This window comes from Lithobates pipiens, unplaced genomic scaffold, assembly GCF_037356315.1.
Source record: "Lithobates pipiens isolate NorthernLeopardFrog02 unplaced genomic scaffold, aLitPip1_a1.2 Scaffold_10, whole genome shotgun sequence".
Classification (NCBI taxonomy): Eukaryota; Metazoa; Chordata; class Amphibia; order Anura; family Ranidae; genus Lithobates; species Lithobates pipiens.
In genome coordinates this window covers 230,950,546-231,238,903 of record NW_027507686.1, presented here as the reverse complement: position 1 = coordinate 231,238,903, position 288,358 = coordinate 230,950,546, and the positions used below count along the sequence as shown (strand labels likewise).

General features: G+C 42.6%; 3 protein-coding genes and 1 long non-coding RNA gene across 4 annotated transcripts in view; 2 read left to right on the top strand and 2 right to left on the bottom strand.

The window, feature by feature from the left end:
* APIP (APAF1 interacting protein) overlaps positions 1 to 28,431 on the top strand; it is a 39,633-nt gene extending 11,202 nt beyond the window's left edge. Inside the window, exons 4-7 of the mRNA XM_077462885.1 lie at positions 15,879 to 15,996; positions 19,893 to 20,028; positions 24,814 to 24,981; positions 28,114 to 28,431. Coding sequence (XP_077319011.1) covers positions 15,879 to 15,996; positions 19,893 to 20,028; positions 24,814 to 24,981; positions 28,114 to 28,213 — 522 coding nt within the window. The 3' untranslated portion in view covers positions 28,214 to 28,431. The remainder of the gene's footprint in view (positions 1 to 15,878; positions 15,997 to 19,892; positions 20,029 to 24,813; positions 24,982 to 28,113) is intronic.
* Positions 28,432 to 29,544: 1,113 nt separating this feature from the next.
* On the bottom strand, positions 29,545 to 40,211 carry LOC143926463 (uncharacterized). Its single transcript, XM_077450240.1, has 3 exons — positions 39,672 to 40,211; positions 33,621 to 34,973; positions 29,545 to 29,565 (listed from the first exon to the last, which is right to left on the bottom strand). Exons 2-3 carry the CDS (start codon positions 34,767 to 34,769, stop codon positions 29,545 to 29,547), a joined length of 1,170 nt encoding a protein of 389 aa, XP_077306366.1. The 5' UTR covers positions 34,770 to 34,973; positions 39,672 to 40,211.
* Positions 40,212 to 168,264: 128,053 nt separating this feature from the next.
* Positions 168,265 to 270,781, bottom strand: EHF (ETS homologous factor). Its single transcript, XM_077462866.1, has 10 exons — positions 270,604 to 270,781; positions 240,923 to 241,063; positions 202,191 to 202,296; positions 195,159 to 195,395; positions 189,301 to 189,360; positions 187,321 to 187,380; positions 182,307 to 182,372; positions 180,516 to 180,587; positions 173,798 to 173,993; positions 168,265 to 171,164 (listed from the first exon to the last, which is right to left on the bottom strand). The coding sequence occupies exons 3-10, from the start codon at positions 202,291 to 202,293 to the stop codon at positions 171,065 to 171,067; spliced, it is 894 nt and encodes a 297-aa protein (XP_077318992.1). The 5' UTR covers positions 202,294 to 202,296; positions 240,923 to 241,063; positions 270,604 to 270,781; the 3' UTR covers positions 168,265 to 171,064.
* LOC143941000 (uncharacterized) lies at positions 270,698 to 277,345 on the top strand. Its single transcript, XR_013263966.1, has 2 exons — positions 270,698 to 270,891; positions 275,728 to 277,345. It is a non-coding gene; the product is annotated as an uncharacterized LOC143941000 (long non-coding RNA).
* Positions 277,346 to 288,358: the final 11,013 nt, after the last annotated feature.

Below are 288,358 nucleotides of genomic sequence, written 5' to 3'. Positions count from 1 at the left end.
AAAACCTTCTAGGTTATGGTTCGAATGTTATATTGTGATTTATTGGTTTATTTGGTCTATATTAGTCCTGCCCTGAGCCGATAATGTATAGTTATGAGTTTAGACTGGGGGAGTTTTAAAAGTTCGTTAAAAAACAATTCAAATCCAGCTCTACATTCATTCCCTGGGGTTGGAGGGTGTCTAAATTGTATATCCATTTGGTTTCATTTCTGGATATTTTGATGGTTTTGTCCTCACCTCTCCAGTGGGCCTTTACTTTGTCAATACCATAAAATGTCATCTGTCCTGGGTCACGATTATGGTAATCCCTAAAATGTCTGGAGACACTGTGATTGGGGTACCCTTTTTTGATATTCCTAATATGTTCACCAATTCTAGTTTGGAGTTCTCTCGTGGTGCGTCCTACATATTGTCTAGAGCAGGGGCACTCTATAATGTAGGTGACATAAGTGCTTTTGCATGTAATGAGCTCATTTATTCTATATTCTTTTTTATTTGAAGCTGACTGAAAAGTGGTTCTTTTCTTTTCAGTTTTTTTACTATTTCTACACGGGAGGCATTTACCGCACCTGAAAAAACCTTTCAGATTGCCCCCTACTTTAATTTGTTTCGGGGGATCAATGGTGTTTTTAACAAGTTTGTTCCTCAATGTAGGTGCCCTTCTGTAAATGAATCGCGGTTTTTTTGGGAGGATATCTTTGAGTGTGTGATCTGCTTTCAAGATAGGCCAATGTTTCTTGATGATGGATTCCACCTCTTTATGTTGCCTATTGTATCCCGTGAGGAAAGCAACTGATGAGTTGTTAATTCTATCTTGTTTTTTATCTTCCAATAATTTGTTCCGTTCCATTTGTTTTATTTCGTTTTTGAGTTTGCGCAGGCCCCTTTCATCATATCCCTTATTTTTGAACCTTTCTATTATTATTTCCGCTTGTTGTTCGTAGTCAGTGCTTCTGCTGCAGTTTCTGTAAAGTCGCATCAGTTGGCCTTTCGGTATGTTCCCCAACCATTTAGCATGATGACAACTATTTGTGGGAATGTAACCGTTACGGTCGGTGGGTTTGAAGAAAGTGCGTGTGCCCAGTTTGTTTCCTTCCTTGTATATTTGTAGATCTAAGTAATTTACACTATTGCTGTTGTAATTACCAGTAAATTTTATGTTGTAAATATTATGGTTGATCTCGTTGAAAAATTCTTGTAGTTGTTCTGCTGTGCCACCCCATATTATCACGATATCATCTATATACCGTCGGTACATTTTGAGGTTCTCCCTATGTACACCATATATTTGCTCTTCCTCCCATCTATTGAGAAATAAATTCGCTACACTGGGGGCATATTTGGCCCCCATGGCTACGCCTTTGATCTGATTGTAGTATGTTCCCTTATACCAAAAATAATTGTGGTGCATTGCCATTTTAAGACCTTCCGTTAGATATTGTATTTGCTCTTGTTTTAGGTCAGACATCTGTTGCAATGCCCACTCGACGCTACTGAGCCCATCATCCTGTCTTATATTGGTGTATAACGATTCCACATCAATCGTAACCAATAGGTCTTTCTCTTGAATTGTCAGATTTTTCAGTTCTCCAATCAGTTGTTTGCTGTCACGTAAATAAGACTTTCCTTTGATTACCAACGGTTGCAGGAAGCCATCAATATAGGCCCCTAATCTGGAGAACAAGGAATCGATCCCACTCACAATTGGTCGCCCAGGTGGGTTGTTTTGATTCTTGTGTATTTTAGGGACGTGGTATATAATTGGAGTTTTAGGTGCCTTCTGTATTAGATATCTGGATTCCTTTTTGTTTAAAATGCCGAGGGTTTTTCCTTTTTCTACAAATTTTTTAAGTTTCCTTTCGTATTCGGCTTTGGGATTTTTCTTCAGTTTCTTATAGGTGTTAGGGATGTTAAGTAAATTCTCCATTTCCCTCTCGTAGTCCTGTTTGTTTAAAATTACCAGGCCCCCCCCTTTGTCCGCTGGTCTGATTACTATGCCTTTCTGTTTTTCTATCCGCTTAATGGTGTTCCATATGTTTTTTCCTTTAGTTCTTTTTACTTCCAAGTTCTTCAAATCGTTCTCCACCATCTTTCTGAAAACTTTTATATTCTCATCCTGCGTTACCTTAGGGTTGAATGTGGAGTTGTTCCTTAATTGGGAATGTTTGTATGGACCGTTGTCTTTGTCCCTAGTATTTGGCTTTGTTGGACCAAAGAACTTGGTGATATTAAGTTTCCTCACAAATTTTTGGAGATCTATGTAAGTTTCAAATTTATCCAGACCTTTATCAGGTGCAAATTTCAACCCCATGTTTAAAACTCTGAGTTCCTCTTCTGTGAACACGACTTGGCTGAGATTGTAAATGCCATCTCCTATTGTTCTCTTCTTCTTTTTCTGGAGGCCTCCTCTCTTCCCCCTTGTACGTTTTCTGTTTGCCAGTCTGATGGCCTGTGTGGTTCCGCCCTTCTCTGTTGCCAAGGGCGTTCGTGTTCTCCATGGTTTCTCCTTGGGTTGTCTTGTCTGGTCCATCTCGGGTTCCAACCTCCCTTTCTGTAATGGCTTCTTTGCTGGTTTCTTCCCGGGTATCGAAAAGGTCCTCCTTCTCTCCATGGGTTGTGATAAGTGTCCGGTATTCTGGGTGGTCTGCGCTCCTGCCCCCTGTGAAAAAAATCTCTATTGTATCCCCTATTCCTATAAGGGGTGTATTGGGGGTATTCCCTCAGGGGTGAATACCTATTGGGACCTATTTTTACATACACTGTATTAATTTTATATTAATTTTACTAATTGTTTTTATGTACAGTGGTTAACCTCTTTTTATGAGTATATTGAAAGATACCAATTGTATTCATGCATAATTGCTGATATTCCCTTTATAAGTATACTGGAATAGTTATGTAGGTTGCGGTGCTACATTATTATATCTCACCATGCCCGGAGTCCGCAATTACAAACATGTAGGCAAAAGTTTAATTGTGACCGTTACACAATAGAAGACGGCACACCCTGGATTGACAATAAGCAAAGAGTCTTCCCACGTTTATACTGTCACAAGAGACCATACAATATAGACGCACAGCGGCTCGGATAGGGCATTCCCACAATTAAAATGGCGCTAATACATCGCGCAAGCGCAGAAGAGCACTGCACCCTACATAAACGTGAAGGTGCACCAATATGGCCGCTCCAGATGACGTCGCTCTGACGAAACGCGTAGGGCGTGGCCTAGAACGTGCACCTTACACTGCTATTCAAGCAGTAACGCCGGCGGAACATATTTCACAGCGATCTATCTTTTTTGGAATTTGTGAGTAAAACTGATTTTAATAAACATTGTACGTTTACACAACAATATTGCACCATGGCTGTACTTCTGTTTCCCTGCATGTACAAACGCTAAACGGACCATTCACGGAAGGAAGAGTGTAAAATATCCCCACAGCACAGCGGTGGCAGAGCCTTGAGAGAGCTGCACAGTGGCTCATACTGTGACTGCTTGGCTAACCCATTGGGGGTTTAATGTCTGGTGAGCGCATATATACATTTCTTCTCTAACACAGAGTGGCGCACCGGAGAGGAATTTAACCCTTGTTTTCACCAGTCACCTTGCTTCACCTTCCTATCTGATAAAAGTCTTATGCGTTTTTTCAGCAACTAGATGATGCGACTTTGAATAAATATTTTCAGTTGGACATTATAATATATTTTGGATTGGACATTATATGATCTTTTTGATGTTTTCACTTGGTAGTTTCACAATGCCTTTTTGATTATCACTTTTTAGAGTATAAGTATTGGCTCATTTATGTGAGCAAAAGCACTTTTTACCAAAGCACTTACATTTTTAGTTGTGATAGATTAGTTGTATTTTTCATCATATTATTTACCACACTTGTGCATAGTTATTATTATTTTTTACCACACTTGTGCATAGTTGTTATGTAAGATAACGGATACACATTCCCATTCACATATATTTTTAATATCACATATACAGTGTATTGGTGAAATTCCCACATTGGGCTTCATTTTATATAAAATTGCATTGATTACTATAAAAATGTCATTGGCAGTGAAGGGGTTAACCACCAGGGGGCAGTGAAGGGATTAAGTGTGTCCTATTCTTTGTTCTAACTGAAGGGGGGGAAGGGGACTGTGTAGGGGACATGACAGATCACTGTTCATACTCTGTATGAACAAACAATCTGTCTGTCTGCCTCAGAGAATCGGAAACTGTGTGTTTAAACACACAGATCCGGTTCTCCGTGTGCCCCCGAGCGATCGTGGGAGCCCGACGGTGATCGCGACCGCCAGGCACTCGCATCGGCTACGTGAGCAGGGGGCGCGCGTGCGCCCCCTAGTGGTCGTCTATGGTAACGACGTACCATGACAGCGGTTTGCGCAGCCGAGCCATGTTGCCGCAGTATAACTGCAACGGCTAGTCAGCATGCGGTTAAATACACTATATTGCCAAAAGTATTGGGACACCTGCTTTTAAATGAACTTTAATGGCATCCCAGGCTCATCCATGTCTTTATGGACCTTTCTTTGTGCACTGGTGCGCAGTCATGTTGGAACAGGAAGGGACCATCCCCAAACTGTTCCCACAAATTTGAGAGCATGAAATTGTCCAAAATGTCTTGGTATGCTGACGCCTTAAAGTGTTTTCTTTTTTCATAGAACCTGTTGGTTGAATAAAAAAACTGACTAATACATTAGTCAGTTTTTTCGTTCAACCAGCCTTGGCTGCAAATACCTGCTGTGACTCAGGCACGGCGGTGAAGAGTTATCGGGGTGCGGTAAGGCGTCATCAAAGCATTGGTCACCCCTAAATTCTGCATTCAGTCATGCCCCCCGAAATTCTGTCTTTACGCCAATAGAGACTTCACATTATACTGGCTGGCTCTGTGTGCCCCTTACCGGGGACTGCTAAGTAACAGTCTTCAAATTGGTTCCTTGATGAAAGCCTTCTTATCTCACATACGCACTTAAGGGGCAATTGAGGGACTTTAAATGGACCTTAAATAATTAAACCTAAGAGCCCTGCTTTAAAACCGGAACCTTCTAATGGCTTTAGTAGGGAAGATGTACTTCCTCCCATTTTGTTAACACTTTGTTACTATATGCTCATGTTTCTTGCCCCTTATGCCCCATACACACGGTCAGAAATTCCAACGGAAAAAGTCCGATCGGATTATGTTGTTGGAAAATCCGATCCTGTGTGGGCTCTATCGGAAATTCCGTCGGAAAAAGTTTGAGAGCTAGATCTATTTTCCGACAACAAAATCCAATCAGACTTTTTCCAATCGTGTGTAGAGAATTCCGATGCACAAAGTGCCATACATGCTCAGAAAAAATTTGGAGATGAAAGCTATTGGCCTCTACATAGTCCCGTCGTACGTTTTGTACGTCACCTTGTTCCGAACGATTGGATTTTCCGACAACTTTGTGCGACCGTGTGTATGCAACAACAGTTTCGGACAAAATCCGTCAGAAAAATTCAGACGGATTTTGTGATCGGAATGTCCGACCGTGTGTACAAGGGCATTAAGTTAAAGTTAAGTTAAAGCAAAACTTTACTGCCACCCCAATCCCCTTCACCCGCCCCTCTACCATGCCTTCAGCTTCCAAAGTAAAATACATGTTCTGATGCACTGCCCAGTCTCTGCCAGGTATTTGGGTCCTGACAGAGACTGGTAGCGCATCTGCGGGCGCATTGGGAGATTTTCTGCACATTCTCACAAATGCTGGCACTTCCGTTTTTTTAACCACTTCCATACCGCGTAAATTCCAGCACTTCTCTCCTACATGTAAAAATCATAATTCTTTTGGCTAGAAAATTACTAAGAACCCCCAAACATTTATAGAGGAAGGCATAAAACTTGGTTGCGCCAAGTTCATTAGAGCTCACTGGCTCTGGTTGCCCTTAGCCAGGGAACCCCAGGGGGTAGAACTCTGGGTAGGACCCAAAGGTTTAAGATTTAACAAAAGCACAACACCAATAGTCATAGAGTAGAGGTGTCCAACCTGTGACCCCAGAAAGTTTATCATATGGCTTGGGCCTGTCTGGGGGGACGCCAGGGATGCCATGCAAGCATAGCAGCCGCGGTGGCTGACACAGACAAGCCCGACCTACGCAGGTCTGTAGGGATGCACAGGGTGCTGTGTAAGCATATAATTATATATTGGTGCTATATAAATCCTGTAAAATAATAACAATTGACAAGCCAGGCAAATGCATGTCTGGAGGGATGCCGGGGCTGCCATGTTTACAGCAGGGGTGCCAGGTAAGAAAATGCTGCATGCCCGGATCTAGGGGGATGCTGGGGTGGGCTGCTTCCCCCCCCCCAATCAAAGCCCTCCTGCACACAACCCCCCCCCTTACCCCCCCCCCCCCCCCATACAGCACATACATAGGCTGCATTCACACTGGCGATTAGTGCCGGTGTGAATTATAGCAGCAGTTTCTCCTGCGGCTCTTAGCGGGTAGGTATGGCGTCTGGCCCCGTTCACTATAATAACAGTTCGCCAGCGCCCGGACATATTCACAGCACTTTGCACAGTCAGCGATTACCTGCAATGATCACTGCTGGAAGCACTTTGTCTCTGTGCACAGCCGCGAATCAGTGCGGCCGCCGGTGACCTGTCATCATAGTGAACGGGGGCCAGAGGCCATACCTACCCGCTGAGAGCCGCAGGAGGAGCTGCTCATCCGCTATCCTTATTGTTGTTTATCAAAAACCGTGTCAAAGATCACACTACAGTAAAACCTTGGATTGCAAGCATAATTTGTTCCGGAAACGTGCTTGTAATACAAAGCACTTGTATATCAAAGCAAATTTCCCCGTAAGAAATAATGGAAACTCAGATAATTCGTTACACAACCATTTATTCATAAGTCCTTCAGTTTATAGTCCATATAAAATATTATAGCAATGTGACCAGATTATGGAACCATAAAATGTCCATCCACACATGTAAGCCTCCACAAGGGGATTAGAAGCAAAATCCATCAGGAGCTCCAGAGTATAAAAGAGAAGAGAGGCGCCTCTAAGTGAAGCAATATGGTTACATTTAATGAAGGTACAACATTTAGCAACTCACATGGTTGATGATTAACCACTTCCAATTCTGACATTTCTCTCCTACATGTGAAAATCATAATTATTTTGTTAGAAAATTTTTTTTTTTTATAGCAGACACCCTAGGGAAAAAAATGGCGGTCGTTGCAACTTTTTATCTCGCACGGTATTTGCGCAACAATTTTTCAAACGCTTTTTGGAAAAAAACCTGTTTCATGAATTAAAAAAAATAACAAAATCGTAAAGTTAGCCCAATTTTGTTGTATAATGCGATAGATGATGTTACGCTGATAAAATAGATACCCAACTTGTCATGCTTTAAATTTGCGCACACTCGTGGAATGGCGCCAAACTTCGGTACTTAAAAATCGAAGGCGACACTTTAACAATTTTTACAGGTTACCAATCTATAGTTACAGAGGAGGTCTAGTGAACGCGGCAATACCTCACATGTGTGGTTTGAACGCCGTTTACATATGTGGGCAGGACTTACATGTGCGTTCACTTCTGAGCGTGAGCTACCAGGGACACAGGGGCGTTTTACTTTTTTTTTTTTTTTAACGCTTTCTTTTACATATTTTTTTTTTTTTATTCCTATTACAAGGAATGTAAAGATCCCTTGTAATAGGAATGGTGTGTGACAGGTCCTCTTTATGGAGAGATGTGGGGTCAACAAGACCTCACATCTCTCCTCCAGGCTGGAAAGCATGAGATCAAAAACAAAAATCCACAATCTCATGCTTACCAGTTATGATCACGGCTTTGTTTACAACCGCGGCCCAAACATGACTTCATAACATCGCACTCGGGCCTCCGGCGGTCATAGAGATGACTGGTGACCATCTGGTCACCGGAAATCTCTATGGTCGTCATCCGGCGGCGGCCGATTGTTTCTCCGGGTCCACGATGGCACAGGTAAGCCCGAAGAAGCACCAGATGGCGGCAGGAGGGGGGGAGGGGTATCCCCCTCCCCTCGCCTGTAAGAATGATCAAGCGGCAGAACTGCCACTGAAAACGAGGATATCCGAATGATGCCTGTAGCTGCAGGCATCATTCAGATATTCCCACTGAAAGTCAAAAAAGTCAAAGACGTCATATGATGTCCTTGGGCTGGAAGTGGTTAAAAGAGACACATCTAAGTAAGCAGGCATCCATGGTAAATCTGTCCACATAGACCGTCCTCCGCACCACCGGCTCTCACGGCTGTCAGTCTGCAATCGTGGCCAGGAAGACTACCCTGCAGTAGAGCGATCTGAAAGAGAGGTTGGAAGCGCTCGTGTAGCGCAGTGCGGAATGGTTGACATCGATGGCGGTGCGGACGACGGTCTATGTGGACAGCTTTACCCCGGATGCCTGCATACTTGGATGTGCTGGTTTTAATCATCAACCATGTGAGTTGATAAATGTCGTATCTCGATTAAATGTAATCATATTGCTACACTTAGAGGAGCCTCTCTTCTCTTTTATACCCCACTGTGACATGACGCTACTTGTATATCAAGACATCGCTTGTATATCAAGTCAAAATTTATTTAAAAATTTTGCTTGTCTTGCAAAACGCTCTGAAACCAATTTGCTCTCAAACCAAGGTATTTACCCTATATTTATGTTGCCCTCTTTTATTTATAATAAAAATACAAAAAAAATAAATAAAAAAATGAATTTTTTTTTACTCAGATAGGTGCATTGGGGGTTATTTACTAAAGGCAAATCCACTTTGCACTACAAGTGAACACATATTTGGCAAAACCCAAACTACCAGCAGCAACATTTCATTTTGCTTTGATTATTCCAAACTGAGAACAGTAATAAAACAGTAATGTGTTTCAGGGTCTTAACCACTTCCCGCCCAAGGTACGTCCGGAGACGTCCTTGACTTTGTGCGGGATATCTGAATGATGGGTGCAGCTACAGACATCATTCAGATATCGGCTTTTTCAGCCAGCGATTCCCTACACCAGGGATATGCAATTAGTGGACCTCCAGCTGTTGCAAAACTACAAGTCCCATCATGCCTCTGCCTCTGGGTGTCATGCTTGTGGCTGTCAGTCTTGCTATGCCTCATGGGACTTGTAGTCCTGCAACAGCTGGAGGTCCGCTAATTGCATATCCCTGCCCTACACCATAAGAATGATCATAGCGGCTGTTCCACCGCATTACCGTTCTTACGGGTGGCGAGATGGGACGCCTCCGCCTCCTTCCAGTGCTTCTACCGACACACCACTTCCATCGGTGAGTCGGAGACAGGATCCGCCAGCCCCGGATATAGAGATTTCCAGTGGATCAGATGGTCGCCGGAGTCTCTATGATTGTTCGGAGGCCGGGCGCAATGTTATGATGTCACGCCCGGCCTCTGCATTCAAACGAATGGTGCCGCCTCGGCTGGGAAGCCAAGATCGTTTATTTTAATGTTTTTTATTTCAGGCTTCCCAGCCTAGAGGTAAGATGTGGGGGTCTTATTGACCCCATATCGCACTATAAAGAGGACCAATCGTGCCATATTCCTATTACAAGGGATGTTTACATTCCTTGTAATAGGAATAAAAGTGATCAAATTTTTTTTTTTTTTTTAAAGTGTTAAACTAAAAATATAAAAGTCAAATTAACAATAAAAATAAAATAAAATTTAAAGCGCCCCTGTACCTGTTAGCTCGCACGCAGAAGCGAACACATTCGCAAGTCCCGCCCACATATGAAAACGGTGTTCAAACCACACGTGAAGTATCACTGCAAACATTTGAGTGAGAGCAATAATTCTAGCCCTAGACCTCCTCTGTAACTCAAAACATGTAACCAGTAAAAAAATTTTTAAAGCGTCACCTATGGGGATTTTTAAGTAGCGAAGTTTGGCGCCATTCCACGATCGTGTGCAATTTTGAAGCGTGACATGTTGGGTATCTATTTACTTGGCGTAACTTCATCTTTCAGATTATGAAAAAAAATTGGGCTAATTTTAATGTTTTTTTTGTTTTTGTTTTTTTAAAGCATGTTTTTTTTCCAAAAAAAAGTGTTCGAAAAATTCGCAAATCCCGTGCGTGATAAAAAGTTGCAACGACCGCCATTGTGTCTGGGTCTTTGCCAAAAAAATATATATATATAATGTTTGGGGGTTCTATGTAATTTTCTAGCAAAAATAATTATGAATGTAGGAGAGAAATGTCAGAATTGGCCTGGGTGGGAAGTGGTTAAAGTGCTTGTAAAGCCAGAATTTTTTTTTTTTTTTTTTTTTTTTTTTATCTTAATGCATTCAATGGAGGTCTCCAAACTTTTTAAACAATGGGCCAGTTTTTTTTAATCGAAAAGCAAACTTTATTGAGAAAAAAAAAGGAAAGAAACAGAAGATAACATACATAGCAGGCATACATGCGATACATCAAATAATGTGGGCCAATCTGGCCAAGGCAAACAATGGGCCTGTTTACTGTTCTTCAGACTTTAAGGGGGCCGGATGTCGGTGTCAGTGGGAGGAATAGTTTCCCATCATTGGTGTCAGTGGGATGGAATAGTACCCCATCATAGGTGTCAGTGGGATGGAATAGTACCCCATCATAGGTGTCAGTAGGAGGAATAGTACCCCATCATAGGTGTCAGTGGGATGGAATAGTACCCCATCATAGGTGTCAGTAGGAGGAATAGTACCCCATCATAGGTGTCAGTAGGAGGAATAGTACTCCATCATAGGTGTCAGTTGGAGGAATAGTACTCCATCATAGGTGTCAGTTGGAGGAATAGTACCCCATCATAGGTGTCAGTAGGAGGAATAGTACCCCATCATAGGTGTCAGTAGGAAGAATAGTACCCCATTATTGGTGTCAGTAGGTAGAATTGTGCCCCATAGCTGGTGTCAGTGGAAGGAATAGTGAGTGTCCCAAGGACTGGATAAAGGAAAGCAAAGGGCCACAGTTTGGAGGCCACTGCTTTAAGATAAACAAACCTTCTGTATGTAGCAGGCCCCTAATACTTACCTGAGCCCCATTTCGATCCAGCAATGTCCACGAGTGATTCGGCTGTCCAGGACTCTCCCTCCTGATTGGCTGAGACACGGCAGCGGTGCCATTGGCCACTGCTACTGTGAATCAAAGAAAGTTAGCCAATCAGGAGAGAGCATGGACACATGAAGCTGCGTCTTGGTTCGGGTGCCCCCATAGCAAAATACTTGTTGTGCGGGCACTCAACAGGAGGGAGGAGCCAGGAGCTGCCAACCAGGGACCCGAGAAGCGGAGGATCGTGGCTGCTCTGTGCAAATCCACTGTACAGGGCATGTAAGTATAACAGGTTTGTTATTTTTAACGAAAAAAAAATTGAGACTTTAGTATCACTTTAAGCACTCCCTATTCATCAGGGCTACAACACACAGACAAGAACACACACTGTGTTTTAATGTCTCAATTCATAAAGAGGCTGGGCATCTTTTATTGTATATTAATGAGGACAGACTTGGGACAGACTCAATCTGACATTGCAGGCAGCATAACACCTCCTCCTGAGAAACATCTACAAGGTAAGCAATATTTTGAAAAATCTTTTTTAGGCATAATGAGTGAAGAACAAACATATAGTGGGAGTTTTCTTTAATTTGACTGCAAAAGTGGCTATACGTTTGCCAAACGCCTCACGCTGATATACGCCGGCAGAAGGGCTCGTACAGGCAGAATCGCATACCTAAATGTTTCCCTTTAAGAGGTGGCCAGCAGGCGCACGTGCAGTAAGCTCCGTGAGTCGGGTCGCGGGTCCCGCAGACTCGATCGCCACGGGGATACCCGAGATCACCGCGCCTAGTGACAGTGTCACTGATCTCTGCTCTGTGTCATCGAAGCAGAGATCAGTGATGTGTCATACACAGCCCCCCCCCCCACAGTTAGAAACGCCCCAGGACACACTTAACCTCTACACTGCCACCTAGTGGTTAACCCCTTCACTGCCAGTGTCATTTACACAGGAATCAGTGCATTTGTATAGCACTGATTGCTGTATAAATGACAATGATCCCAAAAAAATTTCAAAAATGTCCGATGTGTCCGCCATAATGTCGAAGTCATGATAAAAATCGCTGATCGCCACCATTTAAAAAAAAAATAATTATTAATAAAAATGCCATAAAACTATCCCCTATTTTGTAAACGCTATAACTTTTGTACAAACCAATCAATACTTGCTTACTGTGATTTTTTTTTTTTTTACCACAAATATGTAGAAGAGTACATATCGGCCTAAACTGAGGAAAAAAAATCTTTTTTTTTAAATATAGATTTGTCGCTCTTTTTTTGTTTATAGCGCAAAAAAAAACAAAAACGCAGAGGCGATCAAATACCACCAAAAGAAAGCTCTATTTGTGGGAAAAAAAGGACATCAATTTTGTTTGGGAGCCACGTCGCACGACCGCGCAATTGTCAGTTAAAGCGGCGCAATCCCGAATCGCAAAAATTGCTGTGGTTAGGAAGGGGGTAAAGTCTTCCGGGGCTAAAGTGGTTAAAGGGTACACATCGGCTGAAAATCAGCAAGAACCGATTGTGTACAACTGTCTGTTCTACAGAAGCTGGCCTTACAACTGGCTTCTGTCAAAAGGGCATGCCGGAAAACCAGCATCCGATCAGCGCTGGTAGCCAATGGCTGCGAACGCTGATCAGTGTGGCTGGGGGGGGCTAGTCCCAGTCACAGGACCCTTATCAGAATTTAAAGGCACAGCGGGGGAGATCGCCACACTTATATCACCTATATTAGTACGCCCATCTCCTTTAACCCGCTGGGTTGAACAAAATAAAAAAAAATTCCAGTTTGGACCCCGCATTTGTCCAAGGGGGTTTTATTACCAGGGGGAGTAGTCATTGGCAGCCCAGATTTTATTTTATTTTTTTTTTATTTTTTTTATGTTTTGCTTGTTTTTGTTTTGTTTTATGCTTTTGTCTTGGCCAAATTCCAATAGAAATTATGCTAATTACCTTTTTTATTTTTTACTTTTTTTTTTTTTTTTTTTTATTTAACTGAACTCCAGCTAGATATAAAAAAAACCTCTGTTAATTACGGCCAGCAAAAGACCGATGAAAGCTTTTCATCGGAAAATGCGACCGTGTGTATGCTCCATCGGAGTTTAGCTGGCCGAATTCCCGCCCGCAAAAAATTTGAGAGCATGTTCTCAATTTTCCAGACGGAAAAACTTTCTATCGGAAATTCCGATCATGTGTATGCAATTCCGACTCGCAAAAACTCACGCATGCTCAGATTCTACGAGACGGAATCTATTGGCTACTGGCTATTGAACTTCCTTTTTCTAGTCCTGTCGTACGTGTTGTACGTCACCGCGTTCTAAACGATCAGCATTTTTTTAAAATGTTTTGCTTGTTTTTGTTTTGTTCACCTGCTTTAAACTATTAAAATCCTGAATTAGCATCCCTCCTCATTTGCATATGATGTCATTGGCGTGATACCCAGAGGATACATCAAACAAGAGGCAGGATAAAATTAGTTTGTGGTTAGCAGTTCCATTTAAAAATGTTAATTCCCAGTGACAGGTCGTGTTTAATAACGGCCTCCAGCAGTCATGTCCTATAGGAACATCCTCTCCTACTATTGTCAATGTCACAGGACGGACCCGGCGTCATCTATACTCAGTGCAAGAAACGGGCGAAAAATCCGCGGAAAGAAAATGGCATAAGGACAGCGTCTTCTATCCCCAACAATGCGGAGGGATAAATTACGGCGTGAATATTTTATAAGTAAACAGTGTTTGTCCGAGATGTGGACTGGGAGGAAGACATAAGGGGCTATATATCACTGCAGCATGTACAATGTATTATTGATGGGGTACAGAGGATGTGCCGCTTTTGTCTTGGCCAGATTCCAACAGAAATTATGCTAATTACCTTTTTTTTTTTTTTTTTTATATTTAACTGAACTCCAGCTAGACATTAAAAAAAAAGAAACCTCCGTTAATGCAGCTCTGTATCTCTAATGCCCCATACACACGATCGGAATTTCGGCCAGCAAAAGACCGATGAGAGCTTTTCATCTGAAAATGCGACCATTTGTACGCTTCATCAGAATTTAGCTGGCCAAATTCCCGCCAGCAAAAAATGTGAGAGCATGTTCTCAATTTTCCCAACGGAAAAACTTTCTATCGGAAATGCCGATCGTGTGTATGCAATTCCGAAGCTATTGGCTACTGGCTATTGCACTTCCTTTTTCTAGTCCCGTCATACGTGTTGTACGTCACCGCGTTATAAACGATCGGAATTTGGTGTGACCGTGTGCAGGCAAGACAGCTTGAGCGGAATTCCGTTGAGAAAACCATCAGAGCTTTTTCCGACCATAATTCCAATCGTGTGTACGCGGCATTAAAGTGTCACTAAACTCTGGTTTATAAAAAAAAGAATTCTATTCAACTCTATTTTTAAAGAGGAGCTGCCGTCTGCTCACATAATTAGTAATAAAAACATCTTTGCCATTCTGAAGCTTCCCTCCAACCACTGCATATTATTTTCTATATACTGTGATTCTGTACTTGCCGAATATCCTGCAGAAATCTCCCTCCACTGAGTCTGGCTGCAACCATTTTAACTGTGGGCAGCTGAAGCGGCTGCCTGTTAACTTCCTGGATTTACACAGATACACAGAGGCACACCTCCGGCTCTGCAGCTCTCATTGGCCCTCTTATGACTCACCCCTCTCCCTTCCTGGCAAACTCTCACGAGAGTGAGAGAGAGAGCTGCGCATGATGTCATGAGCCTAGGACCGTCCCACGTACATTTACTGTGGCAGGGCGGCCCTTAAGCACAAAATCACGTACCTGTACGTGATTCACGTGCACGGCTCTGGGGCGTGCGCGTGCCAGCGGGGCCACGTTCCCGCTGTGATTGGATGCAACGGTAGCCAATCAGCGGGTCCCGCAGCCACGATGGCTGCCGGCCACTCGCGAACGTTCGCTGGAGAGACAGAAGGACTAGGCAGATCGTCCTTCTGTCAGACAGGAAGAGAGACATCTGCGATTCCTGCTAATCATGAACACAGATGTCTCTTTTCCTTGAGTGTATCCACCCCCCATCCCTGACACCAACAATGGCACACTGTTCCTGCCACTGACACCAACTATGGGCATAATTCCTTCCACTGACACCAACAATGGCACACTATTCCTTCCACTGACACCAACAATGGGTCATAATTAATGACACCAACAATGGCACACTATTCCTGCCACTGACACCAACAATGGCACACTATTCCTGCCACTGACACCAACAAAGGGTCATAATTCCTGACACCAACAATGGCACACTATTCCTTCCACTGACACCAACTATAGGGCATAATTCCTGACACTGACAATAAAAACAGAGTACAGTTCCTCTCACTGATACCAACTATTTCTCCCCCTAATAACAAAGATCAGGCATTGTTTATTCCTACTGGGCACAGTCTGGCCCTCCTAATGTCTGAAGGCCAGGAAGCTGGCCCTTTCTTTAGAAAGTTTGGAGACCCCTGCTCTAAAGTAATAGAGGGGAAATCTTCCAATGGGGACACTAGTTCTGTTGACTTGGGGGGGCCCAAGGGATTCCCTTAATTTGTAGGTATTTCTTCTCACTTCCTGTTTGGCCATGTGACAGGAAGTGAAGGGAAATCCCTGAAATGGGACACAGATGATGAGAAAAAACTGACAGGGGTTATAACCCTCCCTTACTATCCAAAATGAAAAAAAAAAAAAGTTTTCCCTTTAGTTCTACTTTAGGATAAATGTAGAAGTATAGACAATTAATAATATTTCACAATAATGTTCAATCTGTGTTTGTTCTGTCCTGCAGCCGGATGATCTGTTTGTCTGTGATATCGATGAGAGAGACATCAGCTGCCCTCCACCATACAAGAATCTGAAGAAGAGTCAATGCACGCCGCTGTTCATGAACGCTTACACCTTGAGAGGTATGTGTCCTAGGAGAGCCAAAACAAAGGAACTTCCTGTCTGGGGGTCACACATTTTAAAAAGGACAAATCCATTTATACAGAAGATTTACCTTTTAACCCTTTCTCGCCCAATCCTGACATATTTCCTCTACTGCAGGGGTCAGCAACCATTAAATCTACTGGTAGATCGCGGACAGGTGACTGGTAGATCGTGGTCTGGGTTTGCTGATCCGCCATCCCAGAGCACTAAACAGAGAGCAATGCAGACTTGCTTGTAAAGTTGGAGCTGTAGTAGGGAGCAAGAGCCGCAAAAGACGATGCCTCCTCTGTAATACTCGTGTTTCGTCAGATTTGGTGACCCGTCAGAATGTGTAACGGACGTGACATTCCGTTGCCACCATCTTGCTACACCCCACACTCCTCCATAGTAAGGCTACACTGAGAAGGGGGCGAGTGGGCATCTTTTTACGCTCACCGGAGTTTTGCATTTCACGCGTTTTTTAACCACTTAAGGACCGCCTCACGCCGATGTACGTTGGCAGAATGGCACGGCGGGGCACAAGCACATACCTGTATGTTGCTTTTTAAGTGCCCAGCCATGGGTCGGGAGCGCGCAGCCGACCCGGTCCTGTGCTCGGTGACCGTGGCCGCGGGACCAGTGGACCCGATCGCCGCTGGTGTTCCGCGATCAGGTCAGAGCTGAAGAACGATTAGAGGTCTGTGTAAACAAACCTCTCCCTGTGCTTCCCTGTGTGGCTGTCACCGATCGTCTGTTCCCTTTTATAGGGAAGGACGATCAGTGATGTCACATGCCAGGCCAGGCCCCCCTACAATAAAAAAAAACACATAACATCATACATAACACCTACACTGCCCCCTAGTGGTTAACTCCTTCACTGCCAGTGTCATTTACACAGGAATCAGTGCATTTAACCGGTTCCTGAACCAGCGCACGCCGATGTACCTCAGGAGAATGGCACGGGCAGGCATATTGGCGTACAGGTACGTCCAATCTTTAATGCCGCCTGCCATGGCGAGCGCGCCGCCGGCAGCGCGCTCGCGTGCTGGTCGGGACCCGCGGACTCGATTGCCGCGGGCATACCCGCGATCGTCTCACGGGACGGCTGAACGAGGAAATGCCCCCTTCACTGCCTTACTCCTCCACAGTAAGGATACAGTAAGAAGGGGAAAGCGGACATCTTGTTACACCCACCGGAGTTTTGCATTTTACACGTATTTTTAACAGTAAACTGAGGTTATATAGTGAAATACAGGATTTAGAACTCCGTGTGAATGTTTACATGTTGAATTTTAAAAGCAGCGAACTTCTGTCAGATTAGCAAACATGTGAAATGAGCAGGGTTGCCACTGCTTTTAAAATTCAACATCTAAACAGTAAGACGGAGTTCTAAGTACTGTATTTTCCTATATAAACTCAGTTTACTGTTAAAAAAATGTGTAAAATGCTAAACTCCGGTGGGTGTAACAAGATGTCCACTTTCCCCCTTCACGGTGTATTCTTACTGTGGAGGAGTGCTGGGTGTAGCAAGATGGCAGAGACCGAACATCACTTCCGTTACAAATTCTGGCGAGTAGCCGAATCTGACGAAACGCCGGCTCCTGTCACATGCGGAGTGATACCAACTGCACTCCACCTCTTATGTTGGCTGGAGATCCCCAGAGTGGTGTCAGCATCAGGAAAGAAGATCTTGAGGTCAGTGTGAAGCAATACACTGGGCATAATAGTATAGGGCTGCTTTCACACTGATGTGCTGCGGTTTACCCACACCGCGGGTTTTAGTGCCGTGTACCTGCAGCTTTTCTGCGGGTTTGCTGCACTTAGCCATAGACTTCAATTGTATCCTGCAGGTTTGCTGCACTTTCTGAATGCAGGAGTTTTGGTGCGCTTTCAGAAAGTGCATCACACCTGCAGGATATAATAGAAGTCTATGGCAAAGCGCAGCTAACCCAGTGGGTGTATCACCTGCCATGCATGACCCATTCAAGTGGCATTGTGTTGCTTTCTCATCGCTTGCTTTAACTCCTTGGACCCCGCAGAAGCATGCAGTTGTGCTGCGCTTGCAGAGTGGCTCAATTTACTTAAACGGGTCACAATTGGCAGGCCGTAGCACCCACCAAAAGCAACGGAGGTTTAACCACTTCAGTCCCAGAAGGATTTACCCCCTTCCTGACCAAGCCCTTTTTTGCGATACGGCACTGTGTTGCTCTTAGTTGTGCGACGTCGTACCCAAACAAAATTTGACGTCCCTTTTTCCCACAAATAGAGCTTTCTTTTGGCAGTATTTGATCACCTCTGCGGCTTTTATTTCTTGCGCTATAAACCAAAAAAAGAGCGTCAATTTTGGAAAAAAAAAAGCAATATTTTTTACTTTTTGCTATAATAAATACCCCAAAAAATATATAAAAAAAAACAAATTTCTGCCACAGTTTAGGCCAATATGTATTCTTCTACATATTTTTGGTAAACAAAAAAACCTCAATAAGCGTATATTGGTTTGCGCAAAAGTTATAGAGCCTACAAAATAGGGGATAGATTTATGGCATTTTTATAAAAAAAAATTTTTATTAGTAATGGCGGCGAGCTGTGATTTTTTTTTTTATCGTGACTGCGACATTATGGCGGACACATCGGACACTTTTGACACTATTTTGGGGCCATTGTCATTTATATAGCGATCAGTGCTCTAAAAATGCACTGATTACTGTGTAAATGACACTGGCAGGGAAGGGGTTAAACACTAGGGGGAGATGAAGGGGTTAAGTGTGTCATAGGGAGTGATTCTAACTGTGGGGGGGATGGGCTACCCCTCACATGACAGCGATCACTGCTCCCGATGACAGGGAGCAGTAGATCCCTGTCATGTTGCTAGGCAGAACAGGGAGATGCCTTGTTTACAAAGGCATCTCCCCGTTCTCCCACTCTGTGACACGATCGTGGGCCCCTGGTGGACATCAAGTTCGCGGTACCTGCGGTCATGGATCACGCGGCGGGCGTGCACGCCCACAATGCCTCATCTTAAAGGGACACGTACTTGTATGCCTTTTTTTGCCCACCCGTGCCATTCTGCCAACGTATATTGGCGTGCGGTGGTCGGAAAGGGGTTAAGTGAATAGAGCTTTTCAGAAATCACTTTTCGCATTAAAACAGGCAGTGAGGAGGTGACATATCCCCCCCACTACCCTCTAAACAGTGCAGACTGCTTTTCTTGGGGGCAGCAAGGGCTGCTGCCAGTTTGTATGAGCCCTTAAAGATTTCTTACTTTTTAAGGTGATCTTTTTGTGCATGTTTAAAAAATGTTTTAAAAAAAAAATTAAAAATTAAAAAAGAACACATTATAAAGATTAGTTCTTGGCAGAGTTTTCTTTCTGTAGTTCCTCTATGAATTTTATAAAGGAAACCAGCAGGTGGAGCTGTTGTTCTTTTCTTCTAACTTTTGCCTAGGACAAGCTTATAATAGTTTCTTGCTATACATAGGGGTTGCTTTACTAAAATCGGAGAGTTAAAAATCTGGTGCAGCTGTGCATGGGAGCCAATCGGCTTCTAACTTTAAACTTGAGTACTTGAAAAGTATCAATACTTGTACTCGGTCTTAAAAAAGTGATAATGGTGCAACCTTACCAAAGAATGATACTTAGAAAGTGGATGTCTACTGACCCCCCTTCGCATTAAAGAAGAAAAAAATGTTTGGGGGGTTCTAAGTAATTTTCTAGAAAAAAATACAGATTGTAACTTGTAAACAATGGGAGTATTTGGTTTGAGTTTAAAGTCACAGATGTCAATTTTTTATTATTTTTTTGTCATCACTGGCAGGCGTTGTTTTCTCTGATTCTCTGATTTGTACTACACCTTCTGCTTCCATTTTAATCATGACATGAACGTTTTTTATTTCCAGGAGCCGGAGCCGTGATTCACACTCACTCCAAGTCCGCTGTTCTGGCCACACTGCTGTTTCCGGGGAAGGAATTCCGGATCACACACCAAGAGATGATTAAAGGAATAAAGAAAGGCAGCTCTGGAGACTATTACAGGTGAAGCCCTGATGGTGATAGACTTGGCATATTATATGCAGGATGTGGAAACTGTAAAAAGTTCTGACCAAATTAATGGGGTGGGCAACTACATGGCAAATGAAGTTCAATGTAGAAAAATGTAAAATAATGCATTTGGGTGTCAAAAATATGAATACAATCTATACACTGGGGGGAGAACCTCTGGGGGGGATCTAGGATGGAAAAGGACCTGGAGGTCCTAGTAGATGATCAGCAATGGCATACAATGCCAAGCTGCTGCTAACAAAGCAAACAGAATATTGGCATTAAAAATTGGATCAACTCCAGAGATAAAAGGATAATTCTCCCGCTCTACAAGACTCTGGTCCCGCCGCACCTGGAGTATGCTGTCCAGTTCTGGGCACCAGTCCTCAGGAAGGATGTACTGTAAATGGAGTGAGTTCAAAGAAGGGAAACAAAGTTAATAAAGGGTCTGGAGGATATTAGTTATGAGCAAAGGTTGTGAGCTCTGAACGTATTCTCTCTGTAGAAGAGACACTTGAGAGGGGATATGATTTAATTTTACAAATCCCATACTGGTGACCCCACAATAGGGATAAAACTTCTTTGCGGAAGGGAGTTTAATAAGACTCGTGGCCACTCATTAAAATGAGAAGAAAAGAGGTTTAAGCTTAATCTATGTAGAGGGTTCTTTACTGTAAGAGTGGCAAGGATGTGGAATTCCCTTCCACAGGCGGTGGTCTCAGTGGGGGTCATCGATAGTTTCAAGAAACTATTAGATAAGCACCTGAACGACCGCAACATACAGGGATATACAATGTAATGCTGACATATAATCACACACATAGGCTGGACTTGATGGATTTGTGTCTTTTTTTCAAACTCACCTACTATGTAACTATGTAATATTTATCAATCAATACGATGAAAGTTATGACTCTCTTTGCTACATTTTATGTGCCAAACTTTTTTCATAGGTATCTTTTTTCTGTAGAAATAGTTGGATTGATGCTCCGCCTGACTTCCTGTGCTCATTTTTAAATGGAACCTGTCAGCAACTAAAACTAACTAACCTTTCATCATAAGTGAAACCTTGATACCTTCTGGTTCATTTGTTTGTCTTCATACAGCTTATTGGGTAAACTGTGGCCCTGTAGCATGGAAGTCTTAGTTTTGGCAGAGTTTCCCTTTGCCACACACTCCTATTGGTCCTTCAATGTGCTGTGCAACCAAGGGAGAAGCCAGGTCGGTGTTCTATTGAGAAATGCCACCCCATTGATTAAATGCCTCTGATTGGTTACTGCACATGCGTATACCCATGTCACTCCAGCTGATATGTTGATCAGCTGACGTGATGTCAACACGCATGCGCGTTGCATCTGCGCATGCGCAGATCGTCAGAGGCATTATTCGAGGCAGTAAGCGCCGAGGGGGAATGTAATTGTCAGATTCTTCCTCGCTATTGCGGGGAGGGTTGTGGGTGTGTTTTAACTTGCCCTTAGACAGAGCCAAAACACCCTGTTTATCACACTGAACCCGCTGTGCAACAGACAGAAAACACAACATTAAAGAGGAGTTTCCATAAAAAAAAAAAAAAATTTTTTTTAATTCAGCAGCTACAAATACTGCAGCTGGTGACAGGTCCCAGATGACTGACAGGAGGGAGGGGGCAGAGCTGAGTCCTTCCTGCGCCAAGGGGAAGTGATGTCACCAGCCCAGGCACTGAAGGAGACAGAATACGAGGGACCCCCTAGCAACAGCCATTTAGAGGTGAGTTAAAAAAAAATCCAAATGTTTTTTTTTTTGTTTGTTTTTTTTTAGGAATTTTAATGATTTTTTTTATTTTTTTTGTGTACAACACCACTTTAAATACAGACAAAACCCACCCTGCAACAGCGAGGCAGAATCTGACAAGTACGTTCTCCCTCCTCTGTTTGCATAGCGTTGGATAATGCCTCCAACGATGTGCGCACGCGCTGTATTTACGCCACGCCAGCTGATCAATATATCAGCTGAAGTGACATTTGTTACTGCGCATGTGCAGACTCATCAGAGGCATTTTTTGACAGGGGGCATTTATCGGTAGAGCACCGGCCCGGAGGTTGCACATCACATTGAAGGACCAATAGGAGTGTGGCACCGATGTGTGGCTGCAGAGATCGGGGCAATGTCTCTCTGCCTGTGATTAGCCTGTGATTAGCGCAGCACTGCGCCGACTTCCTGGCGGGCTCTGCACGGGTTCCATGCGAACACGCCTAAGCTCATCCCTAGTTTGGGGTCTCATGAAGGTACATGAATGCTTGTTTAAAGTAGAACTGTGACCGGGCTATACATTTTCAGATATTTACATATTTTGCAATTATTAATTAGCTTGATAACAACAAGTCCTCACTGACCTCTGTAGCTACAGGAAGTGTGGGATCATTTATCTTCAAGGTTTAGCATAGAAACACTTTCATTTTAGCAGCTCCTCTGCTCTTCTCTGCCAGCAGTGACTTAAAGAGGTTCTAAACCCAATAAAAAATAAAAATAAAAAATCCTGTAAGACAAAGGCATAATGAGCTAGTATGCATGGCATACTTGCTCATTATGAAATACTTACCGTAGCACAAAGCCCCGCAGCAGCGCCCGCACACTGCTGAGACAACTGACATCGATGACATCATCAGTCACGGCACCGAGCTCTAAAGAAACATCACGGACGGCCGTTCCGTCAGAATGCATGTGACGATAACGTAATCGGCAGCGTATATAGTAAATATCTCCTAGACGGTACAAGTTTAGGAGATATTTACAGTACCCAGTGCTGGGGCAAGGTCATCTAGAGCCCAGGGTGACCATGCCAAATTGCACCCCCCTCCCCCCATATTTATGAGCATTATGTGTAAGCAAAAAAAACCTCCCCTTCCAAAAAAAAAATTATACTAATAAGCATGCTCAATTCCTAAGGAAGAATTCCCCCTCCTCTCAGTACAAATCCACCCCCCTCCAGAAATTGCACCTCTGAGCACAAATCTCTGCCCCCTATTACCCCAGCTCAAATTCTCTCTACCCATATGGCTCTAGCAAAAAATCCTCCCCCCCCCTACAAAAAAGTCCCCCCTCCTAGCACATATCCCCTAACCCTCAAATTACCCATCTAAGCACAAATCCTCTCCCCCACTCCAAATCCCCCCTTCCAGCACAAAGTCCCCTCCCCATTCTGGCACAAATTCCCCCCAGCACAGATACCCCCAACCATAAATCTTCTTCCCCTATCCTCCCTCCCAACACAAATCCCCCCCCCAAATCATTCCTAACACACCTCCCCATATTTGCCCTCCTAGGACATTTCTTACCCGCTTCCTCCCCCCCAAATTCCACTTCTCAACACAAATCCTCTCCCCCATCTCTTTGTGGTGCCCCCCACTTCACATGATACCACAGTGCCCAGGGCAACCGTCCCTCCTGCCCACCCCTTGTCCCGGCCCTGACAGTACCTACAGGTAAGCCTTATTATAGGCTTATCTGTAGGTACAATTAAAAAAGAAGACTTTACTTCCTCCTTAACAGCTCAGATCATGCTGTTCCTTCTACTAGCAGTAACTCCGTAGCTCACAACATCTTGCGCTCCTCTCACGGCAACGACTCAGTAGTACAGATCATCCTGCTCCTCCTTCATTCAGTGCCTCTCTTGTGAAAGAGATTACTCCATAGTACCTGCAGTTACAGAGGTCAATGAGGTCTTGTTTTAAATATTTGTAGTTATTATAAATTATTATTATAGGTACTTATATAGCGCTGTCAATTTACGCATCACTTTACATATTTATTGCACATTCACATCAGTCCCTAACTCACATTCATGCATACACATACTAGGGCCAATTTAGACAGGAGCCAATTAATCTACCTGCATGTCTTTGGAGTGTTGGAGGAAACCGGAGTACCTGGAGGAAACCCACACAGGCACAGGGAGAACATGCAAACTCTGTGCAGGTAGTGTTGTGGTTGGGGTTCAAACAAATTACTTTAGTGCTGCCAGGCAGAAGCGCTAACAACTTAGCCACTGTGCTGCCCCAAAATTCATAACGATACGTTAAAATGATTGTAAATGCAATTAAAGAAAAAACAAAAAAAAGGACAAATATGTTATACTTACCTGCTCTGTGCAATGCTTCTACACAGAGCAGTCTAAATACTCCTTTTCTGGGGTCCCGCACCAGTGCTCCTCGCAAACCCCCCCCCCACTGAGTGCCCATCATAACAATCTACTTGCTATGGGGGCACTTTCAAGCTAGACACACACAGAATGGCTCAGCCCTGCCCCTCTCTCTCCTTACCAGCTGTGACAATGGCTCCCCCTGCTGTCTCTAAGCCTATGAGGAGGGAGAAAGCTGAGAGAGCTGCTGCTCTCATGCACATTGCTGGATAGAGCCCAGGTTTGGGTAAGTATAATGGGGGGGGGGGGGGAGCTGCACAGAAAAGGTGTTTTTTTTTTTTTTTTTTTTTTTACCCTAATGCAGCAAATGCATTAAGGTAAAAAAAAAAGACTTCAGCTTTTACAACCACTTTAACATTTAAATGTCCAGGTCAAAATGGCTATAGTTTGACTTTAAATCTGTCAGTAACTAAGAGTACCTAAAATATCCTCTGAACTATATCTGATTTTCCAAGATTTCTCACTATTTCTTGTTGGGGCAGGAAGTAAGCTGGCTCACAGACAGCAGTAAGAACCCAACACAGATTCTCTCCTATCCCCAGTCCATTGAAAATCATGTTTGCTGAAGTTGCGCTCTAAAGAAATGTCACTCTTTCCTGTAGGTACGATGACCTCCTGGTGGTCCCCATCGTGGAGAACACACCGGAAGAGAAAGACCTTAAAGACCGGATGGCAAGAGCCATGACAGAATACCCGGATTCCTGCGCCGTGCTGGTGCGCCGCCATGGAGTCTACGTCTGGGGGGACACCTGGGAGAAAGCTAAGACTATGTACGTGTTTATATGAAACCATTTCACTGTGACAAGAGGAGTGACAATGTTCCTGTATTCTTAGTTATCCTAGACCAGTGATGGTGAACCTTGGCACCCCAGAGGTTTTAGAACTACATTTCCCATGATGCTCAATTACACTACAGTGTAGTTGAGCATCATGGGAAATGTAGTTCCAAAATATCTGGGGTGCCAAGGTTCGCCATCACTGTCCTAGGATAACCTGAGCGTGGCAAGGCTAGTTGTGGAAGACTGTAATAAAGTTTAAAGTGAATCTAAATCTTAAAATGGAACAAAATTCTAAGAGCGAAGATTTGCTATCTTATAGGAAACATCTAGAGATAGTTAATTGTGCCTAAGCAGCACCCAGAGAAATTCTTGAAACGTAGTAGTACACGTCTGGTATGTAATGTTCTTGGACTCTCCTGTAACTTACAGCCTCCCATGTATCTGCAGTGTGAGAGCCTCAAAAGCAATGCTGCCTCTGACTGCTAGTTTGAGAAATTTGGTGAAGTCATTGCTGTGTTGCTTACTGTACTCCTTGCCGAAGGCTTATGACATGGGGAAGCAAAGCCCTGCTTTTACCAAGATGGTCACCTCCACACAGAGAGACAGTGCAGAACAATGCACGGAAGTCAGTAATAGGGAAAGATCAGCAGCAGGAAGACCGCAGGCAATACTGGTGACCAGTTCTCAGCTCTCTGCCTGCCTTATTTTAGACACCGATTGCAGAGTTCAGTTCTTCTTTAATTAATAAAAAATATTTTGATGTTTCCATACAATCACTACGTTAGGCCAACTATTTTCAGATATCTAATCTTTTTTTTTTTTTTTAATCTCCAGTGTAAGCAACTGTACCCCCACTACAGTGCTGCAAAGAGGTGCTGATGTCACTATGTCAGTAATGCTCTCTGCATCATTGAGGACTTGCCCAGTATAGCAGATGATGTGTAATTTTAATACCCTGAGAAAATCTAAGTAACTAGCAAAAGCAAAAAAAAAATATACATGCTTGAGGGCTTTCGGGGGGTGGGCGGTGCTGGAGGAAACCAGGTGAGGAGTACAAAGACAAGTGTGTCTTGCAGTCAAGCATGGTGGTGGGAGTGTCATGGTCTGGGGCTGCATGAGTTCTGCCGGCACTGGGGAGCTACAGTTCATTGAGGGAACCATGAATGCCAACATGTACTGTGACATACTGAAGCAGAGCATGATCCCCTCCCTTCGGAGACTGGGCCGCAGGGCAATATTCCAACATAATAACCCCAAAAACACCTCCAAGATGACCACTGCCTTGCTAAAGAAGCTGAGGGTAAAGGTGATGGACTGGCCAAGCATGTCTCCAGACCTAAACCCTATTGAGCATCCGTGGGGCATCCTCATACGGTAGGTGGAAGAGCACAAAGTCTCTAACATCCACCAGCTCTGTGATGTCATCATGGAGGAGGGAAAGAGGACTCCAGTGGCAACCTGTGAAGATCTGGTGAACTCTATGCCCAAGAGGGTTAAGGCAGTGCTGGAAAATAATGGTGGCCACACAAAATATTGACACTTTGGGCCCAATTTGGACATTTTCACTTAGGGGTGTACTCCTTTTTCTTGCCACCGGTTTAGACATTAATGGCTGTGTGTTGAGTTATTTTGAGGGGACAGAAAATTGATACTGTTATACAATCTGTACACTCACTACTTTACATTGTAGCAAAGTGTCATTTCTTCAGTGTTGTCACATGAAAAGATGTAAATATTTTATTCTAAAAATGTGAGGGGTGTACTCACTTTTGTGAGATATTGTTTATAATGTTTACAAAAAATACTTATTAAAACTTGTAAACAAAAATTTCCAGAAAGGGCCTGGTCAGCAAGACTCAAGTAAGCAGATACCAAATAGATCTGTACTGTGATTTACTTATTGGAACAGTTTCAGGAGGGTAAGTTAGTTGGTCAGTGTAATGCCCCCTAGATTAGTGTTCATTGTAGTGCCCCTTATATTGGCGGTCAGTGTAGTGCCCCTTACATTGGCGGTCAGTGTAGTGCCCCTTACATTGGTGGTCAGTGTAGTGCCCCTTACATTGGTGATCAGTGCAATGCCCCCTACATTAGTGTTCATTGTCGTGCCCCTTACATTGGTGATCAGTGTAATGCCCCCTACATTAGTGTTCATTGTCGTGCCCCTTACATTGGCAGCCAGTGTAGTGCCCCTTACATTGGCAGCCAGTGTAGTGCCCCTTACATTGGCAGCCAGTGTAGTGCCCCTTACATTGGCAGCCAGTGTAGTGCCCCTTACATTGGCAGCCAGTGTAGTGCCCCTTACATTGGCAGCCAGTGTAGTGCCCCTTACATTGGCAGCCAGTGTAGTGCCCCTTACCATGGCAGCCAGTGTAGTGCCCCTTACATTGGCAGTCAGTGTAGTGCCCCTTACATTGGTGATCAGTGTAGTGTCCCCTACATTAGTGTTCATTGGTGGTCAGTGTAGTGCCCCTTACATTGGTGGTCAGTGTAGTGCGCCTTACATTGGTGGTCAGTGTAGTGCCCCTTACAGTGGTGGTCAGTGTAGTGCCCCTTACATTGTGATCAGTGCAGTGCCCCTTACATTGTGATCAGTGCAATGCCCCCTACATTAGTGTTCATTGTCCTGCCCCTTACATTGGTGGTCAGCGTACTGCCCTTTACAGTGGTGGTCAGTATAGTGCCCCTTACATTGCTGGTCAGTGTAGTGCCCCTTGCATTGCTGGTCTGTGTAGTGCCCCTTACATTGCTGGTCAGTGAAATGCTCCTTAACATAGCTGCTCAGTAAAAAAGGGATGTCTTATATTAGTTGTCATTGGGAGACAGGCACCTTACGTAGAGGAGAAGTGAGAGAGCACCCCTATTACAATGGTGGGATGGATGACCTTCGCTAAAATAATCATGGATGCCAGTGATTATTTATCTGAGAGGTAGAAGTTGCTCATTGCTCAAGGAACCCCTTGCAAAGTCAGGCGGAACCCTAGGTATCCATAGAACCCTAGTTGAGGCTTCCTTATGCCGTTTTACTTTCCATAGCCCATTCAAGTATCATGTCTCTGTATGAGAACTCTGCCCTAGTGCCTCCTGCAGGCCGGTGTCCTAATACCTGCGCTGTGTCCATTCCAGGTGCGAGTGCTACGATTACCTCTTCGACATCGCTGTGCAGATGAAACAACTCGGACTGGATCCGGCAGCTCTCCCTGCAGAAGAAAAAGGAATTGTTTAAATCGATCTTCACATTATCTACAGCACAATAAACAACCGAACTTTGTCCGCACAGGACGCCAATCCTCATTCTGTAAAGTGATCGTCCTCTTTGGCTGTGATGTCACCACCAATTTTTTTATTCTGATGTTTTAATCATAGTATGAAGTGCCAGTCATACCTAGTGTTGTGTTCAAAAATCAGAGCAGGTGAACTTTTAATAAACATTAGAGACGGTAAGTGTGTGTGTGTGTGTGTAAATGATTATATATGGAAGCACACACAGATCCATAGCTCCGCTCAGAACCGACCCCCCTTGTACATGGAAAACCCAAATACTGGCCGCAGCAGTCCATCTCCACTGACAACATAAAAGAATATCAGCCGCGTTCCACTTTGCTTTTCTTGCAGTATTTTTTTGACTGAATACAGCGATATCTCCACCCAATTACCAGCCTTCGTTAACGCGTTTCTCCACTCCTGGCTTTCACACAAGCCAGGGGAGTGGTGAAACGCGTCAAGGAAGGCTGGTGTTTGGGTGGAGATATCATTTGTATGCAGTCAGTTTATTTATTATTAAAACGCACTGCAAGAAAAGCCAAGTGGAGTGCGACTGATACTCTTTTATGTTCTCAAAGATTTATAAATGTTACAATGTCCTTTAGTACAATTTGCTATCACTTGGATTAATCCGCTCATGCACATGGGACTTTTTTTTTTCCTGTACACCTTTGCTCCAGGGGAGGAAAGCATGGCTTAAAAAAACATGCCTAAAGATGCTTTTTGCGTGCGCGTTCACAAGTTTGGTATTAATGCATTCAATTGGCCAGAATATTAATTTGTTCTGGCCATTAGAATACATTAAAGCGAAGTTCCAACTGTATACAATTATTTTTTTTTTAAAGATTTAATATCTTTGGATTAGAACTCATGTTTTTATGATCTATCGCCGCTCGATTGCCGATTTGCAATCAAAAGATCTCTTTTATTATTGTCTCCTGGTATTTTCCATTTTGCTTGTAGGCATGTGAAGCCCACAAGCACTATCTTCCGGGATACGGTGCTGCTGAGCGACCAGCATGCACCGCCTGTTCTCACACATGCGCAGTGTGTTTGGCTTGCAGCGCCGTCAACTTCTGACATTTCCATCACAACGGACGGGGTCATCGGAAGTGCCCACCTCTGTTGTGATGGCAACCATCGTCATCGCGTCACTTCCGGTTTGGGAAAATATCGCGATCACAAGCGGCTGCCGTCCACACTGACTCCTGGGAATTATGACACAAAACTCCCAGGAGACAGTGCGCCGCCGGATATGACAGACATATATACGCGGGTAGCAGAACCTGGAAACTAAATGGAAAACAGCAGTATCTGGGTAAGGAGACAAAAAAAACTATTTACAATGCTTCATCTATTTGGTATAAGCCCTTGTACACACGATCGGACCGTGTTGTCAGATAATCCGACCGTGTGTGAGCTCCATCGGACTTTATCCGTCGGAATGTCCGACCAACAAAGTTTGAGAGCTGGATATAAAAATTTTCCGACAACATGATCCGATCGGACTTTGTCCGAGCGTTTGTAGAGAATTCCGATTGGACAAAGTGCCACGCATGCTCAGATCAAAGTACGAGAGCAAAGCTATTGGCTACTAGCCTGAACGTTGTCCCGTCGGAACAAACGAACGTCATCATGTTCCGAATAATCGGATTTTCCGACAACTTTGTTCAACCGTGTGTATGCAACACCAGTTTCGGACAAAATCCGTCGGAAAAAATTCTGACGGATTTTGTGGTCGGAATTTCCGACTGTGTGTACAAGGGCTTATAATCATTTAAAGAAAAAGTTCTAAAAGTGGTTGGAACTCCGCTTTAATATGCCTAAACGCATCTAGTGTTAATGTGTATTTAGATGCATTTGACTCTTCCTTCACCTAAATGCCCGTCTTCTGAACACGCAAGAGGTGGTTTTTTTTTTCTGCTTCTAAGCGCTCCTACCTCTGCCTGTAAATGGCTATATGTGCATGGACACGGAGGGTAACACTGAGGGGTGTTTAGAGGCAGAAAAAAATTCAACCACCCGTAAAAGCGGCATTTCTGACATTCTGTGTGCACAAGACCCTAATATGCAGCCCAGTCTCCCCATTTTTCAGAAGTTCTGTGGACAGAGATCTGCTATTACAGTGGGGGGGGGGGGGGGGGGTGGGGTTTGACTCCCTGCTGATTTTGTATGTTTGCCCACTGACAAAAAAATGATTAATTAATAGTAGGTTTATTTTAACAGTGAGAGACAGAATAACAACAAAAAAAACAAAACACACTTCAAAAAAGGTATAAATTGATTTGCATTTTAATGAGTGAAACATGACTTGGTGGCAAAACCCTTGTTTGTCAGACAGAGGTCAGACGTTTCTTGTAGTTGGCCACCAGGTTTACACACATCTCAGGATTTTGTCCCACTCCTCTTTGCAGATCCTCTCCAAGTCATTAAGGTTTCGAGGCTGACGTTTGGTAACTCGAACCTTCAGCTTCCTCCACATATTTTCTATAGGATTAAGGTCTGGAGACTGGTTAGGTCACTCCAGGACCTTAATCTGCTTCTTCTTGAGCCACTCCTTGACTGATGCCTTGGCCGTGAATTTTGGGTTATTGTCATGCCATCCACGACCTATTTTTAATGCCTTGGCTGGTGGAAGGAGGTTCTCACCCAAGATTTGACAGTACATGACCCCGTCCATTGTCCCTTTTAATGAAGTGACATTGTTCTATCCTCTTAGCAGAAAAACACCCTCAAAGCATAATGTTTCCACCTCCATGTTTTACGGTGGGGATGGTGTTTTTGGGTCATAGGCAGCATTCCTCCTCCAAACACGGTGTGGTGCGTTGATGACAAAGAGCTAGATTTTGGTCTCATCACCCAGTTCTCCTCTGAATCATGCAGATGTTCATTAGCAAACTTCAGACGGGCCCATTCATGTGCTTTCTTGAGTAGGGGGACCTTGCAGGTGCTGCAGGATTACAGTCCTTCACAGCGTAGTGTGTTACCAATTGTTTTCTTGGTGACTATGGTCCCAGCTGCCTTGAGATCATTGATAAGATTCTCCCGTGTAGTTCTGGGCTGATCCCTCACCATTCTCATGACCACTGAAACTTCACAAGGTGAGATCTTGCATGGAGCCTCAGATTGAGGGAGAATGACAGTTATTTTGTGTTTTTTTGCATTTGCGAATAATGGCACCAACTGTTGTCACCCTCCCACCAAGGTGCTTGCCGATGGTCTTGTAGCCCATTCCAGCCTTGTGTAGGTCTGCAATCTTGTCCCTGACGTCCTTGAACAGCTCTCTGGTCTCGGTCATGGTGGAGAGATTGGAATCTGATTGATTGGTTCTGTGGACAGGTGTCTTTAATACAGGTAATAAGCTGAGAGTAGGAGCACTCTTTTTAAGAGAGTGCTCCTACTCTCAGCTAGTTACTTGTATAGAAGACTCCTGGGAGTCAGAAATCTTGCTGATTGATAGGGGATCAAATACTTATTTCACTCATTAAAATGCAAATCAATTTATAACTTTTTTTAAATGCATGTTTCTTGATATTTTTGTTAGTCTGTCTCTCACTGATAAAATAAACCGACCATTAAAAGTATAGATTGATCATTTCTTCAGGGGGCAAACCTACAAAACCAGCAGGGGATCAAATACTTTTTTCTTCACTGTACAGATTTAATTTATAGTGCCATCTAGTGGGAAAATATTTAGATTGCGGCAAAACCGTAAAAAAATACACGGGGAATGAGAAATGTACTAAAACTGGGGCAGACAGAATCTGGAGCAATTGGCTTCTAATTTCAGCTAAAGCTAAGCTTTGAAAATGAAAGCTAAAAGCTGATTGGTTGCCATGCACAGCTGCACCAGTCTTTTCAGTAAATTCCCACCACAGTCTCTTTTTACCCAGACGTTGACAAATTATAACTGCAACAACCAGCCGTTGGTGATCGTACCTTCTCACAATAATGTAATTCTTCCAATTCCACCTCTTACTTTTTCTTTAAAGAGGAGTTCCAGGTATGGATATATTTTACATAGTTACCTTGTTCCAGCTTGGACCATGTATATACCATACCTGGCAGATGCCTTTTGGAAGCTGGAAATCACTGAAGTAGACAACGCTACCAGTGGCGTAACTAGAACCTTCAGGGCCCCGATGCAAGAAACCATGAAGGGCCCCCCTGAACCCCAGCCAGGGCCCTTCCCTCCGAGTCTGGTGGTGGAATTCCAGGGCGTGGTCACAGGTATGACCTTTGTAAACCCTGTAGTTCCACCACTGGTATCAGTAGTTTTTATTTTATTTATTTTTTTACATTTTTTGGGTGCCCCGTTGGGGGACTGTCCCTAGGCAGGATAGGGTCCTCGTCCCCAGAAGAGATGAGGTCCTTTTCTCCAGGGCAGATGAAGTTACTGCCCCCAGGTGAGAAGGGGTCCCTGTTCCCAGGGGAGGTGGGGGTCCCTGTCCCCACGTGAGAAGGGGTCCCTGTCCCCAGGGGGAGATGGAGGGGGTATGTAATAGTGTGTAGGTGATGGGGTCCTTTCACTCACCATGACCAAGCTGTAGGCGGTGCACTCATCCATGTTGGCCTGGGCTCCATCCAGTGTGCTGGACGGTGTTAGGTGTGACCTCAACAAGTCACCTATTTGTCAGGTTATGTTACCGTTTCCCAATTGTTAGTTAGAGTTCTTATCTGAGCAAAGAGACACAGAAGTATTCAGTATTTCTGCTCAGAAGTCCGTCGTTAACTCTAACTGTCTCTGACTGACTGTGGCTCTGAGGCTTGTTTATTACATCTTTTATAGACAGAAAAGGGCAAACATCAGCAAATGTAAAAAAAACAACATTTTCAAAGTAAAGACAATTCTCCGGGTGTTATCAGCTGATAAGACAATCTTCTGGGCGTAGACTGCTTTTTAGGGCTGATGCGGCCTCTTCTTGATGAGTACGTGACAATAGATGACGAATCCTTATTTTACAGAGAGAAATACAAGTAATTAGTAAGACATAAGGTCAACCATTTTGTTTAGACACCCCTTAATCCTTACATTTCCCCCTTTGACATCACCCCTCCCTCTTGCCCTGGGTCCACCTGAACAAGTTCTAGTCGGCCTATATCCAGAGTACTCTCCCTGACCGCGAGTTGTCAGAGGGGTATACACCCATCCCCCTGGACAGTACCAACATCTAAAATTCAGGAAGAGTGGCTTTTCTGACAGATGGGTGATGTCAAGAAACGAAATCTACCTATCTTCACAAAAGTTCCATCTTTTCCGCATCATTTACCTTGGCTTTCTTGCAAAAGCACATAAACAACTTAAAGCATGCATAAAAGAAAAATACGAATAAGAGCACCACTATAATCGTCATTGCTGCCTTCTTAACCCAAGAGAATAACCCTGAGAAACTAAAAGTTCCACCAAACGGATCCCAGTCGCGACCAATATTTCGGGCCTTCTCTTGTAAATTCTTTACTTCCGTACGGTGTTGTGCAATGATGTCATAATAGTCAGGTACCTCAATGCTGGTGTTATGTATCCAAGTACAGCACTCATAGTCCTCAGTAGTTTCACAGAGTCCTGTCAGTGCTGCACTCATACTTTCAATTGCTAATTCATGTAATTCTAATTGTTGTCTGATGGCTCTGGTCTCCAGATTTAACTTAGTAATGTCATCAGAGTTTTTCTCCAAAACATCATTAATAATTCCTGTATAGTTATTTAGTCTTTTCATTAAGTCTATACCCCATCCTGTCCAGGACGGGAACCAAACCCATGCCATGTCCTTCTTCAGGAATATTTCTCTTTTACTACGATACCTGAGGGGATATCTAGGATGCATGCTAGCTTCTAATAGGTGATCACCTCGTTCATCACCTACTACTCCCATTACTGGTACTAAACTTGCGAGGTAGCACCATCCCTGAGCTCTTCTAGGTATCCAAGTATAACATTTATCCTCACAACAGATGTATATATTATTTCCCAGTGCTACTGATCTTGAACTGATATCATTTCTATAACGAGAGGTGTATCCATAGAGGGATAAGTTGGATACTAACCACCTAACATTATTATCCACAATGTTAGTGAGGAAGTCAGATAATGTCTGGTGTGTGCTGGAATTACTGGGATAGAAGCTTCCATTTAATACGACAATGGACAAATTAAACTTGCTGTCTTGGCATTCTCCATTTCCTCCCGTTGTGTTCCCTAAGCTGAAACACCAATCAGGGAAAAAGGCGAGACCATTTGACTTAAACATTACTGTCTCATTGGTATTTGTTCTAATTATGTTAATGCTACTGTTAGCAAGATCAGTATAGTTTATAGGAACTGCCATCAGTGGTATACTTGCTGTGCTGGGGTGTAATTTGCTACAAATCCAACATTTCTCATATCCTGACTTCTGGGCATAAGCATATTTAAACTTCTGTAATAACATTTTTTTAGAAAATCCTTCATCCTTGTGTATTTTATTCTGTGAGGTAACCAAACTATTAGCCAGGATTACTGAAACAATAAAAAGATACATGTTGTCATTTGCCAACTGGCTCCTTTTTACAATGAGAAGCGTGGATCCAGGTAGGTTTCCCTTCCAATTTCACTGAGGTTGCTGTAATCAATAGCACCTGGAAAGGACCTTCAAACCTTGGTTCCAGTGTCTTTCTGGTATGTTTCTTTACATACACATAGTCTCCTGGTTGTAGATCGTGTGTACCTGTGACAGAATTAGGGTCTGGAAGAGAAGAATACACACTCTTGTGGATTTTAGTCAGACGCTGTTGCAACTGTATTACATACGTAGTTAAACTATCACATTGTAATTGCATACTTTGAGGAAAATATAAACCTAATCTAGGTGCACTTCCAAACAGTATTTCATATGGGGATAACCCTGTTTTTCCTGTTGGGGTGTACCTAATAGAGAACAAAGCTAAGGGTAGGCACTCAGGCCATGGTTTGTTCAACTCCTGCATAGCTTTTTGTATTTTCAGCTTGATTGTACCATTTACTCTTTCTACTGATCCTGAACTCTGTGGGTGGTAAGGAGTATGAAAACTTTGTTGAACCCCTAACATTGCCATCACATTTTGCATTATTTCTCCCGTGAAATGTGTCCCCCTATCTGATTCTATTGTTTCTGGGAGACCAAACCTAGGTATCAGCTCAGTAATCAGTTTCTTGGCGGTGGCTTTTGCCGTAGCTGATTTCACAGGATAACTTTCGGACCAGCCTGAAAAATAGGCAGATGCACACGAGAACAAATTCAAAGGGGCCGCTCTTAGGCATTTGTATGTAGTCAATCTGCAGTCTCTGAAAGGGATATTGGGCCCGGACCTGATGTTTACGTGGGGTTTTCACTCTCTGTCCTGGGTTATTAATCAGACAGATTTGGCATGCAGCACAGTAGTTCCTTGCAGTACTACTGAATCCAGGGGCTAGCCATCCTTGGCTTACAATCCTATACATAGAATTGGAGCTGACATGAGTGGGTAAGTGGACAGCCGCTGCCATTGCGGGGTATAGAGAAGCGGGTAGACATATTTTGTCTCCTTCTCTCCATACATTGTCAAGGCCTGGTGCAGCTCCCTCCTTAACCCAACGGTCCTTCTCAATAGCCCCTGCTTGTTCCTGTAGTTCCATTAGCTGCTGCCATGTGGTTTCGGGCATACTCACCTGTACCGTAGCTAAGGTCTCAGGGCTTACTTCCCCTAGAGCTGCCTTCTTTGCAGTTAAATCTGCAAATGCGTTTCCTTTTGCCTCAGTTGTTTTTGCGCTCGTGTGTGCCGCTATCTTCATGATGGCTACTCTTATAACCTTTTGAAGATTGTTCAGGACTCTTTTGATTCCTTCACCATGTTTAACAGGTGTGCCTGCTGCTGTAAGGTAACCTCTAGCTTTCCATATGTGGCCATAATCATGTGCCACACCGTAGGCGTATGCGGAATCAGTGTAAATGTTCCCTTCTTGTCCCTCCAAGTGTTCTAGGGCTTTCTCTAGAGCGGTTAGTTCCGCTTCTTGTGCCGACATGTGTGCTGGTAGTGACTTTGCCTCAATTACCTGTGTGTCCGTTACCACAGCATAACCTGTGTGATATTTACCTTTGTCATCGGCAAATCTACTACCATCTATGTACAGTGTGTGTTCTGCATTTGCAATGGGTATGTCTGTGACATGTGGGAACCCCGTGGTTTCTTGTTCCATAAGTTGAAAACAATCGTGTTCATCAGATGTTATGTCATGAAATGAAAGTGTGTCAGAATCCTGAGTATCTTGTGCTGTATCTACACCATTATCATCATTACTCCCCCCTGTCAAATCTGTCTGTAATGGTAAAAGCTGTGCTAAGTTAAAAGAAGTGCATCGCTGAAAGGTAACATTGGGGGGTCGGAGCAAAGTGCATTGCAGACGCAGCTGCCTCGCCATTGATATGTGTTTTGGTTGGACCTGTGATAAGATGGCGTGTATGTCATGTGTGGTATGTACCACTACAGGATTGTCTAAGACAATTTCTGAGGATTTGTCAATGATAATTGACACTGCTGCAACTGCTCGTACACAGGACGGTGATCCTCTAGAGACAGGATCGAGAGCCGCCGAGAAGTATGCTACCGGCCTTTGTTTGATGTGTTGTTGTGTCAACACCCCTGTTGCGTGTCCCGTGATTTCAGCAATGTACAAATGAAATGTTTTGGTATAATCAGGGATCCCGATCGCAGGTGCCGAAATTAGTAACCTTTTTAAGGTGCTAAAAGATTCATGACCTGCTTCTGTGAGTACATAGGGTACTATTTTCAAGCAATCATATAATGGCTGCATCAGAGAACTGGCATGTGGTATCCATTGTCTACAATATGATACCATTCCCAGAAACATACGAAGTTGCTTAAAGTTGCGTGGGATATTCATTTGTCTTATGGCCTGGACTCGGTCTTCAGTGAGATGTCGAGTACCCTGGGATATACAGTGGCCCAAAAAGACAACCTTTTTCTGGCATACCTGTAACTTAGTTCTATTCACCTTGCACCCTTTTTCAGCCAGGAATTGTAACAATGATAGAGTGGCTTTTAAACAAGTATCGTTATCCGGACAACATAACAATAGGTCATCTACATATTGCAACAATACACAAGTGTCAGGCGGTTGCCATTCCCCCTATTTTTACTTTTTAAGGTTTAGTCAGTGGGGCATCAGTCAGGAGTCCGTCATAACCACTTATGGGTATGGTGTCACGGGACGTCATGTGTGGAGGGACTACTGAATCAGACAACAGACTGCGTGACGCTCCTGTGTCAACCAAACAAGGAATATGTTTACCTTCCACCTTCATCAACATGTGGAGCATTTTGTTCTCTGATTCAGCTAGGACTGGGGCAAGTCATGCGGTCGGATCGTCCCTATCATTGGTACGCCTCTGTCTGTAGTCCCTCGTGTCTCTGTCCGTGTTTCCTTCCTGTTCGTCTTTTATCCTTTTCCTACAGTCTCTTTTTATATGTCCCACCTTGTTGCAGTAATAACAGGTAAGAGGTTTACGGGAGGAATTCCCTCCTTCATTGACCCGGGCAACAGTGTTAACTCCCGGTGTCCTTCTGGGTTTAGTTTCTGCTAAATCAGCCTCTATGCCTTGTGCTTTCTGCAACAATGTTCCTCTGTCCCGTATGGCTCTCCATTCGGGAGTACATGCCTTCAGTTTGTCACCTATTTGGGGTACTAGTCCTTCCATAAACTGTCGATTGAAAGCCCTAATGGTGACGGGTAAGGCTAAATCTAGACCTTCGTCAGCCATCATGCTTTCCATGTTGAGGTAAAATTCTGTAACAGTCTGACCTGGGGCCTGTTTTATGGGCGCTGTCGAACCCCTTTCCTGCTGTTTCCCTTGGCAAAATTCTCGTAACTGAGCAATAAACAGGGGTCTAGAGTCTATATGACGAGGGTGTACTCCTGGTGGATCTGCCGCTGGATCCCCTTGTGGTCTATGTGGAGCAATTTCATTCATAAATTGATTAAACATCGTTAGTGTCATTTTATGTCTACACAAATCTTCCCCATCTTGCCAAGTTGCTTCATGTGTGTCTAGTAATTGTGTCACGAATCTACAGAATGCGGCAGGTTTTGCTACGGGATCAGGAGCATTCTGTATTAATGCCATAAGAGTGTCAGCCGACCAAGGTGTCCATGTCCTCAGAACGACTTGTTGGGTCACTGTAGGTGGCTGTCCTGCTTGACCCGCATTTGGATTATTTACTTGTATTACCCTAGTCCGACTATGGACTGGAGCTAGGGGCTCTGGTCTTTGAGCGCCGCAATGTACACATTCCTGTGCCCAGTCTGTGTTCTGGGTACCGCATACTCGGCATACCCATCCTCTTCCTCTTAAGGAAGGATAAAGTTTTGGTCTTTCATTACCTGGTGTGGTAGTGTTATAAGGAGGTGGAGTATCTCCCGTATTTACCCTATCGCCGGGAGCAGAAGGAAGACTTTTGCGTCGGACCTTCATATCCCATCCACCCTTTTCCTGACAATACTCCCATCCCTCCTCTTCAGCCCTGTTGGAAACCTTAATTAAACATTGTATTTGTGATACCCATCTGTTCTGCAATATCTCTCCCTGTCTGTCTTTCTTTATTTCTTCCCAACCTTCTACACTTAATCCATTTTCTCCATCCATTCCAAATTTCTTGAGAATCCTATTTGTGCCCTGTGCCTTATCCTTCCCATACAACATTGTAATTATGTCTTTAACAGCATAACATTTCTGAGATTCCTCCTGGGGTTTACCATGTGTCTGGCCCATTTTGACAGTCCTACCTAGGTGGCGTTTGGATCACTTACTAAGTGTCTCGTTGCCTTCTCCTCCTAGGGTGCCAAAATACTAAAAAACCTCTCCTATATGAGATCGAATTACTTTATATGCTAGCCAACTGACAAATATTATGACCAGACTGACAGCTACAACATATACAAGCATTCCCTTTTGGTGGCCAAACACATATGACTAGATCTCCGGGACTTTGTGGAGACCTTTATTCCCGTCCCATTACCATGGAATCTCTCAGCATTCGTTTCTTATTCCTGCTTTATTGAGGCAGTCAGGACTTATACTTTCAACCCGTTTTTAGGCTCATGAATCAAAAAGCGTATATCAAACTTAAGTGTCGGACCCCCAAAGTACTCTTACGAGTTAAGGGCGCATTCCGTTACCCATTGGGATGATATATGTTTCAATTCACACCATACAAACAGGGCTTATCTCATTCACAACAGACAGATGACAAGTAGACAGACAAGAAACAACGGTAACATAAGCCAAAATATTAAGTTCAAGACCCGCATACTACAGAGGTTGGTGTTTACCTGAAGAACAATTCAGACAGATCAGGTGGGCACAAATCTAAGAAGCACAGAGTTTATAAGAAAATAAAGCTTTTCTTACCTGCGCAGGATTTGTCTGTGGTTCTTTGATGTGCCCAGCCTCTTTGTTCCGTCCTTATGTTCGTTCGCCTCTTGTAGTTTCTTCAGCGAGTCCGTGTTCGCGGCGCCAGAAATGTTAGGTGTGACCTCAACAAGTCACCTATTTGTCAGGTTATGTTACCGTTTCCCAATTGTTAGTTAGAGTTCTTATCTGAGCAAAGAGACACAGAAGTATTCAGTATTTCTGCTCAGAAGTCCGTCGTTAACTCTAACTGTCTCTGACTGACTGTGGCTCTGAGGCTTGTTTATTACATCTTTTATAGACAGAAAAGGGCAAACATCAGCAAATGTAAAAAAAACAACATTTTCAAAGTAAAGACAATTCTCCGGGTGTTATCAGCTGATAAGACAATCTTCTGGGCGTAGACTGCTTTTTAGGGCTGATGCGGCCTCTTCTTGATGAGTACGTGACAATAGATGACGAATCCTTATTTTACAGAGAGAAATACAAGTAATTAGTAAGACATAAGGTCAACCATTTTGTTTAGACACCCCTTAATCCTTACAACGGGCAATCAGCATATCTCCCAGAAAGACCTTTCATCATCTGTGTATGACGGGGGAGGAGGGGGGCTGGCATATACAGTGGTGTGAAAAAGTGTTTGCCCCCTTCCTCATTTCCTGTTCCTTTGCATGTTTGTCACACTTAAGTGTTTCGGAACATCATACCAATTTAAACAATAGTCAAGGACAACACAAGTAAACACAAAATGCAATTTGTAAATGAAGGTGTTTATTATTAAAGGTGAAAAAAAATCCAAACCATCATGGCCCTGTGTGAAAAAGTGATTGCCCCCTAAACCTAATAACTGGTTGGGCCACCCTTAGCAGCAACAACTGCAACCAAGCGTTTGCGATAACGTGCAATGAGGCTTTTACAGCGTCCTGGAGGAATTTTGGCCACTCATCTTTGCAGAATTGTCCTAATTCAGTTACATTAGAGGGTTTTCGAGCATGAACGGCCTTTTTAAGGTCATACCACAACATCTCAATAGGATTCAGGTCAGGACTTTGGCTAGGCCACTCCAAAGTCTTCATTTTGTTTTTCTTCAGCCATTCGGTGGTGGACTTGCTGGTGTGTTTAGGATCATTGTCCTGCTGCAGAACCCAAGTTCGTTTCAGCTTGAGTACACGAACAGATGGTCGGACATTCTCCTTCAGGATCTCTTGGTAGACAGCAGAATTCATAGTTCCTTTTATCACGGCAAGTCTTCCAGGTCCTGAAGCAGCAAAACAGCCCCAGACCATCACACTACCACCACCATATTTTACTGTTGGTATAATGTTCTTTTTATGAAATGCAGTGTTCCTTCTACGCCAGATATACTTGGACACACACCTTCCAAAGAGTTCCACTTTTGTCTCATCGGTCCACAGAATGTTGTCCCAAAAGTCTTGGGGATCATCAAGATGTGTTGTGGAGAAATTGAGACGAGCTTTGATGTTCTTTTTGCTCAGCAGTGGTTTTCTCCTTGGAACTCTGCCATGCAGGCCATTTTTGCCCAGTCTTTTCCTGATGGTGGAGGCATGAACGCTGACCTTAACTGAGGCAAGTGAGGCCTGCAGTTCCTTGGACGTTGTTGTGGGGTCTTTTGTGACCTCTTGGATGAGTCGTCGCTGCGCTCTTGGGGTAATTTTGGGCGGCCGGCCACTCCTGGGAAGGTTCACCACTGTTCCATGTCTTCGCCATTTGTGGATAATGGCTCTCACTGTGGTTCGCTGGATTAGTAAAGCTTTGGAAATGGCTTTATAACCCTTTCCAGACTGATAGATCTCAATTACTTTCTTTCTCAATTGTTCCTGAATTTCTTTGGGTCTCGGCATGATGTGTAGCTTTTAAGGATCTTCTGGTGGACCTTACTGTGTCAAGCAGCTCCTATTTAAGTGATGCCTTGATTGTGAACAGGTGTGGCAATAACATTATACCAACATTAAAATATGGTGGTGGTAGTGTGATGGTCTGGGGCTGTTTTGCTGCTTCAGGACCTTGAAGACTTGCCGTGATAAAAGGAACTATGAATTCTGCTGTCTACCAAGAGATCCTGAAGGAGAATGTCCGACCATCTGTTTGTGTACTCAAGCTGAAACGAACTTGGGTTCTGCAGCAGGACAATGATCCTAAACACACCAGCAAGTCCACCACCGAATGGCTGAAGAAAAACAAAATGAAGACTTTGGAGTGGCCTAGCCAAAGTCCTGACCTGAATCCTATTGAGATGTTGTGGTATGACCTTAAAAAGGCCGTTCATGCTCGAAAACCCTCTAATGTAACTGAATTAGGACAATTCTGCAAAGATGAGTGGGCCAAAATTCCTCCAGGACGCTGTAAAAGCCTCATTGCACGTTATCGCAAACGCTTGGTTGCAGTTGTTGCTGCTAAGGGTGGCCCAACCAGTTATTAGGTTTAGGGGGCAATCACTTTTTCACACAGGGCCATGATGGTTTGGATTTTTTTTCACCTTTAATAATGAACACCTTCATTTACAAATTGCATTTTGTGTTTACTTGTGTTGTCCTTGACTATTGTTTAAATTGGTTTGATGTTCCGAAACACTTAAGTGTGACAAACATGCAAAGGAACAGGAAATGAGGAAGGGGGCAAACACTTTTTCACACCACTGTAAGCCTGCAATGTCCCCCGGGGGGCTCTCATAGGGCTGCACTGCATCTGTGTGCTTAAAGTTTGTTTACCCGGGAGAAGTATGCAGTGCAGTGTGGGCCGGACTCGGGGGGGGGGGGCAGGACTCTGGCTGGGGAGAACAGACATCGGACTGAGCGGCAATGCATGGAGCAGGAGAGGGGTATTCTGAGGAGCCGGCCGAGGACACAGGTCATGCGGGGAATGCACAACTAAAGAGCAGCCAGTGCGATAGTCGAGCATGGAGCTCTGCTAGTCACCCTCCACCTCCAGCCATCCGTGTGCATGGTGCACTGGTACCCCTAGCTGCCTATGCTGCTGCCGGCCATATGTAGAGGGGGCTGCATGGGCCCCCCGTATCACAGGGCCCAGTTGCGGTCGCGACTGCTGCACCCACTATAGTTACGCCCCTGAACGCTACCCCAGTGATCTCAACTTGCTTCTGGGTTCAGTGCCAAGTGTCTGCCCTGCTACATTATACACACAGGCGGTCAGCCACTGAGCATCGGTGCCATTCTCTGAATGAATGCAAAGCATTCTCTTAATGGACAAGGTGGAGAACATGGCATCGCTACCCTGCCTTTCCACCTTGTCCAATCAAAGAATGCTTTGCATTCATTCAGAAATGCAAAAGATTCTCTGAATGGCGCCGCTGCCAAACAGCCAACCTCCTGTGTTCAGAATGTAGGAGGACAGCTGCCGGCCACGGAACTTTAAAGCAACTGGAGATCACCTGAGTAGTAGCGTCTACTACAGTGATTTCCAGCATCTGGGTCATTGGCCAGGTATGGTATATACCAGGGATATGCAATTAGCGGATCTCCAGCTGTTGCAAAACTACAAGTCCCATCATGCCTCTGCCACTGGGTGTCATGCTTGTGGCTGTCAGAGTCTTGCTATGCCTCATGGGACTTGTAGTTCTGCAACAGCTGGAGGTCCGCTAGTTGCATATCCCTGGTATATACCAGTGTTTCTCAACTCCAGTCCTCAAGGCACCCCAACAGGTCATGTTTTCAGGATTTCCCTCAGGTGAAATGGCTGTGGTAATTACTAAGGCAGTGTATAGAAAAAAAAAAGGCAAAATACTCAGAGGCCTATAGTCAGCTTTCTAGTAAATAAATACTTTTACAAAAATATATTGTTTATTTAAATTGATAAAAAAAATTTTTTTGTATCACATTAAATAAAGAACAATATAAAAAAAAAAACTGGAGAAAGGGAAATACATAAACAACAAAAGGACAACAACAAGAGCTCCGGTGTACAACAATTTTTTCATAATAAATGTCCAATATGACAATAACAGTATGCAATACACAACAGTGGATTGCCATTAGAGATAACCCCAACGCGTTTCAATCTTAATGTATTCGATCTTCTTTGGGGGGGATGTGAACATCTTAGGTGGAAACAAAGTGTTTATGGCCAGAGCAAGAATACAAAATAAAAAGCAACATCACGCCAGAATATTCTCACAGGACATTCCCAAATGGACAACATATTGGAAAACCGCAGGATAGATCTTTATGGCAAAAACAGCTCCCACATGTGGATAACATTATGCTGAGAAACTGTGAACACCACCATCTCTGTGATGAATATATAATTTGACCACTGCCTTAATCCGTTGGATAGACTGATATACTATACTTGAGACCCATCTATGGTTAAACAAGATAGAACTGAATTCCCTGCCTGTTCCTTGGATGACTGACCCCTGTGAGAATATCCTGGTGTGATGTTGTTTTCCTTTTTGTATTCTTGCTCTGGCCATAAACACTTTTTTTTTCCACCTAAGATGTTCACATTCCCCCCTGAAGAAGAGCAAATACATTAGGATTGAAACGCGTTGGAGTTATCTCTAACGGCAATCCACTGTTGTGTACTGCATACTGTTATTGTCATATTGGACATCCATTATGAAAAAAATGTTGTACACCAGAGCTCTTGTTCTTTTTTGTTTATGTATTTCCCATTCTCCAGTTTTTTTTTTTTTATATTGTTCTTTAAGTAATGTGATACAAAACAACTATTTTTATCAATTTAAATAAACAATATATTTTACAAACACAAGTATTTATTTACTGGCAAGTTGCGTATAGGCCCCTGGGAGTATTTTGCCTTTTTTCTATATATGTTATGGGGCTAGAAGCAACCAGGAGTGGTGGGTCCCAATTTTTGTTCATTACTAAGGCAGTGAAACTAATCAAATCACCTGTGCAAATGAATGGAAATCCTGAAAACATGACCTGTTGGGGCGCCTTGAAGACTGCAGTTGAGAAACACTGCTTATATACTGGACAAAGTTACATTGGTCCAAGCTGCTAGTACAATGCTTCTGGACTCTGCTTCCTGCATCTGCTACACTCTCTGCTCTGCATTTTAGCTGGACCAAGGAGCCAAACATAAAAAAGTTGGGTAACATTTTGTCAATATTTCATAGAGCTGTGATGACATAAAGGCCTGGATCTTTTTGTTTAACCATTCGCCTTCCCCTGCCATGTTGTGGCTTGTTACCATTGTATTGCACGCATTGTTTTCAGACTTTATGCCATTCTGTTTTAGTGTTAGATTTGGGTTTGATCCAGTGGCACCTATCTGTTATCCATTATACCATAGTCCGGGGGGGGGGGGGGGGTAGCAACCTGTGGACTGCAATCTACCAGTCGACCATGGCCAGGTGACTGGTAGATCGTGCCTTGGGTTGCCGACCTGCTGTCCTAGAGCATCCATCATGGTGCAGGGCGAAACAGAGGAACTCTTTGTAGAGATGCAGTTTGTGAAGGAGGCAAGTGGCTTTGGAGGCATCAGCCAGCCGCATAAGCCAATGCCTAGGCTATAGTGCCAGCTGCAGTAACAGGCTGAATGATACCAACAGCACTCTTCTTTCTCTGGTAGCAGGATTCACAGCAGGTAGCAGCAGCTTCAGGTCAGTGGCACAATAGCATATATTAGGCTGCTTTTACGCTGGTGCAGCGCAGTGTACCTGTGGCTTTTCTGCGGCGCTGGCTGCACTTCGCTATAGATTTCTGTTATATCCTGCAGGTTTGGTGAGTTAAGGGCGACTGCTGCAAGGAGAACGCCTTAACCCCACGTTGGGTGCCAAATGTAGCAAGGTCCCAGGCCTCCTTTGGTTTAATGAAAACCTCCAGGGCCAGAGATAGCAGACATCCTTCTGTATATGGTGGGTTGTGAGGCATGGTGGGTGCAAAGCAATTACATTCATTGGGCCGGCAGACACTTCTTGAATGCAAAAGAGATTTCATTTCTCTTAACAGAATTTTGGGAAAGAGGGTTGGGGTCAGGCCACCCATAGGTCGTTGCAAGATTAATTGGCAGACTCAGAGACTTCAATAGGAGGACAGCCATGCAGGGAAAGGCCTCCAGCAAAACACTACACTATCTGCATGTGTAGGAATGCTGTCCCTTATGGTAACAGTTTTGTAACAGTTTTTAACACAAAGTGTAACAGTTCCTTCCCTTCCACTACAATCACTCCTTATAGTTCCTTAACCCACTGAGCTCCCAGTTTCTCACTAGACTTTCACTGCCACTGAATCCCTTGAGCTCCTCCAATCTTCATGGTAGTATCTTCCTTAAGCGTCACGCTGGTTTCTCCGCTGGGTCCCTAGCTTGGCACTCAAGATACTTCTCAAGCTTCACCCCACTGGCCTGCTCTGTCCCTGGCTTGACAAACAAGGCTTCTCTGCAAGAGTCACCTGCACTGGCTGGGTCCCTGGCTTGATATCCACTGAGGTTTCCAGATTCTTCACCGTCCCCAGGTGGTGAGAATACTGCTCTGGTACTTGCTTCAGCTACTCACTGTGGTCCCTGGTAATAAGGTGGCTGGTCCCTTAGTGGCGTCAGCTTTCCCTCTACCTCCAACCACGACAAGATCTCCTGCCGGCAGAATGTCCCTTCTGGTTGGACTCCAAGCCGCAATCCCAACCTTACGCTGCTCTCTCAGACAGCCTAGCAGCCAGATGTGGCCAAGATAGGCTCAAACTCCGGCCTAGCAGCCCGGGCAATATAACCACTTCTCGCGGGGAGGAAGAACTGGGAGATGCTAAAGTAAACAAGCATCTCCCTGTTCTGCCTAGCAACAGTGACACTGATCTCTTCTCCATGTGATTGGAGCAGAGATCAGTGATGTGTAAAACATAGCCACGCCCCCGACAGTTAGCAACACACCCCTAGGACACACCTAACCCCTACACTGACACCTAGTGGTTAATCCCTGCACTGCCAGTGTCATTTACACAGGAATCAGTGCATTTGTATATCACTGATTGCTGTATAAATGACAATGGTCCCAAAAATGTGTCAAAAATGTCCGATGTGTCTGCCATAATGTCGCAGTCACAATAAAAATCGCTGATCGCGCAATTACTACTAAAAAAAAAAAGAGATCACAGCGCCTAGTGACAGTGTCACTGATCTCTGCTCCGTGTCATCGGAGCAGAGATCAGTGACGTGTCAGGCACAGCCACGCCCCCCCCCCAGTTAGAAACGCCCCAGGACACACTTAACCTCTACACTGCCACCTAGTGGTTAACCCCTTCACTGCCAGTGTCATTTACACAGGAATCAGTGCATTTGTATAGCACTGATTGCTGTATAAATGACAATGGTCACAAAAATGTCCGATGTGTCCGCCATAATGTCGAAGTCACGATAAAAATTGCTGATCACCACCATTTAAAAAAAATAATAATTATTAATAAAAATGCCATAAAACTATCCCCTATTTTGTAAACTCTATAACTTTTGCGCAAACCAATTAATAATCGCTTATGGAGATTTTTGTTACCAAAAATATGTAGAAGAATACGTATCGACCTAAACTGCATTTTTTTCAAAATTGTCGCTCTTTTTTGTTTATAGCCCAGAAAAAATAAACACAGGGGTGATCAAATACCACCAAAAGAAAGCTCTATTTGTGGGGAAAGAAGGACGCCAATTTTGTCCTGGAGCCAAGTCGCACGACCGCACAATTGTCAGTTAAAGCAACGCAGTGCCGAATCGCAAAAAGAGGTCTGGTCTTCGGCCAGCAAAATGGTCCGGGGCTTATGTGGTTAACACACGTCGACCCAGACAGCCGTCCAGGTGGCACAGAACATCGATCACTTGACTTCACCCAGATACAGTGCCTTGCGAAAGTATTTCGGCCCCCTTGAACTTTTCAACCCTTTGCCACATTTCAGGCTTCAAACATAAAGATATAAAATTTTAATTTTTTGTGAAGAATCACCAACAAGTGGGACACAATTGTGAAGTGGAACGAAATCTATTGGATTTTTGAAACTTTTTTAACTAATAAAAAAAATGAAAAGTGGGGCGTGCAAAAACTTTGTAGAGCCACCTTTTGCTGCGATTACAGCTGCAAGTCGCTTGGGGTATGTCTCTATCAGTTTTGCACATCGAGAGACTGAAATTCTTGCCCATTCTTCCTTGCAAAACAGCTCAAGCTCAGTGAGGTTGGATGGAGAGCGTTTGTGAACAGCAGTTTTCAGCTCTTTCCACTGATTCTTGATTGGATTCAGGTCTGAACTTTGACTTGGCCATTCTAACACCTGGATACATTTATTTGTGAACCATTCCTTTGTAGATTTTGCTGTATGTTTGGGATCATTGTCATGTTGGAAGATAAATCTCCATCCCAGTTTTAGGTCTTTTGCAGACTCCAACAGTTTTTCATGCAGAATGGTCCTGTATTTGGCTGCATCCATCTTCCCCTCAATTTTAACCATCTTCCCTGTCCCTGCTGAAGAAAAGCAGGCCCAAACCACGATGCTGCCACCACCATGTTTGACAGTGGGGATGGTGTGTTGAGGGTGATGAGCTGTGTTGCTTTTACGTCAAACATATCGTTTTGCATTGTGGGCAAAAAGTTTGATTTTGGTTTCATCTGACCAGAGCACCTTCTTCCACATGTTTGGTGTGTCTCCCAGGTGGCTTGTGGCAAACTTTAGACGAGACTTTTTATGGATATCTTTGAGAAATGGCTTTCTTCTTGCCACTCTTCCATAAAGGCCAGATTTGTGCAGTGTACGACTGATTGTTGTCCTATGGCAGTGATGGCGAACCTTGGCACCAAAGATGTTTTGGAACTACATTTCCCATGATGCTCATGCACTCTGCAGTGTAGCTGAGCATCATGGGAAATGTAGTTCCAAAACATCTGGGGTGCCAAGGTTCTCCATCACTGTCCTATGGACAGACTCTCCCACCTCAGCTGTAGTTCTCTGCAGTTCATCCAGAGTGATCATGGGCCTCTTGGCTGCATCTCTGATCAGTCTTCTCCTTATCTGAGCTGAAAGTTTAGAGGGACGGCCAGGTCTTGGTAGATTTGCAGTGGTCTGATACTCCTTCCATTTCAAAATTATCACGTGCACAGTGCTCCTTGGGATGTTTAAAGCTTGGGAAATCTTTTTGTATCCAAATCCGGCTTTAAACTTCTCCACAACAGTATTACGGACCTGCCTGGTGTGTTCCTTGGTCTTCATGATGCTCTCTGCGCTTTCAACAGAACCCTGAGACTATCACAGAGCAGGTGCATTTATACAGAGACTTAATTACACACAGGTGGATTCTATTTATCACCATCATTCATTTAGGACAACATTGGATCATTCAGAGATCCTCGCTGAACTTCTGGAGTGAGTTTGCTGCACTGAAAGTAAAGGGGCCGAATAATTTTGCACGCACCACTTTTCAGTTTTTTATTTGCTAAAAAAGTTTAAAATATCCAATAGATTTCGTTCCACTTCACAATTGTGTCCCACTTGTTGGTGATTCTTCACAAAAAATTACAATTTTATATCTTTATGTTTGAAGCCTGAAATGTGGCAAAAGGTTGAAAAGTTCAAGGGGGCCGAATACTTTCGCAAGGCACTGTATATAGGTTCTCCCAGCAAGGAGATCCAAGAAAACCCCTAGCCATTGGCTGAGATGCCCCATATACCCATAATCTGACTTTGCATTGCCCTTCTCGTATCCAATGCCACCAAGTACCCGGCCACCTAGCAGCAGAAGAGAAAAGTATAGCAATGCCATACTTAGGGAGAAATCAATTGATCCCTAAGGATTAGCCAAGGTAATTAATCCTGGCAGGTAAATTAAGGAGCAACCCTGCCTAACTCCAGGGTGCTACATCAGCACATAGAAGCTACGCTTCGTTTCTAAAGCTGCCCAGCAGTCCTAAAGCCTGGGGGATCATTGGTATGCAAATTTCGACATTTGCTTCTTCAGAAGATGTGTTGGCAGATAAAGCTCATCTATACTCCTACCTGAACATTCCCAACCCCCACACTCCCAACCAACACACACACACACACATTCATTTTTTTAAAATTCTCCGCATACACACCTTAATCCCAGGTGGCTTCTGGCTGGGCCATTGACATTATGGGTCCTTTATCCTATGGCCTGGTGTGCAATCCTTACAGGACTCATGTTATAATGCTTGGGTGACCTTCTGTGCTGTAATACAGTGAGTCCAGGACAGTGTAATTGGAGACAAGGACTTTCTGCAGGGGGGTCAGCACTGGATTGAAGATGAATATTGCTTTTTTTTTTTAACGCTAGTCAAATAATTGTTTTATTTTTTATTTTTTATTACTTGCGTACATATGTATGCATTCATGTGTAAATGTAAATGGCTGAAAAAAAATAAATGGAAAAATAATTTTACAAATGGCTTTTACGCATCTATGTGTGTAAACACAAGCACTTTACTGACCAGCCAGCAAGATTCTGCGTAAACCCATCAGTCATTTTTTTATGCCTGTCTGCAAGGACCCTAAAGCCGCATACACACGATCGGAATTCCTAGCCAGAAAAAGACAGATGAGAGCTTTTCATTGGAAAATGCGACCGTGTGTATGCTCCATCGGAATTTAGCTGTCCGAATTTCCGCCAGCCAAAAATTGATAGCATGTTCTCAATTTTCCCGACGGAAAAACTTTCTATCGGTAATTCCGGTCGTGTGTATGCAATTCCGACATGCCAAAAATTAAAAATTATTAATTCCGGAAGAGGTCCGGAAGTGATGTTGCATACACACGGTCAGACTAAGTTGTCGGAAAATCCGATTGTACTTAACGTGATGACGTTATTTCGTTACGACGGGACTACTAGTAGCCAATAGCTTTGGTCTAGGAATTTGATCTGAGCATGCGTGGCACTTTGTCCGTCGGAGTAGGCTACACATGATCGGAGTATGTCTGATCGGAGCATTTTGTCGGAAAATTTTACCGGCAAGTTGGAAAAGTTGGTCCGTCGGATATTTCGACGGAAACAGTCCGATGCAGACCACACACAGTCGGAATATCCGACAAAACGGTCCGATAGGACACATTCCATCTGAATCTCCGACCGTGTGTACAAGGGCTTATTGTTTCAAATATGATGTGAGTATTTTTAACCCCTTTACTTCAATAAAGTCCCCCTATGATTTTACACTATGTGGAGGTCTTCTTTGTTTCATATCCACGATGATAACCCATTTCACCATATCTACTGAGATGTACCTGGAGTTTATGAGATTCAATTAGATGTTCCTGTATGTGGATACACTATACTAGGTGTAGTTGACTCCAAGAGTCCCTCATCTCTGGTAAGAGTCCATCTTATATTGGTGGTGGATCACGTGGTGGAATTGGATCACTAATGTTTTTATGAACGGAACTATCATCACGATTGCACCAAAATAATTTTTTTGGACTATTTTGAAATATTCTATATATTTTTGGCTCTTTTTATCTCTTTTAGCGCTGCATACTTTATGTTTTATGTTATACTTACCTGCTCTGAGTAGTGGTTTTGAACACAGGAGCCCTGATCCTCCTCTTTTCTGGTCCCTCTTTGGTGCTCCTGGCCCCTCCCTCCTGTTCAGTGCCCCCACAGCAAACAGCTTTCTATGGGGGCACCCGAGCCACAGCTCCCTGTGTTTAGACACAGAGCTGCGGCCCAACCCTGCCCCCTTTCTCTCCTCATTGGCTTATGGAGTTTGACAGCAGCGTGAGCCAATGGAGCTGCGCTGCCGTCTCAGCCAATGAGGAGGGAGAGTCCCAAGCAGCCAAAACACTCCTGCAACATTGCTGGATCGAGATGGGCTCAGCTAAGTATTAGGGGAGCTGCTGCACACAGAAGGCTTTTTATCTTAATGTATAGAATGCATTAAGATATAAAACCTTCTGCCTTTAAAGCCACTTCAGCCCCAGAAGATTTGGCTGCTGAATGGCCAGGCCATTTTTGCGATTCGGCGCTGCATTGCTTTAACTGACAATTGCGCGGTCGTGCGGCGCTGCACCAAAGCAATTTTTTTCCCACAAATAGAGCTTTCTTTTGGTGGTATTTGATCAGCTCTGCGGTTTTTATTGTATTTATTTATAGTAATAATTTTGAAAAACAACAATAATTTCTATTTTTTGCTATAAATATCCCCTTTAAAAAAAAAAAAAAGGACATTATTTCTCAGTTTAGGAAGCTATGTATTGTTCTACATATTTTTGGTAAATCATAATAATAAGCGTATATTGATTGGTTTATAGCGTCTACAAAATAGGGGATAGAGTTATAGCATTTTTATTGTTATTTTTTTTTTTTTACTAGTAATGGCGGCAATATCTGCGATTTTTATCGGGACTGTGACATTATGCTATAAAAATGCACTGATTCCCGGCAGGGAAGGGGTTAACGCTACTAGACTAGGGTTCAACTGTGTTCCCTATGTGTGTTTCTAACTGAAGGGGGAGGGGACTGACCTAGAGGAAATGACAGATCGTGGTTCCTAGCTATCAGGAACACACGATCTGTCACTCCTCACAGAGCAGAACAGGAATTTCTGTGTTTACTATGCTTATGCAATTCGTTTCGTAACGAATCGAAATTCGGTCGAATTTTGCATCTTTCGGACATTCGGATGCATCCGAATGTCCGAATTAAAAAATAACGAATAACAACGAATACAAAAGAAATATAACGAATTAATTTGAATGAATTCAAATGAATTCGGTAATTCTTTAAAGATCTAATGAAACAAAAGGTCAGCTCAAAGTAAATCTTATAGTCCAATCAGCTAATTAATTTTGTGCCGGAGGATGGATTACTGGCAAAGTGCATTCCTGAGAACTGAGTTAGAAGGGTGTTGTATTGTATTTGAGCCGAGGAGAAGAGACGTTGTCATTGTGTGTGTTAAAAGATTCAATAAACAAACGACTTTCCAAACTACGAATCATTATCACGAATGTCTATACATACATAAATAGCGAATTTCAACGAATACGAACGAATGAATTAGACACTCTACAAATAATAACGAATTATCCGAAAACGTATTAACGTAACATAACGAATATAACAGAACGAAATGACATATTTTACGAATGACAACGAACCGAAACTAAACGAAATTTTCCATTGTGCGCAAGTCTAGTGTTTACACACAGGGCCGCTGATAGGGCAGTACAGCCAGCCCTCCTGTAGGGGGCCCGAGCTCTGTCACTTCAAAAGAGGGGCCCGGGAACCTGCAAGAGCAGGAGAGCTAGCCGAACTGCCTTCTGACATTTGTGGATCTCAAAACGCATGTCTTCTCATTGCATTTGGGGTGACATTAACAATTATTGTGCACCACAAGTTCTATGCGCATGTGCACCGCATTTCCAAAATGCACTGCAAATTGCCCATTACTTGTGCACTTGTCACACATGCAGGTAACCTCCAACGTGAATGTGGCCTAATGTCTCATATACACTGCAAGTTTACTTTTGCTAAACCCCACAGGCTGAACGAAAAAAAAACCCCTGACACCTCAGGTCAGAGCCTCTGTACTAACAATATAATGTTAGTACAGTGATCTCCCCTGCTATTCTATTGTGTTCTGACAAGGGGACGCCCCACCAGAACACTCAGGTCAGGGAGATGGTCAGCAGCCCTTTTTTGATCAAGCCCCTTCGACATAAGCCAGCTGTCATACCGGGCTGTATACATGCCATGGTTGCAATGCTTTACTTCAGAGCTGAGGCATTTGTACTACAGGCGCCAGAATTTGACAGGCAGCACCACCTGTCAAACTTCCCATTGAGTTCAATGGGGCTGCTCTGCACCTTGAAGCCAAATACTTGTCTTACAGCTGCAATGCGGTCTCGCAATGTAAAAATGTAAAATAAAAAAAATAAAAACAACAGGTGTCATGAGGCAGCAGTAGCAAGGCTCTTATTTCTGCAATGGCTGCAAAGCATACCATTGTGACCATGGCATTTTAGCAATTTGATTTCCCGGGGGCCCTGTCAGGTAGGTTGTAGGGGGCCCCGTGATTTCTAACAGCGGCCCTGTTTACACACACCCACACGTCCCTGTTCTGCCTCTCGTGCTCAGGATCGCTCGTGGCCGGTGGTCATCGCGACCGTCGGCCACAAGCATCGGCACCCCCGCAGTGCAGCGGGCGCGTGCACGCACCAGCTATAATGGTTTGTGGGATTGTGCCAACCTGCCGCAGTATAATGACAGCAGTTCATTGAACAAGCTGAATTTAGAAGCTGATTGGCTACCATGCACAGCTGCGCCAGATTCTGAGAGCTTGGGTTTTAGTAAATCTCCCCCAGTGGCTTCATGCATATGGACGCATTGGCCTGTACAGTGTAAGCATGCTGCCCTTTTTTTCCCCCCGGGATGTCCTAGTGCAGAGTACAGCTGCCCAAAGACTTGAAGGGGTGAAGGCGGCTTTATGCAGCTAAGCGCTGCTTCTTCTGTAACCTGCATTTTAAAGAGGAAGTAAACCCTGATGGGTTTACTTCCTCTTTCATTCCCTGCAAAGGCAAAGCATAATGGACTACTATGCATCGCATAGTAGCCCATCATGTGTCACTTACCTGACACAGGAGCCAGCAAAGTCGCCGCTGTCCCCTGTAGTCCGCCGCATCCATCTTGCTGGTGGCGTCTCGCAGCTCCGCCGCTGTCATTCGGCGAAGCCGCAATGACATCACTCCCGCGCATGCGCACGGGAGTCGACACGCGCGGCAGCTCCATTCTTGGAAATGCCGCGCTCAGTGCGCCTGCGCGCCGCTGTCTACGGCGCATGCGCCGTAGACAGCGGTGCCCGTTTTCGGGCAAATATCTCCTAAACCATATAGGTTTAGGAGATATTGCTTGGACCTACAGGTAAGCCTTAATCTAGGCTTACCTGTAGGTCAAAGTGGTTTGTAAGGGTTTACAACCACTTTAAGACATTATATCTGTGCATATGTGCCAAATAGCCTCCCCCTATTCATGTCTATGGGCAAATATACAGTATGCAACACCAGGCACAAAAATACACAACGTGTTTATACTGTATGAGTGGATGCATGAAACCTTGAACCCATGCTGTGTTAAAGAAACATCCTTACCTTTTAATTTATAGAGTACTTTATGTGTCTGATTTGTCTTTATGTACCATATCTTGCCCTTCTTCATCAAGGCTGAGGCTTGGTGGTTTCTGCTTTGGTAGGCTAGCATAAGACGCAAGTTTGTTTGAGCGCCATCTCTCCACCCCTACGGCCAGCTCGCTGGACGAGATTGGGGCACAGTTCCCAAGCTGAACCATAACTTGCACACCAGCCAAGGATTTGCATAGAATAATTGTAGCTGGCCCCAGAGAGGCAGGAAACAAGAACCTCCAACATTGACTTTTGTAGAATGGCATGATTTATAGAACCACATACTTCCTGAATCTCGAGTCCCTCCGAGGCATGTCACACATTCACCGCTGCAGGGATCGAAGGGTAAATGTCAGCGGATGGGTAGTGCAGCTACGTTTTAAAGGAAACCTGTCATGTGAAAAGCGGGGGCTGTCATTACTGACTCCCTATCTGTCTTGCTGTCATGCCGACTCACTGGCTTAAACACTTTCTGTATCACGATCCTGGAACAAGTATGCAGATCAAGGAAGTCTAATTCCGCGTAAACACGATCGGAATGTCCAACAGAAAAAGTCAAACGGAAGCTTTTCATTGTATATTCTGATTGTGTGTATGCCTCATCTGACTTTTTTTTTTTTCAAAAATTCTGACAGACCTAGAAATAGAACATGTTTTAAATATTTCCAACGGAACCAATTCCTATTAAAAACCAAAAACTAGCTATATGCTACTGGCTATTGAACTTCCTTTTTCTAGTCCCGTTGTACGTGTTGTACGTCACCGCATTATTGACAATCGGACTTTGGTGTGACCGTGTGTACACAAGTCACTTTCATCGGAATTCCGTTACGACTCTGTCGGAAAAACCTTCAGAGTTTATTCCGACAGAAAAACCGGTCGCGTGTACAGGGCATAAAAATCTCAGAAGGTCTTATTTGAATGCTGGACCTGATTTGGCAACTTAAAGAAATGAGCTTGTATATTACCACTTAAAGCAGAAGTAAACCCATCCATAAAACTGTTTCATTTTCAGCCATTGGTTGTGCTCTCAACCAAATTGTCAAACCATCCAATAGCTGGTGTCATAACTGATCACATGGCAGTTGTAGATTAAACAGAGGCAAAGATGGCAGCTTCCTTGGCTGAAACTGATAATGGGGTTTACTTACACTTTAAGCCCCGGACCATTTGGCTGGCCAAAGACCAGACCATTTTTTGCGATTCGGCACTGCGTCGCTTTAACTGACAATTGCGCGTCGTGCGACGTGGCTTCCAAACAAAATTGACATCCTTTTAACCCCACAAATAGAGCTTTCTTTTGGTGCCATTTAATCACCTCTGCGGTTTTTATTTTTTGCGCTATAAACAAAAAATTGCAACAATTTTGAAAAAATTGCATTATTTTTTACTTTTTGCTATAATAAATATCCCCAAAAAATATATAAAAAATATTTTTTTCCCTCAGTTAAGGGCGATTCGTATTCTTCTACATATTTTTGGTTAAAACAAATCACAATAAGCATTTATTGATTGGTTTGCGCAAAAGTTATAGCGTCTACAAAATAGGGGATAGATTTATGGCATTTTTATTAATATTTTTGTTTTTACTAGTAGCAGCGATTAAAAATGCACTGATTACTGTGTAAATATGACTGGCAGTGAAAATATTATTTTATTATAGTATTTTATTATGAAGGGGGGAGTTGTCGCCACAGAGTGTGACCTCTTTGAAATGACTTTTAGCAGGTTGGGATGTCTGTATCAGTAATGCCGCATACACACGAGCAGCCTTTCCGGCAGACTAGGCCCAACTGTCTTCCCGACGGACTTTCGGCGGAGTTGCGACGGACCTTCCAAATGAACGGACTTGCCCACACACAAACGGACTAAGTACGTTCGAAAGTCCTACAACAGTTGGATGAGAAGGCGGGGATTTGTTACAATGGACGGCCAACGAACAATTAAGACTGCAGCTGCATGACACAGCGGGAGACACCCACTGCTTGTGATTACTCCAGGCTGAGTGGCAGTGCAGACTCATGCCGCACTCGTGGGTGTCCGTGAGCCTGCCCTCAAATGTGGGAGTATCCCACGAGTCGCGGGAGACTTGAGATGTCTGCTGATATTAACCCTGTATGACTTATGCCGCGTACACACGAACTAACAATCCGGTGGAAAAGTCCGGCGGACTTGAGTCTGCCGGACAATCCGCCCATGTGTAGGCTCCAGCGGACTTTTTTTACCCAAAAGTCCGGCGGACTTAGAGTAGTAGTTTTTCACCAAAATTTGCCCGCCGGACTCGCAGTTATTAGAGGGCCACTAATAGATGGCACTGATAGGCAGCACTGATGGGCACCGATGGGCAGCACTGATATTCAGCACTGATGGGCACTGACAGGCAGCACTGAAGGGCACTGACAGGTGGCACTGATTGGCAGTGAAAGACAGCACTGATGGACACTAATAGATGGCACTGATGGGCACTAATAGATGACACTGATATGCAGCACTGATAATAAGGGGCTGATGGGCACTGACAGGCATTACCGATAGACACTGATTGGCACTTTGATGGGCCCTGATTGGCACTTTGGTGGACACTGACTGGACACTGATTTGCAGCTGTAGTGATGAGGTCTGCCCTTATAATCAATGCTCTGATTATCAGCACAGACGCCCCCCCCCGACAGGAGAGCTGCCGCCGATCGGCTCTCCTTGTCAGCGCGAACGAAGGAAAGACATTTACCGGCACTTCCTGGTTCACGCTGTGATGAGCTGTGACTGGTCACGTGGTAAAAAGCCTACGTCATAGGCTTTTTCCACAATCGGAGTTGCGTTGTGTCAGCAACACCACCGATTGCTGCACTGCATGCCTCCCGTGGGCGTGCGATCGTGGCTTATCCTGCCGGACGTCACATAACATTCAGTCAGGATAACGCAATCACCGCCTGGTCATCATTCTGCTATAGGCCAGACGGGAAGGGGTTAAAGATCTTTCTATTAAGGTTATAAAGTTACTGAGCATTGGCGCACATTGCCATCATTTCAAAGTGATAGAAGTTGCCCATGGAATCCTATGTATAAATGAAGCAATTATTTTTAGGTATGTTGTGTGAATGAGAACACATAGCAAACATAGTGGGGGTTTCTAAAATTTTACCGCAAACATGAAAATGCACTTTAAAGTGCTATCCCTGCACCGCTCTCTTCTCCGACAACTTCCTGTCCTCAATACCCGGGCCTGGGTCAGTGTCCTGACAATGCTGGCATCTCTACAAGTAGCTGCCATCGATTTGATTTATCTTAAAGCCCAACTTGGGGCAAAAAAATTTAATAAAAACGTTTTCCCATGCAGTGGGGCACTGCACAGGTCAACTGCTTGTTTTGTAAAGAGGTTAGTAGAAAGTCTACACTTACCTGATCCCTCATGCCACCGGAAAACAGCACTCCCCCATGGTCCAGCAATGGACTATTCCTGATGAATGTAGCCTACTCTTGGCTTAATGACCACAGGAACAGTCCACAACTGAAGACCGCTGGAGCATGGGGGTGCCGAATCTTGTGCTGGAAGGATCAGAGGATTAGATAAGTGTATTCCCCTTCACCTCTCCCCTAGACAAAAAACAAGCAAATAACCCATGAAGTGTGGGCACAGTCCTACTGCATGGGAAAACTTTTTTTTATCCTGGGGATGGGCTTTAAAATCAATTACACCATTGCCCCAATCAAAAGAACTCAACACTCCAGGTGTGACTTCTGCTACCCCCCGGCTTGCCTCCATGGTAAATTGTCAAAATAAGAAACAGCTGCACCTCAGGTGGCCTCCAAGTAAAGGTTATTAGAATATGAAAATATCCAAAATGACACCAGAGCACACCAGCAGTGGTCAAGGTAGACGCGTTTCACGCAACAGAATAGTGCTTAATCATGAACAAGCACATTTCTGTTGTGTGAAACGCGTCTACCTTGACCGCTGCTGGTGTCCTCTGGTGTCATTTTGGATATTTTCATATTCCAATAAACTTTACTTGGAGCCCACATGAGGTGCAGTCGTTTCTTATTGTGCCACCATTGCCCCAATACACTCTCCCCAGGTTCACAAAGAAAGATCAGTGGTGACACAATCCAAATTTTGCTTTGGGGCCCATGATTTGGAGTTACACCTTTGCTGTGTATTTGTGATATGCTGAGAGAACAAACACTAAAAGAAACAATACCGTGTGACTGAAGCTCTTAAGCCTCGTACAAACGATCGGATTTTCCGACGGGAAATGTTGGATGACAGTCTGTTGACGGAAATTCCATCTGACAATTTTTGTCTGATTTTCCACAGACAAATGTTGGTTGGCAGGTTTTTAAATTTTCTGCAGACAAATGTCTGTTGTCGGATTTTCCGATCGTGTGTACACAAGTCCGTCGGATATAAGTCCAAAGTACAAACACGCATGTTCCGAAGCAAGGACGGGCCAGAAGCGGTCGGTCTTGTAAACTAGCGTTCGTAATGGAGACTTAACATTCGTGACTTTGGAAATTATGAAATCTCGAAATGCAGTGCACATTCTCTTCTTCTTTAATGGGATAATAATGAAGCTGCTTTGCTGGTGATACTGATGGAGTTATTGCAAACAAATTTTCAAAGGCTTTTTTTTTCTAGTGATATCAAGAATAATATTATCATGGTTTTTTTTGTTTTTTGTTTTTACTTGGGCAAGTTGTAAATGTAAACATTAACAAGGAAAAAGGGAAATTGGGGAGAAAAATAAAAAAAATTATAAAAGAACCTTCACATAAAAGACCTCAAAAAATGTGGGTTCAGTTGGACTTTTTAGGCATAAAAAAAGTTGTAAACACAACCAGTATATTCAAAAAGAATTATTTCTATTTATTAAAACAGAAGTAAAAACAAAAAGTATAAAAAATTCAGTTTTTCTTTTTACAAAAAAAAGAAAGATATTTTCTCCTTATAACTACACATTTAAGACCTAGTTGATATCCTATCAAAAGTAATAAAATCCATTTCAAATTTCCAAAGAGGAAAACAGAAAAACAAAGTACATATCTATATAAATATAGAATCAAGGATATCAACCATACAGTCAACAATTACATATATTTTTGGTGCTCTACATGTTTCGCGTCTGTAATGACGCTTCTTCAGGAGCTGATGACAGTGTTATTCCTTCACAACGTGTGTCCCAGATGAAGAGACCACCATTTCCGAAGGAGAGTAGGGAAGTTGGTACGATTATTTATACACCCATTTCTCCACAAAGGAGAAAAAGGAAGGGAAAAAAAGGAAGGGGAACGGGAAAGAGAGAATAATTGTTGAACAATTAAATATAAATATGGATTTTAAAGCTTGGTGGTGATCACTTTAAAGGTGTATTTAGCCCGTGAGGCTTCCGACACTCAATTTTTAATGGGTGTTTTTGAAACGTAAGTGACCAGAGGTAAGATCGGTGATGGGTACTTTTAGTATCCCATGAGCTTAAGGTGCAATACAACGGACCAAATTCCCACTGGGTAAAGGGGGAAGGCAGAGGGGGAATCAAATAGACAAACCATTCGATCCATTCACCCCTATCATGTTGATTTTTGTAAAAAGATGGCCGCCATTATGTGGCATCTATAATGGCGGCCATCTTTTTACAAAAATCAACATGATAGGGGTGAATGGATCGAATGGTTTGTCTTAAATTGATTCCCCCTCTGCCTTCCCCCTTTACCCAGTGGGAATTTGGTCCGTTGTATTGCACCTTAAGCTCAGGGGATACTAAAAGTACCCATCACCGATCTTACCTCTGGTCACTTACGTTTCAAAAACACCCATTAAAAATTGAGTGTCAGAAGCCTCACGGGCTAAATACACCTTTAAAGTGATCACCACCAAGCTTTAAAATCCATATTTATATTTAATTGTTCAACAATTATTCTCTCTTTCCCGTTCCCCTTCCTTTTTTTCCCTTCCTTTTTCTCCTTTGTGGAGAAATGGGTGTATAAATAATCGTACCAACTTCCCTACTCTCCTTCGGAAATGGTGGTCTCTTCATCTGGGACACACGTTGTGAAGGAATAACACTGTCATCAGCTCCTGAAGAAGCGTCATTACAGACGCGAAACATGTAGAGCACCAAAAATATATGTAATTGTTGACTGTATGGTTGATATCCTTGATTCTATATTTATATAGATATGTACTTTGTTTTTCTGTTTTCCTCTTTGGAAATTTGAAATGGATTTTATTACTTTTGATAGGATATCAACTAGGTCTTAAATGTATAGTTATAAGGAGAAAATATCTTTCTTTTTTTTGTAAAAAGAAAAACTGAATTTTTTATACTTTTTGTTTTTACTTCTGTTTTAATAAATAGAAATAATTCTTTTTGAATATACTGGTTGTGTTTACAACTTTTTTTCTTTTTTTTTTTTTTTTTTTTTTTTTTTTTTTTTCTTTTTATTGCTACTTCAGCGAATTATTCATGAGGTCCAATCAGATTAACGTTCATATACGTTATCCTCATCTCCACATCATTGTAGCATTTATTTTCTAATTGAAATCCCGAACAAAGATTTCCCGTTTCTTTTTTTTTTTTTTTTTTTTTTTTTTTCCCAAATACAAAAAGCTACTTTTATCCAGAAGGAAAAGTATACCAGCAGAACGAAGCAAAAAAAAAAAAAAAAAAGAAAACATTATATAATTCGACCCTACCCAATTCTCCCCTTCTTCACTCCCTTACACCCCACCCCCCCCCCTCTCCCCCCGCCAACCCTCTCCTACCACCTATGCGTAGAAGTTCCAACCTTCTCAGAATCTAATATGCTCAGCGTAGCTCCATGATTTTTTAAATTTTTTCCACTCATGCCATATCTCTACTCCTGTCTGTCCCCTATCCTCCTGGTTTTCCCTTCGCCTAGTCATCCGGTAAGTCTCTTCCACAGTATCAATCCATTCCCATGTTGCTGGGCTTTCCTCATTTTGCCAATTCTTTGGTATCAGTCTCTTGGCTGCATTTAAAAGATGTGGTACCAAAGAATTCTGATATTTTTTCATTTCCTCCCTCGTACCATGAAATAGAACCACCCATGGATCCTCGGGGATTGAGATATTTGTAATTTCTCTTATATGGTGTAATATTCTTTTCCAATATTCCTTTATTTTAGGGCACTTCCACCACAGGTGGGCCATTGTTCCTACTTCCCCACATCCTCTCCAACAATCCCCGGATTTACTTGGATCAATTTTATGCATTTTGTCTGGGGTAGCGTACAGGCCCGGATTGGCCATAGGGCAAACCGGGCACTTGCCCGGTGGGCCGCGGCTGCCGGGGCTGCCAGGCTGCAAGTCCTTGCGGGGCTTGAGCTGGCGCCGTTAATCCATCCTCTCCTCGGCCGCCCGGCTGCTTAGCCATCGGCGCCGGGGGAGGAGCTAAATGTCACTCCTTCGGCCTCTCCTCGGCCGCCCGGCTGCTTAGCCATCGGCGCCGGGGGAGGAGCTAAATGTCACTCCTTCGGCCTCTCCTCGGCCGCCCGGCTGCTTAGCCATCGGCGCCGGGGGAGGAGCTAAATGTCACTCCTTCGGCCTCTCCTCAGCCGCCCGGCTGCTTAGCCATCGGCGCCGGGGGGAGGAGCTAAATGTCACTCCTTCGGCCTCGGCCGCCTGGCTGCTTAGCCATCGGCGCCGGGGGGAGGAGCTACATGTCACTCCTTCGGCCTCTGCTCGGCTGCGCGGCCGCCTGTATAGGTCAGCCGTCGGTGCCGGGAGGAGGAGCCAGAGCGACACCTTGGAGACAAGACACCGGTGAAAATGTGAGTTCAGACCCCCCCCCCCAAACTGCACAGGAGGAGCGGTGGGGGCGGCTGCCTCTGCCTCCCCCCATGCTCTCTGCCTCCCCCCATGCTCTCTGCCTCCCCCCATGCTCTCTGCCTCCCCCCATGCTCTCTGCCTCCCCCCATGCTCTCCGCCATCCCCCATGCTCTCCGCCACCCCCCCATGCTCTCCGCCGCCCCCATGCTCTCTGCCACCTCCCCCATGTTCTCTGCCGCCCCCATGCTCTCTGCCACCTCCCCCATGTTCTCTGCCGCCCCATGCTCTCCACCACCTCCCCATGCTCTCCACGGCACCCATACTCTCTGCCATCCCCCCATATTCTCCACCCCCCACAATCTCCACCTTCGCCCATGCTCTCCGCCACCCCCCATGCTCTCCGCCACCTCCCCCTGTGCTCTCCAACCCCCCATGCTCTTTCCTGGTCCCACATCACCCCCTCCCCCTCTCAGGGGATCTGTCAGGGAGGACAGTGGGGAAGGGGCCGGTTAACATGTCATGGGCTGCTCAATGCAAAATGCCCGGGCCTATTTTTTGTCCCAGTCCGGGCCTGGTAGCGTACCATCTAGAAATAAGTTTATAATTCATTTCTGCTGTTCTGCTATCGACTGCAGATTTATGTATAAGTTTAAAAATTTTCCTCTTAGTGCTATTATCACATAGTGTTCCCATATCCATTTCCCATTTCTGCATATAGGGTAGACTCTCCAGCTCCCCTTCCTCGGCCAGGAGCCCATACAGCTTAGAGATCGTTCCCCTGGAGTCTTCTGCTAAGCAAAGCTTCTCCAGGGGTGACCACTCCTCTTCCGTTTTTAATGGCTGTGGTAGGCTTCTGGCAAAGTGAGCCAGCTGGAGATATCTCCACTCGTCTATTTTACCTAAATCCCCTTTGTGTTTCATCTCGTGTAATGTCAAAATCTTTCCTCCTTTTATAATATCCCGCACCTGTGCCTTTTCTTTCAACCAATTTCCGCTATTTATTTTTAACCCTGGCGGGAAATATTCGTTTTCTTTTAATTCCAAAAGTGGCGAATTGTATTGCTTATTTAAATGCTTATAAACCCTATCCCAAACCCTAAGTGTGTTCTGTGTCAATATACTAGTGCCTATATCCAATGTCCTGTGTCTAGGTGGGTTCCAAACTATTTTATTTAACTGTGTTTTACTCAGCCCATTCTCTATGTTAACCCATCTTTTTTCCTTATTATTAACTTTTACCCACTCTATTAGTCTCGACAATACGATAGCATTGTAATACTGTTGTATATCTGGTACCGCAAGTCCCCCTTTAAGTTTACTTCGCTTCAGGATATCGAAGGAGACTCTAGGTTTTTTTTTATTCCATATGAATCCCCCTAACAGGGTCTTAATCTTCGAAAAATAGAACTTCGGTATCTCTATGGGGATCATTTGGAATTTATAAAGGATCTTGGGAACAATGAACATCTTTAGACTAGTAATACGTCCCAACCAGGTCAAGGGTCTATTAACCAATCTATTGCACTCTTTTTTAATTTCATCTAGTAATGGGACAAAATTTAATTTAAATAAATTCTCTAATGGAATTGTAAGTTTTATTCCCAAGTAATTTATTGCCTTCCGCCAGGGAAGACAGAATTTTTTTTGAAGCCCCCTTTTTTCCAGTTCGCCCGTATTGATATTAAGTACCTCCGATTTGGCTATATTAATTTTAAAATTTGAAAGTTGGCCATAATGTGCTATAGCTTCCATTAATTTAGGCATCGTATTACTTGGCTCCCTAATATAAAATAACACATCGTCAGCAAACGCAGCCAATTTATGCTCTTCTTGTCCTATTAAGATTCCTTTGATCCGTGGATCCTTGCGAATCGAGGCAAGAAGAGGTTCTAGGGATAGCACAAACAGCAGGGGTGATAGAGGACACCCCTGCCTTGTGCCATTTTTCATCTCAAAAGGTAAAGAAAGCGTACCGTTGATCTTAATCCTAGAGATTGGGTGATAGTAGAGCGTCTTAATCCTTTGGATCATTTTGGGTCCCACACCCATTGTCTCCAGGGTTCTAAACATGAACCCCCAGTCTACCCTGTCGAAGGCCTTCTGGGCATCTATCGACAGGAGTAGACTCGGGGCCCCTCCCCCCTCACCCTGGGACATAAGGAGCAATGTTCTCACTCCGTTATCCCTCCCCTCCCTTCCAGATACAAAACCCACTTGGTCGGGATGGACTAATGACTTCATTAAAATCTTCATTCTACTGGCCAAAATTTTTGCAAACAACTTTGTATCGGCATTCAATAACGAAATAGGCCTGAAATTAGAGCACAAAGTCTCTTTCTTCCCTTCCTTCCGTATAACCGTTATAGAAGCAGTCCTCGCTTCTTCACTCAGTTCGTACTCAACCCCTAGATTATTCAAATAATTACATAGATGGGGAATTAATAATTTCTTAAATTTCTTGAAATAGAATACAGAAAACCCATCTGGTCCCGGACTTTTACCAGATGCTGAGTCCATCAGAGCCTTATTTAATTCCTCCTCTGAAATAGGTTTCTCTAAGCTTTCCATTTCTATTTCTGAAATTTTTGTCAATCGGGCTCTTTCTAGATATTCCTCTATTTTTAGTTCCTTTTCTTCTACCTTGAGTCCTATAGGCTGGTCAACTGCATATAACTTCTCGTAATACCCCCTAAATATTTCCGCGATCTCGCTTGTTCCGTAAACCATATCTCCTTTACTTGACTGAATTTTCCCTATGTAGTTTCTGGATTTAACCCTCTGTAATCTTCTTGCTAAATATTTAGTAGGTTTGTTATCCCCATAGTACCTATCCCTAGCTAATTGATTGAACGTTTTTTGAGTTTCCTGTTCCATCAAGGTTCTTAATTCATCCCGTTTAATTACTAGTTTTTGAAAAATTTCCTTATCCTGATTCGGGTGTTTTTTATGTTGCTGCTCTATTCTAAATATTTCTTCTATCAATGTTTTAATTTTTTCTGATCTCTCTTTTTTTCTTCTAGCTCCCATTGATATCAGGATCCCCCTAATATAGGCTTTGTGGGCCTCCCATAGATTCTGGCTTGAAATATGTCCGGTATTATTGATCGAAAAATATTGTACTAATTCTTTACTGATCCTCTCCTCTCCCTCTGCATCCTGAATCAAACCTTCATTTAGCCTCCAGGTGAAGGGCTTACGCTCTCCTCCCCTTAATTGCAGCTTCATCCTAACGGGAGCATGGTCGGAGAGTGAGACCACCCCAATCGAGGTCTCAACCACCATTTCCAGAATTCTATGGTCTACAAGGATATAATCGATCCGGGAATACGTCCCGTGCACAGGGGAGTAGAACGTGAAATCTTTCTCATTTGGGTGCTGTACTCTCCAAACGTCTACTAATTGACAATTATGAAGTTTTTGTTTTATTCTTTTTAATTGCGCCTTACTAGTCCCCTGTGCACTGGACGTACTATCCAGTCCCGGATCGACACAAAAATTCAGATCCCCCATCAGGATTACTGGTCCTCTCCCAAAATCTCTTAGTTTCCCCAGGAGGCCCTCTAGATATTTTATAGGGTCCCGATTAGGGGCATAGATATTAATCAGTGTACATTCCGTATCTCTTAATTTACCTCTCAAGATTAGGTACCTTCCCTCCGGGTCAACCATTCTATCTTCTAAATTAAACTGTATCTTCTTTGAAAAACCAATAGCTACTCCCCTCCCTCTACTTGTTATCGCATCACCGTAGTACCACATAGGAAACTCCTTTGAATATAGCTTAATATTAGCCTTATGGGAAAAATGGGTTTCCTGTAAAAAAATTACCTCTGCTTTATAAAACCTCAATTCCTTCAATATCTTATGCCTCTTACTAGGCGAATTTAACCCTTTGACGTTATATGACATAAAATTTATGGCTTGCGTTATTGAGACTCTAGATTATCTAATGTGAATATCTTTCTTACTTCCTCTACCATAGGTTTTCCTTCCCTCCCCTCGCCCTGTCTCTCCCTTCCCCTACCCCCCAACCCTCCCCCTCCCTCCCCCCCCATCCCCCCCCTCCACCAACCCCTCCCCCCACCCCCTCCCACTCTATCCCCCCACCCCCCCTCCCCCGGCCTAAATCTGGCCCTTGGCTCACCGAGTGATCCGGTAATCCCGACCCTCGATAAGCCCTGTAGATTCTAAGGTACAGAGCAGTTTTCGGCCTCCCCATCCCCTCCTCCCCCCCAAGGCATTTCCAAGGGGGGGGAGGGGGGGTGGTCAGACCAGCCCCCCACTGCCACACAGATACTTAGACAAACTTTCACGTACTTCTCTCTCTTCCTCCCAGCCACCCCCCCTCTCCCCCCAACACCCCCGGATCCCCTTCTATCCAGCCCGGCAAAGCCGGTGCCTGAATATCCAGACTCTCGCAGAAATCCAGCAACTCGTCTGGGAAACGCAACCTTGCTGTCTTGCCATCTTTAAATCCTATAAGACAAGCCGGAAACCCCCAACTATAACGTATGTTCTGCATTTTCATCAGCTCCAGGAGGGGTTTCAATAGCCGCCTTCTAGTCAAAGTCTCTGCGGCTAAGTCAGGGAAAATTTGTAGATCTGCCCCTGCATAGTTCAAGATCTCTCTCCCCTTTAATTTTGACCATATCTCGTCTTTATCTTCACAGAATCTGAATCTAACAATAATGTCCCGAGGCTTATTTGATCCTCCGTCCCTTAATCTACCTACACGATGGACCCTTTCAATTTTGGGGAATCCATCCTCTCCTCTGCTCAGGAGTGGATTAAATACATTTTTGATAATCTCTCTCAGGTCTTCTTGCTTGCTTTCAGGAACTGCACGTATTCTTAAATTTTGTCTGCGATTTCTATTTTCTTGATCCTCTAATTGATACAAAATTTTCCTCTGATTCTGATTAATTAATTTAATATGGTCTTTTACTCTTTCTATTTCTAGGGCTTGCTTTTCCATATTAGACTCCACTTCTTCCACTCTGTTTAATAGGTGGCCCAAATCTCCTCGCAATAAAGCGATTTCTGATTTTATTGCGACTTCAAGATTAGATAGCATTTCTCTCAGGACTTGCTGAGTTAGAGGCAAGTCTACTCCCTGATGCTCACCATCTCTACTCAACTCCATTTCGCTTTCGGTTGTGAGGTCATCCCTTGAGTGTTCCCTACTTTTCTCCTGTTTTTTATCTTGACCCTTCTTTTTTCCTGTATTCGGGGGTTTTTCTTCCGCCCCCTCCCCCTTTGGGCTTCCCCCTTGGGTCAAATATTGCTTAATTGTGCTGTCAGTTGTATTTTTTGGGGTTTTAAGGCCCCCTCTCCGCCCATTCTGTTTGGAGGATTTATTCATTTTTTTTTTTTTTTTTTGCACAAGGATTGAAAGTATTTTTTTTTTTTTTTTTAAATTATCTCTCAATACGTGGGTACTTGGATGTACTCCTATTCCATCCCAAAAAAAAAAAAAAAGGGACCCACACCACGTTGTGCCCTCCTTAGATAAAACTTTCCACCATCTCCTGTACTCCTAGGTTTTAAAGGGGGGTCTTTTAGGACAGCACAATTAGGGTATAGGACTCCACAACACCTATTTAAACAAACATACAGGGTAGTTTGCTTTTTAGTCCGGGCCAATAAGACCAGAAGAGCACACAGAGAGAAACACACACCAGCGGAGCCCCCTAGCCAGTTTTTACCTCCTCATGTCCAGATCATCAGGTATTAAAGGAAAAGGGAAAACATTGAATTAAATATCCCCCTCTGCCGCCATGTCTTATTCTTTTGGGGTCAAGAGAAGAGTTTGCACTCCATATATTTAGTATAGTCCCCTACTGTGTTGCCCAACCAAGCCGGGATTTCATTTAAAGCCTCAGGTGGGGTGTCATTTCCATTGCCGCTTTCCACAGATCTGCTCTTGGATTTTGCATAATCACACAGCTCTTTTGGAATGCTCATTCACTCCCCTGATCCGGCAACTCTAGCAATGGCAACTCGAACACTTTTAAAACCTTCAGCACAACTGCGAAATCAAAACAACAAGATCACAAATTCATTATTGCTTATCTGCTCCACGTTGCCATTGGTTTCAATCCTCTCCTTCGTTTATGGTTGCGGTGGTTGAGAGCCCTTCTCCGCGCTATGTGCTAGCGGTGAGCCGAACGGCGAGGGGGAGAGGGAGGGAAGGCAGCGGGGACGCGGAGAGCCCGGATTGTATCTTCGCCCTGCCTGTTCCCCATGTGGCATCTAGCGGGGGGGGGGGCGGTCTCCGGAGCGGTGGCGTCTAAGATGAAACCGGGATGGATGTTTCCTCCAGCTGGGGCCTCTCACTACTCCAGCTGTCCCCCGCACAGCACGCCGTCTTCTCGCTCCGGCCGGCCTCTCACTGCTTCCTCCCCCAGAACCTGCGTCCTACGTCATGACGCACCGCCTGTGTGGGTTGGGCCTCTTCCCTGGATTGGATATGTGTTTACAACTTTTTTTATGCCTAAAAAGTCCAACTGAACCCACATTTTTTGAGGTCTTTTATGTGAAGGTTCTTTTATAATTTTTTTTTTTTTTCTCCCCAATTTCCCTTTTTCCTTGTTAATGTTTACATTTACAAAGTGATAACTAGGACGTGGCATTCTGTTCATTAGTGTATCCACAGACACCACCCTGTGACAGATACACACTTTTCTCATTTAAATATACTTGGGCAAGTTACCACAGCACCGTTATCCTGTAGTTTTTAAGATCAAAGATACAACTATGTTGTTGTGCCTTGTCAATATTACGTTGTATTTTTTAAATGTAACTGCCTACTCCCCAACTGTCATTTGAAGTAAAACACATAGACAAGTATTAGTCTACACAATTTATTTTTATTGTACATTGAAAAAAGGAAACAAATAAAATTAGACATGCTATCTGCCAATAGAACTTAACCGAAAAGTGCATTCTATGCATCCAAAAATATAGAGACTATAACTGATCAAATTATTATTCAACCAAAAAAATTATGTCAAAGCAATAACTCCGAGGCCAATAATAAAATACACATTATCTCCTCCAATTCCCCAACATGTCTGGTTGACGAACGGCCGTTCAGAAACCAACTGAAAAGCACGAAATAAAAAGCCGAAATGAAAAGCGCAAAAAAAAATTGCGAATCATCACTCACCAAACTTCTACTAACATGAAAGTAGCAGAAGGAGAGGAAATGTTATTGGCCAATATGTCTCTCATCCCAAAACCTAATAAAGATCACACACTACCACAAAACTACTTATAAACAACGAACTGAAGATTTTCAGCAGACTCCTGGCCAATAGACTTTCCTCAATCATCCCCACACTTATCTCCCCTTTTCAATCTGGCTTTATCCCGGGAAGACAAATTACTGATAACATCAGACTAGTCACTAACATTATACAGGATGCAAACTTACGCTCTAAACCCCTTTTAATGCTGTGCCTGGATATTAATAAGGCATTTGACAGTGTCTCCTGGAAATTTTTAGATCTAATCCTTCTGAGATATGGCTTCGATGGAGCATTTGTGTATGCTTTTCATGCACTTTATCACAACCCCTCCACGAGAATTAGAATTCCAGGTTGCAATTCAGATTTTTTCAAAATTAGTAGAGGAACACGGCAGGGATGTCCCCTTTCCCCACTATTATTCGCACTAGCGATTGAACCATTAGCTACATCTATCCTTCTTCATGACGGCATTAAGGGCTACTCCGCAACACATAATACGTATAAATTAAGCATGTATGCAGACGATATGTTAATCTTCCTCTCTCAACCTCATGAAGCATTACCCAACCTATTACAAACACTTAATATTTTCCCATCTCTATCAGGCTTAACAGTAAACGTTTCTAAATCGTTGGGTATGCCGATAAATATACCAACCTCGAACCTGGAATCCCTACGTACCTCTTTCAATTTTTCCTATTCTTTAGATTCTCTCCCCTACCTAGGTATTCACCTTACCCCTACTTTTCTGGATTTAGGGACTAAAAATTACATTCCATTGATACATAAGCTGAGAGCCACATTGAAAATGTGGAAATCATATAAAATTTCATTCCTGGGCAGGATAACAGCAATTAAAATGACACTACTCCCCAAAATTCTATATTTATTTAGAGCGCTCCCTGTCAGACTTAATAAACCATTGATTACGAAGTTTCAATCCAATATTAATAAATTTATTTGGTCAGACTCTCACCCGCGCCTTTCAAAATTAATTCTATATAGATCCCAAAAACAGGGAGGACTGGGCCTCCCTGATTTCTGGTTATATTACCTGTCAGCCAAATTAACTCAAATCGCCACATGGCACATCCCAAACCCAAGGGTCGCTTTAGAAAAAATTCCATTTTACCATTCGCCCTTTCAAGTTTACTTTGGGGAAACAAAATTCCCAACCCAGAAATTGACTCTTTGAATCAAATTGTCTCTCAGTCTTACCAATCGTGGAAATTGTATAACCAAAAATTTTATCTTATCTCCAAAACCTCACCACACGCCTCCTTTATAGGAGACCCAAAACTCCCCCACTACCTTCAAGACCCTGCAGATCTTACTTGGTGGATTAATAATAACCTTACATTTCTTTATTGTTTCATTGAAGGCTCAAATTTCATTTCTTTCTCTTCCCTCAAGGCAAAACATCAAGTCCCAGAAACAGAATTTAACAATTATCTTAAGATTAAACAATTTTTTATTAAACATTATCAAACCACGCATACTCAAGCTCCATCCTTCTATGAAAACCTCTGCCTTAAATCACCTAGAAAACGTGGCTTTATCTCGGAAGTATACTTTAGCCTATCTAACACTACAAGCATAAACAAACTCCCATACATGATTAAATGGGAACAAGAATCAAAATCATCTCCCCTTCATGCTTTAGAGAATGCCACTCTATAGGATCTTTTTCACATATTTTCTGGGCCTGTGATAAGATCACCTATATCTGGAGGCAACTAGAAAAGTTTGCTTCCAAAATATCAGATAAAAATATAGTTTTATCATTACACAACTGCCTCCTCTTCTCCCCCATTATAGATCTCCCCACTCATAATATGAGATTAATCCATACTATATGTGTAGCAGTCCACTGGTTACCGTAATTGCATATCACTGGAAATCATCTACAGTCCCACTAAGACATCTTAAGACAAGGATTCTAAACATTAACTTAATGGAGAAAATATTTTATTCTGTTCAAAACACTATGCATATATACAATAAAAAATGGGATCCCTGGTTTGAACATAGCAATGAGTTTTTCAACCCTGAATAATGTCCACATTCATATCTAGTCTTTAAAACTTTAGTTGCTTACATATATAAAGTAAGTGTTACCCCCCAAAAAAAGAATTAAAAACATAAATAAATACCCAAAAATATGACAGAATTCACCCTTTTTTCCTTTTTTTTACTGTCAATGAAGGTTATTTATACCACATATGTTTGTTATATGCTCAAATGTATATTGAACTCTCTGTGATTTGTTTTATACTACCGTACTATATATTTTGTACCACCTTTTGTACCAAATAAAAAAGTTTGTAAACAAAAAAGAAAGTAGCAGAAGGAGCCCAAAGGGTGGTGCTAAAGAGCTGAAAAACCATGTAGTACGTCACTACGTTCGTGATTATTGGCCAACAATTGTGTGACCGTGTGTATGCAAGACAAGTTTGGGCCAACGCCCTTCAGACAAAAGTCCACGGTTTTGTTGGCAGAAAATCCGATTGTGTGTACGAGGCTTTAGGATAAAATGTCACAAGCATCTATACAATTTTGAAATTGGTTTCAGCCCACGTTCACATTGGAGCAATTTTTTGCTATGCAATTTGACAGATCAAATCGTATGACAAGTCACAACCGATTGCCGATGCTCAGTCAAAATAGCCAATTCATCAAGATCTCCAATCACATCACTTCCGGTTACTGTAAAGCATCTATAATTGGACGAGTTGCTGTTTTGACACAACACTGGCAACCGTATACACTCCAATACACGATATTATGAGCGGACATTGTTGTCCACCCGATACTAACGAACAACATGGCCGCCTCCGAGGCGGCGACAACGTTTTCCTCCTTAGTTGCTGTTCTGTCAAAACAGCAAAGTCTTCGTGACCCGGAGTGTACACATTTCCTGGTGTAGTGTCAAAACAGCAATTCATCGAAATCTCCAATTACTGATTGCTCAACCAGAAGTGACATGATTGGAGATCTCGATGAATTGCCTATTTTGACAGCACACCGGCAATAGCCATGTTCAAATCGATGCGATACCTACTTTTGGTGATTTTGAGTGTGACATGAAAAAACATCTGTGCATGAAGCCGTTGTCTTTCAAAGATGCACCCGAAGTGGCACTGACCTGCGGCTTTGAAATCGTGCGATTTCAGGTGAAGTTGCATGATTTCAAAGCCACAGTCAATGTGAATGGGGCTCAATTGCATAAATATTTTGAAGCTTATATGAGATTGTGAACAATTTGGGTTTAGATCCTAAACTTTAAAGCGGGGTTCCACCCTAAAGTGGAACTTACTCTCATCGGAACCCTCCCCCCCTCTGGTTTCACATTTGGCACCTTTCAGGGTGGAGGGGGGTGCAGATACCTGTCCAAGACAGGTATTTGCACCCACTTCCGGGCATAGACTCCCACGGGAGTCTATGCCTCTTCCTGTCCCAGCGCGCTGTCTGCTGGGACCCACACGGTCCCAAAGCCAGCACAGACCATTCCCATTGCGCTGCGCAACTCGCGCATGCGCAGTAGGGAACCGGGAAGTGAAGCCGCAACGCTTCACTTCCTGATTCCCCTCGTCGAAAATGGCAGCAGCCGAGAGCCGAGTGATCGATCGGCCTCGGCTGCCGACATCGCTGGATCCTGGGACAGGTGAGTGTCCATTTATTAAAAGTCAGCAGCTACACTATTTATAGCTGCTGGCTTTTAATATTTTTTTTCCAGTGGACTCCCTCTTTAAGTTATGGAAGGCTGGTATACAGTATATGATGGTGCAACACGCCAAAAATTTTCATAGGTGTCTAAAACAACCTGATTATTACCACCTGTGAATCTCCTCCTGCCAAACCCTTGTTTGGAGTAAAACAGGATATTGTGAGCAATAATATTGAGTAAAGCTCTATGAATCATACAAGGAAAAGGGTAAAAAAATGGGCATTTATTTTGCCAACTATGCCATTGTCTACTACTATCTGTACCTGAGTTTTTTTGTTTTTTGTTTTAAATGCAAAAGTCTACCACATGTCAGTGTAAACACACTTACTATTCAAATAAAGCCTCGCCCTAACCTTTGCCACTCAAGTTAAGATGAATCGTATAATTGTATGCAAATTCCTAAAAGGAAACCGTCACAAAGCAAAAAAAAAAAAAATCTGTCTGAGATGCCACTGATGGAAGTTATCATACTCTGACAACACACAATGAAGGTTTTATTTTGATGAGGCACAAGCTCGTCTTCCTCAGGACCTGGTCCAGAGGAAGACGAGCTTGTGCCTGGTCGAAACGTTGAAATAAAACCGCCAATGTGCGGTCACCTTTTCAAGACCCGTGAGTGCCGCTCTCTTTTTTTGGTTATATGCACTGCAGGCTTTGCTGTGCACCCAGGTCCATTTATTTTATCTCTAATATGTGCGCAGTGGCAACCACTGGCTATTATAAGTATATATTATAGTATAGTAAATGTATAGACAAGAAAAATGAAATATGATGCCTTTATTGAAAAAAACGTTGTCCATACACCAACAGGCACAGGTACAGATGATAACTGACGTGTTTCGCACCGTTAGTGGCGCTTAAAGTGGTTGTAAACCGTTACAAACCACTTTGACTTACAGGTAAGCCTAGATTAAGGCTTACCTGTAGGTCCAAGAAATATCTCCTAAACCTATACGGTTTAGGAGATATTTGCCAAAAGACGGCACCTCTGTCTACGGTGCATGCGCCATAGACAGCGGCGCACAGGCGAACTGAGCGCGCCGCTGTTAACGGCGATATGCCGCGAGTGGCGGCTCCCGTGCGCGGGAGTGACGTCATTGTGGCTCTGTCGAATGACAGCGCCGGAGCAGCGAGACCCACCAAGAAGATGGAGGCTCCGTACACAAGGGGACAGCGGTGACTTCGCTGGCTCCTGTGTCAGGTAAGTGACACATAATGGACTACTATGCGATGCACAGTAGCCCATTATGCTTTACCTTTGCAGGGAATCAAAGAGGAAGTAAACCCATCAGAGTTTACTTCCTCTTTAATGAGCTCCTATATTTAAAGCAGAACTTCAGTCATTTTTTAATATTTCCATCTATTAAATCTTCTGCCCTTGTTGTTTTAACTTTGGATAATAAAACATCTTTTTTTTCTGCCAGTAAATACCATATACAGCTCACTCCCACTTCCTGTTTCTTGTCTGGTCATTAGCCTAGGCCAGTGATGGCAAACCTTGGCATCCCAGATGTTTTGGAACTACATTTCCCATGATGCTCCACTACACTGCAGTGTGCCAGAGCATGAAGGGAAATGTAGTTCTAACACATCTGAGGTGCCAAGGTTCACCATAACTGGCCTAGGCTTATGATATTGTGCACAGCTCTTTCTCTCATTCTTGTGAAAGTTTGCCAGGAAGGGAGGGGGGAGGAGTCATAAGAGGGTCAATGAGAGCTGCAGAGCTGGAGGTGTGCCTATGTGTAAATCTAGGAAGTGAACAGACATCAGCTTCAGCCCACTTCCTTTTTCTTGTCTGGTAAAAAGCCTAGGCTTAGGACATCATGCACAGCTCTCTCTTTCTCGTGAGAGTTTGCCAGGAAAGGAAGGGGAAGGAGTCATAAGAGGGCCAATGAGAGCGGCAGAGCTGGAGGTGTGCCTCTGTAAATCTAGGAAGTGAACAGACATTAGCTTCAGCCCACTTCCTGTTTCTTGCCTGGTAAAAAGCCCAGGCTTAGGACATCATGCACAGCTCTCTCTTTCTCGTGAGAGTTTGCCAGGAAGGGAGGGGGATGTGAGTCATAAGAGTGCCAATGAGAGCTGCAGCGCTGGAGGTGTGCCTCTGTGTAAATCCAGGAAGTGAACAGGCAGCAGCTTCAGTTAAAATGGCTGCCGCCAGACTCAGTGGAGGGAGATTTCTGCAGCATATTTGGCAAGTACAGAATCACAGTATATAGAAAATAATATGCAAAGTGGTTGGAAGGAAGCTTCAGAATGGCATAGATGTTTTTATTAAAAATTATGTGAGCCGATTGCCTGTTCCTCTTTAAGTCACTTTTGCTGTTGTATTTAAAAAAAAATGACTTCCTAATTAATTTGAAGATGATACGACTATATTAATATTTCTTCTTCTTTTTTTTTGTCGGCTAGGGTTGTGCCATTTGTGGACAGGTGAACTTCACCTTGAAGCAGCAGGGGGCAGTGCTGAACCACTTTGCAGGTTTTGGCTCTTGTGTGGACGTCTTCCCCGAGTTCCAGGAACGCTAAGCTCCAGGATCCGGCATTCACAAACAGCAGCTTTGTGTTTTATAATGATCCCAAGCTGTGCGATTTATCTGTGATGCTCACTCTTATTTTTCACCTCTTCCATCTAGCAAATATGTACTCTAGGATTTGCATAAATAGGACTGTTGTAAGTACGGGAAATTAAATTTTACACAGCCGCTGCTCATTAATTCTGCAAGTAAACACAGAGCCGGGAAAAAGCAAGGCTAAGGACCACTAAATATACAGGATGCCATTAAAAAAAAGAGCCATTAATAACATTAAAATGATTGAGCTACAAACAAAATAACGCTCTACTGTGTATCAGTTCACGAATGTCTGCCAAATGTCCAGAATACTATTATGAATTCAGTTTGAGGGCGACCATTGTGAATAATTATCCCCGGGGTCCCGGTATAGAGGACTTACACTCAGAAATTCTACTATGCTGGTCAAAAGGCTGCGTATCGAATGTATTACCTGCAATACATCCCCATAGGACCGCCTGCGTCCAAAGAAATGCAACGTCTCAGAACTGTCACCCACACTACACAATGGAGAGAAGAGTGAAGGGGAGGAGAGTGAAGGGGATATTAAAGAAGTGTAATGAAAAGAAACAAAAGGAGAGGAGAGGGGAGGAGAGGAGAGTGGGGGGATATTAAAGAAGTGGATAAAAGGAAACAAGAGGAGAGGAGAGGAGAGGAGAGGAGAGTGGATTGGAGGGGATATTAAAGAACTGGATGAAAATAAACAAAAGGAGAGGAGAGGAGAGGGGGTGAGGAAAGGGATATTAGGGAAGTGTATTGAAAAGAAATTACGGGAGAGGAGATGGGATGATAGGAAAGGGATATTAGGGAAGTGCAATGAAAAGAAACAAGAGGAAAGAAGAGTGGAGGGGATATTAAAGAAGTAGATGAAAAGAAAAAAAAGAAGAGAGGTGAAGGGGTGAGAGGAAACGGATAATAGGGAAGTGTAATGAAAAGAAATGATAGGAGAGTGGAGGGGATATTAAAGAAGCGGATGAAACGAAACAAAAGGAGAGGAGAGAAGAGGAAAGGAGAGGAGAGGGGATGAGAGGAAAGGGATATTAGGGAAGTGTAATAAAAAGAAATTACAGGAGAGGAGAGGGGGTGAGAGGAAAGGGATATTAGGGAATTCTAATGAAAAGAAACAAAAGGAAAGGAGGGTAGAGGGATACTGAAGAAGTGAAATGAAAAGATACAAAATAAAAGAAGAAGAAAGCAGAGGAGAGGAGAGGAGAGGAAAGGGATATGGAAAAGGTGTAATGAAAAGAAACAAAATAGGAGGAGAAGAGAAGAGAATCAAGAGAAATTAAAGAAGAGTAATGAAGAGAAACAAAAGGATAGGAGAGGAGAGGAGATGAGATGAATACTGAAGAAGTGAGATTAAAAGAAACAAAATAAAAGGAGGGGAAAGCAGAGCAGAAGGATATTAAAGAAGTGTAATGAAAAGAAAAGGAGATGAACGCAGAGAAGAGGAACGGAAAAGAGAGGAGATGAGTGGAGAGAAGAGAAGAGGGAATGAGAGGAAAGGGATATTAGGGAAGCATAATAAAAAGAAATGAGAGGAGAGGGGGTGAGAGGAGAGGCAAGGAGAGTGGAGGGGATATTAAAGAAGTGGATGAAAAGAAACAAAAGAAGAGGAGAGAAGAGGAGAGGAGAGGGGATGAGTGGAAAGGGATATTAGGGAAGTGTAATATACAAAATAAAACGAGAGGAAAGCAGAGGAGAGGAGAGGAAAGGGATATTGAAGAGGTTTAATGAAAAGAAACAAAATAAAGGAGAGGAGAAGAGAGGAGAGTAGAGGGATATTGAAGTGTAATGAATAGAAACAAGAGGAGAGGAGATGAATACTGAAGAAGTGTGATGAAAAGAAACAAAAGACAAGAAGATAAACGCACAGAAGAAGAATGGAAAAGAGAGCAGGTGAGTGTAGAGGAGAGGAGAAGAGACGCGGGGATGAGATGAAAGGGATATTAGGGAAGTGTAATAAAAAGAAACAAAAAAAAGGAGATGAAGGCAGAGAAGAGGAATGGAAAAGAGAGGAGATGAGTGGAGAGGAGAAGAAAAGAGGGGATGAGAGGAAAGGATTATTAGGGAAATGTAATAAAAAGAAACAAAAAGAGAGGTGAGGAGAGGGTTACTTAAGAAGTGCAATGAAAAGATACAAAATAAAAGGAGAGGAGAGGAGAGGAGAGGAGAGGAAAGGGATATTGAAGAGGTGTAATGAAAAGAAACAAAATAAAGGAGAGGAGAAGAGTGTAGAGGGATATTAAAGAAGTGTAATGAAAAGAAACAAAAGAAAAGGAGATGAATGCAGAGAAGAGGAATGGAAAAGAGAGGAGATGAGAGGAGAGGAGAAGAGAAGAGGAGATGAGAGGAAAAGGATATTAGGCAAGTGTAATAAAAAGAAACAAAAGGAGAAGAAAGGGGATAACAGGAAATGGATATTATAGAAATGTAATTAAAATAAATGAGAGGAGAAAAGAGGGGATGAGAGGAAAGGGATATTAGGGAAGTGTAATAAAAAGAAACAAAAGAAAAGGAGAGAAGAGGAATGGAAAAGAGAGGAGAGAAGAAAAGAGGGGATGAGAGGGGAAGGGATATTAGGGAAGTGTAATAAAAAGAAACAAAGGAAAGGAGAAGAGAGGGATACTGAAGAAGTGCAATGAAAAGAAACAACATAAAAGGAGATAAAAGTAGAGGAGAGAGATATTGAAGAAATGTAATGAAAAGAAACAAGAGTAGAGGAGAGGAGAGGAGAGGGATATTGAAGAAGAGTAATGAAGAGAAACAAAAGGAGAGATGAAGAGGAGAGGAAAGGAGATGAATACTGAAGAAGTGCCATGAAAATAAACAAAATAAAAGGAGGAGGAAGCAGAGAAGAAGGATATTGAAGAAGTGTAATGAAAAGAAACAGAAGAAAATGAGATGAACGGAGAGAAGAGGAATGGAAAAGAGAGGAGATGAGTGGAGAGGAGAGAAGAGAAGAGAAGAGGGGATGAGAGTAAAGGGATATTAGGGAAGTGTAATAAAAAGAAACAAAGGCGAAAGAGAGGAGAGGGATACTCAAGAAGCTCAATGAAAAGAAACAAAATAAAAGGAGAGGAAAGAGAGGAGAGGAGAGGAAAGGGATATTGAAGAAATATAATGAAAAAAGACAAAAGGAAAGAAGAGGAGAGATATATTGGGGAAGTGTGGTAAAAAGAAACAAAAGGAATGGAGAAGAGAGGGATACTAAAGAAGTGCAATGAAAAATAAATAAAAGTAGAGGAAAGCAGAGGAGAGCGATATTGAAGAAGTGTAATGAAAAAGAGACAAAAAGGAAAGGAGAGGAGAGGAAAGGAAGAAGAAGGAATGCGATGTAAAGAAAGAGGGATATTGAAGAAGCGTTAAGAAAAGAAAAAAAAAAGGAGAGGAGAGGGATACTAAAGAAGTGTAATGAAAAGAGAAAAAAAGGAAAGGAGAGGAAAGAAGAGGAGAGGAGGAAGAATGGATATAAAGGAAGGAGAAAGGGAAAGATGTAAGGAAATTAATATTGACTTAAAAGGAAAAGAAGGAAAGGGGAAAAAAAGAAAGGACAAGAATATTGGGGAGGAGAAAGGAAAGGGATGGAAAATAACAAGAAATGGGACACAAATGTGCAGATATATAATAATACTTTAGATACGTGTTTACTAAATTGTATGTGTGTATTTTCTTCTAGTGCTCATTCTTTGATCCAGCCCTCTCCCAATTCCTCTGCATCCCTATTGGCCTCCCCATCGGCCCTTACAATTGTCCATCACATTAATGGACCAGGAGAGGTTCGTTCGGTAGAAGGAGGAATGACTGGACTTGTCTCCTTTTAGAGGAAACCTCAGAATTTCTCACATTCTGTAACATCAATAGGTGACCTCTGCTTATGCCATTTTCATTATATGCTCATTATGAATTGATCAGCCACATGAATATTTCACTTTAAATTGTCACTACATTCTATAATTTTCACACTTGAATAACATTTGTTTAAGTTTGTCACGCTCCGGATACCATGTGACAAAAATAAGTACATTCATTTAATTACAATCCAATTGTAGTTAAATGAGTTCCCTTCATATTTCCGTGATGTTATTTCATACACAGCAAATAAATATAAGGAGAAATCCACATTCTGAACAATGGAAGAGTTTCTATGTAATTGTTCTCAGGTGAGTTGAAGGGAAACATTACAGAATAATGAAGGATATTTGTAACATGCACGAATATTGTCTCTGAGGCCGGGTTCACACTGGTACGTCACGACTGTTATCCTACTTTGCCCTCCAACATGGATCCTACATCGATCCTACATCAATCCTACATCGATCCTACATCGATCCTACATCGATCCTACATCGATCCTATATTGATCCTACACAGATCCTACACCGATCCTACATCGGTCCTATATCGATCCTACACCGATCCTACATCGATCCTATATCGATCCTACACAGATCCTACACCGATCCCAAATCGATCCTTTATCAATCCTACACCGATCCTACACCGATACTACATCGATCCTACACCGAACCTACATCGATCCTATATCAATCCTACATTGATCCCACATTGGTCCTACTTCCATCAGCCTTGAATGAACAGGATAAGATTTTGCTCCAACTCAGTTTAGGACGATATGTATTCTTCTACATATTTTTGGTAAACAAAAAAAACAAAAAAAATCGCAATAAGTGTATATTGATTGATTTTCGCAGAAGTTATCGTGTCTACAAAATAGGGGATAGATTTATGGGATTTTTTTTTTTTTACTAGTAATGGTGGTGATTTGCGATTTTTATCTGGACTGCGACATTGACGGTAGACAGATCGGACACTTTTGACACTATTTTGGGACCACTGACATTTATACAGCGATTAGAGCTAAAAATAGCCACTGATTACTGTATAAGTGTAATTGCAAGGGAAGGGGTTAACACTAGGGGGCGATCAAGGGCTTAAAGGGGCGTTTCCGGGCAAGGTTTTTTTTTTAAAATCAGCTGCTACAAACACTGTAGCTGCTGACTTTTAATAAGGACACTTACCTGTGCAGCGAGCCCGCAATGTCGGCCGCCCCAAGGCCGATCCGTCCATCGGATCGGCTGCTAGCGCCTCTATCTTAAGGAAGGGAAACAGGCAGTGGAGCCTTGCGGCTTCACTGCTCGTTTCCTACTGTGCATGCGCGAGTCGTGCGGAGCTTTGTGGATGGCCTGGTTGTTTTCTGGGACACACACATGTCCCAGAAGGCAATGGGGTCGTTCACTGAAGAGGAGGAAGCACCGCGGAATAGGAAGGGGCAGATTAGGAAGATGTCAACAGCGGTTTCAGGTAAGTTAAAAGTTTTTTATTTTTTATTTTTTAAGAATTTTAATGCATTTTTTTTGGGTGGCACTCCACTTTAAGTGTGTTCCCTCAATGTGTTTTTAACTGTGGGGAGATGGGACTGACTGGGGGAGGAGACTGATCACTGTTCCTAAGTACTAGGAACAGACGATCTGTCTGTACTCCCCTGACCGAACGGAGATCTGTCTGTTTAGATTGACAGATCTCCGTTCTGTCCTTCTCAGGAGCGATCGCGTGTAGCTGACGGCCATCACGGCTGCCGAACATGCGCATTGGTTTCTATGTCACGCGGCAGGCGCTGGCTCGCCTTCGGCGGCGCACACGCACCCCCTATACTCTTTAAAGCACCCACTGTACAGCTACGGTGATACGCACAGGACTGCCATACTGCTGCCTTCAAACGACGGCAGTCAGTCGGCAAGTGGTTAATATTTAAATTATATTTTTTCATTTTCAGTTGTTTCCTTTGTTATTTTTTTTCAGTATCGCATAAACAAAATGTGCTCCTTTAAAAAAAAAAATATATATATTTTTTGCAAGCATTTCCAATACTTTAAAAGTGAATAAATTGCGGCGCTAACCACAAGAAACAATTATAAATAAATACTTATCTAAAAAATATAAAGTGCAACAAGTGTGAATAGCCTTACAAAGTGCAATATGTGCGATACAAAAGATGCAAATAAAATAATTACTGCAATATTAAATGTGCTTACATAACATATTCATGCCAAAAAATATAAAAAATCCAAGGACATTATTAAGAAAAATGTGCAAAAAAATTTTCAAAATCAAAAAATTATTGATAAATAATTAATGCTCATTAATTCCAGTTCATGCAAATGCTTCGTGAACAAAAAACAAAGTCCATGCACAAAGGTGACTTCCAAAGTGTGTGCTAATCCAGTGACTCAATTCAGTGCCAAGCCAGTGCACCACCTGTTTCCCCCAGCCTCTCACCTCAAATACTTGGTATAGAAGCACAATTTACAAGCCAAAGCTAATCCATCCACATTCGTCCAGCGGCTAGTATCCACCTGTATCTTTCTTTCCCAAGTTCTTCACCTCTCACTCGTTAAGGTGTACGATACATATAGTATGGAACAAAAGGACAGGGGGGCTCTCATGTGTAGTATAAAGATATGACGTTTTAATAACGAAAAGTAGCAACTTACATTTAAGTAGAAATCAACAAGTAGATGTATTACAATCCGAACTTCCGGTCTCAGCCGCGACCGGAAGTGACAAGTGCAACACCACAGCTCCTTCCCTGACGCGTTGCGTCACGATCACATGACTTTTTCAAAGGGTAATGGGAGTGTGGTGTGTACAGAGCTATTTATCCGATCGGCGCCGTCGCCATGGTAACCACGGCGGCACCGTCGCAAGCAAATAACGAATACACATCTCAATACTGACAGATCCTAGTAGTGTCTTTCTCTAAAAATTGTAAAAAACATATTCGACATTGCAACAGAATATATATATAAATACCCTGGACACTCTAGATTAATAAATATTACATTTAAAAAGTAAAAAATTACATCTAGTGGTAAACATATAAATCGTATCCTCTCACATATACTATTAAATGGAGAGCGACATCTAGTGATAAAATCACAATTTTCACTTTCTATATAGTTCTACATGGACACCATTCAAATCTATATAGACAATTAGATATAAATTGCTAAAAACAATATATAAAAAAATTTAAAAAATCTATAATAATTCTCCTTTAATATATATTCAAATAAAATGTAATTAATAAAAATCCTATCAAAAAAGGTGTAACTCGGAAGCAATACCCCATTTTTCCTCACTATTACTATCATCACTTTAATGGGTGTCTCCTTGCATATATTATAGGAAAAAATACCCAGAGCTAGAATGTGAATAAAGCCATACAGTACCATCTACAAATATTAAAACCGAAAAAATAATAATTAATAATAAAAAGAGAGGTGTGTAGAAAATGAATAAATACTACAATGAACTAAAATCGGAGGAAGAAATAATTTTTTAAAAATTCGAAATAAAACAATTGAGATCAAACTCAACATTGTGGCCTAAAGGAGTCAACGTACGGAGTTCGTGTATCCAGCGGGATTCAGCCTGACTAATTTTGATCACCTTATTGTCGCCCCTCCAATGTGGTTTATACTTCTGAATGCCACATATGATTAGTGATGAGGGGTCTTTTTTGTGGAACTTAGCATAATGTCTAGACAAGCTATGTTTGTCGAAACCTTTTTTAATGTTCTGGACGTGTTCTCAGAGTCTTTTCCATAGCTGTCTCTTTGTCCTTCCCACATATTGAATGCGACATGGGCATTCCAAAACATAGATTACCCCTTCACTATAACAGGTGATTAAGTCGTCTATCTTATATTCTTTTTGTGTTACTGTAGATATGAATGATTTCTTTTTTTGTTTTTCATTTACATGTCTACATGCGTAACACCTTTTGCATGGATAAAAACCTTTTCCTTCAAAGAAAGAAAAAGGCTTTTTGGGGGGATCAAGGACATTTTTAGCCAAATTGTCCCTCAACGTAGGAGATCTCCTATATACAAACTTGGGCATTGTATAGGAGATCTCCTACGTTGAGGGACAATTTGGCTAAAAATGTCCTTGATCCCCCCAAAAAGCCTTTTTCTTTCTTTGAAGGAAAAGGTTTTTATCCATGCAAAAGGTGTTACGCATGTAGACATGTAAATGAAAAACAAAAAAAGAAATCATTCATATCTACAGTAACACAAAAAGAATATAAGATAGACAACTTAATCACCTGTTATAGTGAAGGGGTAATCTATGTTTTGGAATGCCCATGTCGCATTCAATATGTGGGAAGGACAAAGAGACAGCTATGGAAAAGACTCTGAGAACACGTCCAGAACATTAAAAAAGGTTTCGACAAACATAGCTTGTCTAGACATTATGCTAAGTTCCACAAAAAAGACCCCTCATCACTAATCATATGTGGCATTCAGAAGTATAAACCACATTGGAGGGGCGACAATAAGGTGATCAAAATTAGTCAGGCTGAATCCCGCTGGATACACGAACTCCGTACGTTGACTCCTTTAGGCCACAATGTTGAGTTTGATCTCAATTGTTTTATTTCGAATTTTTTTAAAATTATTTCTTCCTCCGATTTTAGTTCATTGTAGTATTTATTCATTTTCTACACACCTCTCTTTTTATTATTAATTATTATTTTTTCGGTTTTAATATTTGTAGATGGTACTGTATGGCTTTATTCACATTCTAGCTCTGGGTATTTTTTCCTATAATATATGCAAGGAGACACCCATTAAAGTGATGATAGTAATAGTGAGGAAAAATGGGGTATTGCTTCCGAGTTACACCTTTTTTGATAGGATTTTTATTAATTACATTTTATTTGAATATATATTAAAGGAGAATTATTATAGATTTTTAAAAAAATTTTATATATTGTTTTTAGCAATTTATATCTAATTGTCTATATAGATTTGAATGGTGTCCATGTAGAACTATATAGAAAGTGAAAATTGTGATTTTATCACTAGATGTCGCTCTCCATTTAATAGTATATGTGAGAGGATACGATTTATATGTTTACCACTAGATGTAATTTTTTACTTTTTAAATGTAATATTTATTAATCTAGAGTGTCCAGGGTATTTATATATATATATTCTGTTGCAATGTCGAATATGTTTTTTACAATTTTTAGAGAAAGACACTACTAGGATCTGTCAGTATTGAGATGTGTATTCGTTATTTGCTTGCGACGGCGCCGCCGTGGTTACCATGGCGACGGCGCCGATCGGATAAATAGCTCTGTACACACCACACTCCCATTACCCTTTGAAAAAGTCATGTGATCGTGACGCAACGCGTCAGGGAAGGAGCTGTGGTGTTGCACTTGTCACTTCCGGTCGCGGCCGAGACCGGAAGTTCGGATTGTAATACATCTACTTGTTGATTTCTACTTAAATGTAAGTTGCTACTTTTCGTTATTAAAACGTCATATCTTTATACTACACATGAGAGCCCCCCTGTCCTTTTGTTCCATACTATATGTATCGCACACCTTAACGAGTGAGAGGTGAAGAACTTGGGAAAGAAAGATACAGGTGGATACTAGCCGCTGGACGAATGTGGATGGATTAGCTTTGGCTTGTAAATTGTGCTTCTATACCAAGTATTTGAGGTGAGAGGCTGGGGGAAACAGGTGGTGCACTGGCTTGGCACTGAATTGAGTCACTGGATTAGCACACACTTTGGAAGTCACCTTTGTGCATGGACTTTGTTTTTTGTTCACGAAGCATTTGCATGAACTGGAATTAATGAGCATTAATTATTTATCAATAATTTTTTGATTTTGAAAATTTTTTTGCACATTTTTCTTAATAATGTCCTTGGATTTTTTATATTTTTTGGCATGAATATGTTATGTAAGCACATTTAATATTGCAGTAATTATTTTATTTGCATCTTTTGTATCGCACATATTGCACTTTGTGAGGTGATTCACACTTGTTGCACTTTATATTTTTTAGATAAGTATTTATTTATAATTGTTTCTTGTGGTTAGCGCCGCAATTTATTCACTTTTACTGTATCACTATTAGTGCTGAGATCACTATTTTTGCAGGCTGCTTCCACACACTCATATTATTTCATTTTTTACCTTACACATTGATTAGCAAGGTGAAGCGCACTAGTACCCTTTATTTATATATTTCCAATACTTTGTACCAGAAGAAAATGCTTTTAGTGTAATTTTAACCAGGAAAAAAAATTATGGAATAAAATATATACTTTTTATTTTCAGTAGCACAACGTATTTTAAAACTAGCTCTGCCTAAAATAGTAGAAAAAAAAGACACATTTGTTTGGTTTTACATATTTTGCCTATAGATTACATAGAAAATAAAATAATTTTTTACAAGCATTGAAATAATAAAACCCTAGTTTGCCACATGTCAAATGAAACCCAAGTTTGTCCTTCAAAAACAATGGATGAATTACTTTGCTATTTTAATTAAGTATTATTGTTGAATAAACAGGATCATGTCAGAAATATAAAAATTGTTTAAATCACTAAGGACTTAAACACTTTGCCCTCCAACATCGATCCTACATCAGTCCTACATCCATCCTACATCGGTCCTACATCCATCCTACATCGGTCCTACATCCATCCTACATCCATCCTACATCCATCCTACATCGGTCCTACATCCATCCTACATTTATCTTACATCGGTCCCACATCGGTTTTATATATATATCTCCTTGCATTGCAACTCTGCATTAGTCAGTGGTAAATGTGGTATATACTATATACAATCACCCGACACTAGTTTGTTTCCACAATCCATGACTTAACTTCACAGTTCACACAAATACGTTTTAAATTCAAACTGTAGCACTGACGTAAGTCATTTTTTTTTCCACAGTAGCGTGACAATCCATCCACCTCCGGTCTAACGAATCACTCTCACATTATGGCATGGACCCCTGTGCAAACAGGTGGTCATGCAAGCAGGTATCAAAAGGGTTAACACGGGCCATAAACTTCTCTCACGTCTCCTTAGATCTCAGCAAGGACGCCAGGTCATGGGTAGAAAGAAAAGATCTAAGTGATCACCGCTTAAGTATAAGATTTAATTTTTGTGTTCAAACACAAACTACTCACATAAAGATAATAAAAACACAGCATGTAAAGCCGACAATCGTGTTAGTTCCGTAGGGCAGCAGCGGGTGACGTCATGCGTAGCTCCTCCCCTGTACGCATTACGTTCAATCAGAACTTCGACGTCACCAGAATCCTCCCCCCTTCCCTTTGTTAGCAGACGGAGGCACTTGGGGAAGGAGTCCGGTGACGTCGGTGTCCGTGACGTCACCGGATCTCCGACGGAACTCCCTGAAGAGAGGTGAGAACCAATCAAAAGAATTTTGATCGATCAAAAAAATGTATCAATTAATCGAGGAATTGATCTTTAATTTCCACAGCCCTACAGTATATATAAAATAATATGCAAAGTGGTTGGAGGGAAGCTTCAGAATGGCAAAGATGTTTTTATTACAAATGATGTGAGCAGACTGCAGTTCCTCTTTAACATGAACTGTTTTAGTAAACAGTTAAAATCATGGATTTAGTTCCACTTTAAGTTTGCACTGTGCATTATGTATATCATAATCAAATTGCAAGGTTTTTGTTTTGTTTTTCTTTTTTTTTATGGTAAAATGCTGCTTTCACTTTCTTCATTGTTTATTTTTCAGCCACTTCCTGTCTAAATGCACGGGCTTTGGCTCAGCTCATATGAAAACGGAGAATCATGCATGTACACATAGATTTAGAAAGTGCAAAATCTGGTGCAACTGTGCATAGAAGCCAATCAGCTTCCAGGTTTTATTGTCAAAGCTTAATTAACCACTACAGATCCGCGCTATTGCCAAATGACGGCATTAGCGCGGACCTACATTTCCGGGACTACGTCTATTGACGTCGTCCCGGATACGAGCGGCCTGCGCGCCCCCTGAGGGGCGCGCGCGGCGCGCTCTGTGATCGGCGAGTCCGTGAGACTCGCCTGATCACCGATCCGTGCAAGGGGTCGATCCCGACCCCTTATCACGTGATCAGCTGTCAGCCAATGACAGCTGATCATGTGATAGAACGGAGCCGGTAATCGGCTATTATTCCTCCTCGCGCTGACAGCGCGAGGAGAAAAAAAAAAGCCGATCACCGGCGGCCGTGATCGGGACATCAGTCCCGATCACGGCCATCAATACAAGGGACCACCTGCCACCTGCCAGTACCCACCTGCCTCCCGCAGTGCCATCCTGAAGTAAAATAAAACGCAAAAGTAAGTGCCCCCCGTCAGTGCCCCCCGTCAGTGCCCATAGTGCCCACAGTGCCACCCACAGTGCCACCCACAGTGCCACCCCACAGTGCCACCCACAGTGCCACCCACAGTGCCACCCAATCTGCCTCAAAGGTGCTGCACCCCAGTGCCGCCCATCAGTGCCCAGCAGTGCCGCCCATCAGTGCCCAGCAGTGCCGCCCATCAGTGCCCAGCAGTGCCACCTATCAGAGCCACCTATCAGTGCCACCTATCAGTGCCCATCAGTCCCATCTATCTGTGGTACCTATCAGTGCCCATCCGTGCCACCCATCCGTGCCACCCATCTGTGCCACCCATCCGTGCCATCTTATGTGCCCATCTTTGCCCATCAGTGCCGCCTTATCTGTGCCCATCGGTGCCGCCTTATCTGTGCCTATTAGTGCCGCCTTAACTATGCCTATCAGTGCCCACCAGTGCAGCCCATCAGTGCCCACCAATGCAGCCCATCAGTGCCCACCAATGCAGCCCATCAGTGCCCACCAATGCAGCCATCAGTGCCGCCTAATCAGCGCACTTCAATGAAGGAGAAAAATGACCCGTTTGCAAAATTTTATAACAAACTATTAAAACATGATTTTTTTTTTTTTTGCATCTTTTTTTGTTTGTTTAGCAAAAAATAAAACTCCGAGCTGTAACTAAATACCACCAAAAGAAAGCTCTATTTGTGGGAAAAAAATGATAAAAATTTCATTTGGGTACAGTGTTGTTTGCCCGCGCAATTGTCATTCAAAGTGCATCAGCGCTGAAAGCTGAAAATTGGTCTGGGACTGAGGGGGGTTTAAGTGCCCAGTAAGCAAGTGGTTAAACAAGGTGAAGTTAGAAGCCGATTGGCTACCATGTACTGTACACTGCACCAGATTTTACACACTGCAGTTTTAGTAAATCAATCCCATAGTGTCAGCATAGCTCCCAACTGTCCCTGATTTGGAGCAAAGTCCCTCTTTCCCCCTCATTTGTCCCTCATTTGTCCCTAATTTTGGTCTGATCTATATATTGTATATAAAATGCACTTTTTATGTTTCAAAATGTGTTTCCCAGCGCTAAACCTCTCCTCAAATTTCTAAATTTCTGCATTTGTACGTTTTAAAAGCCAATATAAAGGAATAGTAGTGGTAAAAAAAAGTCCCTGTAGATTTAATTAACCTTTTTTTGGGTTAATTCTCCTTTAAGGGGTGTGGCAGGGGGGGAGTGTCCTATGCCTACATACATTTGTTAGTAGGTGTCCCTCATTCCCATCTCAAAATGTTGGGAGGTATGTGTCAGCACAGCCGCTTGTAGTCTCCTCTAGAGGGTGTCCAAACTGTGGCCCAGGGGCCAGATGCGGCCCTTTGCTTGCTTTTATGTGGCCCTTGGGGCACTGTTTCATCCACTGATACCCTAATTTTAGCGCTGCTTTACCGTAATTTTAGCGGCGTTATTCGGCTGTAGTAGTTTTACCCCCCTGCTAGCGGCCAAGAAAGGGTTAAAATCATCGCAAAGCGATGCTGCAGCAGCGATTTGCCGGTGGTATAGCCACAGTGCCCCATTGACTTCAATGGGCAGGAGCGGTGAAGGAGCGGTGTATACTCCGCTCCAAAGATGCTGCTTGCAGGACTTTTTTTAGCGTCCTGCCAGCGCACCGCTCCAGTGTGAAAGCCCTCGGGGCTTTGACATTGGAGACACAGCAGCGGCTCTTTCAGGGCGCTTTGCAGGCGCTATTTTTAGCTCTGTAGCACCCCAGTGTGAAAGGGGTAACAAAGAAAGCTGAAGATTTAAAAAATGGAATACAACTTTTATAGTAAAAATGTTGAAACTTATATCTAACTTATATGTAATTTTTTCTGTTTAAGTTTAGTTCCACTTCGCAGTTCTTTCATACTGGTTATGACTTTCCAAATATAGTCAAACACGTCTTTATTTTTTATTTTTTTTTATTTTAATATGATTTTAATAGAATGTCTGCTTGTGGGATATATTCATTCTATAATTTATGTTTGTATCTAAATAAAATAAAATAATACATCGTGTAAATAAAATAATTTTATTCTACAAAAGAAATGCACATTAAAAACATAACGCACATGTTACAGCCCAATTATCAAAAATTTCTAGTTTGTTCAACTGCCTACTTTTCTACCAGACCTCAAAAAAATGTAATTAAAATGTCACAGCCATTTGATTTGCCAGAGATTTTATTAGAATAGCATAACGATAAGATTATCTGATGAGAAGGATTCAAAAATGACATGTTCTTTATAAATTATAGGCCCTGTAGAATGCACTGAAATGATATGCATTGTAAAAAAAATCCTGGCTGAAGTGTGTGTGTGTGTATATATATATATATATATATATATATATATATATATATATATATATATATATATATTTTTTTTTTTTTTTAATAGATATATATATTTTTTAATAGATTTTATATATATATATATATATATATATAGATATGGATTTTATATATATATATATATATATATATATATATATATATATATATATATATATATATATATATATATATATGTTAAAATAAATAAATATAAATAAATATATATATATATATATATATATATATATATATATATATAGACACATTAAAAAAAAAAAAAAAATATATATATATATATATACAGTGCCTTGCGAAAGTATTCGGCCCCCTTGAACTTTTCAACCTTTTGCCACATTTCAGGCTTCAAACATAAAGATATAACATTTTAATTTTTTGTGAAGAATCACCAACAAGTGGGACACAATTATGAAGTGGAACGAAATCTATTGGATATTTTAAACTTTTTTAGCAAATAAAAAACTGAAAAGTGGTGCGTGCAAAATTATTCGGCCCCTTTACTTTCAGTGCAGCAAACTCACTCCAGAAGTTTAGTGAGGATCTCTGAATGATCCAATGTTGTCCTAAATGACTGATGGTGATAAATAGAATCCACCTGTGTGTAATTAAGTCTCTGTATAAATGCACCTGCTCTGTGATAGTCTCAGGGTTCTGTTGAAAGTGCAGAGAGCATCATGAAGACCAAGGAACACACCAGGCAGGTCCGTAATACTGTTGTGGAGAAGTTTAAAGCTGGATTTGGATACAAAAAGATTTCCCAAGCTTTAAACATCCCAAGGAGCACTGTGCAAGCGATCATTTTGAAATGGAAGGAGTATCAGATCACTGCAAATCTACCAAGACCTGGCCGTCCCTCTAAACTTACAGCTCAGACAAGGAGAAGACTGATCAGAGATGCAGCCAAGAGGCCCATGATCACTCTGGATGAACTGCAGAGAACTACAGCTGAGGTGGGAGAGTCTGTCCATAGGACAACAATCAGTCGTACACTGCACAAATCTGGCCTTTATGGAAGAGTGGCAAGAAGAAAGCCATTTCTCAAAGATATCCATAAAAAGTCTCGTCTAAAGTTTGCCACAAGCCACCTGGGAGACACACCAAACATGTGGAAGAAGGTGCTCTGGTCAGATGAAACCAAAATCAAACTTTTTGCCCACAATGCAAAACTATATGTTTGGCATAAAAGCAACACAGCTCATCACCCTCAACACACCATCCCCACTGTCAAACATGGTGGTGGCAGCATCATGGTTTGGGCCTGCTTTTCTTCAGCAGGGACAGGGAAGATGGTTCAAATTGAGGGGAAGATGGATGCAGCCAAATACAGGACCATTCTGGATGAAAACCTGTTGGAGTCTGCAAAAGACCTGAAACTGGGACGGAGATTTATCTTCCAACGAGACAATGATCCCAAACATACAGCAAAATCTACAAAGGAATGGTTCACAAATAAATGTATCCAGGTGTTAGAATGGCCAAGTCAAAGTCCAGACCTGAATCCAATCGAGAATCTGTGGAAAGAGCTGAAAACTGCTGTTCACAAACGCTCTCCATTCAACCTCACTGAGCTTGAGCTGTTTTGCAAGGAAGAATGGGCAAGAATTTCAGTCTCTCGATGTGCAAAACTGATAGAGACATACCCCAAGAGACTTGCAGCTGTAATCGCAGCAAAAGGTGGCTCTACAAAGTATTAACGCAAGGGGGCCGAATAATTTTGCACGCCCCACTTTTCATTTTTTTATTAGTTAAAAAAGTTTCAAAAATCCAATAGATTTCGTTCCACTTCACAATCGTGTCCCACTTGTTGGTGATTCTTCACAAAAAATAAAAATTTTATATCTTTATGTTTGAAGCCTGAAATGTGGCAAAAGGTTGAAAAGTTCAAGGGGGCCGAATACTTTCGCAAGGCACTGTATATATATATATATATATATATATATATATATATATATATATATATATATATACATCTCACAGTTTGTAAAGCCATCCATCACAATGAAGGACCAATAAAGATGTACAGGAGGCAGGCAGCCTAGAGCTTGTCTTTCAAAGTAAAGATTTACATAATTGAGTGATGCATTTGACTTGCAACTGGTGAGGTTTTGTATTTTCATAGACTTATGGGAATGCGAAACCCCTTTAGGCAAACAACAGCTATCGGCACAAACCCTAACGCAATGTGTGCTATGTATGTGATGTGAGCACTTTGGCATGTCTGATTTTCACATATGTTTGCACTTCAGTAGGTTTACCGACCGGAACAATGGGTGTAGATTAAATCTTGCAACAATGTTGTCAAAGAAAAATATTCCCATTCGTTTTGAAACCTTGCTCCATACTTTTAATCCTTGGGAGTTGTTTTATTAAACTTGGAGAGTGTAAAATCTGGTGCAGCCGTGTATGGCAACCAATCAGCTTCTAACTTCAGATTGTTCAATTAACCACTTCAGCCCGGGAAGGATTTGCCCCCTTCCTGAGCAGAGCACGTTTTGCGATACGGCACTGTGTCACTTTACTTGACAATTGTGCGGTCGTGTGATGCTGTACTCAAACAAAATTGACGTCTTTTTTTCCCACAAATAGAGCTTTATTTTGGTGGTATTTGATCACCTCTGCAGTTTTTATTTTTTTGCGCTATAAACAAAAAAAGAGTGTACATTTTGTAAAAAAAAACAATATTTTTTACTTTTTGCTATAATAAATATCCCCCAAAAATATCAAAAAAAAAAAATTTTTTTCCTCAGTTTAGGCCGATACGTATTCTTCTATATATTTTTGCCACAATAAGCATATATTGATTGGCTTGCGCAAAATTTATAGCGTCTACAAAATAGGGGATAGTTTTATGGCATTTTTATTATAATTTTTTTTTTTTTACTAGTAATGGCAGCGATCTGTGATTTTTATCGTGGCTACGACATAATGGCGGACACTTCGGACACTTTTGACACTATTTTGGGACCATTGACATTTATACAGTGATCAGTGCTATAAAAATGCACTGATTACTGTGTAAATCAGTGGTCATCAACCCTGTCCTCAGGGCCCAATAACAGGCCAGGTTTGCAAGATAACTGAAATACATCACAGGTGATATCATTTGCTGCTCAGTGATTGCCGTATTCTAGTCTGCATCTCTCCAAGGTAATACATAAAACCTGGCCTGTTGGTGGGCCCTGAGGACAGGGTTGATAACCACTGGTGTAAATGACACTGGCAGTGAAGAGGTTAACCACTAGGGGGCGATGAAGGGGTTAAAGGGGTTGTAAAGCTTCATTTTTTATTTTCTAAATAGGTTCCTTTAAGCTAGTGCATTGTTGGTTCACTTACCCTTTCCTTTGATTTCCCTTCTAAATGTTTTTTTTCTTTGTCTGGATTTCTCACTTTCTGTTTCTCAGTAAACTTCACACCATCATCCGAGCGGTGTTTAGTTAGCCAGAACAGCTTACTGAACAGATTACTGAGGAGGAACAGGAAGTGAGAAATCCAGACAAAGAAAAAAAACATTTAGAAGGTTAATCGAAGGAAAAGGTGAGTGAACCAACAATGCACTAGCTTAAAGAGGAAGTAAACCCCGATGGGTTTACTTCCTCTTTTTTTCCCTGCAAAGGTAAAGCATAATGGACTACTATGCATCGCATAGTAGCTCATTATGTGTCACTTACCTGACACAGGAGCCAGCGAAGTCGCCGCTGTCCCCTGTAGTCCGCCGCATCCATCTTGCTGGTGGCGTCTCGCAGCTCCGACGAATGACAGCGGCGAAGCCGCGATGACGTCACTCCCGCGCATGCGCACGGGAGTCGCGTCTCGCAGCTCCGCCGCTGCCATTCGGCGAAGCCGCGATGACGCCACTCCCGCGCATGCGCACGGGAGTCGACAAATTAGGCAGATCCATTCTTGGACTTACCGCATTTGTGCGCCTGCGCGCCGCTGTCTACGGCGCATGCGCCGTAGACAGCGGTGCCCATTTTCGGGCAAATATCTCCTAAACCATATAGGTTTAGGAGATATTGCTTGGACCTACAGGTAAGCCTTAATCTAGGCTTACCTGTAGGTCAAAGTGGTTTGAAAGGGTTTACTTCCTCTTTAAAGGAACCTATTTAGAAAATAAAAAACAAACCTTTACAACTTCTTTAAGTGTGTCCTAGGGAGTGATTCTAACTGTCGCTGTCATGTCACAAGGCAGAATGGAGAAATGCCTTGTTTACATAGACATCTCCCTGTTTTACCTCTCCATGACACAATCAGTGGACATCAAGTCCGCAGAGCGGCGGGTGCTCCATAAAGGGGACGTTTTGCCCACCCGTGCCATTCTGCCGACGTATATCATCGTGCAGCGGTAGAGCTGCACCAGATTTTGCTCTGTTCAGTTTTAGTAAATTAACCCCTACATTTCTGACTAGCGCTCTCTAAATGTTACGCATTATCCATAAATTCCTCACTCCTGCAAATTCATAACTCCCAACTGTCCCTGATTTCGAGGGACTGTCCCTGATTTGGAGCAATGTCCCTCTGTCCCTCTTTCCCCCTCATTTGTCCCTCATTTTGGTCTGATCTATATAACTGTATATAAAATGCACTTTTTATTTTTCAAAAAGTGTTTCCCAGCGCTAAAACTTTCATCCAGAATCTAAAATGCTGCATTTCAAGAGCCAATATAAAGTAATAGTAGTGTTAAAAAAAAGCATGTGTGGGTTTAAAGAGGAAGTGAACCCTAATGGGTTCACTTCCTTTTTGTTTCCCTGCAAAGGTAAAGCATAATTGGCTACTATGCATCGCTGTCTACGTAGACATCTGTGCCCTGTTTTTGTAAAATACCTCCTTAACCGTTTAGGTTAAGGAGATATTTCTTGCACCTACAGGTAAGCCTTAAAGTGGTTGTAAACCCTTACAACACACTTTGACCTACAGGTAAGCCTAGATTAAGGCTTACCTGTAGGTCCAAGAAATATCTCCTAAACCTACACGGTTTAGGAGATATTTGCTGAAAGACAGGCACCACTGTCTATGGCGCATGCGCCGTAGACAGCGGCGCGCAAGCACACTGAGCGCGCCGCGGTCAACGGCGATATGCCGCAAGCGGCGCCTCCCGTGCGCATGCGCGGGAGTGACGTCATCGCGGCTTCCCCGAATGACAGCGGCGGAGCAGCGAGACGCACCGAGAAGATGGATGCGCCCGACTACAGGTGACAGCGGTGACTTCGCTGGCTCCTGTGTCAGGTAAGTGACACATAATGGACTACTATGCGATGCATAGTAGTCCATTATGCTTTACCTTTGCAGGGAATGAAAGAGGAAGTAAACTCATCAGGGTTTACTTCCTCTTTAATCTAGGCTTACCTGTAGGTTAAAGTGGCCCCAGAGGGTTTACAACCACTTTAACCAATCTTTTTTTTTAGGTTAATTCTCCTTTAAGGGGGTGTGGCAGGTGGCGTGTCCTATGTCTACAGGCTTTTGCTAGTAGGCGTCCCTCATTCCTATCTCAAAAAGTTGGGGGCGGTATGCAAATTAGATGGGGTTATAGATGGGAGTGCTGCTTCCTGCTCATGCAGAGTCAAAGTGTGCCACTTATATATCATTCATTTAAACCTGTTGGCTTCTGTTATGGCTTCTTCATGTTTGATTTGGAATTACAAAAATGCTTTTTTTAGGGTGCTTTGCATTCAACATAGATCTTCAGGCGAAATAAATAATTAATTCTCAAAGTGAGACTATACTGTCCTATACTAGGAAAAATGAGATGTGTTTTAGAGGAAGCACGGCAACTCAGCACTTCTGAGGTCTCCTGCTATTCAGATCCACAGGCAGTATGCTTAAAGTGGTTGTAAACCCTTACAGACCACTTTGACCTACAGGTAAGCCTAGATTTAGGCTTACCTGTAGGTCCAAGAAATATCTCCTAAACCTACACGTTTTAGGAGATATTTGCAAATGACAGGCACCGCTGTCTACGGCGCATGTGCCGTAGACAGCGGCGCACAGGTGCACTAAGCATGCCGTTAGAGGCGACTCCCATGCTCATGCGCGGGGGTGATGTCATCGTGGCTCTGGTCAGTCGCAGTGCCGGAGCCTCGATACTCGGAAATCACTCCGGGTATCATAGCTGCGTCGGAAGAGGACAACAAGGGTCGCTTTGGGAGCTTCCATCTCAGGTAAGTTGTTCATAATGACCTAGTATGCTATGCATACTAGCTCATTATGCCTTTGCCTTGCAGGGTCTATTTTTATTTTTATCAAGGCTTTACTTCCTCTTTAAAGGCCCAAACACACGATCGGACTTTCCAACCGGAAATGTTTGATGTCAAGCTGTTGGCAGTAAGTCCGACCGTGTGTACGCTCCATCGGACAATTGTTGTCGGACTTTCCACCAACAAATGTTGGCTAGGATGTTCTCAAATTTTCCACAGACAAATGTGTGTTGTCGGACTTTCGATTGTGTGTACACAAGTCCATCGGACAAAAGTCCAAAGTACAAACACGCATGCTCGAAAGCCAAAGCGGTCGGTCTTGTAAACTTGCGTTCATAATGGAGAATTAATATTCATGACGCTGAAAATTATGAAATCTCGAAATGCAGCGCACATTCTCTTCTTCTTTAATGGGATAATAATGAATCTGCTTTGCTGGTGAAAGCGATGGAGTTATTGCAAATTTTCAAAGGCTTTTTTTCTAGTGATATCAAGAATAATATTATTATGGTTTTTTATTTATGTTTTTTTTTTTTTTTATTTGGGCAAGTTACCACAGCACCATTATCCCAGAGTTTTTAAGATCAAAGATACAACTATGTTGGTGTCCCTTGTCAATTTTACATTGTATTTTTTAAAATGTAACTGCCTACTCCCAAACTGTCATTTAAAGTAAAACACATAGCCAAGTATTATTCTCCATAATGTTTTTATTGTGTATTAAAAAAAGAAAACAAATAAAATTAGACATGCTATCTGCCAATAGAACCTAACCAAAATGTGCATTCTATGCATCCAAAAATATAGAAAATATACCAAATCAAATCATTATTCAACCAAAAAAATGATATCAAAGCAATAACTCCAAGGCCAATAATAAATAACACGTTATCTCCTCCGATTCCGCAACATGGCTGGTTAATGAACGGCAGCTCAGAAACCAAATGAAAAGCACGAAATGAAAAATGCGAAAAGAAAACCGCAAATCAACACAAACTCAAAATTAACCTTTTTAATGTAAGCTTCCACTTGTCTTTGAATAAATCTTTGATTGTTCAACACTCACCAAACTTCTAACAACACGAAATTAGCAGAAGGAGCCCAAAGGGTGGCGCTAAAGAGCTGAAAAACCATGGAGTACGTCTAGTACGCCACTACGGTCGTAATTTTTGGGCAACAATTGTGTGTACGCAAGACAAGTTTGGGCCAACGCCCTTCAGACAAAATTCCACGGATTTGTTGGCCAACAATCCGATCGTGTGTATGAGGCATTAGGTCCTTGTATAACAGGCCTCACTAAATGGTGGATAGCAGCCCAGACCCAGACCAAGTGACAGTCCCATCTGGAAGGCCATCGTTGCACCACTCAGCAGCCTGGGTTTATCTCTCTTAGCTTTTTTGCTCAGCCCCCTGTCAATTCCTCTGCCAAGTCTTGCCTTTGCCACCGCCATCATCCTCACAGCAAGGCAGAGGATGGGAGGCACAGCTAATGTGAACAGGTGGTGAGATCTACCCAACTTTTTGTTTTTAGTACTCAATCACTCATTGTTTAGATTGGCCAGTTTCTGCCCTCGGTCAAGACCAGCTCCTTCCATTCTCTGTCCTGTTGTCTACAGCCACCTGGGTCACTTTTACATTACAACCATGAGCCGGATGAACAAAACAAATACAAGCTCATGGCTGCTAGCTTGTTTTAAAGGAGAAGCTTGTTTAGCTGTACTTCACCTTTTGTGTAGCAAAGTCTTTAACCTCTTCCAGCCTAATGAGGACCTTAAAGGCCAAGGACAGCTGGCATCCTTCCATATATAGTGGGGCTGTGAGGCATAGTGGGTGAAAAGATGGTGAAAGTCATTGGGCGCCAGACACTTCATGGATGCAAAAGAGGTTTTATTTCTTTTAACAGTCCTTTCCCTTATATTTTGAAGGGAAAGAGGGTTAGGGTCAGGACACCCTTAAAGCGGGGTTCCACCCTAAAGTGGAACCTCCGCTGATCGGAACCCTCCCCCCCTCCGGTGTCACAATTGGCACCTTTCAGGGGGGAGGGGGGTGGAGATACCAGTCAAAGACAGGTATTTACACCCACTTCCGGGCATAGACTCCCGTGGGAGTCTACGCCATTTCCTGTCCTGCCGCGCTGTCTGCTGGGACACACACGGGTCTCAGAGACAGCGCAGACAATTCCTATTGCGCTGCGCGACTCGCGCATGCGCAGTAGGGAACCGGGAAGTGAAGCCGATTCGCTTCACTTCCTGATTCCCTCACCTAGAATGGTGGCGGCAGCAGCCGAGAGCCGAGCGATTGATCGGCCTCGGCTGCCGGCATCGCTGGAACCCGGGACAGGTGAGTGTCCATTTATTAAAAGTCAGCAGCTGTAGTATTTATAGCTGCTGGCTTTTAATATTTTTTTTGTAGGTGGAATCCCTCTTTAAGTAGTTGCACTTTCAATTAGGAGGCTCTGAAACTTCAATAGGAAGACAGCCGTACAGAGAAAGGCCCCAGAGATAGGAGCTGGCAATTAGCCGACAGCTGAGCGGCCAGCTCAGCCCAGCCCTGACAGTTATACATAAACCGCTATACATATTTTTCAAAAAGTGGTAATATTTTACTGGAGGGCTTGGTGTCTTTTGAAAGACACTACGAGGTTCTTGCTAAATGTTGACCTACATTAGACAATACATGATAATTAAGCAGCATTGAGCAGCCTCGCCCCGCAACAGGTGAAAATTATTTTCATCCAATAGAAACTTGGCTGGGATTAGGACTTGGCGTGTAATACGTTTGGCACTGACATACAAGGATTCAGATACTCAACAATTCTCCTTGTTTGTTATTCTTGGCATGGGGAATGCTTTGCTCATTTGTCCCTATCAACTTTTAGGGAGAACAAAAATATAAGAAAACATTTAATAACGATCAGACTAATACTAAGATATCAAACTTATCAGCGCAATTTCCCAAATATATATATAACTGTAAGTAAATGAAATGTCCAATAATGATACATTCTAGATGATTCAGCAAATAAAGTGGAGCGATCGCGGGTGCCCTGCGGATATCACATCCGCCGAGCACGCACATCGCCCCCTGTCGTTGCTCGTGCCCCCTAGAGCTCTTAACCTCCCTAGCGGTGATCCCGAAGGCTGGGATTTCAGTACGACGAGCGGTAACCCCGAGACAGACTCGGGATCACATTGCTGGATACAGGGAGAAGTTACTTACCTTGTCCCCTGGATCCAGCGATGTCCTCCTTGCTGTGTGATCGAGCTGTCCTCCGCTCCATTCACACAGTGCCCGAGTGCCACCGAGCTCCGTTCCCTGCGACGTTACGGCGCACGGGAGCGGAGATCGGCGCCAAATTCAAAAAAGTAAAAACACACACAGTACTGTCATCTTACAGATTACAGTACTATATAAAAAAAATTACACACCTCCTTTGTCCCTAGTGGTCTGTGCAGTGCCCTGCATGCACTTTTATATTATAAATACAGTTTTTTCTGCCTGGAATTTGGAGATTGTCCATAGCAACCAAAACGTGTCCCTTTATGTCAAAAGTGATTTTAGACCAGCTAGAAAACAGCGATAATAAATTAGAATCACTTGCAGAATTGAGCGATAGAGATTTGTGGGGAAATTCATCATCAAACACTAAATCTAATGACAGCGACAATTCTGCAAATTAGCAAATTTCAGTGTTTTTGGATTTGATTACATTATTGAATAATTTTTATTATTATTTATCATCATTATTTATTATATTATAAACTTTATCATACCCGGGATGTCTGCTAGACTCTGGTTTGAACAGATTTAAGAGAGTTATTCCTAAGAATTGCAGGCCTACAATATAAAACGCCAAATTTCCATGCAAAATAATTGTACCGCTTTCAGCACCTAAAACCAGAACTAATCATACCGCCAGGGAGGTTAAAGCAGCCGACGTACAGCTACGGTGATTCGCCCAGGTGAGCCAACCTGCCGCACCTTAACTAGTTAAAATAGAACTGAAAGGTAACACATTTGTGTATAGTAATAAAAAAACATTATAAATACTTTTTTCCAACCTTTTTTTTATAAGTGATCACATTACCTCTGTTCTTAGCTGTATAAGAGTTGGGAGGAGGAGGAACAACAGGACACTGAGCTTCCCAGTGAAAGGCTGTTTGGGGGGGGGGGGGGGTGCCAGGACAAGTCTGATCATTGGTGGAGTAGCAGGCTGAGTTACCAGAACAGCTAGAGAGATTACCACACTGCGCTCTCCTGTTTATTGTGGTCAGTTTTTAATAGGAAAGGGACAGAAACACCAGGGATTTTTCACACAAAGGAAGCAATAAAAAGGGAACAGGACGCTTTTTCATACAAGAACATGGTACAGCAGCCACATATCCGGAATATGAAATGTTGGGGTAGCAAAAACTTTAACTGAACAGGCTGAAGTTAGAAATTGATTGGTTTCTATGCAGAGCTGCACCAGATTTTGCACCCTCCAGTTTTAGTAAATCAACCCCCATTGTGTTTCCTTTATGGTGCGCATGCCAAGCATGCAAAATTCTGTGTTCAGTAAGCAGCAGGGCAGCCGCTCAGCACAGGACCTGGGAGCTACTGGAGATCACTGGAGTGCCTAGTAAGTGGGTCCCAGCTTTTAGAGGACCCCACAGCTATGACACATTCATAAATACATTGGTCCAAGCTGGACCTAAGGCCCCATTCACACTGGGGCGGTGCGGGCGTCGGCGGTAAAGCACCGCTATTTTTAGTGGCGCTCTACCGTCGTTTTGCGGTTTATAGCCGCACCATTGATTTTAATGGGTAGTAGCGGTTTAGGAGCGGTAAATACACCGCTCCTTCACTGCTCCAAAGATGCAGCTAGCAGGACTTTTTTCACCGTCCTGCCAGCGCACCGCTCCAGTGTGAAAGCCCTCCGGCGGTGAAAGGGGCCATTTTTTTCAGGCGCTACACAGGTGCTATTTTTAGCACTGTAGCACCTGAAAGCCGACCAAGTGTGAAAGGGGCCTAAGGAACTATGTAGAAATTGCCATACCTGATTTCTTCAATGATTTAAATAAATACCCAACTAAAGCGGGAGTCCGCCGGGAGTTCCGCCGTTTTTTTTTTTTAAAAGCCAGCAGCTACAAATACTGCAGCTGCTGACTTTTAAAATAGTGACACTTACCCACCCAGCGCGCCCGCGATGTCAGCACCCGAAGCCGATCTCTCGATCGTCTCTCGGGTGCTGCCGCCGCCATCTTGGGTATGGGAATCAGGAAGTGGAGCCTTTCGGCTTCATTTCCCGGTTCCCTACTGCGCAAGCGCGAGTCGCGCTGCGCAATAAGGATGGTCCCCGCTGTCTCTGGGATCCATGTGTTTCCCAGCAGGCAGCGGGGGACTTTCGGAAAGGGGGCGTAGATTCTGCGGAAAGGGGCGTACCTTCTGCAGAATCTACGCCGGAAGTGGGTGCAGATACCTGTACTGTACAGGTACCTGCACCCCCCTCCCCCCTGAAAGGTGGCAATTGTGACGCCGGAGGGGGGGAGGGTTCCAATGAGTGGAAGGTCCACTTTAGGGTGGACCTCCGCTTAAGTTCATTGGTGGATTATTATCTTCCTGGAATTGGTCTTTCTACCCAGTCATCCAGCTGTCATTTGCCCTGCTGTGGGTCATGATGTGCTAAATCTGATTACAGACACCATGTAACATTTAATAAAAAATATCAGACACTTTCTGTTCAGTATTTCCTGAAAAGTTTATCTTTATCACTAGAAAGCCATTATTATCTCTAACCTGTTAAATGTCATCTTGTTTTTATTACATTTCAAAAACGATGTGACATTTTGATAACTGTCCTAAAATCCAACAAATGTGCACAAGTGACTTTATTTTTCAGTGCGCTGTTTCCTTGTTTGTTGTGTTATGCTGTACTATTCAAGCGAGAAAAGAACTGAAAATGGGTCAAATAACGGTGAAGTGGTCCAATCCCTATATACTTATCAAAAAATTTTTTTTTTTAAATTCAGGAGCGGCCTGTCCATTAGGGGGCCCGGGGGCCCCCCTCTCTCCAGGCTTGCCCCTATATGCAATGGATAGATTCATGCATAGCATGAATCTATCGACGGCCGCCGCAGCCTCCCCCTTTTCATAGGTCCGGCCCCTTTCAGGACACCGGGCGCCTCAATTACAGCGGCCAGGTTTTTTTTTTAAAGCACCTGATTAGAGCCAGAGGCTCCAATAGGCTTCAAAATAGGGTGAGCTTGGGTCACAGAGGATGCATCCGGAGCCCATCTAGGTGTATTGTAACAGTAAATGAAGTATATTCGCTGTTGCAACACTGATCCTCCTCCCAGCCAATCAGGAAGGTCTGATACCTGTCACCCGATTGGCTGAAAGGACAGGCGTTCCTATTGGAAGCCTAGGAGGAGCGGAGGAGACGCACAGCGGAAGCGAGGAGGAGAAGACCCGATGTCCGATGCCTGGATGCCCGGTCCCCAGTGCTGTTTCTCGGATGCCTGATCCCCGCTGCTGCTCCTTGATGGCCGGCCTATGCCCGCCGCCTAGATGGGGTAAGTGCCGGTAGACCGACTGGTCCACAGCGGGTAGGTGGGGGTTTTAAGTTGCCATGGGGGAGGTACCATATAGTTGCCACTTTTACCATATAGTTTTCATTATCTTGCTGCTAGTAGGCTTTTAAAGACGGACAATGGAGTGTTTTCAGTGTTTAGGTCACACGTAATACATTTTTGTTGAAGGTTTAATTTTCTCAGTAAACCATACAAAACTAAAATTTCACAGTGGACCATAGACAAGGGTCGAGATCACCAATAAATCACCAATAGGAAAGGAAAGAAAGAAAATAAAGAAAAGGAAGAAAGGAACAAAGAAAGAAAGAAATAGAGAGGGGTGAAGAAAGAAAGAAAGAAATAGATAGAGAGGGGGAAAGAAAGAAGGAAATAAAGAAAGAAAGAAAGAGAAGGGGAAAGAAAGAAAGAAAGAAAGAAAGAAAGAAAGAAAGAAAGAAAGAAAGAAATTGAGAGGGGAAAGAAAGAAAGAAAGAGAGAGAGAGAGAGAGAAATAGAGAGGGGTGAAAAAAAAGAAAGAAATAGAGAGGGGTGAAGGGAGAAAGAAAGAAAGAAAAAGGAAGAAAAAAAGAAAGAAATAGAGAGGGGTGAAAAAAGAAAGAAAGAGAAAAATAGAGAGAAAGAAAGAAAAAAATAGATAGAGAGGGGGAAAGAAAGAAAGAAAGAAAGAAAGAAAGAGAAATAGAGAAGGGGAAAGAAAGAAAAGAGAAATAGAGAAGGGGAAAGAAAGAAAGAAAGAAAAAGAAAGAAAGAAAGAGAAAGAAAGAAAGAAATAGAGAGGGGAAAGAAAGAAAGAAAGAGAGAGAGAAATAGAGAGGGGTGAAAAAAAGAAAAAGAAAGAATTAGATAGAGAGGGGTGAAGGAAGAAAGAAAGAAAGAAAGAAAGAAAGAGAGAGAAAGAAAGAAAGAAAGAAAGAGAAAAAATAGATAGCGAGGGGGACAGAAATAAAGAAAGAAAGAGAAATAGAGAGGGGTGAAAAAACTAAGAAAGAAAGACGGTAGATAGAGAGGGGTGAAGAAAGAAAGAAAGAAATAGAGAGGGGGAAAGAAAGAAAGAAAGAGAGAGAGAGATATAAATAGAGAGGGGTGAAAAAAAGAAAGAAATAGATAGAGAGGGGTAAAGGAAGAAAGAAAGAGAGAAAAAAGAAAGAAAGAACTAGAGAAAGAAAGAGAGAGAGATAAATAGAGAGGGGTGAAAAAAAGAAAGAAAGAGAAAGAAATGGATAGAGAGGGGTGAAGGAAGAAAGAAAGAAAGAAAGAAAGAAAAAAAGAAAGAAAGAAAGAAAAATAGATAGAAAGGGGTGAAAAAAGAAAGAAAGAAATAGGGTAGATAGAGAGGGGTGAAGAAGGAAAGAGAGAGAGAGATAAATAGAGAGGGGTGAAAAAAAGAAAGAAATAAAGAGGGGTGAAAAAAATGAAAGAAATAGAGAGGGGTGAAGGAAGAAAGAAAGAAAAACTGCCTGAGTGTTAGCGGTAAATCGCCGCTAGTTTGTGGGCTTTTAATCCCAAAGAAGGGGTTAACAAGGGGTTAAAAGTGTCCAAAAACCACCGCTACTGAAGCGCTTTGCAGGGGCTTTGGCAGCACTGCCCATTGATTTCAATTGATTTCAATTGGCAAAGATGCTTCTTGCAGGACTTTTTTTTCTGTCCCACAAGTGCACCGCCCAAGTGTGAGAGCACACAGGCTTTCACACTGGGGAGGCGCTATACAGGCGCTATTTTTAGCGCTAAAACACCTGAAAAGCGTCTTCAGTGGGAAAGAGGTTTTAAAGTAATGCAGTGCTGTATCGCAAAAAATGGCCTGGTCATGAAGGGGGTAAATCCTCCAGAGCTGAAGTGGTTACATTCCACCAAAACAAAGCTCTATTTAATAAAAATGATATGAAATCCAATAGGATACAGAGTTACATAACTGATTGTAAGAAAAGCATCACAGCACTGAAATCCAATCTAAGTCCAGGCAATGGGAGAATATTACAGACTGGCACTCAAGGGGTTAAACGCTATATGGGCAAAATTTTGAATTTTTATCACCAGAATAATATCACACGATCAGTCATTTCAGTTGGGATCCAGCAGATCTGAGCATGACTGTTACAAGAATCGTGACTGTAGAATTAGGGCAAATGGGAAGAGATTTGCGGAACTTTTGGGCAGATTTTGCCCCTTTCTTCGGACAAAATTAGGAGATGAAGACAAAGATAGTAAGTATTAGAATAATGAGATATAAAGCAAGGCACTGTAAGACAAAATAACATTTATCACCCAAATACATACAGTTGTGCTCAAAAGGGATGAAGCTAATGCCTCGTACACACGATCAGATTTTCTGATGGGAATTGTGTGATGACAGGCTGTTGGCAAAAAATCTGACTGTTTGTACGCTCCATCAGACAATTGTTAGCCAACTTTCCGTGGACAAATTTTGGATGGCAGGTATATAAATTTTCGGTGGACAAATGTCTGTGGTCGGATTTTCCGAGTGTGTATACACACACCTGTCGGACAAAAGTCCAAAGTATAAACACACATGCTCGGAGGCAAGGACGATCCAGAAGCGGTCGGTATTGTAAACTAGCATTCACAATGGGTGGGGGGGGGGGGTCAGCCTGTCAGTGCTCAGACCATACGCCGTACACTGCATCACATTGGTCTGCATGGCTGACCTACATGGCTGTCGTCCCAGAAGGAAGCCTCTTCTAAAAATGATGCACAAGAAAAGCCCATAAACAGTTTGCTGAAGACAAGCAGACTAAGGACATGGATTACTGGAACCATGTCCTGTGGTCTGATGAGACCAAGATAAACTTATTTGGTTCAGATGGTGTCAAGGGTGTGTGGTGGCAACCAGGTGAAGAGAACAAAGACAAGTGTGTCTTGTCTACAGTCAAGCATGATGGTGGGAGTGTCATGGTCTGGGACTGCATGAGTGCTGCTGGCACTGGGGAGCTATTGATCATTGAGGGAACCATGAATGCCAACATGTACTGTGACATACTGAAGCATAGCATGATCCCTTCCCTTTGCAGACTGGGCCCCAGGGCAGTATTCCAACATGATAACAACCCCAAACACACCTCTAAGATGACAACTGCCTTGCTAAAGAAGCTGAGGGTAATGATGATGGACTGGTAAAGCATGTCTCCAGACCTAAAACCTATTGAGCATCTGTGGGGCATCCTTAAACGGAAGGTGGAGGAGCGCAAGGTCTCTAACATCCACCAGCTCCGTGATGTCATCATGGAGGAGTGGAAGAGGACTCCAGTGGCAAACTGTGAAGCTCTGGTGAACTCCGTGCCCAAGAGGGTTAAGGCAGAGCTGGAAAATAATGGTGGTCACACAAGATATTGACACTTTAGGCCCAATTTGGACATTTTCACTTAGGGGTGTACTCACTTGTTGTTGTCAGCAGTTTAGACATTAATGGCTGTGTGTTGAGTTATTTTGAGGGGACAGCAAATTGTCACTGTTATACAAGCTGTATATCCAAGTGTCATTTCTTCAGTGTTGTCACATGAAAAGATTTAATAAAATATTTACAAAAATGTGAGGAGTGTACTTACTTTTGTGAGATACTGTAGATCACGAAAGACGCATAGCGAAGCAGAGCAAGAAAGTCCCAAGAAATTCTTTAGGTATGTAATTAGTAAAAAAGGGAGGACAGACCATATTGGTCCCATAAAGAATGAGGAAGGACATCTGGTTACAAAGGATGGGGAGATGGTGAAGGTATTGAATTTATTCTTCTCCTCAGTCTTCACGAGGCAAGCGGAAGCTTCAGTAACCAAAACTGCAATGTTTATCCTCATGGCACGTCACAGAAAGCAGCCTCATAGCTAGCAGAGGACAGAATTATGCCATGTACACACGATCGCACATTCCGACAACAAAATCCATGTTTTTTTCTGACGGATGTTGGCTCAAACTTGTCTTGCATACACATGGTCACACAAATCTTGTTGGAAATTCCGATCGCCAAGAACGCGGTGACATACGACGAGCCGAGATAAATGAAGTTCAATAGCCAGTGCAGCTCTTCTGCTTGATTCCGAGCATGCGTGGAACTTTGTGCATCTGAATTGTGTACACACAATCAGAATTTCCAACAATGGATTTTGTTGTCAGAAAATTTGAGATCCAGATCTCAAATTTTGTTTGTCAGAAATTCCAACAGAAAATGTCCGATGGAGCCTACACACAGTCGGAATTTCCGACAAAAAAGCTCACATCGAACACTTGTTGTCGGAAAATCCTATTGTGTGTACAGGGCATTAGCATTAGACTTGGGAAACTTAAAATTAATAAATCACTGGGACCAGATGGCTTACACCTGAGGGTACTTAGTGAACTAGAGACTAGCCTAGCTCTGAGTAAGTGGGTGCGCCCCCGAAATGCATTAGCTGTACCCCGTGTTCGGTACATGTCCATGCACTGTATATATGGCCTTTTGTCAGTTGCATTTTGTGAGTACCCACTTTTTTACAAAAATATTTTATTATTAAATTATCTCTGGTAATGTACAAGGTGTGCGCGACTTTCATTTTTGTTTTTCTTGTAGTATTCAAACTCTAATCAAGAAGTGGAAAATGAGGGGTTCTGTTGAAACCAAACCACGGTCAGGTAGACCAACTAAAATTTCAGCCACAACTGCCAGGAAAATTGTTCAGGATGCAAAGAAAAGCACACAAATAACTTTAGGTGGAATACAGGACTCTCTGAAGACGTGGTGTGGCTGTTTCAAGATGCACAATAAGGAAGCACTTGAAGAAAGATGGGCTGCATGGTCGAGTTGCCAGAAAAAAGCCATTACTATGCAAATGCAACAAAGTATCCCGCTTGTGTGACGGACTGGGGTTTATATGGTCACAAAACAGACACCCCAAAGCAAAGTACATATTAATTTTTTTTTATATTTCTAAACATCTCCCTTCTATTCTATTAATAACCAGTAGATGGCAGAGAAGGTACACAAACAGAGTCTATATAAGGCCACACACCATGTGACTGGAAATTAAACTACTTCCAGCCATAAAGTCAGTGGTCATATCTCATGCTGTTTGTGTGATTCTTTGCAGGTATGTACTCTAAATTGTTCCTAATCTGTATTAACCTGTGATAGAAAGATTCCTAAACATCTTGAGCAGATGCAGAAAAAGTCTCAGCAGATTTTATGCTATAGTTTTGCTGTAATTAGAAGTTTAGAACAGCATGTGTCAGAAACAAGTGAAAAGTGCATAAGAACATGAAAATACTGCATTAGTCAGAACAAATGTCTATGATAAACGCTAAACCTTTCTAAATAGGTATATTTAAACCTGATTTATTGGAAATTGCATAGATTTATAGAAGCACATGTTTTCTGTTATTTAATATAGAAAAAAAACCTATTGTATGTAAAGCTTATGTATTGCATCATACAGACATGCAATGTGCACCATCTAGTGGTTAAAAAAGAGTACCACCATGATAATATTTGTATTAAAGCAATACATTGCTAGTATGATTATTGCACACTTAAAGTGTACCAGAGAGATAAAGATAATTATCTATAACACTGAATAACAGGGATATATATGTTATTAAATTTAGTAATGTTCATTGTTATAACTACGTTTTAAAATACTTTAGTTAAAATCGGTATTATATATATTGTTAATGTTTATAAACATGTGACTATAAAAATGTTAAAGATGTATTGTTATGTAAAAATTAAACTACTTCCAGCCATAAAGTCAGTGGTCATATCTCATGCTGTTTGTGTGATTCTTTGCAGTCCACGCCAAGCTGATCACCTTATCTCATCGCGTCTACAATCATCGGCTCTCTTAATTCACATTTTGAGGCCGGTAACATTTTGGGGGCTCGTCCGGGATTCGTTGGGTTACCAGTGAGAGGGAAGCGCGAGACAAGCGTGAGCCTGCTACTGAGCTACAAGGAGAGTCGTGAGAGTCGTCTGCCTCGTGAGTGCAAGTCTTTAGATTGCAACAGAGATGGCGTCTCCTCGTCGTGCGCTGATGTGGGATATCCGGAAACAAATTCATCTGCTTAATGAAGAACAGCTGCATAGCCTTGCTATTACGCTGGGAGATGAAAGAGACGTGGACGTTCCATCAGTGACTGGTACCAATGAAATGGAACTTGTTGAATTTATTGAAGACTACTTGAGAAGTGATCAGCTGGAAAAGTTGGAAGATCAAGGTATGTCTTACCTACTCATCATCCAAGACAAGATCAATGAACTAAAACTTAACAAGGAAAGTACACCAACTGTGGACATTGCAACCGCTGCAAAAAAAATAAGTAGTGGGACTGCAAGGACTGAACAGGTATCGGAGGTGGTGAGATTAACTGATGTTGTTGCTTTATTGCCACGTAGAGAATTTAAAATGCATGGTGGTGTAATTTCAGATCATGGTTCGGACATGAGTTACAGTAGCGTGTGCAGACAAATTGACGAGGGTCTATCAGAAAAATTCCCTGAATCTGAAATTATACGCACAGTGTTGAGAATAATCAAACCTGGTAATTTTAAAGATATGTTGACTGACAAAGATGATCTTACTGTTGCTGAATTGAAAAGGTTTTTGAAGTCACATATAAGAGAACGAAGTGGTAATGAGTTATTTCAGGACCTTAGCAATGCTACCCAGCAAGAAAGAGAAACAGCACAACAATTTGTTTACAGGCTAGTGGGGTTAAAACAAAAAGTTCTGTCTACATCACAACATGATAGGCGAGAGCTTAGCTATGACAAAAAACTGGTGCAAGGCATATTCCTTCATACACTGTATCAGGGACTAAATGAGAAAAATTCTAATGTTAGACGAGATATCAAGCCTTACGTGTCTGATTTGACAGTAACGGATGACTTTATCATAGAGCAAGTCACCAGATCAGTTGATGAGGAAACAGAAAGGCAGAGACGCTTAAACAGTGCACCTAAACATAAACCTCTTACTGTTCATTCATCCCAGACACCAGGGAATAGTGAAAAAGACACCTTGCAACAGAGAGTTGAGGGAGATGTTAGAGCAAATCACACTGCATTAATGGAACTAACAACACAGGTCTCTGCTCTCACAAAGAACCTGGAAAAGATGATGAAGCTAACTCCTATTGTTGGAAACCAAATGACTAAGCCACTAACCAATGTTCAAGTTCCAGATACAACTCACTGCAAGCCCAGGTGTGATGATTGCATTAAACGAGAGAGTCAGAACTGCTACCATTGTTTCTACTGTGGTTGGACAGGACACAGAGCGGTTGATTGCTTGAAGAAAAGAAGGCAGTCGGGAAACGACAGACGGTCACTGGGAAAGGGACAACCAGTGACCACCTCAAATGATCTGTCCCATGCTAAGGTAAACAGGGTATTCACCCACCGGTCAACTAGAACACTCCCAAAAGAGAATGGATTCTCCAAACAACACGTAGCACAATTAATTGGAGGAAAATGCCTACTGTCATGTCGGATGAATGGTGTACCGGTTGACATGTTGATGGATACAGGAGCTCAGGTCAGCATTGTCGGGAAGGCATGGTTAGAAAAGTTTCTACCCAGCGTCTCCATTAGGCACATACAAGATTTACTTTGTGATGACAACTTATCCATTGCAGCTGCAAATGGTTCTCTCATTCCATTCATCGGATGGATTGAAGTCTGCCTGGAATTCAAAAGTAGTGGACATGGAAACTCAGCCATTTATGTGCCAATGCTGGTGAGTGACTGCTGTAATGACAATCCAATTCTTGGGTTTAATGTTATCGAAGAATTGATCAGAGAAAACCGTGACCGACCAAACAGCACCCAAAACCTGACTATCTTGCTGAGTGAAGCTATGAAAGTAAGACAGAGTGTAGCGAATAACATTGTCAATGCTGTCAGTCAAGCAACTGACCCAGGAGAAAAACTTCGTGTTATTGGGTTTGGCTCCAGATCATTGACTCCAGCAGAGCGCAATTACCATCTTCACTCTGGTAAACTTGAGTTTTTAGCTCTGAAGTGGGCAGTCTGTGACAAATTCAGAGATTACTTGTACTACGCTCCAACATTCACCGTTTACACAGACAACAACCCATTGACATATGTATTGAGTACTGCCAGACTGAATGCTGTGGGTCATCGCTGGGTTGGCGAGTTGGCCGATTTCCACTTCAATATCAAGTACAGGCCAGGTAAACAGAATGCAGACGCAGATACACTGTCACGATTTCCGGTGGAACTCACGAAGAATCTGAGTGAGTACACAGAGCTTGTACCATCTGAGGTTGTGTCAGCTATGTGGCAAGGGAGCAAAGCTGTTGACGAAGAAGAGGCATTATGGGTGGCTTCATTGACTCTTCACTCAGAAAGTGATGTGGCCGAAGAATTGCTGAAAGGACAGACAATCTGCCCAATGACTCAGGAGAATATCAGAGCATTACAACAAGACGATACAAACATTAGAGAAGTGGTCTGGCTTAAGGAGAACGACTGGATTCCAAACCACAAAGAAAAGGAGAGTATGACCAGCAAAACAAGACGTTTGATACATGAATGGAATAAACTCAGAGTCGATGAAGGAATCCTCTACCGACACTCTGGAACCCGAAAACAGCTAGTTCTACCAGAAAAGTTAAAACCATTGGTCTTAAGAAATCTTCATGATGACATGGGTCACATTGGTACTGAGAAGGTAACCCACCTAGCACGTGAACGATTTTACTGGCCATTTATGCAAAAAGACATTGAGGAATATGTGCTGAAGAAGTGCAGCTGCATCAAACAAAAGCATCCAAATATCACCGAAAGAGCACCTATGGGTTCGATTACTACCAGTTCACCTTTGGAGTTAGTATCCATTGATTATCTTCACTTGAAGAAAAGCAAAGGAGGATATGAGTATATACTTGTAATAGTTGACCATTTCACACGCTTTGCACAAGCGTATCCAACTAAGAACAAATCTGGAAAAATGGCGGCAGAAAAGATCTTTCAAGATTTCATACCACGTTTTGGCTATCCAGAGAAACTCCACCATGACCAAGGAAGAGAATTTGAAAACAACTTATTTCAGACATTGCAACGATTGGCAGGGATTTCTCATTCAAGAACTACTCCATACCATCCACAGGGTAACCCAGTGGAGAGACTGAACCGTACTTTGTTACAGATGCTTCGCACCTTAGAGGAAGAGAAAAAGTCAGATTGGAAAGAACATCTTCCACATATGGTTCATGCATATAATTGCACCAGGCATGAAGCCACAGGATACTCGCCATTCTTTCTATTGTATGGAAGATCTCCTCGTTTGCCAATTGACCTAATGCTCAACCTAAATTTGGAAAAGGAATCGGAAAGTCAACCAATATTTACTCAGAAATGGGCATCTAGAATGCAAGAAGCTTACAAAATCGCATCCGAGAATAGCAAAAAATCATCTGCTAAAGGGAAGAAGTACTATGACAAACAGATAAAAGGAGCACCTCTTCAACCGGGTGATCGGGTCTTAGTACGAAATCTCTCTGAAAGAGGAGGACCTGGTAAACTTTGTTCATACTGGGAAGAATCAGTACACAAAGTGGTAGAGAGAATCAAAGATGGGCCTGTGTACAAAATTCAGCCTGAAAGTGGTAAAAAGACTATTCGAGTACTGCACAGAAATCTTTTACTACCAGTAAATGACCTACCAATTGAAGGACACATTCCAAGAGTACCGATGAAACAAATACAATCAAGTAACAGAAAGGATACCAGAATGGATGTGGACCAGGAGGAGGAATGTTCATATGAAGAAAGATGGTATTATCCTTATATACCAGAGACTACAGAAAGTCATGATTGTGTTGTGTCTCAACCAAACTCTCAAAACGTACAGAAAATCCCATTAAGAGTTTCTGCTGAAGAGTTCTATCCTACAACTACCACACCCAATCTTGAACAAGAACAAAATGATGGAACAGTAGTTGGCGACCAAATCTGGGCTACAGATATGGTGGGACTAGACACTGCAGAATTACCCTCATTAAGTCAAGACTTACCTGTGAACCAAGATATGCAAATGGCAAATGATGTTGATGGAGAAGACTCAACTCCTGTCAGAAGATCTACCAGACAAGCTAAGCCTAAAGAGATCTTTACGTATGACACACTAGGTCAGCCAAGATACATACCAAGTCAGATTCACACCATGCAAACTCCTACAATGCTAGCTACTCCTAGGACATGCCAGGTAGTTAACGTAGCTCCTTGGTGGCAACAAGTACCTATTTGGGTTACTTAAATCACTAAATAGTGTTCAGATACCAATTGAGTTTAATGTCGGGAGCCATTAACTGAAGGAGGGGAGAGTGTGACGGACTGGGGTTTATATGGTCACAAAACAGACACCCCAAAGCAAAGTACATATTCATTTTTTTTTATATTTCTAAACATCTCCCTTCTATTCTATTAATAACCAGTAGATGGCAGAGAAGGTACACAAACAGAGTCTATATAAGGCCACACACCATGTGACTGGAAATTAAACTACTTCCAGCCATAAAGTCAGTGGTCATATCTCATGCTGTTTGTGTGATTCTTTGCAGGTATGTACTCTAAATTGTTCCTAATCTGTATTAACCTGTGATAGAAAGATTCCTAAACATCTTGAGCAGATGCAGAAAAAGTCTCAGCAGATTTTATGCTATAGTTTTGCTGTAATTAGAAGTTTAGAACAGCATGTGTCAGAAACAAGTGAAAAGTGCATAAGAACATGAAAATACTGCATTAGTCAGAACAAATGTCTATGATAAACACTAAACCTTTCTAAATAGGTATATTTAAACCTGATTTATTGGAAATTGCATAGATTTATAGAAGCACATGTTTTCTGTTATTTAATATAGAAAAAAAACCTATTGTATGTAAAGCTTATGTATTGCATCATACAGACATGCAATGTGCACCATCTAGTGGTTAAAAAAGAGTACCACCATGATAATATTTGTATTAAAGCAATACATTGCTAGTATGATTATTGCACACTTAAAGTGTACCAGAGAGATAAAGATAATTATCTATAACACTGAATAACAGGGATATATATGTTATTAAATTTAGTAATGTTCATTGTTATAACTACGTTTTAAAATACTTTAGTTAAAATCGGTATTATATATATTGTTAATGTTTATAAACATGTGACTATAAAAATGTTAAAGATGTATTGTTATGTAAAAATTAAACTACTTCCAGCCATAAAGTCAGTGGTCATATCTCATGCTGTTTGTGTGATTCTTTGCAGTCCACGCCAAGCTGATCACCTTATCTCATCGCGTCTACAATCATCGGCTCTCTTAATTCACATTTTGAGGCCGGTAACATTTACAATATGCCAAACAGCACAGAGACAAGCCTCAAACCTTCTATGATGAGACCAATATTTAGCTTTTTCGCCACAACTATAAATGCTACATTTGGAGAGGAGTCAACAAGGCCTATAATGAAAGGTACAAATGTGGATCACTGATGTTTTGGGGATGTGTGAGCTACAAAGGCACAGGAAATTTGGTCAAAATTGTTGGCAAGATGAATGCAGTATGTTATCAAAAAATACTGGAGGAACATTTGCATGTATCAGCCAGGAAGCTGCCCAAGGGACGTACTTGGACATTCCAACATGACAATGATACAAAACACAAAGCCAAGGCTCTATTTGTGGGGAACAAAAAGGACATGAATTTTATTTGGGTACAGTGTCGCACGACCGAGCAATTGTCAGTTAAAATAACGCAGTGCCATATCGCAAAAAATAGCCTGGTCGTGAAGGGGGGTAAACCTTCCGGAACTTAAGTGGTTAAAGTGGTTTTGTACAGAAAATTGCAAGTTCGTCTTATTCAAATGGCTTTGGAACATAGATGCAGTTATGACCATTGAAATAAAATAATATGCAGTATGTACCTTTTATTTTTAATGTTTATGCCGACTTCTGGGCTCTCCTCCCGTGGGAGTAGGCGTGTTTATCGGCTTCGCAATGGTCCCTGAGAACTTTTTTAGCTATTTCCCAGGAATCCATGGGGGACACAGTCAAGCCGAAATTGCCATTTTGAAAGTGGGCAGGCAGCTCTATCAGCCATTACCACTATAGCACAGGAGACAAAAGGAAGGAAAACAAAGAGGACACTCAATGAGCATGTGCGAGATGGAGCAGTGGATGCTGGGAGCTCAGTGTCATCGCATCCAGGAAGTAAATGCCTGTGGGCTTCAAACGCCCACAGTGAAAATGGAAACCGCCGGACTGCTTTTTTAAAAGTTTTCCTTAGCAATGAAATCGTCACGCCGGGGGTTAAAAAGACGCCGATTGTGGCTGCAAAGACCCGGTAGGAATCGCCCAACAGTGACACAGGTAAAAAAAAAAAAAAAACGGCAGTGGAATCCCGCTTTAAGTAACGTAGACAGGTGGGTGTTCAATCAGGGTAGCTCTGTTGCAACACAGGCGTTTAATAGACTGTGCAAAAATTTAGCATGGATCAACTAGTCCCTAGAGGAGATAGAAATTGGGAGCCTAGTCCCCAGACAGGCTACCATAAAAATGGGGGGCAATTGGACTATCACGGTACAATACAAATAATATAACAAATAAATATATAAAAATTATAGAAGATTTTATTGCCAAAAAAGTCCCTAGAGGAAATAACCAACTTGGGGTAACTTTCCAGACAGTCTTCCCAGCCATCTCTGTTGAGGGATGGAATATCCGCCTTCCAGAGATCCCGCAAACCCTCAACTTTGGGGAAATCTGTACAAAGGAGAGCTGCATATAAAGCAGAGAACGGCTTACTCAGGTCGTCCTCGGTCAGCAACTCTTCAATAGGATCAGCTTGGAGGACCAGAGTATGTGGAAACTGGGACATGGCAGCAAGGCATAATTGGAAGCACCTACATAATATTCAGCCTGACAGTCAGAATGTTTGGGAGAGTTGAGGAAAGGGTAACAAAGAGCCCATCGGCATAATATCCCCCAAAGTTTTAACACATTTAATGCCATTTAATTATATCTGTTATATACAGTATGAATACCGCAAAGCAGAAATGTGATAATAGGCAAGTTGTCCCAATACGGTTTTTCGGCTATAGTCATTAGCTATGAGTAATGACCAAAAAAATGAAACCACAGTTAGAGCTGCAAGATATCTTCTCAGGATTTCTGGTCCTATTATCCATTTCCTCTTAGGATTTCTAGTCTTCTTATCCAGGATGGGCTAAGATGTGTAGACGTAAAGGAAATGTCTAAGTAGATTTATTGATATTCTAGATCAAGAGATGTCAGTTCAGATGGTTTGGGCACAATATAAGATTAAAAGCCTTGGAGAATTCTCCAGAGGCTGTACCAGGGGCACCCAAGTGGCAGTAGGCCTCCATGGCAGGGCGGAATTTAGCCAGTGGCATATTATTAGTTCAAAACTGGCCTAAGAGCACCTTGGAATGCCATAAAACAAGCTTCCACACATGGCTAGCCAAAAAGAAGTCTAGATGCTCAAAAATCTGAAGATAAATGAGTGGAGGAATAAAATTTTATAAAATGCCTTATAGGAAATGATGAGTTCACTCCATAAACCTTTTTTACTCTCCAAAGTAAGGGGAAAATTACCTCTAAGCCCTTGTACACACGGTCGGAGATTCCGACGGAATGTGTCCTATCGGACCGTTTTGTCGGATATTCCGACTGTGTGTGGTCTCCATTGGACTGTTTCTGTCGGAAAATATTCGACGGACCAACTTTTTCAACTTGCCAGCAAAATTTTCTGACAAAATGCTCCGATCGGACATACTCCGATCATGTGTAACCTGCTCCGATGAACAAAGTGCCACGCATGCTCAGATTAAATTCCTAGACCAAAGCTATTGGCTACTAGCCTGAACGTAGTCCCGTCGTAACGAAATAACGTCATCACGTTATGTACAATCGGATTTTCCGACAACTTAGTCCGACCGTGTGTATGCAACATTACTTCCGGACCTCTTCCGGAATTAATCAGTCGAGAATTACTCAGACCGATTTGGTTGTCTCCGACCGTGTGTACAAGGGCTCAGAAAGTTATCCCTGTTGATTATTTCCCCTCACACTTACAGTTCTGAAGATAAGCATGAAAATGTTTTTTCTTTATTTATTTTTTCGTCCCAATGACAATAGTCACCAGAACAGCAATAAAAAGCCTGCCAGATGTGAAGAGAGCAATAAATGCTTGCCAAAGGTGATATCCCCCTTATCCAACTAAGAAAAGATGTTCTGGCACTTTAAAAATACTGTATACAATTATAATAATTCCCCACATTAACAAACAGAGAAATGGCAATAAGAAATTCATTGGAAGTCATAATTTTCTTGAATGTAAAGTCCTTCAGCAAACACACACAGGGTCATTAACTTTGGATTAACTGGAAGGATTAGCAGCCAGAAAAACATTTACTCACACAATGCATAAAAAACGGGGAGGGATAATTCACCCGGATCAAAAGTAACCACAAAGATTAAATGATTGTAACTCAATTGCAGTTTACGTTTAATTGAGACAGATTTCAGGTACTTATACTAGTTAAAAAAATAGAACATTTAAATTAATGTATAAAAGCAACTGCAAATAAAAAGTATGCATATAAACACACACATCAACATATAGCTACGGTATATAGCACGGATGTGCCTGTTGAACATCACCAATTTTTTGAGGCTTTTTAACACCTTTTTCTTCATGGGTTTGCTGGATCTGATGTAGCGCCCCTCCCCTGCCCTTGTATGCAATAACAGATCATTATTATAGTGGTCATCTAGTGCAGGTTGGGGGAAGAGCAGAGATGGATCTATTTCCAAATACGAATGCTGGGGTCACATATGGCATCACGGCACTTTCCCTTTAAGCACAATGCACTGGATTGCATTGAGCTGCTATGGAGCCCTTTTCCTGAACATCCTATTGATGGATTGCAAGCTGAGGAGCAGATCGGTTCAGTTCCTGGGCTTAGTCCTGGACAGCAACCATTAGAGACAGCTGGTAGTTCCAGCATTAAGGCCTGTTGCTGCCACTGGGACTCCATGTTTGGCACACTGTGCTGCAGATTTTAATGAATGTCTGGAGCACATCCCCCCCCCCCCCCCCATACACCCAACATTAAGGTCTGTTGCTGCCACTGGGATTCCATGTGCGGCATACTGTGCTCCAGATATTAATGTCTGGAGCACAGCATGCTTTATGAGTATATGCAGGCATCATCAAGTTCCAGTGGGGTACTGTATTAAGGTATGGAGAGTACACCCAATGCACCCCAATTCACATACACCCATGCCAGTGGTGGGTGGTCTTAATGATGCAGACTGCGACAATGAAACTGAGTGATGGGCACTGTGGTGATGGCCCAATGGGGGGGGGGGGGGCAGATCAAGGGTACCCTTTACACACAGTATGATCTCAGTCTTTTGGGGTTTTGGAGAGGAGGGATAGGGAAATCACTATCTCCACCTCATCCAATCACAGAAGGTGTTGCATTCATTGAAAAAAAACAAAGCGTTCTATGAATGGTGCCAATGCTGTGCAAGCAACCCCCTGGGGTCAGTATGTGGATGGAAAGCTTCTTGCATAGCACCCAGAAGATCACAGACATTATTGTAGTGGCACAGACTACTATAGTGATTGTCAGCTTCCCTAGTGATCCATCAGGTATGATATATGCATGCCTACGTTGTGCCAAGCTGGACCAGTGTAAGTATGCAATTAAGATCATAAAGGTCCACTTTAAAGTTTCACATACAGTAGGTGATGCTTGGCCAGCAGCAGGGCAGTTTTAATAGGGATAATAGGTCTAACTGATGTAAGCCTAACTTTATTTTATCTGTGAGGATAGAGGAGTGCAGTGAATTTGAATGATATAATTTGGGGAGGTTTAGATCCATCAGGTATAAGATATTCATATTTACATTGTGCCAAACTGGATCTGTGTAAGTATGCAGTTAGGATTATACCTGAAGGCCAGCTTTAAAATCCCATTTACAGTAAGTGATACGATAGAGAAAGACTGTACAAATCTCTGTATGCATTACCCTCCTCATCAAAACATGGTAGAGTACCTTTATAAAAAATATATTAATTGTGTTAAATGATGTTATGGTAAAAGTTAAAGCATTTGTTACCCCAACACTTCATATTCTTGATATGTGCCTGCTGTACCATGTACTTGTATGAGAAAATATCCTGTTTAATTTATATTGCTTCCTTTATGTGAAATCCCTGGTGATCCTGCCAGTCCCTCTACTTTCCTATTAAAAACTGACCACACTAGGCAGGAGAGCACACGGTAGTCAGTCCTCTAGCTATGCTGGGAACTCTCCTCCAATGATCAGACTTGACCCGACACGCCCCCGTTCCAAAGCCATTCACTGGAAAGCTCAGTGTGCTTGCTGCTTCTCCTCTCCCAGCTCTTATGCAGCTGAAAGCAGAGGTCATGTGATCATTTTTAAAAAAAGGGAATAAGGGTATTTATATTGTTTTTTTTTTATATCTATACGAAAATGTTTTGTCTTTCATTTTTATTTTAAACAGAATGGGCTTTTTTACAAAGTGATCGTTACAATCACTTTGAGCAAAGATGTACTCCAAAGAGGTACAGCACAGTTTACCTTTAACTTGTACTATGACATACCCCAGGTGGCAGCTCGTGCAATCTTCCTGCTGCCTCTCTTGGCTCACGTACACAGCTGTCACACTATTATTGTCATTCTTTGGGTTATGTGCTTGTGCAATGTGTGGCCTGGATCTGTGCCATGGCAAGTTGGCTGCTTATAGCTTAGGAACACAGCGTACTGTACACAATCATATATAGGTAAACACAGGGAATGTACATGGGAGCCACCTCTGCAAGGACCAAAGACGTCTTGGGAGATATGTTGATTATAATGTCATATTGTAACTCGTTCATGTCCTGCCAGCATATGTGGCAACCATACCCCACCGAAGGATGGTTCCCTTTGCTGTAACCTTCTTCAAGGTTAAACATGGTGTGCATTTAGGATAACATTCTGCTCACCACTGTTGTAAAGAGTAGTTATTTGAGGAGCTCTGGTCTACCTGTTCTTCATCATATTCCCCTTAGCTCTGAAAGCCCAGTTCCCAGGCTGTTGCCCCCACCACCCCCTTCCCTCCTGCTCCCACAATGCATGAGTTAAATGCTCGTTTGTACACAGGAGAAGGAAAAAAATCCAAATACTTTGTTCCTTGTTATCCCAGTAGCTGGCTTCTCCTCCACTGTCCAATGCTTCCAGAATGTGGACAAGTCAGCCTCCCGTACAATGCAGAACTGCTGGTCCTGCATTGAGCCCAATGACAACTGACCACTTAGCGAAGTGAAGCGCTTAGGGTGACCAGTCACACAGATAGGAGAAAGCCCGCTGGAGTGAGGAATAAGGTATGTATTTGCTCCTATTTCTTCCCCCCTAGACCAGGGGTCTCCAAACTTTCTAAGCAAAGGGCAAGTTTACTGTCCTTCAAACTGTAGGGGGCTGCAGGGTACCTAGTGGAAATAGAAAATGTCCTGGCATCCGAGACAGTAGAGGGCGCACGGGCGCCCCCCCCCCCCCCCATCCATGCATCCAGCACCCTGATCTACATACAGGAATGTTTTTTAAAGCACATGATTAGAGCCAGAGGCTCTAATAGGCTTCAAAAAAGGATTAGCTCAGGGTGCAGAGTTGTGTGACGATTGCAAATGAATATTCACTATTTTCACACTAAATCTCCTCCCCCCCAATCAGGAAGCAGGTCTGAGACCCATTTCCTGATTAACCAAAACGTCAGGCAATCCTATTGGATGCCTAGGAGGAGGAGAGAGGACATGCATGGTGGAAGCCGTAGAGGAGAGGACACCGGCGCCGTTTCTCCCAGCCCACCGCCAGCCACCCATCGTGCTGAGGACACTGGAGTCACTGCCCGCAATACACTGCCCACCACCCGCTACCTAGATGGGATAAATTCCAGACTGACCAGCAGATGGGGGGGGTTATTTGCCGCCCCCCCAAAGAAAAACCCACCAGCCACCACTGATCAGAGGGAGTAAACAATGCCCCATAATTGGTATTAGGGGAAGTAATAGTGGCCCATCGTTATTATCAATGGGAGAAAGAAGGGCTCCATAATTGGTGTTATTGGGAAGAATAGTGCCCCATTGTCAGTATCAATGGCATGAATTATGCCCCACTGTTGCTGATAGTGGGGAGAATAATGTCCCAAGGGCTAGATAAAAGCAAGCAAGGGGCCGCATTCAGCCCCCGGGCCAAAGTTTGGAGACCACTGCACTAGCCAAACAAGCATTTCGTCCATGCGAATGCTGGATGGATCCCACTGCCTGGGTACAGTAACAGTACCCTGGAGTTGGGCTTTAGAATAATACCTGCTGTTCCTGCCATAAAGGTCCTTGTTTACCAAGGATTCAAATTCTGCAAATCCTAATTGAAGTCTTTAAGGGTTAAATACTGTAAAAAAAAACATGGGGAGTTGGGCATTGCTATGGGGGTCATGCAAAAAAGGTCTTCTTTCTTTAAATAACATACTTGGCGGAAGCCTTAAAGCAAATATTTGGCTGTATAAGTGTTTTTTTCTTTTCTTTTCCAACTAGAAAAGCTTACATCACATACAATAGCAGCATCTAATCATATTCATTGCAATTTGAGAAATGGCTTTTTTTTCAGGTAGTGTAAGCAGTGACCCATGATTTTTCATCCAGCACTAATATATTTATTTATTTATTTCAGGTACTTATATAGTGCCGTCAATTTACGCAACGCTTTATATATACATTATACATTCCCATCAGTCCCTACCATCAAGGAGCTTACAACCTAAGATCCCTAATGCCCCTAAAACACGATTGGACATTGATCAGACATTCCGACAACAAAATCCATGGATTTTTTTCCAATGGATGTTGGCTCAAACTTGTCTTGCATACACGCGGTCACACAAAGTTGGTTGGAAATTGCAAACGTCAAGAACGCGGTGAAGTACAACACATATGACAAGCTGAGAAAAATGAAGTTCAAGCATGCATGGAACTTTGTGTGTCGGAATTGTGTACACACGATCGGAATTTCCGACAACGGATTCTGTTGTCGTTAAATTTGAGATCCAGATCTCAAATTTTGTGTAACGGAAATTCCGATGGAAAATGTCTGATTAAGCCTACACACAGTTGGAATTTCCAACAAAAACAAAAAACTTCCATTGAACATTTTCCGTCGGACAATCCAACCGTGTATGGGGCATAACCCAAATTCAAACACATACTAGGACCAATTTAGACAGGATCCAATTAACCTTCCAGCATGTCTTTAGGGTGTAGGAGGAAACACAGACACAGGGAGAACATGCAAACTCCAGGCAGATGGTGTTGTGGTTGGGATTTGAACTAACGAACATTTTATCTACTAGGTGAAAGTGCTAACCACTACATCACTGTGCTGCCCATAGACCTGCTTTTAGGCTCGATTCACATCTATGCATATTGCTTTTGAGCGTTTTTGCAGTGCTTTTTGCGCGTTTTTTTTATTTTTTTATTTTTTATTTTTTTACACTGTGGTTACTTAGCAAACAGATATATACAGTGAAAAAAAATGAAAAAATAAAAACGCAAAATGCAAATCGCGGCAAAATCGTGGCAAAAACGCAGTAAAAACGCGGTACTTGCGTTTTTGATGCAGGTCCATTGACTTCTATTACATGCAAAATGCTGCATTTTGCATGAAAAAAGTCCCCGACCCTTTCCAAAAACGCAGAGGCACAAAAATGCTTTGATGTGAAAGTGTCTAGTGGTTAATTGTGGCTTTAATTGCAAAACTGTCCTGCAGCTGGCCAGTTCCTGTCAAGCTTAAGAGACTGCAGCTACAGCAGTGTAAAATTAGCCAGGAGCAGGACGTTTTTTAATGAGGGGGAAATGGCCAAAATATACTAGAGACAAAGAGTACAGACAGGTGCTTTACAACATGACCTAAGAGATCGCAGGTGACACAGCAGTGTAAAAATGGCCAGCAGAGGGGAAACTGTAATGATCAAGGCTAGGCCCAAATTTACAAGAGACAAAGAGCATGGGCTGAGGCTTTACTACAAGAATTAAGATACTGCAGAAGATACAGCAGTATAAAATTGCCCGGCATCAGGGTAGTTTTAATCAGGGATAATAGGCCCAACTGGTATATACCTAACTTTTATTTTATCTATGGGGATAAGGGGTGCAAGGAATGTGAGTGATCTAATGTGAGGAGGTTTAATTGCACACTGTTCTTAGATTTAGGAGTTTTTTTCAAACAATGTGCATTGCTCTGTGAACAAAAGGCAACTCTTAAGCCCCATACACACTATTAGATTTTATGCAGATTTTTGGATCGTTTGTGCGGTGCTTTCGACAGCCAATTTCACTTTTTCGTCAGACAAAAGCTGGATGTGCGGGCTATAAAATTTTTCTGGGATGTGAATTCAACGTCTGATTTTCAGATGGTCAGCAAAGAAATCGTCACACAAAAGTCCAAACACGCATGCTTAGAATCGAGGAACGACCAGGAAGAGTTTGGTTTTGTAAACGGCTATAATCTAGAATTAACATTCGTGACGTGGCGATAGATAAAATGTCGAAAAGTAGCGCACATTCTCTTCTTCAATTGGATAATAATGAAGCCTCTTTGCTGGTGATACCGATGTAGTTATGCCAAACGTATTTTTAAAAGGCATTTGTTTTGTAGTGATATAAATAATATTAATATTATGGTTGTTTGATTTTTTTGGGGAAGTTACCACAACACCATTATCCCAGAGTTTTTAAGATGAAAGATACAACTATGTTGGTGTCCCTTGTTAATTTTCCATTGTGCTGTTTTTAATGTAACTGCCTACTCCCAAACTGTCATTTGAAGAAAAACACATAGCCAAGTATTATTCTACACAATGTTTTTATTGTGCATAAAAAAAACCAACAGAAATTAAATTAGAGATGCTATCTGCCACCCAAATAAAAAAAAGTTACAAAAAAAACGTGAATCAACGCTCACCAAACTTTTTACTAACATAGCACCCAACTGTCCCTGATTTGGAGCAATGTCCCTCTGTCCCTCTTTCCTCCTCATTTGTCCCTCATTTTGGTCTGATTTATATAGTTGTATATAAAATGCACTTTTTATCTTTCAAAAAGTGTTTCCCAGTGCTAAACCTTTCACGTAAATTCTAAATTGCTGCATTTGTAAATGTTAAAAGTCAATATAAAGGAATAGTAATGGCCTCACCAGTAACCCTAATACAGTGAGTGGCTGGGAAGGGGTTAAAGAAGTTGTAAACCTCCAAAAAAAAAAAAAACCTTTCCCCGGAGTTACTTCCGGGGTTCGGGGGGGGCACCGGCGCTGTGATTGGCCGGAGCTGCGATGATGTCACTCCCGGTATGCACGTGGGTGCCACTGGTCATGGCACAGGTCCTGAAAAAACGGCATGGTGCAAGTTTAGGAGATATTTACAGTACCTACAGGTAAGCCCTACTATAGGCTAATGCCCCATACACACTATCAGATTTTCTGCTGATTATTGTTTTCAGATTTACCAAAACCATGTAGTGTAAGGGCCTGCCTGATTGCATACACATTGAAACTCCTAATGTTTGACCTCATATTATATGGTTTTGGTAAATCTGAAGAAAAAACTCAGAAGAAAAACTGTTAGCCCTTGTACACACGGTCGGACATTCTGACAACAAAATTTCTCGGATTTTGTCCAAAACTGGTGTTGCATACACACGGTCGGACAAAGTTGTCGGAAAATCCGATCGTTCAGAACGTGATGACGTTATTTAGTTACGACGGGACTACGTTCAGGCTAGTAGCCAATAGCTTTGGTCTAGGAATTTGATCTGAGCATGCGTGGCACTTTGTCCGATCGGAATTCTCTACAAACGATCGGACAAAGTCCGATCGGATCATGTTGTCGGAAAATTTTTATATCCAGCTCTCAAACTTTGTTGGTCGGACATTCCGACGGAAAAAGTCAGATGAAGCCCACACACAGTCAGATTATCCGACAACACGGTCCAATCGGACATTTTCCGTCAGAATGTCCGACCGTGTGTACAAAGGCTTAGTGTGTATGGGGCTTCACTTGTAGATACAATTAAAGAGGAAGACTTTACTTCTTCTTTAACATCTTGGGTAATCAAGGGGTGCCTAACAATGTGTAATGTGTGCTGATTTTTCAAAAGATCTCTTTGTTTCTTCTCCCTGCTTTGCACGTATACGCCCTAAACCCGGAAACAGGCAACAACATACCATTACGCCGCTTTAGTGGTACGGGCTGCCCGACCACATACATTGTGGGCAGGCGTGTCGTAAGTGGTTAAAGACCCCAATAATAAGAACAAGAAGCAGGCAGCAAAGGAGTTAATTGCCCAAAGCCCTTTCTTAACTCACCCCAAACCCAATATCTCCCTATGCAGTGTGTCAGCCCTATGCCTCTCTTTTATAGTGAGGTAATCATCACAGACTGTGGAAAATTCACACCTGACTTCATGCAACTTGGATTTTGTGCCTCTCCACTCTCCCCCCAGACTCCGGGACCTTGATTTCCAAATGAAATGCTAAATTGTCCACAGTCAGTGATAATTTGGGGAGCCACTTCATCTGCTGGTGTTGGTCCACTGTGTTTTATTAAGTCCAAAGTCAGCGCAGCCCTCTACCAGGAAATTCTAGAGCACCTCATGCTTCCCTCTGTAGACCAGCTTTATGGAGATGCTAAATTTCATTTTCCAGCAGGAGTTGGCACCTGCCCACACTGCCAGAAGTACCAATACCTGGCTTAATAATCATGGGATCACTGTGCTTGATTGACCAGAAAACTCTCCTGACCTAAATCCCATAGAGAATCTGTGGAGGATTGTCAAAAGGAAGATGAGAGACACCAGACCCAACAATGCAGACAAGCTGAAGGCCACTATCAAAGCACCCTGAGCCTCCATAACACCTCAGCAGTGCCACAGGCTGATCTTCTCCATGCCACGCCACATTGATGCCGTAATTCATGCAAACGGAGCCCCGACCAATTATTGAGTGCATACTATACTGTACATGGACATACAGTTCTGTTATCCAACATTTCTGAGTTAAAAAATCATTTATTTTCTTGGTCTTATGTAATATTCAAATTTTCTGAGAATCTGAATTTCGGGTTTTCACTAGCTATAAGCCATAATCATCAAAATTAAAAGAAAGAAATGCTTGAAATATATCACTCTGTGGGGGTTATTTACAAAAGGCAAATCTACTTTGCACTGCAAGTGCACTTGGAAGTGCAGTCGCTCTAAATCTAAGGGGTAGATCTGAAATGAGGGGAAGCTCTGCTGATTTTATCATCCAATCATGTGCAAGCTAAAATGCTGTTTTTTATTTTCCTTGCATGTCCCCCTTGGATCTACAGCGACTGCACTTCCAAGTGCACTTTCCGTGCAAAGTGGATTTTCCTTTAGTAAATAAACCTCTGTGTGTAATTCATCTATATAAAATATATGAGTTTCACTTTTTGAATGGAATTACTGAAATAAATTAACTTTTTGATGATATTCTAATTTTATCAGATGCTCCTGTATACTGTAGAAGGGTTTACAACCACTTTAAAGCGGAACTTCAGTCATTTTTTCATCTTTCCATTTATTAAATCTTCTGCCCTTGTTGTTATCTGGTAAAAAGCCTAGGTTTATGACATCATGCACAGATATCATCCTCAATCTCATGCAGGGCTCAAGTCCTGCGGGAACGCATGGGAACGGAGTTCCTGTACTTTTTCCACAACAGGAACTCAGTTCCCATTAGCAGCCGTGTCCTACAAGACTTTGAAGTATGTGAGCTGTGTGGCAGGTGCTACACCAACATCCGCTGACACAGCTCGCAATAGTAAGTGCCGCACACCTGACCATTCAGGCATTGCCAGTAGGGGGCCCCATGACAGCTTCTGCTTCAATCTACCTGTCAATCACAGCTAGCTGACGGGTAGATCAGGCCTAGGTGTAGCTGAGGGGTAGATCAGCTATTTTGCTCACAGGGCATGCCAGGAGGGATGTTTATGTGGAAATATGTGAAGGGTTGGAATAGCAGTGAGTGTGTGTTGGAGCCCTGCAGAGTTTGCAGCCCCCCCAAGCTAACATACATCTCCTAAGCAGGAACACATCACTATCTCCCCAAACATTCTGTCCAGATAATGCGCAGTTCATTTATGACCTTTCCGTATAACCCTGTGTTATCCAAACTCTGTTCAATGAAAAGTGTAAACTCACCACATAAACACTCTATATACAAAATAACATTCCCCAATAAAGATCAGAACATTTTTTGCAAGTGTATCCTTTATGTGATGAAGAATAATAAAAAACAATATATAAAAAAAAAAGATCAGAACATGGTGTTCACATTTGCATTGAAGCACAATTGAATGAATGCTGATTATTCAGAAAATTACCGTATTTATGTTTATTGAGGATTAGTTTTATTTTTATGTACTAACAGTTAAGCTTCATACACACAATACGAAAATTGGATGAAAAATATCACTTTTGAAGTGTTCGTGCATATGAGCGTATCATTTTTTATTTTTTTTGGTGGGGGAGTGGATCTTGACCCCTGCTCTCATGAGAGTTTGCCAGGAAGGGGGGGGGAGTCATAAGAGGGCCAACGAGAGCTGCAGAGCTGGAGGTGTGCCTCTGTGTAAATCCAGGAAGTGAACAGTTAAAATGGCTGCAGCCAGACTCAGTGGAGGGAGATTTCTGTAGCATATTTGGCAAGTACAGAATCACAGTATATATAAATAATATGCAAAGTGGTTGGAGGGAAGCTTCAGAATGGCAAAGATATTTTTATTATAAATTATGTGAGAAGACTGCAGTTCCTCTTTAAGACATTTTGATAGTCGCATAACTCTACCCAGGAGCCAGCCCACTGCTTGCTAAGGGGGAAGGTGGGATGTTCTCAGGAAGGTATGTACAGCACCCTGCTGGGCCCTCCCTCCAGCCATGATCTGCCTTCATTGCATAGAGAAGCACAAAAACCCGGTGATGATGTCATTGGTATGTAATGAAAACGGAAAGCATAGCTCCCAACTGTCCCTGGTTTTGAGGGACTGTCCCTGATTTGGAGCAATGTCCCTCTGTCCCTCTTTCCTCCTCGTTTGTCCCTCATTTTGGTCTGATCTATATAGTTTTTTTGTATACTTTTTATCTTTCAAAAAGTGTTTCCCAGAGCCAAACCTTTCCTCAAATTTCTAAATTTCTGCATTTGTGAATTTTAAAAGCCAATATAAAGGAATAGTAGTGTTAAAAAAAAAAAAAGCACTGGGTTTAACTATTTTTTTTTTTTTGCATAATTCCCCTTTAAGGGGCGTGGCAGGGGGTGTGTCCTTTCCCACATACTTTTGCTAATAGATGTCCCCAGGGCTTTTTTTCAGTGGGAACGCGGGGGAACGCAGTTCCGGCACCTCCACCATGAAATGTATGTAATGGCAAGGAGTGCTGGGTTGTGCTACATTGATGCTGGCTGCTGATGGATCTATTGTTGCTGGAGGGGATCTATTTCTGCAGAAAGGTTGATTGCTGCTGGGGAGGTCTATTGTTGCTGGTGGGGGTCTATTGCAGCTGAGGTGGATCTTATGTTGCTGGGGGGTCAGTTGCCGCTGGGAGGGATCTACTGTCCAGGGAGGGGTCTATTATAGCTGGCTGCTAGAGGGTCTATTGTTGCTGGGTGGTATTTTGTTTTAGGTGGTCCATTTTTTGCAGGGGGGGTCTATTGTTGCTGGTGGCTCTATTGTTGTTGGCTGCGGGAGGGTCTATTTTACTGCTTTTCTTGTTATAAATAACAAATTCTATACAAATTACTTAGTACCACAAATGTTACTTGGTTCTGTATTCTCTTAAAGGGGCAGTGCTGGGAGGTGGGTAGGGGGTGGAACCAAGGACTGGTGCTCAGAGGTAGGTATGGGCAAAGGCATTGGGTAACTCCTAAAAGGGGGAGTTCCTGCACTTATTCTCTGAGAAAAAAAGCCCTGGATGTCCCTTGTCCCCATCTCAAAATGTTGGGAGGTAAAAAAAATAAAAAAAGTTTTATTCATAAACTGATAAGGGGAAAAGGAGGCACCATGGCAAGCAACATTTAAATGTATTAAAGTGTAACTCCACTTTTGTTGTGTAAAAAACATTCCCCTCTGGGTGATCTATGTACATTGCAAGGATTATAAAAACCATTATTGCAGATTCCTACCTTTTGTTATTCTGAAGAAATTCATGTGTGTTTGTCTGTGCCTCTTGGCTGAGTGAGTCTAATGGGAGTGGTTTCATAATTATCAATCAGCTGTGGCAGCTGCACAGCATTAATGAGGAAAGCTGCAGGGTCTGCATCCCTTTAGACGCGTTCCTATTGGAAATATCTTACCAAAAATGACATATTTGTTGCAGGGGATGCCTGAAGTCTGACTTGTATCTTATGCAGACTTCTGGGAAAATCAGTGAGCCAATCACACAAGCAGGAAATGAGGTTTCTGGGGAGTGGTCAGCACACACTCCATGTAGCCATATTGCTTTGCATTTATAGAAAATGACAGCGGCTGCAGATTGAAAAGGAAAGTTCATTTTCAATAACATTCAATTACAATATGACTTGTATTGCAATCGTACACGCTATATTATTTTTTCTTTATTTGCTATATTTTTTTTTTTTCCCACGAAAGTGGAGTTACCCTTTAACCTTCAGCTTTAAAAACCAAGTGTAAGGGAGCAAAACAGGTAACAGATTCTATAAACAGAGGAGATGATTTCACTGTTTAATTTCAAAGCTGGCATCACATTTTAAAAAATCGAGAATCGTTCTGCCAATAACAGACCGGCATATTTATTTAATTACATGACTGCCATCTGCCAGTGTTTAAAGTGGGGTTAGCCTTCCAATAAGCGAGGTGAACAACAGGCCTTTGTCCTGAAGCCTCCGTGACAAATTCAAGAATAATTCTCCCCACCAGATCGATAGTAAGCCGAGACTAATTGTGCCTGACGTCTGAGCCCCATTGTGTGCGATGTGATGTTTATTTTTCATTTTTTTATATGTTTTTTTTTTTTCCATTTATTACAGGCTGTCACATCAAATGGTTTAATGAATTTATATATATTTTTTAACCTCTTTCAGCCCAACTTCCCTATAAAAAACGCCCAAGGGGTGGAACGGATCAGCAATCATATGACCATTGACCAATGTGATTGGCTGCCACAGTGGTCACATGTTTAGGAGCCGGTCCCGTCATCTTTGACAGCTCAGTCTCTGTGCTGAATGTGTGCAGTGAGCTCGCTCTCAGCACAGAAACATCTGCAGCCAGCAACACATATGTGTGGTGTATGGGTGTAAAGCCCACTGTTTCGTCACCGTATATATGGGTTATCCAGGGGGCAACAGGTTAAAGTGCAGCATAATGCCGCGTACACACAACTGATTTTCACTTCGGAATAAACTCCAAAGGTTTTTCAGACGGAGTTCTGACAGAGTTCCGCTGAAACTGCCTTGCGTACACACGATCACACGAAAGTCCGATCGTTAGGAACGCGGTGACGTACAACACGTACGACGGGACTAGAAAAAGGAAGTTTAATAGCCAGTAGCAAATAGCTTCCATCTCGTACTTGCTTCAGAGCATGCATAGTTTTTGGTCGGTCGGAACAGCATACAGACGAGCGGTTTCCCCGATAGGAATTGGTTCCATCGGAAATATTTAGAACATGTTCTATTTCTAGGTCTGTCAGAATTTTCGTTATAAAAAAAGTCCGATGGGGCATACACACATGATCGGAATATCCGATGAATAGATTCCATCTGACTTTTTCTGTCGGACATTCCGCTCGTGTGTACGCAGCATAAGTGTATCACTTCCGGGTATTTATTGGCTCTCACAGAGATCACAGTGCTCCCCCCTGACAATGCCTTCATCTGCTTTTATTTCTATAAGGACGGAGCCATCTTTGTTCAGGCATCCTCCAGGGTCACCATCTTTTTTCCTGGACTGAGATGGCAGCTCAGAGATAACACCATCATATCATTTCGGGGCCTGGCTGTGTTCACAAATGTCTAAAACAGACCAGCCTCTGCATCTACCTTGTGACTTTCTAAAAAGTTAAAGTGGTAGCAGGGGCGGACTGACCATTCGGCCACTCGGCACTGCCCGGGGGCCCCAGGCCACTAGGGGGCCCCATCAGGGTTGCCAGCCTCAGTAAAACCAGGGACAGTATATAAAAATCTGTGTTTTTTTTACATCTGTCTCTGAAATGTCCCTTACCAACATCCTTTTGGTCTAAAAATCCTGAGATTATAGCTGCCCCACCTCTCCAGTACCTTCTCAGCCAATAGAAACATGTCTGTGTATACTGTGTGTACATGTATGTGTATACTGTGTGATTGTATACTGTGTGTGTGTATACTGTGTGGCCCCATAATCTCTGATTGCCTGGGGGCCCCATAATCTCCTATTGCCCGGGGGGGGGGCCCCATGAGTTGTCAGTCTGCCCCTGAGTGGTAGTAAACTCTGTGCTACCACTTGTACCTCCAATTAAACTTATAATAAATCTTATTTGAGAGGTTCTGTGCTTATCTTCCCAACTTGCACAGTTATTCGGAGTGCATGCAACCGATTACATAATCTGTGCATGCGCTCTGAAGGTCCAGCTTACAGTGCCGGACCTTCAGAGCCCGTGCCGGAAACGGCGCCCGTGCCGGAAACGGCGGCTCCCACATGCAGGACTAATGTCATCATGCCCCCCGGCAAACAATCATGTAGCCGGAGGGCACAAACCCAGAAGGAAGACCGGGGAAGATGCTAGCCGTATCAACAGTGACATTGCGGCATGGATGGGCTTCATTCTCATAATGTGCTAGTATACGATGTACAAGGGGTCACAAAGTAGGTTGAAGTCACAAGGGGCGGGCTCTCCGGGTGATGTCATCAGATGGTCATGCCCCTGGCTATATAAGAGATGTCAGACAGCGGGGGACATCACAACAGAGAAAGACAGCCTCAGGACAAGAGCTGCCTTTTTTGTTTTTAGCAGGTAACCAGCTGCGAGGACGAAGACAGCGGCGCGGGAGAAGACAAGAAGAGGACGGCACCAGGAGAAGACGGCTCTGGGAGAAGATGGCTCGAGGAGAAGACAGCTCGGAGCTATTTTTAGCTTCTTTGTCCCTGCAGAAGAAAAGCATCTTCACAACATGATGCTGCCCCCACCATGTTTCACAGTGGGGATGGTGTGTTCAGGGTGATGTGCGGTGTTAGTTTTACGTCACACATAGCGTTTTGTTTTTAGGCCAAAAAGTTAAATTTTGGTCTCATCTGATCAGAGCACCTTCTTCCACATGTTGGCTGTGTCCCCCACATGTCTTCTCACAAACTGCAAACAGGGCTTTTTATGACTTTCTTTCAACAATGTTTTTCTTCTTGACACTCCTCTATAAGGCCAGATTTGTGGAGAGCACCACTAAAAGTTGTCCTGTGGACAGATTCTCCCACCTGAGCTGTGGATCTCTGCAGTTCCTCCAGAGTTACCATGGACCTATTGGCTGCTTCTCTGATTAATGCTCTCCTTGCCCGGCCTGTCAGTTTAGGTGGACGGCCATGTCTTGGTAGATTTGCAGTTGTGCTATACTCTTTCCATTTTCAGATGATGGATTGAACAGAGCTCCGTGAAATGTTCAAAGCTTGGGATATTTTTATAACCTATCCCTGCTTTAAACTTCACAACTTTATCCCTGACCTGATCTGGTGTGTTCCTTGGCCTTCATGATGCTGTTTGTTCACTAAGGTTCACTAACAAACCTCTGAGGGCTTCACGGAATGGCTGTATTTATACTGAGATTAAATACACAGGTGACTTCTTAAGGCAATTGGTTCCACTAGATCAGGGGTGCCCAACCAGTGGCCTGGGGGCCACATGTGGCCCACTTAGCCCTCTGATGTGGCCTGCGACCTCCTGCTCTGGGATGGTGGGTTGGCAAGCCCAGATTGTGGGTTGCCAACCCGCCATCCCAGAGCATCAGTGTTGTGAATAAATCCACTGGTAGAGCTTCTGTTAAAAAAAAAAAAAAGCCACTGGTAGAGGAAGTAAGCGGCTGCAGAGCCACATAAGCCGATACTTCCTGTATGGCACCAACTCCTATCACAGGTGGAGTGACACCAAATGCGATCTGCCTGGGACAACAGCCGGCGATACCTGAATGGAAAACTGTTATTAAGACCCCTTTCACACTGGGGCATTTTCCATGCGTTTTTCAGGCGCTTTAGTGTTAAAAAAAAGCGCCTGTAAAGCGCTTGAAAGAAGCCTCATCTGCAATCCCAATGTGAAAGCCCAAGTGCTTTAACCACTTCCCACCCGGCCAATGCATATATACGGCCGGGTGGGAGCCGTCTACTTCTGATAGGACGTTCAGGAACGTCCTTCAGAAGTAGCGGGATCGCGTGCGCGCGTGCCCGCGCAGCGGCGCGATCCCGATGTGCTCGTGTCACCCGGACACGGCACATCTCAGATCAGCAGGAGGGCTCTGTGATTGGCCCTCCTGATCACATGACGGCCGTATCCAATCACGGCCGTCATGTGATGTAAACAAACAGCCGGTTGCTAGGCAATCGGCTCTCCTCTCCTCACACGGAAGTCATCGCTGAGGAGAGGGGAGCTGATCGCTGCAGCCGGCTGATGATCAGTGAGTATGAGCTGTTTTTTACAGCTTTTTACTCACTGATCATCAGTCTAATGCCAACACACAACACAGTGTAAACACAGTCCCCACTAATGTCCTCAAAACACAAATGTCCCCAAAATATACATGTCCCCAAATAATAAAAACACATGTCCCTAATAATAAAAACATGTCCCCCACATATGTCCCACTAAAATCACATGTCCCAATGATTATCTGCACACATATGTACGTGATCACCTGCACACATATGTACATGATCATTTGCGTACATATGTCCGTGATCACACAAACCAATTATTATACACTTAACGGAATTTTTTTTACCAAAAACATGTAGCAGAATACATTTTGGCTTAAATTTATGACAAAATTTGATTTTATTGGATTTCTTTTCAAATAGAAAAAAGAAAATATTGTTTTTTTTCCAAATTTCCGCTTTTTTTGCGCTTATATCACAAAAAATTAAAAACGGAGTCGTGAATAAATAACACCAAATAAAGCTCTATTTGTGCGAACAAAATGATAACAATTTCATTTGGGTACAGTGTAGCATGACCGCGCAATTGTCACTGAAAGCGCTAGAGCGATGAAAGTTGAAAATTGGGCTGGGAAGGAAGGGGGCGAAAGTGCCCTGTATTGTAGTGGTTAAGAACCCTTTCACAATGCCAACACGGGAAAAAGGCTCATAAAGCGCTGCTTAAACTAGCGGCGCTTTACCAGCATTTTTCGAGTGCTAGTGGGGCGTTTTTAACCCCTGCTAGTGGCCAAATAAAGGGTTAAAAGCGCCCACAAAGCGCCGCTGCCAAAAACGCCTTTCAGGCATTTTGCAGGCGTTTTGCAGTCGCTTCCCATTGATTTCAATGAGAAGGGGGCGCTTTAGGAGTGTTGTATTCACCGCTCCAAACGTGCTGCAAAGAAGCTGTTTGCAGGACTTTTTTTGACACCCTGCCAGCGTAGCGCCTCAGTGTGAAAGCACTCAGGCTTTTACATTGGGATTGTAGTTGCGGCTTCTTTCAGTCGCTTGACAGGCGCTTTTTTTAAAGCTAAAGCGCCTGAAAAATGCCCCAGTGTGAAAGGGATCTCAATGTGAAAGCACTCAGGCTTTCACATTGGGATTGCAGATGAGACTTCTTTTAGCGCTTTACAGGCACTTTTTTTATGCTAAAGCGCCTGAAAAACACCCCAGTGTGAAAGGGGTCTAAAGGTAAGTTTATTACTTAAATTACGGTGTATATATGGGCATATCTGTTCTGCAGTGGTTACTGGGCTGCTTTCAAACTGATCCGTAGGTGCAGCGCAGACCACCTGTGGGTTATCTACACTTTGCCATAGACTTCTGTTATTACCTGCAAGTTTAGTGCACTTTCTGAAAGTGCACCACACCTGCAGGATATAATAGAAGTCTATGGCAAAGTACAGCTAACCTGCAGGAAAGCCACAGGTGAACTTGTCTGCACCCTCTGTGTGGGTAAACCACAGCGCATCCGTGTGAAAACAGCCTTAGGCCCCATTGACACTATCGGTCTGACCCTCCAGTCACCTCTATCGAGCTGCAGATGTAAACAGACTTCTGGCTGTTTACACCCTACTTACCTCCAATCCAATGTGTCCCCTTCTATCTAGGCAGATGGGATCCAAGGGCCCATAGAGTAGAGTGGGTTTTATCCGTGTCGGCTCTACATATGCACAGTGGACATGGAGCACAAGTCAGAGCATAGAGCAGTGATGGCGAACCTCGGCACTCCAGATTTTTTGAAACTACCATTCCCATGATGCTCAACTACACTGCAGAGTGCATGAGCATCATGGGAAATGTAGTTCCAAAACATCTGGAGTGTCAAGGTTCGCCATCACTGGCATAGAGTCACTTAAATGAAGACTCCACTTTAAGTGTCCGTTCACACAGGGGCAACACGACTTGTAGGCGACTTGAGTGAGCCAACTTGGACACGACTTGAGTTTAGATCACAGCGCGACTTGGGACGACTTCAACACGACTTGTGATGACTTCAACCTGACTTGGGACGACTTACAAGTCGCCCCAGGCCAGGCGACTTTTGCCGTGGCCAATCAGAGAATGAGCTCTGAAGGGGGAACTCCACGCCAAATTTCTGAAAAAAATTTGGCGTGGGTTCCCCCTCCGAGAGCATACCAGGCCCTTAGGTCTGGCATGGATTCCAAGGGGAACCCCCTACGCCGAAAAAACGGCGTGGGGGTCCCCCCCGATCCACACCAGACCCTTATCCGAGAGGCCGGAGAGAGCGTCATGTCAACATCTCCTGGAGAAGAAGAAGAAGAAGAAGAAGAACGGAAGGCGGCGACGGCGGCGACAGCGGCGACAGAAGACCGGGCCACCGCCTGTAAAAGAGCTATAAGAAGGCGCGGTGGCCCGGCAGAAGAACCGAAGAGGGGGACAAGACCCCCGAAGTCGGGAGAAGAGGCCGGCGGCGGGGAGGAAGAAAGCCGGACTCCTCCGCTAGCAAAAGAGCTACAAGAAGATAGCGGAGGAGTCCGGCGAGAAGACCCCCGAAGACGGAAGACCCCCGGAGCTGTGCAATAAAATATTTTATCTCGTGTGTTGTGTTTTTTTTTGGGTACTTTTATTTTACAGGTGAATTGGTAGGGGTACATTGTACCCCATACTCATTCACATAGGGTGGGGGGCCGGTATCCGGGGGCCCCCTTATTAAAGGGGGCTCCCGGATTCCGATAAGCCCCCCGCCCGCAGACCCCGACAACCAACGGCCAGGGTTGTCGGGAAGAGGCCCTTGTCCTCATCAACATGGGGACAAGGTGCTTTGGGGTGGGGGGGCCGCGCGGCCCCCCTTCCCCAAAGCACCCCCCATGTTGAGGGCACGCGGCCTGGTACGGCTCAGGAGGGGGGGGCGCGCTCGCTCGCCCCCTTTCCTGGCCGGCCGGGTAGCGTGCTCGGACAAGGGTCTGTTGTGGACTTTGGGGGGACCCCCACGCCGATTTTTTTCGGCGTTGGGGTTCCCCTTTAAGTCCATACCAGGCGGCGGGGCCCGCGAAGTCTCCTTCGCGGGCCCCGCCTACCTGGAGACGCGCTCGAAATGAGCGGACTTTTCTCCGGGCGGGAACAGTTCGCTCATTTCGAAAGTACAGCGGACTGGCCCACACACGGACGGACTGTCCGCTCAAACCAAGTTTCAGCGGACAGTTTTACGGAAATTCCGTAAGACTTTGTTCGTCAGACAGTCCGCTGAAACTGTCCGCTGAAGCCCACACACGAGCGGACTGTCCGCTGAAACACTGTTCAGCGGACAAAGTTGGGCGAACAGTCCGCCCGTGTGTACGCGGCCTAAGTGTATTGGGTGGGTTTGGCTTCCAGTGAGGTAACATCTGGAGATGAACCAAAAAATATGTGGTCAGGATGTCACCAGAGGTGACCCCGCAGTGTTATTTGAGGCTATTTCCTATAACAATGAGTGTGGAAATCTGACCTCATGTTCACTTTCCTTATGTGAACTCAGGAGGTATTTATGGGCTTGCAGTGTAATCCTTAAGAAAACATTACACTTTAATATTGGCAGCCAGGCGGGACAAACCTGCCCACTTTCTTATTATCATGATATTCGGGGGGCATTTGAGAAGGTATTATTAAAGCTGAAGGGGATATTCTCACCCACTTCCTGTCTCTGTGGAAGAAGTAAGAAAAGGGGGGGAGAGAGAGGAAGAAGGAAGGAAAGAAGAAGGAAGGAAGAAGGAAGGATGGACGCTGACTAACCCTTAGTGCCCGTGTTTTGCGTGCCAAACTGACCCATCCTCCTGCAGGCCAAATCCAGTCATGTTTTGTTTTGGATAGATCAGGTAAGGGTTAGAGCCCCTAATAGGCATTATATTACCAGGACAGGAGGTAAGGAGAATTCTCTCCAATGGGGACACAAATGAAAAACAAATAAAACATTTTTAGTAGAATAGGGTAAGAAATGGGGGGAGCGATGATCACAAGGATAAACAGCAATACAATTGTCAGAGAATCCTCTTCTTCCCTGTTCTACTAAAAAAATTTAATTTGTTTTCCATTTGTATTTCCATTGGAGAGAATTCCCCTCACTTCCTGTCCTGGCAATTAAATGCCTGTCAGGGGCTCTAACCCTTACCTGCTCTATCCAAAACAAAAACATCACTGGATTTGGGCAGCGGGATGTCCTCCCAAGTCCCCGCCCCCTTCACGCCCTTGGGGAGTGCATCAGGCACGCTCTGTCCTCCGTGTCCATTGCCTCACAGTGGCCCTTTACCATGTGATCAGCGGTGTCCATTTACAGCTCATCACATGTAAACAAATGCTGGATATCAGAATTTCCTTCCCTCTGTGCTGTCATTCTGTTATAGGGAACATTTACCCTGATCATCAGGGTACTGATGATCAGTGCAGCCCCATCAGTGCCAATTAGTGCAGCATATCAGTGTCCATCAGTGCAGCATATCAGTGCCCCTTAGAGCCTTCTATCAGTGCCCATCAGTGCAGCATATCAGTGTCCATCAGTGCAGCATATCAGTGTCCATCAGTGCAGCATATCAGTGCCCCTTAGAGCTGTCTATCAGTGTCCATCAGTGCAGCATATCAGTGTCCATCAGTGCAGCATATCAGTGCCCCTTAGAGCCATCTATTAGTGCCCATCAGTGCAGCATATCAGTGCCCCTTAGAGCCATCTATCAGTGCCCATCAGTGCAGCTTCATTAGTGTTTCCTCATCAGTGTGCATCAGTGCAACATATCAGTGTCCATCAGTGCAGCATATCAGTGCCGCCTTATCAGTGCAGCCTCATTAGTGCCTCTTCATCGGTGGCTATCAGAACACATTATCAGTGCCCATCAGTGCCACCTCATCAGTGCAGCCACATCAGTGCTCATCAGTGCAGCCTCATCAGTGCACATCAGTGCAGCCTCATTAGTGCACATCAGTGAAGAAGAAAAATTACTTATTTGAAAATTTTTACAACAGAAACAAAGAAAAAGTTTTTTTTTTTTTTCAAAATGTTCTGTCTTTTTTAATTTGTTTAGCAAAAAATAAAAACCCAGTGGTGATTAACCTCTTGCCGACCTGCTCCCGCAGTTGTACTGCTGCAGAATGGCATGGCTGGGCAAAATGATGTAATGTAACGTTGTTTCGCCCTGTGGCCACTAGGGGCGCACACACGCCACCAGCTCGCCCACGGAGCCAATTCGAGTGCTCGCGGTCGTGATCACCGCCTGGCTCCAGCGATCGCTTGGGGCACACGAAGAACTGGGATCTGTGTGGGTAAACATACAGTTTCCAGTTCTCTGAGGGGAGAAGTGACAGATGTACGGAGTATGAACAGCGATCTGTCACCTTCCCTACACAGTCACCTCCCCCCTCCAGTTAGAACACACACTAGGGAACACAATTAACCCGTTGATCACCCCCTGGTGTTAACCCCTTCCCTGCCAGTGACATTTTTACAGTATTTAATGCATTTTTATAGTACTGATCGCTGTAAAAATGCCAATGGTCCCAAAAATGTGTCAAAATTGTCTGACGTTTCCCCCATAATGTCGCAGTCCCGATAAAAATTGCAGATCGCCGCCATTACTAGTAAAAAAAAAATAATAATAATAAAAATGTCATAAAACAATCTCCTATTTTGTAGACACTATAACTTTTGCGCATACCAATCAATAATCGCTTATTGTGATTTTTTTTTTTTACCAAAAATATGTAGAAGAATATGTATCGGCATAAACTGAGGAAAAAAATATATTTTTTTATATATTTTTGGGGGATATTTATTATAGCAAAAAAGTAAAAAATAATGCGTTTTTTTTTTAATTTACGCATTTTTTTGTTTATAGCGCAAAAAATAAAAATGGCAAAGGTGACCAAATACCACCAAAAGAAAGCTCTATTTGTGGAGAAAAAAAGGAGGTCAATTTTGTTTGGGTACAACTTCACACAAGCTGCGCAATTGTCAGTTAAAGCTACGCAGCGCCGAATTGCAAAAAGTGCTCTGGTCAGGAAGGGGGTAAAATCTTCCGGGGCTGAAGCGGTTAAATACCACCAAAAGAAATCTCTACCTGGCAAAAAAATAAAAAATGACAACAATTTAATTTGGGTACAGTAGTGTATGACGGCGCAATTGTCATTCAGGCTGGGTTCACACTTATGTGAATTGGATGTGGGTTTCCCAGCATCCAATTCTCATAGCAGGAGATCGTGTCCGGCTCTCTCTGGAGACGGTTCACACATCTCTGCAGCCAAAAAAAAAAAATAATATATATATATATATATATATATATATATATATATATATATATAATTTTTTTTTATTATTCTTGGAATTTATAGGCACATTACTGTAGTTAACAATTTTGTTTTTTTGCCTGCAGGATCAGCAGATCATTAAGGGGATAGCACTGCACGAGATTTATTTTTTATCACATAGGGGACCAAAAATGCCCTATGTGATGCTATTTTTGTTTGACAGGTTCTTTCTAAGGAGACATCAGGGTTTTAAAAAAAAAATATATATATAATTGCGCTACCATAATAATGTAAAAAGTCTAGCAGCCACCAACAACAATGATGAATTGTGAAAACATAAAAAACAAAAATTGCAACGCAAACTTTTTTTTTAGACCCCTGATGTTTCAACTGTCCTCCATTGAAGCTAATGGACACAGATTGTGCTACATTAAAGCGGAATTCCACCCAAAAGTGGGACTTCCGCTCATCTGATTCCTGCCCCCCTCCGGTGCCACAATTGGCACCTTTCGGGGGGGAGGGGGGTGTAGATACCTGTATAATGCAGGTATCTGCACCCACTTCCGGGAATAGACTCCCTTGGGAGTCATGCCCCCTACCCGCACTCCCCGCTGTCTCCTGGGAAACACACAGGTCCCAGGAGATAGCAGGGACCACTTACGACGCGCAGCACGACTCACGCATGCGCAGTAGGGAACCGGGAAGTGAAGCCGCAACGCTTCACTTCCTGATTCCCTCACCAAGAATGGCAGCGGCAGCAGCAGAGAGCTGAGCGATTGCTCGGCTTCGGCTGCCGACATCGCTGGACTCCAGGAAAGGTAAGTGTCCATTTATTAAATGTCAGCAGCTGCAGTATTTGTAGCTGCTCGCTTTTAATACATTTTTTTTAGGTGGACTCCCTCTTTAACTTCTTCCCTGGCCGCTGTAACAGCAGGAACATGAAGGGACGTTCTACACGATAGCAGAGCCTCAGGAAACATGCTGGACAAGAAGGGGAAAGACGATTGTACCCAGGGTGTGTGGAAGCACATCTTTTGCGCCTCTTTGCAGTAAAAACCTGCCAGGGGTTCTATGCCTTCAATACTCTATCCATAAAGGACTTGGTTATACATACACGGTAGGTTCATTAGGTTCACCTCCCGGTATCTCTCACTCCTTATTCCTGCATTTACCTATGGCAGGTGATGACGCAGGCAGGGCTGCTTGCGGTTTCTGAATGTCATGCCAGTTTATCCGATCCAAGTCATGATTAGGCACAGGAGGATTGAGTCATTGTAGTTTCAGCTTGCCAATAAAACCTGATTGTGTCATTTGTTTTGCCTTCTGGGTTGTCAGTTATTCCTAAGAAGAAGATGATATTGACCAATTAATTCCACACTATTAGACATTCATAAAAAATGACAATGCAGAATGACACCTCTCTGACACATCCAATATGACCTGGCAGAGCGGTAAATATATTGGCATTACAAATATTTCTTATGTTGCGTTATTGTGTCCTTACAGGATCTTGGAGTTTCCTTACATTGCAAATATGATAGTGAGACACTCAATCCGAAGGTCAAAAACTATAACTGGCGAGTACTGCGTCACCTTTAGCGATCTCGTTTCAGTAAAGTGGTTGTAAACCCTAAAAGAAAAAAAAAGAAGAAAAACCTGCAAGACAAAGGCATAATGAATTAGCAATTATGTATTACTTACCTGAGATCGAAGCCCCCACAGAAGTCCTCGTTCATTGCTTCGGGCGGCCAGCATCACTCCCGGAGTTACTTCCGAGTATTGCGGCTCTGGCAGTGTGATTGGCCGGAGCTGCGATGACCACACTCCTGCGGTAAGGCACAGTCTAACTGAAGCAACGCCACCTACGTACCATTGCTTCAGTTTGCTTAGTGCGCATGTGCTGATAACATGCAAATACAGGGGATATCTCCTAAACTATGCAGGTTTAGGAGATATCGAGTGTAGCTACAGGTAAGCCTAATTATAGGCTTACCTGTAGCAAAAAGTGGTTGTAAAGGATTTACAACCACTTTAAAGTAACATTTAAAAAAAGATCCAAGTATGTATTCTTAACGCATTAAAGTCCCTTCTATTGCTCTCAGCTTCTCCCGAATCTCCAAATTCCTTCTTTTCTTCTTTTTTTTTTGCTGCTGTGATGTCACTTCCTGTTGGAGGGTAGCTACATTCATTCTCCATGGTCCCCACTCTATGTATGAATGTAGTCACTCTCCATTGCTTTGCTTAAGATGGACTATGGACTATTGGATTTGTAGCATATATATATAGCTGCCAACTGCAGGGCAGCCATCAGAAATTGTGGGGCCCCTTAGACAGCTTTAGGCCTGGGCCCCCCACCCAGGCCTGACTGCCAACATTCCCCAGGACCTGCCCACTGGCCGTCCCACCGAATCCGCCCACTAGCCATCCCATCAAGTCCTTCCATGCATGCACCTTTTATTTTAACACTTACAACATCATATATGTAAATGAACAGTATATTATAAGTCATCAGTGCTTTCATATTTATATTTTGCCCAAAAGAGACATCTCAAAACCAGCAGCTGTACGCTTGCACCCCCCCTAACAGCTGTACACTCTCAGCCCCCTAACACCTGTAGGCTCTCAGCCCCCCTAACACCTGTACGCTCTCAGCCCCCCTAACACCTATACGCTCGCATCTCCCTAACACCTATACACTCTCAGCCTCCCTAACACCTGTACGTTCTCAGCCCCCTAACATCTGTACGTTCTCAGCCCCCCTAACACCTGTACGTTCTCAGCCCCCCTAACACCTGTACTCTCTCAGCCCCCCTAACACCTGCATGCTCTCAGCCCCCCAACACCTGTATGCTCTCAGCCCCCCTAACATCTGTGCCCTCTCAGCCCCCCTCACATCTGTACCCTCTCAGCCCCCCTCACATCTGTACCCTCTCAACCCCCGCACATCTGTACCCTCTCAACCCCCCTCACATCTGTACGCTCAAAGCCGCCCTCAGACACGTACACAGGCACACACATATGTACACAGACACACACACATACACATGAACACAGGCACACACACATGAACACACACGTACACATGCACTGGCACACACAGATATGTACACAGACACACACATGTACACATGCACATAGGCACACACACACACATATGTACACAGACACACACATGCACACATGCACATAGGCACACACACATATGTACACAGACACACATGTATACATGCACATAGGCACACACACATATGCACACAGGCACACACATGTACACCACCCCACCCTCGTTCCTCTTCAGTTGTACATTAGTCCTTACTTCGAAGGTGCTGTTCCCCGTCCCAGCTCTTGTGCAAAACACACTAGGAGTGCACATGCTGGAATTGACCAGAGGTGGCAGCAAAGAGCCCGATGTCAGTGACACAGCAGCAGCTGCTGACTCGCACACATTCTGAAAGCCAGCGCAGCCACAGAGCTTTCATACATCTCTCCCTGCCTTCTCTCAACCGGGCCCTTCTAGACTCTGGGGCCCCTTACAAGAGTGTGGGCTGTATCCCCCTGATGGCGGCCCTGCCCAACTGTCCCTGATTTCGAGGGACTGTCCCTGATTCGGAGCAATGTCCCTCTGTCCCTCTTTCCTCCTCATTTGTCCCTCATTTTGGTCTGATCTATATAGTTGTATATAAAATGCACTACTTATCTTTCAAAAAGTGTTTCTAGTGGTAAACCTTTCATCTGCAAAGGTAAAGCATACTGGGCTACTATGCATCGCATAGTAGCCCATTATGTGTCACTTACCTGACACAGGAGCCAGCGAAGTCACCGCTGTCCCTTGTAGTCTGGAGCATCCATCTTCTTCCGGGTTTTCGCTGCTCCGGCCACTCACAGCGCCGGAGCAGCAATGACGTCACTCCCGTGCATGCACTCAGCGATAGTGTGCCTGCGTGGCGCTGTCTACGGCGCATGCGCCGTAGACATTTGTCACTGTCTTTTAGTAAATATTTCCTAAACCGTGTAGGTTTAGGAGATATTTCTTGGACCTACAGGTAAGCCTTAATCTAGGCTTACCTGTAGGTCAAAGTGGTTTGTAAGGGTTTACAACCACTTTAAGAGTGTACATTAGAAATCAGTTAAAGATCCCCCCCCCCCTCACTTTGAAGGTAAGTGGAGAAATGACCACACATCAGTGGTTAGTGGAGAAGGGCCTCTCTTACAGTAGAGCTCAGTAGAGAAATGCCCACATATTGGTGGTTAGTGGAGAAGGGCCCCCCCTTACATTGGTGGTCAGCTGAGAAAAACTGTTTAGATTTGGGGTCATTGGAACAAGATACCCTCTACATTGGGGAACAGTTGAAGAATGTCCTTTAGTGGTCAGTAGAAAAATGTCCACAAATCAATGGTTACTGGAGAAGGAACTTCATTACATTGGTGGTCACACTGATCAGTAGAGAAAGGCCTTTTACATTTAGGATTGTTGAAACAAGATACCTTCTACATTGTTGGACAGTTTAAGGATATCCTTTACATTATAGATCAGTGGAGAAGCCCCCCGCACCCCCTTACATTGTTGGTCAGTGAAAAATTGCCCACACATCAATGGTTACTGGAGAAGGACCTCCTTTACATTGGTGGCCACCAGAGAAGAACGTCTTACATTTGGGGTCATTGGGACAAGATACTGTCTACATTGGTGGACAGTTGAAAAATGTCCTTTACATTTTAGATCAGTGGAGAACCCTCTCACCCCTACACGAACACCCAACACTGATAGCCAGTGTAAAAATTCCACCAACATCAATGGTGGAGAAGGGCCTTACTTATATCGATGGTCAGAAAAGCCTCTTACATTTATAGTATGTATGACAAGGGCCCAGTTGGAGGAAGAATGTCCTTTACAACAGTAAATAGTAAAAAAACCTCTGGAGGAACCAAAAGGTTCCATGGAACCCTGGCCAAGAACAGCTGGCCTAGAGCATACTCAAGATTGTTGGGCTTCCTTGGCAGAAATAAATTAAGTTTGAAGACAATTAGAAGGTTTTATTTAAAATTGGTTTGTTACTGCTAAAAGGAGTGATCAGAATATTGGTGTTTAAGGAGGAATGGGTTCCCTCCAGGCATAGCTGACCTTAATGTATCCACTGTTGTATGTGCTCTAACTTTGAAACTCTCAAATATAAAGCCCCGTACACACAATCAGAAATCCCCGCCAGCAAAAGTCCAATGAGAGCTTTTGGTCGGATATTCAGACCGCGTGTATGCTCCATCGGACTTTTGCTGGCGGAATTTCCGCCAGCAAAAGACTGAGAGCAGGTTTTATATTTTTCTGACTGAAAAAGTTCCGATCGGAAATTCCAATCATCTGTAGCTATTCCGACGCGCAAAATTCCTATGCATGCTCGGAAACAATTCAACGCATGCTAGGAAGCATTGAACTTCATTTTCTCGGCTCGTTGTAGTGTTGTACGTCACCGCATTCTTACCGGTCGAAAGTTCAGAGAACTTTTGTGTGACCGTGTGTATGCAAGCCAAGCTTCAGCGGAATTCCGTCGGAAAAACCATCCAAGATTTTTCAGACGGAAATACCGCTCGTGTGTACGAGGCATAAGTGTTAGGACCGCACTTTACAGAGGAGCCTTGGTGAGGAAGTGCAGCTTCCAAATATTTTCACAAATGTGTGCAACTAAAATCTGTTTTTACAGTTTTAATTTGTTAGACAATGTAATTCGTTGTTTTTTTTTTTTTTTTTTTTTTTTTTTTTTAGGCTAGCTGGTAGGTGTGCTGGGAAATTTGGTGTGTTTTTTTTTTTTTTTAACCATGAGCCTAAAAATATGAAATAGAAAAATTGTTACATTTTACCTATAGTGGAGTATTCTTTTTTTTTTATTCCATAACAGACATTGGGGTTGATTTACTAAAACTGGAGAGTACAAAATCCGCAGCAGCTCTGCATAGAAACCAATCAGCTTTCAGTTTTTTTTTTTTTTTTTTGTCAAAGCTTAATTGAACAATCTGAAGTTAAAAGCTGATTGGCTACTATGCACAGCTGCACCGGATTTTGTACTCTCCAGTTTTGGTAAATCAACCCCATTATTTCTAGTATTGCTTGGTGTCACCTTATGCCCAGTCTATAAATAGGTGCAGGTTTTGAAGACTCTGTGTAAATTGGCAGCTGGTCATCAATGAACGGCTGGCAGCCGTGTGTGCCAGGGTGTTATTGGTTCTTACTCACTCAGCCAGTCCAGCAGGTTCCAATGAATGCCTTGTAAAATGGTCACCTATGTTTATCTAGGCTTAATTGGAAGACAAATTTAAATACAGACAGTATTGACTGATGTATTAGGTGTGTTCTGCAGAGTGGAACGAACACGCACTGTTGTGGCCAAATTTAAGTATTTGGCTGTCTTTGTGGCCCTCCACTGTCAACTGCTAGCCTGCAGTTGCTGGACAGTGTACAAAAACAAGGCAGCTCATGGAATAGGTCATGTGGCCCTCTATCAATTGGCCCTTGGGCTTTATTTATATTGAATGTAAAGCCTGCAATCATGGTGGGTGGGCTCATATCATAAAGTCCCTGGGACCCCTTAATAGATCACTATGCATGTGGGTACAAATATACATAATATCCTAAAAAAAAGACACCAACACAAATCAATTTGTATTTATGTTTTTTAAAAACGTATGTTTCCCAGTTCTCCTGGGCTTAGAGGAAGTGGGTTGGATGATGCCGGCTATCAGACTCAAGACATTTAAGAAATGTGCCATAGGGACATATAAAATAAAAGGGTGAATATTTCAGCAAAAACATGATTCATTTTATTTTTTAATGGGCTGTTCATTTTATATCTTATTTTTTGCTAACGTTCTTCTTTAACCATGAACTAAATTAATACTCAACCTGCTCTAACACTGCCCCCTAAAGCATATCTAAAAACAAAATTTTTGTTTTTGAGTAGAGCGGAGAGGTATTAGAACCCCTGTCAGCTGTCTGTTTCCCTGTTAGGGAGTTTCATCCTCTCTATTTGTCCTGTATATTGTTATCATCAAACGTGAAAGAAAATCCAGAATTTTGGTTTGTCCCTAGAACAGGAATAGAGGAGAAATCTTTCAATGGGGACACTAGTTCTGGTGACAACCAGGGATTCACTTGCTTTGGAGGAATTTCCTTTCACTTCCTGTTTTGGATACGGACAGGAAGTGAAAGGAAATCTCTGCAATGGGGGACACAGATGGCAAAACAAACAAAAAAACACACACAGGTGTTCCCTATTAAAAAGGAAAAACATTTTGCCTTTAGTTCTCCTATACCTAACCCAGTCCAGAATGTTTGTGCTTACCTTATGGGTACTGACACTCAAAGTTAGCAATTTGGCCCCAAAGGATTGCAAGGCCGCCAGGAACAGAGCTTCCTCTTCTACCTCGTATGAATGATCAGATTTTCCGATGGGAAATGTGTGTTGACAGACTGTTGGCGGAAAATCCGACCCGTGTATGCTCCATTGGACAATTGTTGTCGGATTTTCCGCGGACAAATGTTGGATAGCAGGTTTTAAAATTTTCCGCGGACAAATGTCTGATTTTCCGAGCGTGTGTACACAAGTCCGTCAGAGAAAAGTCCAAAGTACAAACAAGCATGCTCGGAAGCAAGGACGAGCTAGAAGCGGTCGGTCTTGTAAACTAGCGTTTGTAATGGAGAATTTACATTCATGGCGTGTCAAATTATGAAATATCGAAATGCAGCGCACATTCTCTTCTTCTTTAATGGGATAATAATGAAGCTGCTTTGCTGGTGATACTGATGGAGTTATTGCAAATTAAATTTCAAAGGCTTTTTTTTTTCTAGTGATATCAAGAATAATATATATATATATTTTTTTTTTTTGGCCAAGTTACAACAGCACCATTATCCCGTAGTTTTTAAGATCAAAGATACAACTATGTTGGAGTCCCTTGTCAATTTTACCTGATATTTTTTTTTATGTAACTGTCTACTCCTAAACTGTAATTTGAAGTAAAACACATAGCCAAGTATTATTCTACACAATTTTTTATTGTGCATTAAAAAAAGAAAACAAATAAAATTAGACATGCTATCTGCCAATAGAACTTAATCAAAAAGTGCATTCTATGCATCCAAAAATATAGAAAGTATACCAAATCAAATCATTATTTAACCAAAAAAATATTGCCAAAGCAATAACTCCAACGCCAATAATAAATAACACGTTATCTCTTCTGATTCCGCAACATGGCTGGTTGACAAACGGCCGCTCAGAAATGAACTGAAAAGTGCGAAATGAAAAGCGCGAATCAACACTCACCAACACTCACTTCTAATAACACGAAATTAGCAGAAGGAGCCCAAAGGGGGGCGTAAAGAGCTGAAAAAACACATTGTACATCACTACGTTCCTGATTGTTGGCCAATCAAGTTTGGGCGAACGCCCTTCGCCCTTCGGACAAAAGTCCAAGGTTTTGTTGGCCAACAATCCGATCGTGTGTACGAGGCTTAACTGTTGGAATTCCATATCTTGACTTTCTGAAATGACTACCTACTGAACGGATGTACCCCGACTTTATCTCAATTCACTGGGTTCTACTTTGTCTAACGTTCACAAAAAACATTTTTCAAAAACATATCATGTGTTGGGGCAAAAGACACTCTTTATATTTTAATACGTTTCCTTGGCGGAGAGAAGCATGTTTACCAGCTGTTGCTGATTTACAATAAGACTCTTGGCCATTTTGAAGAGCGATGAGTTGACTGTACACAATCCTCAATAAATATTTGTCTCTGTCTCTCTGTGTATTTGCCAGGTGTGGGCCTCGGGTTGGCATTTCACAATATAAATAAACAGATTTAAAAATACCGGTACAGAATCTGCCATTTAACCCTTGGGCTTTCAGCATCAAAGTGTTGGGGTATGATCAAAAGAACCACTTATAGGACCATAAAGTAGCTACATTGTATATATATATATATATAAGTAGCTACATTGTAATATATATATATATATATATATATATATATATATATATATATACATACACACACACACATATATATATATATATATATATATATATATATATATATATATATATATATATATATATATATATATATATATATTACAATGTAGCTACTTTATGATCCTATTTATTTATTTCACTAATTCAATTCAATAAGTGAAACTCATATAATTTATATAGATGTGTTACACACAGAGTGATATGTTTTAAGCATTTCTTTCTTTTAATTTAGATGATTATGGCTTACAGCTACTGAAAACCCAGAATTGAGTATCTCAGAAAATTATAATATTACATAAGACCAATAAAAAAAAAAAAGGATATTTAATACAGAAATGTTGGCTTACAGAAAAGTATGTCCATGTAAAGTATAGTATGCAATCAATACTTGGTCGGCGCCCCTTTTGCATGAATTACGGCATCAATGCGGCGTGGCATGGAGGCGATCAGTCTGTGGCACTGCTGAGATGTTATGGAAGCTCAGGTTGCTTTGATAGTGGCCTTCAGCTCATCCGCATTGTTGGGTCTGGTGTCTCTTATCTTCCTCTTGACAATACCCCATAGATTCTCAGGGTGGTTCCACCCAATGCGCGTCTGCGAACGCCACTATTGGTTCCACCATTTATGAAAATCCATCCATCAGGACGGACGTCTCTGAGATAGGGATACTGATGGTTCCAGGCAATACACATGATGCACGTGACGTCATCGGCTGGTGGCGTTCGCACATGTACATTGCGTGGAACCACCGGTATTCCCTATCTCGGAGACGTCCACCCTGATGGATAGACTTTCAGAAATGGTGGAGGCGGGTTTGTTTCGCATATGTATTCTGCTACATATTTTTGGTAAAAAAAAAATCGCAATAAGCGTATATTGATTGGTTTTCACAAAAGTTGCGTCTACAAAATAGGGGATAGATTTATGGCATTATTATTATTTTTTTTTACTAGTAATGGTGGCGATCAGTGATTTTAAATGGGACTGCAACATTGTGGCAGATAGATCAGACACATAACTGACATTTTTGACACTTTTTTGGGGAACCAGTGACATTATCTCAGTAATCAGTGCTAAATATATGCACTGTTGTACTAATAACACTGGCAGGGAAGGGGTTAATATCAGGGCCGATCAAGGGGTTAAATGTGTTCCCTCACTGTGTTTTCTAACTGTATGGGGGGTGAACTGCCTGGGGAAACACACAGATCCAACCCCCTGCATAGCAGAAAGACAGGATCTGTGTGATCTCCCCTGTCAGAACAGATATCTGCCTTGTTTACACAGGCAGATCCCTGTCCTGTCATTGCTGGGAATGATTGTGGGTGTCCGGCAGACATTGGATCTGCCAGACGAGCTCCCCCCCCCCCTGCTGGCCAATAGCAAGTTCCCAAGCCGACGTACACCTACATCGATTTGCGCGATCGTGCCACCATGCCGCAGTATAATGATGGCAGCGGCTGATCGTCAAGCAGTTAATGCAAAGCGATTGAACATTTTCAGTCCTGGCCGATCAACTTAGTTTGATGGAATCTGATCTAAGTCAAGTCTAAATCAGGGAAGGTTAAGTCATGCTCATTCGATTTTTTGCTGATTCGTTTGGATCGAAACATACATCAATTGGCAGGGGCGGACTGACCATTGGGGCACTCGGGCACTGCCCAAGGGCCCCATGCCACTAAGGGGCCCCATCAGGGTTGCCAGCCTCAATAAAACCAGGGACAGTATGTAAAAATCTGTAAAAAAAATCCCAAGATTATAGCTGCCCTGACCTATCCAGTACCTTTTCATTGTGTTATGTATATTCTGTGTATACTTTGTGTGTATATTGTGTGCGTGTATACTGTATGTTTGTGTATGTGCATACTGTGTGGCCCCATAATCTATTGTCTGGGGGCCCCATAATCTCCTATTGCCTGGGAGCCCCCCATAATCTCCTATTTCTTGGGAGCCCCCCATAATCTCCTATTGCCTGTGAGCCCCCCATAATCTCCTATTTCTTGGGAGCCCCCCATAATCTCCTATTGCCCAGGGGCCCCATAATCTTTTCCTTTTGCCCGGGGGCCCCATAATATCCTATTGCCCAGGGGCCCCATGAGTTGTCAGTCCGCCCTTGATGATTGGATAAAAAAATTGAGAGTATTGTGCGTTTTATGTCCCTGACCGCATAGGGCCCTAAACATGAGTACCATTAGATAGAGCATTCAGCTCCATCCACTATTTTACCCTCACATAGGCTATGGCAGGCTGGAGCAGAACTTGTGTCTCCCCGGAGTGCCTCCCGTCTGCAAGGGGGACTTAAGGCCAAGTTTGCAGCAGAAGGACACAATTATCCTACAAACCCTTCTACTCTTATTGTTCCTTCGGTCACATTTTCAGATTTCGGTCTTCCCCATTCGGGATGTTCAGTTTCCAGAGATGACAGGTGTGATCAGAGACTGCAGGGAATGTCTCCATCAGATAACTGTGTGATAAAGGCAATAAAGTGACTAAGTGCTATGAAAATAATGAACTGAACTTTAACCATCCCGAGTCCACAGCAGTAAACACTTCCTGTTCTGGCAATTGAAATTGGGCTCACTGACAACAAAGCCATTGTCTGATTTATTGACAATAAAGTAAATCTAAACCCAATTACTACAATCTCATATAAACTCATATTAACTATGTTGATATTAATGTAAAAGTTGTTCTCCAGCTTTTGTAATCTGCAGCCTTTGTTAACCACTTGCTTACTGGGCACTTACACCCCCTTCCTGCCCAGGCCATTTTTCAGCTGTCAGCGCTGTCGTAATTTTAATGACAATTAAAAACGACATAGCCATGCTACACTGTACCCAGATGACATTTTTATAATTTTCTTCACACAAATAGAGCTTTCTTTTAGGGATATTTAATCACTGCTGGGTTTTTTATTTGTTACAAAAAAAAAATTCCAAAAATTTTTTTTTTTTTTTAATTACTTAGTTTCTGTCAGTAAATATTGTAATTAAGTAATTTCTCTCCTTCGCTGATGTGTGCTGATGAGGTGGCACTGATGGGCACTGATAGGCTGAACTGGTGGGCATTGATGAGGTGGCACTTATAGGCACTTATGAGGAGGCACTAATATGCCCCACTTATGGGCACTGATAGGTGGCACTGATATGTAGCGTTGATGAGCACTGATAGTTGGCACTGATGGACACTGTTAGGTGGCACTGATGGGCACTAATAGGTGGCACTGATTGGCACTGATAGGCCACACTGGTGGGCACTGCTAGGCATTGGCGGATGGCACTAATGGGCGACGCTAATGGGCATTAATGGACAGCAGTGGGCAGCACTGATAGGTGGGACTGATAGCCAGCACGGACTGGCATCACTAACGGGTACTGATTGGTGGCACTTATGGGCAGTGGTGGGCACTGCTGGCAGCGGTGGGCACTGATTGCTGGCACTGGTGGGCACTCATTGCTAGCACTGATTTGTGGCACTGGTGTCGCTATTGTAATCAGGGCACTGATGATCAGTGCCCTGATTACATGTATAGATGTCTCCTGTGAGGAGGTGCCGCTTAGCTCTCCTCTCCTCACACTCTGTCAGTGTGAGGCGAGGAGTGGCAATTACCGGCATCTCCGTGTTTACATGTGACCAGCTGTGATTGGACACAGCCGATCACATGGTTAAAAAAATGCGGACGGGGCTCTTTACAGAGATCAGGGACGCGCCATGTCCTAGCAACACAGCACGGCCGCAAACGCCACATTGCGCAGTTCCGCAGGCGCACGTGAGTGGCCGTTCTGCCACGCTGTCCCAGAACAAGAGCCGCACCACCCCACCGTCATTTGACGGTGGGCGTGCGGCAACTAGTTAAAGAATACCCAGTGATCCTGACACTTCCTGTAAGAGAATGCTCTTCTGTGTTGTCACCATGTCATATGCACCCCCGGTAGAGACTACAACTGGCTGTTTTTCCACACACAATGCACAGACATAGTCCATCTTCACACTGTCTGGAAACCACTCTAAAGATCGTGCTTTATCCGCTTCTTTCCTGGCCACAGCAACCAGAGAATGACAGCTGTGAAATAAGAAGCTTGTTGTTTCTGGCTTCATTCAGTTCTCTGTGGTTGGTACTGGTGAAAGGACTTTTGTCTACACAGGCAAAGATTCATTTTGCTGCAGCCTTAGCTGCACTAGTATGAATGAACAGGTAACGGTCTGCACTGTCTCCCTGTTCATTCACAAACTTGAAGCATAGTAAACAGTTCTTTTTGTGATAACAACTGTATCATTAGCAGTAATCAGCATGGATTCATGAAGAATCGTTCTTGCCAAACCAATCTATTAACCTTCTATGAGGAGGTGAGTTGCCATCTAGATAAAGGAAGGCCCGTAGACTTGGTGTATCTGGATTTTGCAAAAGCATTTGACACAGTTCCCCATAAACATTTACTGTACAAAGTAAGGTCCATTGGCATGGACCATATGGTGAGTACATGAACGAATCCTATTTAATTGATTCATAAACGACCTGGAGGATGGGGTAAACAGCTCAATCTCTGTATTTGCGGACAATACTAAGCTAAGCAGGGTGATAATTTCTCCGCAGGATGTGGAAATCTTGCAAGATCTGAACAAATTAATGGGGTGGGCAACTACATGGCAAATGAGATTTAATGTGGAAAAATATAAAATAATGCATTTGGGTGGCAAAAATATGAATGCAATCTATACACTGGGGGGAGAACCTCTGGGGGAATCTAGGATGGAAAATGACCTGGCGGTCCTAGTAGATGATAGGCTCAGCAATGGCATGCAATGCCAAGCAGCTGCAAGCAAAGAAAACAGAATATTGGCATGCATTAAAAAGGGGATCAACTCCAGAGATAAAACGACAATTCTCCGGCTCTACAAGACTCTGGTCCGGCCGCCCCTGGAGTATGCTGTCCAGTTCTGGTCACCAGTTCTCAGGAAGGATATACTGAAACTGGAGAGAGTCCAGAGAAAGGATAAAAAAGCTAATAAAATGATTGGAAGACATTAGTTATGAGGAAAGGTTGTGAGCACTGAACTTATTCTCTCTGGAGAAGAGATGCTTGAGAGGGGATATGATTTCAATGTACAAATACCGTACTGGTGACCCCACAATAGGGATAAAACTTTTCTGCGAATGGGAATTTAATAAAACACATGGCCATTGACTAAAATCAGGGCCGTCTTTAGCGCAGGGCAAACGGGGCACCTGCCCTGGGCCCAATGTTTGTAGGGGGGCCCGCACTGCTACCCGCGAATTGGGGCCCCAATGAAGGTTTTGCAGAGTGCGCAGAGGACACGGGACGGGAGGCTGTATTCCCGTGCTAGCCAGCTGAGAGAGGGCGGGCCGGGAGCTCCACTGACACTCTGACCCCGCCCCCCTGCAGCCTGTATGCTCAGAACAGAGCGGCTGTAGTGAGAGCCAGTGATCGGAGTGGGAGTGTCAGTGGAGCTCCCGGCCCCGCCCCCGGACCTCTGTATTCCCCAGCCAGTATAGAGGGGGCGGGGCCAGGAGCTCCACTGACGCTCCCACTCCAATCACTGGCTCTTACTACAGCCGCTCTGTTCCGAGCATAATACAGGCTGCACGGGGGAGGGGTCAGAGCGTCAGTGGCGCTCCCGGCCCCGCCCCCTCTAAGCTGGTTAGCGTGGGAATACAGCCTCCCATGTCCTCTGTGCACTCTGCAAAACCTTCACCGGGGCCCCAATTTATGGGTAACGGGGCCCCCCTACAAAGCATCAGTGGAACTCAGAGAATGAGATTAGAGAATGGAAGCCCCGCCCACACACCTCTAAATGTATGTAGTGTTTTTGGCTGCTTAGGTATGTCCTTGCACCCATAAAATGCCTGACTGCTTAAACCCTGAGCTGTGTTATTCAACTGTCAAGCTGTGCATTGCTAAAAGTTCTCTGACCATCACCTGTAGCATGTACGCAGTCTCTGATTGTCTCCTGCGGTATGTCTGCAGTCTCTGATTGTCTCTTGCCGTATGTCTGCAGTCTCTTATTGTCTCCTGCCGTATGTCCGCAGTCTCTTATTGTCTCCTGCAGTATGTCCGCAGTCTCTGATTGTCTCCTGCAGTATGTCCGCAGTCTCTGATTGTCTCCTGCAGTATGTCCGCAGTCTCTGACTGTCTCCTGCAGTATGTCCGCAGTCTCTGATTGTCTCCTGCAGTATGTCCGCAGTCTCTGATTGTCTCCAGCAGTATGTCCGCAGTCTCTGATTGTCTCCTCCAGTATGTCCGCAGTCTCTGATTGTCTCCTGCAGTATGTCAGCAGTCTCTGATTGTCTCCTGCAGTATGTTCGCAGTCTCTGATTGTCTCCTGCAGTATGTTCGCAGTCTCTGATTGTCTCCTGTAGTATGTCCCCAGTCTCTGTCTCCTGCAGTATGTCGCCAGTCTCTGATTGTCTCCTGCAGTATGTCGCCAGTCTCTGATTGTCTCCTGCAGTATGTCGCCAGTCTCTGATTGTCTCCTGCAGGATGTCAGCAGTCTCTGTATGTCTCCTGCCGTATGTCCGCAGTCTCTGATTGTCTCCTGTAGTATGTCTGCAGTCTCTGATTGTCTCATGTAGTATGTCTGCAGTCTCTGATTGCCTCCTGCAGTATGTCCGCAGTCTCTGTCTCCTGCAGTATGTTCGCAGTCTCTGATTGTCTCCTGTAATATGTCCCCAGTCTCTGTCTCCTGCAGTATGTCGCCAGTCTCTGATTGTCTCCTGCAGTATGTCGCCAGTCTCTGATTGTCTCCTGCCCTATGTCTGCAGTCTCTGATTGTCTCCTGCAGTATGTTCGCAGTCTCTGATTGTCTCCTGTAGTATGTCCCCAGTCTCTGTCTCCTGCAGTATGTCGCCAGTCTCTGATTGTCTCCTGCAGTATGTCGCCAGTCTCTGATTGTCTCCTGCAGGATGTCAGCAGTCTCTGTATGTCTCCTGCCGTATGTCCGCAGTTTCTGATTGTCTCCTGTAGTATGTCTGCAGTCTCTGATTGTCTCATGTAGTATGTCTGCAGTCTCTGATTGCCTCCTGCAGTATGTCCGCAGTCTCTGATTGTCTCCTGCAGTATATTTGCAGTCTCTGATTGTCTCCTGTAATATGTCCCCAGTCTCTGTCTCCTGCAGTATGTCGCCAGTCTCTGATTGTCTCCTGCAGTATGTCGCCAGTCTCTGATTGTCTCCTGCCGTATGTCCGCAGTCTCTGATTGTCTCCTGCCGTATGTCCGCAGTCTCTGATTGTCTCCTGCCGTATGTCCGCAGTCTCTGATTGTCTTCTGTAGTATGTCCGCAGTCTCCGATTGTCTCCTGCAGTATGTCCGCAGTCTCTGATTGTCTCCTGCAGTATGTCCGCAGTCTTTGATTGTCTCCTGTAGTATGTCTGCACTCTCTGACACTCTCCTGTAGTATGTGTATTAATGTGCCCCTTTACTTGCTCAATTATTTAGGATTGCTCCACTGCTCAGTGAGAGGTAATGATGTGTATTAGCCCGTAGCAACCAATCAGCGAACAGTAGTGATCTGCTTTAATCTCTAGCAGCCAATCAGTAAGTGGTAATGATGTGCATTAACCTTTAGCAACCAATCGGCAAGCAGAAATTATGTGTTGTAACCTCTAGCAACCAGCCAGCGAGCAGTAAGGATAGGCTGTAACCTCTGGCAAACAATTGCAATCACTGCGTGATCTGCTGCAGTAAACTGATTTTGAGTCTACCTCCTATTTTTTGTATGTCTCAGAATGGAGGGGGGGCCCCAAGAAAATGTTTGCCCAGGGCCCAATCAAAATTAAAGACGGCCCTGACTAAAATTAGAAGAAAAGTAGTTTAACCTCAAACTTTATAGAGGGTTCTTTACTGTAAGAATGGAAAGGATATGGAATTCCCTTCCACAGATGGTGGTTTAAGCGGGGAGCATCGATAATTTCCAAAAACTTTTAGATAAGCACCTGAAAGACCACAACATACAGGGATATACAATGTAATACTGACATATAATCCCACACATAGGTTGGACTTGATGGACTTATGTCTTTTTTCAACCTCACCTACTATGTAACTATGTAACACAGGTACTGATCACTCACTGTGTTCATTCAGAAAAGGAATTTACCAGCTCCTTACCTGCTTACTTTACTCTCCCCTTCTCCACTTTGCTTGAAACATTCCCCCGCAGAGGAGCAGAGAGGAGAAGAGAGGAGCACTAGGTAGCACTGCGAGGCGTGGAGGGCCCAGCACCAGGAGTTCCCAGCACCAGAAGAAGAACTTGGACAGGAAGGGCAGCAGGGGTGGCATATATTGTAACTGACCCCTGTATTTTCCTCCTGCAGTGGCTGCATGCTGATGGGAGGGTTCAAGTAAATGCCACCAACACTCCCTTCCCAATGTAAAATTGAATGTAACAGGGAGGCCGCACGGGTCTGCCATTGCAACCTCTGAGACTCCTCATGCGCTAACAGTGCCACCCCCCATCCTAGCGCCTTAAGCCCAGGATAAATTGCAAGGACAGAGCAATACATTGCTGCACCTGTGGACAGGAACAGGAAGCTTTACAGCGGCCCAAATATTTTCTACGTGAAAAGCCAACAGTCAACTGAGAAAGTGCTCACACACTACTGGTAGCCAGAAATGTGTGTAAATGTTGGAGCTGCTGCCAACTTAAACCTTATTTCAGTGGCAGTGAAAGGGCTAAAGACCATGCAAGGACAGAAAGATAGATGTTGATTTGAAATTTTAGTCTTTAAGGTGGAGTCCGCCACTGGAGACTGCTCTGGTCCAGTGTCCAGCAGCGGAAGCTCTGCAGAATAGACAGTCAATATAAGGGAATACCTATTGAGGTTACCAAAGATGTACTAAGTCAAAGGTCTAAGATAATATGCTTAGGCGTGCATTTAAATAGGTTCAGAATTTAGAATTACAAACATACTGGCCTACGTGACAAACTATATAGATAGCGTGACTAGATGATAGATATATGTATGTCTCTCCAGAAGGGTCTATGCAAGATATTGACATATCAGGAAACATCTGTCTGTGGTGAGAGGCGCAAAGCTAAGATAAGGACTGGTTACGCAAGAATGTGGTCAGTCAGCAGATGCTGAAAAGGCAAAATAACTATCAGAAGATTGTATTTAACCTTTGACTTACATAATGTCATGAGTTTAAGAAAACTGTTGATGTATGTATAAATTACCCTATTGGCCCCTCACAGGGCAGGGCTTTGTGTAGTACCACATAAAAGACGGTCCACTTTCCATTAAACCCTGTAATCAGTTACCACGTACCCATGAGTGTATGTGTATTTGGTTAACCGCCGGCGTTTGGGACCTCCATTGAGCCACTCCAGCCTAGGCTATCCAGGGGAATCTAGAAGACGAACACCTTACAGTTTTGGTACCAGAAGTGGGGTTTGCACAGGTAAGTCATATTTACACCTTTTGCCTCTTTTTATGGTAATTGGCGTTTATGCTTGACCTGTCCAAACAACCATTATAAGAAATTTAATTGTATATATATATATAAACTGTGCCTTCGCAACAGACTAGGCTGGTCCCTTGGGGGGTGAAAAGGGTTCGCAGGTATTGAGGAGTCTGACTAGGTTGGTCCGACTATAAACTAAGAGAGATATTTATGATTATATTCTAAACACGGGAGGTATTATATACGCCCGTGACATAAGGATTGGCTAAATGGACGCCCACTTGAGAACTTTTAAAGTGCACTATAAATAATGAAATGCATCATGATGTGATTACTTGATAATGTACATATAACGTTTTAAAGCTGAAATCTTAAACCATAAAAATATGTCTGTTTCTCTTTAGGTGCAAGCGTAAGTATATAGAGTATTAACGTTGTATAAGATATAATTATATAGAGTGGATATCTGTTTGAATAAACCCAAATGTTGTTAAATGAATACAGAGTATTAAGAACCAGATTGTAGTAAGGTAGCACCCGCCTGTTCACACTGCACGCTAGGTTTATTTTTTTTCTTAGCATTTATGAAAGGTAGATTCTTTTGACCACTAGACCTACAGGCTTCTCTTGCAGACTTGGTGTAAGAGGGGTATATCCCGCCACCAGGAAAGATTTACCCTTCATCGTATATTAAGGGTAAATCTTCATAGTTTTATATAAGTCCATCTGCCCCAAAAAAGATCAGGGATCCTACTCCCAGACCAGAGACCGGATTGTTGAACAAACCGGGTGTTATCACCTGTGTCCTGCCACTAGACACACACTGCCCAGACTACTAGATGGGGAATTCTGCAGCAACCCAAACCATGGCCACCCCATCACCCTATGAATTTGTCAGTAATATGATCCCTGGCCCCCAGGTAGAACCATTTTGGACACAAGTCTGAGAAAGGTGTCAGCAATTGGGGATACATGACCCAGGGCCATATGGTCCTTGTACTGAGGAAGACTGGCAGGAAGTAAGTAAAATATGCCAAATCCACAAAAATTCGTACCCTCCAGGGAAGTGGGAAAATATTCAATATATGAAAGATTGTTACCATGCATGGGATAAATGTCTACACAAATATAAAAAGAAGCATAATAATAAAACTACAAAGCTTACTCCAAATATAGGACCCAGTGCTATGGCTGAAGCCACTGCACCCCCTTCACCTCCCCCTCCCCCGCCTCAATGTCCACCCCCACCTTATGTTATGGTAAAAAACGAGGATGGGACGCCAGGTTCATACCTTCAACTATATCCTTCACTGGATCCTGTAGTCCTAGCCGCCATAGCACACACCACAGCAACACCACAACAAGTGGCCCAATGGGAACAAGTAAGTAGGAGCAGAGAGGAAGAGGGGAGACAGGAAGAAGTTACAGGACAAGAAGAGGTGGGTAGTCCCGAAAAGCAGGAATTAGAGGCAAAGATAAAAGAGTTTGAAGAGAGAAAAAAGGAGGAAGAAGAGAGAATAGGGAAAAGGAGAACTGAGTTAGAAACACTTATGGAAGACCTAAAACAAAAAGAAATAGCCCTCGATGAGGCAGAAAAGGCAGAAGTGGATAGGAAAATAGTGTTAGAAATGTATCAGAAAGACTTGGAAAAAAGGGAGAAGGAATTCCAGGAGGGAAAAGAGAGAGAGGAACATAGGATGGAGGACTTACAAAAGGAACTAGAAAAGTTAAGAAGGCAATTAGGGAAGAAGGAGGAAATGTTAAAAGAAGCGCAGGATAGGATTATAGCGCTGCCCCCCACCACTACAAGAAGCCATACAAAAGAGACACCTATTCCCAAAACTGAGGAGTCAGGTCCAATTAGTAAAACAGGGACATCATCCATAGAAGAGGAAACTGAGGAAGAGGTAGTAGGGGCTTCATTCAAAGCACCTTTGATGACCATGGGGAACACCGAGGTGCATATACCATTACCTTTGGGTACACTCTCCAAAATAAAAGAACTATGTCCCAATCCCAAGAAGTATCCACGAGATGCAGTACCTTTCTGGCAAAATATAGTGCAGGCACAGGGCTTGACAAAGATGACATAAAAAGTATTCTTAGCATTGTAGACCCAGACAGCCCAGAAGTAGCCCCTGTAGACGACCTATGGACAACCCATATCCAGACCGATAAGGATTGGATATCCTTTTGGAAAGGCATGGGAGGTCATTGGTCCAAATTATACAAAGGACCATCTGCACTCCAAGAACTGATCCTAGCCAAGCAGGGACCTAAAGAGAAATTCTATGATTACTGTACCAGAGTATACTCCCTATGGAAAGCTGTAGATGGGGCCACACCACAATTATTTACTACTACCATCATGTCGGGAGGCGATCCCAAAGTGACGCAATTACTCAAATTCACAAACCCCAAATGGGCAGAGCAAGCACCAGATGAATTCATGAAGGACGCTAGGTCCAGAGAGACTTCAGGGGTCTTTGAACAAAAAGGGGGAATTTTCCCCTCCTTGACACAAACACAAACCCTAGTCACACCTGAAACCTCATCCTCACCACCGCACCTCATGACCATGCAGCCCTACCCACCTGACCAAGGATGTTTTAATTGTGGGGAACAGGGACATTGGAAATCACAGTGCCCATATAGACAGAGGGCGAGCTATCCAAGGGGCAGGGGAAGGGGGTACAACACTGCTAATCGCCCCCCCCCCCCCATGCCTGAGAATTGACATCACCCATAGATTTACTATGGGCCCTCCGTTGTCGGCTGCCTCTTCAGCACACGCCTCCACAGAGAAGTCGCCGTTGACAGCTCAGCGTGGGACCGGACCGGCTTCAGAAAAGGCATGTATAGCAATTTCTTCTTTACAGGACTAAATAGGTTTGTCTTAGATTGTGGATGCCTGTAGATTTAGAGATTTTAGTATTAGGGTGAAGCTCTACTTTAAGTGGGCTTTAGATCGTATGAGGGCTGAGCGGCGTCAGCCCTCTCCAGTGTCTCTTATTGGACTACTCAACCACTCTCTACAACATAAATGCTAGTCCAAGATAAGAACTAGGAGGGCTAAGCAGACTCATTGAGATACCATGGGAAGTGTGCAGAGGACACAGGACAGCTCCAATATTTTTTTTTTGCACTTTTAAACAGACTTAACAAAAGGCATTCAAAGGTATATTTGTCAGACCAAAATGCAAATAGTAAGAGTTCAGTGTTAGGATTCACATACACTTGAAATACAACAGTAAATTTTTTAATCTCAACATTTATTTTCTACATACAACCATTTCAAAATATTCATGACAAGCATTATTGCTGCATCTGAAACATGCCCCCATTGAAAAACATTTTTTTTTCAGGTAGAAAATCTTAAATTGTTCAAATACAAAATGAACATTTAACCATCAGTTGATAAAATATCATTCTTCCAATAATATGAAGATTCTTCATTACATTAGTGTTCATGTCCAGCTAAAAACAATTTACTTAGTTTTGGAAAGAAAGAGCAAAGATTAAAACTCGTGTTGGGTATTTACTGTAGAGAGATTTACCCTCACTTGTGGTCACAGTGACTGAGTTTTACCACACAGGAAGGGAGTAGAACTCTCTGACTGCAACAACGTAGTTACAAATAAACCGTTTTTTTTTTTTTTTTTTTAGAAAAGGGGATGGCTACTTAAATTTTTTATTAATAATTTATCAACAATTCATGTATTTTTTTTTTTATACGTCATAATTTATTTTATTTTATTTATTTGTCTGTGTCCATGTTGCCGATTTTTCCTCACTTCCTGTTTAGTGAAACCATCGTCTGTGGAACAGGAAGTGAGGGCAAATCTCTGTAACAGAGCCCCAAATAACATAAAAAAACTGGCAGTTCTAATCCTTCCTACTTTTATTGAAAACTATTGGAAAATGTCTTTTGGCTTGACATTCACTTTAACTTTGCTTGGCCATACTGGATGTTTGATATGTTTCCAACTTAATTTGTGCTGTTTATTTTGTATCATTACCCTGAAAAATGTTCATACTATATAAATCAACTACTACGGAAATAAGAACTACAACCTCTGCAAAAATAACTATTCCTTGTGTCCTTGTGTGCCTAATTGCCAGGTACAAATGTATCAATTAAAATGTATTTTCCTGTGTTGGTACAATTCATAAAACAGCCCAAGTGAGATCATCTCCAGCTCCTGGATGAGCTCCTGGTGTACAAGAAAGGTTCCTTGGAGTGGGGAACTGACATATAGTTTGTGAGCGTGCCAAGTAGCTACTCTAATATTTTTATCTTAGCATTACACAACTTGTTGCATTTGAGGGGATTTTTCTTTAATGGCAAAACCATCATGGTGGTTGACATTCCAGAGGAGAACAGGTGAGAGGAACTTTACAACGGAACTCTATAAAACATTTTGTAAGGCATGAGAAGGCCTCCTCAACAAAAAGGCAGAAGGTGTTACTAGCTCCCAATTTAAATTGTATCTACCTTATTTACAGCAATAAAACAAACCATGGCTAAGGCATGTCAATCCCTAGCCCATAACCTCCAAGAGGTTAGCTATGGAGTCTACTCAATGGTAAAATACTTCTAAACTATAAGACACTTATGCCGCGTACACACGACCGGACTTTTCGAGGGACTAGGTCCGGCGGTCTTTCCGACTGAGTTTCGGTGGAGTTCCGACGGACTTTCCGAATGAACGGACTTGGCCACACACAATCACACCAAAGTCCAACGGAATCGAACGTGATAACGTACGACTGGACTAGAATAAGGAAGTTCATAGCCAGTAGCCAATAGCTGCCCTAGCGTCGATTTTTGTCCGTCGGACTAGCATACACACGAACGGATTTCTCGGTCAGGCGGATTTCCACTGGAAAAATGTAAAACATGTTCTATTTCTAAAGTCCGCCGGATTTTTGGCACGCAAAGGTCCGATGGAGCCCACACAAGATCGAATTGTCCGATGGACTCGTTCCGCCGGACCTTTGCTGTCAAAAAGTCTGGTCGTGTGTACGCAGCATTAGGCCAAATTTGAAAAAATATGTGTTAAAATCTTTCTCCCCTCGAACTTCGACTGCCAACTTTTTGACCTTTAACTATTGTCATCTACAACTGGAGTCAAGTTGCCACAATCCCCAACCTTCACCCCTTCACCCTTTCTCCTTTTTACTTAATTCCCTCTCTTCACTCCCGTGCTGACTTTTACTGACCCCCTTTCATTTCCATTGTTTCTTCTGAGCTGACATTGCAAGTAGATACATCCATGGCTGTAGATATATGTGCTGCTCTCCCAATATATCAGCATGCTGGCTTGCTTGTACATATAGACCTTTCCCCTCTGCAGAAGTTGGGTGAAATGTATGTGCCTTGCGAAAACAGGTTTATGGTAATTGTTCCCCACTTATCCTTTAAAACATAATAGAACTTTTTTGTAAGGTTAGATGGTATTATGGAAACCAAGGTTCAAGCTGAGATTTCCTTTAACCAATTACAGATACAACAACATTTGAAAATATAACATTATTTTTGGAAGAAGTTTATACTGTGTCACGATCACTCTGGCGTTTCGGCCGTACACAGGAGACTTACCCGTAGAAACCTGTCGTGGAGAACCCGTCGTTTCCCCTTGACGCACGCTAAAGCGAACGAACGCACTCGCGTCAACATGAACGAGCGCACGCACGCACGTGGGGTCACGAACGGGCGCACGTCTACTCGCGGGGGCGCGCTGACCCGTCGTACGACCGTTTTGGCGCCCTAAGGTCTTCTTAAGGCACTTGCTCCCTTCCATCCGTGCTGTCCAGTCTACAGCGTGTCCGTGACCTTGCTTCCTGTACCTGTACCTGTTACCTTGGTTCCTGATACCCGGCTTGTTCCTTGACCCTGATCCGTTGCTGCCTGCCTACGACCTCTGCTTGTCTGACCACGTCTCTGCCTCATCCTCTTGTACCTTGCTGATCGATTCCTGCTGACCCGGCCTGCACCTGACCCTGCTGTTCCTGCTTACCTGTTGGGGTTCCTGTATTTCCTGACGTCCACCTGCCTGCCAGTCTACCCACTTGTGCCTGCCTGCTACAGTCAAGTACCATCAGCTCTACCTACTCGCTGTCGGTGCCCTGCTGCTTATCCGGACCGGTCTTAATCCGCCAGGCACTTGTGCCCCCTGAACTTTTGAATACCTGTCTCCATCTCCAGGGGTTCATTAGCCAGGGGATACGAGGGGCCGCTCCCTGCATTCCAGGCTCAACTACTAGGTACGTGACATACTGTTAAGTTGTATCCAACTTTTTGCCCACAATGCAAAACGATATGTTTGGCGTAAAAGAAACACAGCTCATCACCCTCAACACACCATCCCCACTGTCAAACATGGTGGTGGCAGCATCATGGTTTGGGCCTCCTTTTCTTCAGCAGGGACAGGGAAGATGGTCAAAATTGAGGGGAAGATGGATGCAGCCAAATACAGGACCATTCTGGATGAAAACCTGTTGGAGTCTGCAAAAGACCTGAAACTGGGACGGAGATTTATCTTCCAACAAGACAATGATCCCAAACATACAGCAAAATCTACAAAGGAATGGTTCACAAATAAATGTATCCAGGTGTTAGAATGGCCAAGTCAAAGTCCAGACCTGAATCCAATCGAGAATGTGTGGAAAGAGCTGAAAACTGCTGTTCACAACCTCACTGAGCTCGAGCTGTTTTGCAAGGAAGAATGGGCAAGAATTTCAGTCTCTCGAAGTGCAAAACTGATAGAGACATACCCTAAGCGACTTGCAGCTGTAATCGCAGCAAAAGGTGGCTCTACAAAGTATTAACGCAAGGGGGCCGAATAATTTTGCACGCCCCACTTTTCATTTTTTTATTAGCTAAAAAAGTTTCAAAAATCCAATAGATTTCGTTCCACTTCACAATTGTGTCCCACTTCTTCACAAAAAATAAAATTTTTATATCTTTATGTTTGAAGCCTGAAATGTGGCAAAAGGTTGAAAAGTTCAAGGGGGCCGAATACTTTCGCAAGGCACTGTATATATATATATATATATATACATATATATATATATATATACATATACATATATATATATATATATATATATATATATATATACATATATATATATATATATATATATATATATATATATATATATATATATATATATATACAGCCATCTCTACAGGAACGTGTGCGGAATATTGCAATACGGTCAGCAGTGGCACATGTCCCTATCTCATTTTACAAAAGAGGACCATCCCAGCTTGAAACAGAGCTTTCACATTTGTGTCTTAGCAGGCATAAGTAAATCATAAATCTGCTTTACACAAAAACAGATCATAAAAGGAAATCATTCCCTTTAAAATAAAAATAAAAAATAAGTCTTCAAAGTTGCACTGAATATGTGGATACAGTGATCTTAACCAACTACTGAAAATACAAAATAAAATATCACAATTGTCAAAAAGTAAATATAAGATCAATAATTATACAATACAATTCACATTTTTCCGTAAGAGAACTATCTATTCAAATGAAACAATAGTTTTAAAATACCTTCCCCTAAACTTATAAAAAAAAAATACAAATATCAAACTTTTATCCAATGAATTGTCAGAATGTTTTTTTTTTTTCTGTTTTTTTTTTCCAATACCAAATTGAAGTGTTTTTCTTCCTTTTAAATACGTTTCCTCAGATGATGAAAAATCCAGCACACACTTTGCTGGTTCCAAACAATTTGAAATAACTGCCCTTGTAACAGACATAAAAATAATAAAGTTGAAAGGCACATGATTGATTTCGGCAAAAAAGCAAAAGTCTGTGACAGCTCACAGACCGGAAACTCGTTTTTGTCTTTCCTGCTCTTAGAAATGTAAAGCTCTTTAAAAGTAAGTGAGGGCAGGTCTCTAATGCTGGCCATAGACAGCTCAAATTTAGGCAAATTCCTGTTGAATTGGATGACATTTGAGCTGGGGGTGGCCCTGCAAGTATCATCTGGCCCAACAAAAGTTAATTTGAAAAAGTTGACAGAGCTGGTTGGATAATCATCAGCCATACAGTGAAAGTCAACAGTGGAGATTCCAATATCCACATTGCTTAGATAAGCCATAAATGGCTAGTTTAAGCAGGAATAGTCTATGAGATGCCAGACCTAAACTGCCACTCCACTACAGGATAGAGAAAGGGAAGGACTCAATGCCTTGGCACTAGTCATATGACCGGTTGCTGGGGGAAAAAACAGGTTTAGCTGATTACAGCACCAGTCTTTCACATATTCTTACATTGTACTTGTTACGTATTACAATATCAAAAAGTTGTTTTTAAAATATTTCTGTGCTTTAAAGGGTCTGTCATATGGAAAATGGTAGATACTGGGAGGTTGAATCATCAACTGATCCTTTAGCTATTGGAAAGGGAAGGGTGTAATATTACCCCACCAAGACTTTTTGTAAAGTTTTAGATTTAGAGTGGGAAGTGGTTAGATTCTTGACCAATCAGTTACTACTGCCCATAGGTGCATTAGGGTGTTCACCCCAAAGCTCAACCACACATAAACACCACCTGCTGGCACAGGGAGGAGGCTCTGGTGGTGGGAGGCAGTTGATTATCAGCATATTATGTTCCACTTTAAATACGGGTGTAATCCGTTCCTAACGTTGAACCTGGCCTTTAATATAAAGGGGGCATTTACACTAGCCACTGGCACCCCCAACCACCCACCTGGTGCAGCCCCTGAATAATGCTAATGCACAGGGCACACCCAGCACACCCAGCACACCCTGTGCACATGCCTATGCTGCTGCCTGTAAACCTGTTGAGAAGATTTTCCCCATGTCCTGTCCCAGTGCCACCAAGGTCCTTCCCACATGCTGAACTTCCCTTCTATGGAGTCCATTCTCCAAATATGCCTGTATACAAACTGCTAGGGAGACATAGACACTGATCACTGTTGGATTCCCAAAGGGAATATATGGAGAATTGTTAGCATGCTGTTTATAAAGACATAGGCGCAACAATGATTCTCATATATATGATGATTCAGTTCTACTACTAGGTGGTAGCGTTTCATTCTTGCATAGTGCATGTAATGTTCTACTGGAACTACATGGTTAGGATATGATTTCCTGTTTTTGTGCTCCTATTTTCAAATAAAGGGCTCAGCCAGTGTCCAGCACCATCTTGACTGGTAAGAGTCAAATCTACAGCAGCTTTCCAGCAAGAATGCACTCCAGAGAAAGGGAAGAAGGAAGTTCGGCCTATAACAATGTCCTAATGGTCACCTGCACAGGAAGTAGGGGAAATTTCACCTGGGACAGAAATAAAAGCCTGAAACACATTCTAAATTTTCCACATTCTATTGAGAAAAAAATTTTTTTGGGGAAGAATGTGTCATCTAAAGACATAGCTGCCTGCAACATGGTGGTATATGGTTGTAGGATATATGTAAATAGTTTTAATAGACTGATGTAAAAATAATTTGATATAGGTGAATTAAAACAGAAGACTCCTAATAAAGATGTAAAATTAATAGTTGTGCACAGGCTTATCAGACCAAGAATTTCTGATGCCATTGTAGCCAAGTGCCATAAATCCAGACAGTTTTTGTAGCCTATGACCACCAACCAGATGCTCCGTTTTACTTTCTCTGTACTAATGTGAGAGAAGGAAAGGGAGATTGAGTGATTTAGGCAACGCACTCTACTTAAAACATTTCTTTTCAGAAGCTTAAAAGGCACAATAGTGGCATCATATCACCTGGAATTTTTCAATTAAAAATACAAACATTTAAGCTCTATGTAAAACCAATTTTTTAATTTTGTTTTGTATAGAATGGTTAGGAGTTAGAAGTCAAGTTTTTATTGGTGCTTGTGCCCCTAGGAGGGAGATTCACCCTCTATATTTGTCCTTGTGACAATTATCAATCAAGCCTAAAATTCAGGGAAAATTCAAAATTTTTAGTTGTCATAGAGCTGATATCTTTCAAAAGAGACAACTGTCTTGGAAAGGAGTTCCTTCACTTCAAAGAGATCTTTCCTCACTTCTTTGTTGTGTCTACGGGGCGAGAAGTAAAGGGAAGAAAACCCGACGAGTCCTTCTTTAACCAAAACGAAGCATAATTGGCATGTATATATAAACTTTAATACCCTGTACACACGGTCGGACTTTCTGACGGAAAATGTGCGATCGGATTGTGTTGTCGGAAAATCCAATCGTGTGTGGGCTCCATCGGACTTTTTCCGTCGGAATTTCTGACACACAAAGTTTGAGAGCTGGATCTAAAATTTTCCGACAACAAAATCCGATCATTTAAATTCTGATCGTTTGTAGACAATTCCTGCGGACAAAGTGCCACGGATGCTCAGAATAAATTACGAAACGAAAGCTATTGGCTACTGGCCTCTTTATAGTCCCGACGTACATGTTGTATGTCACCTAGTTCTGAATGATCAGATTTTCTGGCAACTTTGTGCGACAATGTATGCAAGACGTAGAAGTTTGGGCCAGAATCCGTCGGAATGTCCAACTGTGTGTACAGGGCATAAGAGTGACTCTAGCTTTTCCAAACTCTTTCCCAAGGCCACTTTACCACTCCCAGTTCCTTTCACATTCCATAAACATGGACTTGACCAGCTAAAATAAAGACAGTGTAGTGGGGATTTTAGTAGCTCCTTGTGAATCTTTAGTCAAGTACATAAAACAGCTTCCTTCATTTTGTACAAGACGTGTATTAAAGAGTAACACCAACCAAAATGGAATTCTATATTCGGGGAAGCGATAAACCCTTCACCAAATCTTTGATGCAGTCTGAGAATGTAGTGAGGATATCTCACCCATCCCAACATGACTTTGATGGACTGAGCTCAGTTTTTCAGCCAAATTACTGTTGAGTGGAACAGAGTGCTCTATTCATTCTTGTATCTCACATGGCCTGTAGAGGACAATATATGTATAACTCACAAGTACTGTAGGTGACACAAATATCCTGAAAGGGAATCTGTTAGGATAGTAATATGTTAGCTATTACTGCTGACTAGGTTTAGTAAGATGCAGGCTCTGCCACTATTATGTTTATCCATGCCTCACTATATGGCCAAAAGCTTGACGGACACTTGACCAACACATATATATTATCTTACTTGACAACCTACTCCTGAATCATAAATATTAATATTGAATTGACTCTCCTTCTCTCTTGTGCAAATATATCAATCTTTACTCTTCTAGAAAGGCTTCACAAGGTTTTGGAGTGTTTCCATAGTTATTTGTGCCCACTCAGTTAAAAGAGCATTTGTAAGGTCATGTATTGATAGATGAGAAGACCTGGATTGCAAATGGAGTTCCATCTCATCCCAAATATCTTCAGTAGGGTTGGTTCAGGGAAATTCACCAAACCATGCCTTTATGGAGCTGTTTTTTGTCATGCTGAAACAGAAAAGAATGGAGCCCTCTTCAAACTGTTACCACAAGGGTGAAAGTGAACAATTGCATAGAAGGTAATTGTATGCTTTAACATTACAAGTACCGATCACTGAAAACATCTGAATGCAATCATTTGGAGGGGTGTTCCCTTAATTTTAGCCATATAATAAGTGTAATGGTCAGGTGTTCACAAACCCTTGTCCCTATAGCATACAACCGGCATGCACTTGGGACTTGGAAGTCCCCCTTTCATTGAGATGCATGCATGTTCTTGGCCAGAGAATCACTAGGTAGTAAAGAAAGGTTGGAAAATGATGACCTAGGAGCCTGTACCTGCCAAACAGTGCCAGCAAATGAGATCCTATAGCCTATATGATCACTGTTTTGTCACTGGTGGAAAGAGATCTCCCGTCTTGAATTCCAGATAGAAGTGACCTTGTTTGATAGCAACCTCTGCCCCACTCCATCAATATCAATAAAACAGAAATCTGTTTTGGGTGGACATGCTCCTTAAACAAAGTTCCTGTTCCCATTACAAGTAATTGCATGTTCCTTTTTCCAGTCCAAAAGTCTTCAAGCTGCTAGAATGATGCAGCAATATTTGGTAAGAAGGCCCCAAATCACAGAAAAACTGTGTACATATACTTTTCCCCAAGAAAGAGAAAAATAACTCCTTTGGCGTTACGTCTTCTGTGTTTTCTCCAAAGTCTTCTGAGTTCACCATATAAATAAATTAGTTCCAGTTTTTTAGGGATGAAATTCAACTTTCATTTTCCCTCCAGCCACGGGCATTTTTCCCAAACTTGTAGACCAGCCGTCTCCCATCCACACGTTCTAAGATCTCTCTTTTATAGTAGTATCTGGTAAAGGAATAAGAATTAATGTTAATGTGGGCAGTTTAATGTGTAACTTTGGGCAAAAATCTATTAAATGTGTGTGTGCGTGTGTGTATATATATATATAATACCAAAAGTATTGAGACAGCTGCCTTTACACGCACATGAACTTTAATAACATCCCAGTCTTAGTCCTCTAATATTCAATATTGAGTTGGCCCACCCTTTGCAGCTATAACAGCTTCAATGTTTTACCATTCTTCCAGAAGCGCATTTCTGAGGTCAGGCACTGATGTGGACAAGAAGTCCTGGCTCGCAGTCTCCACTTTATTTCCTCCCAAAGGAGTTTTATCGGGTTGAGGTCAGGGATCCGTGCAGGCCAGTCAAGTTCCTCCACCCCAAACCTGCTCATCCATGTCTTTATGGACCTTGATTTGTGCACTGGTGTGCAGTCATCTTGGAACAGGAAGGGGTCATCCCCAAACTGTTCCCACAAAGTTGGGGGCATGAAATCGTCCAAAATGTCTTGTTATGCTGACTCCCTAAGAGTTACCTTCACTGGAACTAAGAGGCTAAGCACAACCCCTGAAAAGCAGCCCCACAGTTCGCACCATAATCTCCCCACCACCAAATGATTTGGACTACTGCGACAGGACTGCCCTTTAGAGTGAAATTACGTACCTGCACATGATTTATTTTCTTCCGGGTCTGGAGCGCGTACACGTGCCGCTAGTGACCCGCTCCCGCTGTGATTGGACACAGCAGGAGCCAATCACTGGTCCGGCGAAACCACTGATCGCTCCAGAGGCAGAAAGAACAGCGGCCTGCCTATGTAAACAAGGCAGATCGTCTTTCTGTGACAGGTTAAGACAGAGATCTTGTGTTTTTGCTAAGCAGGAACAAGGATATCTGTCTTCTTACAGTGCAAGCACCACCCATACAGTTAGCAAGCACTCCCTAGGGACACATTAACCCTTTGATTGCCCCTGATGTTAACCCCTTCCCTGCCAGTGTCATCAGTACAATGACATATTTGGTGTCACTGGTCCCCAAAAAACTGTCAAAAGTGTCATTTAGTGTCAGATTTGTCCACCAAAATGTCGAAGTCCCACTATAAGTCACTGATCACCGCCATAACTAGTAAAAATGTAATAAAATCAATAAAAATTCCATAAAAATATCCCATAGCTATAACTTTTGCGCAAACCAATCAATATACGCTTATTGGGATTTTTGTTTACCAAAAATATGTAGCAGAATACACATTGACCTAAATTGATGAAGAAATTTGATTTGTTACGTTTTTTTAATAGGTATGTTTTATAGCATTAAAAAAAAATGTTGGCCTTTTTTTGTTTTATATTGATCAAATACCACCAAAATAAAGCTCTATTTGTGGGGGGAAAAAAAAGGACATACATTTTATTTGGGTACAGTGTTGCACAACCACGCAATTGTCAGTTTAAGTAACACAGTGGTGTATCGCAAAAAATGACCTGATCAAGAAGGGGGAAAACCTTCTTGGGCTGAAGGGGTTAACTCCCAGGTATCTACCTAACACAAATAATTATTTTGGGTGGATTGTCTCTTATGCCGCGTACACACGACCAGACTTTCGAAGGAGTTCTGCCGGAGTTCTGACAGAGTTCTGACGGACTTTCCGAATGAGCGGACTTGGCCACACACAATCACGCCAAACTCCGATGGATTCGAACGTGATGACGTACGACTGGACTCGAATAAGGAAGTTCATAGCCAGTAGCCAATAGCTGCCCTCGCGTCGGTTTTTGTCCGTCGGACTAGCATACACACGAGCGAATTTCTCGGTAGGAACTGGGTCCGGCAGAGTTCTTGCGGAAAAATTTGAAGCATCTTCCATTTCTAAAGTCTGTCAGACTTTTGCGAATCAAAAGTCCGTTGCAGCCCACACACGATCGAATAGTCTGCCGGAATCATTCATTCATTTGATGTTGAAAAGTCCGGTCGTGTGTACGGGGCATTAGAATTTGTCTTTACTTTTGCACAGTGAGGGTAAGCTAATTGTCAAATTAAATTTAACTTTATAGAACCACTTTTTATATTTAGCATTTAAAATTTCCTCCAAAAATTGCCTCTATAATGGTTTTTGCATAGCTCCCAACTGTCTCTCATTTCGAGGCACTGTCCCTGATTTGGAGCAATGTCCCTCTGTCCCTGATTTTTCCTCATTTGGATCTGATCAATATAGTTGTTTATAAAATGCACTTTTTATCCATCAAAAAGTGTTTCTCAGTGCTAAACCTTTCATCTGATTTCTAAATTGCTGCATTTATAAATTACAAAAGTCAATATAAAGGAATAGTAGTGGTAAAAAAGCACTTGTGGGTTTAACCAATCTTGTTTTTTTTTATACAATTCTCATTTTAAGGGGGCGTGCCAGGGGGTGTGTCCTATGCCTGCATACTTTTGCAGATAGGTGTTCCCTCATTCCCATCTCAAAAAGTTGGGAGGTATGGTTCTTGTTTGTATGATTGTTGGGAGCTTCTCCATATGCTTGACTACTATTTTTAATAGGCAGGAAGGAGAGGAGCAAATAAAGAATGGCATTAAATACAGGCTGAAAAGAAAACAGGAAACGAGCAACAAGATGATCATGAACATGAATATCTTCCTCTTACCTCATGGCACGGCTGAGTTTTTCATATGTCATACTGCTGTTGTTTTTCTTCTTCCCCCAGAGCTGCGCTACTGCCTCGGATTTCAGAAACCGAAACACTCCTTCTGATCGGTCTTCCCATCGTATCAGTCCAGGGTTCTTCTCAGGTGTGAGCAGAATGTCTCGGATGAACTCCCAAAGATGTGTTCCACGAGGGTCTGAAGAGAGAGGCACATTGTCAGTGAGATAAGACATTCCTATTCATGTCATTTGCATATTCATTTCTTTAGCATATGTTTGCAACACTTTGGTATCTTCACACTAAAGATAAAAAAGGATTTTAAATTGTTTTAATTACTTTTTCCCAACTGGAAAGTTTTTCCTGTGAACTCATTCCTTGGTTCACTCGGCTTCCTACACGCTGCAGACAGCGGCGGACTGACCATTTGGCTACTTGGGCACTGCCCGAGGGCCCCGGGCCACTAGGGGGCCCCATCAACGTTGCCAGCCTCAGTAAAACCAGGGACAGTATGTAAAAATCTGTGTTTTTTTTACATCTGTCTCTGAAATGTCCCTTACCGACATCCTTTTGGTCTAAAAAACCTGAGATTATAGCTGCCCCAACCCTCCAGTACCTTCTTAGCCAATAGAAACATGTATGTGTATACTGTGTGGCCCCAGATTCTCTGAATGCCTGGGGGGCTCATAATCTCCTACTGCCTGGGGGCCCCATAATCTCCTATTGCCCGGGGGCCCCATGAGTTGTCAGTCCGCCCCTGGCTGCAGATTATAGACCGTGAACATATTTCTTGAGGCTGATTTACTAAAGACAAATAGACTTTTCACTTTGCACTTTGCAGGGGAATTGCACTTTGCAAGGGAGATTGCCCCAAAGCCTAATGAATGTGATGAAGTTTCACTTTGCACAGAATATTCAATCACGTGCAAGGAAAACTAAAAAGAAAAACAGCATTTTAGCTTACACATAATTGGATGTTGGAAGTAAGCAGAGCTTCACCCCATTCACTAAGCTCTGGGGAAAATTCCCTTGTGAAATGCAACTGCCCTTGCAAAATGAACAGCCTATTTGCCTTTAGTACATCAACCTCTGAGAATATTTACTGAGTCATATTTTTGCCTCCTGAAACACAACTTGTTTCTATGCTCCTTGTCAATCTAATGCCGCGAACACCCGATCGGAAATTCGGCCAGCAAAAGACCGATAAGAGCTTTTGGTCAGAAAATGCGATCGTGTGTATGTTCCATCGGACTTTTGCTGGCTGAATCTCGGCCAGCAAAAGATTGAGAGCATCTTCTCAATTTTTAGGTCGGAAAAGGTTCCTATCTGAAAATGCGTTTGGTTGTATGCAATTCTAACGCACAAAAACTCACGCATGCTCAGAGACGGGACGGGAGCTATTGGCTACTGGCTATTGAACTTCCTTTTTCTAGTCCCGTCGTACGTTCTTGACAGTCAGAATTTGGTGTGACCGCGTGTATGCAAGACAGCTTCCCGTCGGGAAAACCATCAGCGCTTTTTCCGACCAAAATTCTGATTGTGTGTACGCGGCATAAGAGTCTTTGGCGTTAATTTACTAAACACAAATAGGCTGTTTACTTTGCAATGGAATTTTCCCAGAGCTTACTGAATTTGTTGAAATTCCACTTTGCAAAGAATACCCAATCATCTGCAAAATCCTCACAAAAAAATATATTTTTCTAGCACATGATTGGATGATGGAAATCAGGAGAGCTTCATCTCTTTCACTAAAAATTCCCTTTGCAAAGTGCAGCTTCCCATGCACAGTGAACAATCTATTTGCCTTATTAAATAAATCCCAATATGCCTGGGAACACGCACCCACCGAGCATGCAAGGGGGAAAAAAAACTATATCAGTTATACAAAATGGTCTTTCCCTGACAATTTCTGCACCGCTGAAGTTGTTATAATAATTATAATACTTTACTTAATTATAATGGCAAAATCATGTATCTGAATGGGAAATCTCAACAAGATTTTTCATTATATGGACATTTTAAACTGTTACATTTCCCAATAGATAAACAATGCATACTTTAAGAAACTCAAGTGGACAAAATAATGCCATTTGAAAATTAAATTTACTGTCCTTCTTAAATAGTTATTATAAAGGTGGACTGTCACAGCCATGTAAGGTCCAATGGGACTATATGTAGGTGACTGTCACAGCCATGTAAGGTCCAATGGGACTATATGTAGGTGACTGGTACAGCCATGTAAGGTCCAATGGGACTATATGTAGGTGACTGGTACAGCCATGTAAGGTCCAATGGCAACCCAAACCGGTTTTCAAAGTAGGGGATGCAGTGAAACTTTGTTCAACTTTTATTCTTCGTATATGCATAGGAGGCTCTAGATCTCTTATTAGTAACATTAAATTTTTTGAAAGGCCTTCTTGTTGATCAAGATGATTCACTCGAGTGAGGTTGCTCATATATACCAGAACTCCCCCAGGAGGAGCAGGGTCTTAAGAGAAGTCCAAATATGTAAGAAGCAGCAAGAATGCCTCACCAATAGACAAAGAGTTCAATCAGTTGAATAAGAGAGTCAACCTAATTCAGGGGTCCAGACACTCCTGCTTCATTAAAGTGGAGTTCCACCCAAAAGTGGAAGTTCCGCCTTAAGGCTTCCTCCCTGGCTCCTGTTTGTGAAACTGATCTTTTGGGGAGTGGGAAGGTGAATGGAATGGAAGTGGGAGCGGGTACTCAATTTTGACAGGTACCCGATCCCACCTCCGTTCCATTCACCTTAGGTGATCAGAAGCAGAAGTCCTCCTTTCCTCTCCCTCCTGAAGTCTTCTGGGACACATGACAGGTTCTAGAAGACTTTGGGGCCAGTCACAAAGTGCAGCGCCGTTCACGCATGCGCAGTGTGTACCTGGCTGTGAAGCCACAAGCTGTCACAGCTGGGTGCCCATAGCAGAGATGGCCAGCACCGCCAAAGGAGGTCAGAAAAAAGTGTAGCTGCTGGCTTTCAATAAACACAAAAATGACTGGAACTCCCCTTTAAGGCTTATGCATAACGTAACCTAAAGATGACCGGATTTTTACTGGACCGCTGCCGGTGGTAAGATCTGATTTTTTGCATACAACTATTATCATAATCCAGTTGAGTCCAGTTATCTCTGAGGTTACATATTACAGAAGCCCTGATGAAGAAGGAGGGCCTGAACCCCCAAAATGCACTGACCATCTTATTACATTGATTGTGTAGTGAAAAAACATTTTGCAATTGGACTATTGGTGTGGCTTCTTTACTGCTTCTTATATATTCAAACTTTTATTCTTGTTTGCAAAAAAAAAAACTTGGCTATTAGGGATGAGTGGCTTATATTACCCAACCTAGAATTTATTTAAATACAGCTCTACTAAGAACATTTAATATTCAAAAACACACATTACATGAAATTAACAAACAGAAGCATACCATTAACAAAATAGGATAAGCCTTCTGTGGAAATCAACTTCCCTCAATGAGTCAATATTTGGGTCACATACCTTTGATAGATTGACAGGTAATAAAAAATAAATGGTAAGTGGTTCAGCCAGTTTACAGTAAAAAGGCCTTATCAGAAGTTTATCTGTGTCAATTTTGTATAGTATGATTCTTACATAAAGTACTCTTTTAAAAAATTAGTCTACCCAAATCTGATATTTGAGGTTTTGAGGTTGATGGTTGATTAAAACCAGAAGTTATCTCTGTGGGACTTGTGAGTTTCCCGGTTTGCATACCAACTGTGCCCATTATGACGGGTTCCATCGACCAGCTGGATTTTTTTTTATTGTATATTATGGAGAATGTAAAAGTAGCTGGAAAACACAAAGGTGGGTGGAAATACCCAAAACTTCCAGGTGGACAGGAACAGAGCCCGGAATTATGGCAGGGAGGTCTCACTGTTGGAGTATCCAAGCCATTCACCCAGAGCTAAAATATCAATTTTAAGTGGACTGGTCCACAAGTTGTTTTTTGTTTTTTAACCAGACAATAAGGGTATTGAAGTTAAACTCCATCCAAAATGTCTAGGACCTAATTTACCAGAACATGAACTGAGCTGAATCACTTCAATTGGCATGCATACAGTAATAAAGACATTTTTTTTTTGTAGAGCAAAAGCAGTTATGGTCTTGATGGGTATTTATGGTTGTCTTGTGTAAATTTCATTCCTATCCTGGGTGGTTACCGGGACAGAAAAAGAGGGGAAATCTTTAGAAAAGGGACACAGCAAATCCTTGATAGAGCTTCACCACTCTATCCAAAAAAGTTTAAAATTTCGTCTTAATTTCCACTTTAATGCTCACTGGTAATGGAAATGGAAATTTTAATTTGTTATTCTAAAAAGGCCATCTTTTAAGTAACAGGCCCTCTTTAGCCATTTAGTAACACCTTGTGTGATCAGTGCTGTGAGTGAAGAAGTGAGCCAGGAATAAAGACCGCGGGATGAGGATTCCAGGTGATCCTAACTACATAGCTCCATTTTTTCATTGTCAACATTCTTTCCTTTAAACTTCAGCTCTCAACGTGAAAGCCCACTGTTAGGTGATAAGTCATTGGTTGTTCAGGAAGCGGGATGAGGATTCCAGTTGATCCCAACTACATAGCTCCATTATTTGGATGCACTTTCCCTCTTTTGGAACTAATCCCTTCTTTCCTTTTTTCTTCTTCAGCTGGCCCCTTTTTTTGCTCTGATGTACAGACCTTTATACAAATTTTAATAAAAAATGGAACACTACCTCAATCCTTTAATCCAACCTCTAAATGATTTGTTTTTTTTAAGCATCCAGTATATAGGAAACGTTGTGGTGGGTTCACATTTGTGTGATGTGCACAAGCTTTGTTGAGCATTTTTACGCGTGGTGAAACTCATTCATTTGAACGGGTTGCCTACAGCATCTACATCACCCCAAAGAAGTGCATGTTTTATTTTTATTTAATCATGCCACACCAAAATGCATGATACTTTTTAGCATGCAATTTCTCATATACCTCGGCAAGGTGCAATTGAATGCCATCAAGAATAAATCGTGTTAAAAATTAAGTTGTATTTACATAGGTGTGAATGAAGCCTAAACAATCATTTCTTGTGTATACACTTTTTGGGGGCATGTCAGGGGCTTGTCGCTCTCTACATAATTTGCACCAATAGGTATCCCTCTTTTACACCTAAGAAAGCTGTGAGGTTTGCAGCTAGATAAATGTAGCTTATTGCCAGTGGGACCGATGAAGGACAATTAGATTTTTTTATGGCAAGTGTAACTTTTACAGCATTAGAGTTTTCTCAATAAAAAATTCCCCCCCCCCCCCTGCCCACAGACCTCCACAACCCCCACAACCCTTGTCCCCATCAACAGGCAGCCCCCCCCCCTATGTTGCGGGCATTGGGCCTGGTATGGTTTGGGGGGGTGCTAGTTCAGATAAGGATCTGGCCTGCTGGGCTGCATGCTTGGATAAGGTCTGGTATAGATTTTAGGGGGGATGCTACGACATTTTTACATTTTTTTTGGCATGGGGGGAACCCCGTGCTATTTTTTTTTCAGAAGTTTTCGTTGCCGGAATTTTTTGTTTTAAACTTCAGCTCTCAGCGTGAAAGCCCTTGGTCATTGGTTGTTAAGGAAACCGCAGCCAGCTTCCTGACCACTCCTTTAAGGATATGTAAAGGTTCATTTAAAAAAAAAAAAAAAACTTACCTCCTCTGTGCAGTTGGTTTTGCACAGAGTGGCCCCCGATCCTCCTCTTTTGGGGTCCCGCAGTGGCGCTCCTGGCTCCTCCTCTTCTAGACTGCCCCGTTGGAGAGCCGCTCTCGCTCGAGGCACTCATGCAGGTGCACTCCCGTGTTCTGCTGCTGCATCCATTGACAAAGACAGCAGGACTCGGCCCCGCCCTCCACATCATTGGATTTGATTGACAGCAGCGGGAGCCAATGGCTGAGCTGCTATCAATCTATCCAATCAGGGACTGGAGCAGGTGTGCTCATCCACTGGTGCTGGAAAGACCGGGTTTAGGTAAGTAAAATGGGGGCTCTGGGGGGCTGCTGCATCACAGGAGGTTTTTAATCGTGGATTTACAACCCCTTTAACAACCAGCTATTCTTCACACAGAATTAGAATCGGCCGATCATTTTTTTGACTGTTCCGAATGCAAATCGTTCCAAAAATTTTTAATTAATTTGAAAAATATAATTAAACTAAACTAAACTAATTAATTCTGAAAGAATCAATGAAACAAAATTAGTAACATAACAAACGTATGTGAAACTAAACTAATTTTTTTCCCGTTCTGCACATGTCTAATAGGCTAACATAAAGGTACACACAAAGGTCTTCATTTTCTGCTAAAGGGACCAAAACTTACAAAACATTATTTTTTTCATTCATCAGAAAAAAGAAAAACAAATCTGATGCATTTCATTGTATGTAATTAATCAACTTTGTGTTCTTCAAGAAATTTGCCTTTCAATGACAAACTGGCTCTTTTTGGCACACCAATTTCTAACAGTAAGTTACAGTATATGGATGCCCAATTTATCATTGCAGACCAAGTAAGAGCTCAGGGACTGATATTTGAGTTGTGAATAGGTAGGTCAGATATTGGGTTGGTGCCAAGGCTCAGTTTATCATTACATCTGACAGCGTCTTCTCCGCCCCTGCACCCCCCTGATTAACTCTCCGGTGTACGTTTTTTGGCAGGTGAACAATCACTCACTGTGTTTCTTTGAGCCTGTTCTCTGAGGATAGTCCTGCGATTTCTTCACCTCTGATTCTGGGTATGTTGAACCTACACAAAAAGAAAACACCATTGTTGTCTGATGGGCTGGACTGTGCCAAGGATGGCGTAATAGGGGCTGTGGAAAGTCTTGTAAAGAATACAAAGGGTCACTTCAGGTGTCACACAGTAAAGCATGCTCACCCCCTCCTGCAAACTATTGCAACAGCTATGTTCCAATATGTCTCTACATATGTGTGTCACTGTGTATTTAACTGACAAATAATGTTCCTAGTTTTCTTTATAGGCTGGGCTTACTGCAAAGTGATTTAAGACGAAGGAGCAACAAGAGTTGCATGAGCTACCAAAGGGTATCAGACCTGTCAGCTATATATGGTCTAGATCAGGGGTCTCCAAACATTCTAGACAGAGGGCCGGTTAACTGTCCTTCAGACTTTACGGAGGCCGAACTGTGTCCAGTGTTGATGTCAATGAAAGGAATAATGTCCAATCATTAATGTCATTGAGAGGAATGGTGCTCCACTGTTGGTGTCAGTAGAAAAATGGTGCCTCATCGTTGTTGTCAGTGGGAGGAACAGTGCCCCAAGGGCCAGATAAAGGCAAGCAAAAGGCCAAATCCGGCCCACGGATCACAGTTTTCAGATCATTGGTCTAAAAAGAGGAACACTGGCCGACCTGCCCATTTTCTTTTTCCCCACTTACCTGATGGTGGTATCTGCACATTTCAGATATTCACCCATCCAATGACTCCAGCGTTGACCCACTGAGATCATCTCATACCCAGCCACACCTCCGTCCCATGCCGCCATGTCCCATCTGACCTCATCGAGAGGCTTGCCTGCTGAACCGGTAAGAGCCAGCGGGTCTCTCAAAGATGCTGATAAGCCCACCCTCTCCTCCTGTGCTTCTATGCCTCCCAGGATATGTGGCATACATATCCCTGGAGGCATGGTGGACATTCCATATACAAAAAACATGTAAATGAAAGAAAAAAAAATTGAGTATGGGAGGAGGTGTGGAGAGGAGGGATCTTCCTCAGGGAGGTGATGGTCTGCTTTAAAGAGGAGCCTTCAGTCCACAGTACTTGGGCAATTTTGAAGTTTCACCAAAGCCGAAAAAATAGATAATGGGGATCCATAATAAAGCCATTAAGGGCCTCCAGCCCTTTATATCTATTTCAAAAGTGGTTCTTTGACTAAGAATATTAATTACTTTCATAGTAACTTCTGAAAGGTTACCCAACTACACACATTCATTTTATTCAAATGTATTTACTAAATGTTATTGCTAGCTTTAGCCGGAGCCACGGTGCTCTTGGGCCCCATAGCAGTCACAAAGTCTGCTATCAGGACTGCATGTGCAGCTCAGTGTACATACGAGACACGTTGGCTGTGGGTTGGGTTCAATGAACTCTGTACATGCATAGGAGTTCCATAACACAGAGCAGGCCAATCAAGATGGTCAAAGACCAGCACCAGAAGCCCGGGATGAGACGTTGGTGCAGGTGATGAACCTCGTGGCGTTGGACTGTTGGGGCCTTTAATAGGAGTCAGAAGATTTACTACAGTTCAAGATACATGAAACCATCTCTTATTTATTGGCTTTCGCATTCATTTTTACTAAATGATCGCATGACACAGGGGGCAGAGATTTACAAAGGAGAATTATCATTCAGGGATGCCTAGGCAGCAGGATGTTTAAATGCAGCCTTGAAAACAGGACTGACCAACAGCAGATATACTGTAGCTGTCCCAAGGTTCAGAAACTTACTTGTAGTGTAATGAATGGGGGCCACTGATAGATTGTTCCGGCAGTACAGTTTACTATCGTATGCATCTGGAAAACAATGAGAGTGCTAGTCAGATTCCCTAAATTTTTTGTTCCACATTTAAAATGAGTTTAAACCTGACAGAAATGAAAAATAAACAGTGTATATCCTTCTATAGTATGTAGAGGTCTCAATCCGCTACATACTCTTCTTTCTTCCCTCTGCTATCTGCATTAGTCATTTCTAACAGATTATACCGACACCACAGAATCTTGGGAGACAGCCCTGCTGTCTCTCCAGCACACAGAAGGAGATTGACAGCCTCAGCTGTGCATGTATTTCTATGAGACTGTGTAAACGGGAATGAGTTCTTTTCCTCCACTCATGTCTCAGATTACACTTGGCTCCCTGCTCTATGCTGTGCAGTGTATGGTGTCAAATCCCTGCACTCTGCCTGCTAGAGCTAAGAAACATCTTTTGATCTGTGTGTTTTAGAAGGCTATAGAGGAGAGGGCGGCAGACAAACACATTCAACTTATGTGGGAGGATTTGTTTAATCTTTGAGGCTTGTCACTTCAGTGGGTATAGGAAAAGATTTACAAAAAGTGTATCTAACCCTAAAATCAAAAATGTAATATAGTGCAGCTTGCAAGTCTTCAAATAAGGTGGCTGCCCTTGGTTTGCTTTTTTACTTTAACTTTCTTATTGAGGCCCGGTTCACACTTCCAGACATCGCATGTAATTTGCAGCGCACTGCTGTTCACATTACATGTGATGTCTGTGCGGTGCGATATCAGCCACACAGATAGTATGGCTGATATTGCACCGCATTCAGTCCAAACACGCACATTCTGTTCGGACCAGAATCAGATCGCATCATACACATATGCGATCTGATCCATGTCCGAACTGTCAGTTTGCAGTGCGATATGTGAGCTGAAATGGGGGTGTCGTTAACATATAATGACACTCCCCAGCAGTGCGATGTGGGAACCCGCAGTTGATACGCAGGGTTCATGCATCGCACAAGTGTGAACCGGGCCGCAATCATTTTTATTGAAAAGTTTGCAATAAAGAAAAATGCAAACACTAATTAGGAACATGTGCACTGTCACTTCTTCATCATAACACGTACAAGTCAAGGTTTACAAGGCCTACCTAAGACTTATGCATATCTTACAGCATGTAAAAATAGGTTTGCATTGTATTTTCTTTTACAAGAATTTTTTTTTAGCAAAATGTTAACAGATATGACCTTGAAGCTGCCTAAAGTTCAAACACATGTCTTTAACATAGAGATAAAAGAGGTACAACATATTCAAACATTGAAGTGGTAAGTGAAATACAGAGTATGAGGATTACACCATTAAAAATGGAGATAATGGTTACATTTCAATAATGGTCAGTGGAAATCATAAAACCTATAAATGTACTGTTATGCCGGCACAGTGGTGTAGTGGTTAGCACTCACACCTAGCAGTAAGAAGGGTCACTGGTTCAAATCCCAACCATGACACTACCTGCCTGGAGTTTGCATGTTCTCCCTGTGCCTGTGTGGGTTTCCTCCAGGTGCTCCAGTTTCCTCCCACAATCCAAAGACATGCAGGTAGGTTAATTGGCTTCTGTCCAAAATTGGCCCTAGTGTATGAATGGGGACCTTGGATTGGGGGCTCATTGAGGGTAGGGACCAATGTGAGCATGTAATGTACAGGGATAGGGACAATTGTAGACACTCACTCAGGTTGAACTGGATGGACTGGTGTCTTTATTCAACCTTACTAACTATGAAACTATGCCGCATTCACACGATTGGAATTTCAGCCAGAAAAAGACAGATGAGAGCTTTTCATCGGAAAATCGTGTGTATTTAGCTGGCCGAATTCCCTCCAGCAAAAATTTGATAGCATGTTCTCAATTTTCCGGATGGAAAAACTTTCTATCGGAATTTCCGATCGTGTGTATGCAATTCCGACGTGCAAAAACTCACACATGCTCAGATTCAACAACGAGATGGAAGCTATGTATTGAAGGTATTGAACGTCCTTTTTCTAGTCCCGTCGTATGTGTTGTACCTCACCCTGTTCTTGGCGGTCGGAATTTGGTGTGACCGTGTGTATGCAAGACAGCTTGAGTGGAATTCCGTCTGGAAAACCATCAGACCTGTTTCCGACCATAATTCCGATCGTGTGTACGCGGTATTAGGGTAACGTCAAATGAGTCCATGAGCTAGTAGATTGGAAGAGTAGATTTTGATGATCTAAATATGTGCTTTATCCCTTGATATGCTAGGGCCAACAATATGGGTCATACTAGGAGGGAATGGACAAAGTTCACTCCATACACATAGGTAGAATAACAAAGTAAGTAAAAGGAAGAAGATAAAAAGAAGAAAAGAAGGGAACATATGAGTGAGAAAATAAGGAGATATTGGGAAGGGGAGAAGGAAAGAGGGGCGGGAGGTATTGGGGAATGGAGAGGAAGGGGTTGAGAATATCCCCCAAGATTTACACGAAACGAACTATTAAGGACTGTACATGGTTATGGGAACCTATTAATAAAAATCATAGTAAAACACATGTATAGCCTTTTGTGGTCTGGAAAAGTGACAGTGGAGTAAATTCTCTTGATAGAGGGTTCCATTATTGTATAGATGAGCCTTTCTCAACTTTCTCACCCCAGGGGAACCCCTAAAACATCCCTCAGGTCTTGAGGAACCCTACTTAAATCAATTTATATGGGGCAATGAGAAAAATGCCTTATATCTTGGTAATCCATATGAAATGCCACCCTCGCAGATAGCCAAAAAAGATCATTGGTATCATGCTGTTGGCTTTGCCAAATGGCGTTGACCTTGGTACTATGTATGCACCATCAAATGGAAGGTCAATCACCCACAGCTCAAAGTACTGCTAGCAACCTCTGGAGGAACCCTGGTTGAGAATGACTGGGATAGTTGCTTCCACAAAATATGTAGTGCGGAATGAAGAAACTGTGAGGGAAGAGAAAAACAATAATAATAATGATTAAAAAAAAAACGTAAAGTATATAGAATAAGAGAGCAGGTGAGAGGGAAGGGGAGGATAGGGATATGGAGGTGGGGGGAGAGGGAGGAGGGGAAGGAAAGGGAGGAGGAAGGGTTGGCAAAGATGGGGAATTATTGCATGTGGTTTGGGGGGGTAAACCCCCTCCCCAACGGCAATCTGACTAACCTTTCACTTCTAAGGCCCAAGGCTTTGGTATGAGGTTGGGGATACGTTACCCACAGGGACCAGATTTTAGAAAACTTGCTGTAGTAACTATCAAACAAGAAAGCTGTCAGTTTTTTATTTATAATGATCCCGTTCAGGTGGGTTTACTGGGATCTTCCAAGAGCAGGCAATGGTTTGTTCACTGATATTTCAGGCGATTTGTCTGGCAACAGGTTTCGGGACATTTTGCACTGAAATTGTTTATTTTCTGTACTTGCTGAAAATGTTCTTAGCTTAATAAGTTAAAGCTAAAGCAATCACCATGTCCTTTATTTTAATCGCTTTAATTTGTTTGTTTGCACTATGTTGCACATTCTCAAGCTTCATTGCTATATTTATGCCATTTTTTTTTCATCGTATTTATGCTAGCTCTTAAGTACTCCTATTTTGCTTTTTTTGCACATTATTGATCACGGTTTTTATTATTTTACCTATGTATTTTTTGTCCCATATCCATTTCCACATTGTAAGTGGGTATTTATATTATCACAGTTCACATTGGAGCGCAACACTATCGCTTGATTGTTTTTGCAAATATTTTTTTTGGGTAGTGTTCGGCTCATACGGTGGTTGCAGCGCCATTTATTATTTATTCATATCCCATAGGAATAACTATTCTATTTATTTAATCACCATGTCCTTGTATATAGCAGAGATACTCATAAGTAATGTAAGGTAATTAACCACTTACGGACCGCTGCACGCCGATGTACGTCCCTACTTTGGGGACGTGCATCATTGTTATGGCAGCAGCTAGCTGCCATAACCCTGATATCCCCGTGTTCGGCCGGCAGTCTGGTACAAGATAAATGTGGTCTCTGCGGTGGATTCACCACGAGATCAGTTTTATCTATGGCTTGAGAGAGGCCCTCCTGCCGTGATCCGGTGCCCTCCTTACCGGAGCTGTCGGCAGCGGCGGAGGCAATCGCGTCTGTCCCCTGGGCGGACATGGAGATGAATGAGGGGAAGATGGCCCAGACCCGTCTCCATGACAGGTAGCAATGTCATAATGTCACTTCCGCCCATAGCTCTTAAAGGGGCATTTTATTATTTTTATTTTTTGACCCCAGATCTCATATTTAAGAGGTTCTGTCATGCTTTTTTTCTATTACAAGGGGTGTTTACATTCCTTGTAATAGGAATAAAAGTGACAGTTTTTTTTTTTTTTTTAAAACAGTGTAAAAACAAAAAGTAAAAGGTAAAATAAATAAGGAAGAATTTTTTTTCAAATGCGCCCTGTCCCGCCAGGCTCGCGCGCAGAAGCAAAGGCATGCGTAAGTAGCGCCCGCATATGAAAATGTGTTCAAATAATTCTAGCCCTAGACCTCCTCTGTAGCGCAAAACATGCAACCTGTAGAATTTTTTTAAATGTCGCCTATGGAGATTTTTAAGGGTAAAAGTTTGTCGCCATTCCATGAGCGGGTGCAATTTTGAGGCGTGACATTCTGAGTATCAATTTACTCGGCGTAACATTATCTTTAACAATATAAAACAAAATTGGGCTAACTTTACTGTTGTCTTATTTTTTAATACAAAAAATGTAATTTTTTTTTTTTAAAGTGAGTTTGTAAGACCACTGCGCAAATACAGTGTGACAGAAAGTATTGCAAGGACCGCCATTTTATTCTATAGGATGTTAGAAAAAAATGTGTAATGTTTGGGGATTCTAAGTAATTTTCTAGCAAAAAAAACAGTTTTTAACTTGTAGACATTAAAAAAAAGTGACCCGGTCTTAAAGGTGGTTAAACATTGGCTGTTCTTTACTTACCGTCATAGCAGGCTTCATACATGTACCCACTTTCCTTCCAGGGAGTGACTGAACTGTGATCTGTGGACAATATATACTATGATTAAAGACTCAATAATTACAAGAAAAGTAGAGTCAGTTAGTGTGATTTTAAAATAGCATTGTTGTATCTTTGCTTTTGAATGCAGCCTGTATGTCCTTTACCTCAACCGTTTCAACTTTCATACCTGTATACCCCTTATGGGCCAAGTATGGTACATCTTTTCTGTACAGCACATTTAGTGTTAGTTTTGCAGCTAGACTGTAACCAACCTGAGATTTGTTAACATTTTCTGGGCTCTGTAGATTTCCCCTAAGACCAGGATATTGATTATTTCTGCCTGCTGCTGTTGAGTTGCTTCCAGTTGATAGTATAAGAGGTAACAACGTATGAGTTATAAAGATTTATCCACTCTAGACAATCATTGAGGGTTTTGTTCAGTGGTGTAGGCTGTAGGATTGGTGGTCCAGGTGGTCTCTCTTCTAAACTTTGCCCCAGCAGCCTGTGCTTAAGGCTCAGGGAATTTCATATGCCCTTCTGGAGTCTATGATAAATTCTGGGATGGGTATTGGGAAGTGCCTAGTTAAAGCATCATATACAGCCAATGCATTTCAGGTAAAGGCTTTTACCCTATATTCTGGGGGTGTGGGCCATGTGTATATAACACATTAGGAGAAGTCCAAGCCCTTGTACACACGGTCAGACATTCCGACGGAAAATGTCCGATCGGACTGTGTTGTCGGATGATCCGACCGAGTGTGGACTCCATTGGACTTTTTCCATCGGAATGTCCAACCAACAAAGTTTGAGAGCTGGATATAAAATTTTCCGACAACATGATCTTTTGTCCGATCGTTTGTAGAGAATTCCGATCAGACAAAGTGCCACGCATGCCCAGATCAAATTACGAGACCAAAGCTATTGGCTACTAACCTGAACGTAGTCCCGTCATAACGAACTAACGTCATCATGTTCCGAACGATCGGATTTTCTGACAACTTTTGTCCGACCGTGTGTATGCAACACTAGTTTCGGACAAAATCTGACGGATTTTGTGGTCGGAATGTCCGACCGTGTGTACAAGGGCTAAGAAAATGCCGGATAGAAACTGCTACGCTGGACACTGCAAGAAGATCTCACCTGTGACTACTTGCATAGGGTCAGGAGCTTAGGATCTACTTAGAGAAAGAGGAAGGTCCTTTCACCTTTAACAATACACAGTGACTGCTTACATAAGATCATTACAATCTGCTTCGCTGTTCCTAATGCCTCATACACACAATGAGAATATCGGTTGAATGATCGTTGGGTTATTTTTGCATGCTGGTCTCATATCAAAAATGAAGAGGTTACTAAACTTACGAAAATTGTTGTATGGCAGAATAAAAACTTTGGAAACGATGTTAGGTTTAGTATTGTATTGTAATGTATTATTTGGTTTCCAAGCATATGTGGCCTTGTTCTTCTGATTTTTTTCAGATTAATAGTGTACTGATTAAGCGAAAATCCTGTGATCCGGTATCGTACAAGGACAATTTTCATGTTTGTCCCTTCTGATAATTTCGGATGAACTGTCGTGATCGGCTCTCGAAAGCTGTGTACTAATAATCAGATTATCGTACGATGTCTTCTAAATCGGTATTTTTCGTCCAATTTTCTGATCGTGTGTACTAAGCTTAAGTTTCAGCAACAACATTAACTGCTACTAGAAGACCTGACCACTTTAGGGTAGCCCTTGACTCCAATCTTATCTCCAAGTTTTATTGGGCAAATAAAAGAAAACGATTAAGTTGGCCCAACTCTCTTTCTGCCCCACAATAAGCCAAGGACTCTGTCATCAGATAGAAATAATAGATTGTTATGCCATCTGGTGGGGGCTCATTCTCAACCATACCAAGAGGAGGAGTACTACATAAAAAAAACATGTTGTGCCAATTGCTATAAATAAAACATAATTATACCTGGTTGTTCTGTCTTGATGACAACGTTGAGAGACTGTAGAACTGGGTTTCCATAATTACCTGTAAGAAGGAAATTGACAGTTTTATGTTATTGCATTTTTTTACAGCAAGGCCAATTCTTGCTTTCATCAAGATTAGGGGTAGTGCCCGTTCACACTACCGCAACTTGTCAGGTGACTTAGTCGCCTGACAAGTCGCGCTCCGTTCTGTACTATGGAACCGTTCTAATAGGAGCGACTCAAATCGCTCCGACTTAGAAAAAGTTTCCTGTACTATTTTTGGGGTGACTTCAGGCGACTTGCATTGACTTTTATTCAGTAGTCATTTTGCAAGTCGCTGCTGAAGTCGTGTGCAGGTCGCGTCTGTGAGTCGCACTGCAAGTCGTGTCGCCCCTGTGTGAACGGGCACTTATGGTGGGAAGGCGCCACCAACACCCAAAGACCAATTTTTCTGCACCTGTTTGACAGGTGCATATCATTGCAATTTTTTACAGCAAGGCCAATTCTTGCTTTCATCAAGATTAGCTCTGTAGGTGGGAAGGCTCCACCGACACCCAAAGACAATTTTATATGCACCGGTTACTTCTATCCAAAGTCAAAGTGACACCAGAATGTATCCAAAAAATCTCTAATCTTGTTTCCAGTGCACTACATTGTGGCCATATCATACACACTGGCTTCCCAGCTGTTGCTGAGCAAAATAAAGGCAGTTTAAAGGGAAAATTTCATTTTTTTTTGGGGCTCTGTAAATGCAGTTATTGCTGCAGCAGATATTAGACATGGCACAGATCTGCCACTTTACAGGTAGACTAAGGGGACCCCCCCCCCCCCCCAGCACTATATTGGAAGGAATTTTTCATTTTTATAATTTCACTTTAAAAATCGAAAAATCACTGATGTTTTTCACAAACTTAAACTTTTTTTTATTGATACATGTCTCCCAGGGCAGGACCCTATAACCATTGTATGCCCAATTACTTGCATATAAGCCTTCGAAATGGGCACTTTTGATTGACATTCGGGTCTCATTGACTTTAATGGGGTTCGTTATTTGGCCCATCCCTATTCCCTACATGTTTCGCCATGTTTATCCACACAACATCTGTAACCTTATAAAAAGTTTACTGGATTAGCTAATGTAAAAGGAAACCATAACATATGTATTGGTTCTATTGAACAATGTTAATGGAATTAATAAATGATTTTTAATAGTGTTTATTATTGTATTTGTGCACCTAAAAAAACCCTGTTCCATTTGAAAAATTTCTATTTAAAATTTGGATAAGCAGTGCATGGTTTGAGCCATCTTCTACCCATACATACAATATAGCTCTCTGGCTTGGCTATCGACCAGTCTGGTACTAAACACTGGGTTCTGGGGAAGCAGATGTGGAGAGGAGAGTTATATGTGCCTCCATCCCAAGACATACAGGGTTTGTCGCTGGCTCCAAATAAGGTGGAGGGAGAAAGTAGACGGTAAGTATATGGTTACACCCCACTATTCCAAAGCAAACCTGTTACTTTCTAATTCTAGGGTCAATTTAAAGCCATCTTGGCATCTTAACTGAAACCAGCCCTCCCTCCTCTATTACAAAATACACAGTAGAGATATCTTAAAGGGGTTGTAAAGCTACATTTTTTTTATCAATATCTGATCTATATGCAGCATAGATCAGGAATATAGCTGTTATTTCTGTTAAAATTTTGATTTACCTGTTATATGCATATGCTTTTTCTGAACTTCCTCCTTTAGTGTATCTATGATCTCCTCAGATTACGTTTTTTAGAGCACGCTCCGCGCAGTAACGTCACGTCTTCAAACAAACTACAATTCCCTTGATGCCTAGTGGCATTGCGCATGTGCAGTGTCGCTTTTTTGCGGTGTCAAAGAATGAGCCTTGTTCTCATTTCTCACTGCCCAGCAGCCATGCCCATTCCCACCTCCCCAGCACACCCATACACTGAATAAACATAAAGGGGGTGGAGTAAAGGCTGTGCTGCTGTGATTGTCATTCTGATTGCAATAACATGGCATGGGAGGTTGGAGCTACAGCATCTTAGACACGCCAGCGGCTCGCCTGCCTCCCGTGCCTGTGAACGTACACAGCGTCTCCCCGCAGGGATGTAGTCCCAAGAGAGGGAGTGAGCACGCTGACTTACCCCCAGCCAGAATGGCTCAGATGATGGGGGCAAGCTGACAGAGGAGGAACAGGAAGTAAGAAATTCAGACAAAGAAAAAATAAATTTAGTAGGAAAATCAAAGGAAAAGGTAAGTGAACCAACAATGCACTAGCTTAAAGGAACCTAATTAGAAAATAAAAAATGAACCTTTACAACCCCTTTAAATCCACATTTCTTCCAGCAGGTCATGTGTCCTTTCTCTTCTTGCCCAGTGTCATTGATGGGTGGTCCTTACTGCTGTACAGAATGCTTTTGAGTAAGGACATGTGAATGCCATTCTGTGCAGCAGTACTATGAGCCTAGGTCAACAAGATGGTGCCCCAACAGTGGGTAGGTCCATGACAGCTTGGGTTCCCAGAAAGTGGGTCAAAGTTTAACAGTGCTGGAGCTTAAAGTAGTAAGTCTGTAGGGAAGTGGGTGCAAATACCTGTCTTATACAGGTATCTGCACCCCCCCTCCCCCCTGAAAGGTGCCAAATGTGACACCGGAGGGGGGGGGGGGGGTGGGGTGGTTCCGAAAAGGGGAGGTTCAATTTTTGTGTGAACCTCTGCTTTAAAGAAGACCCTGTGTAGCACATATGTGATATTAGCTGGAACTAAATAAGAGAACCAGCCATTTTTTTGCCCAATTTGCTTTACAACAGATTAAATTTCCTGAATATATAATAATATATGGGTCACTTGGTGCAGCAACTGTCTGATTTGCATGCATGGATGTTTATTGTAGACCGTCTATATGCCAAGGAGGAAGCATAGAATGCAGGCCTTCTGCCACAACATGCAATACAGACAGACGCAATACAGACAGACGCAATAAGGAAATGGAACGTCTGCTGAAATTTGTCTGACGTGTTGGCTCTGGATTTTGTTTGTTTTGTTTGTCTAATTAAGGTGTTGAAATGGGTTGCTCAGGGAGGGCAGATAAAAATATATAGCTCCCAATTGTCTTTATTTGGAATTAATGCCCCCTGTGTCCTTCATTCCTTTTATAATCTTCTTTTGGGTCTAATGAAGCGTTTTTCTGCATTATTGTATGTGTCCAATCATTTTCTATTGATCCTCAACCATTGTCCATGCGCCTGAAAACTTTCCTGCTTCCCCTCTGAGTTTTCTTTTCTTTGGCAGCTTCATAATCCCCATCTCTGTCTTGTCCGCTTCTACCGCCATCTTTTCCTTTCCTTTTTTCCAACCTAGAATCTCTTTCTCTTTAGCCACTGGGAGGCTATTGATGACGTAACTCCTGTACCCACCTGACATTGTTCCTGGCTTCATTCTTGGCATCGTACAGACACCAGTAGTGGGCCAGGATGCAAAAATCCAAGGGGGTTTTAGGGAGTGTGGAAGTCTTTTCCCTGCTGGACCGGCCGAATTTCGATCAGTATGCAGCCTCTCCTGCTCCACAGAAGTCAATCGTTTAATCAACTACTGTCAAAGGGACGTGTTATGTAGGCCATATATGGTCAAATTTCGAACAAATTTTCTTTTCAAAATCAGAAAGTTCTGGGTTTTTTGCGATCTGATGGTGCCACTATTGATTTTCGAAATTCAGCCGACCAAGCCTTCAATTTCACCTCATGTTGCTACAGAAAAGAATTTTCGTGGCCAGGAATCTTCTTTTCTCTCCATAAATTTTCTTTTCTTGCACATGCCCTTTTTTTTTCTTATTACATTTCTCGCACGATTCTCCCATCTTTGATTAGAAAATCGTTTGTTTTTCAAAAAATTTCCAACATGTCCGACTCCTCAAATTTGATTGCCGCAGCCCGCTAATGGTGCGAAATTCGTACGAAAATTCTTAGATACGATTTTCAAAAGAAAATTCTTTTGAAATTCGAACCATGTATAGCCGGTATTAGAACATTTTCCATTGATAACCAGCTGCAGCCAATCAACAGAAGCCGCTGATCAGGGTATTTTGGCAGCAACAAGTGACACTGTCAGAATACAATGCCTGGTGAGGAGATCCTTCCATGCACCTCATTTGTGTGGATGGAAAATCTTTTAAAGCCATACTGGCCAAGGTAATAATGAACTTCTTATCTATGTTCCCTTTTGGGCTGCTAAACCTACTAAACCCAGGACCCTGCATTCACTATATCTGGTCTCCCACAGTACACAGAACATGGAAATGCAATTATTTTAGAAAATTTCAATGGCTAAATCCCTTTTCTCATTAGCAATATATAGCAGTCTTGTGATTTGTAACTTCTATCAGTGTCTGGTTAAAGCTTGTCAGAGGATTTTTCATTCTACTCTGACTGTCCTATGAGGCTGCAGGAACCGTGACCCTCTGGACAATGCTGATTGGCCCTGTGCTGATCACATGCATCCTCCCAAAAAAAAACTTTCTAGTTTCTAGCAATACACACCAAACTGAGCATGTGCAGAGTAACTCCAAAGGCTCTGTCTTACCAGGAAATGGATTGGGGACAGTGGAAAAAGGGGTGAATCTGAGAAGACAGGATCAAACAGCCTTTTTTACACAATGTGGATTTGATATGTGCAAACAAGATATCTGTTGATGCTGCCAGAAATGTTGTGAGCTGATAATGTCCTGTGCTCTCTGCCTGTGCAGGAGGGGTTATAGAAATTAGGGAAGGGGGGTGGGGGAGGAGATGAGGAAAGCAGAGCAAAGCATCAGAAATGAAGTAGGCAGGGCTGACACTGTGGGGTCGATTTACTAAAGCTGGGGAGTGCAAAATCTGGTGCAGCTCTGCATAGAAACCAATCAGCTTCCAGGTTTTTTTTTGTCAATGTTCAATTGAACAAGCTGAAGTTAGAAGCTGATTGGCTACCATGCACAGCTGCACCCAGGGCTGGACTGGGACAAAAATTTGGCATTGGACTTCATCATGACCGACCCACTTAAATTTTGAGTGTCACCAACAGCGTCCCCCTTACATCAGTGTGTCCCCACCAGCAGCCCCCTTCACATCAGCGTCCCCATCAGAAGCCACCTACACATCATAATCCCCATCAGAAGCCCCCTTCACATCAGAGTCCCCATCAGAAGCCCCCTTCACATCAGAGCCCCCATCAGAAGCCCCCTTCCCATCAGAGTCCCCACCAGCAGACCCCTTCACATCAGAGTCCCCATCAGAAGCCCCCTTCACATCAGAGTCGCCATCAGAAGCCCCCTTCACATCAGAGTCCCCATCAGCAGCCCCCTTCACATCAGAGTGTCCTCCCTCTCCTCCCCCTCCCACATGTACTCACAGTTTTGAAGGCAGCTTTTCGTTCCTCTCTCCAGTCATGTGATAACAAGTGATAAGGGGAGAGAGGAAGGAAAGTCTGCTGGCTGTCTATCTCCCCCTGCAGGCTGGAGGGAGTGTAACGCCTAATGCTCTCTCCAGCAAGTGACAGAAGCAGCTCCTCCTGACAGGAGTGAAATTGCAATCACTCACTGTCAGAGAGGAGCGGCTCCAGGATTGCACCTGAGTGGCCCACTGAGCCATTCGGCCCACCGGGAAACTCCCAGTAGTCCCGATGGCCAGTCCATGCCTGGCTGCACCAGATTTTGCACGCTTCAGTTTTAGTAAATCAATCCCAAGTGTTTAGGATTTCAGAGATTAACATGTCAACAGCACATCAACGGGTTTTTTCCTGTACTTGCAGCATGTATTGCAGAGATGTACTGAACATTTATTTTGGTTTGATATATACTTTCATAGTTTCTCACCATGCCACTTGAGATTCTGGATGCTGTTGTACAAGATATGTCCAACCTCCCTGGCGGCTTGCGTGAAGTCCTGCAACGTCATACTGCAGAGCCGTTCCCCCGTGATGTCAAACTCAGAGAAGGAGATGCAGCTGGCGTCCAATTGGTTGGTGTCTACAAACTGCTGCAGCCACTCCCACACTTGGTACTTGTTCCAGTACTGCGGGTGAACGTCGTGCCACTGAGCCGTGAAGAAACCTGCAGATGGCCAACACAACATGTCACCAACTTCAACGGGACAAAAAGAGTTGGCAAAAGGTGGGGATTTTATAGAAGCTATTAAATCCAAGTATAACTAGATGCGTTCTGCTTTGTTTGTGAAAGGAGTATAACCACCACCACGTGTAAATTATAATTAGCTTTATTAATTGCTTCCTGCTAGGGGAGGCTTTAACATCCTTCCTGGTATTGTAAACCATTGTTTTTCCACCTGCTAATTATATTATATAAATTCACAAATTAAGAATATGTCAGGTGGTGAAAGCCTCTGTAATAGTAAGATTTAAAGGACAACTCCAGTCAAAATATGTTGTTTCATTTTCCATAGAATGGGGAAGGGTTAGAGACTCTGCTGGATTTAGACTGGGAGGGGCGGGGACAGCAATGTGAGCCTATCGGGGTTCTTCTGCTTTGTGCAGTGCTGTCAGTCTAAAGCCTCATACACACGATCAGATTGTCGGTCAACAAAACCGTGGACTTTTGTCCGAATTGTGTTGGCCCAAACTTGTCTTGCACACACACGGCCATGCAATTTTTGGCCAACAATTACGAACGTAGTGATGTACTACGTTGTTTTTCAGCTCTTTAGCGCCATCCTTTGGGCTTCTTCTGCTAATTTCATCTTGGTAGACGTTTGGTGAGTGCTGATTTGCACTTTTCATTTCGCAGTTTTCAATTTGTTTTCGAATGGCCGTTCGCCAACCAGACATGTTGCAGAATCGGAGGAGATAACCTGTTACTTATTATTGGCCTTGGAGTTATTGCTTTGACATTATTTTTTTGGTTGAATAATGATTTGATTTGGTATATTTTCTATATTTTTGGATGTATAGAATTCACTTTTTGGTTAAAGCGGTTCTGCACCTAAAAAAAAAAATATTAAAAGCCAGCAGCTACTAATATTGCAGCTGCTGACTTTTAATAAAATCACACTTACCTGTCCCAGGATCCAGCGATGTCGGCGGCAGATGACGAGCGATCGCTCGTCTCGCTGCTGCCCCCGCCGCCATCCTCTGTCAGGGAATCGGGAAGTGAAGCATTGCGGCTTTACTGCCCGGTTCCCTACTGCGCATGCGCGAGTCGCGCTGCGCGTCCCTTCTGGTCCCCGCTGTGTCCTGGGAACTGTGTGTTTCCCAGAACACAACGGGGGAGGGGCGTCTGTGGCGGTCTGCCTGGAAGTGGGTGCAGATACCTGGATTATCCAGGTAACTGCACCCCCTCCCCCCTGAAAGGTGCCAATTGTGGCACCGGAGGGGGGGAGGGATCAGATTAGCGGAACTTCCCCTTTAGGGTGAAGAACCGCTTTAAGTTCCGTTGGCAGATAGCATGTCTAATTTTCTTTTTTTTCTTTTTTTAATGCACAATAAAAAAATTGTGGAGAATAATACTTGGCTGTGTGCTTTTCTTCAAATGACAGTTTGGGAGTAGACAGTTACATATAAAAGACAATGTAAAATTAACAAGGGACACCATCATAGTTGTATCTTTGATCTTAAAAACTACGAGATAATGGTGTTGTGGTAATTTGCCCAAATAAAAAAAAAGCATAATAATATTATTCTTGATATCACTAGAAAAAAAAACCTTTGAAAATTCGTTTGCAATAACTCCATCAGTATCACCAGCAAAGCAGCTTCAATCTTATCCCATTAAAGAAGAAAGGAATGTGCATTTCAAGCACACATTTGTCTGCAGAAAATTTTAAAACCTGCCGGCCAACATTTGTCTGCGGAAAGTCCGACAACAATTGTTCGATGGAGCATACACATGGTCGGCTTTACCGCCAGCAGCCTCTCATCGAACATTTCCCATCAGAAAGTCCGATTGTGTGTACGAGGCTTAACACTGTGAACATGCTCACAGGAGGGAACAGCACATCAGTGTGCTATTATGTCTCCATTGTTCAGTTAGCAGGCCGGGGGCAATGGTGGGTCCAGGACTTCTGTGGCAGGTGGGTCTAGTCTAGATTACAGGACTGGCTACAGCAAATTAGTAACATATGTCCTGCATGAAAGAAGCATTGTATCAGTAGGAACTGACTGTAGTTACAAACAAAAGTGCACTTATACATTAAGTGATGTTGAGTGTACTCCACATGTGTTCACAAAATAGATAACTGTCTCTAAAGTGATTCACAGCAAGCATATGCAAACACAATGCAAATGTTGTCCAACTGACAATGTGCAAGTGCTCTGTGCTCATAAACAGTCAGATGTTTGGTTCTTTTCTACAACAAATTCTTCCTATTGTCTACAACAGCGTAGCATTTTAAACGGTGCCTTGACTAAAAAAAAAAGGCTGAGAAACACTGGTCTACAAGCCTACAAAAGCTTGCTATTGACTTCAAAGGATGATCAGAAGTTTTGAGAAGATCCAAAAACCGGAAGTGAGTTGGATCCAACGAGAGTATATAACAAGTTCAAATACAGTGAGAAAAAAATATATTAATGTTTTGCTATGGGAGGCTCATTGAAAAAAATAAAATGCTAATTGTTTTCTCTGAATTGCACAGAGAGGCTTCTTTCACAGGGGCAGCCGACTTCAGCCCTCTAAAAAGCAGTTAGTGTACCCATAGTGTTCATGGATCATAAACACAGAGAAGAGAGATCTCCCATAACATACATAGGTCATAAAAGAAGAGCAGAGAGAGATCTCCCATAACATAAATAGGTCATAAAAGAAGAGCAGAGAGAGATCTCCCATAACATAAATAGGTCATAAAAGAAGAGCAGAGAGAGATCTCCCATAACATACATACTGTAGGTTATAAAAGAAGAACAGAAAGATTCCCCTTAACGTCCAAGGGTCATAAAAGAAAAAGAAGAGTAGAGAGTAACATATCTAGGTCATAAAAGAAGAGTAGAGAGTTTTCCTATAACATGCATAGGTCATAAAAAAAGAATAGAGATATCCACCTTAACGTACATGGTCATAAAAGAAGTGTAGAGAGATCTCCCATTACAAACATAGGTCGAAAAAGAAGAGTAGAGAGATCTCCCATAACATACATAGATCATAGAAGAGTAGAGAGATCTCCTATAACATACATAGGTCATAAAAGAAGAGTAGAGAGATCCATCATAATGTACATGGGTTTAAGAAAGAAGAGTAGAGAGATCTCCCATAACATACATAGGTCATAAAAGAAGAGTAGAGAGGTCTCCCATAACATACATAGGTCATAAAAGAAGAGTAGAGAGACCTCCCATAACATACATAGGTCATAAAAGAAGAGTAGAGAAATCTCCCATAACATACATAGGCCATAAAAGAAGAGTAGAGAGATCTCCCATAACATACATAGGTCATAAAAGAAGAGTAGAGAGATCCATCATAATGTACATGGGTTTAAGAAAGAAGAGTAGAGAGATCTCCCATTACATACATAGGTCATAAAAGAAGAGTAGAGAGACCTCCCATAACATACATAGGTCATAAAAGAAGAGTAGAGAGATCTCCCATAACATACATAGGTCATAAAAGAAGAGTAGAGAGATCTCCCATAACATACATAGGCCATAAAAGAAGAGTAGAGAGATCGCCCATAACATACATAGGTCATAAAAGAAGAGTAGAGAGATCCATCATAATGTACATGGGTTTAAGAAAGAAGAGTAGAGAGATCTCCCATAACATACATAGGTCATAAAAGAAGAGTAGAGAGATCTCCCATAACATACATAGGTCATAAAAGAAGAGTAGAGAGGTCTCCCATAACATACATAGGTCATAAAAGAAGAGTAGAGAGACCTCCCATAACATACATAGGTCATAAAAGAAGAGCAGAGAGAGATCTCCCATAACATACATAGGTCATAAAAGAAGAGTAGAGAGATCTCCCATAACATACATAGGTCACAAAAGAAGAGTAGAGAGATCCATCATAATGTACATGGGTTTAAGAAAGAAGAGTAGAGAGATCTCCCATAACATACATAGGTCATAAAAGAAGAGTAGAGAGACCTCCCATAACATACATAGGTCATAAAAGAAGAGTAGAGAGATCTCCCATAACATACATAGGCCATAAAAGAAGAGTAGAGAGATCTCCCATAACATACATAGGTCATAAAAGAAGAGTAGAGAGATCCATCATAATGTACATGGGTTTAAGAAAGAAGAGTAGAGAGATCTCCCATAACATACATACTGTAGGTTATAAAAGAAGAACAGAAAGATTCCCCTTAACGTCCATGGGTCATAAAATAAAAAGAAGAGTAGAGAGTAACATATCTAGGTCATAAAAGAAGAGTAGAGAGTTTTCCTATAACATGCATAGGTCATAAAAAAAGAATAGAGATATCCACCTTAACGTACATGGTCATAAAAGAAGTGTAGAGAGATCTCCCATTACAAACATAGGTCGAAAAAGAAGAGTAGAGAGATCTCCCATAACATACATAGATCATAGAAGAGTAGAGAGATCTCCTATAACATACATAGGTCATAAAAGAAGAGTAGAGAGATCTCCCATAACATACATAGGTCATAAAAGAAGAGTAGAGAGATCCATCATAATGTACATGGGTTTAAGAAAGAAGAGTAGAGAGATCTCCCATTACATACATAGGTCATAAAAGAAGAGTAGAGAGACCTCCCATAACATACATAGGTCATAAAAGAAGAGTAGAGAGATCTCCCATAACATACATAGGTCATAAAAGAAGAGTAGAGAGATCTCCCATAACATACATAGGCCATAAAAGAAGAGTAGAGAGATCGCCCATAACATACATAGGTCATAAAAGAAGAGTAGAGAGATCCATCATAATGTACATGGGTTTAAGAAAGAAGAGTAGAGAGATCTCCCATAACATACATAGGTCATAAAAGAAGAGTAGAGAGACCTCCCATAACATACATAGGTCATAAAAGAAGAGTAGAGAGATCTCCCATAACATACATAGGTCATAAAAGAAGAGTAGAGAGATCTCCCATAACATACATAGGCCATAAAAGAAGAGTAGAGAGGTCTCCCATAACATACATAGGTCATAAAAGAAGAGTAGAGAGACCTCCCATAACATACATAGGTCATAAAAGAAGAGCAGAGAGAGATCTATCATAACATACATAGGCCATAAAAGAAGAGTAGAGAGATCTCCCATAACATACATAGGTCACAAAAGAAGAGTAGAGAGATCCATCATAATGAACATGGGTTTAAGAAAGAAGAGTAGAGAGATCTCCCATAACATACATAGGTCATAAAAGAAGAGTAGAGAGACCTCCCATAACATACATAGGTCATAAAAGAAGAGTAGAGAGATCTCCCATAACATACATAGGCCATAAAAGAAGAGTAGAGAGATCTCCCATAACATACATAGGTCATAAAAGAAGAGTAGAGAGATCCATCATAATGTACATGGGTTTAAGAAAGAAGAGTAGAGAGATCTCCCATTACATACATAGGTCATAAAAGAAGAGTAGAGAGACCTCCCATAACATACATAGGTCATAAAAGAAGAGTAGAGAGATCTCCCATAACATACATAGGTCATAAAAGAAGAGTAGAGAGATCTCCCATAACATACATAGGCCATAAAAGAAGAGTAGAGAGATCGCCCATAACATACATAGGTCATAAAAGAAGAGTAGAGAGATCCATCATAATGTACATGGGTTTAAGAAAGAAGAGTAGAGAGATCTCCCATAACATACATAGGTCATAAAAGAAGAGTAGAGAGACCTCCCATAACATACATAGGTCATAAAAGAAGAGTAGAGAGATCTCCCATAACATACATAGGTCATAAAAGAAGAGTAGAGAGATCTCCCATAACATACATAGGCCATAAAAGAAGAGTAGAGAGGTCTCCCATAACATACATAGGTCATAAAAGAAGAGTAGAGAGACCTCCCATAACATACATAGGTCATAAAAGAAGAGCAGAGAGAGATCTATCATAACATACATAGGCCATAAAAGAAGAGTAGAGAGATCTCCCATAACATACATAGGTCACAAAAGAAGAGTAGAGAGATCCATCATAATGAACATGGGTTTAAGAAAGAAGAGTAGAGAGATCTCCCATAACATACATAGGTCATAAAAGAAGAGTAGAGAGACCTCCCATAACATACATAGGTCATAAAAGAAGAGTAGAGAGATCTCCCATAACATACATAGGCCATAAAAGAAGAGTAGAGAGATCTCCCATAACATACATAGGTCATAAAAGAAGAGTAGAGAGATCCATCATAATGTACATGGGTTTAAGAAAGAAGAGTAGAGAGATCTCCCATAACATACATAGGTCATAAAAAAAGAGTAGAGAGATCTCCCATAACATACATAGGTCATAAAAGAAGAGTAGAGAGACCTCCCATAACATAGATAGGTCATAAAAGAAGAGTAGAGAGATCTCCCATAACATACATAGGCCATAAAAGAAGAGTAGAGAGATCTCCCATAACATACATAGGTCATAAAAGAAGAGTAGAGTGATCCATCATAATGTACATGGGTCAAGAAAGAAGAGTAGAGAGATCTCTCATAATATATATGAGTCATAAAAGAACGGTAGAGGGAGGGATGGAGGAGCTGGGCCGACAAGAAGAGTAACTTCCAGAAGAGGTGAGGGCTATGATGTGCACAGCGGAAGGGGGCTGTGCTAGGGAATTAACCAGTCAAATTTTGTAGCAAGTTCAAAAGCATGATATGTATGTAGATCTGTCTGAGCCAGAGCTGGATCAGGTAGGTGAGTGAACAGCCTTAATTACATAGCTGCCACATCTGAATTTAGTAGGTAGACAAAATGTCCCTTTTACCTTCACACGTGGAATAAGGAGCGGTCCAGGCAGTCTGGTGGGAATGTGGATGTGCATTGACACTCGGGTTAATATTCATAATGTTATTTCTTTGTAAAATCATGATCTGTAAAAAAAAATAAAAAAGATATATGTATATATATATATATATATATTAGTATATAATACATACTATACATAATGATCCAAATCTAGGGGGAGTAACAAGCATACTAGAAGTAGTCAGGGCTGCTCTGTTAGAAATCATGGGGCCCCATATAACCTACCCGATAGGGCCCCCCACCGTCCTGAATTGACTGACAGTCCCTTATCAGTCCCCTTTTCTGTAGCCTCAGCTGCTCAGATGAATAAATTGGAAGCTTCTTGCTCATTTACAAATTGTTTACTATACTTCGGGGATGAATGGACACAGGAGGGATTGGTACCAATTGCTCACTGTGTTCATTCAGCTCTCCATCCTGAAACATTCCCTGTGTGCCCATAGCAGATTCCGGCAGCAGAGGAGAGGAGGGAAACCAGCAGCGCTGTGGGGGAGAGGGGCACACAAGGGGGCCCACACAGCAGATGGAAGGGGCACATGTGCTAGGACCACTTCCCCTTCAGTGCAGTTGAAGGAAGAGAGAGGAGGAGAAGCTGGCAGCCCTGCAGGAGAAGACAGCAGAGGGTTGGTGTCTGCTATAAGACAGTACAACTGAACCTCCTGCTCAGCAGGTGCTTGGGCCCCCCTTTTAAACTGATGGGGCCTGGACCCAGTACAGGAGGACCGGCTGTACTGCTTTATCAGCGGCTCTGGAAGTAGTGACTGGTATCCAATCATTGGCCCTGGTAGGTACCAAACTCTGAATTATATTTCTTACTGTTTTACCTGTGGATTTAATCTTTCCCTTAGAGGGCTTTCCCACCGAGCTGCCCTGGGCGTCGACGGTAAAGCGGCGCTTTTTTTAGCGCCGCTTTACCGTCATTTTAGCGGCGCTATTCGCCTGCTAGCGGGGGTGGTTTTAAACCCCCCCCCCCCGTGCTATCGGCCGAAAAGGGATTAAATCTGCCCACAATACACTGCCAGAGAGTCATTTTGCTGGTGGTATCACACCGCTCCTTCGCTGCTCCAAAGAAGCTGCTGGCAGGACTTTTTCCGACGCCCTGCCAGCGCACGGCTTTCACACTGGAGTGATTGGAGCCGCTTTTTTTCAGGCGCTATACAGGCGCTATTTTTAGCGCTGTAGCGCCTGAAAAAGGCTGGCAGTGTGAAAGGGGTCTTAAACCCCATAATAACCCCAAAAAACAATTTCCCAAGTTTTTCGCTTTATCTCTCACCCTAACTAAGCGTTTGTCTCCTTCTCCCAGGGGTTAAGCAGATAGCTGCAGCCCACATGGTCAGAGCTACGGCTATTCAAACACCTCTCTCCTCTTACTTCTATAGTTGATAATTAGCACAAAAACACAATAATCGACCGGTGACTTGTCTGTGGATTCTCACAGATCTGTAATTACTCATTGGGAATGACACGGTGCAGACCATATCTTACAAATGAAGTCTCTGATGCATAACTAATCTAATATACAATATAATATTTTATAATATGTTCTCTCTGACAGCTTTCTGTTACTGTAAATTAGCATAAATTGAGTTTTCCTTTTAAGAATCCCTTTTTCTTTTCACCTCTTGTAGCAGCCGAAATGCCATAAAGGCTCATTCACACCACAATGTACGGTGCCACTTGCATTCCAGTGCCATTCATTCATTCATATTTGCACCCCAACACACAAATACATTATGCTATTGTACACCAAAACGTTCAGACAGAAATTATCAAGATGTGATGGCACACTGAGGTCTATGCTGGATGCATTTTTTTGCGCATTGAGTTGTCCAGTCCATTCTTAAGAAAAGAGAGGCCACGGAGCAGCAGCTAAAGGCTGTATGCGCAGGGACGGCATGACAGTTGTTTGTATGCACTGTCGCCGCTTTAGGGACCAGTTAGGTGGGGCCGCTTTAAGAAGCCGGGTAGGCGGAGCTAAAGGGGCGGAGCTAACACGTTCGGCTGGGAAGCCGAGCGGAAGCTAGGTTACTTGGAGAGCGGAGGAGGAAGAGATTCCCACCCACCCTCCCCTGTGGTTGGTAGGATTTTTGTTTTGAGGGGGTGTTGGCAGGGTGTGCAGGTTGTTTGGGGGGTCAGTTTAGAAGGGTAAGTGGTACAGGTGGTAATTAGGTTGTACCCATCCATGGGGATGGGGATGGTTGGTGATGTACTTCCTGGTTACAAGGGGGTAACAGGAGGAGAAAAGGGGTAGGTCACTGCATTAGTTTGGGTTTAGCCTCCGAGACAGGGGATGCCGTCTGGAGGTCAAGAGGTCAAATATATGGTGCAGTGACCAGTAGGGTCTTGGATATGCTAATGACCCATGTTCCAGTGTTCAAGGAAAAGTTTACAAGTTATTATTATTAAAAGTTATTTATTGAAAGTTTATATTTTATATTTTACATATTTTGGTTAATAAATCAAGGCCTTTGGCCCTTTACGCAGTCTGGTCTGGTTTAATGGGGTGTGAGGGGGTTTGGAGAAAAGGGGGGAGTTGGGGGGTATGTGGCAAAAGGTGGGGGGGGGGAAGTGTCAGGCAATACAAATGTCATGGTCTACATAATACAATGCACCTCAAAACACATGAAAACATGCAATAAAGAGTGAGCATGAGCCCCAGTGATGTGGTGTTAGAAAGATTGTCATGGTTGCAATTATGTTAGAAAAGAAAATAATACAAAAAAGAAGGAAGGAAGGAAGGTTGGTCTATAGTTTTCTCTTTATAGCTGACACTATTCTTCAATCTTTTCACACAATAGGCTTAATAAATTTGTGCAGCTTTCCCGGAAGCAACCTTCTTCCACCGATTTGGCCTGGCCGGACTTGGCAGTGGTCTCCCGTTACGGTTTTCGGAAAGGTTTTGTACGCCCCACTTTCTCCAAAGTGGGCATGGTTGCTTCGGAAATAGTAGAAGAAGCAGTATCCATCAGCTCCAGAGTGGTCTCTCCGGCAGTCGCAGGGGTGGAAGCAATGAAATCCCTCTCAGGGGTGTTAGTGGCATCAGGTATCGCTGCTGTAGAAGGCCTCACTGAAGGAGCAAAGATGGCTGACCGCCCACGAGGTAGGCCCTCGGGAGCACAATTGACTGCTCGACTTTGAAGAAATATTCCCCACAGGCAGGACATCGAACAAATGGCCGGGGATTCACAAACAGTCCTTCACACCTCCCACAGAGCATCCCCAGGGCTCCAAGGTCTCCCGATGCATACAGGATGAACCGCCCTTGAGGAGCCAGGCGAATCCCTGTATCAGTCAAAGTGGCTCCCGGGAGTCTCACACCCATAGGAACTTCTCCTGATGGCATTCTGGGTCCAATACTGGGTAGCATTCCCAGAGCCCGGAACATTTCTGGGTTAAAAGATTCCTTACTCTGTTTCCAGAAAAGACAACTTGTTTCTTCCTCTCCCACAACACACTCACGTGGTGCCTCGTGCAAGGAAACTAAACAGGCTAAACTCCTCCACTGGTTCCTTCGGCTGTGCAATTCACTGGGTTTTTCCAGGCTACTCCCACGCTTACGCGCCAACAGTGGATGTCCATCACTCCTCACAAAATGGCGCAGTCCAAAAAAACACAACCCTCTGTCCTGTATTCACCACGTGCACAGTTCTTTCTTGTGAGGGGTAACGGCAAATCCTGGGCTACGAGCCCCCACATGTAGCTCTTACCCCCGAAGGAGCGGCTGGTTTTATGGGCTTACCGTTACCTTCTTCACCTCGATTTGCGTCTAGGGGTTTCCCATGGTAGATGGCCCAAGAACTATAGAGACTGACGACAGATCCGCTTAAAGGGATTTTTATTTGCAAAAAATGTACTTAACAAACAGTCTCTCAGTATAGGATCAGAGGGTTTAGGTGAAAAGTCCAGGTACTCTTAATGTCAGTATAGGAGAACTCTCTTCCTTTGAATAAATCCAGAGAATAGCCATTCACAGCTGGATCTTCACCCTAATTGGATAGTCCTTCTCTCACCAGGCCTAGCAGCCAACAGGGTGCTTGAGTCAGGAACAAGTCTCTGCCACAGACTTTATGATAGAACACGTGTAAGGAAACTTTAAAACTAGAGCGCTCGTGTGGTACCAGTATGTTGCAGCCGGTCCGGCGATAACGCACAAGATTTGATTCGCTTAGGTCCTTCAGCTTTACCAGGCTCTTGTTGAGAAGCCAAACCTTGCATGGCCTTCTCCCGAAGAGTCCTCCCCTGGATAACTTCGAAGTTGCTGGGCCTCTCCACAACCTGAGATGGCACCGGACCACCTCCGAATTCCTCCTTTAGTTTCCTCGTCTCGGGCTAGCCAGCCCCGAGAGGTAAAGTCGGGTGGATCCGCACCCCAGGCCATAGGCATCCTGGGGGCTGATCAGGAGGACCAGGACCATGCAGTCAGAACATACTTCTGGACAGGAACCCCGAAACACATGACGTCCGCATCTTAAGAACCCTCTCCCAGAAGGCACAGCAAGAGTGACACTCCCACTGGGCTGACTCCGAGAGAAAGCACCCAACCAGACTGTTTTACCATGCCTGCCAGAAGTGACAGTGCCCCCCCCATGGTCAGGCAGAACATCTTGTAGTCTAGTCAGACTGATGCTGAGGTCAAAATTTGGAGTGATCAAACCCAAACCAAACTGCGGTTTAGATTAAGAATTAAATTTCAAACATATGTTTTACTTTTTTTAAGGTTTTAACTGGAAATGCAATACATGCACGGCCCTCCCTCCTGGCAGTGAAAATGAACGACTCTGTAATGAGAGTTACTCAATGTTTTCATACTGCCTGATTCTGAGTGACAGCACTGACAATGGGCCTGATTGTTTTATGACAGAACTACTGATCCTGGAGCACAAACTGGGAACATGTAGCTGGGAACTTTACACATAACAGACTGTGATGTTCTCTGCACCACAATGTCACCTTCACTGGGCACAGAGACAACAGGCTTACAGTGCAGCAAATCTCACTGCATCTTGGAGACACCTATGACACCTTAATTGTCTTCCTTCCACTTCCCTTCCTTTTTTACTTTCATCTTTTGTTCTCCTTTCCTTCCTTTATTTCATTGTGCCTTAGTTTTCCTTCCTTCTTTTCTTCCTCCCTTTCTCTCTCCAATCCTTTCTTCCTTCCTACCTCCCACCCATCTTTACTTTGTTTGTTCCTTCATTTTTTTCCTCTCTATCCATCCTATCGTCGATCCATCCTTACTTCCCCCCTTCTGTCCTCTACCCCTTATTTTATCAGTTCTTTCTTCCTTTCTTTCTATTGTCATTCCTTCCTACTTTCCCTCTTTCCTCCCATTCTTCCTTCTTTCTTTCATTTCATTGTCCATGCATCTCCTGTTCATCCTTCCTTCCTTTTCTCCTTTCTCTTTTTTTTAACTCATCCATTCTTCTTCTTTCCTTAGTTCCATTATTCCTTCCCTTTGTTTTTCCATCAACTTCTTACTTTCTTTGTTTCTTCCTCCATTTCTTTGTCCCTTCCTTCCTTCCTACTTTCTTTCCTCCCTCCCTATTTGTCCTTTCTGCCCTTTTTCCTTCCTCCTTTTTTCACTAGTCCATAACTCTTTCTTCCTTGGTTACCTCATTACTTCTTTCTCCCATCCTCTCTTCTTCCTGCCATCAAATTATTACTTTCTGCATTTCTACTTCCATTTCCTTCCTCCATCTCACTCTATTCTCCTCCCATCTTTCCTTTGATCCATCCTTACTTCCTTCTGTCTTTCACTCCTTATTTCACCACTTCTTTCTTTCTTTTCTCTTCCTCCTTTTTTACTCCCTTGCTTTCATTCTACCCTTCTTCCTTCCGACTTTCATTCCTCCCTCTCCTCCTTCTTGCTTTCCATTATTTGTTCCCTCCTTCCCCCCATGTTTTCCCCACCCTTCCTTATCTCATTCCATTCTTCTTTCGTTATTTCTGTGTAGTTAAACCAAGAAGTAGCAGAGAAAGCTTCCTGTCTCCACCGACTGTGGAAACTTCACACTGGACCTCATGCAACTTGGATTCTGTGCCTCTAAACTCTTCCTCCAGACTCTGGGATCTTGATTTCCAAATTAAATGCTAATTTTTCCACAGTCATTGATGATTTGGGGAGCCACGTCATCTGCTGGTGTTGGTCCACTGTGTTTTAGTTCAAAGTCAACGCAGTCCTCTACCAGGAAATTCTAGAGCACTTCATGCTTCCCTCTTCTGACCAGCTTTATGGAGATGCTGATTTCATTTTCCTGCAGGACTTGGCACCTGCCCACACTGCCAAAAGTACCAATACCTGGTTTAATGATCATGGTATCACTGTGCTAGATTGGCCAGCAAACTCGCCTGACCTAAACCTCATAGAAAATCTGTGGGGTATTGTCAAGAGGAAGATGGGAGACATCAGACCCAACAATGCAGACAAGCTGAAGGCCGCTACCAAAGCAACCGTTACGCCGCACTGATGCAGTAAATCATTCAAAAAGAGCCCCGACCACATATTGAGCACATACTATACTGTACATACTTTTCAGTAAGCCAACATTTCTGTATTAAGATGAGAGATACCAGACCCAACAATGAAGGTGAGCTGAAGGCCACTATCAAAGCAACTGGGGCTTCCATAACACCTCAACAGTGCCGCAGGCTGATCGCCTCCATGCCACGCCGCATTCATGCAAAAGGAGCCTCGACCATAGGTGTGCATAGCCTATTGCATTAGGATGTGCCCCCTACATCTCAAACACACACGAACACCACCTGCTGTCACAGGAAGGGGGCTCTGGTGATGGGAGCCAGTTGATTGGGAGCATATTACGATACAGCCTAATTATGGGTGTAACGTGTTCCTAAAGTTGAACCTAGATTTTAATTTAATGGGGGCATATACAATGACCACTGGCACCCCCAACCTCCCTCCTGGTGCTGCTCCTGGATAATGCTAATGCACATAGGGGGATTAGGGTGTGCCTAGGCACACTCGGCACACACTGTGCGCACTCGTATGGCCCCGACCGAAGTATTGTGTGCATACTATACTGTTCATGGACTTTTCAGTAAGCCAACATTTCTGTGTTAAAAAAACTTTTTTTTGTATTGGTCTTACGTTTGGGCTGTAAGCTGTAATCATCAAAATTAAAAGAAAGAAATACTTGAAATATATCACTCTGTGTGTAACGCATCCATATAAAATATATTCGTTTCACTTTTTTGAATTGAATTACTGAAATAAATTAACTTTTTGATGATATTCTGATTTGATGAGATGCACCTGAATATGTTTTCAGCCAGTCTTGGAAGAGGCAGATAGCCGTACCTGCAATGTACGGGACTTCCGCTACATATAGCAAATTGTCGTTAATGCACAAATAACAAACCTGCATCTCAAATTCTGAAAAACTCTTGATATTTACGAAGATAACTGAAAATGCTTTGAGAGGTCCCCTGCATGGGTTTATCTATAGTTTATCGCTACTGAGCTGTTAATCTGTAATTCATAGTTATTTTAAAAATTGTTGACTTTCCAGAGAGTCATAATCCAAAGCTTAACCGTACGTGACATTCCTCTCCAAACAATGCATAGCTCGGTATATACTTACATTGTAGTATAAGTTGTCTAATTCCAAGCTCTTGTTACTAACTACAGGTCAACGGACTGAAATGTTTTCACTTTCATTGAAAACTGTTCTCAGAAAGATTGTTTTAACACCGAGACTAACAGAGCGTACCTACAGCAAACGTAATTCTACCTTGAGAAGATTTCCAGGAATTAGTGCAGCACGGCCATTTACAGTAATTATATTGTCATCATTTGTCATCTTTTTTTCTCTCTCTCTTTAAATTGTTTACTCACATTACTAGGGCTGCCACCTTTTCTTCAAGTCAAACCCAAACACTTTAGCGGCGCTCAGCAATCTTTTTTTTTTTTTTATATAAACTATACATATATTTTGAAATGAAATAACATTTCTAATCAAACTAAGTTAAGCACAAGAGTCCCCCTTTAAATCAGAGTCCACAGAGTTCCCCTAAAACTGCATGGGGGGTTGTCTCTGATGTAAGGGAGAACTCTGGGGACTCTAACATAAGGGATGCTCTGGGAACCCTGATCTAAGGTGGAACTCTGATGTACGGAGAGGACTCTGATGTAAGGGGGAATCACTGAGAACTCTGATGTATGGAGAGGACTCTGATGTAAGGGGAACGCTGTGGCCTCTGGTGTAAAAGTGAACTGTGATATAAGGGGTACTCTGAGAACCCTGATTTGCTCTGCACCCTGGGCCCACCCTTTTATGAAGCCAATTAGAGCCTCAGGCTCTAATCATGTGCTTCCAAAAAAAAAAAAACCCATTGGAATCCAGGTGTCCGATACCCTGCATAGAGATTAAGGGCCAAGCGCATGGATTGGTGGGGGGAGGGGCGCGTCCCTGCGTCCCTTATGATTGGGCCGCCACTGGTACAACTGCAATTCACAACAATTAGTTAGGTCCAAACATTAAAAGAGGTCCTATGTATATATATATATATATATATATATATATATATATATATATATATATATATATGCCCACATCCTATATTTCCTAGATAGGACACAAATCATTTGTAGCTAAGGACATTCAAGGGCATATAGAAACGTACCGGTACCCAGGGCTGCTGTTAAAATTGTGGGGCCTCGTACAACCTACCTAACAGGACCCCTCCGCTCCCCTGAAATTATCAAATTATTTATTATAATTATTATTATTATTATTATTATTATTATTATTGTTAACCATTGCTAACAGTTACTCATTTTTTTTAAAAACTTGTTCCCAGCTATCTCTGAGACCTACAGAACACCTTCCCCTATGTTAAAAAGAAGAACAGTTGGCGATGTTCTGTAGTGCTGTACTGGGGGACAATGCTGCTTCTCCCTACATTCAATACTGTAAGTGATTATGGTCATAAAGGACTGGAATTGTGTTACTGACAAGATCATTAGGTGAGAATAAAGGTAAAAAAAAGTCTGGAAAAAAATGAATGCAGCCACCACATCCAAGGATCATTAAGCTGCAATATATATATATATTTTATTCTGGGGTTCAGATGCAGTTTAGGGTCTATATATAAAAAATAAAAAAACTATGGGGGTTATTTACGAAAGGCAAATCTACTTTGCACTACAAGTGCACTCGCTGTAAATCTGAGGGGAAGATCTGAAATGAGGGGGAAGCTCTGCTGATTTTATCATCCAATCATGTGCAAGTTAAAATGCTGTTTTTTATTTTCCTTGCATGTCCCCCTTGGATCTACAGTGACTGCACTTCCAAGTGCACTTGTCGTGCAAAGTGGATTTGCCTTTAGTAAATAACCCCCAATGGGTCTAATATGTGCATTTCCTAGAAACTTCAGCTCCATCTAGAGACCATAATGCGCTATTATCCTGAGTGCCGTATTTCATAAAAGTACTGCATTATGCCCACTAGATGTTTTTTTCATATTACACTACGAGTTTCTTTGATGCACTGTTTTTGATCGTTTATTTTCTGTATATATTTCCGCTAAGTCCATAATGGGTTAACAGCTGCACATGGAGACCAACCACAGGACATTCACTTGAATAACGAATATCCCATGAGATAGATAAGCGTTTTTTTAAAGGGACCATTCATTTGTGCGCCAACTACCTTTTGGATTGATGTTGCATGCCCACTAGATGGAGCTGACAATCATACAAAATACACATATTAGAGAAAATATTCTCACAGTGAATTTTAAAAGATAAATTGAAAAAAAAAAATATCACTTTTAAACTAACATTTTGGCTCCAATGAAAATGTTGGATTTGGGGTTGATTTACTAAAGGCAAATAGACTGTGCACTTTGCAAGTGCAGTTGTTCCAGAGCTTAGTAAATGATGGGAAGCTCTGCTGGTCATCCAATGACGTTCAAGCAAAAATTGAACAAAATTGTTGTTTTTTTTGTTTTTATGCATGTGATTGGGTACTCTTTGCAAAGTGAAGCTGCACCTCATTTACTAAGATCTGGAGCAACTACACTTGCAAAGTGCACAGTCTATTTGCCTTTAGTAAATCAAACCGTATGTAACATTGTCTACATAATATATCAATAGATAACTATAGACAGCAATATATGGTGGTTGATTTACTAAAGGCAAATAGACCTTTGCCAGTGCAGTTGCACTCTGCAATAGCAATTGATCCAGAGCTTAGTAAACAAGAGAGAGTTCTGCTGACTTCCATCATCCAATCACATGCAAGGAAAAAAATGCTGTTGTTCTTTGCTTTTTTTTGTAAAGTGAAGCTTTACCTGGTTTACTAAGCTCTGGAGTACTAGCAGTCTATTGCCTTTAGTAAATCCACCCCATGGACTCTCATGGCAATACAGGCATACCCCACTTTTAAGTACACAATGGGGTTTATTTACTAAAGCTGGAAAATGCAAAATCAGGCTCACTTCTGCATAGAAACCAATGAGCTTCCAGGTTTTATTACCAAAGCTTAATTGAACAAGCTGAGGTTAGAAGCTCATTGGTTTCTATGCAGAAGTGAGCCCGATTTTGCATTTTCCAGCTTTAGTAAATAAACCCCATTGTGTACTTAAAAGTGGGGTATGCCTGTACCTGTAATTCCCCCTATCGAGGAGCAGTGGGTACTTAACCACTTTCAGACCGGACCATTTTGCTGACTTAAGACCAGACCACTTTTTGCGATTTGGCACTGCGTCAATTTAACTGACAATTGCGCGGTCTTGCGACGTGGCTCCCAAACAAAATCGGCGTCCTTTTTTTCCCACAAATAGAGCTTTCTTTTGGTGGTATTTGATCTGCGGTTTTTAATTTTTTGCGCTATAAACAAAAATAGAGCGTCAATTTTGAAAAAAAAAACGCATTATTTTTTACTTTTTGCTATAACAAATATCCCCCAAAAATATCAAAAAAATATTTTTTTTCCTCAGTTTAGGCCGATACATATTCTTCTACATATTTTTGGTAAAAAAAAAAAAAAGCGATTATTGATTGGTTTGAGCAAAATTTATAGCGTTTACAAAATAGGGGATAGTTTAATGGCATTTTATTCATAATTTTTTTTTTTACTAGTAATGGTGGCGATCAGCGATTTTTATTGTGACTGCGACATTATGGAGGACCCATCGGACATTTTTGACACATTTTTGGGACCATTGTCATTTATACAGCAATCAGTGCTATACAAATGCACCGATTCCTGTGTAAACACTGGCAGTGAAGGGGTTAACCAGGGGGTGACAGTGTAGGGGTTATGTGTTCCTAGGGTGTGTTACTAACTGTGGGGGGGCTGGGCTGTGTGTTAGTGAACACTGATCTCTGCTCCAATCACAGGGAGTAGAGATCAGTGTCACTTGTTGCTAGGCAGAACGGGGAGCTGCTGTTTACAATGGCATCTCCCCGTTCAGCCTCCCCGTGAGATGATCGCGGGTATCCCCGTAGCAATCGAGTCCGCGGGACCCGCGACCGAGCTCACGGGGGTCTCGACCAGCACGCGCGCGCGATGGCAGGGCGGCAATTACAAATGGACGTACCTGTACGGCAATTTGCCTGCCCGTGCCATTCTGCCGACGTACATCGTCGTGCGCTGGTCGGGAAGTGGTTAAAAATCCAGCAGAGGCAAAACCACACCTCCCAACTTTTTGAAATGGGAATGAGGGACACCTATTTATTTATTTCAGTTACTTATATAGCGCCATCAATTTACACAGCGCTTTACATATACATTGTATATTCACATCAGTCCCTACCCTCAAGGAGCTTACAATCTAAGGTCCCTAACTCACATTCATACATACTAGGGACAATTTAGACAGGATCCAATTAACCTACCAGACACCTATCAGCAAAAGCATGCAGGCATAGGACACACCCCCTGCTACGCCCCCTTAAAGGAGAATTGTACAAAAAAAAAAGATTGGTTTAACCCGCAAGTGCTTTTTTTTACCACTACTATTCCTTTATATTGGCTTTTGGAATTTACAAATGCAGCAATTTAGAAATAGGAAGAAAGGTTTAGCACTTGGAAACACTTTTTGATAGATAAAAAGTGCATTTTATATACATCTATATGGATCAGATGAAAATGAGGGACAAATGAGGAGGAATGAGGGACAGAGGGACATTGCTCCAAATCAGGGACAGTCCCTCCAAATCAGGGACAGTTGGGAGCTATGGCAAAACTAAAGAAAACTTGCAATGATTACAATTGCAGGGGCGTTATTTTACTTTCATGCCATAGAATATCTAGTTTGTCATGTTTAAAAGGGCTCAGCTCTGATAAACAATAAGGAATGTCGGGTCGGTTTGAATCCACATGCAACAAACTGCTAAGCAACGGGCTCCCTATACATTGTATGAAATGAGTAACAATGGCCCATTGCCAACCTGTATGCATATAACACAGGGCAGAAAAATGAAACCAATGCTCAGGATTGTCTAGTATATCCGCGAGTCTTCTGTTTCCATGCTGACAATTAGGCGTAATATCTCAGCATAGCAGTAAAAAAAATGCTATAGTTTCAGATAACCATCTGCTGAACAATGGCATGTTTGTCAGCGCCAAGACACCGCGTGAGTCTATTTCTCAGGCAACATGAGCGTGAAAGCTGAACTCCGAGCAAACTGCTAAATACACTCTTGAAATACACATTTGTGAACTTCATTGCCAAAGGATTTGTAATTCTGCCCAGCTGCTTTTGTGATCCGCACACCTCTGCCAGACAGCACAGCTGGGAGGGTGACAGCGCTTTTTCTGGTACAGCCAAAGAATATAGTGGTGTCACCTCCCCATCCTTAGCCTGCTGGTCACACGGGGGGGGGGGGGGGGGGGGATTTATGGTCCGTACACATGATCTGAATATCGTACGACAGATCGTCTGACTTTTTTCGCTTAAAGTGTTTGTAAACCCTTACAACACACTTTGACCTACAGGTAAGCCTAGATTAAGGCTTATCTGTAGGTCCAAGAAATATCTCCTAAACCTATACGGTTTAGGAGATATTTGCCCGAAGACAGGCACCGCTGTCTACGGCGCATGCGCCGTAGACAGCGGCACGCAGGCGCACTGAGCGCGGCATCATCAACAACGAAGATTCCGCGCGTGTCGGCTCCCGTGCGCATGTGCAGGAGTGACGTCATCGCGGCTTCGCCTAATGACAGCGGCGGAGCTGCGAGACCCCACCGAGAAGATGGATGCTCCGGACTACAGGGGACAGTGGTGACTTCGCTGGCTCCTGTGTCAGGTAAGTGACACATAATGGACTACTATGCGATGCATAATAGTCCATTATGCTTTACCTTTGCAGGGAATGAAAGAGGAAGTAAACTCATCAGGGTTTTTTTCCTCTTTAATAGTCGCAAGTAGAAATTGAATAGGTTACTAAAGTCACGAAAATTCTCGTACGACAGAAAAAAAAAATTGAAAGTGATGTCATGTGTTGTAGTGTATTTGTATTGTATTTTCAGACGACAACTGTATTGACTAAATGAAAATTGTACAATCTGATATCGTACAAGGAAAATTTTCCTGCTGTGATTGGCTCTCAAAAGTAGTGTACACACAATCCGAAAATCGTACGATTCTTCCTCGAATCACAGTTTTCATATATTATTCGGATCGCGTGTACGGGCCATTCTTAGGTGTGAGCACAGGGTGTGCCAGGAGTGCCTGGGCACACTCTAATCACTTAGTGCACATTAGCATTATCGCTCTGTGTAGCAGCAGGGAAATGGGAAAGATCTCCCTTTTACGGGCTGTGCCATAAGAGAAGTACTCACGTGCTTCTCTTTCATTGTGCTGCCAGGGAGGTCAATGTGGCCATATATACAGTATATAGACACACACGCATGTATGTTTGAGTTGTGCGGTGCACACCCTAATGCAATAGGCTGCACACACACCTATGGGGCCATTATTCTACACTCAGAATCTGGTGCAGCTGTGCATGGCAGCCAATCAGCTTCTAACTTCAGTGTGTTCAACTAACCACTTTCCGACCGCACTACGTATATATACATTGTGGTTCGCAAGTGGATTACCGGGGGGTCATGGCTGAAGATATCAACCATAACCTCAGTACCGTTTTTTTCTGCAGGCAGCCAGCTTTCTCATGAAACCGGTCCAAGCTGCTCATGAGCCATTGGAGCGGTTTCCAAAGCGGAGGGAACGCCCGCCTCCCATGACTCGCTGGCGTTTCTCGGGCTTAGCGTTTCTGTTGGTTCTCCTGAGAAATGATCTGGCGGTGCGGCCAGCTGCTTCCATAGGCGATCAAAGAGTTAACACTCTTTGATCGACTCTATAGCCTTGGAGAACCAGAGTGACCTCATGGCTGGAAGAAAATAATAAAAAAAATTTTTAAAACAAAAGATCAAAAAAAAATTTTTTTTTCTTGATCTTTTACTTTTATATTTCAGTGTTTTTTATTGAAGTTTTAAAGACAGATAAACATTAAAGAGGTTTAACAATTTTCCATAAACCTGTATCGCACTACATTGAATATTTTGACACTTTTTTTTGACTATTTTATTTAAAGCGGAACGTCGTTTTTTTAAAGCAGAACGTCGTTTTTTTCATCTTTCCATCTACTAAATCTTCTGCCCTTGTTGTTTTAACTTTGGATAGTAAAACATTTTTTTTCTTCCAGTAAATACCTTATACAACCCTCTTCCTGTTTCTTGTCTGGTAATTAGCCTAGGCTTATGACATCATGCACAGCTCTCTTGCCAGGAAGGGAGGGGGGATTCATAAGAGGACCAATCAGAACTGCAGAGCTGGAGGTGTGCCTCTGTGTGTCTGTGTAAATCCAGGAAGTGAACAGGCAGTCGCTTCAGCTGCCCACAGTTAAAATGGCTGCAACCAGACTCAGTGGAGGGAGATTTCTGCAGCACATTTGGCAAGTACAGAATCACAGTATATATAAAATAATATGCAAAGTGGTTGGAAGGAAGCTTCAAAAATAGCAAAGATGTTTTTTGTACAAATTATGTGAGCAGACTGCAGTTCCTCTTTAAGTCACAAGAGGCATATCCAGGTTATTACATCGACAATGTGTAACCAATAGCATTTCTAATACATTCAAATGAAACTGCAAGTCAGAAGGTCAAATCAGAGTATTTCACATCTTTTAACCTGCACATCTGTTACAGCTCATTACTTGACAAGCCACATCGGGATAATATAAACGATCTTTTGCTTTTAAGGTAAAGAAGAGATTTGGGGTCTTTTTGACCCCAGATCTCTTCATAAAGAGGACCTGTCAATGTTATTTCTAACACAAGGAATGTTTACATAATGAATAATATGAATAAAAGTGATAAAAAAATAAATAAATGAAAGGGACAGTGTAAAATAAAAAATAAAAAAAGTAAAGAAAATAAAAATTATAGCACCACCATCCCTCCATATGTAAGTCGAGCACGCATATGTAAACCTTATTCAAACCACAAATGTGCAGTATGAGCAAGAACAATAGAGCGAGAGAAATAATTCTAGCACTAGACCTCCTCTGTAACTCTAAACTGGTAACTTGTAAAGGTGTTTAAAGCATCGCCTACGGAGATTTTTAATTACCCTAGTTTGTCGACATTCCACCAGCGTGCGCAATTTTAATGCATGACATGTTAGGTATCTATTTACTTGGCGCAACATCATCTTTCACATTATACATTGATACATTGGGTAACTATTGTGTTTTTTTTTTTTATTATTCATTAAAGTGTATTTTTTTCAAAAAAATTGCGTTTGCAAAACCCCTGAGCAAATACCGTGTGACATAAAAAATTGCAATGATCGCCATTTTAATTCCTAGGGTCTCTGTTAAAAAAAAAAAAAAAAAAAAAAAAAAAAAAATATATATATATATATATATATATATATAAAATGTTTGGGGGTTATAAGTCATTTTCTAGCAAAACAAATACTGATTTAAACTTTAAAGTGCCAGAAAAAGTTTGGGCGGCAAGTGGTTAAACTTTGACAATAAAACCTGGAAGCTGATTGGTTTCTATGCAGAGCTGCACCAGATTTTGCACTCTCCAGTTTTAGTAAATCCTCCCCACAGTGTCATCAGATCTGTTTATTTTGCTCTTGTTTTGTGAAAAAACTGCCAAAAGCAAAGCTCTGCTCAGGTGGTGCGTTTTTTTGCTCTTTCTGTAATGGCAGGGGGTGTTTTAACAGGAGCAATAATAAGAAAGGCCACTTTCCTGATCTCGGGCTCCCTATCCAATGTTTAATGGAGGAGAGTGGAGGAGCCTAATGGCCCGTACACGCGATCCAAAAATCGGACGTACAATACGGATTTCGATGCGATCGCATGATAATCGTATTGTTGGTACAGAGCTTTTGAGAGCCAATCACAACAGTTCATCCGATATTATTTGATCAGACAAGCATGAAAATTTTCCTCATATGATACCAGATCGTACGATTTTCATTTAGTCAGTACAGTTGCCGTCCGAAAATACGATACAAATACACTACAACACGACATCACTTCTGATTTTTTTTTTTCTGTTGTACGAGAATTTTTGTGACTTTAGTAACCTATTCAATTACTACTTGCGACTAATAAGTGAAAAAAGACGGACGATCTGTCATCCGATTTTCGGAAACGTGTGTACGGGGCATAAGGAGAATTTATTTATTCAGAAGGAATATATTGTATCTTCATCCCTTGCCATTTTCATATACCGTAACTTTATGGGACACTCCAAGGAGAGGATTTCTTAATGGTCTGTAGTGACCTGAAGCGCCATAAGGCCCATTGGGGTCTTTCTTTGAGGTGGGAGGCTGGGGCACACATGTGGTGGATCACGGATGCTGGTGGAAGAGATGTTAACCACACATTATTAATTGAAGTTCACCTTTACTGCTTTATGAAATATTGCACCATATTTTGGAACGTCCGTCATTGGACATTGAAGCTAGTTTGCACCATCTGCACATCGTTTTTTTTGCACATTTTTGCACTTTTTATATTTTTATATTTTTTTTTTTATAATATTTTTTTCTGTTGAATATGGACCATTGGATTTATGTACTTATCTTTTGGATTTGTTTCTAATTTTACACATGCACTTTGCGCTTTATATTTGAAATCTGTATTTGAAGATTCTTCCTTTTGTTTTGAGTGAGCACCGCTTATAAAAAAAAAATCTTAATTTGTTTAATTGATTGATTTGCGCATCAGTCTGCTTATAACCAATTATCTGCCCCCAGAGAAAGCAGCTTGGCCTGGGGGCACCACTGCATGCACACTCCTGTGTGATAAGACACATGGAGCTGCAGCTTGCCTCCCCCCTCTCTCGCTCTCTCCTCATTGGCTGTGATTGACACCATTGGTAGCCCATAGGCTCCCGCTGCTGTCTCAGCCAATGAGGAGGGAGAGTTCCCATTCAGCCAAGGCTATCGTGAACACCGCTGGATCGGAGGGGGCTCAGGTAAGAATTGGGGGGGGGGGGGGCTGCTGCACACAGAAGGTGCACATAGAATGCACAAAGTTAAAAAAACCTTCAGCATTTAGCCCTGACCCTGACTCTGAACCTGACCCTGACTTTAAGCAGCTCCTGAATGTTATGGAAAATCCCGCTATGGAAAATCCTAATTCTGCTGGACCTGTTCTTCTGTCAAAAATGTCTCCACGCTACCCTCATTTTATTATCTTTTTTGTTTACAAAAAAAATAAAAAGTACTATAGAAAGACACAGACTACATATAGTGATCAAATATACAAAAAAGAAAAAAAAAACACATATATAAAGAACATTGAATCAAATAAACTAAAATATCTTAAATACATAAAAAAATAAGTGGTTTTTAAAAATATGTTTTTTTTTATATATTTTTTTTTAAAGCATATTATGCCCAAGCAACTCAATGAGCAAACTTGAAAACATAATTGCACTGATGGCGAAATCCTGTTTTTTTTTTTACTTAGGTTGCAAATCTGGGCTTTAAACTGGGGAGAGACAGCTTGCTACAGGGGCATCCAAGATTGGTTTGAATGTTTCCACCCCCATCCTAAATGAGGAAGAAAACCTTTTCTTTAACAGAAGTGGTGATATCTTTTAAGAAGACATTGGTAGTTCTCCGTATTTTAGCTGAGGGTTTTTTGGCTCCGTCTTACATATTCGTCATCATCATCTGACTGGTCATTCTGGGTTTGAGTTACTAAAGGCAAATTAACTGTGCAATTTACAAGGTGCAGTTGCCCTAGAGCTTAGTAAACTAGGTAAACCTTCATGTTATAAAGATAGATAAAAAAAGGAAGCTGCGCTCTCATATGACGTATTAATCCAAATGTGATAACAAACGAATGAATGGAAAAAATAATGTCCCAAAACGATGAATCCTGTGACATATATAAAGTCCTCCAGTATTAGACAAAATTTGTGAACAATGAACTCAATAAATGATCAAAAACCAAAAGTTAATACATACATATATAGAAAAAAATATATTATGATGAATATGCCAAAAAGTTATCAACAGTCCTAGAGTCCTCAATAAGAGAATAAGTGATTGTAGCAACACAATATAGTGAAATCCTCTGTGACTATTGAGAGACAACGTGAATCCACCACCACATAGAGTGCAAGCTTATCAGCTGTACAAGCTTTTTGAGCTTGTGGCTAATACCCAGCCAGGGCCTTTAATCCTCGCAGCACCTCCAGTAGCCGATGAACCAGGCATTCCTGGATACTGTGGATGTATTCACGGTCAGCAGCCAGCCACTAGAATCAACTCGATGTAAGTGCTCATAATGATCCAAAAAGAAAATAGATATGAATAGCCATCAGTAAAACCGGGTGGTATTTTATTTAGATAAAAATTATGAGGCACCAGGACGATGGCAGATTAGTGACAAAACGCGATGGGAGGAGTGGCATGCTGGCGTCACCGTGCTGTTTTCACAGGCATTTTTTGTACTATTGCTTGCCGGCTGGCTTTTTTTATTTCTTTTAAACATTTCTATTCTATGCTTGTAAGCATAATTTTTATCTAAATAAAATACCACCCGTGCCCACCAATGATCTTATCAGTGGGAGGAATAGTGCCCCATCATTGGTATCAGTGGGAGGAATTGGTATCAGTGGAAGAAATAATGCCCCATCATTGGTATGAGCGGAAGGACTAGTGCCCCATTGTTGGTGTCAGTGGACAGAATAGATCCCCATCGTTGGGGCCAGTTTAAAGCATAGTGCCCCATTGTTGGTATCAATGGGAGAAATAGTACCCTGTTGTTGATGTCAATAGCAGGAATTATGCTCCATTGTTGGTGCCTGTGGGAGGAATAGTTGCCCGCTGTTGATGTTGAAAAAAAGAAATTGTGAATAAAACAAACCAAGCCAGTTGAGAGAATACAGTTCTTTTGCTGGTCCAAGCAAGCAACTAGGTATGGAAAGCACAGACTGGGGCTTAATCACTGGTGCCACTCAAGAGCTGGCAAGCAATTGCCAAATCTGGTACCAGCATTGGCCAATTTTTAATTATCTTATCTGGTGCCCTATTAGCAGAAAAGGTAAAACAAAATTAAATCAAACAAAATTTAAATTAAAAAATGTTTAATGGCTCCTCCTACTTTATATTTGAACAAAGCTATTCTATGAAAGCACCAGGTCAGTCAAACGGTCACAAGAAGATGCTGTAGCAGATGTAATCAGTTAATCTGTCTCTCATTTTTCATGTGAATAGCAAAGTGACTTCAATAAATATTACAAAACCTTAAAGAAACTTGCATTGCAAAACTATATGTTGACCTACCTAGTTGAATTGTTTCCATGTTGTTTCATAAATCAGTCAAGATTAACTGCTCTCTCACAGTTTATTTTGAAGGCTTAGAGCTCCCTTACTTTAGAAAGTATGCTTTACGGTCAGTCCACCCAATAGCCATATCTTAGCCACAGATAAACCCAGGTGGGTTGGGTCAGCCCCTAGTTTCTTATGAGTAAAATCTGTCTAAGAGGTTCTAGTTATCATATTAATGAAGTTCAGTGCTATAAGTGGCCATCTTAATAATTAGACTGGACCACTTTGATGAGGCTCCACTTATATACCAAAGTGGCCCCAAGTAAAGGATCCCCAAGGATATCAAGATGTGTAGAGAGCAGGGTGCCCACCAATGATGTTAGAGTTCAGATTTATCTTGGAAAAAAAAATACAGTATATATATATATATATATATATATATATATATATATATATATATACACACATACACACTGTATTTTTGGGTAGTGGGGGTATGTGAAATGCATTGGCTTTCCTATCCTACTGCATATACAAAATGACGCTGGACCATAACACCATTGGTGTGGCACCCTTACATATACATACCTGGTTTCTCATGTGTCTTGGATACACCTACAGTGAAAAGTTCCTGCTAGAAAAAATCCACACAGCAAACATTAAGTAGCCCAGCAGAGGAGGCCCCAAGACATTGAGGAGACTGATTGCTTTCATATTTGTGGCAGCAAAAATCTCCATTGCTAGGTCCTGGAGGACATCTACAATTCTATTTGAATTAGTCCAGGCTAAACTATCATGGATCATGGGTAATAAGCATCTCTCCACAACTTTAAATTATAAAATTAAACTATTTGCGAAAACCTGGGATCCCTGGATTAAATACCTAACAGGGGATATCTGAGATATTTCCCATGATGTGTTCCTGGATCAGGCGAGGGGTACTAAATTTTCAGATTTTTCTTTATCCTTCTCTTTCTATTCTTTGACTAACTACATACAAAGTTACTTTATTGCCAAAGGCATATACAAGGGATGACAGACTCAGATCTTGGAGCCACAGTACCCTACCACATGTAACTGTTGGCCCTCCTTGGTAAATTGGGAGCATTTGGAACAAATAGCAGTGTTCCTTCTAACTGAAGGGCTGCTATAGCCAATAATGTAGTGGCATCCAAGTCTCCCCTTACTTCTTTTATTGTACTTTGGGCACCATTTGGACCATTTAGATGGCCTTGTTGGCCTAACATTAGTTTTCATCAAAGCTCTCTGGGTATGTCATGAAAGAGTTTCTTGTACTTTTATATCACTTGTAGTTCTTGATTTTATAGAACAAATGTTGTATTCAGCTAATTGAAATGTGCTGTGATTCTTTTGTACATTTTTGAAAGCTTTCCAAAAAAATTTGGGAAATTCACCAACTCTTTTCCTGTTCACCCAGGAGATTTGAGTGTTCCAGTCCCTTCTTTTACATTCCCCATAATAGAAACAAAGAGAAAGTTGGAGCTCCGTATAATGGGCACATGCAGCTTAGTTGCAAGCTAAGATTCAAAGAAAATGCCCTTTTGCACCAATTTCGTCAGATAAAATCCAATGAAATTCTCAGATGATATCAAGAAGCAGAATATAAACTGCTTCTTTTTCTTTATAAAGGGTATTTAGTTGGGAGAACCAACAGGAAATACTATAACTGATGAACTTTAAGGTCTTTCCTTTTGAATTTTCATTCCTGCAACTATGGTTGCAGGAAAGAAAACCGTATCATCTATGGCCGGCTTTACAGAAACTGTAGCACATGAATGCATTAAAGCAGCCTTTCTCAACCTTTTCAACACAGAGGAACCCTTGAAATAGTTCTCTGGTCTCGGGGAACCCCCTGCTAAAAATTTAAAATCTACAACTCATGATACATTAGTGTGATGGTCAGTGGAAAGAATGGTCCTTACACTTGTGGTCATTGGAAAGAATTACCTCCTTACAGACAGCTAAAAAGATCAATGGTGTCGGTGGGAACTTATCTTAGAGGCAAAAATTTCCCAATGCTGAAGGAACCCCTAGCAACCTCTGGAGGAACCCTAGTTGAGAATCACTGCATTAAAGGATCGAGACACAGGCCACCGGAGAGGTGAGTACACTATATCTTCCTTTGGGAGAAAGTTTGATCTGGACTTGCGTTTAGAAAAAAAAGACAAACCACCATGATTACCAAACCATACCAATCAATAGCCCAAGCACTGTGTTTTTAAACCCATGGTCTTCAGTACAGCGCCTGAAGAAGGCCACAGGTCCAAAATGTTGCACTCATTTGGCTGTAGAACAATAATAAAAGAAATGCAACCGAGCCTCAGGAGTTGTATATTGTTCTGCTATATCTATAGTCTTCTTCCATCTGGAATGTCAGGTCGTTGCTTGGGGCGTGTAAGGGAAAGATTGCAGGCTGTCAGGCACCACCACAACACAGAGACATTGATTCAAAGTTGGCAAGATGACGGTTATTTCATGAGTTTTTCTCACAGAGAATTATCAAATTGTTCAGTTTGCACTGGCAGCCAGCATCGTTTTCTGCACCTGTCTCTCTGCACTGATACTATCTCATCTAAGCTTTGATTTGCTGCAGAACAAACATTTAGAGCAAAGAATGGCATCTGCCTAAACAGCCCTGCTCACTCTACATTATTCCTCAGTAAGGTGTGGGATTAACTCATTATTGCAAGGCTCAGTAACCTGGGGCCAGCAGCTGCCAGCAAGCCCAAGTGTCAAAGAGTAACACCAGTAGTTGGCCGGAAGTGGGCCATGTATAGGCAGTCAACCATGCTGCTTGAATTGTTGGAGCTGCCCAAGTGAATTTGAAAAGGCAAGCTGAGCTCCAGGCTATTGTAATAAAAAACAAATAAAACAAAAAAAAAACATATTTTTTTAATGACTTAAATAGAATATAAGTTGATATATTTTTAAATGGAATCAGTGTAGATGTGTAAAAATTACTTTTTTTCAGCCTCTTGGAACTGCTGTAGGGCAGACCTTAGATCAGCTCACACTTTTGCATTTTGCAATGCATGGTACCACACAACACATACCCTAATGTATTGTGGCGTACCTTACTGCACTAAAGCAATACACATACGTTGCTAGGCAGTAACACATTGCCGTGCATTTCGTTCCCCAGAAAAGGGTCAGGTATGGTTTGGGGTGCATTATGGTGAATTGGCCGCCTATTCAAAATGAATGAGATGACTTAACCTATTGTGTGTTAAGGTTCCATTTACACCATGCAGGTGTGACGGAGTGTGCACGCATCACTTGTAGGGCAGCACATTCATTTCAGTGGGCTGCCTTCTGTGTGAGAAATGTGCAAACAAAGTCTTTTAACTTTTTTTGCAAAATTGGGCTGCACCAAACAGCATGGTGCTGCAGCACCATGCATTTTGGCGCATGCAAATAATGCGCATGTTAGAAGGTGAAAGGGGGTGCCATTGAGATTTAACGACACTGCCACGTGTCTGCTAAAGGGCAGCCGTTTCTGTGCAAGTCGGGAAAAGCATGCTATTTTGCATTCATACCCAACATGTACAAAGTGTGAATATAAAATGTAAATCCAGTCTTATGCCGTGTACACACGAGCGGAATGTCTGACAGAAAAAGTCAGACGGGAGGTTTTCATCGTATATTCCGATCATGTGTATGCCTCATCGGACTTTTTTTTTTTTTTATTCTGACGGACCTAGAAATAGAACATGTTCTATATATTTCCGACGGAACCAATTCCTATTGGGAAAACCGCTCGTCTGTATGCTGTTCCGACGTACCAAAACGACACATGCTCTGAAGCAAGTACGAGACGGAAGCTATTGGCTACTGGCTATTGAACATCCTTTTTCTAGTCCCGTCATAGGCGCTGTACGTCACCTCATTCTAGACATCGGACTTTGGTGTGATCGTGTGTACGCTAGACAGTTTCAGCGGAATTCTGTCGGAACTCCATTGGAAAAACCTTCAGAGTTTATTCCGACGGGAAAACCAGTTGTGTGTACGCAGCAGAAGGCTCGGAGGGAGGGACAATAGTAGGTGCCAGTTAGGCCCTGTTGCACACTTGTGCTTAGAAGGGGCAGAGAAAATAGAGTAATTATCTCATCAGTCTGCTGCTGATCACACCACTGTCCAATCGTAGCCTGGGGCAGAATGGTGACCAGACTGCACCGCTTACCCTCAACAGACAAAACTCAGGTCACTAGCCTGGCTGTGCTGATTAGCCAGACTGTGTAAATCTAAGGACTAAGTGGATAGAAATACAAATCTTTTGGTAGGAAAAATAACTCCCATACACCTGTATATAATGTAGCTTTGCATTTAAAGTGAATGTGTAGTGGGTTTTTTTTTTCGGAGCTTTGAATAGGGTAGGGATAGATTAGAACGCTTGTACAGAAGGGAATAGATTAGAAAATCAATTTTCATTGCTGTGGTTGAATCCACTAGGTAAATTCACTCTTGCCGTTTGTCCTGCTGACCATCGTCATCAAGGCAGAAAGTGATTGAAAATCCAGGATTTTAGAATTGTCCTCAGAGCACGAGGGGAAGGGAAGAGACATTTGTTTTTGCAACAGTAGGAAAATTCTCCTCACTTTGGGATATGCATCTCCAGTACCGAAAATATAGAGTAAGCTCAAAAAAAGAAAATATACTCAGAAATTTAATTGTGTAAATCAACCAGTACACTTTTATTGAATGAAAAAATAGGATAAAATCCATAAACCCCCGCTAATGCATTTCCTGCTAACCTGTCCTGTGTTATAGCAGGGTAAAAGTGGACCACTGCTCCCTTTAAGAGCAGCCCACAATGGAAGCAATGGAAACAGGGGTAACAATAAATTCAGAACTTTGTAGAACTGCAAAGATCCAAGAAAGTCACAAAAGTCGAAACTCCCCAATGGGACACAACAAAGAATAAACTGGCAGAAGTTTCCAACATTTCACACTCTAAAAAATAAATATACAGAAAAAGTCCAGCTTCAAGTAGGAGAAAGTTTCCCACTGTTGGTGTCAATGGAAGGAATAGTGCCCCATCTTTGGTATCAATGAGATGAAGAGTGCCCCACCTTTGGTATCAATGGGAAGAAGAGTGATCCGTCGTTTGGTATCAATGGGAGTAATAGTGCCCCATCGTTGGCATCAATGGGCGGAAGAGTGCCCCATCTTTGGTATCAATTGGAGGAAGAGTGCATTGTCTTTGGTATCAATGGGAGGAAGAGTGCTTCGTCGTTGATATCAATGGGAGGAATAGTGCCCCATCATTGGTATCAATGGGACGAATAGTGCTCCACTATTGGTTGGTGTCAGTGGAAGAAATGGTGCACCATCAATGGTGTCAATGGGAAGATTTGTGCCTCATATCAATGAGAGGAATTGTGCTTCACATCATTTGGGAGGAACAGTGCCCCAAGGGCCAGATTATGGCAAGCTAAGGGATGCATCTAGTCCAAGGGCCACAGTTTGGCGACCACTGACCTATAATATAGTATGCTAAAAAAAAGGACATTATGTTCCACACTTTGAGGAATATTACAACATACTGTATATACATTACTGTCAAATTACAATGTAATTTATTAGATACAATATTAAACTTAAAAAGGGTTAACAAGATATCCTCCCAACACAAGATATCTGCAGATAACAATATTTTCAGTAAACACCATTACCAATATGCCCCCCAATTCTGCACCAGGGATCCATTTCTTGGATTCCTTTAATGTCTGAGATGGTTCCTGGTGCCGAAGTAGAGGGGCCATTTTTTGTAAGTAATGGATATGTTCCTTTACTGAAAATATTGTTACCAGCATAGATCTTGTGTTGGGAGGATATCTTGTTAATCCTATTTATATGTAATCTTGTATGTAATAAATTACAATATTCAGGTGCATATTATGTTATGTTATAATCCTCTAGGTGTGTTATATATTTATTGAACTGTTATATATTTTTTAGATGGGTCTAAGTGCTGACATATAAATTCCAATGTGTACCATTCTCCCTGTCCTGCAGAAGCGATAAGGACTACTAGGTCCAATGACAATTAAAAGGGTTTTGGTGATCCAAGAGCATTGGGAACTAAATGTGTATAATTCTTTGAGATGGATTTTAGTAATTTGTGTTTGTTAGAATAAAATTGTGAAATTTTATCCATAATTCTATGTTGTAATATTCCTGAAAATGATACACATAAGTTCCCATTCTCTTACATATCTTTGAACCTTTCAGAAAGACCTTATGCAGTCTACAGATCCTAAAACTCTTATGTGATTGTGCAAAAGCTCACCCCATTGTCCTGAAATGACCCTCTTCTACCTATATATCTTGGCTGCATGAGGACCCTGCATGTGAGTTGCAGTCTCTCTTCATATTTCCGTCCACAAACACCCCGTGAGAGCTTATTATTGTTCCCATGTCTCAGGTTGGGATAAGTGATGTTTAATGTTCATCACACGGGCAATGTTGAGGACTCTGTGTATTGACTAGACTCGCCCGTTTCATATTTAATCTGTGTTATCAGATCAAAAGCTTTATTCACATGGTTCAGTTTACATCTATTTTTTCTTTTTTGGATTGTCTAAGGGTGAGGTCATGCCAGACAGCTTTGTAAAATGTAAAATGTTATGTACAATGGGAGGACTCTCCGAGTTCAGGTGAATTTTATTACTTGCAGAGAAATCTTTACAATATCTACTGCAAATATTTCCACTTTATACCAATGGATTATAACTTTATTATATATTACTAAATTACCATAAAGTATATTTAAAGCCATTTTGTATGTTTGGATAGAGTGTGAAAGGGTTAGAAACCTCTGTCAGGTATTTATTTCTCAAGAAACTGTAAGCCCTTGTACACACGGTCGGAGATTCCGACGAAATGTGTCCGATTGGACCGTTTTGTCATATAATCCAACTGTGTGTGGTCTCCATCGGACTGTTTCCATCGGAGTATCTGACGGACCAAGTTTTCCAACTTGTCCGTAAAATTTTCTGACAAAATACTCCGATCGGACATACTCCGATCATGTGTAGCCTACTCCGACGGACAAACTGCCACGCATGCTCAGATCAAATTCCTAGACCAAAGCTATTAGCTACTAGCCTGAACGTAGTCCCGTCGTAACGAAATAACGTCATCAGGTTATGTACAATCGGATTTTCCAAAAACTTTGTCCGACCGTGTGTATGCAACAGTTTCGAACAAAATCCGTCGGACAAAATCCAACGGATTTGGTTGTCAGAATGTCCGACCGTGTGTACAAGGGCTAAGAGTGCCACACCAATGGACAACAAAAGGTCAAAGTGATTTTTTTTGATGTATATATTTTACTGTATAATATATATATAAATGTTGTTATTTGTTACAGCATTTATAAAGTGGCAAATTATGCATTATTATGTACAATCTGGCAAATGCAAATTATTGTATATTTACTTCAGTCCTTTTCATCAATGAGCTTACAATCTAAGGATATAAATGTAAATATAATTTTGCCACTAGCAATTTATGCAACTGTTAGTGGCAGAATAAAAAAAACATACATATTCACTACATTGCCAGAACTATTGGGATGCCTGTCTTTACATGCACATGGACTTTAATGGCATCCCAGTCTTATGCCCGATGGGAAATGAGCTTGTTGTTGCAAATTCCAACCATGTGTAGGCTCCATCAGACATTTTCCATCAGAATTTCCGACAAACAAAATATGAGAACTGGATCTCAAATTTTCAGACAACAAAATCTGTTGTCGGAAATTCCCATCTTGTGTGCACAATTCCCGACGCACAAAGTTCCACGCATGCTTGGAATCAAGTAGAAGACCCGCACTGGCTATTGAACTTCAATTTTCTCAGCTCATCGTAAGTCATCGCGTTCTTGACGTTCGGAATTTCCGACAAAATTGTGTGACCGTGTGTATGCAAAACAAGTTTGAGCCAACATCTGTCGGAAAAAATCCCATGGATTTTGTTGTTGGAATGTGCGATCGTGTGTGTGCGGCATTAGTCTGTAGGGTTCAGTATTGAGTTGGCCCACCCTTTGCAGCTATAACAGCTTCAACTCTTCTGGGAAGGCCGTCCACAAGGTTTAGGAGTGTGTCTATGGGAATATTTGACCATTCTTCTGAAAGCGCATTTGTGAGATCAGGCACTGATGTTGAACGAGAAGGCCTGGCTTGCAGTCTCCCCTCTAATCCATCCCAAATTTTTTCTATGGGGTTTAGGTCAGGACAGTCAAGTTCCTTCACCCCAGACCCACTCATCCACACTATATTGCCAAAAGTATTGGGCGGGTGGAATTATGGTGTGGGGTTGTTTTTCAAAGGTTGGCTTGGCCCCTTAGTTCCAGTGAAGGGAACTCTTAAGGTATCAGCATACCAAGACATTCTGAACAATTTCATGCTCCCAATTTTGTGTTTGGGGATGGCCCCTTCCTGTTCCAACATGACTGTGCACTTGGAACTTGACTGGCCTGCATAGAGTCCCGACCCGATAGAACACCTTTGGAATTAATTAGAGGGGAGACTGCAAGCCAGGCCTTCTTGTCCAAACATCAGTGTCTGACCTCACAAATGTGCTTCTGGAAGAATGGTCAAACATTCCCATAGGAACACTACTAAACCTTGCGGACAGCCTTCCCAGAAGAGTTGAAGCTGTTATAGCTGCAAAGGGTGGGCCAACTCAATATTGAACCCTACGGACTAAGACTGGGATGCCATTAAAGTTCATATGCATGTAAAGGCACACATCCCAATACTTTTGGCAATATAGTCTATATATATATATATCTATGTATATTATATTATATAAAAATAAAATATACCATATATAAAACTATTATTGCAATTCAATTGAGTCCAGTAATAGCTAAAATCTTACAAGGCTGCTTGATCTGTAAATACTTTGAAGAGGGGCTCTAATCTTTGGAATTGTGATAGGGGGGTTTGAGTAGGGGGTGATCACTGTTCTACTTTTTGATTTCTCTACGTATATTTGAGACACCTGGGGAAAAAGGTGTAAAAAATTAGCTGAAAAATTATTTTGTGTTGATACAAGCCCTGATAAAAGTGAAACCATTTTCAGAATTGTATAAAGCCTGAAGATGAGATCTAAGTTATACCAAAAGCTTGCATCTTTAATAACATTATTTAACCAATAAAGGGTATCACCTCAACTTTTTGGCATTAGCTGATGGCTAACATAATATATCACTCTACTACTACAGCTACACTACAATCTAGTGCAAATGTGAAAGGGAAATGGAGTAAAAATTGTATTGGTAATTGTTTTATTGCCTTCTGCTTATGGTCATACCATAAACCACAATGAAATATATTTGCATACTATATATACACACTTATAGTAAATGATGACGACATACAGAAAGTATAGTTAAAATACTTTCTAGATGAAAATGAAATTTCAGATGACATGGATGTTAAATGGCTAGGCCACTCTTCTTGAGTCTGTATTCACACCTATGCATGCACGTTACAAAACACTTGTATGTTGTTTTAGGGGCATTCCTCTGATTTGTTAAGGGACCCCAACACATGCCAACAAAGTAAACAACACACATGACCCTTCAATGCACCCAACACATTATTATTATTTTACAGGATTTATATAGCGCTAACAGTTTGCACAGCGCTTTACAAAATTCAGGTAGTTACAATACAATTTGGTACAAGAGGAATCAGAGGGCCCTGTTCCTTAAAGCTTGCAATCTAGGAGGGAGGGTCAAGTGATACAAAAGGTATTAACTGCTGGGGATGAGCAGAAGAAGAAAGTAAAAGTACAGTGTATTAGATAGAAGCGGGAAAGGCTTCTTTAACCCCCCTAGCGGTAATCCCGAGTCTGGCTCGGGTTGGGATTTTAATTACAGGAGCGGTAACCCCGAGCCAGACTCGGGATCGCATCACTCGATGCAGGGGAGGACACAGGGAGAGTTACTCACCATGTCCCCTGAATCCAGCGATGTCCGCCGCGCTGTGCGATCGAGCCGTCCTCCGCTCGATTCACAGTGCCGAATGCCGCCGAGCTCCGTTCCCTGCGACGTTACGGCGCACGGGAGCGGAGAACGGCGGCAAATTCAAAAAAGTAAAAGTACACAAAACACACACAGCACTGTAATCTTACAGATTACAGTGCTGTATTAAAAAATACACACCCCCTTTGTCCCTAGTGGTCTGTCCAGTGCCCTGCATGCACTTTTATATTATAAATACTGTTTTTTTCTGCCTGGAATTTGGAGATTGTCCATAGCAACCAAAAAGTGTCCCTTTTTCAGTGTTTTAGGATTGATTACATTATTGAATAATTTTTATTATTCTTTATTATATTATAAACTTTATCATACCCGGGATGTCTGCTAGACTCTGGTTTGGACTACAAAATAAAACGCCAGATTTCCATGCAAAATAATTGTACCGCTTTCAGCACCTTATTCCAGACTGAATCATACCGCCAGGGAAGTTAAAGAGAAGGGTTTTCAGGGATCATCTAAAGATGGATAGATTAGGAGATAGTTTGACAGATTGGGGTAGGGAGTTCCAAAGGATGGGAGAAGCTCGGGGGGAATTCCTGGAGGCAAGCATGGGAGGAGATGACAAGGGAGCTAAAGAGCAGGAGGTCTTGGGAGGACCAAAGAGAGCAGTTTGGTTGATTTTTTGAGACCAGGTCAGTGATGTAGCTGGTAGCCGAGTTGTGGCTTTGGTTGTGGCTTTGTAAGTTGTTGTTATTATCTTGAATTGAATTTGTTGGGTGAGCAGAAGCCAATGGAGGGATTGGCAGAGAGGAGTAGCAGAACCTGAATGGTTGGAAAGGTGGATGAATCTGGCAGCAGCATTCATGATGGACTGGAGGGGGGATAGCCTATGTAAGGGTAAGCCAATGAGGAGGGAGTTGCAGAAAACAAGGTCGGAGATGACCAGGGAGTGTATTAGAAGCCTAATGGTGTCTTTAGTTTAAAACGGGTGTGTTCTGGAGATGTTGCGTAGGTTGAGGTGGCACAATTTGGACAGGGATTGGAGATGGGCCGGAAAGGTCAGTTCAGAGTCCAGGGTTACACCTAGCACCCTGACATGTAGAGACGGACTGATTGCTCTGCCATTGATCTTGACAGAGAAGTCAGGGAAAGGGGCAGGTGGGGAGGAAATATTCTGAACAGATAGATGTGAATATACGTTGGGGACATTTCCCTTTACTTCCTGTCCTGGGGACAAAACCCCCTCCTAGAAAGTTGTCAGTAGAAATGTCTCCATTGGGTATATTTCCCTTTGTCCCTATTCATAGCATAACTGTAAAATTTTGAATTTCTATTCACTTTCTGTCTCTGTGATAATGGTCATCAGAGGAGACACAGACCTGACCAAGGTTAGAACCCTTCCCCACTATATCCGAAACATTTTGGCAATTTGTACAATTTAAAGGTCAATTCCACCCAAAGCTGAAATTTGAGCTTTTGATGCATGCTATTATTTTGTTCCTTTACCTGTAGGCTAAATATAGAAGAACACAGTCTAGCATAGAAGTCTCAGACCACAAACTTATAATGCCGCGTACACACGAGCGGACTTTTGAACATCCAAAGTCCGACGGAATGATTCCGTCAGACTATTCGATCGTGTGTGGGCTGCAACGGACTTTTGATTCGCAAAAGTCTGACGGACTTTAGAATATGGAACATGCTTCAAATTTTTCCGACGGAACTCCGCCGGACCCGGTCCCTCCGAAAAATTCGCTCGTGTGTATGCTATTCCGACGGACTAAAACCGACGCTAGGGCAGCTATTGGCTACTGGCTATGAACTTCCTTATTCGAGTCCAGTCGTACGTCATCACGTTCGAATCCGTCGGAGTTTAGTATGATTGTGTGTGGCCAAGTCCGCTCAGTCGAAAAGTCCGTCAGAACTCTGTCGGAACTCCGGCAGAACTCCGGCAGAACTCCTTTGGAAGTCTGTCGGACATAAGTTCTCTCGTGTGTACGGGGCTTAAGAGGATCTTAGAACGCAGTTTCAATCCTCTAAACCTGGAATGAACATTGTACATGGCTTTGGCACTGGACGTGCTACAATTGCCATTAAAAAAAGAAAGAAAAAAAAAAGTAAATGACTTCTGAGGAAAACTGACATGGAAAATCATAAAGTTCTCCTCGTAGTCAAGGTTGCATAGCTGGATTTCATGCATCACCACATGCAGTAGAGCATGAGAGTGAGTAGAAAGTGTTGACACGGAAATTATACACAGTCAACCTCCTAACATGCTTAACCACTTGCAACACTGTACCCATATGAAATTTTTAGCATTTTTTTTCACACAGCTTTTCTTTTGGTGGTATTTAATCACCACTGGGGTTTTTTTGTTTTTTGCTAAACAAAAAAAGACTGATAGGCTGCACTGATGGCCCCTGATAGGCTGCACTGATGGCCCCTGATAGGCTGCACTGATGGACAATGATGAGGCACTGATGAGACGACACTGGTAGGCACTGGTCAGGAGGCACTGATGAGGCTGCACTGATGGGTGGCACTGGTGGGCACTGATAGGTGACACTGATAGGCGGTACTGATGGGCATTGCAAGGCACTGGTAGGTGGCACTGATAGAAAGCACTGATAAATGACCCTGATGATAAGGCACTGATGGGCACTGATAGGTGTCACTTATGAGCACTAGTAGGTGGCACTGATAGGCAGCACTGATAAGTGACACTGATTATAAGGGAATGATGGGCACAGTAAAACTCCACAGTTTTTAATAGTCAAAATGAGATAAAAACTACACCTATTGTGCTACCAGACTTTCAATACAGGAGGAATCAGAGGGCCCTGCTCATTAGAGCGTACTTGTGCTTTTCTGTCACCCAGATTCAGCTAACAGTGGGCTAAAGCCCATTGTCAGCTTACATCACAAAGCCCCTCCAGATTCCTGACTGGCAGCTGGCTCAGGCTCTCAGTATACTGCTGAGAGCCTGAGCCAGCCGTTCCCACCTCTTTTTCTGGAGTCACCACTCTCTGCTCATTGAAAAACGAGAACTGAGCAACCAGTAGACATGTGATTGCTCAGTTCTTGGGCCATAAGCTGGCCATACATTTTTCTTGTTCAATTTCCTTTACATTTACCTTCAACTATGTAATGCAAGGGCCTGCCTGATTGCATACAAATTGAAGGTGTTTATGTTTGACCTCATTTTATATGATTTTGGAAAATCTAAAGAAAAAATTGTACGAGAAGATTGTATAATGTATGGCAAGATGCAGTGGGGAACAGCTGCAGTAGGTAAGCGAGTAGGTACAGGTTTTTATTTATGATTTATTGCATTTCTCCTTTAAGGGCAACCATTTAATTGAATAGGTTGCCAACATACCCTACATGCCTAAAATTGCAAGACAAAATCTTTGTAACACAATGCATTGCATTGTGTTACTGTCTGTCACAGATTGCTATAACCAAGGCATTGCCTTAGTGCATTGGGGTGCTAATCAATGCATGTTGATGCACGTGGAAACGTGAATCCAGCCTTGAACTTTTAGAAACTTCTTAGTAATTGTACATATAACACAATATGGCTCCAACACATCTCAGTTCTCCTCAAATGATAAGGGGAATTTTGTTGTGGGTTCAGTTTTTTTTTCTCACACACAATAACTTAAAACTAGAAAGTTTCCTGCCCTGTGTTAAACTTCCTGTCTGACTGTGGCTGATACTGGAGTATTACAAAACTGTTCTTCTGTTTCTCAAATTCCCTCATTTTATTTTTTAGACTGTTGAGTGCCCTGCCAACCCCGTATATCCCGTTCTTTCCAAATTTCACCATACATTACCCACTTCTGCTTTATCTAATGTCAAAGCGATTTCTCCAGCTTTTCACCCCACAGACCGTCATCTGGCAGTGATAACAAAGTCTACAAACCAAGATCTGCATCAAAACGGACCACATAATACAACCACAATGTAATTTCAGAAAGACAACCATCTGCGAAAAAATCTACTGTTTATGAGCTCCCAGTGACACTATATATACATGTGTAGCATTACCCCGAGCTGCTGGAATTTAAAAGGGTCCTCCTAGTATTTCCGTTGATGACCTTCCTTGTAGAAGCACCCAGACTCTCACCAATCCACCAACAGTGACAGACAGACTTCAGTACCTTCAAACTTTTTCATGCAATTTATTTACTCAACTGTCTTGGGGTACTGTACAGTACATGATACCCCAAAATCGCAGCAGAAGATCCCTTCACATAGAAGACTTTTCCATGAATTCTTTGGTCCAGATGGGTTACTATCTACCAGTATTTTACCTCTCTACCAAAGGCCAGCTAAGGACTCTTTAGGCCAATTTGGATATTCTAGTTCCAGATGGGCAAATAAGAGAACAAAACCCTGTTTGGCCCTGGCATCCTACTCCTGGCAAAGGGCTGAGCGATAAAGATGTGTCCTCTGTATCCATAGGCTCCATGCACACTGGAGCTCATAAACTGCAGTTTATTGGAGTTTGGGCGTTTTTTTAAAAGCCCATAAACTCCACTCTATGTTAGCCTATGTGTCCATGCACACATGGACTTTTTTCAGCTTTAATGAGCAGTGGAGTTTATGGGCTTTTTTCTGAACGCCAGAAATTCGCGTCCAAAGTGCCGTTTTTCACCGCCAAAAAACGACAAACGCTGATAAACGCTCATAAACGCGCGTTAATTAGTGTTCGGCATTCTATTTTTTCAATGCATTGTGGGAGTTTGGAATGTACTGTGGGATTTTTGGAGTGTCCTCTGTGTATTTTTATTGAAAACGCCCATAAACGCTAACGCTAATAAACGCTCATAAACGCTAGTACAAAACGCTGTTGAAAGCAAGTTTTTCAACCAGCGTTTTCTGCCAGCAATCTGGCGTCCAGAAAAGGCTTTTTTGAGCTTCAGTCTGCATGGAGCCTATACTTACCAAGCAGAGCTCAAGATGCAAAGACTAGACCCTGCTACACAGGCATCTTCACCAGCCAAAGCCTTGGAGGCAAGGACACTTCTAGAAGGTCTGTTCAAATATTTATCCCCTTTCCCAGCCCACATGACTGACAGATTGTGATTAGCATGGGCAGAATAAATATTTGTACCCCGATATATTGTATCCTCTCACTCTACCTGCTGGAGAACACCCAACAGGAGCAGACAGAAGCAAAGTCCCTCGCCTTAAGAGAAACGCATGTTTAACCCAAGAAGATAAACAAAGATTATCCTCTTCCCCAGCCCACATTACCGGTACAAACTGATGAACCAGGGTAGAATAAATGTCGATAACCCAATACATTACATCTTCTCACTCTGCCTACTGGAGAATGCTCTGGACAGGACTCCAGATTGTGACAACAGTGGACCATGCCGGCACAACATGCAATTCCACAAGGAATGCATGTGACAGGGTGGCAACACAGGAACACAACTGGGGGACAGTTGTCACCCCATAACACAAAGAACCCCAACAAGGATATTTATGGCAGACTCAGATATTATTTTAATGAAAATTTCAGATTTCAAAATATTAAAAACTGCTTTTGAATTTACTTTAACACATTAACATTTTTATATGATGTTTTTTTTTTTTTTATTTGTTTTTTGGTGCTTAGCTCTATTTAAAGTAACTCTTCAGTCATTTTTTTTTTTTTTTTGGACAGTAAAACCTTTTTTTTCTGCCGGTAAATCCCTTATACAGCCCACTTCCTGTTTCTTGTCTGGTCATTAACCTAGGCTTATGACATCATGCACAGCTCTCTCTCTCTCACTCTCATAAGAGTCCATTCACACAGGGGCAACTTTGGATCCGACTTGAAGTCGCCCCTAGTCACCTCAAGTCGCGCAACATGATAAAATCAATGTAAGTGAATGAGAGCCGTCTTAATGCACACTACTGAAGTCGCTCCGACTTCAGAAAAGGTTCCTGTACTACTTCAATCCGACTTCTAGGCAACTTGTATCCATTGATTTCAATGGAAGTTGCCTCCAAGTCGGATCCCCTGTCTCAACTGAAGCAACTTTCCAGGAAGTAAAAAATGGTTCTCTGGGCAAACCCCTCCCTCCCACAGAGCTGATTATTATGTGATTGGCCACTGGCAAAGTCCCCTGTCCTGGAGGCAACTTCAAGTTGCCTTGTAAGTTGCCTCAAGTCGTGCTGTGATTCACACTGGTGTCCAAGTTGCCTCCCAAAGTCTCGCTGGAAGTCGTGTTGCCCCTGTGTGAATGGACTCTTAGGCCGCGTACACACGCGGGGACTGTTCGCCCAACTTTGTCCGTCAAACAGTTTCGGCAAACAGTCCGCTCAAAATTAGCATGGACGGACATGGCCACACACGACGAACGAACAGTTTGCTGAAACCGTGCGCGATGACGTGAACGGCACGTACGACGGGACGAAAAATACGACGTCCTATACACTGCATTATAACTTTCGGCGTGTAAATCCTTTCTGAGCATGCGCGGAACTTAGTTTGACGAACAAGCCTACACACGAGGGGACTGTTCGCTGAAACAAAGTTTCAGCGGACAGTTTTTCGGAATTTCCGAAAAACCTTGTTCAGCGGACTGTTCGCTGAAACTGTCCGCTGAAAGCCCACACACGAGCGGACTGTTTGCCGAAACACTGTTCAGCGGACAAAGTTGGGCGAACAGTCCCCGCGTGTGTACGCGGCCTTAGAGTTTGCCAGCAGGGGGGGGGGCAAGCAAGTGGAGGAGAGATGAGTCATAAAGAAGCCAAGGAGAGCTGTAGAGCTGAAGGGGCTGGATGAGGGTGGAGATAATAGGAGACTGCAGACAGCCACAGAGATTCATGCAGAGAGGAGAAATGTGCAGGCAAGCGTCTGTGTGTCTGTCTGTATATGTGTGTGTCTGTATATATGTGTGTGTGTGTGTCTGCATATATGTGTGTGTCTGTTTACATGTGTATGTGTGTGTGTATGTGTATCTGTGTAAATCCAGAAAGTGAACAGGCAGCAGATTCAGCTGCCCACAGTTAAAATGGCTGCAGCCAGACTTAGTGGAGGGAGGTTTCTGCAGCATATTTGGCAAGTACAGAATCACGGTATATATAAAATAATATGCAAAGTGGTTGGAGGGAAGCTTCAGAATGGCAAAGATGTTTTTATTACAAATTATGTGAGCAGACTGCAGTTCCTCTTTAACGTAGGAGCAATCTCTCTTTTATTTTTACACCAACAGATCAGCACGTATTAGCTTGTAACAATATGCTAAATGAATCCTCTAAAAACACTTTAAAAAAAGTTTTTCATTATTTCTAATGCATCTTTTGGCTTCCTGTGTACTGCTTCCACAAACTTCCTATTGGGTATTGTGCAATAATAATAATAATATCATTTTCATGCATTCAAATACTTTCACCAGGACTACATGTCCCAGCATGCCTAGAACCAGTGTATATATGTCCACTGTCACTGACAATATATTTCTGACCTGGGGCCCCTGCCTGTGCTGATGTGCATGTCCCTATTCACTTTCAGACCGGACCATTTTGCTGGCTTAAGACCAGACCACTTTTTGCGATTCGGCACTGTGTCGCTTTAACTGACAATTGCGCGGTTGTACGATGTGGCTCCCAAACAAAATTAACGTCCTTTTTTTCCCACAAATAGAGCTTTCTTTTGGTGGTATTTGATCACCTCTGCGGTTTTTATTTTTTGCGCTATAAACAAAAATAGAGCGACAATTTTGAAAAAAACTCATTCTTTTTTACTTTTTGCTATAATAAATATCCCCCAAAAATATATAAAAAAAACTATTTTTTTCCTCAGTTTAGGCCGATACGTATTCTTCTACATATTTTTGGTAAAAAAAATCGCAATAAGCGATTATTGATTGGTTTGTGCAAAATTTATAGCATTTACAAAATAGGGGATAGTCTTTTATTTTTATTAATAATTTTTTTTTCACTAGTAATGGCGGTGATCAGCGATTTTTATTGTGACTACGACATTATGGCAGACACATCGGACATTTTTGACACATTTTTGGGACCATTGTCATTTATACAGCAATCAGTGCTATACAAATGCACTGATTCCTGTGTAAATGACACTGGCAGTGAAGGGGTTAGCCAGGGGGTGGCAGTGTAGGGGTTAAGTGTGTCCTAGGGGCGTGTTACTAACTGTGGGGGGCTGGGCTGTGTGTTAGTGAACACTGATCTCTGCTCTCGACTCATTCGCCGCGGGACCCGCGACAGAACTCACCAAAGTCCCAACCGGCACGCGGCGCGCGTGCGATGGCAGGGCGGCAATTACAAATGGACGTACCTGTACGCCAGTTTGCCTGCCTTTGCCATTCTGCCGATGTACATGGTCGGGAAGTGGCTATGTAATCCATTACTAGGAGCGCTCAACAAAGGGTGGCTCCATGGTACCCTGCAAAGGTAAAGAAGCCACCCTAAATCTGGATGTCAGAGCCAGCACTCTGGGGGACCATCTTTGAAAGAAAAGAGAACTACAAAATCAAGGAGTAGTATACTTTGGAGGTTATTTACTAAAGGAAAATCCACTTTGCACTGAAAGTGCACTTGGAAGTAAAGTTGCTGTAGATCCGAGGGGGGCATTCAAGGAAAATAAAAAAACAGCATTTTAGCTTGCACAGAAGATAGAAATCAGCAGAGCTTCCCCTCATTTCTGATCTACCCCTTAGATTTAGAGCGCTTCTACGTGTACTTGCAGTGCAAAGTGGATTTGCCTTTCGTAAATAACCCCATTTGTGTTTTATGCAGCATTTGAAACAACTACAAAAATATGATTTATTTTCATTTTAAACCCTTTTTCATTCATCCAGAGTAGAAATATCAGTTAATACCAGACAAAATGAAAAATTAAACCTTGAAAAGCATAGACGAAATAACACCTACCTGGCTAGTAGTTCAGTTTTTCATCCAAGTATTGGTGTACTCCACCATTCACTTCTCTCTTCAATCTGGTGATCCTGGACCACACCTGCTGGTGATGCTGGAACAATATCCTTGTTGTTTTTCACAAACAGAACGCCTGATCTGAAAAAAAAAAAAAAAACACCAGTGCTATAAGCTTTGTCACAGCCACTAATGGAAATCATTTAGGATTTGATTGTGATTAATGATACAGGAAGCAGAGAAAGAGGAAATTACACATTACAAGCTTAAAGAATCGTACTCCCACTGCCTCTTCCCTATAGGAACCGTTTGTTTATTCTTTGGGGATTACCCAGAACTCTGAATAAAGTATTTATTTTTAGGTTTGGATGTGTGGAAAGGGATTAGATTGCTCTTTGTACCCATGATAGGGAGATTTTCCCTCTCTATCTGGAGTTTATTTACTAAAAATGGAGAGTGTAAAACCTGGTGCAATTCTGCATAGAAAACAATCAGCTTCCGTTTTATTTTTTTTTGTTTTGTTATCAAAGCTTAACCCCTTCCCGACCAACCACCGCAGTTATACTGTGGCAGGTTGGCTCCCCTACGCGAGCCGTCGTAGCCGTACGTCCGCTCTTTAAGACGCTGTAGAAGGCCGATGCGCTTGCCGATGCGCAGCGGGCGCGATTTTACCTTCATGCATAGAACCACTTTCTGATTGTTTAAATATGAATACTTGTAGAAGCTTCAGGGAAAGAAATGGACACCTTTAAAAATACTGTGTTCTTAAGGTGACATAGGGGTCAATTGGGGACCAGCCATGCTCAGAAATGTAGGATGCGGGCAAGTTTCAAGAGAGTGAAAATCGTGCCACAGGTGGCAGGACAGGTAAATATCAATGGTTTTCTTTGATGGCAGCCGGTGTTTTCGTTATTTATCCTATTTATGAATTAGATATAGTTTTTTTTTTAATATTTGCTTGGTGGTCAATTTGAAAGTGTTAAAAAAAACCCTTGTTAAAAAATTGTAGTACTATTCCTTCCGGACTTCTATTGCTGATGTTGATGTTGCAGCAACATGTATGTCCCTGTTACTTCAACCTATAGGGTGGCTACGCTGGCATGGAGGGTCACCCTGGAGCCCCATGGCAGCCACCATGATGTGATATAGATAACAAAAGCTTGGGAGAAGGCACCAGCTGAAGCTCTATGAGACCAGGTATCAAGGAATACATGGTAGCCAGCTGGCTTTGGCACCTGGGCATGCTTATGCCTTGCTTGGGGGTGCCTACATGCAAAAGTGCACAAGTTCATGCATGTGCTTAATAGTGTGTGCACGGACGTGTGTGCATGCCTAGGGTCAGTGTTGGTGCCAAGCACCCTATTTTAAAGTGGAAGTAAACCCTTCTATCGTTTTCAGTCAAGGAAGCTGCCATCTTGGCCTCTAATGATTCTTCAACTGTCATAATGCTGCACATGTGATCAGTTATGAAACCAGCCATTGGATGGTTTGAAAGTTTGGTTGAACTAATCTATCCAGTAGACAACTCCTCTGGTAAGCTCTCTCTAGGGTAGTGTTTGGGATGCCTGAGTATCCGATTGACGCCCACTTGTAGATCTCTGTTGGTAGACTGCCTATAGTGCATCATTACGCTTAATGTTAATTACTGAGACTTACATTGCTCCTGTCAATTTTAGCAGCAAGCTATGGGGTTTGGTTGTTGTAGGTTCTTTGGGTTAGGCGGATAGTTTTTTAGGTGTTCTGCCTTACCTGTGGTGTTGTATTGTTTGAGCCGGGGAATGCCCCGAGGCTATGTTCTGTACTTTTTCTTTTAAAACGAATAAAAATAATTTATAAAAAAAAAAAAGAAAGTTTGGTTGAAAGCACAACCAATGTGAAAGTTAGCATTTCCGGCATGCCGGGAGTGTAAGTGTTTTTTGAAACAGGGTTTAAGCCCGCTTTAAGGATGATCTAATTTTGTGTCAGTGCTGTTTCCTGCATCTTGATCTGTGTTTTTTCCTTATGCTTCTTTTTACCGACCCAACTTTCTCCTGACCTAATCTTCCTGACCTAAGCCATGCTCTGTACTTTTGCTTAACCATTTTCCAACCTCTTCATTTTTCCTGACTTTGATCTGGCTTCCGATTTGGTATTGAATTGCTAATTCCTGGTTGACCATGGCTTACGCTATGATTTCACTACTGCTTCTGGTTCTGCTCAACACTACCGCCAAGAGGCCAAGTGCCTCCTTAAACATCCTGCTGCCTGCTGGTGTTACCAGTGGCCATTCCGGACCCAAGCCCGAATTTCTCTTCTACTTCTGCTGAGTCTCCTGCTGGCCCCTCATCTAAAGCCGCGTACACACGGGCGGACTGTCTGGCCAACTAAGTCCGTCAGACAATCCGACGGACAGTCCGTCCTACTTTTGAATGAACGGACTTGACCACACACGATGAACAGACAGTCCGTTGAAAGCTTGCGCGATGACGTGTACAGCACGTACGACGGGACTAGAAATACGACGTCCAATACACTGCAATGCAACCTTCGGCCGTGTAAATCCTTTCTGAGCATGCGCCATACTTAGTCCGTCCAACTTGCCTACTCATGAGCGGACTGTCCGCTGAAACCAAAGTTGGACGGACAATATTACGGAAATTCCGAAAGACTTAGTCCGCCAGACTGTCCGCTGAAAAAGTCCGCTGAAGCCCACACACGAGCGGACTGTCCGCTGAAATGTGTTTCAGCAGACTAAGTTGGACAGACAGTCCGCCCGTGTGTACGCGGCCTAACACTCCTGCCTGCTGAATCTGCTTGAGTGGCATCTCCAACCTGGGGTTCCACAAGCAACATCTTTTGGCACTCATATTCCTCCTGTCCATTAGCACCATCTTGTCTTACTTTTAGGGGTGCTTGGGCAGGAGATACAAGAAAAGTGGCCTTCATCATCTTGGTCTCCTATAAAGTACGTGACAGTAGAACTTGGCGTGAGGTATTATGGAATATGCAGTTCCAAAGCAGGAGGTCATCTGTGAACAGTGCACACCTCCAGATCCGGAAGTTCAGAGAATTGTTGAAAGGATAGAACGGGCTGCACAAACTTTAAACCGGCAAATGTAAGTATTTTGGGCAACATATTGCTGCTATATATCCCCGTTAATAGTAACATAGAGCTAAAGGGGAAACTACTATATATAGTTAGAGTTTAATACAACTTTAAGGTCTACAAGCACTATACATCTGAGCCTCTGAATTTGGAGAACCAGTTCCACCGGGACATTTTAGTTTACCGAAGCCAAAGCTGTAACCTTTACTCAACAAAACTCCACCCATCCAACGATTAACTACCGCAACTCTACTTAATGACTACACTTAATGGTGCATTTCAAAAGCCACAGATTAATCAGTAACACCACACAAACACTCATCCCTTTAAAAGGAACATTCACACCTAAAGATGAGGTCACGATTATTCAAATAGCACACTTGTCTCTCTAATGTAAACATTCGATCTATGATACAGCAGCTCTGTCAACTAAAATAAACCTTACCACGGCTTATAAAGTCTCCCCCACTGCTATCAAGCCCATAGAACTTTTCTTGGGCAATCTTCAAATGATTGTCAGTGGTTCATTTCATGTCAAATTTACATCCAACCACTTGTGAGTTTATATGAGGCGACGGTGAGGTCAGGTCAATGATACAGTGGCACACCAGCACAGTGATGGAAGGGGAAGCCATAATTCAGCTGGCTAATGCAAAAGTATAGGATATGTTGCCCCCCACATTTCATATTCCTAATATGTGTCTTTTGTACCATGTTCTTGTATTAAAAAGTATCCTATTTTCTTTGCATTGCTTCCTTTATGTGAAATACCTGGTGATCTTGCCAACCCCCCTTATATTCTATTTCAAACTGACCACAACCAGGCATGAGAGCACATCTATCCCAGTGTGGTCAGTTTTCTGACTGTGCTTGGGGCACAGCCTGCCTGTCCTCCAATGGTCAAGACGTGCGCTGACACACCCACTGCATTCACTGGGAAGATCAGTGATCTGTTGTTTTTCCACCCCTATCTCTCTAAGATCTATCTCGTTTCTGTTATAAAATTTTGCAAATTAGTCATTTTTCTTCATAAATTTTATATTGTAAATTTTTATACTAAAGAAATTTATACTGATGCATATCTTTGGTAAAAAATAACCCAAATAAGTGCATATTATTTGGTCTTTGTGAAAGTCATAGAGTCTACAAGCTATGGTAGCAATCATTGAAAATTGATCGCACCTGATGTACCGATGGCCTATCATTTCTTGAGACCCTAACAAGCCAGGAAAGTACAAATACCCCCCAAACGACACTTTTTTTTAGAAAGTAGACATTCCAAAGTATTTAGTAAAAGGTGAGGTGAGTTTTTTGAAGTTGTAATTTTTTTCCACAATTCTTTACAAAATTAAGATTTTTTTTCTTTTTTATCACAAAATTGTCATATTAACCACTTGCTGATCGCTGCACGCCGATATATGTCGGCACAATGGCAGCAGTGGGCAAAGGGGCGTACCTGTATGTCCCCTTTAAGAGCCGTGGATAGCAGACGTGTGCACGCACGTACAGCATGACCGTGCCCGCGGGACCAGTGGACTCAATGTCCGCCGGTCTCCCCGTTCTGGCTAGTGTAATGACAGAGATCAAAGTTCCCTGTCATCGGGAGCAGCTATCGCTGTCATGGGACTTGAAGCACACCCCCACACAGTTAGAATCACTCCCTAGGTCACACTTAACCCCTTCATCGCCCCCCTAGTGGTTAACCATTTCACTGCCAGTGTCATTTATACATTAATCAGTGCATTTTATATCACTGATCACTGTATAAATGGTAATGGTCCCAAAATAGTGTCAAAATTGTCCTATGTGTCCGCCATAATGTCACAGTCCCGATAAAAAAATTTAAAAAAATCGCAGCTCGCCACCAATACTAATCGAAAAAAAATTCCATAAAACTATCCCCTATTTTGTAGATGCTATAACTTTTGTGCAAACCAATCAATATACGCTTATTGCAATTTTTTTACCAGAAATATGTATAAGAATACATATCAGCCTAAACTGAGGAAAAAATTGTTTTTTTTATATATTTTTGGGGGATATTTATTATAGCAAAAAAGTAAAAAATAATGCGTTTTTTTCTAAATTGTCAATCTTTTTGTTTATAGCGCAAAAAATAAAAACTGCAGAAGTGATAAAATAGCACCAAAAGAAAGCTGTATTTGTTGGAAAAAAAAGGACATCAATTTTGTTTGGGTGCAACACCGCACGAGCATGAAATTGTCAGTTAAAGTGACGCAGTGCTGAATCGCAAAACGTGCTCTGGTCAGGAAGAGTGTAAAATCTTCTGGGGTGAAAAGGTTAACATGTTATTTCTCACACACAATTGCAATTACACCCCGAAATACATTCTGCTACTCTCCTGTGTATGGCGATACCACATGTGTGAAACACAGCCTGGCCACATACAGAGGCCCAACATGCAGGGAGCACCAACAGGTGTTCTAGCGACATAAATTACACATATCATTTCTAGACTACTTCTTACACTTTTGAAGGTCCTGGAGCACCAGGACAATGGAAACAACCAAACAAATTACGCCATTTTGGAAAGTAAACACCCCAACGTATATTCTATGAAGCATAATGACTCTTTTAAACATGTCATTGTTTTCCACAAGTTTTTAGAAAATGTGGAAAGAAACTGAAAATGCTTTTCTTTTTTTTCTTTTTTTTTTACACAAAGTTGTCCACACATAGCATGTAAATTACTCCCCAAAATATATTCTGCTACGCCTCCTGAGTATGCCGATCTCACATGTGTGAGACTTTTACACTGCCTGGCCACATACAGAGGCCCAACATGCAGGGAACACCATCAGGTGTTCTAGGGACATACTGTACATTTCAAATTAAATTTGACTACCTTTTACACTTTTGTGAGGCCCTAATGAGCACTGATGTGCCATGGATGAGCACTGATGTGGCATGGATGTGGAAAGGATGAGCACTGATGTGGCATGGATGTGGCACAGATGAGCCATGAATGTGAATGGATGAGCCAGGGATGGAGCCTGGATGAGCATGAATGTGGATGGATGAGCCAGGAATGGAGCATGAATTTTGATGAATGAGCCAGGGATGGAGCATGAATGTGGATGAATGAGCCAGGGATGGAGCATGAATGTGAATGAATGAGCCTGGGATGGAGCATGAATGTGGATGAATGAGCCAGGGATGGAGCCTGGATGAGCATGACTGTGGATGGATGAGCCAGGGATGTAGCATGAATGTGCATGAATGAGTCAGGGATGGAGCATGAATGAGGATGGATGAGCCAGGGATGGAGCATTGATGTGGATGGATGAGCCAGGGATGGAGAATGGATGTGGATGGACGAGCCACGGATGGAGCATGGATATGGATGGATGATCCAGGGATGGAGCATGGATGTGGATGGATGAGCCAGGGATGGATGGATGAGCCAGGGATGGATGGAGAAGCCACAGATCAGCTATACACTAAAGCAGTGAATGTGATTGGTGAATCAATCGCTGTCATTTAAAACATTGCCTCCCCCTGCTTGCATAAATGCAGAACACTGTTGTAAAAAAAAAAAAAAAATTTTTTTTAATTTTCAGAGCCACCATATATCCATGAGTGGCTGCTGTGGCTGCTGTGGCTGGTGGGAAATATCACCGACAACAGGGGAGCAGTGACAGTTATTATCACATCTCTGCAATTCAGGCCCATTTCCAAGATGCTATTGACACAAATTGAGGTGCGTACCACTAAAAAAATGATTAATTAAATAAATGAAAATTAAATGAAAAAATAATAACATTTGAAGGAGTTGTGACGGCAGAAGGTTTTTTATCTTAATGCATTCTACATTCTATGCATTAAGATAAAAGGGTATTTTGTGTGTAGTAGCCTCCCCAGCCCCCCTAGCACTTACTTGAGCTTCCTCTTTATCCGGCAATGTCCACAAGTCCCGCAGCCATACGGGACTCTCCATCCTGATTGGCTGAGGCACAGCAGCGGCTCCATCGACTCCCGCAGCTGTCAATCAAATTCAGTTAGCCAATCGGGAGAGAGAGGGGGCAGCTCCGTGTCTGAATGGAGACACAAATCTGCAGCTCAGCTCGGGTGTCCCCATAGCAAGCTGCTTACTGTGGGGGCACTCGACAGGAGGGAGGGGACAGGAGTAGCAAAGAGGGACCCAAGAAGAGGAGGATCTGGGCTGCTCTGTGCAAAACCAACTGCACAGAGAAGGTAAGTATAACATGTTTGTTATTAAAAAAAAAAAAAAAAAAAAAACAAGACTTTACAATCACTTTAAATTTGCAAAATATAATTAAAAATAAAAATCAGCATTAAAATAGGGGAGTAAGGGGTTAATCAGACTATTTAGGGTTAACTACAGGCCACTAAGGGGTTTAATAGGAGCACAGTTTATTTAAGAGAGAAACTTTTTTGGAAAGACAAAACACTGCGCTATTCTAATATATAAACAATATACAAACAGCAGCTAACACAACATCAAAGTATAAAAATGTGACATAGTAAATATTATGGAAAAGTGTAGCGCTTTTTTTTGAAAAATTATGGCATATTTAATGCCAGTATAACAGGTGCATATATTCAATAAACAATATCAATGTGAACTAATACGCACACCATGCAAACTTTGCTGTATGCAATTATAATGAAAAAAAGCAAATGTCCAAAAATGGAATAGTGAAAATTATAAAAAAAAGTGTGAAACAGGTAGAAAAAGTCTCTAAAATGTCCGTGTATGACACAATTATGTGTAAACGATCCTACACCTCCTCCATAGAAAGACCGTGCAGTCACCACGTGAGATCCCTCCACCAAACGAAATGGACGCTTACCAGACTTAATGGATCCTACTCAAATTTATATTTGGAGGATCACATAAGCTTGTAGATATATGTAAACTCCTTCGGTGTTGCACTTTTCTGGAGGGATTTCAAGTATGGCTATTTCGTTCACAAAGATGACATGTCTCCACCCATATAGATCCACATGGATAATTGAGCACATATAAAGAGAAGCAGGGACCACAATAGTGTAATTCCACGCTACACTTTTCCATAATATTATTTAAGAGAGAAGCATAGGTATTTAAAAAAATATACATACTCACTTAGGTGCATAGGTGTGCGCAACCTATTGCATTAGGGTGTGCACCCCAAAGCTTAAACACGTGTGTGTGTGTGTGTGTGTGTGTGTGTGTTTGTTTTTGTATATGTAATATATACGCACTCTTATAAATAAATGAAATAAATAATAAAAACTTAAAAAAATGTACAGTGTTAGTAGGGCTGTGGACGTGTCAGTAGTGCAGAGGTTGGTGTCAGTAGATTTTTATTGTTTTATTTTCGTAATATTTCAAAAAACATTTTTAGGAGCCCCATTGGGGGGCTTTGGTGAAATATCAGCAGGGGGGAACCAGCACCGCATGGGATGATTAGTGTACAAAGAATTACCGCTCTAAGGTGATGACTTCTCCCAAAACAGCTGTCTCCAAAGTCCCACAGGGTGCTGGCTCTGTTTGCAACAGGAACTGAAGTAGAAAAGATGTAGCTGGATAGCCGCACTCCGAATTATTCAACTTTATTTTAAAAATGTGATTAAAATCATAGCATCTAGGCTGGTAAACAGACTAACTGCACAGCCGCTGACATGTTTCACACCGAACACGGTGCTTAGTCATAGCTGGGAGGATTAGTGCCCAGGCACACCCGGCACACTCCCTGTGCACACCTATGGCTAGGTGGATGCAGCATTGGTCCAATACTGCGATCAAAGACCGTTGATCACTCAGCTCTTTGTCTTCAGTGAGCAGACAGAGTCACCAGCTCTCTGCTCTGCCCCTCCAGCATCCACTGGAGCGCTGAACTGTGCAGGGGGGCGGGAGCAGCTTGTTCAGGCTCCTGGCTCCGTTCCACGAATCTGGGTGGATCCCAACGTAAAAGTCAGGATCGATCCAGAGCCCGGAGCAGCTGAGTGACATCGGCAGACAGTGGGCTGAAGTCAGAACAAAGTGCACTTTTTTTTTCGCCATTGGCTCTACTTCTCCTTTAAGTTTTTACTATTTTTTTTAACTTGTAAGGTTGTTTTAACTGCCATCATATGCAATTAAAGTGTCACCTCTTTGATCTGCAAAGAATGAACCAAAGAAGTTACAATGAAGCAATAACAACATGGCTACATTGTAATTCTTGACACTGCACACACAGTCCTGCGAGTATCAGTTTACACAGAAAGATCTGCGTAAATAAAACATGTCCTAGCTGTCAAAATGACAGCCTGGAATTGCAGTCAAAAAGTGCTCAAAAAATGGAGGCAGACTTTTCATTCATCCAACCGCCCTCCATTCAAAGAGCTGGGGGGTAGCCGAAGAGGCAGGCATAGTCAGCACTTTTGACTAGTGCCTGCGACATAGGGTTGCCACCTGTTCGGGATTCACCCGGACAGTTTGGGTTTGGAATCATGCATCCGGGTTTTAGACTGTCTGAGACCCAGACACATTATTCAGACCGGACTAAGTTGTCCCCCCCCCCCTTTCTCTCTCCTGCCTCTAAGTTAGTACGCTAAGGTAAATCAGGGTTCTCAGAGCACTCATTATATCAGAGCTCCCCTTTACACCAGAGGCCACATGTTCCCCCTTTACAACCACTTTGTACACCATAGCATCCATTATGTTAGAGTCTCCAGAGTTCTCCCTTACATTAGAGTCTGCAGAGTCCCCCCTTACAGTGAAAAGGAACTCTGAGAGTTCAGATGTAAAAGGGGAGCTCTGCAGATTGTAAAAGGGGAACTCTGTGAACTATGATGTAAAGGGGAACTCTGTGGACTCTGATGTAAAGGGGAACTCTGTGGACTCTGATGTAAAGGGAACTCTTGTGATTAACTTCATATGATTAGAAATGTTATTTAATAGCAACATCTATGCATTGTTTATCTATGAATACTATGAAAAAAAATTGCTGTGCAACGCTGAAGTGTTCGGGTTTGACTTGAAGAAAAGGTGGCAACCCTACGGTGACAGGTGGGGACTGTTTATATTAACCCCCCGCTGGACTTGATGATCACAGCTGTGGGGGTATCCCGGGGACAGAAGATTGAAGATTTGAAAGTAAAGTGCAGCCACCATTACTAAACTTCAGCTTTAGGCAACATGGGCCCTTATACAGCTCCACAACAGGTGGAAACAGGATTCATGTCCCACCAACACTCGCATGGAGTTTGTATGTTTTCACAATTTTTCTTTTGGAGCCCAGATTTCCTCCCACCTCTTAAAATCATACCGGTAAGTTATTTGGCTTCTCCCACACTTGTATTATTGAGTATGAATGTGGTTGGGACTTCTGAAAATAACCTTTGTGTGGAGCAGGGACTGATGTAAAGAGTTTTAAATATATTCTATAAGAGCATTAGAAATATGTTTAAAGCATTTTTTTATCACTATATACTGTAGATAAGTAAAATAACACTGTGTGGTTTAAGTCTCTTGACTCATTGGCCGTTGCTTTGCTTGCAACATTAATCACCATGAATCATTGCCTTGCAAGGCTTACTTGTTTATCTTCATAAATACCAAGAACACTAGATTGGATAGGAGTTTTTTTTTTATGGGGAACCACAAGCTCAAAAGAGGAAAAAAAGGGGCCATGTGGCAACTACTGCATGCATATATACAACACATAACACAGAAATATATGGAACATTCCTCATATTGTATCATACAAACACACCACTGGATCCAAGAACCAGGGCATCCCGAGGCTCTGGACTTCCAACTAAAGAGGCACTCAAGTTATTTCAAAAAGATATCCACTGCCCATATCTGCACCCTCAGCACCGAGCCTATGGCTCAATGTCCTCATTATCAAAATTGTATTATGATAAGAAGTGTATCCTATTATTCACAAAACCTTTGACCAATGACATGTAACTTTAAGGGAATGTAAACTCTAACAAGGAACCACTCTTATAGGCTTCCTTTTAAATCTAGTCTGTTAAATATATAATTAAAAGTGTTTTGATGTATCTGCTCTATAGGTGCAAAAAATACCTATAGGAATATTGCCAGCTGATAACATCCTGTGCTGGATTCATATTAGTTACATTGCTCTCAGTTGTATCTGAGAACTACACAACTCTCCTTCCCTATCTTATGGAGGAGAGGTGTAAGTTTTCTGTAGTCTTGACCAAGAGTGACAAAGCTGCTTCTCCATAGATACAGGTACAGTGAGTGAGCACTGTCACTCTAGGACAGTGGTCTTGAAACTGCGACCTGATGGGTAGATGTGGCTCTTTTCTTGCCTTTATTTGGGGCACCATTCCATCTACTGACACCAATGATAGGGCACCATTCTCCCCACTGACACGAATGATGGGGCACCATTCCTTCAACTTACCCCAATGATGAGGCAATGTCCTTCCCTTGAATACCAACCATGGGGCCCCAAGGATGGGGCACAATTTTTCCCACTGTCGCCAATGATGGGGCACTATTCCTGACACCGATGGTGGGCAACAATTCCTCCAACTGACATGAACGATGGGGCACCATTCCTCCCACTAACCCCAACAATGGGACACTTTTTCTCCTACAGACACCAATGATTGGGGCACCATTCCTCCCCCTAACACCAACGCTGAGACACTATTTCTCCTACAGACAGCAAAGATGGGGCACCATTCCTCCCACAGACACCAATAATGGGGCACTATTCTTCCCACAGACACCAATGATGGGGAACAATTCCTCCCACTGACACGAATAATTGGGGCATCATTCCTCCTACTAACCCCAACAATGGGACACTATTTCTCCTCCAGACGCCAAAGATGGGGCACCATTCCTCCCACAGACAACAAAGATGGGGAACAATTCTTCCCACTGACACCAATGATTGGGGCACCAGTCATCCCACTAACACCAACGATGGGACACTATTTCTCCTACAGACACCAAGGATGGGACACCATTCCTCCCAGAGACACCAATGATGGGGCACTATTCCTCCCACAGACACCAATGATGGGGCACTGCTTCAACCACTGACACCAATAATGGGACACTATTGTTCCTACAGACACCAAAGATGGGGTACCATTCTTCCCAAAGACAACAAAAATGGGGCACCATTCCTCCTACAGACATTTATGATGGGAACCAACCCTCCTACAGACACTAATGATGGGACATTGTTCCTCCCTCGAATGTCAACAATTGGGCACCATTCCTCAAACTGATACCAACAATGTGGCACTTCCCCCCCCCCCCCCCCCATTAAAACCAATGTCAGGGCTTTGTTTACTACTATATAGCGTTGTAGTGTAGAGAGTAGAGGACTGTAGTGTAGAGAGTAGAGCGCTGTAGTGTAGATAATAGTGCACTGTAGTGTAGAGAGTATAGCGTTGTAGTGTAGAGAGTAGAGCGCTGTAGTGTAGAGAATAGTGCACTGTAGTGTAGAGAGTAGAGCGCTGTAGTGTACAGAATAAAGCTCTGTAGTTTAGAAAGTAGAGCTCTGTAGTGTCGAGAGTAGAGCTCTGTAGTGTAGAGAGTAGAGCGCTGTAGTGTAGAGAATAGAGCACTGTAGTGTAGAGAGTAGAGCACTGTAGTGTAGAGAGTAGAGCGCTGTAGCCTAGAGAATACAGCACTATAGTGTAGAGAGTAGATAGCTATTTATTAGGTAAAAATACAAGGTTTCCTATGAATGGCTGAGCCGCTTTTACCCCCAACTCAATTTTGTTCTGGGAACGGGATGGGATGTCTCTGTCCCGATGCTGGAACACAGCGCTGTGTACTGTATGTAGCTGATACAGTGGTGACAGTGAATTAAATAGGCCAGCTTAGCCCCAACAAGCTTTTGAAGTGATAGCAAAGCTGGAGTTACCCTTTAAATATCTAATCCATCATAATAGACAGGGCTGGATTTGACAGATCTCTGGTGGAGTGCTTCCCATAATACCTGCTCATCTCTTGCCGTTGGTTACTACACAATGACGCTCATTATACTGACTTATTAGGGCACCATTGTTCCATTTATAAGCTGTAAACATTTGGCAGTGAAATAACGAAGATCAGTGAGAGATTTGGACAGCAAATATTTAACCTTGACAGCAAGCTTTCTCTTTCCATGCTGCTTGTAGTATGCTGCTATACCACTAGAAAAGTATACAAGGAAACCGGTCCAAATATGTAAATTTTCAGAATCCAACTAAGTTCAGAGTGACTGTTATCTATCATTATTTTCTTAGCCTGAAGATAATGCTTTATCTCTGTGTGAGAACAACCTAGCCTGTACGTGTCTTCACAGCCATGGAATGCCGACATGCAACCCGCTGTTATTGTATGTAATACCTCTACACTGGCTTCAGGATTAAACTGGCCATAGTCAGAACAAGAGCAAGCCCCCATTTATGCCTAAGTTTTTCTGCATTAATTGGTGTAACAATAGCCATAGCTGTCCACACAGATGCTATGGGGCCTGGGGTGGAAGTGGCCCCATCAGGAGGCAAATTACACATAGAAAACCAGTGTACTGTAAAATTAGATGCAGAGGTTGCTGCTGACACTGACCCCATACCCCTTACATTCCCATTAAGAAAAGCTGGCATCAGATGCAAATCAATAATTTTACGACTGTGCAGTAAGGGGAATTTGTTAAAGCGGTGTTCTAGTCTGTAAAAAAATAAATAATAATTTAATTCAGCAGCTACAAATACCATAGCTCAGGGGTGTCCAAACTACGTCCCTCCAGCTGTTGCAGAACTACACATCCCATGAGGCATTGTAAAACTCTGACATTCAAAGACATGACTAGGCATGATGGGGATTGTAGTTCCTGAACAACTGGAGGGCCGTAGTTTGGACACCCCTGCCATAGCTGCTTCTAACTTTTAATATAAGGACACTTACCTGTCCAGGGATGCCACAATGTCGGTACCCCAAGCTGATTCTTCCATCGGCTTCGTGTGCAGGCTCATGCATTGCGAGTAAAGGAAACTGTCAGTGAAGCCTCCAGGCTTTACAACCAGTTTCCTACTGTGCATGTGCAAGCCGAGCTGCACTTACTGAATGGTCCCATTGTCTTCTATGACACACACAGGTCCCAGAAGGCAGTGGGGGGGGGGAGGGGCCAGACATGACACAGATCGCCATGAGGCGGTCTTACCAGGAAGGGGGAGCGGGTACCTGTCAAAACTAGGTACCCGCTCCCCCTTCCCCCCAGAAAGTGCCAAATGTGGCAGTGGAGGGGGTGGGAGGGAGGGTGCAAACAAGCGGAGCTTATCCTTATGGGTGGAGTTCCGCTTTAAGCTGTCTTACATTGCTTACATTGACCAAAGATGATTTTTTTTATTCAATCTCCCAAAAGGCTGATTGGAAAAATAAAACGAAAGGATCTCACTATCCACACAAGAGAGGTGTATGAAGGAACCCTTCCAGTTGTGCTACTATATTATGACAACAGGGACTCCTCCACTTTCAGAATACAGGAATCGGTGCTGCAGATTTATTGCCTTCTGAGATTCTGGTCATCCCGACCAGCACTGAAATAAAACAACACCACATTGAAGGGGCCCTAAAGCAGAGGGTGAAGATACATCAGTTTCTCCATATCATAATATAGCTTTCTTACATCGTTCCTTGTCAGTAGGAGAATCATTATTGGGGGAAAAACACCTGTTTCTACACCATCTGTTTCCAAGGTGGAAATTATCATTTTTAACCCCAAGGTGTACTCATAAATGGCCAGAGCTTGGGGTAGGAATGGGTAGTTAATTGGAAGTCACAAAAAACATGCAAATGAGAGAGGACTATTGGGTTGCTGTGACACTGCAGCTAATACTTTGCAGAGCTCACATATGTATTGTTCAAGTAATTTTTTTTTCTCTTTACAATAGACACTAAGAAGGGCTAGAAGAGAAAAAAAAAAACACCCATGGAGTGTAAGTCATGAATGTAAAGTCTCTCATCCAACCCCTACTGGACAATGATCTCATGTTCACTGGCTGGTCTCTTCAAGGGGAAAGCAATTGAGTGACTGGACGTGTTAGGAAAAACCTTTTCTGATCACAGACCCCTTCCCCTCCCGGGGACAGGCAGTGTCGGCAGAAGCTATCCATCTCTGCCATAGACATAGACATGAGCACTTGGCAGAAAGAGGTGCCAAGGAACAGTTGGGTCATCCCTACATATCCGGCCTTCATGACAGATTTAAGAGCACCTGGAAAGAATGGCAGCACTCCAAAAATAACATGATTTTCAAACAAATTGTAGTGTGGGACCTTCCTAACGTTGACAATAGTGCATGGAAATTTTGTTCACAGTGTGTGCTACACAAGTTAAAGAGACCCTGTCACCAATTTGTACCCTGACAAGTAGACACAGGCAGGCAGTCTGTAGCTGTACTTACAGAAGCTCTGCTTGCAGCAACAATCTGACACTCCTAATTAAAGATATATGTGTTGTGTTGGATTACCTGCAGTGTTCTCTCCAACTCCTACATTGGTGCAATGTTTTATCTGCAAGTATATAAAAAAAAATCTACCAGGATCAGTACTAAAAGCCAGTGCACTGTAAGTCAATAACATTACTCACTATTGAGTTTCTATCGGTGCTGAGGTCTACGAAGGTTCTCAAGATGGTTCTACCACATTCACACCTCCCATTCTGTTTGTGGACAATCATCTACACATTCCAGGGTGATTGGGTTAAGGTGTATGTGCCATCAGTGTGGATATATATGGTGGAGTATCTTCCTGAAACTAATTGGAACTGAGGGCCTGGCTTAGAGAAGCTACAAAATCTCTTCAACATTACAGAACAAGTCCAGTTGAATGCAACTAACTACTGCAGTTTCTGTGCTGATCTTATAAGATTTACTATACTTGTTGCAAAAACACTGTGATGAACACTGTTATTTAATCTAAATTCAATTATTTTCAAGATTTTTATGTGCCCACTGGCAGCAGATGCCAAACCCAATTTGGGATCCACCTCTTCCCGTCATGAACAAACATTAAGTCCACATACCACTGTGTTTTTTGAGTTGATTTCAATGAGCTTTATTTAAAACGCTACATAGCTTCTCTTACCTCGTTACACCTGCCAGACAAAACTTCACAGATGCATTTTGAACTCAACCAGGGCTTAATCATAGAGAACATTCATATGATGTCACCTCACCACAACAGATGTCCCCGTCGGAAGATTTATCCTCTATTGCTAACAATATTTTATTTCACAAACCATTAAAAATGACTCATATAAAAACATTATTGCACTCTTCATATTGAATAATGATCAGAAAATACCCAATCACAAGTATAGAGGACAGAGTCCAATGGTAAGTTAGACTGGTGTTGAAGAGTACACAAATAAAGTGTAGTCTATACTGCAGTCTTACGCCCAGCTGGTTTCATGTCTGGAAGCAGGAGGGGGTTGGAGGCCATTGTGGTTACATGCAGTACTTGCATACACTAGAAGAGCCACTGGAATAGATTATCTGAGTTTCCATTATTTCCTATGGGGAAACTCGCTTTGATATACGAGGGCTTTGGATTACAAGCATTCTTCTGGATTGAATTATGCTTTTAATCCAAGCTACCACTGTATATATATATATATATATACACTTTTTGAAAGCATGTCATATTTATACAATGTTTATATATTTAAATTCTATGACAGCACCCACCCACTCAGTCCTGAAGAAGACATACAAGTATGGCAGAATTATGGGCATGGTCCCTGATATCCATGCTGGCAATATAGACTACACTTCATTTGTGGACTCTTCAACACCAATCTAACTTACGATTGGACTCTGTCCTCTATACTTGTGATTGAGTATTTTCTGGTCCTCATTCAATATGATGGGTGTAATAATGTTTTTATGTGAGTCATTTTTAATGGTTTGTGAAATAAAATATTGTTCATTTTATTCATACAAATTGCCTTATGTTGTGCTGCTAAAATCCACTTTTTTGAGAAATTGGTATATCTCTTCCTTGTGCTAAATAATTGGATGTGGCAAGGTAGAGATCTACTCAAATTTGTATGCTCTATTGCTGTTCTGGTGATAGCTAAAATGTTTTAGATTTCCCATTGTTTTCTGTCCAAATGGCAATAGTAACCAGGAAAACCTTCCTTCCTACCCTACTGGCTATAGAAAGTACTTCTTTCAAAAGAAGTCGGAATTCAATTTACCATCTTTACAGTTTTGATGTAAAAACAATGAGGCCGCGTACACACGCGGGGACTGTTCGCTCAACTTTGTTCGTCAAACAGTCCGCTCAAACTTAGCATGGACGGACTTGCCCACACACGATGAACGAACAGTCCGCTGAAACCGTGCGCGATGACGAGAACGGCGCGTACGACGGGACAAAAAATATGACGTCCTATACACTGCAATGCAACCTTCGGCGTGTAAATCCTTTCTGAGCATGCGCGGAACTTAGTTTGACGAACAAGCCTACACACGAGGGGACTGTTCGCTGAAACAAAGTTTCAGCGGACAGTTTTTCGGAAATTCCGAAAAACTTTGTTCAGCAGACTGTTCGCTGAAACTGTCCGCTGAAAGCCCACACACGAGCGGACTGTCCGCCGAAACACTGTTCAGCGGACAAAGTTGGGCGAACAGTCCGCCCGTGTGTACGCGGCCTCAGAGTTTTTGTTGCTCTGTTCAACAAAGTTGTAACATGTTCGGCGGTCAGTTGGTCACCATGTATAATCTATTTTATTTATTTTTTGTAATATCTTGTAATTGTGTAGACCAGGGTTTCTCAACCAAGGTTCCATGAAACCCTAGGGTTCCTCCAGAGATTGCCAGGGGTACCTTGAACAAGGAGCAGTTTCTGCCTATCAGATAAGTTCCCATTGACACCAGTGATCTTTTTAACTATCGGAAAGGGGGTAATTCTTTCCAAAAGACCACAATTACAAGGAGCATTCATCCCACTGATCATCACGCGGATGTATCATATGTTATAGATATAGTAATTTTTAGCAGGGGGTTCCCTAAGAACGGAAAAATAATTTCAAGGGTTCCTCTGTGTTAAAAAGTTTGAGAAAGACTTGGGTAGACAATTCATGTAAATTATGCCTGACAAAACATGTCTATTCTTAACTTATACAATGAATGAAAACTCATACATACTAACAAAATTATTGTAATGATTAACCATTAACCCCCCCTGACGGTATTCCCGAGTCTGGCTCGGGGTGGAATTTTCATACCAAAAGCGGTATCCCCGAGCCAGACTCGGGACAGCATCGCTGGATCCAGGAGGAGGTTTACTTACCTTCTCCCTCGGATCCAGCGTTGTCTCCCGGCTGTACGAGCGAGCCGATCTCCGTGCCCTGCGAGCGTTGCGACGCACGGGGACGGAGATCGGTGCCAAATTCAAAAAGTGAAACAAACAGTAAACATACAGTATAATGTAATCTTACAGATTACATTGCTGTATGTAAATATTTCACATCCCCGTTGTCCCTAGTGGTCTGCCCAGTGTCCTGCATGCAGTTTTATGTAATAAAAACTGTTCTTTATGCCTGGAAACTGGAGATTGTCCATAGCAACCAAAACTGTCCTTTTACATCAAAAATGGTTTTAGACCAGCTAGAAAACAGCGATAATAAATTGGAATCACTCGCAGAATTGAGTGATAGCGACTTGTGGGGAGATCCATCATCAAATACTGAAAAGTAATGACAGTGACAATTCTGCAACTGAGCAAATTTCAGTGTTTTTGATTTGATTACATTATTGAATAATTTTTATTATTGTTATATTATTATTTGGTACAATTATTTATAATTATTTATTATATTATAATTTATGATTTCATTTTTCAAACTTTATTATACCCGGGATGTCTGCTAGACTCTGGTTTGGACAGATTTAAGAGAGTTATTCCTAAGAATTGCAGGACTACAATATAAAACGCCAAATTTTCATGCAAAATAATGGTACCGCTTTTAGCACCTAAAATCCGAAATAATCGTACCGCCAGGGAGGTTAACCAAAGAATTAGGCGATAAGAAGAAGAGAGAGAAAAAAGGAAAGAATGAAAACATTTTTACTCAAATGTTTTATATATATAGCTTCTAGATTGTAAGCTCTAACGAGTAGGGCCATCTGATTCCGCCTGTATTGAATTGTATTGTAACTTTACTGTCTGCCCTCATGTTGTAAAGCGCTGTGCTAACTGTTGGCGCTATATAAATCCTTTATAATAATAATAATTACATTTTGAATAGTGATAATCAAATCCGGAGAATTGCCTGTCTCAAATAGTTTTTTTCCCCTAATGCCGCGTACACACGACAGGACTTAAGTCCGGCAGACTTTTGACGGAGTTCTGACAGAGTTCTGACGGACTTTCCAAATGAGCGGACTTGGCCACACACAATCACACCAAACTCCGACAGATTCGAACGTGATGACGTACGACTGGACTCGAATAAGGAAGTTCATAGCCAGTAGCCAATAGCTGCCCTAGCGTCGGTTTTAGTCCGTCGGAATAGCATACACACAAGCGAATTTTTCGGTAGGAACTGGGTCCGGCAGAGTTCTGGCGGAAAAATTTGAAGCATGTTCCATTTCTAAAGTCTGTCAGACTTTTGCAAATCAAAAGTCCGTTGCAGCCCACACACGATCGAATAGTCTGCCGGAATCATTCCGTCAGACTTTGGATGTTGAAAAGTCCGCTCGTGTGTACGGGGCTTAAGAGTCCATTCACACAGGGGCAACACGACTTCCAGCGAGACTTTGGGAGGCAACTTGGACACGACTTGAGTATGAATCACAGCACAACCTGAGGCAACTTACAAGGCAACTTGGACACGACTTGAGTGTGAATCACAGCACAACTTGGGGCAACTTACAAGGCAACTTGAAGTTGCCTCCAGGACAGGGGACTTTGCCAGTGGCCAATCACATAATAATCAGCTCTGTGGGAGGGGGGTGGGGGTTTGCCTAGAAAACAATTTTTACTTCCTGGAAAGTTGCTTCAGTTAAGGGGGATCAGAATTGGAGGCAACTTCCATTGAAATCAATGGGTACAAGTTGCCTAGAAATCAGATTGAAGCAGTACAGGAGCCTTTTCTGAAGTCGGAGTGACTTCAGTAGTGTACATTAAGATGGCTCTCATTCACTTACATTGATTTTATCATGTTGCGCGACTTGAGGAAACTTGGGACGACTTCAAGTCGGACCCAAAGTTGCCCCTGTGTGAATGGACTCTTAGAATTTGTTTACAGATTTGTCCTACTGTGGTTAGAATCTTTAAATTGGGCAATATGGGCGGTCGTGAATCACATATTGCATGACTCATTGCAGACAATACAAACGACTACACCGCAGAGAGTAAATAATTATGTATTTTACTGATTCACCTGATTGGCTAATTAGCTTGCTTATGACCATTTAAGAATATTTTTAGAAATGTTTCAACAAGACTGGATATTTAGGAAGTAGAACTGCATCCACTATGATACTGCAACACGTCTCATTTTAAACATACAGCAAGTATGATGCATACTATTGGCCAATTAGATACTATTGGTGAACACCTGACCCTCACATCTGTACAAGCATTTTGGACTTCCCATTCCAAAACCATGGCCGTTAATATTGAGTTGCCTTCCCCACCCACATCTATTTGTGGCTTCCACTTTTCTAGGAAGGCTTTCCCCTAGATTTCGGTGTGTGTCTGTTGGAACTTGTGCTCATTCAGCCAAACGATTCTTATTAAGGTCAGGTATTGATGTTGGATGAAAGAACCTGGCCTGCAATGGGAGTACCAATTCATCCTAGTTGAGGCCAGGACTCTGCAGGCCACTTCTGTTCTTTAACACCAAACTCATCAAACCATGTCCGTATGGAGCCGCTTTGTATGCAGGGGCACAGTCATGCTGGAAAAGGACCTTCACCAAATTGTTACCAGAGGGTTGGAAACCCATAATTGCCGCCCCCCCCCCCCCAATAAATCGGTTTGAGCAAGGGTTTTCCAAGACCTGAAACATTATTGTAAGGGTTCCTCTGGGTGAAAAAAGTTGAGAAGAGGTTGAGCTAGAGACTTAAGGCATGCCCTAACTTTAGTAAATTGTATGTAGAACATTTACATAAATATAACTTTATCATTCCAAGGTAAATAGTCTAAAGCAGAATAGCAAGATCATAAACTCAGTAAATAGTATTCATCGCCCCACTCTGCACTTTTAAAGGCTGTTGAAGTGTTTATGTTGGCTAAAAAGGAAATGTTCACAGTTTTCTACACTTACAATGATCGAATCAATCTTTATTTATATTGCCAATTTGCATACCTAGACTATACCTACACTATACGGCAACAAGAAAAATGAAAGTTTTCCTGTTTTGTCTAGGGGATATTTGAATATGCATAAGGAAATAAAAGTGGCAACTTATTCTGTTTACAAAACACACATTTTTTGAGCATATAACATTTCCTATGAATAAAGGTTTGTTACTTATATTGTTACCTAAAGGTTGAAGAAAGCACCATGTATCTTAAAAACAATACTGTTCCAGAGGAAGGAATTTGTTAAAATTGGCATTAAAATCAATTTCCTTACCCCTCTCTACCCTTTCACTTCCATCCTCCTTAAAAACTGTTGGTGCTGTATAAATCCTGTATAATACATATGATAGTGATATAATGATCTTTCATAAAATAGATAAAAACAGAGGGTGCACTGGCCTAGTGCATTATCCAACATAGATTCATTGAAAATAGTAAAATAATATAAACCTACTCACAAGTGGTGGCTCTGATGAAATGCGTCAGTTTGTAGGGTTCCTGATGAGGTCCTCCCTGAGCTAGAGGCTTTGGCGAAGTTGGGAGATTGTACCAACTTGCAGTGGCTTGACGAGCAAGTATACTACCTACACTTGTGGGTATTTTACTATTTTCTATTTTCAATAAATTTGACTATTTTCAAAAAATCTGTGTTGGATAATGCACTAGGCCAGTGTGCCCTTTGTTTTTATCTATTTTCGGCAGTATTCTGAGGACAACCCCAGTCCTAGAGGGCAGCAAGGCTGGGCAGTAATATCCACCTGTGACTACAAAGTCCTCTTTCGATCTGCACCATCACACTGGTTCGTAGCTAAATATAATTGCTGTTGTTTATGTTAATTATCCTTAATACTCTGTTTCTCATCACGCCTCCACTAATACTCAATAGTACAGCATTTCTCAATCTTTTTTTTCCTCAAAGGAACCCTTCAGCAATTTTTTTCGGATCTTGGAGAACCCTTAATAATTAAGCCTGCAGTTAGCAAAACATAAGCAAGATCAATAAGTTGTAGAAAGATTAAAACGTGTTACTAAACCCAGGAGCCTGCATTCATTATATCTGGTCTCCCACAGTACACAGAACATGGAAATGCAATTATTTTTGTAAATATAAACTGCTAAGTACATTTTATAATCAGCAGTATATAGCAGTCTTGTGACATCTATTAGTGTCTGATTAAACTTAGAGGAATTTTCATTCTACTTTGACTGTCCTATGAGGCTGCAGAACCCCTGACCCTCTGTCTAGACAGTGCTGATTGGCCTTGAGCTGACCACATTCACCCTCCCAAGAAAAAAAAAAACTCTCTAGCAATACACACCAAACTGAGCATGGGCAGACTGACTCCAAAGACTCTGTCTTATCAGGAGATGGATTGGAGACAGTGGAAGAAAGGGAGAATCAGAGAAGACAGGATCAAACAGCCTTTTTATACAATGCAGATGATTAACCCCTGAGATTCCACAGTGAGTATAACAAGCATGCTTTACGGCATATACTGACTAATTTTACTGTTGTGGGTTTTTTCACACTTTAACAAGTAAATGTTGCATACCTATTGTAATTTACAACCAGGGTAGATCATTTTCTCCCCCTTTTCCATACAAACAATTATTTTCAGTAAGTAATAATCTTGAAATCACCTCAAGCAGTAATAATCTTAAAATTAAATTCATAATAACAAAAGGAGAAAAGCACGGTCATCAAAAATTGTGGTGTTTTCTAATACTAATAGTCAGTGTGGATGTCCCCCTTTACATTGGTAATCATTGGCGGTGGGAGAATAATTAGCTTTTTCTAATTGTTTAAAGAGAAACTCTTATGGTCCGTACACACGATTGGAAATTCCGCCAGCAAAAGTCTGATGAGAGCTTTTGGTCAGAAAATGCGATCATGTGTATGCTTCATCGAACTTTTGCTGGCGGAATTTTGGCCAGCAAAAGATTGTCTGTACAAATTCCAACGCACAAAAATTCCTACGCACGCTCGGAAACAATTCGACGCATGCTCAGAAGCATTTAACTTCATTTTCTCGGCTCGTTGTAGTGTTGTACGTCACCGCGTTCTTGAAGGTCAAAAGTTCAGAGAACTTTTGTGTGACCGTGTATGCAAGCCAAGTTTTTTCCAGGCACAAAAATCTGCTTGTGTGTATGGGGCATAAGGTGAAATGGAACCCTGGTTAACAAAAACTGCCATGGGACCCCATGTACCATGATCAAAATACTCAATTATACCATCAACCCCAATAACACTGGTATACTAACCACTTATGCCTATCTCATCCACCACAGATACCTCATATCCCATAGTGCCAACACTCAACATTATCTGCAACCCTACCTACCACCACCTTCCTGAAGGTAATAATCTTAAAATTAAATTAACAATAATAACAGGAAAAAGTACAGTCATCAGAAAGTATGGTGTTTTCTGACACTAGTGGTCAATGTGGATGTTTCCCCATTACATTGGTGGCTATTGTAGGTGAGAGATGAATTTGCTGTTTCTCATTGCCAAGGAATGGTTAGCAACCTAAGGAGGAACCCTAAGGTGCAATGGAACCCTGGTTGAGAAAGGCTGCAATGGGTCCCCCCATCGTGTACCATAATCAAAATACCCAATTACACCACCACCCCGCCACAACACTGGTATACTAACCACTTATCTCGGACCATTTTTTTAGGTTTCACTCAGAACTTACACATTTTTTCAATTGAATCCCAATCTATTTCCAATAGAAACGTCTAGCTGATTTTAAAATATTTTTTTAGTAAAGTGGGGAAAGATTAGAACCTCAGTTAGTTTCAACATCTACCTTGGTCTCTTTTTCCCCCAATTACTGTCATGGAGCCAGGGGAAGGCCAGAACCCCAGTCAGATTTTGGTGGCTCGAGTAGAAGTGGTGGCAGGGTGCTGGACACAAAGGTCATCAAAAGGCAGACTAAGTTAAGCCCAATGGCTTGTGTTCAGCAGTTCCCCACAAAGATGGGGACCATTCAGGAGAGGAGGTTCACTCAAATTGAGAAATTCAATCCAAAAAATAATCCTGGAGAGTCCAAAATCTTAAATTGTTCAACTGATTACAACAAGAAGAGCAAAAGACAGTCAATGCATTGGCTGCCCTTTGCTCTTCTTGTAACCAGTTGAACAGTTAATACACTTTAATTGACCTACTTGGGGGTAGGGAATGATGTGGATGTACAATGTACAGTATATAAATCATTGTATAAATTATCTGTGGTATATAAATATAATATACCTGTAATAAATAAATGTGGACAATATGGGTATTTACTAAAATTGGTGCAGTATTGGTATTGGTTCAGCTTCTAGATTTTCATTGAACAAGCTGAAGTTAGATGCTGATTGGTTGCTACACACCACGGCACCAGATTCTGTGTGCACCAATTTTAGTAAATCTCTGCATATATGTATATATAACTTGATCATATCCATTCTTGATCACCATCTCTCTTGTGGTGAACCCATTGTTGTGAAGTACCATTAATACTACAATATTGCATAAGAGCAGAACGCAAGCTTTATGAATGGCTTGTATTTAGCATTATATGGGATGTATCAACTATTATGTCAGCAAAACCTTACATTATGTTCAATTCACAATTCTTGTTAAGGATCCTTTCATTCCAAAAGGTGACAGTTATTTTCAGTTGAGGCTGATGAGATATGAAAATAACAGTCATATGGCTATAATACAGAGCCTATTATCCTTATCTTTTTACAACACTAGTGTTTAAGGAACAATAATTGCTCACACTGTTTCCAAAGAATATTCTTAATACCCGACGATTCATTTATTTTACTCACTAATTTTACTCACTAATAACTTTTTTATCATTTTGAAGATTTTTTATTTATTTTTTTAATCTGTAGGCAGCCTCACACTTTTGCCCCGTACACAAAGTTGGATTTTCCGACAGAACGGGAGCTTGTTGTCAGAAATTCCGACCGTGTGTAGGCTCCATCGGACATTTTCCATCGGAATTTACGTCACACAAAATTTGAGATCTGGATCTCAAATTTTCCGACAAAATCCCTTGTCGTAAATTCCGATCGTGTGTACACAATTCCGACGCACAAAGTTCCACGCATGCTCAGAATCAAGCAGAAGAGCCGCACTGGCTATTGAACTTCATTTTTCTCTGCTCGTCGTACGCTTTGGACGCCACCGCGTTCCTGACGTTTGGAATTTACAACAAGATTTGTGTGAACGTGTGAATGCAAGACAAATTTGAGCCAACATCCATTGCAAAAAATCCATGGATTTTGTTGTCGGAATGTCCGATCAATGTCCGATCGTGAGTATGGGGCATAAGAGTGCTTTAATATACATCAGTTTACTAATTACATAAATAAGGATGAGCCAACCTGATGTTTTTCATTTTTAAATTCCAGGTATTTATATAGTGCAGACAGTTTTACATACTATGCATCCACATCAAGAAGCTTTTGATTTAAGGTCCCTATCTCATATACTAGGGCCAATTAACCTACAAACTTGTCTTTGGGGTGTAGAAGGAAAGCCAAGTAAGTATATGCAAACTCCATGTATTTAGTGTCATGGATGGGATTCAAACTGAAAACTTCTGTGCTGCAGGATAGGAGTGCTAACCACTATACTACTGTGTTGCCCATTTTAACACAATGCTTTTGAGACAATGGGGTTGATTTACTAAAGCAGGAGGGTGCAAAATCTTGTACAGCTGTATATGGTAGCCAATTCGATTCCATGTTTTATTGTCAAAGCTTAGGGCCCTTTTCACATGGGCTATCCAATCATGACTGCCTGTCAGTTTTTCAGGTGGACCTGATCGGACCTGGGACTCTCCCTCTTGGAGCGGCGGATCTCAGCGGTGACATGTCTGCTGACATCTGCCACCATCTGATCCGATCCTAGTCGGATGGTGGTCCTATTTTCCATCCGTCTGGTGGATCAGATAGGATTGGATGAAACCAGACTGGCGGTCTGTTTTAACTCGATTTCCTTATAGAGAAGAGCGGACTGTGTCCATCTCCACTCTGCACAGCAGAGACGGACCTGTCATCCACCTGGTCAGAGAGGATCAGGGGAGCGATCCCCCCACTGAGAAAGAGGATTCCCGCAAAACGAGGCATACGTGTAAGCCCTTGTACACACGGTCGGACATTCCGACGGAAAATGTCCGATAGGAACGTGTTTTCGGATAATCCGACCATGTGTGGGCTACATCAGTCTGTTTCCGTCGGAATATCCGACCGACAAAGTTTTAGAGCTGGGCTATAAAATTTTCCGACAACATGATCCGATCGGACTTCATCCGATCATTTGTAGAGAATTCCGATCGGACAAAGTGCCACGCATGCTTAGGTCAAATTCCTAGACCAAAGCTATTGGCTACCAGCCTGAACGTAGTCCCGTCGTAACGAAATAACGTCATCACGTTACGAACGATCGGATTTTCCGACAACTTTGTCCGACCGTGTGTATGCAACACCAGTTTCGGACAAAATCCGTCTGACAAAATTTGACGGATTTTGTTGTCGGAATGTCCGACCGTGTGTACAAGAACTTAAAGGGGCCTAACTGAACGAGCTGAAGTTAGAAGCTGATTGGCTACTATGTACAGCTTCACCAGCTTTTGCACTCTAGAGTTTTATTAATCAACCCCTATGTGGAATTAAGCCCTGGTTCACATTGATGTGATTTGGCAATGCGATTTGACAAGTCAAATCCCATGCCAAATCGGCGGCAATTGCCAACAATGGCACCGTCCGAAACGGTGTGCGGCGTCGCATTTGCGGCGCCACACTGATTCCCAAAAGTAGTTTCTGTACTACTTTTGCCAATTTCGGGGTACGATTTCCACAGTTGCACCAGTTTTAGTAATTCCACAGATGTCTCTGAAATCGCCTCCGAAATCGTGCCTGGCATGCAGGAATGAAATTGAATTGTGCGAGTTCAGCCGAACTCGCACAATTTCATTCCCGCAGTCAGTGTGAACTAAGGCTGAGTTGTGTTTCTTTGTGTGTAGATTTTAAAAGTTTTTTGTAGGTTGGAGAATCTCCTTTCCTCTATTCTAAACCAGTTCTGGTGGCAAACAAAAAGCCTCTCGAGGCTCATTAGTTTCCTTTTTTTTGTGCAGAAAGCAAAAAAACAGCAAAAACTAAGTTAAAAATGTACAACAGAACACTACATAGAATAACCTAAAAAAAATACAAATAAAAAACACACACACCTGTTAAAATAATAACAAAGAAACCCCGCAAAAAAAATTATAACTTTTACATAAGAAACTCGATGAGCAAGATTGAGAGTTTCCATTTCGGTAACCGTCCCTATTCCCGTTTGCTCTACAATCTTGTGGTTTTGCTTTGCATGTGACAGAGAGGATTCTAATTTAAGATCCCCATCCCTGAAATCTAAAAGTTCACCTACTGTCCATTAACCTCCATTGTTAAACATACTCACTCTTAATGTTAACAGGTTCTTTTGTAGCTCCCTTGGCATGCTACGACTTGTAGTTCCACCACAGTTGGAAAGCCCTATTTTTTTAGCGCAGACCTATCTCACATAAGACAAGATTTCAGTGCTGTAAAGCATTGGTTCTCAACCTCAGTCCTCAAGTACTCCCAACGGGCAATATTTTGGGAACTTCCTAAAGATAAAATAGCTCTTATCAATAGCATGTAATTGATAATGATTTAAAGCAACTGTGCAAAGTAAAGGAAAACCTGAAAACATGGACCGTTGGGGGGTACACGAGGACTGCGGTTGAGAACCACTACTGTAAAGGACACCAAAACAATGTGGCAACTGGTTTTACGTTTTTCATGCTGCCACTGTAGTGCAGAGTAACCAGCAGTGAAAAGTCTATGCAGAGTAACCAGCAGTGAAAAGTCTATGCAGAGTAACCAGCAGTGAAAAGTCTATGCAGAGTAACCAGCAGTGAGGAATTTCAGTAACAAATCTATGTAGAGTACTCAGCCATGAAACATCTATGTAGAGTAATCAGCTGTAAAAAAAATCTATACAGAGTAATCATCAGTGAAAGATTGAAAAACAGTAATAAGCACTTAAAAATATATGAAGATTAACGAGCAGTGAAATATCTATTGAGAGTAATCAGCCATTAAAAAAAGCATAGAGATTAATCAACAGTAAAAAATCTATGTAGAGAAATCAGCAGTGCAAACTGAATGCAGAATAATCAGCAATGAAAAATTAGTGCAGAATAATCAGCAGTTAAAAATATATGCACAGTAATCAGCAGTGAAAGATTGAAGAACAGTAATAAGCAGTGAAAAATATATGAAGAGTAACGAGCAGTGAAATATCTATTGAGAGTAATCAGCCATTAAAAAAAGCATAGAGATTAATCAACAGTGAAAAATATATGCAGAGTAATCAACAGTGAAAAATCTATGTAGAGAAATCAGCAGTGCAAACTGAATGCAGAATAATCAGCAATGAAAAATGAGTGCAGAATAATCAGCAGTTAAAAATATATGCATAGTAATCAGCAGTGAAAGATTGAAGAACAGTAATAAGCAGTGAAAACTGTATGAAGAGTAACTAGCAGTGAAATATCTGTGGAGAGCAATCAGCCATTAAAAAAGCATAGAGAGTAATCAACAGTGAAAAATCTATGTAGAGAAATCAGCAGTGCAAACTGAATGCAGAATAATCAGCAGTGAGAAAATCTATACAGTGTAACCAGCAGTCACAATTCTATACAGGGCAATCAGCAGTAAAAAATCTATGTAGAGTAATAGACAGTGAAAAACTGAAGGATAGTAATAAGTGGTGAAAAATATATGAAGAGTAACGAGCAGTATACTATTTATAGAGATTAATCAGCTGTGAAAAATCCATAGAGATTAATTAACAGTGAAAAATAGATGCAGAGTAATCAACAGTGACAAATCTATACAGGGTACTCAGCAGTGAAAAATAGATGCAGAGTAATCAACAGTGACAAATCTATACACAGATACTTAGCAGTGAAAAATATGTGCAGAATAATCAGCAGTGAAAAATCTTTGTATATCACTGTAGCTTATATCTGCATAGAGTCATACATCCCAGACAGGGCTCTGTGCCCGGACCCGGCAGATTATTTAATGCTGCCTACCAAGATTAATCCGTCCGCTGACAGACTTGGCGGAAACAGGTCACTTTATCTAATCAGCGAGTGGCTGCCTGTCCAGGTATTATTTTCTCCAATCTTGGCACTTGCCCATTAAGTATCATCTAGGCAGAGATTAGAGGAATACACTTGGGACTTACCTGTAGCAGGTAGGTGTTGGTGTCCACCGTTAGCCCAGGATAAATCTCAGTGCACACACACACACACATGCACAGACATCGACTACAACCCAGACACAGTTTGCATTGTTAAATATTTGTAGCAGACACACGGCATGGAGGCTGTGTCAGCCAATCAGGGATTTTCCCATCTCACTTCCTTTTCTATATCACTTGGTCATCACTGCAGAAATTAAATAGGATCGAGATCATTTGCATTTGGCACCTGAGAGTGACACAAACAGGTCTGACGGGGTGTCTGCGGGAGAAGTAAGTGTGCGGGGGGGGGGGGGGGGAGGGGAGAAGGGGGGTGCATAGGTGAGGGGAGCGACACTTTTTTATATATTCTTATTTCATCAATAAATCCTGTAATGACTCTCATACAGATTGATACTCGGGGCTGCACTTGTCTTGATATTTCTTTAAAGATCCGCTATAGTGAAAGGTTTTGTATCCTGGCGGGGTGATAACTGTAAGGGAAATATTCTGTATATGAATTCCTTTTTTTAGTTTTCACATCTTTATTTTTTTCTCCACCTTTACATGCGGGCCAAGCTGTCCAAGAAAAGTGACGTTCTGTGACAAGAAAAAAGTGACAAAAACTATCACCGTCTAAGAAAAGAGACGTTACGGGGCATGGGGCAAATGATTACCCTGCCAGAGGTGCTAACGCTGCTCATGCGGGCCAAGCTGTCCAAGAAAAGTGATGTGATGTGACAAAAAAAAAGTGACAAAAACTATCACCCTGTCAGAGGTGCTAGCACTGCTCATGCCGGCCAAGCTTTCCAAGAAAAGTGACATTATGGGGCATGGGGCAAACGATTACCCTGCCAGAGGTGCTAACACTGCTCATGCTGGCCAAGCCGTCCAAGAAAAGTGACATTACGGGGCATGGGGCAAACTATTAACCTGCCAGAGGTTCTAACACAAAGTTTTCCAAAATAAAAATCACTTTAATTAAAACTATCTTTAGTATCACTAAAAGCATAACTTTTTTCAGTTTTGGATAGAGTGGAGAGGGATTAGAACCCCTGTCAGGTTTTTTTTATTGCTATCTGTGTCCCAATGGGGACACCCATGGATTCCTTCACTTTGCAGGGATTTCTTCTCACTTCCTGCTTTGGTTATTAGACAGGAAATTAAGGGAAATTACTCCAATGGGACACAGATAACCCCCCGCCAAAAAAAAAAAGAAACAGGGGTTGTAACCCTCCCTTACTCTATCCAAAATGAAGGAAAAAATTGCCATAATTCTACTTTTAAATTAGAGTTTAATGTTTATAAGATACCTTTCCTAATTTCTCATTGAGATCATCTACCAACAACTATGCAGCGTGAAGATCTCCCTGGTCAGATAGGGGAGTCCCGTCACATTCATAAACTGAATTTGTAATACAGAGTAAAAATAAGAAATTAATATCAACAAACTTTTAAAAATTGTCATACGAATATATATTTGAAATCAAATCTTAATTATTTAGTGGCAGTGCCATGGTGTGGGTGGATTTATGCCACTTACAAGCTGTGTCACTCCCTTCCAGCCTTAGAATAAGAGGGAGGTGAAGCCTCCTTTAATCTACATGTATTATCCCACCCCCATTGTGTTTAGCTGGTTAGTGGGCATATAGGAGGAGGGGGAGGGAGGGAGTGGGCTGTTATTTACCACTGTGTATACACCCACATGTGGGACTCTATAGTCACACGGGCTGCTCAGATGTGATAGAAACTCACTGAAAACTGAGCATGTGCAGAGTTGCCACCCCAGCTGTGAAATCCCTAGCTAAATTGGGGACTTAGACAGAAGGTGGAGCTAGAGAGCAGCAGGGTCAAAAAGTTTTTGCAGAATACAGAAAACAAATCTCATAGTGACTGCGGGAGTATGAAAAGCGTGTGATACACCATTTATTGATAGTTTCTATGATGTTTAGTGACACTTTAACCACTTCAATACCTTAGGCCCCTTTCACACTGGGGTGGTTTTCAGGCGCTACATCGCTAAAAACAGCGCCTGTGTAGCGCCTGAAAAAACCGTCCGCTTTCACTCCAGTGTGAAGTTCGGAGGGCTTTCACAGTGGATCGGTGCCCTGGCAGGTAGGGCCGCTGTTAAAAATCATGGGGCCCCGTACAGTCTACCTGGTGGGGCCCCCCACATAAGCCTGAACCTGAGCACCCCTCCCTCTAACCCGTGGACTGTGTACAATGGAGAATGCAGGGTTTAATATACATATACTGTATATTAACGCAATAGAAAGTACAGCAGGGAAAAGACTTTCACTCTGGGCACGGTGAATACCCACAATATTTTAGATATGTGGGAGAGCAGTATGCAGTATGGCCAACTTTATACTCAGAGCCCGGGCCCAGTCTCTACCTCCACCTAACATCCCCCGACTTCACAAGTACCTGGTCCTGCTGGCTTCTTTTATCTGGGGTCCTCATGCAGTGCTTCTCTTGGGGTGGGGGGCTTGGATCCTCTGGATCTGGGAGCATGGGGACCGGCCAGAAGCTGAGCTCCTCTAAAACCTTTGCTCCTTCCACCTGGGCACGAAGTTGGACAGCCGGAAGCAGAAAGCAAAGTATTTAAACACTTTCGGGAGTAATCTGCAGACGTATGTCCAGGCAATTACATTACATAAGTCCCGGCCGGCGTATTGATATAGAAGAGACTGGGACTTGTGTAATGTACTGTATGTAATAGTCTGGACATACGGCTGCAGATTACTCCCAAAAGTGTTTAAATTATTTGCTTTCTGCTTCCTCCCACACACACTACATGGGACCCTAGCTCAGGATTAGTATAGTCCCTATAATGTGGGAGTCCCCCCTCTGCCTCTGGGCCCCCCTACAGGGCAGGGCCCAGTACAGGAGGGCTGGTGGTCCCCCCCTATCAGCGGCCCTGCTGGCAGGATGGTGAAAAAAGTCCTGCTAGCCGCATCTTTGGAGCGGTGAAAGGAGCGGTGTATTCACCGATCCTAAACAGCTCCTACACATTGAAATCAATGGGGCAGCGCGGCTTTACCGCCGGCAAAGCGCTGCTGCACCCTTTTTCAGCCGCTAGCGGGGGTTAAAAATAGCGGCGCTTTACCGCCGACGCCCGCACCGCCCCAGTGTGAAAGGGGCCTTAGGGCGTCATATGACGTCCTTGACATTGAGCGGCAGGGGCGTAACTATAGGGGGTGCAGCAGTCGCAACCGCAACTGGGCCCTGTGCTGCAGGGGGCCCATGCAGCCCCCTCTACATATGGCCAGCAGCAGCATAGGCAGCTAGGGGTACCAGTGCACCATGCACACGGATGGCTGGAGGTGGAGGGTGACTAGCAGAGCTCCATGCTCGACTATCGCACTGGCTGCTCTTTAGTTGTGCATTCCCCGCATGACCTGTGTCCTCGGCCGGCTCCTCAGAGTACCCCTATCCTGCTCCATGCATTGCCGCTCAGTCTAATGTCTGTTTTCCCCAGCCAGATTCCCGCCCCCCCTGAGTCCGGCCCACACTGCACTGCATACTTCTCCTGGGTAAACAAACTTTAAGCACACAGATGCAGTGCAGCCCTATGAGAGCCAGCTCCCCGGAGGACACTGCAGGCTTGTCTGCCAGCCCCCCTCCTCCCCGTCATACACAGATGATGAAAGGTCTTCCTGGGAGATATGCTGATCGCCCGTCTAGCACACTGGATGGAGCCCAGACCAACATGGATGAGTGCGCGGCCTGCAGCTTGTTCATGGTGAGTGAGAGGACCCCATCCCCCACACACCATTACATACCCCCTCCATCTCCCCCTGGGGACAGGGGCCCCTTCTCACGTGGGGACAGGGACCCCCATCTCCCCTGGGGACAGGGACCCCTTCTCACCTGGGGGCAGTAACTTCATCTGCCCTGGAGAAAAGGACCACATCTCTTCTGAGGACAGGGACCCCATCCTGCCTAGGGACAGTCCCCGAAAACTACTGATGCCAGTGGTAGAACTACAGGGCTCACAAAGGCCATACCTGTGACCACGCCCTGGAGTTCCACCGCCGGACTCGAAGGGAAGGGCCCTGGCTGGGGTTCAGGGGGGCCCTTCATGGTTTCTTGCATCGGGGCCCTGAAGGTTCTAGTTACGCCACTGTTGAGCGGGGATATCCGAATGATGGGTGCAGCTACAGGCATCTTCCAGATATTTTTTTCAAGCCAGCGATTCTGTGCACAATAAGAACGATCATAGCGACAGCTTGATCGTTCTTATAGGCGACGCAATCCGGTGCTTCCCCGGGCTCTCCTGTGCCTTCGGGGGCCCGGAGAAAGAATCGGCCAGCCAGATGGTCACCAGTCATCTCTATGATCGTCGGAGGTAAACAAAGCCACGATCATTGTCAGCATGAAATCTGTGAATTTTTTTTCTCGATCGCATGCTTTCCAGCCTGGAGGAGAGATGTGGGGTCTTATTGACCCCGCATCTCTCCATAAAGAGGACCTGTCACACACCATTCCTATTACAAGGGATGTTTACAATCCTTGTAATAGGAATAAAAGTGATAAAAAAAAAATGTAAAAAAAATTAAGTAAAAAAAAAAAAAAAATGTAAACCGCCCCTATCCCCAGTAGCTAGCATTCAGAAGTCCCCGCCCACATATGTAAACGTCGTTCAAACCACACATGTGAGGTATCGCTGCGTGCGTTAGAGCGTGTGCAACAATTCTAGCACTAGAACGTTGCCTATGAAGATTATTAAGTACCGAAGTTTGGCGCTATTCCATGAGTGTGTGCAATTTTAAAGCGTGACATGTTAGGTATCTTTTTACTCGACATAACATCATCTTTCACATTATACTAAAAAATTGGGCTAACGTCACGGGTTTGTTATTTTTTAATTCCAAAAAAAAAGTTGAAAAAATTATTGCACAAATACCATGTAAGACCACTATGTTATTCCCTAGGGTGTCTGATAAAAAAACATATATAATGTTTGGGGGTTCTGAGTAATTGTCTAGCAAAAAAAATATGATTTTTACATGTAGGAGAGGAGTGCCAGAATAGGCCCGATATTGAAGTGGTTAATGAACTTATATATAAAATGTACAGCCAGATAATGTACTGTGTATAGTGACCTTTAGACTTCTCTATGTACAGGGTGACAACGCTGCTGTGTAATTCAGAAGTGGAGACCAACTGACCTGGAAACTTTGGACCAGATGTGATCCAGGGGCCGTAGTTTGGAAGCCTTTACTCTACGGGAGCTCTTCTCTCCCCCTTCCACCTGGTATACTGGAGTATACTCTTGCTGCTCTCAGTTCCTGAATAGCTGAATTTGGGTTCCCATGATTCCTGCAATGCGGACAGGCTAATGCACTAAACAGATGAATGTTTGGATGTTGTTTGGATGGCGTTCAAAACTTCCTGATGAAGCAGAAGAACAACCTGAGAAACGCGTTGAAGAATCATGAGACCCACCCCAGGGTCTGAATCAAAGGCCACTACATGGACAAACCAAGGAGTATCTCATACAAGACTAGATATGGCTCTGAACACTGTCACCTTCATGCTTCCCCCTAATTTGGGTTGACTTACGAAAGATTTTGACATTTATTGTTATAAAGGTCAATTTGTGTTTTATCTGAATTATGAACCCATGATCATATATCAGATTCCTCCACTCCACTTCATATTCATCAGACCAAGGCCGAGCTCCAAAGAAATAAAGGAAATCCAAACAGCCTTGATGTAAGTGGGGTTTTTATATGTTTGGATTTCCCTTTTTTCTGATGAATATGAGGTGGAGGGGAGGAATCTTCCATATGATTTGACTTCATAAATTGGAGAAAACATACATTGACCTTTTTAATAATAAAGTTCAAAATCTTCCAGTGAGTCAACCCAAGAAAGGGAGCTGGAGGAGTCAAATAATCCTCCTCCAATCATCACTGACTGTGGGAACTTCACACCGGACTTCATGCAACTTGGATTTTGTGCCTCTCCACTCTTCCTCCAGAATCTGGGACCTTGATTTCCAAATGAAATGCTACCTTTTCTACAGTCAATGATGATTTGGGGGAGCCATGTCATCTGCTGGTGTTGGTCCATCATGTTTTATCAAGTCTAAAGTCAGTGCAGCCCTCTACTGGGAAATTCTAGAGAACTTCATGCTTCCCTCTGCTGATGCTGATTTCATTTTCCTTTAGGACTTGGCACCTGCCCACACTGCCAAAAGTACCAATACCTGGTTTAATGATCATGGGATCACTGTGCTTGATTGGCTAGCAAACTCGCCTGACCTAAACCCCATAGAGAATCTGTGGGGTTTTGTCAAGAGGAAGATGAGAGACACCAGACCCAACAATGCAGATGAGCTGAAGGCCGCTATCAAAGCACCCTGAGCTTCCATAACATCTCAGCAGTGCCACAGGCTGATCGCCTCCATGCCACGCCGCATTGATGCCGTAATTCATGTAAAAGGAGCCCCGACCAAGTATTGAGTACATACTATACTGTACATGGACATACATTTCTCTTATCCAACATTTCTTTGTTAAAAAATCTTTTTTTTTTCTTGGTCTTATGTAATATTCTAATTTTCAGAGATACTGAATTTTGAGTTTTCACTAGCTGTAAGCCATAATCATAAAAATTAAAAGAAAGAAATGCTTAAAATATATCACTCCGCATGTAATTCCTCTCTATAAATGATGTGAGTTTCACTTTTTGAATTGAATTACTGAAATAAATTAACTTTCTGATGATTTTCTAATTTTATGAGATGCACCTGTGTATATATATATATATATATATATATATATATATATATATATATATATATATATATATATATATATTTTTTTTTTTTTTTTAGATTGTAAGCTCTAACGAGCAGGGCCCTCTGATTCCTCTTGTACCAAATTGTAATGTAAATGTAATGTCTGCTCTCATGTTGTAAAGCGCTGAGCAAACTGATGGCGCTATATAAAACCTGTATAATAATATATATATATATATATATATATATATATATATATATATATATATATATATATATATATAGATAGATAGATAGATAGATAGATAGATAGATAGATAGATAGATAGATAGATAGATATATAGATAAATAGATAGATAGATAGATAGATAGATAGATAGATAGATAGATAGATAGATAGATAGCTATTTTGTTCTTCTTATTTTTTTGTATATGTTTAGATATATTTGTATTTGTATATTTGGTATGTGTTTGTAGTATATGCGTATCACTAATGTGGTTGTACAATATTTAAAGCTCCATGAGTGGCACAATATAAATACCCGTAATAAATAATAATAAATATAATTTTCAGCTTGACTGTTCTGACGTCCCATCTACGGAAATCCTCATAGTGTGAAGTGTACTAATCCTTCTCAGTCCTGGGACTGACAGCCATAGATTACTATAATGTCTCGTTGTCTTTGCTCAACGTTCACTTCCTTCCTCATCATTGTACTAAGTGGTTTGGGAGCCACAGACAGAGCAGTTTGACAATTCCGTCCTGACCTCACAAGGCAGTCTAGTAATGTCCCTGGATTAGTATACAGTATATCCTTATCACCTTTAGTATTTATGTCTGTGTGTTTAGCTATACCAGGGTTTCTCAACCAGGGTTCCATGGAACCTTAGGGTTCCTCCAGTGGTTGCTAGGGGTTCCTTGAGAAATTAGCAATTTCTACCTCTCAGATAAGTTTCAACTACCACCATTGATCTTTTTAGCTATTTGTAAGGGGGTAATTCTTCCCATTGTTCACAAGCGTATGGAACATTCTTCCCACCAACCATCACACCACTAACCATCACACCACTAACCATCACACTAAAGTATCAAGAGTTGTAGATATAGTAATTTTTATCAGGGGTTTTCCGAGACCAGAAATTTATATCAAGGGTTCTTCTGTGTTGAAAAGTTTGAGAAAGTGTGAGCTATACAAAAATCATCCAATTCTTTTTTTTAACCACTTAAGGACCGAGCCTCTTTCTGGGATTTGTTGTTTACAAGTTTAAAACAGTTTTGTTTTTTTTGCTAGAAAATTACTTAGAACCCCCAAACATTATACATTTTTTTCTAACACCCTAGAGAATAAAATGGCGGTCGTTGCAATACCTTCTGTCACACCGTATTTGGACAGCGGTCTTACAAGCGCGCTTTTTTGGGAAAAAATACACTTTTTTTTTTATTTAACAATAAGTCAATAGTAAAGTAAGCCAAATTTTCTATATTGTGAAAGATAATGTTATGCCGAGTAAATTGATACCCAACATGTCACGCTTCAATATTGCGTCCGCTCGTGGAATGGCAACAAACTTTTACCTTTAAAAATCTCCATAGGCGATGTTTAAAAGATTCTACAGGTTGCATGTTTTGAGTTATAGAGGAGGTCTAGGGCTAGAATTATTGCTCTCACGCTACCATTCACGGAAATACCTCACATGTGTGGTTTGAACACCGTTTTCATATGCGAACGCTACTCACGTATGTGCTCGCCCCTGCGCGCGAGCTCGTTGGAGCGGGGCGCATTTAAAAAAAAAATAGTTCTTATTTATTTTACCTTTTATTTTTTATTTTTACACTGTTCTTTTAAAAAAAATGGTGTCACTTTTATTCTTATTATAAGGAATGTAAACATCCCTTGTAATAGAAAAAAAGCATGACATATCCTCTTTAATATGAGAACCGGCATCAAAAAGACCTAAGATCTCATACTTACACTAAAATGCAATCAAAAAAATGAGTCATTTAAAAAAAAAAAATGGCCCTTTAAGAGCTATGAGCATAAGTGACGTTTTGATGTCGCTTCCGCCCCGCCAATGATATGGAGACGGGTGGGGGCCATCTTCCCCTCACTCATCTCCATGTCAAACAAGAGACAACATCCGATCGTCTACGCACCAGATCGCGGTGGGGGGGCCCTCTCCTGCCACCGATAAAAGTAATCTTGGCGTGAATTCGCCGCAGAGACCACTTTTATCTGAAAGCGGACTGCCCGCTGAAGAAGAGGATACCGCGGTTGTATCGTATAATGATGGTGGGCAGTCTAGAAGTGGTTAAATTCTATAACTGCTCTATGTGTGGTGGGCTGCAGTACCATTCATTGTGAATGGCAGCCCAGCGCATTGAAAAGTAGCGTGCAATGCACAACGCACTGCCATGTCCATACCGCGTGTTACAGTGCACTGCGCTTAGAGGAAAAAGGGTCATGAATTTTGTTTTATCCATTGGCGGTGACAACCCACTCATAATAGGGTACATTACCCATGTTAACAGGTGTCACAATGCACTAAGCTCATGTACATTAAATCCATACACATCCACTACTTAAAGTGGGGTTGCACAAAAAAAGAAAAGAAATCATTAATATTCCTAAAAAACAAAAACAAAAAAAAAACATTTGGAATTTTTTTTTTAACTCACCTCTAAATGGCTGTTGCTAGGGGGTCCCCTGTAGTCTGCCTCCTTCAGTGCCTGGGCTGGTGACATCACTTCTCCTCGGCGCAGGAAGGGCTCAGCTCTGCCCCCTCCCTCCTGTCAGTCATCTGGGACAGGTCCCAGATGATTGTGCAGCCACACAAGGCGCCGCTCGCGTTAATTGTGTAGGTCGGCCTTAACACCAGTCTGGTCAGGCTGTGTTTGGAACTTCTGCCTGGTCATGTGGACGGTGAGGTGCACATGACAGGCTAGAACCAAGTCTGGTTGGATGTTTGGGTATCGTCCCTTCTCGGAGCCAATCAGTGGGAGTGCCGGGGCCTGCTGAGGAGTCTGGGAAGGGGTACTTAAAGGGGTGTGGGTCACGTGTTTGGGGTTCCGAAGTTGTTTGTGAGACCCGTGTGGTCTGTTCTGGTTCCAGGACCAGGGTAGCTCCGTGAGGGGTCCCGGTCACAGGGTGTTCAACACCCCGCAACATGTTCCTGTCAGTGGCCCCTGATAGACCTGCTTGGTCTGGGTTAGGGATCCGTCCGTTCCCGAGTCTCGGAACCTGCTGGTCCGAGGTGCAGTAACTGAGGGAGGATTCACAGTGACCGGGTGTGCTCTCGGCTTGGAGGGATACCGCAGCTCGTGGAAGTGACCAGGGGAGCACTCTTCGGAGGAGGGCCGGCAAGTGGCATCCTAAGAAGTGCCTACTGAGTTGAGAAGGACAATGACAAATTCACACTTTTCCAGTACCATTGAGGAGACAGGAAACTTTCCAGGTACTGAGGAAAAAGGTTCCTGTTTGCCCTTAGTTGTTTGTTCAAGTTTGAGTCAACGTGCTGACTGCCATGATCTCTGGCTAGAGATCTGTTCAGCCTTGAAGTACCCAGCTGCAAGTGGCTACTCTCTGGGTGGAAATAGAGACTTTGCTAGACCTGCAGTTCAAGATGCCTAAGTTCTTCACCCGTGCCCTCTGTTCCCTAAGAGACTGTGTTATTTGAGAGTTCTACTGCAGAATAAAACCTTTTTTGAAAGGACTTCATCCGTGTCAGTGTACAAGTCGTTGGGTATCAACCCTGGGAACCCCTATAAGTGGAAGAGCAGGCCGAGAGAAGGTAACCGGTAAGCCCATTATGTCAAGGCCGCCCTGCCACGGGTTATGGCCGCTACATTAGGATTAGGGTGGGCAGCCCGAGGAGGTACAAACGATCAACCTGGCTGTTTTTTACTGCCCCTTTGCCGGACATGTAAACTAGGCCTAATAGTTCGGTATTGCAGAAGAAAATTATACCAATAAAACTATAATTCTTTAGCTTTCAATGAATCAGTGTTGGAGATCTATCAGCCTAGAATTTGGAATACGTAAGTGATTAATCATGGTGGTTGGCTCCTATTGCCAGCTGGAAGCAGTAAGAACCCGAGACAAATATGTACAAAATATCTGATGTCCGTAGCGACGTGCCGAATTGCAGACAGACCTGGAAAAGCTGCTTTATCCCTTTTCGCTACTCTTAGACAGCACCGGCACTGCCGATATTGTATGTCATTCCTCCTCACAATCTGGCACTTCAAGTGTATACAGAGCCCTACCCCTGTATAAACACACGATCTACACTTATCACCAAATCATTGTAAAGTCTATACATACTTTACTGGAAGCTAAGCCAACTATGAAACACCTACTTACAGTATGTAGAAAATTATACCTTTGAATCAGAATTTAAAGTCTAGGTTCTTTGAACAATGAGCAATTTCTGCCTCTCAGATAAGTAACCACTGGCACCATTGGCATAAATAGTCTGGAGCCTAGAGTAACAGGGTCCTTTGTCCTGGTGGAGAGAGACCCAGCCTACAGTAGAATGTTGTCTGGGTCCTGGCTCAGGGAAAGGTAGAAGCCCACTGTTAACATGTGGCAAACAGTCAAGAGAAAGTCTGTCAAGGATCTGGCCTGGAGACTCATGGGGCAGGTCCTGGATTATACTGGAAGGAGGCATCCCTGTATACAGGGACACGGTGGGGTTCATTTACTAAAACTGTAGCGTGCATAGAAACCAATTAGCTGCCAGTTTTTTTTTGTCAAAGCTTAATTGAACAAGCTGAAGTTAGAAGCTGATTGGCTATCATGCACAGCTGCATGGTGGTAAATCAACCCCAATGCGTGAAGGCCAGAGAGTGAGAGATCCAATAGAGCACGGGTCTCAAACCGGCGGCCCTCAAGCTGTTGCGAAATTACAAGTCCCATCATGCCTCTGTCTATGGGAGTCATGCTTGTAACTGTTAGCCTTGCAATGCCTCATGGGACTTGTAGTTTCTCAACAGCTGGAGGGCCGCCAGTTTGAGACCCCTGCATAGAGAATGACGATACTTTACCTTTTCTTTGAGAGACTGTTCCAGAATGCTGTTTCTAATCTTGGATCCCCCTGAAGCTACCACTAAAAGCTAACACTTTTTAATCTAGAGGATTATCTGGAGTCCTCTATTAAGGCTGCACCGGTCCTAGATTTACCCCAATCACTATCCATGTTTTATTGAGCAATAAATCACAAAAAGACATTTGCTGCCTGGGGATTGGATAATGAAACTGGAAAACTGCAGTGTGTCTGGTTGCTGTGCATTTAATGGGGAATAGAGCCTAGAATAATACAGCCAGCCTGGTTTGGGGGTTGCGCACTATAAGGAGTCTTCTTGCTATTGATCACCAATGTAAGGAGCAGTCTTCCTACTAACCATCAATGTAAGGAGCATTTTTCCCACTGATCTTCAATGTAAGGAGTATTCTTCCCACTGACCACCAATGTAAGGAGTATTCTTCCCACTGACCACTAGGGATGAGCTCGGTGTTCGAGTCGAATGCATGTTCGACTCGAACACCGGCTGTTCACCAATTCGGCGAAGACAGAACTCGCCATATTCGTGTAGCGCTCACGGCCCACAATGCACTGCGCCATCGCAGTGCATTGCTGGCTCATGATTGGCCAAACATGCACTGTGACCCCGCATGCTTGGTCAATCAGAGCGCCGGCAGTGAAGAGAGACATAATTGGCCACAGGCAGGATGCCTGTGGCCAATTATAACTCAGGGGGGTTTAGTACACGCCCCACACTATATCAGGCCTCCAGCATGGCGGCCTTGTGTAGTGTGTTGCGGAGGTCAGGGACAGTGTCTTTACTGCTTGGGAACCTAGCGCTTGTTCAGTGGTTGTTGTGTGCCTTCTGCACAGTATACACCTGAAGCTACCCTTTATTACTGGTGTTCTGTTTCTGTAATATAGGCATTTGCAGAAGTTAGTGTGGGTGTTGTGTGCCTCCTGTACAGTATACACCTGAAGATACCCCTTATTGCTGGTGTTCTGTTTCTGTGATACAGGCATCTGCAGCAGTTAAAGTGGGTGTTATGTGCCTCCTGCACAGCATACACCTGTACACCTGCAGTGTTGTGGCACCAGCACCAGTGCCTAGGGCCCAATTTTTCAGCCCCTGTTTACCGGGGGCATGTAATTACAATTTTTAATGCAATGCTTTGCAGCAGGGCTCATTCCTGCACTCCAACTAGAGTATCTGGGAGAGTTTGCAGTGTCGTGGCACCAGCACCAATGCCTAATGCCCAATTTTTCAGCCCCTGTTTAACAGGGGCATGTAATTACAGTTTTTGATGCAATGCTTTGCAGCAATTTTTGCTGCAAAGCATTGGGGGCATGTAATTAAAATTTTTGATGCAATGCTTTGCAGCAGGGCTCATTCCTGCACTCCAACTAGAGTATCTGGGAGAGGTTGCAGTGTCATGGCACCAGCACCAGTGCGTAAGGCCCAATTTTTCAGCCCCTGTTTAACAGGGGCATGTAATTACAATTCTTGATATAATATTTCACAGCAAGGCCCGTTCTTGCGCCCACCGAGAGTAACTGTGAGGACTTATAGTGTTGTGGCACCAGCACCACCACCACCACAACCACCAAAGGCCCAATTTTTCTACCACTGTTCAACAATGGCATGTAATTCCAATTCTTGATATAATTGTTCACAGCAATGCGCTCCAGCGCCCACCAAGAGTCACTTTGAGGGCTTACAGTGTTGTGGCAACACCAACACCTTAGGCCCACATTTCTGCAGAGCATATAGGGCAGGCCCCTACTTTCAAACATCCAACTTACAAACATCTCCTACTTGCAAACAGAAGGAGACAACAGGAAGGGAGATGAAAAAAGACAGAAGGCAAAAAAAATTATACAGGGGTGATAACCCTTCCCTATGTTTTCCAAAAAGCTTAAAAATAGATTTTTTGACTGGAGCTACACTTTAAAAATGTACCAGTTCAAAATTACAAACAGATTCTACTTAACACAACAAACCTACACAGTCCCTGTCTTGTTTGCACCGCCTGTATACTACTGTTCTGAGTATATAGGGCCTGGGGGTCCCAAGCCTTTACTTTTTTTAATTTGGGTACGGGGTTCCCCTTAATATGCGTACAACACCCAAAGGGGCTGGTAATGGTCAGGGGGGCTACCCATGACATTTTTCTCAATGATTTTCATCCGTATTGCCGGAACCAGACATTACATTAAAACCGCAAGCAGTTTTAAATGACTTTTTTTCTGTTAATTGTCATTTTATGCAGGGACTGTTCTAAACACGGGAAACACGTGACACCCCCCAGGCACTATATTTAAAGGAATATTTGACTTTTTTTTTTTTTTCACTTTAATCGTCATTAAAATCAGTGCTCCCAAAAAAATGGCCGTTTAAAAAAAAAAAATTGTCATTGATCCACGTCCCCTGGGGCAGGAGCCGGGTCCTCAAACCCTTTTAGGACAATATCTTGCATATTAGCCATTAAAATTTTCACTTTTGATTTTGAACGTTCATGCCCCATAGACTTTAATGGGGTTCTAAAGTTCGTACAAATTTTCGGTCGGTTCGAAAGTTCTGGTGCGAACCGAATCAAGGGGTGTTCAGCTCATCCCTACTGACCACCAATGTAAGGAACATTATTCCCACTAACCACCAATGTAAGGAACATTATTCCCACTGATCACCAACGTAAGGGCATTCAACCATTTGCACTAACCTCCTGTCTGCCCTTTCGACAGGGAAAGTTGACAAATGTGTCATGTATGGCACATGTCCTAAATTTGGTGATGCAGCATTTCTTAAACAGGTACCCAGGGTTGGAAGATCTTCTGAAGCAGGCCAGAGCAGTCTGTAGCCATTTCAGGTGGTCATACACAGCCACTGTTCGGTTGGCTGAAATTCAGCAGGAATTCCACCTGCCCGTAAACCTGCCCTGATTTGTGGCATGTCCACCAGGTGGAACTCAACTTTATGCTGTAGAGGCTGCACATGGAGCTGAGGGCTGGCAACGAGTACATGTGTCAGTATGGCACAATGGCAGGCTCAGGGCGGCTCTGCTTTTTTTTCCCCACAACAATGGCTGCTGATAAAGGATGCATGCACTGTACTGTCACCATTTGAGGAGGTGACAAGAATGGTGAGCCGTGACAATGCATGCATCAGTGACACAATCCCTCTTGTGTTCCTGCTGGAGCAGACTCTGTGTTGGCATTATGGACAGGGCACTCGAGGCAGAGCAGCGGGATTAAGAAAAGGACTTCCTTTCCTCTCAAGGCCCGCCTGATACAGACACGATTCTTGGTCGACGCCACAGAACACAAAAGAGGAGGAGGAGCATTCTGGCCATTTTGGAGGCAATGAAGCAGAAGAAAACAGACGTCAAACCTTAAAAAGGTTGTAAACCTCCATGTGATATTTGTACCTATAGGTAAGCCTAGAATAAGGCTTACCTATAGGTACTATAAAGAACTCCTAAACATACACTGTTTAGGAGATATTCGCTGTTTACTGCGCCAGTGACATCACCCGTGCCATTTCTTCAGGAATGTGTGCCGTAACCGGCAGCTCCTGTGCGCATGCAGGGGAGTGACATCACATGGCTTCAGCCAGTCCACAGCCCTTGAAGGAAGACGGTGCGGGCTTCGTTTGCAGGTAAGTGTCACATAATGTGCTAGTATGCAATTTATACTATCACATTATGCCTTTACTTTTCAGAGAAGAAGAAAGGAAGAAAAACCCATCAAGGTTTACTTCCTCTTTAAGAGATGGTTTTCTGCCCCCAGAATCCTTGGCAGTTGTATGTGACTGGGGGGAGGCACTTTCAGATACTGTAATCCTCAGTGACCCCAAGCAAGGCTTCTCATGTTTCCGCAAACTTGCGGTGATGGCCTCCTTTATACTTCAAAGCCTGTGAAAGGACCCGAGAATTTGTGGCATCAAGGAGAAAGATCATTACTGGTTGGCAAACCTCCTTGACCACCATTACAAAGGGGAAGTCTCTGAATCAACTCATCCCGCCCCCACAGAGGGAGCAGAGGATGAAATATGTTGAGGACCCCTTAAAGAGGAGTTTATCATCACTCAGAGGAGGGGCATTTTTCTCACTAACCTCCAATGTAAGGAGCATTCTTTCTACTGGCTATTACCCTAATGTACTTTGAGCTGTAGATATAGTAATTAATAGTAGAGGTTCCCTGAGATTGAAAAGTTATATTGTTTTCCAATTTCAAATCGGAAAACCAGTCATTCTAATCTGTATATTCAGTGCCCTGATACAGTGTATTTGTGTATAACCCTGAGTTGGAAATGAACATGATTGGTGCACCTGTCAGATCCCCACTGCAGAGAGATGGAGCCCTCGGGGTGGAAGGTGGCATAGCACAGTGGGGTGAATTATGAAGTCTACTTCGCTGACTCACCAGTAGAATGAGTCTCCTATTAATATAGAAAGAAAAAAGTGTTGTAGAACAGAGGAGATACTGTAAATGAGCAAGAACATTGCCATCGTTAATAATAGGGACAGTCATTGTGTTGTTGCTCAACAGAAGTGTACAGCCAAAGGCTAATTAAAGGCAAATGATACAACAACAAAATTACATCTGATAGAATTGGTAATGGGGACATCTAGGTCACTGCAAACAAGGATATAGAGATATGACTGAGTGAAGGTCATGGGGTTGCATGGTATATACCCAACTGACAGTCACATTATTATATACACAAGAATTTGTGTATATTGCATTGCATATTATGGGGTGCGGTGGTGGCTGAATATGATGAGCCCCACATTACGGGGGGCGGTGGTGGATGAATATGATGGACCCCATATTACAGGGGGCGGTGGTGGCTGAATATGATGGACCCCATATTACAGGGGGCGGTGGTGGCTGAATATGATGGACCCTACATTACAGGGGTCAGTAAGTATGATGGACCCCACATTACAGGAGTTGGTGATGGCGGAATATGATAGGCCCCACATTATGGGGGGTTGGTGGCAGCTGAATATGATAGTCCCCACATTACAGAGGACTTGTGGTGGATGAATATGATGGACCCCACATTACAGGAGGCGGTGGTGGCTGAATATGATGGACCCCACATTATGGGGGGCGGTGGTGGCTGAATATGATGGACCCCATGTTACAGGGGGCGGTGGTGGCTGAATAAGATGGACCCTACATTACAGGGGTCGGTAAGTATGATGGACCCCACATCACAGGAGTTGGTGATGGCGGAATATGATAGGCCCCACATTATGGGGGGTTGGTGGCAGCTGAGCTGAATATGATAGTCCCCACATTACAGGGGGCTTGTGGTGGCTGAATATGATGATCCCTACATTGCAGAGGCTGGTGGTTTCTGAATATGAGAGCGTATGAGATGTTACAGAGTTGGTGGCTGCTAAATATGATGGCAACCACATCATATGGGCTGTCAGTAACTGAATATGAGAAGACCTCACATCACAGGGGCTGGTGGTTGCTGTATATGGTGACATTTACCATTACCTTGGACTTTTGTCCAAAGGCGTGTGCCTGGATTTTGTCTTGCATACAAACGACAAGGAATTGTCGGCCACCAAACACGAACGTAGTGAGGTACTACATGTTTTTCAGCTCTTTAGCGCCACCCTTTGAGCTCCTTCTGCTAATTTTGTGTTAGTAGAAGTTTGGTGAGTGTTGATTCGCACTTTTTTTTCGCGCTTTTCATTTCATTTCTGAGCGGCCATTCGTCAACCAGGCATGTTGTGGAATCAGAGGAAATAACATGTTATTTATTATTGGCCTTGGAGTTATTGCTTTGACCCAAGTCCAGTCCAGGAACAGGAGGAGGAGGAGTTCTTGGACCAAAAATTGGTTGCTTTATTAATCGTGACCAATTATGTCATATGCCTTTGCTGCGGGAGCTCCAGGAGAATAATCCGGATGATTTTCGGAATTATCTCCGGATGACGGACCCCTGCTTTCACCAACTCTTTGCA

Excerpts from the sequence above, each read along its gene's own strand:
- EHF (XM_077462866.1), bottom strand. The coding sequence starts at position 202,293 with ATGATTTTACAAAGAAATAACATTATGAATATTAACCCGAGTGTCAAT. Across the intron at positions 189,361-195,158 it reads CCAGAATCTCAAGTGGCATG|GTAATTATGGAAACCCAGTT; the intron begins GTGAGAAACTAT and ends TCCTTCTTACAG. Across the intron at positions 171,165-173,797 it reads AAACTCAGCCGTGCCATGAG|ATACTACTATAAAAGAGAGA; the intron begins GTAAGAGGAAGA and ends TTCCTTTACCAG.
- LOC143926463 (XM_077450240.1), bottom strand. The coding sequence starts at position 34,769 with ATGTATCTTTTTATTGTTTCAGTAATCCTGGCTAATAGTTTGGTTACC. Across the intron at positions 29,566-33,620 it reads TCTCAGGGTTATTCTCTTGG|ATACTGCTGTTTTCCATTTA; the intron begins GTTAAGAAGGCA and ends CTCCTTACCCAG.